We start from the raw sequence: 288,358 nt of genomic DNA on the forward strand, positions 1-288,358 counted from the left end.
CGTTTACCGAGCAATAGGAATCCCCCCTCCCCAGCAAGTCCCATAAGCTCTCCATGATCATTCTCCTTACTACTAAATGAGGATAATAGTCACAAATTAATAGGGTTGTTATGGGTATTAAATGAGTCTTAATCCATGTAGTGAATTTAGAACAGCACCCAGTACATAGTAAGTGTTCAATAAATGTTAGGCATGATATTAGGTCAGATGGTGAGTAGAACTTTCAAAGTGCTAGGTTTGAGAGTCTGGGACTCCGTTGCCAAGGGAGATTGGAGAACCCTTTCAAATATGGGAGCTCCAGCCCCGGAGACTGTCCAGAACCAGTGTTTTGGCGCCTGTCTTCCTCCCCCCACCCCCTCACTCCTCTGACAGGGGAAATCTAACCCCCGACAGGGGCGCCTCGATCCCCTGAGCCTCCAGCTCGTCCACGTCTCCCGCACGCCTTCCGGGGTCTCCCTCCCGCCGCTCCACACCTGTCAGTCGTCGTCGCAGCCTCCCCTTGGCCCAAGCTCCGGACCTCAGCTGCAACACCCTGGCGCCCGGGGTCCTCGCTCCCTGTGCCCTGCGTATCCATCCCTGCCCGCTGTTCTCGTAAACAAAACCCAAGCGTTGGAGCAGCCCCGCGGGCGGACGCGCGCGGGAACCCGCTCGGTGCACTGTTAGCGCGCCCTGGGAGCCCCGGGCGAGCCAAGGGGCGATGGTGGCGGCCGTGGCGGCAGCGGCAGGCGGTTCAGCTTTGTTTTGAATAGATGAAAGAGGCCACCTACATAGTAACCCAAATTATGAACCCTCCCTCCTCTCTATCTCACCGAATCAAGAGGGGAGGGGAGATGGGCGTGGAGGGAGGGCGGGCGGGCAGGAGGCGGAGGAGGAAGAGGGTGAGGAAGGGGGCCAGTTGCATCCCACTTTCACAATGGGAAAGTGAAACGCACAAGCGCACCCAACCTCTCCAGCCCTCCCGCCTGCCTCGCTCTCCCTCCTCCCACTCCGCGCCTCCCAGCGAGCGCCAGCGCTGCACAGAGGAACTCTCCGGAGAAGGAGGGCGAGGAGGAAGCGGCGCCGGAGCGCGCAGGGCTTGCCACCGCCGCCGCCGCCGCTGCCGTTGCACAGGCTGCCGGAGCGAGCCCGCCGCGCGCCAGCCCTCCCTGCTCTACTTCCCAGGCGAGCAGCGGGGATGGGGCGGCCGCGGGAGCCCGAGCGCGCGCAGGAGCCGCCGCCGCCCGCGTCTCCGTTGCCGCGCGCCTGAGCCGCCGTCGTCACCTCGCGCCCTGCTCGGGGGCACCCCCCCATCCCCATGGAGGTCTCCCAAAGGAAGGCACCGCCGCGCCCCCCGCGTCCCCCGCGCCCCTCACGCCCCGCCGCGCCGCTGCCCCTGCTCGCCTATCTGCTGGCTCTAGCGACGCCCGGCCAGGGCGCGGACGAGCCCGTGTGGCGGTCGGAGCAAGCCATCGGAGCCATTGCGGTGAGCCGGGAGGACGGAGTGTTCGTGGCGAGCGGCAGCTGCCTGGACCAGTTGGACTACAGCCTGGAGCATAGCCTCTCACGTCTGTACCGGGACCAAGCGGGCAACTGCACAGAGCCCATCTCGCTGGCGCCCCCCGCGCGGCCCCGGCCCGGGAGCAGCTTCAGCAAGCTGCTGCTGCCCTACCGCGAGGGGGCGACCGGCCCCGGGGGGCTGCTGCTCACCGGCTGGACCTTCGACCGAGGCGCCTGCGAGGTTCGGCCCCTGGGCAACCTGAGCCTCAGCTCCCTGCGCAACGGCACCGAGGTGGTGTCTTGTCACCCGCAGGGCTCGACGGCCGGCGTGGTTTACCGTGCGGGCAAAGAGAAACGTTGGTACCTAGCTGTGGCCGCCACCTACGTGCTACCAGAGACTGAGACGGCGAGCCGCTGCAACCCGGCAGCGTCCGACCGCGACACTGCCATCGCGATCAAGGACACGGAGGGGCGCCGCAGCCTGGCCACGGAGGAGCTGGGCCGCCTCAGGCTTCGCGGAGGGGGTGCGGGTAGCCTGCACTTCGTGGACGCCTTTCTCTGGAACGCCAGCGTCTACTTTCCCTACTATCCCTACAACTACACGAGCGGCGATGCCACGGGCTGGCCCAGCATGGCGCGCATCGCGCAGAGCGCCGAGGTGCAGTTCCAGGGCCAGGCAGCCCTCGACTGCGGCCACGGGCACCCCCACGGCCGCCGCCTGCTCCTCTCCTCCAGCCTGGTGGAGGCCCTGGACATCTGGGCGGGCGTGTTCAGCGCGGCCACCGGGGAGGGCCAGCAGAAGCGCTCGCCCGCCACCACGGCACTCTGCCTCTTCAGGATGAGTGAGATCCAGGTGCGCGCCAAGAGCTGCAAGTGGGACTTCGAGCCCAACGAACAGAACTGCGTAAGTCCTGCTCCCGGATGCTGCCGGGAGCGTTCCCACTGGGGTGCCGCCGCCGAGGCAGAGCGGAAGGGAGACCGGGTTGGCATCGCCAGGTCCCGGGATTCACAGCCCGGGGGCCGCCCGACGGCCGTTCTAACACGGTCTGCGAGGCCTCGGAGATTCTAAAGTAGGGCCCAAGGTCCCCAAAAGCAGTGCAAAAAGGAGGTGGAGAGGGTAGGAGTTAGGCTCAAAACTCTCGTGACTGCATCCCAATGCCATCATTCTCTGCCTAAACGTAGACGTTTGTTTGGGGCTGAGCCTCCCCAAGCAGCCCCACCCCTCCCTTCCCTAATCGCTAACCTAGGTGTGTGGTTTTAGCAAGCATGTGGCTTTGACCCCTTTCCTCAACATGGTAACCAAACATAGTGCCCTCAGCAGAGAAGCCACTGAACCTAAAGGACTTGCCGCCACACCCCGGGCTTTGTGTCCCCCACCACGGTCACACACGTGACATGGTCTGAAGAGTTGGTAGCCTGATGAACGCGGGGCAGAGACAGCCTGGAAGAGAGGCTCCCGTTTAGCCGAACAGAACCCTGGGCGCGACAGGGTGCAAGGGGGCGGGGCTGTGGTTCGGCTGAGGGTGTGCTGTGGTCTCCAGGTGGAGAGAGAGACTGGGAAGGCAGAGGAGGTTTTGTGGGTAAAAGCCTCTCCCTAGAAGGGAGAGCAAGAGAAAGCGTGGGGTGCTACAGGCAGTTTCTGGGCTCCAGGTTGCCTGACTAAATCGTGGGGTTCAGAGGCACCACCCTTCTGTTCTACCCAACCGGGCAAACAGCACAAGCTTCCCTTGGGTTCCCAGGGCAGCCACAGCGACACTCTTGAAACTGGCATTTCTTTGACTGGAAAATAAAGCAGCGGTTCAAGAGGGTCCAGTTGATGGGGATTATGGAGCCATTGTGCACTTCTCAGAGGCTGTTTTCCTTCCAAGGCTGCTGGCACATCAACTCCACATATGGCTCCTGAGAGGGGAGCCTGCTGAGAGCCTCCTTTATAACTGGACAGAAATCAAAGAGCAGAAATTAATGGCTACAGGTGTTGCCATTGTTTTGGTATAAAATGTGTCAGAGAGGTAGGGGAGAAGTCTCCACTTGGAAAATGTGTTGGTACAATTGGTGTAAGCATACAGGGGAGCATTGGCCCTCTGGTATATTAATATGTGTATAAAAGACACTCCCAGCCTCACCCACCCCTTTCTCTGCAAAACCCATCTTACCAAATATTAGCCCTATTATTCAGGGGGGAAAAAACCCGAGGTCCTTTGTAAGGGCCCTTAGAATGGTCATTTGCTTCTTCCTCCTTGCTTATCACTTGTGCGCTGACACACACACGTAATGCCTTCGTTTAGTTACTGGTATAATTGTTTTTAAAGCATAAACGGCACATAATGTATCATAAAGGACTTCATCTTGCTATACACATATAATTTAATATTTAATATGTCCTTATTAGATCTTTATAATGTAATAGTTCAAGTTGGGCAAAAATTATTGCCTTTTACTCCTCTGTTGAAAGACTTGAAAATACCACCAAATATTACTTTGTGTTTAGCTTTAGGCAGACTTGGTCTCTGGGGTTAACGACAAGACAGCTCGGAGGCCCCCAGCAGGTAATAACGGGAAGTCCAAGCTTTGCCATCTGACAGCTGTGTAGATGTGTGGAGCCAAAATATTTCTCTTGACTGCGTCTCTCTACCCATTGGGTCCTGGAGGACTTAGTTTCCTTCCAAACTCAGCAGGCCTCTTGAATGCGCTCAGAATCCACATTTTGGCTCGATGAGGTGTTCCTACTTGTGCTGGGATGAGGAGGGGAAGGGGCAGTGGGAGAGCTGTTTATCATCTTCAGAGAGCTTCTGGGAGAGAGCTGCCCCTTGGACATCAAGCAAGGGATAAACATATGCTGCCAAAAATCTGGAATTGGAAAAAATAATTAAAAGAGGTCCCCCCCACAGCATCTCTTGCTGCTGTTATTTATTGAGAACTCCCAGTGTGCTCAGAGCTATGTGTTCTGAAAGACACGGTCTCTACCCCCTGAGCTTGTCATCCAAGTTAAATAATATACTCTGGTTCAAACAATAGCATGTCATGGCTACACAGGTGGGAGCTTGGAGTTTTGCTTTTTGTTTTTTTCTTCCTTCATTTAAGTAAATGTCTTGCTGCTAGTATGCACTAAAAAGCCTTAATAGAATTGAATTTCAAGAGGGATTTGAGTGGAAAAAAAGTGTGATAGTTTTGATGAAAAAGCTGACAATTTCTAACCTAGTAAACAAGCAGATAAGATACTTCATTCAACAAACATTTGTCTGATGCCTGCTAGTGTAAGCCATGCTCTATGGTGGATGCCACTGATTTTGCCAATGAAAGGACAATGGCAAGTTGCAACCCCATTTAATGGGGTCATGGCATCTGCTTGTCATGAAGAACAATGATGCCATTTGAATGGCATTTGTTCTGCATTCTCAGGTTTGAATGTGTTTTGGAAAAGGCATGCTGAATTATAGGTGCCTGTAAGAGGAGACAGACTTGAAACACTCTAGAGGGAGCCTCAATAGATTCCAACAGCAGTTCCTTAAGAACCGTCATTTGAACAGCACGCCACAGGCACTGAGGCACAAGTGCCTCGATTTGCTTGCCTTCTCCCTCTCCTGCTAGATGGCTCGCTCTGATTTTCCATCTTTTATCAACCATGGGTAGCAAAGTGACAGGAGTGACTGGGTTGTGTTTTCTCATTTCTTGATTTTCTTCTTATCACATGTGGCTGGTTGTCTTCCCCTTTGGCCTCGCCTGCTAGAAATCGTTTGCGGAATGCTTGGGTAACGGTGGTGTACTCCTCAGCCTTTTACACACTGGGCCATTACTTTTTTCTGCCTTGCCACCAACTTTGAACCCCCTTTCACAACTCCATCAGGTTAGCTTCAGCCTGTGAACATGCCAAGGCAGCTGATTTCTGTAGACCTTAACAATAATAACAGTCCTATAACAATTATAATCATCTAATAATCCTAAGAAATGTATGCACAGCACTTTGCCATATATTATTTCTTTTGAGCTGCCCATCAAGTCTAAGGCCGAGTCTGTGAGGAGCAGTCCCATTTACCTGATGAGGAAGCTCAGAAGAAGAGAACAGCAGGTGTCGGGCCCCCCCCAGCTTAAACCCAGGTCCTGCAATGGCTACTTGTGCATTTTTTCCCACCACTGTGGCACTTCTCAAACCTCCCCTTGAAAGTCCCTTCATTTAAAAGACAGCAGCCAGCCTCCCCTAAAGTATGGTGTTGAGATTGTAGAGTGTTCCTTGAAGTGTGTATTAAAAGTTCATGTGATTTTTTTCATTCTATTTCATAACATATCTGTTTGTTTAGGTTAATATTTTTAAATGAATGATTTAAATTATGTACAAGTTAATTAATTTAACTCCCTCCCTCTCTGAACTCCAGCTACTCCTGGCACACCAATGCATTTGTAGAAAGTGTTTATACCTGAGTTTTGATGTCGGATTGTTCCAGATTTGTTTGGTTGCCTTAGTTGGGTCCTGAGGTTGCTTGTGGTTTAAACATCATGACTATCCTCTCTGTAGACACTGAGAGTGTTATGTTTTCTTATCCTACTGGCCAACAGGACTGGCTCTTCTAGTTCATTCTACCCCTTGTGGGGAGACGTAACCCCTTCTTCCACACTCACATAATTCCACATAAGCTGACATAATTTAACTCATGCAGACAACCACAGAACGCTCACATGTTCTCTGACAGATAGTAACCCAAGACACTTCTAGCCACTGTGTGCAGAAGTGATTTCCCGGGGTCACTTGGCAGTGCAGCCTTCTTGACCTCAAAATCCACAGTCTTCCCGTCATGTTTATTCCTCCTTTAGTTTCTGTTATGATCATGTCTAGCCACTTTGTAATCTATAGACTAGATGGTGACTTTTACCCTCATATATATATCTGATATGCAGGAGTGGATTTTAAAAGCCCAAAACCCATTTAGAGGGGAAAAAGCAATCATCGCTGCTCTCTACTGGATAGCTATCATAGCCAGGCTTTGTGTTAAGCACTTTGCAGACCTAATTTTTGTGTGATTCTCACAGTCATCCAATGAGGCAAGGACTGCAGTTATTATGATTTTGTACATGAGAAAAGTGAGGCCTGGAGAGGTTTAATAGGTTCCACAGCTGGTAAATGGCAGAGGTTTTAGAATCTGGGTGGTTCAGCCAGAGGACCTGAGCTCTTAAACACTGTCACGAACAGTCCAGCAGCACCGATATTGGGTTCTGGTGTCAATTCTCTCTGGTGTAGATACGATCAGCGGTTTGTGGACCTAGGATAGAACAGATAATCCTTGACTGGGACCTGAGTTTCTAGTTCTGCATATTTGACCACCTAAAGTTCACACTCTGGGAGTGTTGTAGTTCCTAAGCTGCCAACTTCCAGAGAGTGTTGGCATTCTTTCTGTTCAGGTTTATATTATGTTGGCCAAAAAGTCTGTTTCTTATTTTCCATAAAAGACATATTTTTTCATTTTCACCAACAACTGTATTGATTTGGATATTTTGAGTATGTCAGGTATTTCCTGCTATTGGCTTCTAGTGGGTAGAGGCCAGGGGTGCTGCTAAACATCTCCCAGTACATAGGACAGGCCCACAGCAAAGAATTATTTAGCCAAAACTTCAATAGTACCAAGAAACTTCACAAACCACTTTTGACACACTCGATCAATCATTGCACCTTCTCCATACACTGCACAAGTCCTTTTTTTGCGTTTCAATTGCATTTTTATCTTTCCTGAAATAATAAAGCATAACACATCAAAAATATTGCGTATCTTTTTCCATCTTCAATATTAAAATGGCTACACAAAAATTCACCAATTTTGATGTTTTTTTAAAAATGCATGCTGATAGGACAGCTGTCACAATACAATGTACAAAAATTGTTTCAAATGAAGTTGAAGACAATTAAGCACTTCTAGAGCCTATTGTCTGATGTGTCAGGCCTCTCTCTCCCAGTCCCAGGCTTTCTGGCACCCTCCATTCCTCTGGCTCTTCCCAGAAATCCCCAGTCATTGGAATAGCCAGGCTTCTGGGCTTGCCAATCTGGGGCTTAACTTTGGCTGTACAAACCCAGCACGGTTGGAACTTCTATGGTAAAATTTAATCCTCTGCATGATCAGGTCTTTCAGTGACAAGAGGAAAGAGCTTTATGCTGTAGGGCAGGGGTTCCCAGAGTGTGGTCTCTGGGCCAGCAGCATTAGCATCACCCGGGAGCTTGTTAGAAATGCAAATTCCTGGGCCTTACATCCGACTTACTAAATCAGAAACTCTGAGTGTGGGCTGTCAGTCTGTGTTTTAACAAGCCCTCCAGGCAGTTCTAACATACCCTTGGGTTTTAGAAACACTGTTGTAAGGTAACACAATTTTCCCTGTATTCCAGCTGAGGCACCTGGGATAAAAACTTGTCCTTTTTTTCTATTGCCGTTTTACATAGGGCCATAAAAATAACCAACTCATTTCACTCTATTAATTAATGGCTATTGGTGTCAATTCAACACCAACAGGAATTACCAATTTGGGGAGTGGTGAAGAAAGAAACTTTACTCAGAGCAAACAGCTCAATGGTGATGCAGCACAGCTGTGAAAACAGGAAGACCGTTAGGAGGGCTTGAGGGGAGACCCCTCTCCAACTAGACAGCTCTGCTCCAGGGAGATGTCGGTGGTTCAGCTCCAGCCATGGAAACAGTCTTCAGTATTCAGTGGAAAGGGAAAATGCACTCCCAGAGCCATGGGCGAGCCGACTTACAGCACTTTGCTGTGTATAATGCACACCCACGTTTTGTACACATTATACACGGGATTATTATACCCATGGTATGTTTTCATTTTACCCATGTATAATACGCATCCTTATTTTTCCCTCAAAAATTTGGGCAAAAAGTGCACATTATACACGGCAAAATATGGTGCATAGACAGAGGTTCCCACCTCTTGTTCCTGCTTGATCTGTCCTTATGCAAATGAGGACTCCAAATCCTTCCAGTTCAATTGGTCTAAAAGGCACTGTCCTGATTGGTCAGAATGGAGCCGGTGAAGAAGCTGATGGGGATATAGCTGTGCCACTCTGATTGGATGGGGAAAGCCTCAGTCCTATTGGTAGATAGAGGTCACCAGGACCTCCTTTATAAGGGCTAGATCAGATGGCAGAAACACAGTGCAGGCAGGCAGCTCAGTGCCAGCTTCTCCCTGAAGTGCAGTTTGTGTTAGAGGCCCCTGTGCAGAAATGTTAGGCTCTGTTTTTAAAATCTGAGACCAGTTAAGCCACTGAGAGCCTTTCTTAGTATGCGTCTTTTTTTTTTCAGAGTCCGCAACTACCTTATAGTCATTCTCTTCTAATTGCTCAAAGGGAATACCTAAAAAACCTTCGAAGCCTTTCCATTTTTGATCTTACAGTCTGAGTCTCAAGAACCTATAGGTCGTAGTTTAATTAGCCCCTTCATTCTTGCATACAACAGTCTATGTGCATTTCATTCCAGGATGTGGGGGACACTGCCAGAGTCCTTCACTCTGCTGTACACCAGCACCAGTCCCACATGTGAAAATTTTCTCTGAGGGTCTTTGCAGCAGCCATTCTAATATCAGTTTCTATGTTAGTCAGGCACAGTTGGTTGCATGAACAAAGATCTACTTAGCAAGCTCAAATAAAAGGGTGGGGGACTTAGTGGGCAGAAACCCATGGAATTACATGGAAATCTAGGAGTAGAAGCAGTACTGTGTAGTGGTTACATGCCCAGACTTTGGAGCCAGGTCAGCTAGGACCAGAGCTGCCACTTGCCAGTTGTGCGACTGTGAGAAAATTATTTAACCTTTCTGTGCTTTGGTTTCTTCACTATAAATAGGCATGCTATTTGTTTCCTAGGCTTATTGTCTGGATTAATGGGTTAATATGTCTAGAATGAACACTATTTGACTCATAGTAAATGCTGTGTATGTATTTACTATCATCACCATTTTGATTATTAATAGTAATAGGATGGGGCTCCTTGAGATGGAATTGGGAGGAGGTTCTAGACTCAAGGCAGCTTGAAGGAGCTTAGCAGCAGCAAGTGATGAATGCTCATTCTAAGGTTTCATTGTCAACATGATTAGCATGGCTGCTTCCCTCAGTCCTGCAACCAAATGGCCTCTGCTTCTTCAAGTGTTTGCCACTTAGCCCTTCCACCTGAACAAACATGCCTCAGCCTACCTTGATCCCCACTGTACTCCTCCATAGAATTTACCCTTCTACTTTGGCTACCCACTGGCAACGACTTTCTATATTAGTTAATTCAACTCACCAGGAAAGAGAATTGTGTCCAACTGACCTCTTGATACTGAAATAGTCAGAGGAGCAATGTGTTGTCCTTAGTGCAGATACTGACCCCTGGCCCAATCAGGAGAAGGGGAGTGAATCATGTGATGCCCTAGAAGACCCAGAGGGAAGACTCTCTTAGGATGGAATGATGGAAGAGCTGCGCTGTGAGCACCCTGTTGACCACAACATGGTACCATCTCTACCTCCCTTTGAGCTTCTTGATGACCTCTGCCTTCCCTGGATATATGGTAGCACATAGCTGATGAAGGCTGAGGCCTGCTGTGGGAAATCCTGAAGTCTGCTGGGGAATGGTTTGTAGGCATCGTGGGTCTCACTTGTCTGTGGGATCAGGGGCATGAGAGTGGTAAGATTCTTTTTGTAATAAAAAAATGTGCTACTAGTTTTTTTCGTTTAATTTTCTATCTTGATGAAAATACTCATTTTTATACTTTCTCAAAACCAGATAGTTTTTATGCTAATAGCTTTATATTATTAAAACTTTTATGCTGTCAGAAATTGTGACTTATGTTCTACAGTTTCTGCGGTTGACTTTTATATCAGTGCTGTCTACTCAGTAGTTACACATAGTGTTCTCCTTGGAGAAGTTATGACAGGGATTTAACCCCAGCAAACCTTGCCCCACTGCAGGGCCATTGCTTTTAGGCAGAGGTCAGGAACTTGTTCTGTGAAGCTCAGATCATCAGTATGTTAGCCTTGGCAGGCCACATCCAGTCTCTGTGACAAGGACTCTGCCACTGCAGTGTGGGAGCAACCATGGGCGATGTTCCAATAAAATGTTAGATACTGAAATCTGAATTTAATTTAATTTTCACTTGTGAAATATTCTTCCTTTGATTTTTTTTTAAATTTGAAAATATAAAATTCTTCCTTTGTGTTAGGCCATTAGGAAAAAAACAGGTGTTCCAGACTTGGCCCACACGTGGTACTCTGCCGCCCCTGCTGTTACGGCCCGAGAGCGAAACAAGTGCATCAGGTGTAAGAAAGAAAAATGCCTTGGAAGCCCCAACAGGGAGCATCAGGCTCAGCCTGGGAGGATCTGGGAGGCTTCAGAGGCTGGACGCTGAGCTGTGTCTTTGAGCCAAGTGGAGAAGGCAAGGAAGGGAGTTGTAGAGACAGGGAACAGCTTGTGCACAAGTGGATGTTGAATAAGCTTGTGAACCGCAGGTAGCTCACCCAACTGGGGAGTGTCCAGAAATGAGTGTGCAGGTCCAGATGGCGAAGGGCTTAATGAGACAGGCAAAGGTGGTTGGATTTTATCCTGATGATCAGTTGTTTTCAGACTTTCCAAACCTGGCCTTTCAAATAAATCTTAACCGGAAGCTCAATGTGAGAAAAAGATTAGTAACTCATCATTGACCTGCTGCTTTGGGTGAGGCCAGTGCCACCCAGCTGGGACATAGGATGAAGCAGGGCTTGGGAAGTTGCCAGAACCCTACCACTTTGCCCCACCCCACGCATGTCTGTCCCGGGGGCATCTCAAAGGAACTGCCAGAACTGTGCTGAGCAGGGTGTGAAAACATCACTGGGGCTGATGAAGGACACCGGCAGGGCTGTAAGCAGACACGGTCTGGCCGTGGTCTAGGAAGGTTACTCAGAAGATAGAATGCATGCATCAAGATTGCTGGCAAAGCAACTGTTGAAGGGCAGCCATTGTTTCAAACAAATAATTTCTCGAATTCCTATTATGTGCCAAGCACTGTGCAAAAATATTTCTCTTGGTGGTAAAGAGAGTAGGCAATAAACATGTAGCAATAAATAAAGAAGTTATTTTTATATGAAAGTGATAGCACTTCACGCTTACTATGTACCAAGTGTAGTACTTTACCAATATTAACTCATTTAATCCTTACCACAACCTTATGAGGTGGGTAATATTGTTGCTTCCATTTTACAGATGAGGAAACTGAGGCATAGGCTGAGACTGGGGCTGTGAAGGAACTAAACAGGTGTTGGGGAAAGTTTCCTTTATGGGGGTTGAGTTGACACAAAGAAGATGAAAACGGATAGTTATGGATGTCTTCAGAGCCGGGAAGTGAGCGCTCCTATCAGATGGGAGAGCAAGTTGAAGGGCTCAGAGGAGGGAATGACTTGGCCAGTTTGACGAACAAAAGGTTAGTATGGTTGAGTAAAGGGAGATAGGGAGGGAAGAGTGTTAGAGGAGGAGGTTGTCAAGGAAGCAGCAGCTCCATCCTATGTGCCTTGTGGGCTGCTGGAAGGGGATGATATTTTTTCCTCAAAGTATAGAAGAGTCTTTGAAGAGAAGTGAAATGATTGGATTGGAATTCCCAAATAATGGCTGCCCTGTGGGGAATGGATGAGAGACTGGCCCCAGGGGAAGCAGGGAAGCCTGCAGGATGCTCTTGAAGAAGTCCAGGCAAGAAGCAGTGTGGCCCTGCTCGGAGTGATGGAGACAACTGTGGAGGAAACAGACGGGTTCTGCGGATCGCAGGAATGCAGGGGAGCCGAGGAGCTGGACCGAGGTGGCGGCCGTGAGGGTGGAGAGGAGGGACTGATGAAATTGCTTTTTAAGAAGTAGAATTGAGAGGTATTGGTAACCAACTAAAAGACAAGTTTAATTTTTGTTGCTTTTTAGATGCCTTTGAGACACCCCGAAAGAGTCCCTAAGCAGGCAGTTGGCAATGAGTCAGGAATTGGGGATCTACTCTGCAACTTGGTGGAGTGCCCACCGTACTTAGTGGAGTGCCAGGCTCTGTGTTGGGCTCAGCACAGCACTGTTTGGGGTGGGTGTGCCTGAGGGGAGTGGCCAGATCTGTCTCATCTTTTTTTCCCCAGGTACCCGTAAGGCTCTGTAACACATAGTAGGGACCTCAGTAAGTGTTAGTCAAACAAGGAAGAAGCTGCTCTTTACCTGGTGGAGAAGGGAGTGATCATAGTTCAGTGAGACAAGAGCTTCCATGACACTGGAGCTGTGTTTATGGCCAGAACGAGGCCAGGTAGCCTAGCGGGAAGGGAATCTCCCTGTGACTCCCTCACTGTTGAGGCTGGATGCCGGGTCATTGCCCCATGCCCCCAACCTGGTCTAGGAAGAGTCTGCTGAGAAGCATATTCTCTAACATACCAGTTGTCCCCTAAATCATTGCTCGTTGACATTTTCCCGAGGCCTAGTTCTCCATCAGTGACTGATTTTTACGGTTAGGTTCTGCGTGCTGACCCTGGCTTCTCTGAGGCAGCGGGATGGGGTAGGTCGCCCGGGGAGCCAGTAGTTTTAGTGTCAGCCTCCTGTGTGTAGCAGGTCTCCATGGCCTCTAAACTAGGAGCTCCTTGCCACACAGAACCCTGGGAAGACTGTAGATCCCTTCTCAGAATGGCTTTAAGTGCATGAAATAAAAACAGATAATTGTAAAATGAACCAATTATATTGATATACGGATATGTCAAAATATTTTTTTCCATTTGAGATTTAGTAATATATTGTAATACATTATACAGCGAGATCTGGGAGCAGTAACTACTACCATAATTTCAAAGTAGGGACAGTGTAAACAATGTTTTGAGGTAGCTGAAACAACTATAAAATGATATGAAAATACCTCATTTCTTCTGGTGGTAGAGTCACAGATGCAGTTTATACTACTGTGGCCTGCATTCACAATGAAAGGAAGTGCTAAAATATTTTATCCTTGTCCAACTTCATGGATTCTCTGATTTCTGTTGCTGAGCCGTGGATGTCAGTAGAGGCTCCCTCAGCCATTCATTTCAGTGACTGCATGTTTGAATTGATGGCATGAAATGTAAAGTGTTGCATGTTGTTTCAAAACATATTTGATTGGGTTATTTTGACAATATGAGGTTTATTCCCACCTGTATTTTACAGATCAAGACTTGGCCAAGAGCAAGTGCTCCTTAGGTGATGGGTGGATGGGCAGATGCAGAAACTTCAGAAAAGTTAAATGACTGCCCTGACTAATCGCTCATAAGGGATAGAGCTTGAAACTGAACCCATGTCACTTTTTACTCCAAGTCTCTTGTTCGTTTTATTCTTCCATGCTACTATTATGCTCTTTTTATTTTATTTATATATACTTTATTGATTGTACTATTACAGTTGTCCCACTTTTTATCTCCCCTTTATTCCCCTCCACCCTGTGTCCCCTCTTCCACCAGCATTCTCCCCTCCCGCCCCTTAGTTCATATGTACAACCCATGGGTTGTACATATAAGTTCTTTGGCTTCTCCATTTCCTATACTACTCTTAACCTCCCCCTGTCTATTTTGTACCTACTATTTATGCTGCTTATTCCCTGTACCTTTTCCTCCATTCTCTTCCCCCACACCCCCCTGACAACCCCCCATGTGATCTCCAGTTCTGTGATTCTGTTCCTGTTCTAGTTGTTTGCTTAGTTTGTTTTTGTTTTTGTTTTTAGGTTCAGTTGTTGATAGTTGTGAGTTGTCATTTTACTGTTCATAGTTTTTGATCTTCTTTTTCTTAGATAAGTCCCTTTAACATTTCATATAATAAGAGTTTGGTGATGATGAACTCCTTTAACTTGACCTTCTCTGGGAAGCACTTTATCTGCCCTTCCATTCTAAATGATAACTTTGATGGATAGAGTAATCTTGGATCTAGGTCCTTGTCTCTCATGATCAAATGCTTCTTTCCAGTCTCTTCTTTCCTGAAAGGTTTCTTTTGAGAAATCAGCTGAGTGTCTTATGGGAACTCCTTTGAAGGTAATTGTCTCTTTTTCTCTTGCTGCTTTTAAGATTCTCTCCTTATCTTTAATTTTGGGTAACTTAATTATGATGTGCCTTGGTGTGTGCTTCCCTTGATCTAACTTCTTTGGGACTCTCTGAGCTTCCTGGACTTTCTGAAAGTCTATTTCCTTGGACCGACTGGGGAAGTTCTCCTTCATTATTTTTACAAATAAGTTGTCAGTTTCTTGCTCTTCTTCTTCTCCTTTTGGCACCCTGTGATTTGGATGTTGGAACGTTCAAAGTTGTCCCAGAGTTTCCTAAGCCTCTCCTAATTTTTTTGAATTCTTCTTTCTTCATTCGGTTCTGGTTGAATGTTTATCTTTTCCTTCTGCTCCAAATTGTTGATTTGAGTCCCGGTTTCCTTCCCTTTACTGTTTGTTCCCTGTATATTTTTCTTTATTTTACTTTGCATAGCCTTCGCTTTTTCCTCTATTTTGTGACCATACTCAACCATTTTTGTGAGAATCCTAATTACAAGTGTTCTGAACTGTGCATCTGATAGGTTGGCTATCCTTGATCGCTTAGTTCTATTTTTTTGGAGTTTTGATCGGTCCTTTCATTTGGGCCATATTTCTTTGTCTCAGTACACCTGTAATGTTGGAAGGGGTGGAGCCTTAGGTATTCACCGGTTGGGGGACAACTAATGTTGCTGCATTGTGGCACTGTATGTGGGGGAGGGGCCAGAGCAGGAACTGGGCCACTTGCTCAGTTCTAGCCAGCTTTCAGTCACTTCCCCCACTCCCCCCAAGCAAATTGGGCCCTTCTGGTGCTGATTCCCAGGTGGGTGGGTTTGTGTATGTCCTGGGACTCTGTGGGTCTCTCATAAGAACTCTCCTGTGAAGCTGGAAATCTCTCCCTCATCTGCAACCCCCACAGATTTTTACAGCCCGTGGTTTTGAGGTTTTCTTTTCTCGCACTAGACCCCTGGGTTGAGCAGTCTGTTGTTCCCCAGTTGTTTCTCTCAATTTATCTGTGTGTAAATGTGGCACTGCCTGGTCTGCCAGCTTCTGCCTTGCCACACGTCCTCTCCACCCTGGCTGCCTGTCTCCGCCCCTCCTACCAGTCTGGATGAATGTTTCTTTAACTCCTTGGTTGTTGGACTTCCATATAGTTCAATTTCTGGCAGTTCTGGTTACTTTTTGTTTTTAAATTTGTTGTCCTTCTTTTGGTTGTGTGAGGAGGCAAAGTATATCTATCTATGCCTCCATCTTGGCTGGAAGTCCTATGCTATTTTTATTTCAAAGAGTTAACTCAATGCGAAGCATGTTCATAGTTTATGCTACTCTGATCATGGGAGAGATCACCTTGGTCAGAGAACACCTAAAGTACTTTGTTTACTTCTCAGGACCACTTTTTAAGTACACTGAATTGTAGACCCTCAATGGCTGAGATGGCAAAAGCCCCAGAAGCTGCCTCTTACAAGCTGTCAATGAACTGTGGGTGTGAAATTCAGAGAGGACCAAGATGCATGGTAGTAGGAGGCGTGGGGTAGTTTAGTATTGCTCCCCAAGGTAGAATTATGCCACAGAATTCACAAGGGACAAATCTGGACTCTGTTGAAGAACTCTGTATGTTTAGACCTACTCAGCAATGTGCCAGCATTGCCTGATGTGATATTGACTGAAACCATTCAAGCATTGATTCTTGCATGCATTCATTCATTCATTAAATGTTTATTGACAAGCTACTACATGCCAGATGCTGAGGTGTGTACTGCATTTAAAATGTAGATTAAGATAAACTACTATGGAGCTTAGAGTTTATTGAGAAATAGATAATAAATAAGAATCTAGAAACAATAATTATAGTAAGTATGTTGAAGGAAACAGGTGGAGTGGTGTGATTCGGAATCACAGCTGAGGTGGGGACGGGAAGATCATATCACGCATCCCTGAAGATGTGACATTGAACTTGAAGCCTGAAAGATTGAAAAGGCCTCCAACAGAGTAAAGAGAGGGAGAGGAGACCTAAAGGAAGCAGCATGTGCAAAGGCTCCGAGGCAGGAAGATGGTAACATGTTGAAGAGTCTGAAAGAAAACCACTGTGGGACTTTAAGCAGAGAGAAGGAGAGCAACAAGGATTAAGTTTGAAGAAGAAGACAGGGACAGCTCAGGTAAGACAAGGGGGTGGAGAGGCATTTGGATTTAATTCTAAGTGTGATAGGAAGCCATTGAAGAATTTTAGGCAAAGTAGTAGCATGATAGGCTTTATATTTTAAAGGATTATTCTGGCTACTGGATAGACAATAGATTTTAGGTTGAAAGAGTCCAGGGGACTCTTGGAGTAGATTGGGAGTGAGATGATGGAGTCTGGGATTGGGTGGAGACCATGCTGATACACTGGAGACCATTGGGACCTTGAGCTGAGATGTTTCCTGTATTGGATGTGCGGAGTGAGGGACAGAGAGGAGCTGGCAGTGATTGATGGTGCTGTTTACCATGTTAGAAAGACCAGGGAGGAACAGAGTTGAGGAAAGAATTTTCTGGATCATCATTTCCAGCAACTCTGAAAGCTTGTGATAGACACCATTCATTCTCAAAGGAAATGATGCTGTTTATTTAGAGGGTCTTTTGAATATAGGAGACAGTGCTTTTTCAGTAGTCAACATGATGGGGGGCACTCCTAGTATTTTGTAGACAGGGATCAGGGATGCTGAAAGTCCTTCATCCCACAGGACAGCCCCCATAGCAAAGAAATATTCCATCTAGAACGCCGGTAGCCTCTTCCCAAAAAAACATTGGTGTCACTGAGTCTCTTTCAACTCTAAGAATCTAGGAAAATGCATTTTACACATTATCAGCCATTCATATCTTTTTGAAAAAGTTATTTGAGTCAGGTATGTTTTCATAAACAGTTGATTGAAATAAGGTATAGGGAGGGGATGGAGATTTAGATAGGAGATGGTACATGAAGCAGGAAAAAGGAAGGATAAATCTTGGGAGGAGGGGTTGGTGGTAGGTAAGTCCCGGCAGCTCGAGGACACTGGGAGCATTGGGGGCATTGGAAGGAGGAGAGAAGCTGGAAGAGCAAGTGAGAGGGTGTGAATTACAAGCTTTCCACTTTGCAGGTTCCCTGTGGCTGCACTTCCTGCTGCCAGACGCTGGCCTGGTACAGAGATGCCTGCTGTGTCCTGAGACTTACTTCTCCATTCTTTTTGCACACTTTAAACTTTTCCTTCTCATCATTTGAGTCCCCAAAGTAAACTCTTCTTTCAGATGATCAGAGAGATGCCACCAACTTAGAACGCAATCAATGTCGTACATGCTAGAAGAATAAGAAAAAAGTAATAGGACCCTAATGTCTAACTTGGGTGAATAATTGTTCTCTATCTCTCTGTCTAGCTTAATAAAGATTCTTTTGTAATTATTTTCACATGTGATTTCGTCTGGGCCTCCCAATAATGCTGATAGACAGGGCATGTGTATTATTGTGTTCATTTTACAGATTTCATCATCGAGTTGCAGGGACCTAACTTGCCGAAAGGAAGCAGCTTATAGGGGTACAGAGCAGGGGCCAGAACTTGGACATAGGGCTTCTAGCCAGGCTTCCTACCTGCAAGTGAGCTTCTCGGTTAGTAATTTAGGAAGTGATAAAGAAGCTGTTTCAAAATAAGTGTATGCGTGCCAAACAGTAGCAGAATACAAAATTAGCTGCCCAACAGGTATTTTATCCGTGTGTAAGAATTTCATAGGCACTCAGTATTTGCCCTGGCTCCATAAGGAAAAAGCAAAATAAGAGAGCCCTTTGAGCATCCTGCTGGGTTCCCAGTCCTGGAGTCTTCATTTTGGGGCACATTTCCTCCATCTGGTCCCACAACAGCTGCAGCATGGCTGTGAACACCCGGGATGAGCCTGGATGGGTCAGGCCAGCTTTTACATGGTAGGGGCTGGGTCATGGGGTTGCTCAACTCTAGAGGGCGCCATTCACACCCTAGAATACAGGACTGGAGCTGCCTGGAGTTGTGCAGTGCACACTGAAGGTGGCTATTGTCAGAGAGAGATGGCATGAAGGAGTTCAAGCTGTTTCCCTCATGATGGGTTCACCACCGTCTGTATACTCACACACCCTCACACACGCATGCGCCCATGCCCGCCACCCCCACACATACAGCACTCACCCCTTCTCAGCGGCCTCAATTCCACTTTGGTACATCAGGCCTAAGGCTCTATCTTTTTCAGCCCAAGCATCTTTAGGGACAAGGTAGCTTTCTCTGCACACTGAAAAAAGTTTCTCTTCCAGAGCAGGCTGAGGTGTAGGTGTGTCGCTCTGGTATGACATGGCAGGCAGGAGAAGCAGGGTGACAACTCTGAGGGAGCCAAGAAAGCCCAAAGGGGAGACAAGGTGTAGAGTTAAATCAAGATTGGATTTTGTCATGAAAGGCAGAACTAGCAAAAGCATCATTACAAGGCATTAACCTTGTTACACACAGACGAACAAGCAGAGGCTGGGATCCAGAAATAAATTACACGTAATAAACTAGACAGAATAGGCTGAGAGCAACATTAGCAGTTATGCTCTAAGGGGAGAGAAGGGCAAGATATAAAATAGGCAACAAGAACAAAAAAAAAATAGTAAGAATAATCTCTGGACACAGGGGACCAACTATACTATTTTTCCTTCTTTTTCCTGCTTGGCTCCCTAGGTATTTACTGCACTTTTGTTAGGAGGCTTCTCTGGGGCCTGTCTATCTTTTGTTTTCATTTGCTGAAATGAGCATAACAGAGCCATTCAGAGGCCTCCTTTTTCCATTCATGGGGACCTGTCCATTTCTGTGTGTTTCCAGCACAAAAGAATCCATTTCCATTCAGCCACAGCCGCCCTTAGGGTGTACTGTGAGGTCCAAGCCCGCTCTTTCCCATTTTCTTCCAGGCTCACTACTGTAATTGGCTACGCAATCCTGACTCTGGCTGGCGTCCTCAAGGGTGAGAGGAACAGGCACTTACCCGGCTCCTGGTCCCTCACAGCTGAGGAGGAGCTAGAGCGTAGTGCCAGGTCCAACAAACCGTGACTCATTTCTTACACTGTGACTTGTTTTGGTTGCAGGTAACAGAAAACCTCATCAAGAGCAACTTAAACTCTGACAGCGATTGTTAACTTAGTGAAAGGTTTAAAGGTTGGAAGTCTGTGCTCAGTCACGTCCTCAAGAACCTACGGCCTTTTATCATTTCCTTGCACCAATCTTAGCGTGTTGGTTTTTATCTTCCATCTTGACTGTCATGGAAACAAAGTGGCTGCCACCACTGCCCATGTGGCCACCACACAACTGTTTTCAAAGGGAGGAGGTGAGGGAAGAGGGCCAACGGGCTCACCTTAAGAACTTCCTTTTAATAAGGAGGAAACTTATTACCAGAAAGCCCCTCAGCGGACATCTTGTAACTCACTGGCCAGACCTGGGCCCCATTGCCACCCCTAGCACCAAGGAGTAGGAAAGCAAGTATCTGGCAATGGGGAGTGGGATTACCACTTGGCTTGGCCCAATCATGGTTTGCCCAGGCTTCGACTTATTGCGGCCTGAACAAAATTATGGTTCTTATGGCAAAGAAGAAGGTGGGAATACTGCCATGGCTGTGGCAGGCAGTCTTTGTGTTTTTAAATGAGGTAATGATAGCAAACATGGATTCTGTGTTACTGTGGGCCAGACGCTGTTCTGAGCTTTCCTGAGGCTTGTGTACGAACTCACCCAGTACGCATAGCAAGTAAATGGTATGAATGCTGTTACCGTCACTTCTACTGCATAGAGGAGGAAACTGAAGCACAGAGAAGTTAAGTAATGTGCCCCAAATTCCTTAGCTAGAAAGTGATAGAGCCAGGATTCAAACCCAGGAGGTCTGGCTCATTACCCTACGCTGCTCCTATTAGGTGAGATGGTAAAAGTCTCCAGGTAGCACACAGTAAGTATGTACGCAATGTTACTGTTAATAATAATACCAGCTAAAACTTACCAGCATGTCATTATTACTACTGTGATTATTGTCTCTTCTTCATTACCACCTTACTAATCAGGCTTGATTAGCCTTATTCTCAACTGAGAAAGCCTGACTCCAACAGGGTTAAATAAATTGCCCTTATCCCCCAGTGGGGGAGAATCAAGCTCCAGTGCAAACCTAATCTCTCTGACCCCTAGTCCCAGGCATTTTGTTCTGTGCCACCAGCTCTCCAGCCATTGATTTAATGGCTGTACTATGCTATTGACTTAGCACTTGATCTTGAAAACTGCAACTATTGAGGAACAGTCAGAAGTCAGGGAAGGACACTAGAAAGGCTGAGATGAAAATTTGGAAGGAATTTTTGTCTTGTCCCCTTTCAGCCTTGAGTGGCCTCTTTTTTTGGTGTCAATCTTTCACAGACAGAATGTCTCACCCCACTTCAGCAAAGGCCCCCCGTGATGACATGGTTCTTGGCTAATCAGAACAGCTATAGTTATTAAGCACCTCCTGTATACCAGACATGGGAGCACACTGTCCCATTTGGTAGATAATCCACAGTCCACAGCCATTCCTCATTCTGTGTCAAGAGATGAAGGAGAATGGAGTTTCCTACCCAAAGGAGTGGTATTAGAATGTACCAGGTGCCCAGGGGGAGGTGACGCCTAGTTCTCTCAGTTAGCCTCTCTCTGCTGCTCAAATATTTAAGAAAAGAAATAGATATAGGTGGCGGATGTTAAGTTTGAACAATTCTGGTTTTATTTTAAAGTAAGGTGTGTGTGTGTGTGTGTGTGTGTGTGTGTGTATCTAAAGTTCATCTGATTTTTCTTTTTCTGCTCATGGTCACAAGGCATCTAAATGGTGATCTCTTGTCCTCATTCATTTTTTTTTCTTAACTTCAATTGTAACTGAACAGGACCTCACCTTCTTCAACTGCGTGAAAAGTATCTTTTAACAGGAAAAGAAAAACCTCTAATGGGCTTACAGAACATCTCCTTAAACTGAGTTTACTATAGGATATTGTATGCAAATAAGTCACTTTCTCCCTAGGTTATGAGATCTTTTTCTTGAAAAGTGGTCGTGGCATTGGAAGAAATCCTTGCCAGCTTATCTCTTCCTTGCAGTGCAACTTCCACAAAGAAATATAGATGGCACTTTTAAAGACTTCAGAAACCAATTTAGTTCATAGATCCATTCAGTGTAGATGTTAAGGAAACTTGGTGGGTTTAAAAATAATGACTATTTAATATGACATGAGTTGAAAGACATAAACACTGTTGGCAATAATATAATGAAGTTAATAAGTCTTAGCCTCCCCCCTGCTCCCCACCTCCCTCCCAAAATGGGGCGATTTGGAGAGTTGCGGTGACACTAACTGAAGTTTGCCAGCGCTCTCATTGGCTAAAATTTAAACGTGCCTTTGAAAACCTCAGTACAGTTGGGAACTGAGCTCTGGCAGATAAAGTGTGCTATCACACTGTGTTCAGTGGCTACAGATGACAAGGCCTCTTTCTAGCTCCGTATCTTCCAGAGATTTGTGTAACAAACACAGTTCTCTGCGGGTGAAGGCAGGAAGCAGCATAAGATACTTCATGCCTTTAAACAAGAAAGAAAAAGACATTTTGGTCAACACTCTGTGTGCTCTGGGTTTAAAGAGGGGCTTTATTTAATGATCAGGAGCAAGCATGTGATTATATGTGTGCAAAGCCTCAGACTATTTAAATGCCTTTGGGGTGGGGGTTATGCTTTTCATTTCCTCTTCAAGAGCATCAGCACCAGGTCCAGCCCTTATGCTCTGTTCCTCTTTAGTTCTGTGGCTCTGTCTTTCCTGCTACCCATGACCATATCTTTCCCTCTTAACCCTCTGAATTAATTACCCTGGCTTTGGGCTTCACATTGGATCCTTCTTGTAAATCTGGAATCGCCCTTTCTGCCATCATACCCAATGGGATGGTTGTCTCACATCTTGGGAAATAGCTTGTTTAACCTCGCAGAAGCCAATCCCTAGCTAAAACAAATTGCAGCAGAATCCTGCAAACAGCCAAGTGTAAGACTGTCTCCCTCCCAATTCAGCAGTGGGCTCTCTTGGCAATAAAGTGGAACTCAGTTTCCTATATCGGCTGGGGGAGTGTTAAATGGATGGCTAGCTCACTGCTGGCAATCAATATATGTTAATATGTAGTAAACAAATGGCTTTCCATGGGCTGGGCTAGCATGGTGATTTTGCAGATAAAAAGGATAAAACGTTGTTCCTGGGGATCTTGTCTAAGAAAATATATTTGGGGCTCTAGTAGGAGCCTTCCCAGATGGGCACAAGTGACATTTAATCATCATGAGAATTACCGCTGTTAAAAATTATCTGTTTTTATTTGTGCATTTGTGTGCCTCTTCAGAAAGAAGACCAGCAACTTGAAAAAGTCCAACCAATCGCATCGTCTACCTTGATCCATTCTGACCTGACAGCTGTTTATGGCACCGTGGTACTGAACCGAGCTGTTCTGTTCCTGGGGACTGGAGATGGCCAGTTACTTAAGGTTGGTTTTTTGTGCCTCCTTTAATGTCTGTTTTAATAGTGATCCAATTTTGTGCTTTTTAATTATTTTTTATTGCTTCTGGGTTATGCACAACACCATACCGACTGCTTTATGAACTCCTCCGTGCCCCCCGTCCGCAGACATAGTTTGAAAGAAATTTCTAGAAATCTGTACTTAATAATCTCCCTAGCTATGCAAAAAGCACCAGCCTCATTCTTTCCTGGTTCGTGCAAAGATAGTTCCCTTTCCTTACTCATGCGGGCCTGGGCGAGGTAAAGGGGGTCTGGCCACTACCCCATCCCTGACTCACCTCCTTGAGACATTTAACCTTTCAATTCTGTCTTCTTTATAAGGAAAATGTGCAAAGCACCTGATTTTTGACAACTTCAAAGAAATGAGAGATTATAGGGCTTAAACAGATAAAAGCAAAACAAAACAAAACTGGTGCTTCTTGACTTCAGCCCACTTGCCACCCACAGAGGGGGTTTGTCTTTTGCCCTTTGTACTCACACACATCACAGAGAGATTAGAGACCTGAAATCCTTTGAGACTCCTCTTGACTTTTATCTCTGAGAAATATATTTTCCCACTGATCCGATGCACCACTGGTCAAGTTGAGATATTTTATTCACTTAAGGGAGTGGCCATGGGACGGAGGAGAAAATGAAATCAGAAATGCTTAATAACTTGCCTGAGATTATATAGCAATTACCTTCTTAATGCTGTCAGCAAGCATTTATTGAACACCTCATGTGGCCTCCCACAACATGCGTGGTTGGGAACTGCGCTATTTCTGTCACTCTAAGGTGATATTCCTGTGCCTGTCTGTAGCCAGTCAATTTACTATCAGCTCAGATTTTAAATTGAACATCAACAGATTTGTTTTCCCAGCTGATCTCCCACTGATAACTAGCTGTGTGATTTTAGGTAAATTGCCTAAATTCTCTGAGACCCCATTTCCTCAGCTGTACAATAAGATTGTGCTAGACAACCTGGAAAACCCCTTCCTCTTCTGAAGGTCTCCAACTCTGTCTTCTGTGCACTTATCCCAACTCTAGCCAAAGCTTTGCTTGGTCTACTCCAAGTGCGCACTGTGTAGTCCTGTTCCCACACCTTGGCTTGCACTGTATCCCCTTCCTGGATGCTTTCTCTTTCCTTCTCTGCTTTACCGAATGCCGTGTCTCTGTGCTTTGGCTTAACTTAAACTCCACCTCATCTCAGATGACTCCTCAGCCTGTAGTGACCATGTTTTCCCCTCATCTCTTGAAAAACTCATTATCTGTATCATTTCTTTCTTTTCTTTTTTCCCTTTGGCTCATTACAAATGACTTGTTTCGATGCCTAACCTTTTCTCTTGTGTTTTTCTGGCCTTCCCAACTTGATTTTAAGTATCTTGAGAAGGGGACCATGAATTCTCTCAGCCTAACACAGTGCCGAGTGCCTGGTAGGCATTTGATTTTATCTGTTTTCTTTGGAGGAAACCCAGTAACATATGGGAGGGAGTTTGTTTGTATACACATTCTTTTAAAATATACATTGATTGTCTTTCCTGTTGTGTTAGCTTGATTTCCCCCAGGAAAGGTAAACACCCATCAGTCATTCTGCACAAGTTGCTGGGTGCCATGCAGTGACATCTGTAGCTACACCAACTCGGTCAGGCTGATTGGACCCATTAACCTGGCAGAAGAAGTTCTCATCAATCCAAACTGGGCCTCCTCACCAATTATCTCTTCATATTTGGGGTATTTTTGATGACTGTTTTGACAAGAACCCTGTTTCCCTGTCGCTGAGCCAACCAAACCGTTGCATGGAAAATTGAAGGTGAAGAAACACTTAGCTATAAATAGCTCCCCAGGGGAAGGCCTGGTTCGCCCCTCCGGTCCTTTCACCCCACCAGTTCACGTGCGGCTGGCCAGTTTTCAGAGATGTTGTGGCACCAGAGGGGTCGAGCCAAGCTGCAGCTTCAAGCTGCTGAGGAAGAAGTGGCTGGCTGAAGTCTCACTTCCCTCAGTGGCGGGAAGGGGTACCCCTTCAAAAGCCACATCTGTGGCCTTGTTTGAGTAACAAGGCAGGTTGATTTTCTGTTTGCTTTGTGACTACTAACATTTATTACAGTGCTTCCTATGTGCCAGTCACTCTGCATGTTCTTGCTAACTCAACCCTCTCCAGAACTCTGTGAAGTAGATACACTATTCCCATTTTACAGATGAGGGAACTGAAGCCCAGAGAAGCTGGGTGATTTGCCCAAGGTCACACAGTGGAAGAGCAGGGATACAAACCTGGAGCAACTTCGGAGACTGCCCTACAATTCTTCATGACTTTTTTTTGCTCTGTCCGGCAAGGGCAACTGCTCCCTGAGGGCTCTCTGGGGTACTGGGAAGCATGTTGATATTCGGGTCAGTGGGGGCCCTGGGGTGGGTTCAGGGTCTTAGAGGCTCAAAGAAGAGTCAAAACCTGAAAAGACAGACCATTGGACTGGGGGAATATCTCACTGGCATGATAACCTCCTGGGAATTAAGCTCCCACTGCCCCCCGCCCCCACCCCCGCAGCTTCCCTTATGAGGAAGTTGCCAGGGATAATGTGAGCTGACTTGGGCCCTCCAAGGCTTCCTAGAACAGTCCAGTAATTCTCAAGACTCTCCCATGTAGCTTGTGTGCAGATTCTTGGATGCAGCCCCTGGGACCCCGCAGAGTCCTAGAGACTCAGGACTGTATAGAGATGATTTGGAAGACACAAATAATCCCCAAATCCCTTTATTCAAAAACTTCAAGCTTCTCCCTTGCCAGACTTGTCAGCAGAGCTGTTAGAAAAGCCAAGCATTGATAGACTCAAGCTTGGCTCCTCATGCCCCAGAGTGGAGGCACTAATGAGCAGCGAAAACCAAAACCCAGCCCAAGACAGATCAGCTGCATGCTTCCCAGTGATCAAGAGTTGGTGGCATTTGACAGATGCCAGGCGCTGTGGTATATGGCTGGTTGGATGAGAGGCAGGAAACAGCAGTTGGGGCCAGTTGCTGTTTTACACCACCACACAAAAAATTCTGGCTTCTTCAATCTCTGAAAACCTGGCGGAGTTTTCATATAAGTTGGGGCCTTTTAAATATCATCTTATGTACGAACTTTTTTTTTTCTTTCGGTAAAAGTGATATATGCTCACCCTGGCCAGTATGGCTCAGTTGGTTGGAGCATCCTCCCATATATCAAAAGGTTGTGGGTTCAATCCTCACTCAGGGTGCATACAGGAGGTAACCGATCAATGTTTCTCTCTCACATCGATGTCTCTCTCTCTCTCTGCCTTCCTCATTCTCTAAAATCAATACACATATTTTTTAGAAAAATTTTTAAGTGATATATGTTCCTAGAAAAAGCTGCAAAGTGAAGCAAGGGATGAGGGGAAAGGAAAAAGAAAAAAAAGAATACACCCAGTTCTGCTACATTCGAGAGAACTGCTGCTGTCAGCAGTTTTAAGGGTTTTTTTTTTATTGTTTTGTTTTTTGTTTTTATTACATATTTGAGGTCAGACTATCCAATTGTGCATCCTTTTTTTTTTTTTCCTTCAGTTAATGAGGGAAAACACTTATATTAAAATGTTATGGTAAACCTCTTGTAAACAATATTTTTAAATAGCTGTATCATATTCTTTTATATGGAAATATTATTTTGAGCCTAAGCCGAGGTAGTGAATCACTTTTAAAGTGTTTTTAAAGAGAAGCACTTTTTCCAAGTAATCCAGCACTACTTCCAAAGGTAAGATTTTACTCATGATAAGTGGAAAGACAAAAGACGTGACAATGTGCTGATACCTTTACTGCCCTCTTTCTCCTGCCTTTGTTCCTAAGTCCCTTCATAAGATTTTAGAAAAATGAGAGGACTTTAGAACTGAAAGATTCCTTTGAGAGGATCTAATCTCAACGTGCAGTTCTGATGGCTATAAGACAGGTTATGTTCAGTCACCTCCCACCCCCAACCTCCGTTATTTCCTCATTTTACTTCCTTTATGAACAGGATTGCATTCTGTAATTTTTCAGTTGTCAGCACCTCCACTGAGACCAGCTCAAAAAGTATGGTCACACTGAACTCAGCTTTTGGGGGTTTATATCACGTGTTGTGTAGCCAGGACACCGATAAGCATATGCAGTTTTATAAGCACATGCTGAATCTTTATCCAGCTTGTGGTACAGCCTATCATGTGGCTTGGATTTCTTTGAGCTAATGCATATAAAAAGTTCTCCTTATTTCAAGGGCAGAATTGGATATTTTGAGCTTGTCCAGGTGGTAAAATAATAACAGAATATGCATGAAATTTGAAATTTGAAACTTTACACATGCCCGTTAATCTTTCCTGTGAGCATAAAAGATAAGAAGGCAGAGGGCAAGGAATAACAATAGCTAACATTTCTGAGCTCTTACTATGTGCCAGGGATTAGAACCAGTGTCTGCATGGGTTAACTCATGTAACCTCAAGAGTCAATCCTATTACCATACCAACTTTATAAATGAGAACACCTCAGAATCAGAGAAGTTAGGTAACGTGCTCAAGGTGATTTGAACTGAAGCAGTCTGTGCCCCAACCATATTCCATATTTTGGAAAATCACCTTGCTTGTCTGTGTGTGTGTGTGTGTGTGTGTGTTTATGGGAACACAAAAGTGAGAAGACTGGCTTTTTGTCCTTCAGCTGGTTAGCCCTCCAGAGTGAGGCATAAGGAAAGAAATTTGGCATATTTGAGTTTTTTGAACACCCGTGACTTTTCCATCTCATGGTAATATTACATCAAACAAGAAAGAGTCTTTTGTTTAATTCCTCCCCCCTCATTTTCCTCACCATGCTATCCTTCCCAATGGTGGTGACAAACTTGTAATGCAGCTAGCTAACTGTATGGTGTGCAAGTCCCATACACTGTATATTTCAGGGCTGTAGGCTTTTTGGGTTTGTTGTTTTTTGTTTGTTTGTTTGTTTGTTTTTGTATGCAGCAAAAATCCCAAGACTAGTTAATAGCCTACTATGAGGCTTTAGGAAGATGTCAACAGAAACAATATGTTGACACAAACCGAAATTCTTCATCAGGGAAAATTCGTTTTCCAGACAGATTTCAGCTAGAAAAAGGTGAAGACCCTTATAAAATCTTGAATGCTAATAGAGATTTTTTTCCTTTAATAAATATTTATTTGGCACCTTTTTTGTGCCAGGCACTGTTCTGGGTGCTGGGGGTACAAAAGTGAACAAAACAGACAATGTCCCTGCTCTTGTGGTGGGAAGAGAAAGACAGAAAACGAGCAAATGGGTTAGCCAATGATAGAGCCATTTCAGGCGGTGGTAAGAGCTATGAAGAAAACAGAGGGATAGATGGAGAGTGAAAGTGGGGTATGGGAGGAGCTTCTCTTCTCAGAGGAGGTGACATTTGGGACTTGAAGGATGAAAGGGTGTGTCAGAATATACATGGCTCAGGATGACTTCAAATTAGATCTGTAGTAAGGTCATACCCCGGAAACAACAGATAAAATTCCACATCACGCCCAAGGAGTGTGTGTGAGATGGATGAGGTTTCTCTTATGCAGAACATTCAACCCATTTTGAGTTTCTGTGACTCACCATTACTTCCTGCTGCACTTGACTGATCATGTTCTTTCCAAGGCTGTACAACTGAACAGAGCTGAAGAAGGAACATTTCCCTTGCTCCGGTCTTACGAGCTTCCTTTTCTGTGTTGATGTTGACATGAATTTTGTGGTTGGAAGCATCCACTGGGGCCCCTGGGCTGGTCTGTGGGAATGGGGACGGGTGAGGTGGAGGTGCTTTTAATAGAAACCTGAAGGAGGAAGAGAGTCATCTCTTTCCTTTTCTGTAGTTATCTGAGAAAGATGAGGACCACAGAGGCAGAGACCTTAGTGCCTCTGTGTAGCACGTTTGGGTTCCTTGTGATGAAAATGAAAACTTGTTGTTCTGTCCTCAGAGTTCTGGAGACCGTTCTCTGTATAATCTAGCAAAAAAAAAATAATTCAGCCAACTCTTCTTCAAACACTTTTTTAAATTTAAATTGTGTGTATTTATTTTTTGAGCTAATACATTGATAATGCTCAAAATGTTAAAGAACCAAAAGAACAAACGTTGAAACTCATGTTTCTGTCCTCTGTGATATTGGTTTCTTGGGCATCTTTCCAAAGATATTTTATATATGTCTGCAAGCAAAAGAGGGAAGGCAGTTTTTCTCCCTTTTATTAAATATATAGAACATATGTATATGTAGTACATGCATATATACATAAAGTATATGTGTATGCAAATATAAATATTTATTATAACATGTTAAATATAACATAAAGAACTTTCTAATTATTTTTATGGCCAACTAGAATTCATTTGTTTGTACTATAGTTTACTTAACGTGTTCCCTATGGTTGGACAATTAGGTTGTTTCAATCCTTTGTGTATAACACATAATGAATATCCGTGTGCATATATGATTTCACCTATATACAAGGAACTGCTGGGCATAAGGGTATGTGCTTTATCATTTTGGTAGATAATGCCATGTTACCTTCCCGAGAAGTCTCACTCCCACCATCAGTGAAACATAACAGTTTAACCCCAGCATCTATGGTGACCAAGATAAACTTTAGTCAGGCCACTCAAATAGTTTGTTCAGGAACCTGGTTGATAAACCCTGGCATATGTACACGTTGGTAATTTTTTTTTAAATGCAAGAAAGACTTCCCTGCCATAATTTAGAGTTCTAGAGCGAACACTAGCGCCTCATCTCTAGTTTATCAAGCAAATAAATCAGAGTTGCCCCAAACTAGATCTTTCTAGCTTCTGCCCCTCTCTATCAGCCATGCTCCAAGACTTAAAGTAAGTCCCAGTAACAGCTACAGTGCCGCTCTTAACTCACTTAAAGTGGACAAGGAGAGGTGTTTTTTTAACTTTAGATTTTTGACACTATTATTGTACAAATGCGCCCATTTTCTCCCCTTTGCCCACCTCCACCCAGCCCCACGCCCTTCCCTCAGGCCATCACCACACTGCTGTCTGTGTCTGCCTGTCAGGCACGTAAGCTCTTTGGTTAATTCCCTCTCCTTCTTTCATCCAGGTCTCCCTCCCCCTGCCCACAACAGCTGTCAGTCTCTTCCCTGCAACCAGGCCTCCGTCTCTATTTTATTCATCAGTTTATTTTGCTCATTAGATTCCACATAGGAGATGGTGTTTTGTAAATTTTTTATTGAGGTATAATTGACATGCAACATTATATTAGCTTCATATGTACTATATAATGATTTGATATTTCTAAATATTGTGGCCTGATCACCACCGTAAGTTTTAGCTAATATCAGTCACCATACGTGGTCACACATTTTTCTCATGATGAGAACTTTTAAGATTCACTCATTAAGCAACTTGAAAATATACAATACATTATTACTAACTATAGTCAGCGTACCATAAATTATGTTTTAATTTACTTTTTATCTTAAAGCAAATTTCAGATACTATGTCATTTCACCCCCTCATTTCATTATCTCTTAAAAAAACTATGATCATTTTCTTAAATAACTAATGCTATTATTTTAACCAACAGAATTAGTAATTATTTAGCTTTATCTAATATTGAGTCCATATAACTAAATTTTCCTGATTAGCTCAAAAATATCTTTTAACAACTGTTCTTTTTCAAATTGCTATCCAAACAAGGTTCACAAATCACATTCAGCCACATTCTGGAGCAGCCTCCTCCTGTGCATGGCCCCGGCTTTCTGAAGAAGTCCTTCCTTTTATTCACCACCACTGACTGAATGAGGAAACAAAGTCTGATGCTTGTGAATGTCTCCATTGTGGCATTGCTCGTGTACTTTCTTGTGGTATCATTTACCTTGTTCCTCTATTCCTTCTAATGCAAAGTGAAAATTAGCACTATAGACTTAATTAGTATTCTGGGCAAGAATACCTCATAGGTGGTTCTGCCAAATGATGCTTTCAACGTGACAAAAGAAATCTGGGCAGCAAGCAGCCTTTCTTCTCTTAAACCTCACTTGAGAATATTTCTATCAATCTTTTTTAAATTGGCTCCTGTTTCTTCTCTATGTAAACACTTTCCAGGACTGGATCAACTCTTTGAATCTGAGCTTATAACGAATATGAATTTGTTGACGTAAGAAACACCCAAATCTGTAGAGAATTTTTATGAATTTATTTGAGCCAAACCAGCAAAATTTCCAGGAAGGGAAAATCTCAACAAATTGAGAAAATGCTCTGGAGAATGATAGTTTTGCAGCTTATTTTATACGTTAGAATTAAAGGCGGAGATACAGAGTGGTTACATGAAATCCACTGGTGGTAGATTGAGGGTGGGAGGAAGCAAAGTGGGGAAATCTCTGGGTTGGATAAAACGTAAAACAGAGAGACACACACTTTTTTTTACATTGGTGGGTACAAGACAGTCGACAATGAGCATTTACAGCACACAAAGATGGTATTTGGAGAACAAGGTAGCACCGAGGGGCTCTGTGGGCTCCTGCGCTGGTACGGCGGCTGTGCCCTGAGGGGTCTGGAAAAGGAAATGATTCTGTCATCAAAGGTATGTTAATCTTAGATCCAGAAAGACAGTGGACAGGCTCACTTAAGGTAAAGATTGACCTCTATCCAGGAAGCTACAGGCTTAGGACATGACTACCCACCATGAACCCCTTCTGGTTAGGAAGCATTAATTTCAGACCATCCTATGTGCTTACTCTAGGTCTCTGAGTTTGTAGGCCCCACCATGCTGGCCTCTCCTGAGCTTGTCAGTGTTAGAATATGGCTCCCTTTTTGTCCACACTCCCCTCTTTTGGCCATAAATCAGTCTAAAGGATGCATTAATAACACAACTCTTGGTTGGATAATGTGGTCCCATGGTGCTAGGAAGGCTCATTTCCAGAAGTCTTAGTATCATCATTTGTCTTGCTGGATGATGGGCCATTGGGGATGGGGCAAGACTCTAACCTTGCAAGTCAAGGCCAAATTTATCTCTAAAGGGAAAGGCAGGTAAATGGAAGGCGGTTGGGTCAATAGGCCCTCATTAAGACAAACACTCTGAATCATTTCTAACCTATAAGCTATCATGATTCAAGTTTTGTTGTCTGCCTCACTTTTCTGTATTTTACATCTAGTTTAACATTTCCTTATACTTGGTTGGCACACTGTACAACTCCTCAGTTTTCAAAGTCTATAAGACTTGTTCCCATTTACTATGGCCCATCTGCTTCCTATTGGAAGCACTCAAGTGCTCTTCATTATTAATCTGATTCCTCCTAGTTGTGCAATCGGGACGTGTAACCTTGAGGTTTAATGGGGGCAAATGCTGTAAGAAAACAATAGGGTAAGTTACAATTGCCATCTGAATTTTCAGATGCCAGGAGGACAGAAAGAGTTTCATAAGTATATTTTCTGTGCCTCACCGGCAGTTAGAGAGGGCCATTTCTTTTAATTAGCCACCTCAGCTTCCATCCGAATCAATATACTCAGTAGTCCTGGTTAAGATAGGGGGTAAGTACATTCCCATAATTGGGTTCTAGCACTTATACATAAAATTCCTTTCTCAATACTCCTTTTCCACTAAGTTTCTATAACTTCTCTCGTCCTTCTTAGTTTTCTCTTTTTACTCATTCAGAAATAACCAATGTACTAGGAAAGACTACTTCTTTTTAATTTGTCTCAAAAACATGCATCCTTTTCCTTCCTTCTGCAATAACATTCCTTGGGAATTCCTACAGAGAAACCATAAAAAAGTATTATCAATAATACAGAAGTTATCTTGTATACCTTTAACAATTATTAACAGTTTGGCTCTATACACAAGGTTTGAGAAAAGTCCAAAGAACAAGTATAACTATTATTATGACTAATATTATTAACAGACAAGTAAAGACAAACAAATGATTTTTTAAGTTCAGTATCAGTTTGAGGGTGTACTGGTCTTGTCAACATCTTGGGATCTATCTCTGATGTCAGCAGCTTCTCATCCCTAAGGAGTCCTTGATCTTCGCTCCAAGTGGAGGTGAGGGTCAGAAAAGGGCAGATGTCCTTTCGTGGTTAGGCACTTTTTTTTTTTCATGGGAAATGTGAATACTTGAGTTAACACCTTTAAAATTAGCTGCATATGGATTAGTTAGTAATACCTGATAAGGTCCCTTCCAACAAGATTGGAAAGAGTCTTTAATTGATGTCTTTTTCATGGGACAAAATCTCCTGGTTGCAAGTCATAGTCTTTGAATCTTCGTCTCCTAGGAGTACACTGTGAATCCGTTACTAATTTACCAATTTTTAAAAGCTGGTTAATATGTCCTTGATAAGAATGCATAATGCCTCCTTTGAGTAAGTTTGGTTCATATGTCCCTTCATTTAGATGTGCAGGGTGACCAGTAACTAATGAGGAGAAAGGCCGTGTTTACCAATAGCAGTACATCTCAGGTTGAGGAACACTATTGGGAGAGCTTTTGGCCAAGGGAGATTAAAAGCTTCTGAAAATTTAGCTGATTGGGTTTTATTGTACCGTTTGTATGTTCCACCATTCCGGAGGACTCGAGTTGATAAACACAATGAAAACGCTGTAGAATAGGCCGGATATTACAAATGGATTGCATTATTTGCCCAATGAAGTGAGTCCCTCAGTCACTGTATCTCAAGGGGAATTCCCTAATTGGGAATTACTTTTCCAATAATAATTTACCTACCACTAAGGCTGTTATTCTCCTGCAAGGGAATGTTTCAACTCCGTGAGAAAACATACAAATTATAACTAACACATATTTGTATCCTTGAGGTGGTGGCATTTGCACAAAATCCAACTGCCATACTTCAAGTGGACCTAAAGGGAGTGGGGAGCATCCCTGGGACCTGTGGAGTGATTTTTCCGGCATTATATTTTGGACAGATAGAACATCTGCTGCAAACTTTATGAGCTACAGTAGAAGAAGGCTTCCAGTAACTTTGTTTACTCCATGAAATCATCTTTGCAGGACCCTAACAGCTCATGTAATGAGTTGTTCTGTATATGTAATATGTAATTAAATATGTAAGTATATGTAATTAAATAACCCCCTGTTATTGGCAAGATTGAACTCTGATTGGGTCCAAACCAAATCTGTTTGTCTCAGTCAAAGGTTCTCCCCTTTTTGTTGCCATACCTTCTTTTCTTCCTCTGCAGCTGTCTGTTGGAAGTATAAAGGACAGTCTTTTATTGCTATAATAGGAAGAAGAAACATCCTTCGGTCTGGATAATTTGGTTCCTTATTGCCTCTTGTCTAGCTGCAGTGTCAGCTAAATTATTTCCTTTTGCTTCCATGGTGGCAGTGTTAGAATGATCTGGAGTTTTGATAATTGACAATTGTTTCAGTTGCTGTATGATATCTAATGATTCTGCAACCTGTTTTCCACTCTTCATGGGCTGCCCTGAGGAACTTAAGAAGCCCTGCTGCTTCCACAACATCTGGAAGTTGTGAGCTACACCAAAAGCATAGTTACTGTCAGTGTAAATATTGGCTATTTGATCTTTGGCCAATTGACAAGCTCAAGTCAGAGCAATTAATTCTGCTTGTTGGGCAGATCTAATTCAGGTAAATAAGAAACTTCAATTATGTCCACCATGGAAATTATTGCATATCCCCAATCATCTTTCAGATAAGATCCCCATTCATCTTTCAGATATAAATGAAATTAAGTTGGCATTATCAATAGGAGATTCCTGTAAACCCCTGCCAGGAACGAAAAGGTGGTCAGTAAGCAAAGCAACAATTGTGGGCGTATTCATCCTTCCAAAATGGAGCAGAGTTGCTAGGTTGAGACTATTACATCCAGTGAAAATAATATCAGGTGTAGAAAGGAAGAGTATTTCATGAGAAGCCAGTCAACTGACAGAAGTGTTGAGTGTGATGAGAGTTCAGTGGAGAGTCGACAGAATGAGGAAGATGAGTAAGTAAAGGAGAGGCCATAACTCCCTCTTCTGCTTGTTTGCACAACATGGCTGTAGCAGAGTTGGTCCTCCTACAGGGCATTTGAAGCCCCCTTGTAAAGTAATCCTGTATCATGGGTTTACTTCCATTAGGTATTAAAGGATATCGATGAATATTGTAGAGGCAAAATATTGTCAATGGTTATTTTAATAGGAGTGGCTGACTTAGTCTTGCTAATATCTGTACTGGAAAAGGCCCAAAGTTACATTGGAATGTCTTGTAACAAAGGTTCTATCAATTTTAAGATTAGCTTCCTCTCGTGAGTTTCCTTTAAAAATCATTATTTTCCCAATTGGTTTAAGTTCTGATTCATTTGGCTCTAAATACATCTCAGCTTTCTGGGAAAAGGATATGTGGGTGTCATTAGTTTCAAGAGAGTCTTACGCTCTCAGGTGAATTTGGGCACATTTGACTAGTAAAGATATACGTTGCCCCGAAACATTCCCTAGCTGGGGACTTAAAAACAAACTTAAAATTGGTTGGTTAGGTTTCCCTACCGTTTGTACAGAAGCAGTCCAACGGAGAGGGCAAGTTAATTGGGGCGTGTTAACAACAGATAAAGTAGCCCCTACGAGGGCCTTAGTAGTTTCCTCTTTCATGGTAATTTTATTTTCTTCTAAACTGTTAGTACGGAGAAGGGGAAATGCCCTCTTGTAGTCCTCAGAGCAGCCCTATGCTCCTTATGGTTTCTTTTCTTTTTCCTAAATCCCGTTTCAGTTTTCTACAATCCTTCTTAAGGTGACTTGGCTTTTTACAACAAAAGCAGACTCCTCTACAGCAGTTTCCCAACAAACCTTATTTGTAATTCTGTTTCTTTGCCTCCAGAAACCAGTAGATATATTAATTGGAATACAGCTATAGGTCAGAATAACCAGAATTATATGTTCTAACAGTTAAATTTCTTTGCAAACCCATCAGAGTCCTGGAGAAGGTTGGGGAAATCTTTAGCTAGATCCCTTAATTCTGTCCTAGTATGGGAAGAATAGATTATGCCTGGTTATCCTTGTCCTGAGACTGACTTTTCTCTAAAGGAAGCTGCCAGACTTTCTAGCTTGTCTTGTTTTTTTTCTAGTCTCTCCTGGTCTGGTTTACTGTTGTGAGTGTTGCCTAGGTCCAAGGGGAGCTGTGGTGGAGGCCGTGTAGAAGAGAGAGAAGGGGGAGGAGGAAAGGGAAGGAAGTCCGGACAACAAAGTAAACAGTAGAGCAGGGCACTTGGAGAAGAGGGAAGAGTCGGGTGTGTCACTGAGCAGCTTCAGAAACCTTCTCTAGTTCAGAAACAGTCTCTACAATTTTATTATTAACTTTCTGGAAAGAAGAAGGTCTCTCTGTGCCGTTTCAGAGGCTTCTACTTGCCAGTTGAGGTAAAAGCCTCTCATTCATTCAACTTGGTTTTAGAGCCAACTTTTTTTCTCTTGTGCATACAAACATTATTTTAGGTGTCAAAAGAGCTCCGTTTTGGCTATCTTAAGTTGATATCACTTCTGGTTAAACCGTCTCATTTCTTTAAGTGCTTGCAAGTGAAGACTCCCATCTGCTGGAGTACTAATGGGGGCTGGGGTGGGGGGCCATCGGTCTTGGAGGCACCATTTCCCGTGTTAATTTAGTTTTATTTTGAGATCTCAAGAGTCTGAACAAAATTTCGAGGGATACTGTGTGGGGGGTTGAAGTGTGCTGCTTATGGGTTGAGCTCCAAGGGGCTGTGACCTCCCAAGTTGCTCCGGGCCTCTGACGGTCCCAGTTTCTCGCCCTGCGGTCTAATATAACTGTGAGTGCAAGGCAAACGGCCTTTGTGTGTGGGTCTTGAGATGAGTCAGTTATTTAATTACAGTAGCGTTGGAAGTCCCTGTGGGGTCCTGCTCCTTTGGAGGGGTACTCTTTGACACCTCCACATTGATTCTTACTAAGAATACCCGAATTTCAAGCTGGAGGTAGTAAATGCCCCTTATCTTTGGAGCTGCACGAGTTCAAATTCACATTTATCCAGGGAAAACTTTTGTTTAGACTCACAGTAAGTAGTTCCAGTTGAAAAGCCCAAATTTCAAATCACCTGCCCATTTCATTTTTTCCCTTCTGTCCCTGAGTTATCTCAACCCTTAACCTTCAATACCACGTCAAGGATTTTTTTTTTTTTTTTTTTTTTTTAAGAACAGTTCAAATTAAGATGGGGCCTCCTATCTTAAAACAAGGAAGTCTGGAATTTTAAGAAAAACTTTCCAGACTCACCTGATGCAAAGCAACGAGCTGGCGGGGTACAATAAGCCCCTGCTGGCAGCTGGCCCGGGTTCTGGGTCTGCAGGGCGGTGCTTGGGTGGGCGCCTTTGGTATCAAGCTGACGGTGCCTAGTAAATGTTGACAGAAGAAACATCCAAACCTGTAGAGAATTTTTATGAGTCTATTTGTGTCAAAATGATGACAATTGACGGAAGGCAAAATCTCAGCAGATTTGAGAGAATGCTCCAGAGAATGGCAGTTTTTCAGTTTATGTTATACCTGAGAGTCAAAGGCAGAGATGTAAGGAAGGTTACATGAACTCCAGTCACGGTAGATTAACAGGGCGAGAAAAAGCAAAGCCGGGGCACAGGGGTGTGGGGGGGAACCTCTGGGACTGGATAAAAAGGCAAAATAGAGTAACACATATACTTTTTTTATGTTGGCGGGTACAGCACCTAGAGATGGTATTCGGGGCACAAAATAGCACCGAGGGGCTCTGTGGGCTCCTGCGCTGGTGCCGGCGGCTGTGCCCTGTGGGGTCTGGGGAAGGAGGTTTCTCTGACATTTCTCAAGTATGTTATCTCACATGCAAAGAAACGATAGACAGGCTCACTTACGGTAAAGAATGACTTTTGTCAAGGAAGCTACAGGCATGACTACCCACCATGACTTGCTTTCAATTAGGAATTTTTATGTTCCCATGTGGTTACTTTCAATCTCTGAGTTTGCAGGGCCCACCATGCGGGCCTCCCCTGAGCTCACCGGGTTTATTGTGCGGCCCCTTTCTCATCCACATATTAGAGACAGGAAGACAAGAACCTGGCAAGTCCACACTTGGTCAGTGCTTGCCCTATGTCTCCCTTCACTCAGTTTTCTGCAGCCCCCGTTGCCCGATAGAACTTTCCATGAGGATGGAAATGTTCTCTATTGGCCCTCTCGGCGTGCTAGCCACCAGTCATCTGTGGCCAGCAAGTACTTGAAAAGTGGCCAGTGAGGCTGAGGAGCTAAATCTTTAAATTAATTAAAACTTAAATAGCTGTATGAAGCTACCATGTAGGCTGGCGCAGCTACAGAGTCAGCTAAAAATGAACTGAGGTAAAGATCCGTCCCACTCCCCTTGGGACCTAAGTGCTTCTGTTCCATTTTTCCAGAGCTGCTACTGAATTTAGTGAGTAGTTCACAGCGTCCTAGTGAGCTACTTGCACTGGGTTTGACCCAGAGCAAATGATGGAAGGAAGTCACCATCGCCGGACAAAGCCATGCTCGGGCCCAGGTTTTGGGAGCAGGGACAGGTGCAGGAAGATGCTCCATGTGCCAGATTGATAAGGAGCTTTTGACTAAATAGCAGTATGTAATTGCCATCAGAATATGTGGATACAGGCACATTATTGTTCAGCAGATGCACAGATGTTGATTTTGTCTGAAAAGAACCCAGGTGCCGATTTTTTTTCCCCCAGATCATGTGTCTACTCGCCACAGTGCAGGGATACACTATATCTGGATATATTCAAACTGACAAAATATTAAGCGCGTTCAGTTTTGAAAGTATTGTACTGAGCAAAGAGATAGGTACAAAGATGATTAAGAGACGGTTCCTGCCAAAAGGAGCTTGCAGCCTAGGAGAAGATCATTATCTATTGAGTGTTACGTGCTAATAAACATCTTTCATAATTTTCACTTGATCCTTAACAACAGCCGTGTTTAAGGGAGGCATTGTTAGATCCGTTTTAGACATGAGGAGATTGAGACTCACAAAGGTTAAGTTACTAGTTCGGAGCAGCACAGCCACTTGAAGGACAGAGCCAGGGTGCAAACCGGAGCCCGAGCCACCTTCCTATTTCTCCGGGATTGTGGTGAAAGCCTCCTGATGAGCCTCCTCCCCGGTGCTTCAGACCTCGCCCTCTCACCGTGCCCCTCCTCTGCTCAAAGCCCTGCAAACGCTCCTTCTTTCTCACCGAGAGTAAGAGGCAAGATCTTTACACAGGCCTCCAAGAACCTGTATTATTCACCCTGTTACCTCACTGCTCACTCTCCTTTACCTCATTTGCTCTGCTCAGACGATACCACCTCCTCTCCTTCTAGGGCCTTTGTACCACTGGGTCCCTCTTCTAAGAGCACACTTTGCCCAGGCAGCTAAATGATGTTATCATCCCCTGCAAGTCTCTAAATAAGTGTCACCTTCTCAGTGAGACCTCCTCTGAAAATGCATTCTCCATCTTCCTCGCCCGCTTTATTTTGACTTTTGTGACCTTCCGATGTATTTTATGTCACTTTTTGTTTACTGTCTGTCATCATTTCCCTGCATGCATGCATGAGTTTAAGTTCTATGAGGGCAGGATTCCCTCCCCTCACCCTGACTGTGTTCACTGCATTTTCCAAGCACCTAGATGATGCCTGATACAGAGTGGACGTTCAGTAGATGTTTATTGACGGAAGATGAGTGAAGCTCAGGTTTATCCAATTTCAAAGCCAGACTCGCTTATATCTTTTATATTGATACAAACTCATTGTTTGGGCCTGATAAGTTGTCCTGATTACTTTAAAATGCATGACTATGGGAGAATCAGAATAACCCGGACAAACAGATGTTGAGCCGACTTCCTTTAGTCTTGAGATTAGCCTTGGCATAGTTCTAATGAAGCAGTCATTTATAAGCCTAGTAAAAGGTTATCTTTTTCTTAGAAGAGGGACCCTGTGGTACAAAGGCCCTAGAATGAGAGGAGGTGGTATGATTTGAGCAGAGCAAATGAGGTAGATAAGAGTGAGCGGTGAGGTAAAAGGGTGAATAATACAGGTTTTTGCAGGCCTGTGTCATTTATTGGCTTCTCATAAGACCAATCAGACGTGGTCAGGAATTGTTGACAAGATTCCACATATGAAGATATTGCTCAGCATTGAAGAGTGGCTTTTGTGTGTGTGTGCACGTGTAACTTTGTCATCTACAAAAGCAGGAATATTGTGCTCCTTATTTCCAGCTTTGTTGAAGAAAGACATACCTGGGTGATTAAGGAACCTGGTACCTTAGCCAATATGTTCAGTGAGTAATAAAGGATGTGGTTTTAGAATTAAGCTACAAGTTTTACCACCTGATATTCAAAATATTTAATAGAAATCATATTTTTCTTTTTGGAAAAAAATAGGTTATTCTTGATGAGAATATGACTTCAAATTGTCCGGAGGTCATCTATGAAATTAAAGAAGAAACACCTGTTTTTTACAAACTTGTTCCTCATCCTAAGAAGAATATCTACATCTATCTAACAGCTGGTAAAGAGGTAGGTAAAAATACTAGTTACTCCTTCTGACTCATGAATAAAAATTGTTTAATTGATGTCATTATCTAGTAGCAAAGCTTTTACTTTGAACTACCGAGTTTAAACATTGCTGCAGGCTTAGAGAAGACCGGCAATGGTTCACAAGCACAGAATTAAAAACATTACTGTCAGTAACTAAGCAAGAAATATTACCTATTTAGACAATTTTATTATTGGCTATATTTCCAATGCCAAGTTTTGCAGAGGAGGGTGTGCTTGCAAATAGGCGCATAATCAGCAAGGTAACTGAATTTACACATTTATTGTGTGGGCACTGAATGGTTAGATGCATTTCTGAATATACCCAGTGGGATTGGCTTTGGAATTTGGGGTTAATATCAGGCCACAGTCTCATACACATTCATTAACCAGGAAATATAGAGCACTTGCCCTCCCTCTCTTAATTTACTTGGCTGTTTTGGTTTTTCTTCTTGCTTCTGCTTACTGAATTACAAAGGACACCTTTTCACATTTTCTTCATTTTTACAAAGTGCTTCACTAAGGGAAGGGAGAAATAAACTAATTTTTATGGAGTCCCTGAGGTGCATAGAATTCTGTACACACATATATAATAAACAATGTTAATGGAAAGCGTTAATAATTTAATGATATAAAATTACCTTTGTTTTATATATGAAGAATCTAAGATTTGGAAACATTAAATAACTTGCTCAAGAATATACATAGGTTAGACCTTGTCAGAACTAGGACTTAAATTACACCCTGATCTTTTAAAGCCCATGATAAATGAGATCAAGTCCTAAATTTGTGAAAACGAAACAGGCCATTCTGGCATGGTGGTTTTGACCCATGATTATTGGAACATACAAAGTGCAAAGAAGATCATTGAGACTTAACGTAATTATATAAGGGATGCAACAGATGCTCTTGGTCCACCCCAGTTTTTCATTCTGTTCTTTTCCATCATTCTAAGGACAATAGCAATGACATTAATCTACATGTGCTGTTAGAGTCACAGAGTATGTATGCAAGCACTTTGTAGTTTCTGGAATTCCTAAAAGGGCCATATTGCTCTTCGCATGTTAAAAAGTCAGTTGTGTCAAAATGACCACATAAAGATGGCCACTGGACCTCATGTACCTTTGTAAACGAGTTCTTCACCATATAGCATCTTCATGACCAGCTTGCTTCCCCATTCAAAGATTTTTTATTATATTTCTTCCCCAAAGTTCCCATATTGAAATATTTTTGTCTACACAATAAACTGCATATATTAAGTAACAACTCCCATTCCCGGGCTTTATTCATCAAGGGTGTCTCCAAGCTAACAGCCAGAGAGCTGGCTGTGCTGCCACACAGAGCTGATCAAATTCCAGCCCAGCACCCTGACACCCGAAGCCTGGCTGAATCCGTGCACGTTTTTCCATTCAGCTTTTTAAAACATTGCAAATAGCTCATACATCTTCATTACTACCCCCCACCCCCACCCCCGGAACTCAGGACAGTAGATGGGAACCACTGTGAGAGCCTGCAATAGCTGACAGGTCCTCAACTTTCTGAAGGTAAATTATTCTCATCTCTGGTCATTCAAAACCTGAAGCCCTGAGGGGAGCTTTCAACTGCGCATCAAAGCTGGTTATTCATACATTCTTCACTTAGGTTTACTGCTAGAGATCTTATCAGTAAGACTCTGGTTGGGCCTGGATACCCTGAACAGAGATAAAACCTAAGGAAAGCCCTTTCTTAGATTCTTGGGCAGATAGCAATAGCCAAACTAACATGTCCTGGTTCATCCATAGAATGGTGTATTATTATAGCCATTAAAGATAACCATATGAAGATAGATACATTGCTGTGGAATAGTCACTGTAATGTGTCCAGTTGGAAAAGCAGGTCCAATGCAGTATTTATTGTGTCCTCTCTTTTACATGGAGTTACATGTTTGTGTGTTTAAGTATATTGTATGGTAATTCTTATAGAATATTCTAACTAGGTTAATAGTCCACTAAATGCTCTGATCAGAAGTTGTCCTAGGAGCAGATGTTACTGACCACACCCCTTGGAGTATCATTATGCTGGGCGTATTCAAAGGCTCTCGGAAGCCTTGTGCTATGGAAATCTATTTCACTTTTTCAGTATAAGGTTTCACATGTTTGTAGGACCATGGAAACTTTCCTCACATAATAGCAATAGCCAACACTTATTGAGCATTTAGTAGGTGCCAGACAATGTTTGTAATAACCCCATGAAGTCTGCAATGCAATCCCCATTTCACATTGAGAAAACAATGTTAGAGAGATTATGTGACATTTATGAAAATCCCCCAGAATTGAATAGCTGTTTTGTGAGCTACAAGGAAATAACCCACATTCTGGTTAATTCTGGCTCAGGCTGGTGGTCTGCGCAGCATGTCCATCAGCAGCACTGAGAACTGTGAAGTGGCGGGCACGGTCATCCTCCGTGAAGTCAACTTAGAGTCAAAAGACATTCCTCAGGGGAGCTTGTTCTCCTCATAACCCCCTTCTTGAGCTCTGTTTCTCTAGCCTTTTATGAAGTTACTTATACTTTCTAGTACCTATAGCTTCCTGGCTTAACGAGTTCCACAGTTTCTTCACTGCCTGCCATGGCTCTCTGCCTGCAGGAAACGGGCCGTGCGGTGCTCACGGCCTGCCTCCCACCACCCTGCTTCCTGCTCTGCCAGCAGCCTGCGTCTGCCCAGCACGGTGCCTGCTCTGTGGTCTGCTATTTCCTGACAACTGGAAGAGGCAACTCTAGAGTGTGGGAATGATTTGAAAACGGCCCCTGTTTTATTTTCAACTCCATTGGAGGGGGCGTGAGCCAATGGAGCAGGAGCTGAGGTGATGGAGCTACCTCGGAGAAGGGTGTGGGAGGGTTCTCCTTGCCTCGCTTCCACGGCCGCTGACAACCTCATGCTCCTCCTGGATCAGAGCCTTTTGCCATTTCCAGATGCTCATTTCCAAAGCACTGTTGCCTGCCTATGTCTATATGAAACCAGCTGACCTGATTCCGTGATCCCTTTCCAAATCATCCTTGGCAGATCAGAAACCTGGCTGTGTATCAGACTCATGTGAGAGAGTGCTTAAAAATACAGATTCCTCGGCCCTGTCCTAGGCCTACTTAGCTAGAGTCCCGGCAGCAGGTGATTCTGGGAAAGTGCTTCCTACTTTGGGACTTCAGACACCCTGCCCAGTGTCATTATGGAGACATTTAGAGTTTGAGCCAATAAATATCTCTCTGTGGCCCTTTATCAGAAAAGGTGTGGTGGTTTTTCTGGTGTTGCTTTTAATTCCATCTGAACTGCCGTCATGTTTATTTTTAGGTGAGGAGAATTCGAGTTGCAAACTGTAATAAACATAAATCCTGTTCGGAGTGCTTAACAGCAGCAGACCCTCACTGCGGTTGGTGCCATTCGCTACAAAGGTATCTCCTGAATTCTTTCTCACCAACTCACATTTTCAAAGAAGTGTCACGAGGCAGAACACTTGTTGCCCAATATTAGCAATTCAATCCAATGACCTGGGGGAATTGATCTCTTTGCTGACTAAAATATCATTGTGTAATGCGAATTAATTCCCAGATATGTCCCAGCCATGTAGGTGCTTTAAATCATTTGACCCAGACCACTCAGGGTTGCCCACTCTCGGGGTGGGAGGGGCAGGTACGTGACATAAAGGAGGGTAGCCTGGAGCTGTCAGTCTGCTTTTACTTTCTACGGAGTACGGAGTTCTCCCTGGTGCGAGGGAGAGGTGAAAGGTGCTCCCTCAGGGGAGGTAGAAGAATAAGGATGTTTGAGATTTTTTGAATGAATCCTTATAATGTCACATACTTAGTTGGTGCAGTGGAAGCCTTATTATTGATGATGTTGTCTCCGAATGCCATACAACTGTGGGCCTGATGTACAACCTCAGGCTCTGGGCAGAATCTGCCCAGCCTGGTCTTGAATTACGATGCTCATGACCCATCAAGGCTCAGGGGCAACTTGGAGCGGCTTCCTCACCATGGTAGCTCCTAGCAGCACTGGGATCGGCCTGGTTGGATTTGCTGTTGCCATGGTAACCCAGTACTCAGGCTCTCACTATAGAAGCAAGGAGGAGAGAGCCTGAGCTGCAGCTCAGGCAGAGGAAGAAAAAAAAAACCAACCCTAACAGTGTCTGTCAGTTTGGCGCTTTCAGTTTTTAAAGGTAAAAAAGGATAAGAAAGAGTAGAACAGGTGCAGAGAAGCTGAAGGCGGAACAAGGGGCAGTTTGGAGGAAGAACAGAGGACTAGGAAGAGAATTTGGGAGCCCCTGAAGGCGGAAGCCAAGAACAATGAAGGGAGAGGAGGAAAATACAGTGTAAGCAAGAGGTTCAGGAAACGAACTAAAAATATGGGGATGGAATTAAGAGTTCACGGAGGAAGTCAAAAGCTGAGATGCCGCAAGACACATAATGAATGGCCTGTGCCTTTCACTGCGCTTCCTTACTGGGCTGTTTCTGTCAGAAACACTGGCAGACAAAAGAAGCAGGACCAGGAAGAATCTCATGAATACTTGTAACTGGGTGGGAAGGTTTTCTTCTTGTCGTTTGCCCAAGAGTAGAGTTTAGGAATTAACTGATCATGAACAACCTTTTATCGTCACACACCCACTAAGCACTTTTGCTGTCATCTTCCTGGTCTGTCCCACTTGTGTAGGTACTCTGTCTTAGTAGAGCTACATGCAGGAGTTTATTCAGTGACAGTGGTGGTGATGGTGGTTAAATAGCCACATATAGCTAGTGGCTACTCAGTTGGCCAATACAGGACATGGGAGATGTCCAGGCTGGTGACATGAATTTGGGTGTTTGTAGTGTTTAGGTGGGACGTAAGGAAGCCTTCAGACCAGACGGGGCAGAGGGTGTAGATTGAGGGCAGGAATCATTGAAGAACTAAGCATTGAGGTGGGGCGATTCTTAGGGGTCAAGAAGATGAAGAGGAAACAGGAAAGGGAAGAGAAAAAACTGAAGAAGGTGGCCCCTGGGAAGCCAGAGGAAGAAAGGAGGAGGAGATGGTCCACTCTGTCAGATCACGCTGAGCGGTTAGGCAAGAGGAGAAGAGGATTGATCCACTGGATTTAGGAAGTGACAGTTGATGACTGTGGCAAGGACAGTTGGGGAGGTGGTGCTCAAGCTGCAAGTGCAGAAACAACTCTTTAGAGGAGCTTGCTGAGAAAGAAAGCAGGAAGCGCTGGAGGAGAAAGTAGAGTCCAGATAGTCTTGCTGTTTATAAGCAGCAAGAAATAGCAGTGTGTTAGGGGCTATTGGGAAAGGTCCTGTAGGGAGGGAGAAACTGATAATACAAGAGAAGAGAGAAAATTTTGGAGCGTAGTCTTTCAGCCGACGAGGGCCAATACGATCTAGTACACCAGTGGGGAGGCCAGCCTCAGAGAGGAGCGTGGGGCAGCTCCTTCTTGGCCATGGGAGGGAAGGTGAGAATATGCGCCCGGGAGCAGGTGGGTGGTGGAGGCTCATACAGTGTATTTTCATATTGCTAACATTATTTTCAGTGACTTAAGACAAGTGAGAGTGAGAAGAGAGGTAGGGGGTGGGTTTAAAGGGAGAAGAGAGAAGGTGTGAAATAGAGTGGGAGAAAGAATGGAGATGGGAAATAGAGAATGATTGCCAGGAAACATTAGGGCCCCCCTGAGGTCAGCGGTCATGCTTTTGAAGTGAAAGCAGTAAGCGTGGTTTTGCTTTTCACAAGCCACGCTCAGTTCTGTGGGCGAAGTCACAGAGAAGGAGGGAATTCGGTAGAGCCGCGGTCGGGGCTTTGTCAGGAAGTACCTAAAGAGGGGACGGAGGGGCCTGCGAGCTGAGGGTGCATGCAAGGGGTGTCCATGATGTCGATGTGGATATTGATACTTAAAAACAGTGAACTCTGGGTTTAAGCTCTATGTGTACTCTAAGGAGAGGAGTGACGGATGGGAGAAGTGGTAGGATCTGTGACTGAAGTTGCAGTTGGGGAAGACTTGCTGGAGCTAGGGAACTGGAAAAAGGGACGTAGACCGTGGGGAGCTTGAAATTAAGGTCGGCCCTGGAGTGGGCTGCAGGGAAGCTGTGGTTTTGATAAGAACAAGAAGGTGAAAGGAAGAATGGGAGAAGAGGTTGAAGGCATGGGGCTTCTATTGATGGTAGACTGTGAATTCCAGGCTTCTGAAAGTCTGCTCACTGATTCCCTTGCTTTGGCTCTTACTCCCTCACCTCTGCCTTTTAAACTCCAAACCAGATCCTGTCATTTCCCAGCTTAGCCGCCTCCACTAGGTTCCTTTTTAGAATTCAGTGTGACTCCCTTACTACTAGGGTCTGCCTATGAGGCTTTTCGTAGTCTGGCCCTTTGCTACTTTGCAGGCCTGTCTTGCCATTCTCCCTTTCGCTCTACGCCAGCCACATTGGCTTCCTTTCTGATTTAAAACTATCCTGGGCTTGGTCCTGCCTTGGGAACTTCGCATTTGCTGTTTTCTGAGTCTAGAATATTCTTCCCCAGATCTTTCCACAGCTGGCTCTTGCTTGATCGTGAAGTCCCAGCACATACACGTCTCCGTGGGATTATCCAGTCTGAAGAAGCCTCACCTCACTCACAATGACAACACTGTTTCATTGTCTTCATGGCCCCACCACTATTTGAACTGATCTTATTTCTCTCCTTCTTCCTTTATTAAAATGTGAGTTGCATAGGGACCTTGTTTTGGTCACTGCTGTATCCCCCCGAATCTGGAACAGTGCCTGGCAGATAGTAGGTATATGTTAAATGACTGGAGTGGACTGAGTGATTGGGAAACTCTACCAAGGGCAGGAGACTTGTGCGTTGAGATCATAAAAACGCTCATCAGCTGTGGACTGCTGGCCCTTCCCAGCCATGTCAGATTACTTGGTTTCAGACTGGCTTGGTTCTGGCCTAAGTTTAAACAAAACTAAGCTTCGGATCTGTGACTCACACTAAGCTCCCGGTACCGTTCAAAATTAGGAATTCTAAAGGGGGATGTTTTCTTATAACTGTAGAGCATCCCACTGTGTTTATTTTAAATGCCACAGATTTATTTAGAAAAATAACTTATTTTCTTTGTCGAGAAGGTTGAGCTTTTTGCATATGAGTCTAGAAAGTGGATTTGTTGGGGAGGGTGGGGCAAGAAGATGATCTTCATCTCCTTTTGATGGGGTGTTAAGAATAGACATCCAGTATAAGCAGATAAAAAGCAACTAGATAAACAATGAGCTCTAAAAAGTCTAGTATTTTATTGTTGGAACTTCAAATCCAACCTGTGATGAATTTGTCTGTGTGGGTGGAAAGTAAATTTTTGCAGACTGAATATCTTGGGTTTGGAAGCAGTTTCTCAGCTTCTCCCATATTGCAAAGCATAGCACATGTGTTCCGTTATGGATTTCCACAAAACTGGCAATCCCGAGCCAATGAACGGGTGAGGTTCCAAAAGTTCATTTGCAAGTTTGGCGCTCAGAACCCGTTTTCCCATAGAAACAATGTCATCAATTAAGGACCGGTTCCCACGTCAGCCCACAAAATTCAATTTATTTAATTTCAACAAGTATTTATTGAATGTCTACCAGGAACCCAATGTGGAAAGTCAGATAAGTAGGTGATACTGAGAGAGGTCAGTTGCTATTCTTGGGCTTAAGGAATTCACACATTAGCTAGGAGACAGACATGTCATTGGCCAATGTTTCTTCATTCAGTTGTACATCCAATCAACAGATACTGTTTGAGCACCTACAACGTGCTCAGCCCTGTGCTAGGTGCTTGGGGTACAATTCTTTCTTGCCTAAGTGGAACTTGCAACTTAGGGATGTAGATAGGTCTATTAGTCAGGTTTCTGCTGCAATAATACTAAGTAACAAACAAACTTGTAGCCATTTACAAGAACAAACATTTGTTTTCTGAGGTTTTTTTTTGCTCATGGTTCAACTTTAACGAGAGTGGAGGGTTGGGGGGCTCAAGCTACGGGTGGAGAGTTGGATTAGCTAGTGAACAATATAAACTGCGAAACAAAATAGAAACAGAGGCATGAATACATGGAATAGTCTGACAGCGGTCAAGGGAAAGGGGGGGTAGAGAGACGGGATGAAAGAAAATGAAGGGGTTAAGAAAAAAATGTATACATCGCACATAGACACAGGCAACACTGTGGTGATAGTCAGAGGGAAGGTGGGGCGGGGGGATAGGTGGAGGCGGGCAAAGGGGAGAAAATGGGGATGGAAGAAGACTCCGCCTGGGACAGTGGTGCATGATGTAGTGTGAGAATGATGTTTTATTGAGTTTGTACACTTCAAACCTGTGTGGTTTGGCGAACCAATGTCACCCCAATAAATTCAGTTAAAAAAAAAGAGTTTGATTCAGGTCTGCGTCACATACCTCCCGTTCTACACATGCCCTTCTCATGGCAGATAGCAGAAGCCCAAGGGTCTAAGCTAAGTTCTGTAGCTCACTCAAAGCCTCTGCTCCCGTCATGGTTGCAAGCCAGCCACGCCGCCAAGCCCATCATCGGTGGGGTAGGGAGAGATGCTCTGCCTACTCTAGTGGGAGACAATGCAAAGGGACATTGCAGAGGCTGTGGATGTGTAATTCTAGCACAGAAGAGAGTGAAGAAGTGGGAAAAATAATCCAGTCTATTTTAATAAGTTAAGGAACTACCAATCTACCAATGAGTAAATAGAGTATACAAAGGGTTGGCACAGAGGAAGTGGAGAGTTTCATGAGAGCACATGGACACTATGTAACCAAAACTTAAAAGATCAGGGAAGGCTTCCTGGATGGATATCTAAGCTGGTCCTGAAGTGTGAGCAGATATCAGCCAAGTAAAGAGGAGGGAGGGGAAGCTGGCTCAGGGAACAGGCTGTGCCAAGGCCAGGAGCTGTAGGACAGCGGGCCTGGCGCTCAGTAGGGATGGAGCACGCAGTCTGGCAGGGGGGTGTTGGGAAATGAGGGTGGCATGACAGGCAGAGGCAAATGAGGCTGGGTCTTTTAAGCTATGTTAAAGAATTTGGATTTTGTTGGAAGAACTTTGGGGAGCAATTGCTGGGCTTTAATTAGAAGAGAGACTAGATCAGATGTGTGTTTTAGAACATGCAGAATAGACCAGAAGGGACACTGCTGGAAGCTGCAGATCACTTAGAAGGTGGTGGTAAACCAGCAGAGACTAGGGACTGAATTAGATGATAGTGGCAATAGGAAGAAGTGGGTGGATTTAAGAGCTATTTGGAAGGTAGACTCAACAGGACTTAGTGATTAATTGGATTCCCCTTTGAGTGTGACACACTAAAAATAGGGCCAGAAAATGAAACATAAAATGTCGAGGTGTCCGCTGTTTTTCTGGAAGATGTATTGTCTCCCCTTAGATCTAAGCCCTCACAAAGAATATAAAGAAATGATACCCAAACATACACTGGACTCTCCCTGTGTTCTGGGCCCTGGACTAGGCACTAGGCTGGAGCCCAAACAACGGGCACCCAAGTCAGATGGGGAGGGCCTTCCATCAGCTGTCAGGGCTGAGTGTCAGATGGTGCCGTGGTAGCGTTCTTTTCCCAGCAGAGTAGGACTTTGGTGTTGAGATTATAGGAGGAGTGCGGGTGTCTGGCTTGGGTTCCCAGAAGGACACGGAGTCATTGGGGAGCAGGGTGCGGAAGCAGCAGCCCGTTTGGGATGCGCAGCCATGCAGGCGTGACCCTCACGCTGGCAGCGGGAGTGGTGCCGTAGAGGAGGAAGGATGCATGTCCTGGAGTCAGTTCACTTGGTATCGGGTCCACATTTCTGTGTGGCCTGCAAGTTTTTCATCTTCTCTGTGACTCTCCTTTGCTCTAAAGCAGGGTTGTAACGTTCCAGGGTTGCTGAGAGAATCAGTTCAGATAATGTGCATAAAGTCCTGGGCATGGTACTTGTTCATAGTAAGTACTCAAGTAATATCAGCCATTATGGTGGTAGAACCCCAAAGGAGAGAACCATTACTTGTAACAGAGGATGAGAAAGGTTTTGGAGAGGATATGGTATTAAATTAGGCCTTACAGCCTAAGAAGACTTTCCCCATGGGATGGAAAATGTGGGAAGCACTTCAGGCAGAAGAACCAGCCCAAGAAGAGGTCTTCTGAGGGCATGGCAGGTTGAGTTCTGTCACTGCAGTGCAGGCTCCGGAAGGCTGGGTGGGACCAGGCTGTGAAGGGCTCTGAGCCTGGGCTTCATTATTTGCTGCTGGGAACTTACTGTATTAAAGGGTTTTTAGCAGAGGGCTGATAGGATCATATTTTGTTTTAAAAAGATGATTCCGAAGGCAGTGGAGAAGATGAATGAACTGCGTTAACCTGAGCATTAGCGGTACTGCACTGCCCTTCCCTACCCTTTCCAGGATCACTTTCTTTTGGTACATTTTGTAAACGGTGGCTTTATCTTACGTATCTTCCAGAATCTTCTACCTGGCAGCTATTTCTCCAGAGTTCACGTACCTCCTCACCTCTCCCGACACCACGACAGAGCTCTGCTTGCCTCGGTCCCAGTCATGTAATGAAACCAGAGCTGGGTCCTCTTTAGAAAATGTCCACACTCTTCTTTGTTGTCCCACTCTGTAATCCCCGACCCTGCACAGGATGTGTACCGGGTGGGGACAAATCCCCCACACATGCTAATTATAAGGTGTCTGTAGGCTCTCCTCGATTATTTTTATACATTTAACATTTGTCCATATTCTTCACGTTTCTTTCATGGTGACAGTTGGTAGACCTTTAGGCAGCCCCTGGTAGCAGTTTTTAGGTCTTCAGCTGCTGGTAGTGTATTCTACACGTGAGACTGTGAACAAGATTATTTCTCAACTTGGCCCAACAATGGGACTCTGTGGCCAGTCTCCGTCAGACTTTCTGAAAGGCTTGGGGGGTAACAGAAGGGGATTTTGAAAACAGAAGAGAAAACTGAAATTTGAATGCTAAACATATTTGTGCCTCAGAATAACAATCAAAAAGAGTTAAGTGATTTGCTTACGGACACACCCATTTCCTTGCGGTGCTGTTATCTTGAGGCCTGCCTTTCTTCTCTTCTCCAAGAGACAGTCTTTCCTCAGGCCTCCCCAGGGCTAGTCATTAACCAGAAGGGCAATGGGCTGTTGTTGCCCTAAAACTTGACCAAGACAACCCATGAGGCTTGGTCACCCTTGGCCACATTCTCCTGAAGCCTGCGTTACTGCTGTCCAGTCTGCCATCATGAGAGGTGGACATTGTGCAGCGGAGACGGCCACTGAGGGTCTTTCAGTAGAGGGGTCCAGCAGCTGTGCCCACTTATTCTTCAGAATGCAGTTGAGTGCCCCTCCCTTAGGAAGCCTGCCTTGAGCCAGGCCAGGCCAGGAGACAGGGTCTGCATGCATGGAGGAAAATATGTTGTGTCCTGCACATTCCAGCCCATGGTCCATTTAGACCTCCTGGTACCCTATGAAGTAAGTACTTTTACAACTCTTACTTTAGAGGTGAGAAAAGAGTCTTAGGTTGTGCATTCGTTTCCTACTGCTGCTTCAACAAATTACCTCAGCCTTGGTGGCTTAATACATGTATTTATCTTATGGTTTTGGAGGTCAGAAGCTTGCAATGGTTTCACTGTGCTAAAATCAAGGTATTAGAAGGGCTAGGTTTCTTCTGGAGGCTGTAGGGACAATTGTTTTCATGTTTACTGTAGCTCTGGGGGCAGCCGCATGCATTCCTTGGCTCATGGTCCCTTCTCACATCCTCAAAACCAGCAGTGTAGCATCTTCAGGTCTACTTCTCTGACTCTGACCCTCCTGCCTCCTCTTTTAGGGACCCTTGTGAGTACTTTGGGTCCATACTAATAACCCAAGATAATCTCCCTGTTTTGAGACCCTTAACCACCTCTGCAAGGTCCTCTCTGCTGTGTATAGTAACATACTCACAGGGCTCAGAGATTAAGTAACATACTCACAGGTCACATGGGTATCTTTGGGGGGCCATTATTCTGCCTGCCAAGGGTTGAACAAGTAGTGGAACCAGTTTTCAAACCTAGGTTTAGCTCTAGCTGCCAAGCTAGTACCATTACCTACCTCTGTAGCACAAGGGAAGAGAAACCAGAAAGAGACATTATCCCTTATGGTTGTCGGAGGTAAGGGGAGAGCCTGGTCCAAGTGGACTCTTCATGAATGACTGATTATGCATAAGAAAGAGAATGGGATTCAGGGCCTACCTGAGTTGTAGATACCATTTTGCCTTGAAAGTTAAGCATCCATGCATTTATTAATTGAGCATCTAGTATGTGTCAGACTTTGTTCTCAGCACTAAGATTCTCTAGCAGTAAAAAATACAGTCCTCAATCCTTGCCCTCATGGAGTCCTTCCAGTGAGGTGCATTAGTTTCTCAGGACTGCCGTAAGAGATGACCACAAACTCAGTGGCTTAAAATAACACAGGTTTAGTCTTTCATGTTTCTGGAGGCTAGAAATCCAAATTTAAGGTATCAGCAGAGCCATGTTCCCTCAGGTTCTAGAGGAGAACTCTCCTCCTCTTCCAGCTCCTGGTGGCTCCTGGTGTTCTTGGCTTGTGGCAGCATAACTACACCTCTGCCTGTCTTTACATAGCCTTTTCTTTTTGTGTGTCCAAAGTTGACTCTCCTTTTTCATATCAAGGTACCAGTCATAGGCCGCCTTAAATCCAGTATGATCTCATCTTGAGATTCTTAACTTATTACATCTGCAAAGATCCTGTTTCCAAATAAGGTCACATTCTAGGGGTCTAGGTGGACATGAATTTGGGGGGAACATTATTCAACCTACTACATGAGGGAAGGTGGACAATGTAAAAATTCAGAAGGAAATAGAGAGCATGTCAGATGGCAATCAATGCCATGAAGAAAAATAAAGCAGAGGAAAGGGTAGGGAGTCCTGGCTGGAGACAGGGGAGGTGGCAGCTTGCAACTGGGGAGGCCCTGGAAGGTCTCATTGAGAAGCGGACATCTGAGCCAAGACCTGAAGGAGCACATTCAGCTTTGGGGATGTCTCCCTTCAACAGGGTGTGGCTACATTTACCTGAGTGGCCAGGAAGACAGTTAGAGACAGACGATCATTCTGATTCTGCATTCATTCCTCCTTTCCTTCTAATCCGTGTCTGAAATCTGTGCAGTGACACTCCTTTACAGTCCAGTGAGGCTCTAATGACAGCAATAATGTTAATAATGGGATTTGGGCGGGGGGGGGGGCCCTCCTTCTTGTGTGAGGGCCCCATTGTGCCGACTAATTGTATAGAAGCAAGTAGGACAACGGTCTGTGGGGGTGGAAGCAGTGGGGAACAAAAAGGAATAGTTATTTGGGAGTCCTCAAGGCATCAGTGAATTAGCCTGGCAGAGAACTAACGCGCATCCGGGTTCCCGAGAATGCCAGAAGGGATTTGGGGCCTTTGAACCCTGGAGAGCGGTCTTGGGTAAATCGGAGTCCCCTGGGTTCTTCACTATATCAGCTGTTAGAGGGGCTATGAATAAATCCTACTTACTTCAAAGCAAAAGGTGAAGAGGGAAAAAAACCATTAAGGGCCACAGATGCACCCTGTGTATCCTGACAGTTGACAATGGCCGGCACAGGCAGGAGGCTCACCTTCCACAGAAGCCAGTTTTGTTTGGGAAAGCAGGCACCTGTGGTCCTCAGGCCTCAGCGTCCAAACTGCTTATCTGTGCCATCTCTTTATTGATGCTCTCTGACTGGGAACAAGTACCATTAGGAACACCCCTTTTAGTAAATATATGTTTTAATGGAATAGATTTTTTTTTTAAATGACCTTATGTCAGGCAGCAGGCACTTTCATAAGTATGTATTGATTGGCTTTAAATTCCTCAAATGTTTTCACTTGTCTTTGTGACCTGGCATTTGTCCTGTTCCCAGAAACTCCACTGTGTTCTTTCTTTTGTAATGTTTTATTCTTTTTGAATGCTTGTGTTCTGCTGTAGTGAGAGTAGGCCATTTCAGATATGCCACACGTAGTATTTAATATTGCTTTCGGGAAATCAGATTGTTATTGCCACCTGTTTACTGACAGGGAACCAAGGCCCAAAGAGGCTAAGGGATGTGCCCCCTGTTATGTGAAGAATGCGTGTGAGAGCAGTTTGAACCCAAGTCTCCCTAACTCGAAGGGCGTCATTTTCCCATCTTTATTTCCATGCTACCTGTTTTGTTTAAATGCCTCACTTTAATTCTCCAGTTCAGGGTATGCATTTGGAAATAAAAATTCCAGCTTTTAGCACACTCATCACCCACAAAAGAGCCAGATGAGGTGAAGGCCACACATGCCCTTTGTGTGAGCGGTTCAGTCTGCAAGTGTGTTTTCTGTGTGCTAAATAACTCCCAATTTCACGGCAAAGGCTGGTTTTCCACCATGCCAGTTAACAGGCCAACCCAGTGAAGAAAAATCAATGGAACAGCTTATGCTGGTATCATGGAGACATAGCCAAGAATTTAGTCACTTTAAAATTTAATTTTTAATCCAATTCAGCTAACGTTTGTTGAATGCCAGTAGTGGGCCAGGCTCTGTACTAGGCCCTGGGGGAAACACAGATGAATGAGGCTCTGCACCGCAGAAGCTCGCAGGTTAGTGCGGGAAGCAGGCACTGAACAAATAATTTCATTACACCATAGGAAGTGCTCTCGTAGCTGGTGCTCAAGGTGTGGCGAGACCCCCAAAGAACCCTTTAGTGTTGGAATGAAAGACAGCTGTGATTAAGAGTCTTCCAAGAAGGCTTGAACTGCATCTGCCTTTTTACGTGGAAAAGGACTGCTGAATGTGGACCCAGCCCCCGTGAGCGATGCAGAGGGCTGTCTGTTTAACCTTAGTGCCCAAATCCCTGTCTCCTCACTACCATTTTGTGTTTATTTGGCTTATGTCACTCACATTTTTGCCTAAATTCTTTTTACTTGCCTGTGTAATAAATATGACAAGTACTACTAATTATTTACTGTAAACCTCAGTTAAATAGTTACATGTTTTTGTAACAACCCCATGGGACAGAAACTAATATTAACTGCCTTTCTGCAGATGAAAAGCCTGAGACACAGAGATGGCATGTGATTTGCCCCAGGTCATCAGCTGGAAATTGGCAGAACCACTCTCCACTTCCTTCCTAAGTTCTAAGTAATCTGTTCTTTAATCAGTTCCTTGCAGAGACCAAACTCTAAGTAAATTCAGGGTCTCGGCACATGCTGCTCCTTCTGCCTGGAATGCTATTCCCATTACTCTTGTTGTGACTAGGTTATTGTCATCCTTGAGCTCTGAGCTGAAATGCCATCTTTCTTGACTAGCCTGTCTAAAGGGGTTCCTCTTTGCTATATTTTCAGTTCTGCAGAAGACTTACCTCAATTTGAAATTATTATTATTATTATAATATTAAAATCCTCACTCCATGATATATTGATTTCTAGACAGAAAGGATGGGGGAGGGAGAGAGAGGGAAACATCAATGTGAGAGAGAAACATTGATCAGTTGCCTCCTACACACACCCCAGCTGGGGAACAAACCTGCAACCTAACTATGTGCCCTAACCAGGGATTGAACCCACAACTTTTTGGTGCGTGGGATGACACTCCAACCACTCAGCAACCCAGCCAAGGCTTACTTTGAAATTATTTTAAATCATTGTCTGCTTGTTTGGTTTCTGTGTTTGTGCCTCACTGGCATATAACTCATTGAGAGAGGGACTTTAAGTGGCTTATATGTTGATGTGTCCCTAGTGCCTACTACAGTGTTTGGTGTCCAGTGGGCACTCAGTAAATATTTATGGAATGAATGCCAGATATGATACCAGGTTTTGGGGGCGGCAAGATGAACAAGATGGGCTTTCCCTTGGGGGCACTTACAGTCCAGTCAGAGAGAGAGGCAATCACACTAGCAGCTAATGCAATGTGCTGTATATACCAGGAGCCTGTGTAAGTTGCCATGGGGACACAGAGCAGGGAGTGGCTGTTTTGCCTGGAGGCTGGGCAGACATGAAGGAGGTGACATTGAATTAGTTGGAATAAGGAACACAATCTCACCAAGTATTGCAGGCACCAGGGTGTACTGGGCAGTAGGAGCAGACGTGCGAGGAAGAGCTGGGGATGCTTGCACTGCATGTGTTTATCAAATAACTGCTCTCTGCTAGGTGCGAAGAACTACGTGCTGTATTAGGGATCTGTGTTTTTAGGTGCCTACAGGCTAAATAGAGAGACAGACTTATCAACCCACAATTACTTGGCGATGCATTTGGAGAGGAAGGCAGGGGCCAGAGCATAGTGTTGGGGTAAAGAGAGGGGCGTGGAAGCATGTGTTCTAGGCTCCAGATCATGAAAAGGAGGTGAATGGATAGAGGAGCTTGATTTAGACAAAAGGGTGCCATTGAAGACTTTTAAGTAGGAAGTGATAGAATCAGCCTTGAGCTTGAGCATAACCTAGATATCAGTGTGAAAGCTGATCGGAGCCACAGGAAGTGGAAGGAGGGAGACCAACTAAAAAGTTCCTGCAGGAGGCCAGGTGGGAGGAGGTAGGGGAGGGTAGAATGCAGGAGACACCATAGAGCAATGCTTAGCATTAATAGATCATCATCAGCTGAGTGTGACCATTGAGAAAAAGAGCCAAACAAGGCCAGAGTTTTCTAACTTGACCCACCACTTTGATTACTGCTCCTTAACCAAGATTGGGCAGTGCTTCCCAATGTGCTTGACTGGGACTGACCCTCAGTCAAAAAGTTGGAAGATGGTGCATCATTCATTCCCATCTCGGAAAGTTGCCGAGCACACTAGCATATTCAGGCTCTGAGAAGTCCTGCAGTGGGGAAACTTAACCAGTGTTTCCCAGACTTTTTAGCAAGACAGCCCTCACACTAATACCCAAAACAACTCATAAGACACACTTTGAGAAATGCTAAGAAATGAAATAAAACCTATATTTTCCCATGTGGCTCATGCTGCGGGTGGACGTATTCACCGTTAATCTTGACATTTATGGTATGGCTATCCTGGTAAAATTTTGGGGGGGTTGGCATAAGAGAGAGACAATGAGCACCCGTGCCAGATCACTAAGATTTACACACAACACGCTGTCTAACCTGTCTGCACCTCGGTTTCCTTATCTCTGAAATGTTCCTTTATGAGGAAAAGATGGTGAGGATCGATGAGTTAATTCCCGGAAAGCCCTAGAAAGTGTCTGGCTCATCAGAAGGGATCAGTGAGTGTTAGCTTCTATGAGAGGCAACTTAAGGTGGTTGGTGAGACCATGGACTTGGAAGCTGAACTGCCTGGTTTTGTATCTCAGCCCCTCTGCTCACTAACTCTGAGACCTTGGGAAAGCAACGTGGAGCCTTCCATGCCTCAGTTTCTCCCATCTGCAAAGCAGGGACAATTATTGTCCCTACCTGTACGTTTGTCATGAAGAAGAAATGAACCAAATCACATTAAAGAATGTTACCTGGCATGTTAGCCGTTTTTGCTTCTGTAAAAAAACTACATTGCCTCTTTTACTAGCATAGTTTTACTAGTATAGTTTCTCCAGCAATGAAAATGACATTTTTCAGCTCTCTCAACAGTGTTTTGGTCTTGTATTTTCATATTCCCCTTTCCTGAGTCTGAGGCCTTGACTTCAGAGTTAGTTTGTCACCATAACTTCGTATTCTCTTCTATTCAACTGAGTTTGGTTTCTTCATCTCGTGGACTGACAATGTTAATCAAAGTCCCCTGGTTCCAGGAGGTGCCTGACCCCTCCTCTGGGCTCTGTGCCTTTCCTAAAAACATAGACATCTGTTTCAATTCACTTGGCAGAAGACCCTGGGATGCTCTTGTAGCAAAACATTCCCCTTGATGTGGACACAGTTTCCTGTTCCCTCAGAGAGAGGCTGGATTCTGTCATTGTAAAAAGTTTTCTGATATTATATCAGTATAGAATCTTTGGAACAGGTCACACCAACCCCCACCTTTAAGCCAATTACCTGATATTTAGTTATCAGTTTCCTTCAGGGACTGTCTGCTCTTGGAGAACAACAATTCCATTAGAGGATGCTGATGAAATTCGAGGGGCCAGAAGTAGAAGTTACATTTCTGAGTTCAGAGTTTCTATTTCAAGGTTGAGGAAGTGGTAAATTTTTGCTTAGAGATTCTAGCCTAATAGAGTCAATTCTCAAGGTCCCCCAACCTGGCCCATGGGCATTTCACCTACCTGGAAACTTCAGCTCCTTTTCCGAGGTGGGTCTCCCTGCTCTTTATGTTGGCATGAAAACAATTAATAATTTAAGCCATACCCATTAAACAGTAGAAATACTGTATAAATACAATACTATAATAATAAATTTAAAAGTTGATCCAGCTGGGCACTCTTCCCAGACTACCAGCTGAGCTGAAACACAAATAAGTAAAGAAGAAAAACTGCTATATAATGCAAATGGCTGCAATCTTATTGTTTTCTGCTACTCTTTTATTGCAAATATATAGTAGTGAAGTAACATTATGGATAAATAGGTTTTGTAGACTAACCTGGAAACCTAATCACTGTTTATAACATTATTTCCATGGGGAGAAAAGTGTATTCCATATTACAAACAGATGGTTTGCAAGCAAATTTTTAAAAACACATTGGATTTGTAAGTTGGGGACCTCCTGGAATTTTTACCTGTAGTTGGATATTCTGTATTCAGGGCTAGTGATCCATGAAAATTTGAGACCTCTCAGAACCCCCCGCCCCCTCCAAACCCTTGTTACCCTTTTCATCCTTGAGACTCTGCCTCACCCTCTTTCTTCTCTGCTCCCGGGATCCTCATCTCTGTCGCCTGGTCCTGGCCAAGTCCAAGCCCTCCCCTCCAACCATTGCTGAGACCCCAGGAGGCCAAGAGGAACTCTGAATGTCTTTATCCTTCTGCACCTTATTGAATGGCAGCTAGGGCTCACAAGTGGCCATGCAGTGGAGTGGCCAAGCGTGTGCTTCTGAAGCCAGGTTTTGGTCGCTTGTGGCTGGGTGACCTTGGCATGTTATTGCAGTTCGCTGAGCTTCAGTTTCATCCCTGTTGAATGAGGTTATGTGTGGGCTAGTGGGGAAGTGCTAACTGTGAACACTCAGACCAGCACCTGACCTGGGGCCGTGTCCCCTCCATGCAGGTGCGTGGTGGGGTAGTTACTAGAGGGCGTTAGGGTTTAGACAGAGTTCCATAAACCCAGGAAGCAAACCCACAGTATAAGAATAGTTTCAGAATTCTACATAGCAAACTTAGAAACAAATGTCTGGAATCACCGTGTTCATGAGTTGGGGCAAGGGTATGTTTTAAACATACTTGATGGGTGGGGGAAGCGGTAGTCCACGCACTGATATAGTTGAGTGGTAATATCAAACTCTTTTATTTTGAATACATTAAGCTCTGCAGCAGATTTTATGGCAAATGATAAGAACAAGCCTTCTTAAATAGTTGCATTCACTACATTGTTTCTACATACAATGTTTTTCACATATGGAAAGTTTTGTGTTGTTTTTTTTTAAATTAACTTATTGGGGTTTTTTTTCCCCTTCAGGCAGCCATTTCTTTGCATTTGACATAGTTTTATTTCTAAGTTTGCAAATATGCTAGTGCTGCACATTGGCCTTATCATGTAAGCAAGAGATGTAGCTGGATAAAGGAGAATAAAAGTAAAATACTGACTGGGGATTTTGGTACTTTTGGATAGACTCTCAGTTGCAGATGAGGCAAAGTAAGCAGAGTTAGGTAAGGAAAGCAAATCTGTTTCCGCTATATTCTCCAGAATGCGCTCATCCCATTCTGAATCCAGTTTTGGTCCTATCTGTGGCCCAAAGAAAATGAAGCCAGTTAAGAAACCCACCTCTCTGGGAGTGCCTCATTGAGGATCCCTCACATCAAACCTTGTGCCTGACAATGTGATTTTAATTTTATTTGGGCAATGGCTTAAAAGTTTATGTACTTGACCATTGCTTTTTTTTTTCATTTTTAAAAGATTTTATTTATTTAGAGAGAGGGGAAGGTAGGGAGAAAGTGAGGGAGAAAAACATTGATGTATGAGAGAAATATCAATTGGTTGCCTCTCGTACACTGCCCAACTGGGTTGCAACCCAGGCATGTGCCTTGACCAGGAATAGAACCGGCAGCCTTTCACTCTGCATGGCAATCCCCAGCCACCTGAGCCAAGCTGCCCAGGGTGGCCACTGCTTTTGTTCAGACATAGGACTCAGAGGGTTAGCTTTCAAAAGGGATCATTTCAAAGTAACTGGTTTTGTTTACTAAAACTTGGGACCTCTGGGCTCTGTTCCACTCCTTAAGAAATTTGAATGTGTGGGTAATGTGCTGTCATGAAGATTTTGTAATTTGTAATATTGGAGAAATAATAAGACACTGTTGCTGGTTGACCATCTGGTTATACATTCTTGGTTTCATGGTTTGTTTTTTTTATTTTTTCAATTTTAATTTTTAACTGATGAGAAGCAAGGGATGGGAGTTTAGAAATTTCAAATTTCAAAGGTGCTTTGTAAATAAGAAATTCATGTTTAGTTGCTTAACGTGGTTAGATTTTATTTTTACCTTACACAAAGTAGGAAATGAAACCTTATTTTATATACTAGTATATGTGTATATATATTTGTGTGTGTGTGTGTATATATATATATATATATCTATAGATAGAAATATATATATATCCATAGATATATATATTTGCAGAAGATAAACTAAAAACTTCCACTCCTAATTTGTTCCTTCTCTGGCCCCAGATGTGAATTTCTAACGTACATTAAAAATAGCCTTAAAAAAATAGTCTCATTACTGTAAGTAGGAATCAGAAATAAATCATGAGGGAACTCTAGAAACAAAAATCGCCAATAGAAAGGACCTATAGAGATTTCATATTTCATTCATTCGCTCAAACATATTTATTGAAACCCTAGTATTTGCATATCATGCTGCCAGACACTGAAGGATTTGCTGAAGAAACATTAAAGACATTCTCTTTTCCTTTAAGGAGCTCAGGGCTTACTTGGGGAGAAATGACATAGACATATGAAACAGTTAAGTTGTAATTCAAGGCAGCATATGATTAAATACCAAAATGTGTGGATCCGACAAGAAATGCTATAGGAGTTCAGAAAAGGGAGTGATAACTCAGTGGTGCTACTGGTGTCTGCCTACAAATTGGCAAATGGTAGCACTATTTGTCTGAAATATTTTACACTTGTTTTTTTGACAGCCATAGGCCGTGACTCCCAGGCAGCATTAAGAGCCTACAAAAATATTTGTGCTCCAATCCCTGTAGAGCTGGTGTTCTTTTTCCTCCTAGGCAGAGGAAGTGCCTTATACAAACCAGAGTGCACATGACTGGCAGGTAGTTTTTGACAGTCATAATCTCTTTCAATGACAAAATAAGAAACCAGCCTCATTCTCTGTTTTCCAGTCCAGTGGTATTTGTCCCTCCTTTGCAAACTCCCCCTGACATTGAAAGGTGGTTTAATTTGAATTTAATGTCCATGACAGACAAGCTAGCCATCAAGGGTCAGATAAACTTATGGCTTTGGGAGAATTGCTGATGAAATCCCCATGGTCATGATGTTGGAGAAGGAATTAACACAGATGTAGGTGATTTCAGACACAGACATGCTCACTGTAAGCAGGGTTCCCCTAAATGTCATAGTACGATGTAAGAATATTGTACATATGAATAATATGTACATAGTACATAGTAAGAATATTGTGCTGGTGGATGATGTTTAATGAAAGTTACTGGCTTCCTGTTCTATTTTTGTCATATTCAAATTAGCACAGAGTCAAAGACAAGCCATGCAGCCTAAATTCTTAAGAATTTAAAAAGAGAGAGATAGAGAGAAAGGAGGAAGAAGAAAGAAACACTTGTAAAATGTCAATGCATGTCAAATGCACTATTTGGGCCCATATCTCATTTACTCAGATCCTCTCAGGGACTCCCCACAGCAGAATGGAGTTATGATTTAGTTGCTTTTCAATCTTATGATTCATGAATTTTCAGTTTCTTTTAAAACTCAATGTCAGTGGTTCTTTCCGACCCCTTCATTTTAACCATAGGCCTCAAGGAAGCATAAATAACAGACATGTTTTGCTTTTAACTTGACGTTATTCAATGAAATGTCTGTGGAGTCCAACATCATTTGAAAATAACACGGCACTTGATGTTCGTTCTTTTTATCGGGTTGGCAGCCCTTCCGGTGAAGCAAGAGTTGCCAAGTTAGCATGACTTAGAGTGACCGAGACACCAAGCAAACCAAGTGGTCTTGCCACTCCGCTTCTGATGATGTTTATCGAAGTAGTTGGCCCTGGCCACAGCCTGATTTATTTGGGGCATCCTCTGAGCTGGCCGACTTGCGAAAATGGCCCTGGAAGGTGTTTCCCCCATATCTTTTGATATACTTTGGTGTATCTGAATAAATGAGCACATAGTTACAGAATATCTTATCAAATTCTTGGGAAGACTCTGCCCTTAATACATTTTTATTTGATTATCATACTGCAAAGCACAAAATAGCTTTTTGTTTTTAACTACAGAAAAGTTACAATAGGTTAGTGTTCTGGGAGTGAATTGCAAACCTAAGATGTATACAATATATAAACCCTTTCTTGGGCTATTCTTTGCTAGGTTTTTCTAGAAGGGAGCACTTTAATTTCAGAATCCATGAGAGGATGTGCTTTTGGTGTATTTGGAGATGTCGTCTTGAGAGATGACTCTCTGCCCTGAGACATGATGGAAAAAACGCTCTGCTGTTTTCCTGTTACTTTTCGTGGTTTTAGCATCTCCTTCCTATTCTTGCTCAAAGTCAATAACCCCCTGTACAAAGTCTGGTATTTTGTACCGAAGCCAGTATGTGAAAGTTTAAACTAATGCATGTGCGGGGTTGCTGTTTTGTTGTCCTTTTTTTTTTTTTTTAATAGGTGTACTTTTAAAGATGATTGTGTACATTCAGAGAACTCAGAAAACTGGCTGGATATTTCATCAGGACCTAAAAAGTGCCCTCAAATTCACATATCTCAAAGAGGTAAAGATAAGGTAAGAGGAAAATTTTTAATTTGTCTTTGTTGTCTCATTTTGCACCATTGATGCTAACTTCCTTCTGTGCGTAAAATATCTGTTAGCAATCAAAGACGCTTAGTTAGGAGAGTCATTCAATTAGTTAACTTACGAAGAGTGCCATACACTCCATAAGGAGCTAGGGATACAGCAGAGACCAAGACACATTATGGACCTGCCCACATGGAGTTAGTTATCTTGTGGAGCGGCAGACGACCCTCAATAGTTGAATTTAAAGAAGAGATAGACTTTTTATGTAGTAGGAAAACATATTGATTAAAGAAATTCAGACTCATGGTCAATATGATGCCTTAAATGTGGCTTAGTGTAGAATTGTGTTTTATTTTATGGCTCCTTTTCCTTATGTGTTCCTAACATCTCTTTTATGAACATGGCTTCAATCAGTATTGACAGTGGGGAGAGAAACCAATGTGGGCAGTGAACATTGCAAGCCGGGTCCCTTGGAAAGAACCCAGTGGGCTCTTGCCTCGGCAGAACTGCCAATCAGCCCTGTCACTGGAGGGGAGAAAGGAAGAAATGAGTATATTCAAGCATTTTCTGATTCCCACATCAACCATGTCCTATTGCTACTTCAGCAGTGCTGTAAGGAGACATTTTCTCCCTAATTATGGCTCTTGTATTATGAATAATTGTACAGAATCCCCATCAACAGCCAGTTGACCTGCCTGTTGAGGTCCCTCTGTTTTATTTGAATGTCACATTAACAAGGAAATGGGCCACTTTCTTTTTTCTCTTACACTTTGCCATTTCAAATGTCAAGAACCATACCACTTAAGATGATTTAACTCTTAATAAAAGAGAGTCAGAGCATTTAATGAGTGATAAATAATAAAAGGATCAAGCTTTGAAGTCATAACTGATCAGAACTGAAGGATATAAGGTTTTTTGGTGGTTGCCTCTTTCTGTTGTCTTCCTGGGAGGTGTGTAAAAAAAGAACTTTCAAAGCCTTCATTCAAGCAGGACTGAGTGAACAAATTCTGTAACAAAGGTGCTTAGGCATCTAAGCATAGGTATGACCTAATATTTGTTTCTCTTATTGTTGCGGGGGGCGATGTGTTGCGGGGAGCACAGGGTGTGAGTGCTCCTGGATCTGAGGGTTACTGTCTGGAGCCAGCTGAGGAGGGAGCGGGGCTCTGAATCCCGCAAAGCCCGTCCTGGGGTTGTCATGGGTGGGGGGAATAAGCACGCATCATGTTTGCCAGGAGAGGGGACATGGCAACTTCCCTGTAGTGGAGGAGGTCCTGAACCCCCATGTCCAAAGGCCTTTATTGAGAACCATATGCACGGGGGGTGTCGGGTATGGATGCAAAGCTCTACAATCAATGTCAAAAGGCTGTCAAAATGTCAGAAGACATTGTCAAAAGAGGGAAGACATGGATAAGTTAAAATGTGAAAAGGTTGACAATGTCAAAATGTTGAGGAACACCAGAGATCTGCCTCAGGTCAAGATCTATGAATAATGTAAATCTCCTTCCCAGTATAAGCCGGTTATCATAGCTTATGAGGGAAGAACAAAGCAAGCTTCGAGGAACTTACTTCTAGGCCTGATTGTACCCAGGAACTGCCAGATCCAGTTTAGGGCTGTACCTGCCTTTAGTATTGTTTGAAGCCTGAGCCAGGCAGGTGGGGCAGAGCCACTAAGAGATAAAATTTCTTTCAGATAGAGTGAGGACTCTGGCCATATCTAAGCCGAGCCGAGGGGTGTGGACCTTCTTGCCCTTTCTCCTTGTCCCCCAAGTCCTTGTCCCACTGCCCATACTGGCTGATGTCTATCTTAGGTCTTCTCTCCTCGGAAGAGACCTTACTCGTCATCAACAACCGACCATCACAGGGCCAAGCAGGGTGATGTCAGGGAGGCAGGGGCTGTGCCCCTGCCAGGGGGACAGGTTTCGTCTCTTCAGTGGCCTGTTTTCCCAAGGCCTCCTTGATTATTTCCAGCCTTAGGGCTCTCTCAATTATCAGTGAGGCTACAGTCCCTGAAGCCAGGCTGGGCGTTTCCCAACATCTTATCAGTCTGAAAAATCTTTGTTGCTGATAGACAGTGATAGAAAATACCATGATCCTTGACTTTACCCAGGATCCTGATAAGTGGTTAAGATGCAGATTTTTTTCTTCTATCATCCTGAAAATTGTAAGGGTAAGAATTCAGCTGAATGAAGTGAGGGAGAGTAACTTGTTTATTAAATAAAAAGTACTGCTTACATAATTTGTTTACCTATCTTTGGGTTCACTAGTATAAATCAATCACCATTTATATTTGGTCTGGAACATACAAAAAATATTTACCACCCAAACAACCACCAGGACGTTCCTCCCTACCTCGAGTCCCACTGTGGTTTACCCTAATCCCTCTAGAGTCTTCCCACACAACCATTACCTCAATCTCTCCAGCTGATCATCACTCTCATGGTAAAGGAGATAAGAATTTAGTAATTTGAGTAAAGCCAGTCTCTGAAACCAACTCTGGGCTGATTATTTTAACAGGGTTGATAGGACATTTGACTGCATCTTTTGGTCATAATATTTCAAAAATATCTCTGTCCTGTGGTCATTTATGACTTATCTCAAAGTCTCAGATCTTTGTTTATTTAAATACTACCTTATCCTGACCTACAGAGATGGTGGTCCATGGTTTTCCTCAATTCTACATACTAGCTCCCTTCATGGAGTGTTCACAAACTGTCCATCACATGCCTCATAACATTCTAGTAACTTCCTAGGTACAGAAAAACCCCATATAATTCAGAGACTCTGTTCCCAAGAAGCTTCATCTCTTTACACAAAACAATTAGAAGATAGTTATTGTCATCCTTATTAAGAAATTGACATTAAAAATAAATATTAGAGCAATTCCAGTTATCTTGGAGGGATTTCCATGAGGTGGTGTTGAGTGAAAACAGCAAGATGCTGAAAAGTATGTGTAGCATGATCTTGTATTGATCAAAAAAAGTCCTTGTAGAAGTTAATGTGTATATGCCTCTATATGGTTATTTGAGAAAAATATGGAAGAATTCATTACTAGATTGTAAATATGGGCTTCCCTGATGATGACATGACTGAAGTGGTGGAGAGGGAAGACATGGATAAGTTAAAAGAAAGAAAGAAAAATGAAATCCTTGCAGACACAGACATAAAAAAGGATGTATGGCACATCTTGTTTTTGCATTATGTAAAATGATGTTTGTGCATACCCACAAGGAGATGTTAACATTCAGTAAAAATGGCTTATACTGATAAAAAACAAGTGAAAAGATGTAGAAATGAAGTGTTTCCCACAAACAGCATGGTTTCTAATAGAGAGCCACTAGAAACCTTCTTTTACAAATCGGAATGAAAACAAGAAATTTCGCCATCACTGATACAGTTGACACTATTTTTCAAGTTCTGTCCAATTCATTAATACAAGAAAAAAGTAATAGAAATAATTATTGTAATGGAATAGACAAAAATGTCATTATTTGCCACTCTTAAGTGGCTGTATATCTGCAAAATCTAAACACATTATCTTTGATAACTATTTAAATTAATAAAAGTAAAATGAAGTGCTAAGTGTTCAACAAGTATTTAAATATCAATAACCTTACATGTGAAATAAAACAAATTGTCAAATGTCCATTAATAAAAGATTCCATCCATTAAAACAACAGAAATATTCAGTTATAACCTTAAAGACCAAGGTATATACCCTATATTTAAAATTATTTTTACAAGGAGATGCATGTTGAAGACAACTACCAAAAATAGTAATTTTGGCTTTATAACAGCTTGTCTTAAGTGATTTTTAAAAATAGTATTTAGAATGTGGGGCAATGGTCTATTGAGGCTATTTATAATTCATGATAGGGAAACCTTATCAATTAAAAGCATAAGTATAAATAAAAATAAGAGCAAAAACATACAAGGTATTTTCTTGGAAGATATAGAAAACATCTTGATATATATCCAGACACATACTGTTTCTTGGCGGGAAGATAGCATAAAAATGTCACATCTTCCTCAATCTGTTTTCTAGATTTCATGTAATCCCAGTGAAATTTGAATAGACTTGTCTTAAAATTAATATAAATTCATCTGGAATAATATGAACTTCTCAAGAATATCCAAAATATATTTTGAAAAAAGAAAATTATTTAAGCAAGACCATTTCCATATGATTGTAAACATATATAGTGACAATAATTCAGCCCATGATTCTGGTATAAAAACAGGAAAATACTTTTTACTCTATTACATGAAATAGAGTAAAAAGCTGAGAAATAGATTTAAAAATTTTAAAGATCAAGTGCCATAAAAGAAAACAAAATAATTATTTTTTGAAAGGTGCTAAGCCAACTGGCTTACAATATGGAACTGTAATTCAATTAACATTTTATATTAAATACAAAAACAAAATTTAGGCTAATTAAGAAATTCATATGAAAAGCTGACACAGAAAAACTAACAGAAAATAGAATCGAGCATCAGATAATTCAGGAGTGTAATTTTCTTAGCTTTGAAGCAATAAAGTATGCAGTAACAAAAAAAATACACATACTTTTAAAAAATCTATACAACAACAACAAAAGAAATAACTAAAGCACACACTTTAGGAAACATTTTCAATAGGCAAAATATTAATCACAAGGTATTAAATAAAGCTAGGAGAAATTAAAAAGAAAAGCGTCAGGACACAGAAAAGTTGGACAAAGCATATATTTTCACCAGAAGAGGTTTAGAGAGTTTGCCATAGATATAGCAATATGTTCAGCTTCACCAGTTATCAAATAAATACAAATGGCAATGCCAATGAGCACAATCTTTTTGAAAAGCAGTTTGGCAATATGTTTTAAAAGTCATAAATATATTCATTCTTTGAAGCAACGTTCCAGGCTTAGAATTCTGAAGAATTAACTTGAAAGAGGAACATCCAGAAGCATACAGAGGCTATTGCAGTAGCATTCATAGAATTAGAAACCTGGAAATAACAGAACTATTTGGCAATCAGGGAAATGGTTAAGTAAAATAAGCCATGTTGGTTGGCCTGGTAGAATGTTTTTTGCCCCCATGGACATTATCAACTAATTGACACTCAAACTATCTTTGATCCTTTGTGCCTTCATTTTCTCTTTATCCAGCATAGTTCAAGAACGACCTATCAACCTGCCAAGGATTCCCATGTTGGATTTATTAAGCCAACGCTTCAGCTTTTTAATCATACTCACCTGGAACCCCAGATTATACAAAAATACCTTCAACTTCCTGGCTAACCTCTCCATCCACTGCACTTGAAAAAACCTTGCTATCTCCTTTTTTCAGATCACCACAAACTGGCTTTTGCCTTACTGTTCCCCAGAAACTGTTCTCGCTGAAGTCATCAGTGAGCTCCATGTAGCCATTCCAACAGATGCTGGGAGTCCTCATCTCACCCGGAGAACTGGCCAGATTCTTGAAACCCTCTCTTCCATTGCACACGCTCTCCATGCTCTCTTCTCCTTGGCCTGCCTCTCTGGCTCCTTCTCTCCCTACCTTGAAATACTAGAGTTGTTTGGTTCTTTCTCTCTTGTGTCTCTCTACTTTATCCACAGACAATCTTACCTTTTCATGTCTCCTTTATATCCACCCCAGGTTGTGCCTCCAAGCTCCAGGCCCATATCCTCTTGATTATCATACAAGGATCCTGAACTAAACACATCCAAAATTGAAATCTGGAGTTTTCTACCCAAAGTTGGCCTCCCTCTGTGTCCCATCTTAGTACATCGTACCTCTATCCATCCATTTGCTCACCCGAATTCTTCATTCCACACACACCATTTCCAGTCATGCCAGGTGCTACCTCTAAAGGGCATCTTGATCCGTTCATTTTTTTCTCATTTCCACTGTACCGTCACAGCCCAGGCTTCTGTCATTTCTTAATGATCTCTTAATACTCTGTGGCCCTAAAACTGGTCTAGTTTTAGTTTAGTGGACTTTTCCATGCTTCTATTAGACTATAAGTTATTTGAGGGCAAAAACTATAGCTGTTTGGTTCACTGAAGTGTTCAGTACTTTGTGCAGCTCTTGATACGTGTTAAAGAGCTTGATAAATGTAGAATAAATAAGTGCAATAATTACAGTTACGTTAAAATCACGTATGTGAGAACTAGAAGGAAATGTGGAAAATTTAAAACAGATGGTAAAAATAAGATTTAAATAAACTTTCTGATACTTTCATTATGTTTGAATAGCAAAATACATGTAAGTCATGTATGTACACAAGATGATATGTGATATGATCATGTGCTAAGATGTGTGGTACAGATATGAATGCTGGGTTGCAGAAGGCAGGTGGATGAGAGCTTAGCCACTTGTTGAAGATGAGCTGGTGGGATTGGTTTGGGGTATGTTAGTAGCCTCAACTCCCTAGACATGGTTGGACTTCGATTCCTCCTGGTTGGACTGTAAGAACTTGCCTTCTTCCAGCATGATTGAATGTCCCAGAAACAGAATTCTTTGAAAATGGAAAGATGGGATTGACTCCTGGGCTAGAATCAACTTAGCAAGCTCATTAGACGACAAAAGACAGAATCTTAGGTAGCCCGAGCAGGAAGTTGGCAGAGGTCAGAAGTATGATGGAAGATGGGCACCTCCCGGGTTGTCTGGGATGACAGCTCTTCATCCCCGTCACGGAGCTAACACTTTTTCTGCCCCCAGCTTCCTAATAATTAGCCTGCCTTCCCACCAGATCCCCTTCCTGCATACGATACAAAGGGGCCCACCATTGGTGTATTAATTCCTTTAATTTTCCTTTCCAACATGAGAACTGAGCCTTGTTCCTTTAATTAATACACTGGAGGGAAAGTTGCTGTATAGAAAATTTCAAGATTTTATTTTTGTGTCCCCTTGTTTACACACATACACACACCAATAGCCACCACCTCCAAATTTGATCATATATTGGACCACAAACAAAATCTTAAATAACTTTAAAAGCAGATTTCATAGACCACTTTCTTTAACCACAAACTACTATTAGCAATTAGCAATAAGAAATACAAAGCTGACACCTGGGAAATCAAGGTACACTCCCTTAAATGAACCCTGGACCAAAGAGAAACAAATGAAAAAAAAATCATATGTTTGCATGGGAATACGGAATATCATGAAGATATAAATTCTCCTAAAAATTAATGTATATGTTTATAGTACAATTCCAGTTAGACTCAGTCTCTTAACTCCCTTTGGACAAAATGATCTTCAACACTATAGGGAAGAATAGTATCTAGTAAATGCTAAGAGAAATGCTTATGAAGATAAGGATAGTAAATATACTTATCAGACAGTAAATATATTTAAAGTCACAGTAGTAAAAACTTGATGACATTGGAATAGAGTAGATCAATAGATAATTAGAACAGAGCAGAGTTCAGAAATAGATTCTAGATCTATGGTAACATCATATATGACGAAAATGGTTATTTCAGTTCAGTGGGCAAAAGAGTTTCTTTGTTTTGTTTTGTAAATTGCTGTGATACAGCTGATTAACCATCTGAATAAGAATAAAATTGGACCCTTATCTCACACAATATATAAAAGTAAATTCCAGATGGATTAAAGATATGTTTTAAAGGTGGTGAGACAGCTTTATATTTGCCTATAAGCAAGGGTTTGGGAAGAACTTTATAGTCAAGACAAGGAACCTTTGTTTGATTATATAAAAGCATGTTCTGTAAAGTAAAAGATATCACACGTGTAACAAGAAAAACAGTTTACATTAGGAGAAAATATTTGTCAGTAATATGACAGATAAGGATTAATTTCTATACTATATAGACAGCTCTTAAAAATTGATCAGAAAAATACACAAAAGAATAAAAGCAGCCCAAGAATTGAGTATGTGATTCACAAAAAGGCAAACCAAATAAACAATAAAACATCTTTCTTTACATCGGCAACCTGAGGAGTTCTTCTGTGGCAGGTCAAAGGGTGAGTTCACGTAAGGCTCTAGAATGGATGGAAATGAGGCAAAAACAATGATTTGGTTCCTAAATCATCTTCTTCCCCACACAGACTGCGGTGACTTTGGTGGGAAGCGTCCCTCCCAGACACTCAGGGTGTGTGGTGAGGAACGTGGACACTGGCAGGGAGCTCTGCAAGGGGGAAAGCCGGCCGAACGAGACCTGCACCTGCAACATCCTGACCAGAGCATCCTACAAAGGCAAGTGGACTCTTTGCTGCTTTTTGTCAGAAAGTGAAAAAAGCAAGAGAACCTCTCGAGTTCAGATTGCCCAGACAGCAAATTAAATGACAAAAATATCCGAATAGTCCCATGCTATAGACTGGGTCTCTCCCTACCTCCTGCTTCCTGCTTTCTCTCTCAGTCCTGCTCACCTCTGCCCTACCTCTCCCATGACTGCAATACCCCACCCTCAAATGTGACTGAGAATTAGAGGATGGTAAATTGGATTGGTGAGTGGAGTAAAGCCTGAGACCATGGGGGGCTGATCCTACCCGAATGGTTCAGAGAATTCAGACACCTGAAGAGTTGGAATGTCCTTGCGGAGAAGAGAAAATAAGAGTGACTACTGTTCTATCATCTTAAGTTCCTTGCATTCATTCATTCATACAAGAAGTGTATATTGAACAACCGCTACGTGCCAGGTACTGTGCTCGACGCTAGGGATACAGTAACCCCAAAAGGCTGACCCGGCCCTTGGTCATGGTGTTTATAGCCTATTTGAGGGGTAGAGACAAGTAAACAGCTCGCTGCAAGAAGTGTGTGCATACAGGGACTAGAGCGTACCATGGCAAGCATGTGAAAAGGATGCCTTACTGCACTTGGGGGTGGCAGGGGGGCAAGGAAAGCTTCCTGGAGAATGAATAGAGTGGAGCCAGCCAAAGAGGGGAAGAGTATTCCAAGAAGAAACTCACTAGTGTGATGGCCAGGGGAGAGAAAACATTGTTTGAGGAGCCAAAAGAAGTTCCGTATAGCTAAGGCAAATGGGGTAGGGACAGGGGGAAAGCGAAGTGATAAAAATGGATACCAAAGACGGCACGAAGTGTCTGGCACAAAACTAGCCATTTGCAATCAATAGTTTTTTGTTGCTTGAATGAATGGATGGCCACAGGTGGAGAATGAGCTAGAGGAAGAAAAGACTGAGTTCTGAAAGATCAGATGGAAGGAAGGCTGTTGTTGCCAAGGTCCGGGTGAGGCAGGCAGTGAGAGCTGAGATAGAGGCAGCCGGGATGGAGAGGAGTGGAAGGATTCCAGAAATGGCTAGCAGTTTCAACAGAGAATTCATGAGTCCCTTTGGGTGAGAGAGACTGGAAGTGGAGTCAAGTTCATGGTTCAGTCTTCCTAGAATGGGTGAAGATTATAATGAAGTTGAGTTTTGTGGCGAGAGTTGGTGTTATCTAATTAACTCTAAATCCCTCAAAAGGGAATTGAATGCACCAGGCCGGAGAGCCAAGCTTCAAAAATGCCTCTCAGCTATTGGGCTCATGGTGGCTGATTGCATCCAAATTGCTTGAAAAATTATTTCTGTTTTCCACTTTTCTATGTCCATACTATACTGCCTTTGTGATGTGTTTCTAGTTAATGTTGGTCATTAAAATGCAGATCTTGCTCACCTATAAAATATGCTTCTGAAGTTTTTGCGATTACCTTGTAAAGCTAGCTGGTTGCTTTTAGAGCCTCCATCAATTGCACTCAACCCTCTGCCTGCCCTTTTCTGAATGCCTCACATATTCTGAGCAGGCAAACTCACTTCCCACCTCTTGCTCTCAGTCAGCCAATGGCCGTTGCCAAACTGTTGGCCTAGAGAAACTTCACCCCTCTCACCAAATCCTATTGCGCTTCTGCTTTGAAATACTGGGGAAAAAGTCACCTCTTCATACAGCTCTTATGGATTCTGCTCTAACTGTTCTGATCATTCCAGCACCCCGTTGGCCTTCCGCAGGCACCCCAGGTGCTACATGGGCTGCAGACCACTCCTAGGGTGTTCCCTTGACCGCTCTCATTGTGGTGCTTTTTTTACCTACACTATTTTATCTCTTCCAGAATAACTGTAAATGCCTTGAGAGCAGAGATCATTTACTTCCCTGTGATATTTCCTAGTATTTTTCTGTGCACAGTTGATACTCAACAAAGTGTGACTTTTGCCAGTCTTCATCACTGGACACTTGTAGATTCCCTCGACATGTATTCTCACTGGGTGGGCCTCGGTGAGAAATGTCCATGCGTTCGCTCTACTAACGCTTAGCAAGTGTCTGTTCCAATGCTCTTGCTGAGAGGTCACGCCAGCCCTCCAAACCTCCTGTCTTAGAACAGAGGATTATCATTTTACACAGACCTATTGTATGTGAGCAGAATTTTATGGGGCATCCTGGCTTTCAGCATGAATTTTGTTGCTCTAGAGAAGCAACTTAAAGTCAGGATTCTCAGACTTTTGAAACCATGCACTACTAACTTTCCAGTAAGAAAATTAGAGGGGCCTACAAAGGCCAACTTCTTATTCTGTTATTTAAAAAATATCATCATCTACTAGCACCATTAATTTATTAAAGGAGGAAGATATTAATACCAAAATGGGTGACAGTGAACACATCCCAGAGTAGCACCGGTCCCTGGTCACAACCCGCGCAAAAGGCACCCAGACCTGGCTATAGACCATCATTCTGTGGGCAACATTTCACACCTCAGATTCCCGGCCTTATCCCAGGTCTGCCAAGTCAGACTACCTAGGAGCGTGGCTTTGGAATCTGCATTTTCATCAACTTCTCAAGTGATTTTGATAGACAGCTAGGTTTGGGATGCATCTTGGATAGGGCACCAAGTAAGTTTTAAAGAGGCACAGGAAACAGGACATTTTTCTAATGCTGACTTAGCACAGTGTTTATCTTTCTGACTTTATTCTTTGGAGGTTTTCTAACCAATAGGTAGGTTTTCAAACATTTGATAAGAAAACTTGCACCACAGAGTTGGCGACAGTTGACTCCAAGAAGATCATGGATCCCAGCTCCTGGGAGCCACACTTTAGAGTTTGTTAGGTAAATATTTGTAGTGCAGATTTTTCTGATGGTGCACGATTTCCCCCCTCACATTCTGATTCTCATGTTCTAGGCACTTCTTGCTCAGTGACTTGTTTTATTCTTATGCTGTGGCCAATTACAAGTTGAGATACTGATCCCGGGGAGAGTATGAGATGTAAATGGGCTGGAAAATGGCTTTTTCCTAGTGATTATCCATGGGAGGCCCGGAGCGTGAGGTGGGCCGGGGTCTGTCTCGAGCCCTGTGCGATGTGTTCTGGCTGCCTGATGTGCATGGCCCACAGGAAGGAACCCCATACTGACTGAATGTGAGTGAGCAGCTGGCCTCCCTCCACCCTTGCAGAGGAGACAAAATATTTACTTTTTGCATTTACAGCTTTGCTTGATGATAGCAGGACTCCACCGTAAATGACTTTTTTTCCCCCCTTTGCTCCAGATGTTTTAGTTGTCAACGTGACGTTCTCCTTCGGTTCTTGGCATTTATCAAAAAGATTCAACTTTACCAACTGCTCATCATTAAGAGAGTAAGATTTTATTTGAAGTCTAAATATTCTCTCATTGGCTTTAATTTATTTATTTGCTTTACTCCTCGACTTCCTAAAGAACTCTTTTGTGAAATAGAACTTTCCAAAGTGCCTTTTGGAGCGTGGCCTAACGGGAGATGGGAGGGCCCCTGAGCTCATAAGCCTGCTCGTTCAAGCCCTAATAAGTAAGGCGGAGCAGCTAAGCAGCACACAGCTGTGCAGAAGTGTTTCTACCAAGAGGGAAGTACATTTGCCCAAGACAGGAAGGTGGCCTTGAAGTAACAGTAAAAGGGGTGCTGCTAGCTTCTCCCCTGATCAGAATGACTTTGGGGATTTGGGTCCAGAAAGAGGGTGTGAGCAGGAGATAAGGGGAAATCATACTCACGGAGGACAAGATGAAGTCTGTTTCATCAAAGAACTTGTTAAACCCATAAAAGCAGACAACAATATGGTGGTTACCAGGGGGTATGGAGGTGGGGGGAGAATGAAGTGGGTAAAAGGGGTCAAATATATGATGATGGGGGAAACTAGACTTTGGGTGGTGAACACACAATGCAACATACAGATGATGTATCATAGAATTGTACACTTGAAACTTATACAATATCATCCCAATAAATTTAATTTAGAAAAGAACATGTTAATTGTGCCCCCCATCTCTTTTTTAAAACCACATTTGACCCTAATGAGCTATGTAATCCTGTGAGTCAGGACCACAGCCTCACTCCTTGCTTATAAAGCAAAGAGAAGACAGAGGAAATATGTTTCTCAGATTCCTGATTTGCTAGTTGGAAGGTGGGGTGGAGGTTCCCATGGAAACAATGGGAAGCTCTATTATTAGTGATTCTATAGTTCATTCAGTGGTTTGATTGACCAGCTCTGTGAGTACCAAATGTGAACTCTTTTTGGCTTGGCCTGGGAACCATTGTTTCTCTGGGGAAAATGAATTCAAACTGGAAACTGAATTGGGAGGCCACTCTATAGCTATTAGGACAGGGGCCCCTGGAACTTATCTTTACCCTTGCAGGATGCAGTTCAGTTATCTCTAATAAACAGAATGAATTTAGGGAGTGAAAAAAAACAAAACAAACTTGATACAAAAAGCCTGAGAAGTCCATGAAAACAGGAAAAAAGGGGTAGAGTTAAATAGAATTTTATGGCTCAGAGAGAATTGAAACATAATGGCAGCTCTCAACCCCCGCCTGTGGTGGAGGTCAGACAAAGGCAGTGCCTCGCCCCAGGTCCCATAGCTGGGTGATTAGCAGGCCACCTGACCTCAGACCCGCAGCTTCCCAGAGGGGGAGCACCCTTTCCCTGGGTACCTGTTTCCCTTAGAAAAGCGAAGTACAGCAGCCATACGGTGGGAGGGAGTGGTGAGAATAGGAATGCAAATCACAAACCTGCTTCCAGTGCACTTAGGTGGCGAGAGAAACACTGAGCCAGGGTTTTCTTCTTCCTTGCAAACTGTATTCGCTATAGGTCAGAATCTCATAATGCTTCGGCATTTCTTGAAGACTACATAAAACATGAATAGTGTCCCCTTTGCCTGCACTAGTCCTTTCACTGTCCCCAGGCGGAGCCTTCCTTCGGCCTCCCATGGCTGCTTCCAGACCAACCTCTATTTCTGTATTTGTGGGCCTTTAACTCCGATAATCCTGTAAGTGCTTTTCAAGCCTTCCGCCGTTATCCAAGCAGGATAGATCATTTGATTAGTAGACACAATTCTCCCTCAGTGTGGTTAAAAAGCAAACAATGGCATCCCATTCCCTCTGCTTGCCAGGTGACACTTCTGGCCTTACTTCTGTTGGGCAGTTGGTGGTGTTATTGCTGATATGGGGGAGGGGTGGGGAGGGAGAGACCACTCTCCAGAGGGAAACTTACCTGAGGGTAGACGAATAGCAGAAGTAGATTCAGAAACAGATTCAGCGGGTTCCTGTTGTGTACCTGCCAGGCCAGCAACCCCAGCTTCAGGTTTCCATGGCAACGCCCCTGCAGGTGTAATGACAGTCAATCAGCCTGAAGGCTGCCCGAAGCCCGCGGGGTACAAAGTCAGGGCTCTGTCCCCAGCCTCAAAGGACTGTCATCACAGTTTGTTTAGGGATTTTTTTTTCTTTAAATGCTCACATGTGGTCATCTCACAGAGGGAAATTCTAGGATATGGAGATTTTTCTAAAACTGTAGGAATTAAGTTGGTTTTCCATGTTGCCAGATGCCCCGTGTGTATTGGAACAGACTGTGCTTGGTGTAAAAGTGAGAGAAAGTGTATCCACCCATTCACAGCGTGCAGCCCTTCTGATTACTACGGAAACCAGGTAAAGTGACACTTTTGGTATCACAAGATGTAACCAAAAGCAATGTTTGCAACCTCCCAGCCTATCTTTGGTGTTTATTTCAAACTCTGAATTTCCCACCTGTGTGGATGTTGAAGGGATGTTCTTCATTTCAGGAACCTTGTCAAGTTGCGGTTGAGAGGCCGGCACCATCCAAAACAACCGGAGTCGGAGGGTTTGCGGGGAAGAGTAACAGAACCCACCAGGGCTCCCAGGTCAGACCCGGGTTTTGTGTTGATATCGGAAAAATTCCCCTTTAAGTAACAGTAACAACTACCACTTTGGGTTCCTTTTTGAAATTCCCTTTTTTTACTTTCGACCAAAATTCCCTTTTTCACCTTTGGTTTTTAAACCAAGAGTCGTTTAATTGGCTCAGTACCTCAAAGAGTGCACACTCACGTAAAAGAAATTAAAGCTCTGTAACTGTGAAAAGTATTGTTCCGGGAGGAGGAAGATTTTAAAGATGACTTTGTAGCTCACTTGGGGAGAGTTAGAAGGAAGAATGTGACACACAGCACTGAGGGGAGTTCAATTCGAACCCCCTTTTATGGCCGCGTTCCTGGGGACTCCTTGCGAGGGAGAGTGCGCTAAGTACACACACTAACAACGGTTCGGATTGCTTACCTTTACTTTGTGGAGACAATCTAACCAGTAGTGTATAACTCCAATAAAAGAGCTGTTTTTACACAATGTATGTACCTTGCTCTCTGCTTCTCAGAAACGGTTATTTTCCATGAAATTCCCTTGGAAATTCCTCTTATTTTCTTCATAGTAGATCAGCAAGCTCCACTAACAGACGTGTTTCGAAAGAGAGGAAGTGACGAGGTAAACATTTTCAGGCAGACACTGGGCGTGTGTGCAGCGAGCAGAGAGGTGCTGGCTTCGGAGAGATGACAGAAGTTAACTGAGCATCTGCTGGGTGGTGAAAAACAAAAAAAGGACAAATCCCTGTTCTTATTAACCTTGGGGTCTAGTAGGGATAAATGGAACAACGAAAGAACAACATCCTTTTTTTAAAGGCTCAGTTTTCCGTGTCATGACTGATCTGTGGCTTTGATTTATCCATTGGCTGCTATTTAAGGTCAAATGCCAATATAAATAAGTAGCACACTTTTAATGACTACTGAAAAGTTGATAGTAACTTTAGGTAAATTAAGTAACAGGCAAAGGGAATGTGAATCAAAATGGATTATGAAAGTAATTAAAGGCATTAGAAAAGCTTGGTGTGCCAATATTTCAGACTTTAGAAATCTTTGAGGTTTTATTAATCTTTGGGCTTATTAAGTGATGGACCTTTCTCGTCCCACTGATTTATAAAACTAAGGCACAGTGACAGAAACTTGGATTAAGGAGGCAGTGACTTTTAAAAAAAAATTAGACATATCTTATTGTTATTTCAGTTTTAAATTTTGGTGAAGTACACATAAATAAAAATTTAGCATCTTTACCATCTTTTGTGAGTGTGTAGCTAATAGTGTTAAGTACATTTACACTGTTATATAACTGTCACCACCATCCACTGCCAGACACATTTTTTTTATCTTGCAAAACTGAAGCTCTGTACTTACTAAACAATAACTCCCATCTTGCCTTCTCCCCAGACCCTGGCAACCACCATTATTCTACTCTGAGTTTTATTGCCCTAGGTACTTCATAAAGGTGGAGTCATGCAAGATTTGTCTTTTGGCTTATTTCACTTAACATCATGTCCTCAAGGTTCATGCATTTTGCAGAATGTTCAGAATTTCTTTCCTTTTTAAAGACCGAATAATATTCTATTGTATGGATATACTACATTTTGTTTATCCACTCATCTGTGGATGGGCATTTGAGTTGTTTCCACATGTTGGCATATTGTTGTTACTGTGTTTTGTTACTGTGGGAGTTTGTTGTACGGTCTGGATATCAACCCCCTATCAGATACATGATTTGCAAATATTTTTTTCCATTCTAAAGGTTGCCTTCTCATTCTCTTGACTATATCTTTTGCACAGAAGTTTTTAATTTAATGATGAAATCCAATTTACATATTTTTCTTTTGTTGCCTGTGCTTTGGATATCATATCCAAGAGATCGTTCCCAAATCCAGTTTTATTAAGCTTCCCTCCACATTTTCTTCTAAGAGCTTTACAGTTTTAACTCTTAGATTTAGGGCTCTGATCCATTTTGAGTTAATTTTTGTATATGATGTAAGGAAAGAGTCCAGCTTTATTCTTTTGCAGGTGGATATCCAGTTTTCCCAGCACCATTTTTTTGAGAGACTGTTTGTTTCCCATTGACTGGTCTTGTTTCCCTGTTGAAAATCATTTGACTATACATATGATAATTTATTTCTGGGCTGTCTATTCCATTGGTCTATATGTCTACCTTTATACCCATAACACACTGTTTTGGGTATAAAACTTTGTAATAAGTTTTGAAACCAGAAGGTGGGAGTCCTCCAACTTAGTCTTTTTCAAGATTGTTTTGGAAAAAATTAAACTTTTGTTTAGATCATTGTAGGTTCACATGTAGGTGTAAGAAGATAATAGAGAGAGATCTCATATATCTTTTACCCAGATTACTCCAATAGTAACTAACGTCTTGCAAAACTATAGCACAACATCACTGGCAGGATATTGAGAGTGACAACAGTCAAGATACAGAGCCGCTCTGCTACCCCATGCTGGCTGTTTATGGCCACACCCACTTCCTTCCACCTTTCCACTCCCCATTTCTAACCCCTGGCAAGCACTGATCTGTTCCATTTCCATGATGTTGTCATATAGTAAGTGGAATCACCCAGATGTATCCTTTGGGGATCGGCCTTTTTAACTCAGCATAATTCTCTGAAAATTCATCCAAGTTCCTTTATGAATCAATAGTTTGGTCCTTTTTATTGCTGAGCAATGGTCCAGGAAATGGCCTTTAAATTTCATTTATTTTAAAGGGAAAAAAATAAAGTCATCGAATCCTGGTTACCTGTACTGTCTTCCTGTATCTTTTGACCTTGATACTGTGTGGTAAGAAGACCTGGGGTCACCAAGAGAGCAGGAGGGGGAATAAACAAAACCCAGACCTACCTATCATCAGCGCTTCCCCATGGATGACCTTTCTTAGTTTGGAGAGAGACGTTTTGTTGATACTGAATTGTTGTCTTTAAATATATGACTGAGAACAGAACCTCAATTTTGGTTGACAGGGAGCAGAGTACTGTTTGTCACAGAAGGAATTTCTCATGTTCTCTGAAATGCTGCTGTCTTTCATTATCACGTAGAATGGGAAAACTCAGGGTCCCAGGGTGGGTCTCCATGTTGGCCTTGAATAAAACACTGAACCCTGTCTTCCTAGCAGAAAAGCCATGGAGAGCTTTCCTTCCAGACATCTTCCCACATCACATGTGTACTGAGTGCTCAGTAATGTGCCAGACCCTGGGGACGTGAGATGTGAATGATGCACATACAATTTTAAGCTTCATGATGCTGAGCTCTGGTTGATTCTTCCTCCAGCTGTTTGGGGGGCCCCTATTAGGTGCCATTTTACTGAGCTCCATGGATACGATGAGGAGGACATAGGTAATCATGCACCTATCTTGACATCGGTCTCAAGAATCATATACATGAGTACGTTAGTAAGAATACAAGATAAAAAATGTTAACATAGGGAAAGCACCAGGAAGTACACAAACCCGGAGAGCTTCTCTGTGCCTGGGGCTTTGTCTTAGTCATTCCTGTTTATTTAAACCCAATGCCTGGCAGTTAAAAACACTTAATCAGTGGAGTTGGTTAAGTCTTTGATTGATGCATGGATTGATGGACAGAGATGGCGTTTCAGCTGACCTTTAATGGACAGATGAGAAGCCTCCAGCCACATGGAGACTAAGGAGTGGGTATTTAAGTAGAGGAATTAACATAAGCAAAAGCATAATGGGGGTTCCAGAAAATTTTAGGGCACTCATTGTTGGAAACCCCAAGCGATTCAATTTGGCTGGAGCAGCAGGTTGCTGGAAATTAAGGGACACAGTTTGAAATGACCCTGGAGCCTGCATCCAGGGCCTCACAAGCCAGGCCTAGGAGCTGTCACTTGGTTCCTCAGTGGCAATAGAAGTCAGTCTTATGTGTCCATGGTTCTGATTTATGACATTTAATTTTTTTTAATGTATGAATTTGCTCATCCAAGGACATGGTACTTGTGAGATAGGGTTTCTGATTCAATCCCACTTGGGGCCCTATGCTTTCGCACAGATTCATGACCTACAACCCATCCCTGTACCCTGACCTAAGAACAAGCATTGTCATTTACCAGGGGACTGCATTAAGGGAAAGCATCACCAACATAGGAAAACAACCTCAAAACCCAGTGTTTGGCCTTTGGATGAGAAGCATTTTCAGCTCTGAAGGCCAGTCTTGCTCCGAGTCAGTTGGCCCCGTCACCTCCCCTAACCTTTTGTCTTTCCTTTTCTTAACAATCTTCATCAGGTGACTCCGCCTGCTGAACATCTTCTCTTGAGGAGTTTACATTCAAACTGTTCCTCTTTCTTTTTATTTCTCCCTCACTTTTGAATGTGCATTTTAATTTCTCACAAGCAACCCAAATTGACCCTTTCAAGGACCTTGCCTTTAAAAGTGATATTAAACTTAATATGTACCTCGTTAAGTAGCTTCTCTGGGCCTACCACTGTCCTGGATGCTGTGAGATTCACTTCCAATTTTTTATTCATTCATTCATTCATTCATTCAAAATATATTTATTGAACACCTACTGTGTGCTAGGCAGGCAGGCAAAGTGTGTGCGCTCAGGGAGCTTACAGTGTAAAACGTACAATTTTTGGAGGAAGTAAGATTCATTTTCAGGCAGCAGTTGAGTATGCATAACAGAAAAAAAAATATAAGAAGGAATGGCAGAATGTACTAAATTGAGTAGTGATAGCTACAATTTGTTGAGTCTATGCTGTATCCTAAGCTCAGAGTATCTCTTTATTTAAGCCTCAGTGTCACTTTTATAGACAAATTTTGCCCATTTTATAGACAAATTTAGAGAATAAGTACAAAGTAAATGACAGGCAAGAGAGTTGAACCCATTTGGCATGTGGCTGTCAAAGCCTGCCCCATCTGTGCCACAGATGGGTGGGATAAAGACCTCCAGCCTGGGCAGCTGTGAGCGGAGTGCATTGGTGTCAAAGCCTCCGGAAGAGATGGGTAGGTTAGGGTGTGTCATAGTGAAGGGTTCAGACACAGGCAAGGCTGGCATCCTCTCTAAGACTGAGATGGGAAACTGAGGCCCTTAGGAAGGTGGAGCCACACGAGTCTCAAGCTGAGAAACCCAGCAGAGGGGTGGATTTTGAGTGGCTGGGTTTAATCTGCAAGTAGGGGTCTCTGCTGGACAGGAAGAGCTGCCCTCCCTGGTCATGGAGCCCCGGTCGGCCAGTTCAGTTGGCCAGTCCAATTCAGAGGTGCCACACTGGGAAGGTTCAGTGACGAAGAGTAACAACTTTATGCAATGGCCTTGGCCGCCCCGCCGTGGCCCACGTCAGCCTCACCTTAGAGTTTCAGATCCGGGAAGTGAGCCTTGTTCCCTCGGCACAGGCCTTGGTCTGTCACCTTCTCCCAGAAGTCTCCAGATCTGTCTCAGTCGGCATTGCCTGGGACCAGCTGGAAGTTACATCTCAAGTTCCTGGGGTCTGTACTAGGAGCCCCAGCAGCAAATGGATAGCCTTTTTGATCCATTTACCACTCTGATTTTTCTTTGGCGGGATTGTATTTTGCTATTTTCTTTCCATATCTCCCCTCCTTTTACAGCTTACCATCTCCGCTGATAGTTGATGCTCTTCTCAATTTATACATTTCATTAATATATTACTTCTGTTCTGCTCAGTCATTAATAAAGATGTTAAATAATTCTGAGCCAAATCCTCACCCCTGTAGAGCCCTACAGGACACTTTCTTTTAATTAGCTATGCTACCTTTCATCTCTCTAATGTCCTTTGGTTTCAGATTTCCAGCTGGTTTTGAATCTATGTGACTTTTATCCAGTCCTGTTTGAACTAATTTCATGAGTGAAAACCTGAAAGACATTTTACTGAGTGTTGATTCAGGTCCAGGCCTATAGAGAGCTTTACTATATTCAGATTTTTAAAAACAATTTAACAGTACAATTTGGTCTTCATAAAATGAGCCTTCCTAATGTACCTCTTTCCAAAATTCTTTTCAATCAGAGCAGTACTTTCTCCATTAATGTCATGGTAATGTGAATTGTGTACTCTTACTGTCAAGAGTAATCCTCTTTTAGACCTTTTTAAAGATAACTATTTCTTAGTGGTTGTACTATTTCCTATAACTTATAATGACTTTGTTTAAAAAAATATGAATAGTTGGATATTCTGTGACCACCTGGTTAACCAGTTTCTGATGTGCTACCTTGTACAAAACAGGGAGTGATTTAAACTTGTGAGCAACCAGAGCTCATACTATTTTATTATTGTGCAACCATTTAAAAATAACTCTAAAGTCTTTAAGATGTAACTGACAGGAAGTAGACTATGCTGAGGTTAACTGCTGGACACCATAGGGCTGTGAGGGTTATAGTCTATGATATTTTGATTTGAAAAATGGAAATCCTTGGACATAGGAAGAGGGAGGAATCTCACTGTGGGGCCTAAGATACTGCCTTTTTGTGTCGAGCTAGACAATGTTTTTAAGTTAACCAAGCCCTCTGTATAATTTTGTGGGGTCCACTACTTCATGTCATATTGCGAATTATCTCTTGATCAAAATACAAAAATGAATCTAAAATATTAAGTATGTAGACCAGTTATGGGGAGAGCATTCCTCCTTGCCTTTTGTCTATACTGGATTTTAAAAATCTTTATCAGTAAAAATAGAAAATGTTATATTTCTAAGATTGTTGTAGTCATATAGCACAGCCATGTAGCTACCCAACCTGTGTGTGTGTGTGTGTGTGTGTGCGCGCGCGCGCATGCCTGCACTGTTTATTTAATGAGGTCCTCTTGGTAGCTCTTTGACTCACTTATTAAGATTAAGAGAGGCTCTTCAAGCAAACAAAGGACAACTAATCTGACCCTCTTTGAAAGCAGACTAAAAGCATGTGCTTTCATGAAATAGGTCAGGGCTGGATTCCACCCTAGACACCAGTGGAAACTTCTCTAAACAATAAGGTTTTAAAGTGAAATCCTTTTGAAGTAGCAGGGCCATCTCTATTCAGGGCAAAAAATAAAGTTGAGAAGGCAAAGTGGCAGGTCTTCTGATAGTGTTTGTAGAGCCATCTAAGGAACAAAATGTAACCCCCTTAAAAATCTTGTGTATGTTAGTTATAAGGCTCTCTTTATCCTCTGCAGAGAGTAGAGAAGTACCATTTACTTGGTATGTTTGAAAAATTTGCTTGAACAGACATCAGCAATATAAATATAAGAAGCAGAAAGGACTATCTAGAAAGAAACCTGGGAATTGTCTTTGACTTGGAAGTAAATATGAGTCTGCATTGATGTTCACATAAAACAAACGCACAGTTTCTCTTGTCCCCCTAGGAAGACCGTGGACCTCTCTGGTGTAGGAGTTGGAAAATTTTTTCCACAAAGAGCCAAGCAATGAATATTTTAGGCTTTGTGAGCTATGGGGTCTCTACTATAGCACTTTAACTCTGCTGCTGGAGTGTGAAAGTAGCCACGGAGGATACATAAATGAGTGGGTGTGGCTGTGTTCCAAAGACTCTTTATGGACGCTGAAATTTCAGTTCCATCTATTGTCACATGTCATATAATATTACTCTTTTTTTGACATCTTTCCTGGGCCATATTAAAAACAAGCTATAGACTGGATTTGGCTGCTACAGGCAAATTCAGTAGTTTGCCAACTTCTGACGAAGGGCACACATCATGCCCGCCCCCCTCCCCAGCACCTAGTGCCATCCTAGGAACTCTGCAGGTGTTTAGGAAGTACTTGTTCACTTAGCTGTCATGATGTCAGAGCCAAGATTAAGCCTTTTGCTATACTGCACACACTTGACATTTGCAAGGGATTTATCTTTAAGTTTTTGCTAATCCTCCCATTCCAAGGCCCACTCTTGCAGCTAATTTCCCCCATAAAATGCACTCAAGTATAACAGAATAATTAAAGTGACCCTTTCAGGCCCTTCATGATTCTATAAATATGGGGCTAAAGTCTTTACTAAGCAATTAAAATAAATTCTGCCACCGAAATCAATTCTCTGTCACATTACATCATTGCTGTGATGGCATTAACAGTGAATTTACCTCAATCTGAAAAACCAATGCATAGTGATAATGAATGCCGGTGACCGCTAGCATACAGCACCTGTGTTTGCCAAGGAGCAGGATAATACAGCATCCCTCAGCGGGACGGGCAGGAGCAGAAGCCCCCAAGGCTGGCCTGGTGAGTGTCACACATACAGAGGAGCAGAGGATAGGCTAGGCTGCTTCAAGAAGCACATGGTGGGCACGTGTTGGACGTGACTAAAACACTCCCAGTGCTGTAAGAGGCTTCCTCCTAAACTTTATCCTCCAAGCAGATATGCTTGGTGTTTAGGCCTCGGCCAGATTTCACATGATTATGCCTCGGGGGTTGTTTTCAAATAGGAGCATGAGTATGATTCACTCACTCTATAGATCTTTTGTAATTTGTATTGGCCAGAATCTTAGAATTTTCTGTCCTGTTTTAGTTACCATATTATGGAAGAATACAGGCTTTCTGGAAATGGTCTGCAGAAGAACCACAAAGTGATGAAAATGATAGATGGTAACATCAATAGGAGAAAAGTGAAAGAAATCAGGGTTGTTCTGTCTTTGAAAAGGAAAATGATTTTGCCATTAAAAAAAGGTCTTTTTTTTAAGGGAACTTGATTAGACATTGCAGATGGAGAAATAAGGTGCATAATATGGGGCCAGGTATCAGGTGATTCCAAGGGAAATTTACTTGGTAAAGAAAGGCCTGAGAAAGCTTATGATGGGTACCAAGGAGGAAACAGTGGTATCTGCAGACTGTGGAGAAGCAGCGTTTGGCCATGTGGTTTCAACATCCAACTACTTGGCATCAGATGACTGGACAGGTTGATTTCTCGAGCTTTTTCCCTACAGTATACTCCTTGGTTCAAACAGTCTAGCTGAAACAAATGACAGAAGCTGCCTTCTTGGGAATTAAATTTATCCAAAATGACATTTATTTTAACTTAATGATAAGTCTGTCCTTGGCCAACGATCAGTGGACTCCTTGTCTTCTCCTTCATTTTGTTGTGTTGTGAGCCTCCAGGGACCGTAAGGCAGCGAGCGTCTTTGAGATTCTAGTGCTGTTTCACTCTTCAGACAGAATGTCAGACTCTTCAACTGGATTTTCAACTGTCTTGTGAGACAAAGACTAATTGGTTTGACCTCATGCTGTCGCATGTTGAAAGAAATGAATCTTCAGCGCTCTTCTTCGAATTCATTGATTTCATTAAACACTGTCTGCTTGTGTTTGCAAAATGTTGTAATTTCCCAGTGATTTCTACGGACTGCAGCACATAAACAGATTTTTTGTAACAATGCCATTTCTTAGCTTTGATCTTGTGTTTTAATTTTTATTTCCAACAGGTCTTCTACGTTAAGTCCATTGAACCACAGAAAATATCAACCTTAGGGAAAAGAAACGTGATAGTTACGGGAGCAAACTTTACCCGGGCATCTAATAACATCATAATGATCCTGAAAGGAACCAGTACTTGTGATAAGGATGTGTGAGTTCAAATATTAGTGACTTATTCTTGGTAATATAGTGAAAAGCTAAAACTTCTGCCAAATATAATCTTCCTGTAGTCAAATTATTTCCCATGTGCCAAAGTGAACCAATTACTCTGCACATTTGACATAATATAATTTTTTAAAATAAAATCACTTATACACTACATTTGAAGTTAATTGTGAGAGAATCTGTCCCATGTTACCCCCCCACCCCCCAAAAATCTCAGTACACAATTACAGGATGTTTACTGTTTTGGGTCTTGATTTGTTTTCATTAACAAAAGCAAGTATTTTGAATAGCAAATATCACTTTGAAGATGATCTCCTTAAAAAAAACAGTTGACTACCTTAGATTTTGATGGGAGAATTTGCCAACTTTTCCAATGGATTGCCTAAAGTTAAAAAAAATCTTTTTTGATTCATTTTATTCTTTAGCACCTTCTCTTTATTGGATTGGTTTTAGGCCCACATAATAACCAGATGGAACATAAATGAGTGTTAAAAAATGAAAGAAAAAGCAAATACCCCAACACAAAAAAATCTGGTCAATGTACCACTTGAATATCTTATTCCTATGACTTCTTTTCCCCTAACTCATCTTTTCAATGACTCTTTTGAGAGAGGAAAAAATATCAATGTCTCACTGACATTCTTGTACAAATGTTACCCCCCCCCAAAAAAAAGAGATATAATAATAACAACACTGTAGATAATTTGAGTTTTCTGCTTGTTAGCTTTTGTAAGTTTTGGCTAATTTGAAATAAAAGATGTTGCAGTCTACATGAAGGATAATAGCGTGCTTATTCCCATTGTGGGAATGCATTGAAGACAATCTGCGGAAGCGTTGTGTTTTGGTTTTTAACTAAAACAGATTTGCACAGCATTTTAATCTGCTACACTTATTTATTGATTTTCTGTTTTAATTCATTTTCCACACATAACTGCCATCCCCTTCCCTTCCTAGCAGTGAATTTGGGATATCTGTCATCTTTTGGGGAAAGCTGCCCATCGGTGGCTTTCCTCTGTTCTGCTATTTACCAGAATTATCAAGCACACACTAGTGGCTGTATCTGTGTGACACGGGTATTTTTGTTCCATTTTCCTGGCTGAATACCTTATTGCAAAAATCTTTCATTTTGTATAACAAAATCTGAAGTTAGACACCTGTGTGTTCACTGAAAGGCAATCAGCTTCACTGGAAAGGAAGTAGTTTTTCAGGGCTTTACCCTGTTTCTGACGCTTTATGCTCTCATTTCAGTTCTGAATGTGTCTTGAGATACTGCCATTATTAAATTAAATGAGTAAGAGACCTTTCTGCATGTAACATTTCACTCACCACATTTGTGTGGTGAACCCAAGTTCACGAGAAGTAAACATAATACCCTGTTAATCTTATATCTGAGTCTGTGCTGTAACCCCAAACCCTTTTAATATAGTATTTTTTAGAAGCCTAATTATTCTAAAAGACAAAAATACCAGAATGGTAGTGGAATAACCCACGTTTCCACCTCTTTCCTTCTAAAATTTATAAACAAGTTTGAATTTTAATTATCAGCCATTTTATGATGAATTTCCAAGAGCGAGAATGTAAATCTGAAGTAGTGTGAGTACAAACTGACTCGTGTATTTCTTGAATGGGCCTTCCTGTGTGAATCTATCATTACAATTTAAAGGCTCTGTGCATTCAAGTTAATAACATGCATATATTCATTAGTAATACTAAATGCTCATGTAGCATAATTATACCGAGCATTATTCAGACACAGCCTGGTTCTAATGATGCGCGCTGCGGAGGGCCGTTGTAGCCACCACGCCCAGAGGACGCTGCAGGTCCCAGAGGCGACATCGTGGAAGCCTTTGCTTTGACTCCTGCAGGGTGATGAGGGAACACCCTGCAGATGTCAGGAGCCCCCAGGACAGTCCCAGCTGATTTCTAGTTTGGAGCAACTTGGTAGGCAGCTTGGCTCTAACGGCTGACTGATTCTGAGATGCCTGGGCTCTTGGCGTGGACTTTAGTCACTGGCTCTTCTGCTCTTTGTATAGCAGAATTCCCATCTCTGCCTTGGTTGGGTTTTATCCTCCCAGTGCTTGACTAGGACTTCTCTTTTCTTAAGTTTTTCATTATGGACACTTCCAAACATGCACAAGAGAGAAGAATAGATGAACCGTTCTGTACCCATCCTCCGGCCTCAAAACTTACCAACATTTGCCAATCTTGTTTCATCTGTCTTCTCCCTATTTTTTGAAGGGAAAGGAAGAATGGCAGCTGGAGTTTTTCAGAGCCTATCCCAGACATCATATCCTTTCACTCATAAATACTTCAGTATGCCTTGGCTGGTGTGGCTCAGTGGATTGAGCATCAGCCTGCCAACTGAAGCGTTGCCAGTTTGATTCCCAGTCAGGGCACATGCTGGGTTGTGGGCCAGGTCCCTAGTTGGGGGCGTGCAAGAGGCAACTGATTGATGTTTCTCACTCTCTCTCCTTCCCTTCCCCTCTCTCTAAAAAATAAATAAAATCTTTAAAATTAAGAAAAAAATTTCAATATGCATCTCTAACAGATACTCATGGAGCCATTATCACACTCAACAAAATTAACAGTAATTTCTTAATATAACTTAATACCCGGTCCACGTTCCGCTTTCTACTGGGGCTTCTTAAGAACAATGGTTACATTTCCTTCTTACCCTGCTTCTAAGGGAAATGCAAATAAAAACATACAAATGCACCAAACAAAGAGGAACTCTGCCCCAGATATGCCCTGATGGGATAAATGGTCCTAATGAATCAGCAATTGTCTGCACTGTCTGCTAGTTCATGAACTGTTGTTTGGTTGTCAGCTGAGCTATGTGTCTGTGTCATATAAGAGTTCCTTTTTCACTCCTTTCTAGGATACCGGTTAGCCAAGTGCTAAATGACACCCATATGAAATTCTCTCTGCCATCAAGCCGGAAAGAAATGAAGGACGTATGTATCCAGTTCGACGGCGGGAACTGTTCTTCTGTGGGGTCCTTGTCTTATATCGCTCTGCCACACTGTTCCCTCCTCTATCCAGCTACCACCTGGATCAGGTACTTTCTAGATTCATATTTTCCTCTCGGTGTGGTTAAAAAGGTCAGACACATAAAGATGATGAATTTTACTCAAATTAATCTAGGAATAAATCCTATCTAAGTTCCTCTCACAGAATGCCTCCTAGGGTTTATTCCTGGAAAACAAACCCACCCCGGACAAACAGGTCGCTCCTCAGTGTCGCAGTGAACACCACGAGCGCATCCCGGTTAACTCTTGGCCACAGCTGCCAGCAGACTCAGTGCCAAATGCTTGTTCACACTTTGGTTTCTCTTCCAATCGTATATATCTTTCACTTTGTAAAATACTTGTTCGGTTACAGTAACTATTCTTGACCTAGATTTCGGGTACAAACATTGAACCCTCGTTGTCTCCCTTCTGCCCAGGACACAAAGCTGCTTCTTTGTCATATCTGTCGTTTTAAAACCATTAGAGTAAGCTGTTTGAGTAATTTGAGGAAATATGGGGAGCCATCTAAATCAAGAGCAGTATCTAATTTCAAAGATACTCCCTAAGTGAGAGATGGAAATTTCAAAATAAACTTCCAGATAGACTCCAAGAAAGAAAAAAAAATTCTCCCGTGTTGAATTTAAATTCACATTCAGGTTTTGGAATATAACCCTAAGGATATTTTCTTCACCTAACACAGTATGGAGTGTATTATTTTCAAGGTACTGCCTGGATGAAACTACAGATTAAGCTTTGTTTAAAAAGAGCAAAAGAGAAGAGAAAAAAAAAACAAAAGAAAAAAATCACTTGTAATATTCTTATTTAAGACTAAGGGAGAAGTGAACGTATTAGGCTGCTGGGGTTGCCATATCAAAGTATCACAAACTGGGAGGCTTCAATAACAGATATTTATGTCATCAAAGTTCTGGAAGCTGGAAGTCCAAGATCAAGGTGCTATCATGATTGGTTTTTTCAGAGGCCTCTCTGCTTGGCTTGTAGATGGCCTTCTCCTCCCTGTGTCCTCACGTGGTCTTCTTCTTGTACCCATCTGTGTCCTAATCTCCTCTTCTTATAAGGACACCAGTCATACTGGATTCAAGCCTACCCCAGTGACCTCATTTAACCTTAGTTACTTGTTTAAAGACCCTGTCTCCAAAGGTAGTCACATTTGGAGGTGCCAGAGATTAGGATTTCAATACTTCTTCCCTTAGCAGTGGCATGAGGAAAACTGAAATTCCTAAGCCAAGGTTCTAGCATGGCACTCCCTGCTCTGGGTCTGATTCTTTCCTATAAATAAAAGCACACATTGATGCAGTGCTCTCCACATGCCTGGTGTATTATTTCTATTGACTCAGTTAATGCTCATAAGCGGAAGGGCTCTACTATGAGTGGCCCCTTTTGCAGATGGAGAAACTGAGGCACAGAGTGTTCAAATGCCTTGCCCGAGGTTCCCCGGGTGCTGTGCTCTTAAGACAGGGGTCCCCGACCTCCTTTTCATGGGCCGGTACCAGTCCAGGCCTGTTAGGAACCGGGCCGCACAGCAAGAGGTGAGCTTGATTGTTATGCGCTTGAATTGTCCACAAACCGTACCCCCCGCCCCCCCCCCCCCCCCCCCCCCGTCTCATCTGTGGAAAAATTGTCTTCCTTGAAACCAGTCCCTGGTGCCAAAAAGGTTGAGGACCACTGCTCTAAGACACCAGTGTTCTACTTTGCCATAAAATAAGAGGTTTCTTGCTGTCCATTCTGAGTCTGTGTCTCTCAGCGACTCCTGGGCAAGAACATGGCTCTGCAGTCTGGCCATGGGCCACGCTTGGCTTGATTTTCTAGTAATGGTGACAGGCTGGCATGAGGCCAGCTCGGCCTTTTCTCCTTGAGGCTGGAAGGTTCAGGACTCAATGTCTTTCTTCTGCCCTTCACAAATTGTCCTGCTCGTGCCCACATCCTGGTCTTGTCATTATGGGCCCAGCCGACATACTAGGCTCCTGTCCCCTGGAATGAATGTCTAGTGACCTACATGAATGAGGGTGTGAGGGCAGCCAGAGCTGCGAACAGCTGTTTATTTCACATCTAATGACCACTTTGCTTTTATGTGATTATGTGCTGAGAGTATGTGAAATCATTTGACTTGGCTTCAGAGAGAGAAAATGTAGCTCTTATTTAAATGGTTTACCAAATAGGAATATAGTATATACTTTTAATGTCATTAGTAATTTGACCTTGTCCAAAGTGTTTTCTGTCTCCCTAATATATAGAATATAATTGGTAGGTTGGGAGTTTGATTTTGAAAATTATTAGATTGAAAAATGTTCATGTAGATTAAGGAGCAATCAAACAAAATTCTGTTTAGTGAAATCTTTTCAAGGTACAGCTGATGATCTGATTATATGTGGCACTATGACACAACAAACTCAAAATTCCATAGAAGAGTTTGTGAATTTTCCTGTTTGTGAACTTCCAAATTGTAACAGGATCTGACATGAATTTTTATATGTATGTATTTTAAATACTATAACTTTGTAGCCAGTATCATTAAAAAGACTTCTAAAATTGTTCTGCATTTGAAATTAAGATTTGTTAATGCTTTCAAACATAACGAAGTTTAGTTTAAGTGTGAATAAATTGATAGCTTTGTTCCTAAATGCAAAGGCCTGTGTGTTTACTATGAAACTCTTATTATTGCTTTTTTTTCTTACAGTGGTGGTCAAAATATAACCATCATGGGCCGAAATTTTGATGTAATTGACAACCTAATCATTTCCGACGAGGTAAAAGGAAACATAAACGTAAGTCTTCACTGCTTTGTAATGAGTTACTTTCAAAGATGATTTTGTTTTTGTAACACTGAAATATGTTGGGGGATACAATTTGTTTCTGTCCTTTGTGATATAGGCTCTTACCTATTGCATGATCTATATACCATCTGTACAATTATGAAAATAATAAGACCTTATATCGTAGTTGAGTATTTTGAGTTGCAGCACAGAGGAAAGAGCGATGGACTTGGTATGAGAAGACTTGCCATTTCCTCCACATGTGACTTATGGCAAGTCACTTTAATGAGACAGTGTTTATGAATACGTATGAAAATGCCTTGTGAATGGCGAAGGCATGATGTAAAGAAGAACAGCACTTCTGTGAAAAGCAAGAGGTATTCCCATTGCTCAGAGAGAACTGTGGTTCAGACGCAGTCTTCCTCTCTTGCCATTATCTCTTCGACCTGACTTGGTTCCTTTCTTCTGACCTTGCCTCCTCTGGCCTTTCATCTCCCCACACAGCAATTTGGAGCCTCCCCCTTGCCCCTTCCACCAATAGGAGTCACACATGGGCCTGGTCACAGGACACCATGGATTTCAGATAACAGTCGGGGGCCTCTGAGTGCACTTGGAAACTCTTCTAGAACGCTCTCCCCGTTCTCTTCCCATTTCTCTCCTTCAATGAGGTGTGAAGGTCTCAGCCTCTCTGGTGCCCAGCCTGACTACTTCCTGCCAAAGCTGGCAGGTCTTTGAGCATTCTCAGACTTGTTCCCTGGTTGGGTCCAGTGTGGTTCAGGCCTAGACGCAGGAGGCCATCCTAAGTCATCCTGGCGGCCTTATCATAAACACATCCACCTAATGATGCATTTCAGAGCCAGTTCCAAGCCTCACATTGTATCTGATTCCAGACCACGTCTCCGTGATGTGAACACGATTGACTAGACCAGATTGACTCTGACCAGAGACATTGCCTGAAGTTGTGAGTGGACTCACTCTCCCTCCCCAGTGCTGTTGCTAGATCGAGTAGAACTTACTGTGCATCTACTGTGGGCAAAACATTTTGATGGGTGCAGGGAAAAAAAATAAATACGATAGTCATGTCACTTTCATGGAGGGAAATGGCAAATCTGCAGCAGCATGGAAAATTGAGAGCATGGGATGTCCTTCAATTTTAGGTCCTCTCTTTCCCAGCCAGCTCAGAAACCCCTTAAGTCCAAGAAGGCACTGTGTGTTCCCACATGAAAGGGAAATTAAATATGGATGGAATTCAGAATGTCTGTGGAGAGAAGCAGGATGGGTAGGATTTGGCTAGGTGGGAACAGGAAGGCCAGTTCAGGTGCGGGGGACAAGGACAAATCACTCCCAGGCCTGGGAAGGGAAAATGTCAACTGGAACCCAGAGGACAGGTCAGGAATGAGCCAGAGGTGTGGCTGGAAAACTTGGGCTGTCAGAACGTATCAGACTGCAACTTTGCCCTTAATTCTCGAGGCCATGGGCAGAATTGAAGATCCCTAAGCAGAGAGTGACGTGAGTGTAGGCTGTTTTGGCAACAGTGCACAGGATAGTTCGGAGCAGCAGTAACTGGGAAAAGACCAGGAGACTGAGGAGAATGCTCATGCAAGGTCCAGATGTGTTTGAGATGCTCAGCTGTCCTTTGGGCTGCTGTCAGTAGGGCAGGTCGAGACTGCTGGGGAGAGTGTGGAGCTGGACAGGCCTGAGCCGTCCTGTAAAGCTGCCATACGGGGGAGCGTGAGAACAGCATCATGGGAGTGAGAGCACAGAGGAAGAAGAGAAGAGCACCCAGGATGGCATCTTGCAGAGTAGCTTCATTTTAAGGAGTGAAAGCAAATAAGATGGCCAGTGAAGGTGCCCAGGTGGTTGCTTGGAAACTAACAAAAAAGAGCAGTTCCTATAGAGGCAGCTGGTAACTAGTATGGAAATTGAGAGAGTTGAGGATAATGAGGTTAGGGTGGCCCCATCACCAGTTCTTTGTAGAAGGCATCCCTAATGAGAAGCCGTCCTGCTGGGGTTACAGCTGCTGGGAAGGTTAGTGGTTTTCATCACAGCTCCAGAGTGCAGAGAGCGAGAGACTCGGGGCTGGAGTTTGGAAAGGTGTGAAGGAAGAGGGGGTTTAGCCTCTTCGCATCTCAGCCCTTTGCATCAGATTTTCCCATCTATTGCCTCTTCCTACCTCCTTTTTATAGGCCAGTATTTGAGAGTAAATAAAAAGGGGGCAACCTTCCACCTGAAAATTTTCTTTCCACAAGTTTGATTGCTCTTCTATAAAACGCTTGTCAACCCCCTCACTCCCAGCAGCTTTCTGTCTGTCTCTCTGCAGGCCTGAAACTGCCAATATTTATGTTTGTTAGCTTTTTTATAAATAAACCTGAAATTGTGCCACACTTCCAGCTTTGTTTACAGGCTTCGTGCTCGTCTTATGACAGGGAATGCATTGTCCCCTTAACTTTTGTTCCTCCTATTTTCTGTTAGGCCTACAAAACCTTTTTTTCCTGTGGTTAGCGATTTCTGCTGAAGCGCTGCAAGAGGTTCCCCAACATGACTCAGCCAGCTGCTTGCAGGCCAGCTGCTGGCCTTACTGCCTGTTCCTCTCCTCTCCTCCTCTGGGGGAGTTTCCCCGGCCTCAGCCTTCATGGCTAGGACGTCCAGGCCCATTGGCCTTTCTCTGGCCAGCTTATTTCTGCATGCCATCTTTTTCTCATTGCATAACCGGGCTGTTTTCATTGTTGTTAATAATATTAATAAAAATAATAGCTGGCATTTGTATGCCATTTTTGTGTGGATAATCTCATTTAATGTTTTAGTGATCCCTCATCTCATTTAATTTTATGTTGAGGTAATTCAGCCCTGCCAGTTAGGCAGTATTGTCCCATTTTACAGATGAGAAAACAGAGCGCAAAGAAATTCAGTTACCTCGGTCACTTAGCTCTTAAATCCCAGGGCTGGGTTTCATTAATGAGATTTGCTAAATGCTCTCTTCTTCTCCCTCAGGTCTCTGAAGATTGTGTGGCGACTTCCTGCAGTTTCTCAGCCCCCAGTTTAAAGGGTTCGAAAGTGCGTACGAATGTCACAGTGAAGCTGAAAGTTCAGGAGACCTACTTGGATTGTGGAAGTTTGCAGTATCTTAAGGACCCCAGATTTACAGGATATCGGGTTGACCCCGAGGTGGACACAGAATTGGAAGTAAAAATTCTGGTACGTTTCTATTGTTTCAGGAGGGTGTGTGTTGTGCCCTCCTCAAATGTAAAGGTGTGCTTATGTTTGTGAGTTTCCACATGCACCCTGGTTCTTCATCTTTGCTTTGTTCTTCACAGAAAGAAAATGATAACTTTAACATTTCTGAGAAAGACATTGAAATTACTCTATTCCATGGGGAAAACAAGCAATTAAATTGCAGCTTTGAAAATATTACTAGAAATCAAGATCTCACCACCATCCTCTGCAAAATTAAAGGCATCAGAACTGCAAACAGCATCGCCTCTTCTTCTAAGAAAGTTCACGTGAGTCACCTGACCATCCTCTGTGACAGTTTTACCTTACCTGAGGGCGGGGGCGGAGGTGAGGGTGTTCCTTGGCTAACCCAGAAGCCAGAATGGAATCTTTCTTGGATCTTTAGATCCTCACTTTAAACAGAAGATGAACAAAGTTGGTATTGCCAGTCCATGCATACTTCCACCGAAGGAGCTGTCAGAATCCACCCTTGTGCCTATTTGAATGTCAGAGCAGTGAACACATCATTGTCTGTATGGCTAATGAGTCTTGATGGCTTTTGTTTTAGCCATACGTTGAGACTGTAGCATCTGCAAACAGAATCTCTAGACCCATTGATGAAGGAGCTGTCATTCTTTTCCCAGATGCAGAGAGAACATGTCTTAGCAGAATCCCAAAATGGGGGCTCTTTAACACACTCAGAGGAGCATTCGCATCTAGAGGAGACCAGACCATCTATGGGCGGTGGGCTGTTTCCTCCACCGTGAAGTCAGTCACTGTGATTGATCTTTTCCCAGTCATGTTTGAGGGTCCTGTCACTGGTGTATTTATGTCCCTCCAATAAAGATGTGAGGCCATGGGGAAGGGAAACATATTAGAAGTCTCCCTTTATAGCGTTCTTCCCATATTAGGGTCTACACAGTCTCTAACAGAAAAAAAAAAAAAGATGCTTTATGGTCTATAGTCATAAATAATTGGATAAAGGACAAGGAAAAAGAACACTAGACTGGAAAGCAAAACAAAAATGTGTTCATGTTCCAGCTGCATCAGTTGATAGCTGTGTGGCCTTAGATGAGTCACTCAGCTGCGCCAAGCCTCCTTTTGTCATCTGTCGTATGGTAAAATGGTAATAATAATTGTCAAATCAATAACTACTAAATTCACTAGTGCTCCTCCCCTCCAGTTAGTTGAGAAGAGCAAGTGCTAGATTCTCCCTTATTCATGAAATACAGTTCCGGAGTGCCTACGCTGTGGTGGGGACAGCAGAGAAGAAAACAGACAAGAAACACTCTCCTTTATGGGATTACCTAAAGAGATACATAGCAAATAAAATACATCAAACCTGTGTGAGATGGTGGAAACTGTTATGGAGAAAAATGCAGCAGGGAGGGGCATAGGGACATGGGGCAGTGCCGTCAGTTTTATGATGGTGGGAAGAAAAGGTCTCCCTGTAAAGATGGCGTTTGAGTAAAGACCTCCAGGAGCAGAGGAGTGAGCCAGCCATGGGCTGTCTGGGGCAGAGTGTGCTAGGCGAAGGGGACCGGGGGTTGTGAAGGTCCCGAGTTGGAAGCCTGCCTGGGGCATTTGAGCAACAAGGAGGCCAGTGCGGCTGGAGTGGAGGGAGCAAGGGGGAATATTCTGAGGAAGCTGGAGAGCCAATGGTGGGAGCCGGGAGAGCTGACAGATCGTTGGGGCCTCGTGGGCTATTGTGAGGACGTGGCTTTGAGCTCTGGGAAGCTGCTGAAGAGTGAGCAGGAGTGCCATGAGCTGACCAACTTCAATGATAGGGCACCATTTAGTCTTCAGGACGATGCTACAGTTTAAAAATGAGGAGAGCGAGGACTGGATGGGTGAGTAACTCTCTCAAGCCCTACAGCTGCTGAGGAGAGCAGGTGGCAAAGCTGGGGCTGAGGACCCGGGCCCTCTTTCTGGGTCCCGATTCTGGGCTCTGGCCACTTTGCTCAAATGCTTCCATAGAGCAGTTGTGGCTCCGAGGATGGAAATGCACCTTTCTACTGGTGTGTATGTCAGTGAAAAAACAGGGCTTGATATAGACGTTTTCCCTTTATAAGTTTTATAGAATTTTTTATAAGGAAAAACTAAAATTGGTAAAGGCCCTCAAGGATCATCCAGGCGGAGGTGCCGAGAAAACGCAAGATGTAGAAGGGATAAAAGTTATTTGCCTCGTTGGTCAGGGGCTAAGGGGCTTCTCTCCCTCAAGTTCCACCTCTTTAAATCCCCAGGGCAAAAAGGACCAAGATTTAAAGTCTCTAGGTCTAGTCTAACCACAAATGACACATCTGGAAGCTGAGGCACAGTGAACCATCTTCATTGGCTCAAAGTCACATAGCTAATTCGTTCCAGAGATGGGTCTTGAACTCAGATAGCCTACCTAGCTTGCCATCTCTTTGTTTCTTGGGGAAAATCACTTGGGGGAGAAAACTGTATAAGAAGATATGGTACCTGTCTGATTGAGTCTAATGACATTCTTTGTCCCATTAGGTCAAACTGGGGAACTTGGAGCTCGATGTTGAGCAGCAATCAGTTGCTTCCCCTTTGTATTTTCTGATTGCGCTTCCCATCTTGCTCTTGATTGTCATTTCTGGTAAGTGCCCTGTTTAACTTTGTCAAAAAAAAATTATTCCCTGGGGCCTCTCTTCAGGCAGGCCGACTTCCAGCTTTCAGGGGCTGTTTGCTTCAGTTGAGTATTAATGGATGAAAACACAAACCAAAACTTTGGGACAGGAATGATAGGTACACGTTGAGGGCTTTCTAAACATTTTTTTAGAATGCTTTAGGAATAAGAGGTTGGATCACAAAGATGGTATTTTAGTGTTTGAAAATTATAATCCGCGTTGCTTCCGCGATCCTTTGATTAGCGATGACAAATGTCTCAATTACTCCCTCGGAATTCTTCTGGGACTTTGGACTCCCGTGACTTGGCTGTCTCACCCTGCCATCCCACCCCTCCCGCCCACTCCAGCCCTACACGTCCTGGCAGAACTGCGTCGTAGAAGTGCGATCTGTACCATCTATTAAAATGTTCCAAGGCTCGTCCAAGCGTGGCGACCCCATGGTGGTTGCTCACTGACTGAATCTGGCTAACTGATGTGTTTTCTTTGGCCCACACAGCATTTTTTAAAACTTTGACATAGTTCACAGTATTTTAAAACTAGGTGATTCCTATTTTTAAAAATCTCTTGCAAATTTGGAAGATCTGGATCATTGGATCCCAATTTCCCCTAGCACCAGTTTGCTGGAGCTGAGTAGCAGCCACCACTTTAAGAAAGAGCATATGTTCAGTGGCTTTTTGCCACAGTCTCTATTACTCTCTATTGTTCCACTCAGGTCACTTAACTCGTCTTTGTACCTGGTCCCTGTAGCCATTTAGTTTGTGACCTCTGGTTCCGAGCTGCTTTTCACGTTAAGTCTGTTTCCTCTTGTCTTCTTTGAAAAAAGAGCTCTTCTCCTCAGCTAACGTAGCATTTTGTATTTTTTGACTTAACCCAGGCATTGCCTTTCTAAGGTTTTCTGTTAATAGTTGCTAACATCTCCTTCCAGGTACACGCTTCCTCACACGTTTGCTCATGCATCTCTGTACCCATTATTTACCTTGTATTTATTGAGTATCTGTTATGTTGCTAATAACTGTGCCAGTCTCTGCAGCTAGAGAAGATGAGTTAAGGCCTGGTCCTTTGTCTTGGGTGGTCCTCAATCCAGTGAGGGCAAGATTTATGTGTGTGATTAACTGGCCTAATAGAGTGAACTCATTTTACAGAGACCCTGATTTGCCCTGTTGACAATCATTTCAGGTATTTTTTTTATGCTCTCCCCAAGTTTTCTTACCCCTGTGGCATATCTGGAATCCAGGATTGGGCTTGGTATTTTAATAAAGTCCTGTCTGGTGCCGACAGTAAGAAGATTACTTGGAAATTCCAAATTCTGGGCTCCATTTTGAGAATTGGCTGCTGTCTCATTCTAAATTCACGTCCACTTTGTGGCTTACGAGGCACCTGTGATCTTGCTCTTCCCCTACCTTTGCTTGGTTTGTAGAGATTGTTATGCTCTTTAAGATAAATTTAACGAGTTGCTTCTGGCATCATTGGTATCTGCAAAGCCCTTTAAAATTCTCATCCCCTTCTTCCCATGATTTCAGGGAGACCTGTGTCATTAGCAGCTGGAGTAAGTATACTCTTTAGTCCATCAATCACATTATGAGTGAAAACGCTCACCACACCTGGGCTAGGCCTGCCGCCTACAAACACCCCCACTGTGGCTGCCCCTGGAGGTTTCAGCCACGAAAAACTCACTGCTTAGTGGGTGTCACCAACTGCTCCCTTTCCATTCAGTGAGCCAGGGTAGCCCAAAGTGCAACCTGAGGCACATCAGTCCCAAGTAAAGGGGTTCTGTGATCAAGTAAATTTAGGAATGACTGCATGCCCCACCCTTTCTTGAAGAGGTACAATGCACATTATGGTTAAGACTGTTGACTTTACAAAGTGGTCCAGGGAAAAATCATATTTAATTTTGTGTCCTCCAGCATCATTCCCATCTACTGCTGGCAGGGTCCTTTTAACATGAAATTTCTATTAAAAGGAGAAAAACTTTCTAGAATAAAATAATGATAATTGACAGTTGTTGAGATCTTTTTTAATACATGGTCTCAGTGCTTTCTGTGAGTTACTTCCTTTAATCCTCACAATATCACAGTGAGGTAGGCCCTTTGCAGATAAGGCAGCCAGGCACAGAGATGCTAAGGAACTTACCTGAGGTCACACAGCTAGTACACAGCAGAGCAGGGAACGAACCCCAGCATTGAACCTGGCCGCTTTACTGCCTCTACAGCACAGATAGAAGCAAGATAAAGTGGAGAAAGAAGCAATAATCAGATGTGGTGTTTCACTGTGGCCCACTCCTCATGTCATCCCACTTGATCTCCGCAAGTTTGGCTTATGTAGCTAACTGGACTATGGTGTCTTTCTGCATTTGCAGCTCATCATTATTTTTCCAGCGATATTTAGAAACATTAAAAAAAAAAACCACCAAAAACAACCCGTGGAACAATATAAGTGGTCTGTGTCTGTAGGGAAACTTGGCTCATTCCATTACTGGTCAGCCAACTGGGACCTTTGGTTACAAGTGAAAGTTATTTGATTTAGTTTTCAATTTTAAGATGAGTGAGGTTTTTGTTTTTCTCTTGCATTGGAGCATCCATCTCTTCAGAGTGACCTGTCACGGGGGATTTTTCTTTTTATACTTTCCACCTCTTAAATGCTGTTTATCCTCTCTCTGAAAAAAACTGTAAAGGTTGATTTTCATTTTCCTTTTTGTTTTTTAAGTTAATATGTCAATCTGATGCTGGCTGTCTGTCTCCTCAGTGGCTGTGGTGGTGACCAGACACAAATCAAAGGAGCTAAGTCGCAAGCAGAGCCAACAGCTGGAGCTCCTGGAGAGCGAGCTCCGGAAAGAGATCCGTGATGGTAGGTTCCAAAATTTTATTTGTAGAAAAACCAGTCTTTTTTTATTGTCATTTTTTTTTGACCCTTAAACGGAGATGGCCTCAGTAATGAGAAGTGTTTGTCTAACGGAAGGCAACTGAACAGCAGGGCCTGGGCCTGACTTTGTCTCTTATTTCAGCTCTTCTCTGCAGCCAACCAAGTAATTATCTATTGTTTCTTCTCTAATAAAAACCAAGGTCACACTTCGTGTTAGACAAAACAGCAGAAGATTTTATCCATTTTTTGTTGAGTTAAAATATTGCTCTTGGGATTCTGTTTTGCAGGCTTTGCCGAGCTGCAGATGGATAAATTGGATGTGGTTGATAGTTTTGGAACTGTTCCCTTCCTTGACTACAAACATTTTGCTCTGAGAACTTTCTTCCCTGAGGTAAAAGAGCATTGATCATGTTCCTAAGGTTGAATCTTGAATAATAATGAAGGTGCTTGTTGCTGTTGTTAAGATGGGTGTTTGCTTCCAAGGCAGCTATAGAGGACGTGGTTGGTATAAAATAATGGCTTAAGTTTGAGCAGAGCAGGGAAAAGGATAATTATTAATTGGATTGATGAGGGTATAAAGCAGTGATGGGCCACTGGCAATTACTCTTTGTCCAGTAACAAAAACCTCAGAGGGACAGAAGTTCAGAGTGATGGTTTTTGCTTTATTTTACTACCAGTTTAGAACTGAATTTGTAGCTGAGAAGAGAGCTAGTTTATTTAAAAATCAATAAATTGTGGGCTGGCCAATTTGTTGTGTTTATCTGCATGACTTCCATTGCAGCTGCTAGATTATTCACTATTACTTCTCAATTGGAAATGAAAAGAACTACCGGCCAAGAGGTTGGAAAGTAGACGTGTATAGTAGAATTTGAGTTGATAACAGTCATTTTTAGCAGTGTAGAGTTTTTATGGTTCTCTTCAGTAGTTATTACTTAGCAAATCAGTTAGCATCATCCTCATTGAGTAGACCTAGCTGCACGAGATGATGGATTTGCTGTAGGACTCCAAGGAGTAATCTACTTAACCCTTTGGTTTCCAGTCTCACTTATGTTCTGAACACCTCCATTCTCTCACCCAGTCACTCAGCCTTCTTCATTTACCCTCCCAAGTCTTTGGCGAGGCACACTCATTCTCCTGTCATCGGCGACACCTCTCAATACCCCAGCTCCGGCAAACCGCCTTTTTTGTCTTGAACTGGTGACCACAAGAAAGGCCCAACCTCTGGAACACATCAACACCAATTATCACGATGAAATCGAGACTTCTGAGCAAAGCCAGAAGCCTCTCCAGGCCAAGAGCTTGTATCACCTTATCGGGAGCTTCTCAGCTACATTTGGCCAGAAACCTAGAGTTCAGAAACTCAGACACCCTCAGGAAGCGATTCCTACTTTCTCTATAATTCTGGAAGTGGACACCATGATATGTGATGTTGTGTCTGGAGGTTGGGCTACCGCCATAAAACACCCACCGTATTTTTTGCCAAGCCTTAATGTTGTAAATCAAGAGGACTGTAAATAAGACTCTAGCTTTTTGAACTTGTAGTTTTTTCTAAAAACTCATCCTCCAAGAGTATCAGGCACCAAGACTTGCCATTTGCCACCTCATCCATTTCTGCGGAAGAGCATCATGCAGGGAGGGGAGTTCAATTCCCTGAATCAGGATGACGGCGCAGAGCCTCAGCAAAGGGTGCATCGCAAGTACTATTTCCCAGCTCTCTGAGATTCTCATTAAGAATTTAACAGCAATGAAATAACAGAGATTTCCACCATCAACATGAGAACTGTGTGGGCTTTTACAGTTAGTGATTGCTCTTGAGTGCTGAAAAGAGTAATCTGTGACCTGAAAAAGAAATTTTGCTATCTTCTAAATTCAGTCATCAAGAGCAAGATAGGGTAACGAATGCAAAGGAGCACTTGTTGCATTCGTTACCAGGGACAATTCTGTATTACCTGAGGACAGTGATTTTCGACCATTGTGCCACAAGACTTTTTAAAACATGCAATGCCTGACTATTTAGTCAGGGACACTGACCTCTTTTCCCTTAGATTGTCAAATTTAAAAATGGCGACAGCCAACACAAAAACAGCTGTCAGGTGTGAGTGAATCAAAGTTATACCTATATTTTTTGGCAGATTGGCAAAAAATGTCATGTCTTTTTGGTGTGCCGCAGAATTTTAGTAATTAGTTTATGTGTGCCATGAGATGGAAAGGGTGGAAAACCGCCATCTTAGGGGAAGAGAGTGAGAGTTACCAGGAGCCCAGCTGATTTAACTCCAGGTTATACATAATCTGGAAAGGCACCTGGAAAGACATACAAACTGGAGACAGAAGGAGTAGTCATTAAAGGAGAAAACCCAGAAAAAAACAAGCATAAGTTTACCAGTACCCTATCGAGGAGACCTAAGTTAAAATCGAACTTACATAGGTCGGAAAAGACATGGTGAACAGGGAGACATATGAGTGTTCTACTAGGACCAGCCTGCTGAAGTGCATGCCAGACTGCAGACAAGTCCATCTGTTAATCAGGCCCTTAACTGAGAGATCAGGAGCCCACACCTCTAGTCTGAGGCGGGGGGTGGACGACAGAGGGAAATTTTAGGTAGTCTATCTAAATACCAAAACATCTACCTAAAAACATCTACCAGATAACAAAACCCAAAGTAACTGTAGGTTCACAGCGACCAAGGCGCTACCAGTTCCTGGTTCTCCACCTTGCTGGCAGGGTTTGGCTTTTAAGGCCTTGCTTTTCATTATATTGACTACTTTGTTTTGTTGAAAATAAGAAAAGAAATTAGGGTAAGCAGAGCACCTAACCTCCTAGAAAAGGAAGGCGGAAGCCAAGCTGGCATTTTCCTATCTAAAGTCAAGAATCAATTTGTTTGAACTGCCTACCTACTTAAAGTTGATTCAGCAGAAGAATAGTAGAAGTAGAAAATGCAAATGTAGGGTTTGATTTTTCTGCCTATTACTAAGGGAAAGTATGACCAAAAATAGTTGAGGTCTTCTTGCTTGGGCTAACAAATAAAGCAAAAATTCTCTGCAGAAGAAATTTACTTTAATAAGATAAGTAGCCTAAAGTTACAATTACTACAAAAAGAAAAAAAGAAAGAAAAATCTGAATATTTTTTAGTTTGTTTTTCATTCTGTTGACTCATTTAAAATAACTCAGCATGCTTTTAAAATTTAATCATTTAATTCCATTAAGATTTATGATATGTTAAAAAAAGAAAATTCAAATTTAAAAGCGTATATCCAGGAGCTACATAGCATAGCACATTAAAATATTTTTAGAAACCAGCAGGACAACAGCATTTTGGGCTAGTTTGTCAGAAGTTAGTGATCAAAACAATAATAGCTGACATCGAGAACTTACTATACGTTCATTTATTTAATTTTCACACCACACTCATGAGTTGGGAATCATTGTCCCCATTTTGCAGATGAGAAAAGAAAGGCGCAGAGGATTAAATGACCTGTCAACGGTGACGTGTAACCAGTATGTGATGAAACCAGGGCTGGAAGCCAATTAGTTTCACTCCAGATTGATGTGGCGTGTGGAGACAGTAGATACTGAGCTAAGACTTGTAAACACTTACCAACACAATTCTGTATAGATACTAAGAAGTTAAAGGGCTTGAGGAGTGGTCTGCATATTTGCATGGTCTTCTTTAACCACCACTTCTCCGAGTCAGTTCTTTCCAAGTGTGAGAAGCCTTCATCTACCAAAAATGGGACTGATGCCATAATTCTTCTTCTTAGAGGCTTTCGGAATGCATTGGTGTTTCTTGAGAGCTGAATAATTATTTATTACGCATTAGAGAATATGCCCATGGACTCTTCAGATTAGCAAATAGTGTCTCTACTTTATTAAAAACGGACTTTGGTATTATAACAAAAAACACTATTCATTTCCTTTGGATGTTATGAATAATAAAAGTGTCTCCTTCCTCTCAGTCAGGTGGCTTCACACACATCTTCACCGAAGATATGCATGTAAGTCTCTAAGTTTTCATTTTTAGCCCATGACTGCCTGACTTTCATAGTGTTATCATCATCATCATCATCATCTCCATTATTATTTTGAATTTTTATTGTGGGTTTTTGGATCATGAATTCAATATTAAATAATTCATTGTCTTGGAAAACCCATTGTGGATTGGATCTACTTTCTAACTTTTAAGTTATTGTGTTATATGATACTATATTACAGATTTTTTTTTTTTTTTCCCAGAACAGAGATGCCAGTGACAAGAATGAGAGTCTCACGGCTTTGGATGCCCTGATTTGTAACAAAAGCTTCCTTGTTACTGTCATCCACACCCTTGAGAAACAGAAGAACTTTTCAGTGAAGGACAGGTATTGGTCAACTTATTTATATTTTGAGAGTCATTAAGTAGAGAAAATAAAACCTAAGCTCCTTATTATCTTATTTCTAAATCACAACTCGAACTTGGCGTCTTGAGAACAGGCTGTTTGGTTGGATAGTCATGCAGCTGTGATATCTGCATTTCAGATTATACCACCCCAGCGCAAATTCCTATTTTAAAGATGCACACATACAACACCCCTCCCCCACCAAAAACCCTGAAAAACCCCAACACCAAGAAAAAAACATGAGTCCTAAATCAGAAAAGCGGAAGTACTATTTTTTATTTTTAAAAACACCCTGAAAATTCGGGAAAGACATTCACTTCTTGTTACTAGTCTAGTTTAAAGTTCAAGTGCTGAAAATAAATGAAATGTCCAAAAGTTAACATTGGTGTGTGGTTTTTATGGATGGAGAATGAAGGTGGTTGAAACTTAGACATTAAAAAAAAAAAGTGCCCATGGATAGTACCCTATTGCCCCTCAAGCTTCCATGTGTCAAGCCAAATCACAGCTGATGGTTAACCTCATCAACCAAGGCTGTTTTTTCTCTTCGTGTGTATGCTTTTTGTCATCTGTCTTTTTTTTCCACTTTTATTGAGATATAATTGACTTACAGTACTGTATAAGTTTAGTGTAGTGGGTACAGCATGATGATTTGACATAAATACGTTGGAAAATGATTACCGCCATAAATTTAGTTAATGCCCAAAATCTCATATAGCTACAAAAAAATGCTTTTTTCCCTTATGATGAGAAATAGGATTACTCTCTTAGCAATTTTCAGCTGCACCACACAGCAGTGTTAACTATAGTCATCATGTTGTATGTTACGTCCCTGGTACTTATTTATCTTATAACTGGAAGTTATAATACCTTTTGATTCCCTTCTTTCAATTTTCCCTCCCATCAACTTTACCCTGCCCCTAGTGACCACAAATACCCTGATCTCTTTTCCTATAAGTGAGATCATAGGAGATCATTCATATGTATTTCACTTAGCATAATGCCCTCAGGGTCTGTTCATGTGCTGGCAAATGGCAAGATTTCATTTTCATTTATGGCTCAATGGTATTTAATTTTGCATGTATATAAATACATGTGCCACATCTTTATCCATTCATCTACAGTGGACACTTAGGTTGTTTCCATGTCTTGGCTATTGTGACAAAGGCTCTTTTTTTAAACAGGTGTCTGTTCGCCTCCTTCTTAACCATTGCACTGCAAACCAAGCTGGTCTATCTAACCAGCATCCTGGAGGTACTGACCAGGGACTTGATGGAGCAGTCCAGTAACATGCAGCCTAAGCTCATGCTAAGACGTACTGAGTCCGTGGTTGAAAAACTCCTCACAAACTGGATGTCTGTCTGCCTTTCTGGTTTTCTGCGGGTAAGTGCTGCTCGCCTCCCGTGGCAGTGTCAGGGGTAAGACAATAGGCAGTTATTTTTAGCAGATGCTGATGTCTTGATAAGTCCTGAGCACTCCATGGTGTCATCATTCCCTTGCTTTTAGTCTTAGTCCTTACCTGGAGCACACAAGGGGGAAATAAAAATTGTGTTTGCTGTCATCGGCCTATGCAAGTTCAGTTCATTCAGAATCTCCTCAAAATTTTATTGTGGTAAGAACAATGAACATGAGACCTACCCTCTTAATGGATTTTTAAGTGTTGTTATCAGTAAGCATAATGTTGCACAATAGATGTCTAGAACTTATTTATCTTGCATAAGTGAAATTTTATACCCATTGACTCTTGAACCCACCTTACTTCATTCACTAACAACCAGAGCCCAGTTGGCCCATGTAAGAGAATGTCCCGAGTGGAGGGAGTATTTCAAATACTGAAAGGAACACACCTTTCTCCGGGCCTCTGAAGCATCCGGGAAACGGCCGTTTCCCTACCAGTGTGCTGTAAGCTAATTATACTCAATTCTTACCAGTCATTCCATATTAAAGCAAGTCCCCAAAGAGCCATCTGCCCCTTGAGTTCATTTTGTTGGAGCTACTATAAGACTCTGGCTGTAATCTAATTGAATCTTAAAATCTTTTCAAATGCGATCTTTCTACAGATTCCAGTAGTTTAGAGAGTGGGCCCTGGAGCCCACTGCTCAGTCTGAAATTAGAACTCTCCCACTTACTGAGGTCCTGTGCTGTCTGAGCCTTGGTTTTTGTAACCTGTAGAACTGGAAGAAGGATATTTTAGGCCTGTTCTGAGGCACAGATGAGAAAACGTGTGCAATTGCTTAGCACTGAGGAAGCCCTCCATAAATGTTGGCCATTATTATAATAAAATATTAACAGGAAAAGAAGAGTGAGAGTGTTCTGTTGAACCCAGTCTTCCTTCAGCTCTCTGAGGCCATGGGTGCAGAAAGTTCTTATCCTTCTTTAATTTCACCAGCCATCCAGATTCCAGCAAAGCTGCATAATTGTGTATTTGTAGCTAGTTTTGAAATCTAATTAAACTTTGAATAAGATATACTGCTATGCCACAGGTTTTAACAGTGCTACTTAAGTTCAGATCCAAAAGCAGCACTTTAAATAGACTGTGCTTAGTTTAATGTTTAATGCAATCTTACAAGTAGATGCACAACATTTTTTTTTTTTTGCCAACCCCTTCCTCTCTCAAGGCAATCTACTTAATCCATTTATTAAGATTAATGAAATCTGCCTTCTTTTCTGTTTACTTGGTATTAATCATCACACGCTTTGGGGAGGTGTTGAGTGGTTATTTCTGGGGCAAATATTTTTTGCTTTCCACCAACCTAGCTTCATCCGGGACCACTTCTAAACGGGGCCCTTCTAAGCAGGACCCTTACCCAGTTCCCAGGGCTTAGTCTTGAAAGTCAGGTGGCTGCCCCACCACAATGCTACTGAACCAGAAGCTCTGGGAGTGGGGCCCCATTGTTCATGTTTCCTAAGCTCCTCCAGGTTATCCCACCTGCCTTACATTTGAGAGCCCTAGGCTAATAGAATGAACACTAGATTAGGATTCTTGGGTTAGAAGGTACAGGTTCGGGCTCTAACTCATCTCCATACCAGCTAGCTGTGTGTCTCTGGGTATGGCAATTTCCATGTGGGCTTCTACCCACCAAATAAGAGGTATGGTCATTGGTTTTAAATCCCTTTCCAGATCTTTCTTCTGGCATCCTGTGATTCTTAGTTTGAGCCCTCAAGGGTTGGTTGGCGCCTTGCTCTTGCTGCTCTTGGGCATTAAATGGGTGAGGCATTCCAAAAATCTGATCTCTAAACCTAAAGGGCCCCCAATTTGAGCAGAGGATTGTGGGTGAAGACTGCGCAGAGCTGACTGAAGAGTATCTTGAGCACTTGGTGGTGAGGGGGCGGTGTGTTCACTGGGAGGAAGTGGCATTGAGCCAGTGGGCGATACTTTCGTTTTTAGTGGAATAATTCCCTCTGCTGTGGAGGACCTGAGGGGCCCAAGGCGGTGTGGGACTCATCCTGCTGTGCCCCAGGAACATTTGACTGGGCCCCGCTGGTGCTGTAACTTCCAGGTGACTACCCCTGGGTACCTCCCAAGACCTGGGGGTAAAGTAACCATAATATTAGTGACTGCCATTTATTGACTGTGCCAGACAACATGCTAAGACCTTTTCTCACCTTTTCTCACTTAAATTCCAAGAGGTAAGTACCTGAATGACCATTTGGCATATTGAGGAAATTGGGGCACACAGAATAGATGTGACTTTCCCCAGGTCACACAGCTAGTGCGTGACAGCCCCAGGGATGACGAGCTCTTAGCCACCCTACATACTGCCTTCCCAGTGAGGCAGGCGCCTTCTTACAGGTTTAAGAGAGGGTTCAAGGATGGAATGAGATCACAGCGATTGAAAGCCTCCGGCTCAGCCAGGGCCAGAGTCAGGTCTCACAGCAAAGGGACACTGAGGTCAGTGAAGGGGCCAAGCTCCGTTGCCATCACAGGAGGGCGGGGGTGGGGGTGGTTCAGTGACTAGGGCTCTGCCCCAGGCCAGCTTCCTAGGCTGCTGTGTGTATCCTGGTCTGAAGATGCCAAAGCCCTCAGGAGGTATGACTGACCTAGACATTTGTTCAGTGGTGACAAAGAAACCTCACGGCCACATGGCTTCCTGAGCTAGCCACACATCAGGGTCCCCTGGGAAGGTGTTAAAACTGTAGATGTTCAGGCCTCAGCTCTAGATATTCTGGATCTGCGGGTCTAAAGTAGGGCCCAGGCGCCTGACCTTTTTATGAGAACCCACAGATATTCTGGTAATGAGTATCCAGGGTTAGAACCACGTGTATACGCTGTGGCTTACTGATCTCGGTCTCGCCACCCTCTGAAGGATTCCTGACTCGAGCTGCCCCTCCGCACAGCGGAGAAGAGCCCACTGGCCCCCTGACTCCGTCCTCTGTGGGCGCATCCAGCCGCTCACCAAGGCGCTCGCCCCTCTCTGATGTGTGCTGGAGGAAAAGGAGAAGCAGAGCTTCTAGGTTTGTGGTCAGGACATTACCCAGAAGGGCAGAGGGCAAGAGAAGAGAGCTCCCGGGTTGTGAACCACTAAATAAAAGAAGTTAAATGCTGAGTACTGGTTCCAACCCTCTCTCCACCAGGGAAATTTTTGAGCATTCCGTCTCTGTCGTACACTAAAGAGGAGCCTCAAGGTTGTATCAGCAGGGGAGGGAGAAGTGATAGGGGGGCCCACGGGAGTGTAGGGAGGCAGAAGGGGGCAAGAGGAAGCTCCAGGCCAGGGGCGGGCTCATGTTCTAGGAGTAAGTATAGAGAGTGGGACAGGGGGTCAGGAGGCGGGGACGCACGAGACTTCAAAGAAGTCTCAGTTTACATGTTCAAGGGAAAGCAGGTGAAAGGTCCAAGGGATCTTCCTTTCAGAGCCAGATGCAGCGGCTGTAAAGCATCACTTTGTAAACTGGTGCCTCAAGCCTTAGTCATGTGGCTGGCTTTTCATCATCACCAATGCAGTTTGACTTCCTGGCTCTGGCCTGGCTCTTCCTTCCCCTGTGTAATCTGTCTAATGCCCGCTGCTCATGGCGGGTTTATTATTTAGCAAGGCTGCAGCAGAAGCAGAACACACCACCTTCCCTTTGGGCTGCCCAGACTCCATTTGAGCACAAAATGGCTGCAAATTTGAGGCATTTCAGTAATACAGGGGCGGCAACCCCTGGTCCGGGAACAAGAGCACACGGTACAAGTGTGGAGAAAGAAGCCTTCAGGATGGTCTTCAGATGTTTGGCAAAAAAAAAGCTTTAGAGTGATGGAATTGGCTCAGTCCAGGGAAAGGAGGAGACACACATTGTGGCCCTTCCCCAAGGAGGAACTGCACACACTGTGTCTGAGGACAGCACGGGACTGGCTGGCGGGGCAGGAGAGAAGGCTGCCAGTTGTGTCACTGAGGGCCACTTCCTTCATGAAAAGATGTAAACACCAAAAAACATCCTCTTTGGCAAGTCTCTAAAATGTTCTTATGTTTATTCACATTACCAAGGCTAATGGTGCACTTTTTAAAATGCTATTTAGTTTTGGGGTTTTCTTTTAAAAAGAAAGTAATTAAATAGGAACAAAGGTTAAACCTCTGCATCTACTCAGTATTTTTAGGTGTTAGCCAACTGCTGAGCATTAGCATACTACACAGAGACTTCAGCATACAAGAATGCTCCACTACTGCGGGCACTTCACGTGGCTGTTGACTGTGTGTGTGTGAGTTTGTGTATGTGTGCACACATGCCTCAGTTTTGCCCTCAGTCCTAAGTGGAGTGATAGTTATTTCCTTGGGAATTTCCTATTGTTGTTTGAAAAACACTGCCCCCTGTCCCCTGTCCTACTGCCATAAACTGCAACTTTAAATCTTTGGAAAGTATAGTGGATTCCACAGAAAGCTAACCGTCGCTTTTGTGTCCCTTCCAAGGAGACTGTTGGAGAGCCATTCTACTTGTTGGTGACGACCTTGAACCAGAAGATAAACAAGGGTCCCGTCGATGTAATCACGTGCAAAGCCCTGTACACCCTTAATGAAGACTGGCTGCTGTGGCAGGTTCCGGACTTCAGTACTGTGGTATGTTTGTGCTGAAGCTTTCCGTCCGACTCGGAAACACGTCTGGCTGTGAGTTAGAGGATGGGGTGGGGGCTGGGGCATCACTTAAAACGAACTGATACCATTCCTACTTGTGGGAGGCCTCACACAGTTCATCAGTTAAAAACAGTAGTTGATAAAATATTAACACGTGTTCGCATAATAGATTTTAATTACTTGGATTGGGGGAGAAAGTATTGTAATGATGCCTAGGGTACTCATCAATTTCCAAAGGTTTTAATATCAGGATTGCTTATAGCTTTCAGCGTCGTCAAAGGAAATGCAAAGTACTCCCTATTCAGTACTTGTAATTGCAATCAGAATTTCTCAAATGGCTCTGCTCTGGAAGACAATGTGTGAAGATATATTTCAACCAAATGGAGACCGACTTATTTTAGAACGATAACACAAGACAAATTCCACTGTGTTCCCCATGCAACATGACGCCCTTGCTCTATTTTCATGGGTTGGTTACAAATGTTTGGTGTCACACACTTAATGTTCTGTGATCTCATAGTTATTTTTAGAGGAAAGCTGTAAATCCCTGCAGGAAGATGCCTGCCTGGCCGCTGGAGGGGTTTACCCATTTGAGAACTTCTTTTTCACCCATTCTCACCCCACCCACCCTCTTCCCTTCCTACAGGGAGTGGGACCAATTTCTTCCACATACAGGAATTTTAGAGAACCAAGCATAGCAAGTTTCAAAATGACTAGGAATATTCTGTGCTCTTCTGTTAATAGAGACTTGGGAAAGAGATTGCTGTGTTTTGGTTTGATCTTTAGCTTTATGGAGATTCTGGGCTTCTGGGCTTCTTCACAGTCTCATTAGTGGAGAAGGAGGAAAAAATTACGATGAGGTTTTGGAATTGCCCAGTGAGGGAACTGTCTCCTGTGGCTTTGCTCTGCACGGCGAGTGCTGCAGTGTCATTCTGGAAGAATTCATCCCCTAATTGGACAAGGCACCACGTTGCTGTAGACTGTGTCATGGTTATGTTCTCTGGTGGGAGAAGAGTCCACAGACGAGCTGTATTGAGTTCTCTGTCGCTGGAAGATACAGCTCACCCTCCACTGCAGGTGGCACCATGCGCAACTGCCATCCAGGAGCGGGAAGCGGAGCAGAGAGTCAGCAGTTCATTTTCTGTCTGTACACCAGCTGCACGGGAGAGGCACTGGGCACAGTGGTTCTTAGACTTTAGCGTGCATCAGAATCACCTAGGGAGCTTAGAAAGCACCAGCTGCAAGGCAGCACCCCAGAGTTCCTAAGTAGGTAGATCTGGGGTGTGGCCTGAGAGTTTGCATTTCTGAAGAGCTCCCTGCAGGACCACCTAAGGAGAACCATTAGAGTAGCGGCTAAAGTCCTGGACTTCCAAGCCAGGCAGGTTTGAATCCTGCCTCTGCCACTGGCTAGCTGTGTGACACTGAGCACGTTTCAAAGCCTCTCTATGCCTCAGTCTCCTCATCTGTAAAATGGAGATGATGATTATGGTGCCTGCCTGTCTCATGGGTGGCTTTGAGGATTAAAAGAGTCTATATTCTATAAAGCAGTAAGAACATTGCCTTGCACGTGAGTGCAATTTAAAGCTTTGTAAATTTAATTCAGATCTCTTGGGGAGCTTGTTAGAAATGCAGATCCAGATAGATTAATGCCTGGGTCCTTCCTTGGGACTGATCAAATCAGAGTCTCTGGGGATGGAGAACCCCACTGGTATCTTGGAGATCAAAAGATGAGCTTTGCATCTGGGCCTGTTGTCTCTGCTTTCACTGATCCTGAGTTTGTCTTCAAACCCAGGGCCTTGGTCATAAAGCAGAAGATGTTTGTGCTTTTACTTTGAAACATTTTAGGAGCTCCACGGGTTCCCAAAGGGAAATACTTGCAAGTGAATCCAGCAGTAATTTACTTTCATGAAAAAATGAACCTCAACAGGAGGGAGAGGAAAGGAGAAAATGGGATTGGGAGTGGGGAGAAGTCAAATGCCTGGAACAGCTTTGGAGGTTTTGAGTCCCTTTTAGTGCTTTACATCTGAACACTTTATCCCTCTTTCATTTTGAAACATTGTTTTACAGTCAATTAAGACCATATGTTTCTGACGTGTTAACACTCAGCTCGTCTCCAGAGTGTTTCCTGATGTTGAAGAAATTCATGTGGACTCCTGGGTTCTTTTCTCCTTTATTGCCTCTGGGAGAAAGACTAATGGAAAATTAGGATTTTAGATATCCACATAAATCTTCCTTTTCGAATATGGATTAGCCATCAGCTGTCTAGAGTTGAAACTGGAAAAAGAGTGGCCCACTCCTTTCTAGGGTCGTGTCTTTGACAGTGACTTTTAATGCCTTTTATCGGATCTGTCCCAGCCTCTCTCTCACGGTGGGTGATTACACTAGAAACTCCAGAGAAGGTGCGTGATCCGGCCTCTGCTTTGTGACAAAACGTTAGCAGAAGGTCAATATAAAAAAATTAAAGTTTTTCATTTCCTTTCAGGCAAGTTCCCCCAGCCCGAACCATCACATCGCTCTTCTCCCTCCTCCCACTCTTTCTCACATGAATTCCCCCCGCTCTGGCATGTACACCCCGTGGTTTGAAGGTTTGACTTTTCTAAATTTGCCTCAGGTGGTTTAAGTCACTGAAACCAAGGCGTGGTGAACAAACGGGAGTAAGAGTGTGTGTATAAATTCTTTCAAAGAAGAAAAGTCAAAGAAAAATTAAGAGCAGCGCCGTGACAGCGTGCCATGACTGCATGGTGCCCTGGCAGAGACACAGTTAGAAAGAGGCTCCCACACTCCTGTGTGGCTAAGCACTCAGAAACACAGCGCCTCATATCACAACCTAAAAAGTAGGTTTCACACCTCTAAGATTAGGACGTGTTCTCCCTGACGTGTGGGGTGGTTTCTAAAACACAAAGACACCCTGCGAATTTCTTATACATGAAATTGTCACTAACAAACAGGTCCCAGGAAGTAATTCTTCATTCCCTGCATCCTGGGAGGACAACTCTTTTGTCTTTCCTCAAATTTAAGATAGGCCCCAGGGTCGCACTTACTCTGGTACCATCGGAGACCAACCTTCTGTAACAAGGCACCGCATGCTGGTGTTCAGCGAGGCAGGCCTTCCCGACATCCCCAGCCTCCCCAGCGCTGGCATCCGGAGGCTTGTACCCCCCAGGACTCGAGTCTTCCTCTACTATCCAGGGATTCTGATTTGACAGCTCGAAGAGGAATAAACCCAATTGCTCTATAGTTCTTCCTCCTCTGCAAAAATTTTAGGTATGTTTGCTTTTGTTGCCAGAGAAGCTTAGGCCTTGAGCGTGCTGTGTGTCGAGAGAATGATTTCAGAGCGGGTCATCCGCAACTTCGGAGGAGCGAGCGAAGACCTGAGGATTTCAGTTCCAGCAAAGTGCACCACAGGGGAGCAAGGACATTTACTTCACTTTCAGGAAGAGATGAGAAAACTCAATAACTCGTAGCAAGTGTGCTGAATTAGCAAGAGGAGGCTGACTTGTAATCAAAGTTAAACAAGAAATGGTTTTTTGAACTCTTAAACCCAGGAAATGAGCCTGCCAATCGCTGTATCTGAGAGATAGCATCTTGGCAGCCTGGGCAACAGTGTTCCAACAAACATATTATTGCCCTCATTCTTATATCTGTGAGAAAGTCTTTAAGATTATTAGAAATTCTTGAAAAAGCAGAAATACATGGGCCTGCAGAAGTCTTAATGCCTCTACTATGATTCAGTAAAGGTGGATGCCACCCCACACCAGTCTCTTTTTTCCCCTAGTAGTTACCATCTGAGGGGTAATCACGCTCAATAAAATGTTTCACGTATAGCAGAGCCCTAGCTACCTCTAGCAAGAGTTTCTCGGCTACATGCTCCCTTGCTCACGGCAGCTCTCCCAGCACTCGCCGGCCTCTGGTGTCCCATTGAGTTTGTCCTTTCAGAAGATCCATTATCCCCATAATTAAACAACCCACTGTCCCGATTAAGTCATTCTGTTACTTCAGTTACATCCCGTTGTTCATTAAGTCCTGATATTTGCACTTCAACAATCTTGTTTTTAATACTCCTATCATTTGTGGAGAGACAGTGAAGTTAATGAACAACTCTTGAGCTTTTCTTCCCCCTTCTTCGCCTCTACCATAGTACAAATCGTTTCCATTATGACTTGTGATAATACTGAAACCATTAGTAACTTCATAGTTACAGTTCTGAGCTTCCTGATCAAAGAAGTGAAACCATTTTTTATAATCATTTTAGGTAAGTCATTCCCTGGTTGATGGCAAGCAGTGGAAAATGAAAAATTAATGTTAAGTGAGTGCTTTAAGTGACTTTCCTCTTCATACCCTTCTCACACCCATAGTCATGGAATTAGAGAATAATTTGGTTACCTAAATACAAGAGTACCTAATTTTATTCTTTATGGCTCAAATGTGACACTATTATTTCATTGGTAAGGATCCTTATTTATACTTGCGCCCCTCAGAGAATGGTAACTTTTATAGCAAATCGTGATGGAAGATAAAAAGCATTTTTTAGGTTTGTTTTTTCTTGCATTGTCAAAGTCAGCATTCCATTTGAAGTTACTATTACCTAGAGCAGGGATCAGCCAACAACAGCCTATGGGCCAAACATGGCCCTGCTGTCTGTTATAAATAAAGTTTTATTGGAACACAGCCATGTCCATTGATTTACTGTTGTCTGTGGCTGTTCCTGCTACAACTGCAGAGTTGAGTGGTTATAACAGAGACCATACAAGCCACAAAATCATAAATATTTACTCTCTGGCCTTTCACAGAAAGTTTGCCAGCCCTAATCTAGAGTGTGACGTAATAGAGAAAAATAATTAGCATCCGCTCTCCCACCAACCCCCCAAAGCCTTGGGCTCTGTTCTCTCCTCCTGGGGACACAGCAATAGACAAGCCTTGCCACTCTCCGTGAATCTGAAACTCACAGGGTACTTTGCCAAAAACCAAACACTGTGAAAAACTCATATTAAATCTAAAATACTGAAATCAGTCATTTGGGGCTAAATCAAACAGATTCTCACTTGATTCTGGCATGAACAAATGTGAGCTAATACTAGCAGATAGAGAAAAGTTTGTGTGAGCAATCGAAATTTAAGGAAATTTCCCCATCAACTTAAATTTTTTTCTTCAAAATGGAAAAGGCCTTCTTCCTTCATTGTTCTGTTGGGCAGAGTACCTTGATCCAGGAAGCTTGGGGTCCCTGTCTTTGGTGGGGACAGGAAAAAGAGGGTTGGCAGGCAAGAGCAGTGTTGGAGGGGGTGTCTGGTTGGATGTCCCGGGGCTGCTGACCTCAGCCGGAGAGAAACCTCAAATCAGAAGCTTTTCTGGGACTAGCACTTCTAACTCTGAGCTTGTGCTGCTTCTACTGAACTTCTGGAAGTGGCTTTTGCACGCGCTCTCTCTCTCTCTCTCTCTCGTATTCATTCTTGTATAAAAACCAGACTTCCCTTGTGACCTTTATTTGCCTCTGAAATGAGATTAAAAATACATTTTATAGGTTTTTAATGAAAGTAAGTAATGGCCTAAGACCTTTTAGGATAATGTTGCTACAGAAAGAATGCAGCAACGTTCCTGCCCTTATTAGCCAAGAATATGGTTGAGGAGTAAATAAGGTAGCTTAATCAGCCTTTCCCCCAAAAGTGTGGGGAAAGTGTGAAAAAGAAAAGCCTCTTCCCCTGTTTGTGGTTCCTTCTCCCAGCCCCCTGGAGCCTTATTTTTCTACCTCAATATCTGAAGCCACCAAGCTGTGGGAAAGGCTGCTGGGAAAAGCCACTAGTGAGCCAGGAGTGTGGTTGTATGTCCAGGTGCTGTGTGGCTTAGTGCAGAAGAGGCGTGTTTTGGAGTCTGACCTTTTTGGGTGTGAATCTGTGCTCAGCCACTTTACTCTTCGGCTGTGTGACCTTAGGCAAGTCACTTAACTTCTCTGAATCTATTTCCTCATCTATAAACAGACAGTCATAAAACCTAACCTTGTACATTTGTTATGAGATCAGAAAATAATATGGGTAAGACATCAAGCTGTCCTACCTGGCACAGAGTAGGTGCTTATTATGTATCATAGTTTTGTTTTGTTTTGTTTTTGTCTGAGCCATGTTTCCTGTTTAACTCTAAGGTTTGCTAAGCAGAAAGTATCTCCTCACCATTCTTTCTGGCTGGTTATTTATTGATGATAGGGGATGCAGCGAGTTGGTTAGCTGAATCCATTGTAATTAAAAGTTTATGTTACTATTCAAAATGTTACCCATAACTCCTGTATCTGGGCATGTGCAACCTATGGCAGACAACGACCCACTGGACAGATGTGAACAGGAGACCACAATAATAAACCTGAACAACTCCCTACCTAAAGGGGCTGGTTTGTGTCATGCTACAAAAGGGCCCTTCCAGTCCGGCCTTTCTCTGGGCTCTGGGACAAGCATTTTCCAAATAGCCTTGCCCTTGTAATAGCCCTTCTTTCTAAGAGGCATGTTCCTGACTCCATTCGGATGTGATTCTGCTGCAGAAAACGCAGACCCAAAATACCTATGGCTTAAGCAATAGACAAGTTGATTTCCCGCCCCCGTGAGGCCCTGGCGTGGAGAGTCCAACTCTGGTGGGCACCTCTACTCAGGGGCATCCTCGCAGGCCCAGCCTCCTCCTCTCTTATAATCTTCAGGTCGCCTTGTGGTCTAAAGTGTGTTCTCTTCCCCAGCCTCCTTCTACATTCCAGCTAGCAGGTCATAAGCTGGGCTGTAGAAAAGGGGACAGATGGTCACAAGATGTCTTTTAAGAAAGTTTCCCGGAGGCTGCCACAGAGCACATGCACTCAATCTCATTGGCTAGAACTTCATCACGTGGCCATACCGAGCAGCAAGAAGCTGGGAAAGGTCATCTTTATTCTGGGGAAACATGAGCTCCATAAAAATGCCTGTGGGTGTTCCAGGCTGAGCGGATCCATGCCAGCCAAGGTAGGGAGGTGCAGTCTCCTCTGCCAGGCTGTCCGTGTCTACCCCGTCTGCTCTGATAGCACTTACTGCGACGTCAAGCGGATTGGGACTGCCCTTCTGAAGTGTATTGCCTTACTGACCTTTTGGTTTCATGGTTGAGAGTATGAACATATCCTAGTTGTGCCCATCACCAGCTCTGCAATCTTGGACACATTTCTTAACCTCTCTGTGCCCCATTTTCTTCGACCATTAGATGAGGCCAGTAATACTGCCCACTTCATAGGGCTGTTGCAAGGATTAAAGGAATTAGTAAAGCATTTAAAACAATCCCCAGTGCCTTGTAAGTGTTTAATAGCGCTGGCTATTATTAGAAACCTAAAACTTTATTCGAAGAGAATTGTTCTCTCCTTCACCTTTTGTCTCTATATATAGTACAAGTCTTCTCTTTCAGATGGCAGGTGATGGTTTTAGAAATGCAAGCAGGGTTCTTCAAGTCCTCCATTCTCCATTCTTGACCTAGTAGCCTGAGTAAGAGATTGAAGCTTGCTGTTTACCCGTCTAATTAGAACTGAAGCCAAGTATCTCCATGGTTCAGAGGCTTCCGCATGTACTTCTGCACATGCAGCTTCTTTCCAGACCCAGTTCAAACGTCCCTCCCTCCATGCAGCCTTCCCTGATTTCTCTCCCTTTGAACTCCCTCCACCAAGCTAGAGGTAATAATCTCTCTGAACTTCTAGAACACTTCATCTATACCTCCTCTTTCAACGTGGTCTTAGAATTCCTTGTGTGTATCCCACAGTTTTCAAATACTACCCAGGCAGGATCAGTGCCAGGTTCTCCTTCGCATCATCTACAATGCCCTGCACACAACAGATGCAGAGTAGATGAGTGACAGTAAATGGACATATCTGCCACAGCATCAAACAAGCTGAGCTCTGTTGGTTTGGGCGTATTCAGCTGTAAGCAAGAGAAAATCCGACTAACGTGCCTGAAATAGGCAGACCACGGAATTTCATCCGAGAGCAGAAAGTCTGGAGGTTATAGCCCCGAGGCTGGGCTATCCAGGCAGCAGGGTCAGTCCTCTGAGTCACCATCTCCATGCTCCTTTAGGCCTTGCCTCCTACTCACAAAATAGCTGCCACAGCTCTAAGCTCTGCTCGCCCCTTTTGTTATGTCTCATTGGCCAGACTGTGTCACATGACCAGCCAGTCGCTGGTGAAAGAGAAAAGTGTTGCCTCCAGTCTTGTTTCCTAACGTAGTCTGGGGCCAGTGCTGTTGACGCCTGGCTTCGGTGAGCAGAAGAGGAGGAGAGATGGCTGCTGATTGGACAACCAACCATATCTGTTGCCCCATGCTTTGCTGATACTTTCATGCCAAGGAAACAGGGAGAGTCAGAGAAGTTTCTCTTAACAGCGTGGTAGATTTCTAGTAATGAGACCAGTATACATTTTAGAGCACTTTAGCCTTTTGTGGGTATTGAAAATTATTGCCATCCCATAGATTTGGACCATGCTTTGTTTACAAAACACTTTCCTATTTTGAAAGGCAAGATCACCGAGTGTTTAAGAACACAGAGATAGAGTGCCTGCTTCAGCGTTTTCTTGCCGAGTGACCTTGTACAATTTACTTAACCTCTCTGTGCCTCAGTTTCTCATTTGTAAAATGAGAATAATGATAGACTATGTCATAACTTTGTTTCTGAGATTAATTTACATATACAAATACCCATCATGTACACCAGCGCTTGGCACACAAGAAGCACTCCTGAAGTTGCTATTATTACATGTTCTTATTTAGTAATCCTGTCACTCTTGAGATAGGAACGATGAGAATTTTAAGGTCAGAGAGGTTAGATGACTTGTCCCTTGCTCCCATAGCTGGAAAGGAACAGGTGAAGGGGGTGATGCCTACACTCAGGGTCCTCCGCCCTCCTGACCCCACTCCTTGGATTCTCTGTGGACACTGACCGCGGGTGACAGAATTGCAGCGGGTGGCTGAGCATTGTTTCACGAGTGGCGCTTTATGTCTCAAATAAAATATGAATTAGACAATTCTCTGAGAACAAAAACTGTCTTAAGGTCCCTCTTACACCCAGCCCCTAACGGGAAGGAGGGCACAGGGCAGACCCTGGTTACCCAGGTCTTGAAGGGGAGCCGAGCCTTGGCGATGGGGAACAGAGGCCCAGAGCGGCCCTCCTCAGGCGGGCAGGCGGGCCCGGGGGGCGGGCGAAGAGCGAGGGCCCGGTCTGAGCCTGATTACACTTACGCTTTAGGAAACTGCTGTTGAGTAGTAAGTGTTAACCGCATGAAAAATGAATACAGATCAACTTGTGTCTGAATTTACTCTCAGAATTCCCTGTGGACTCTATAAAATGTCATTTTACCTTTTTTTCCCACCCATCTAGCTGTGGAGGCAGTGGCAGATTTACATTATTTTACATCCAGTTAAGATTTTCTTTCCTTTTGGTTATGTTTTTAAGAAGAATATTTATTTCCTATAAAGATGTGCTTTTGTTAAAGACAATAGTACCCTTTGGGTAGTCACACAGTGTTATTTCACAAATACCTATAAAACTGTTAAACAAGCTGTGATTGCCGGAGCTCTGATTAAAAAAGGTGCTTTCTATTCATCTCTAACTTTGAAGCCCTGTGAAGTAGCTTAACCACATCTTCCCTGGTGAGGAAACCAGCTGGCAGAGAACTACTGGGAGACGGGGGCACGTCTGCTCAGACCTTAGCGGGCAGGACTCGCATTTACCTTCCCGCCGCCTCCGGAAGCCTCATCTGCACTGGCATCTAGCTTAGGACTTCACTTGCAGCCTCGTAAGACAGGGGTCCTGGACATCTGCAGGTGGGACCAGGAGGAGTGAGGGAGGACCAGACCGGTAGGAGGAGGAGGGACCTGTCGCTGACCACTTCCAGACACCAGCTCCTGGCTCTGCTACTTCTGGGCTGTGTCTCTGGCACAAGTTACTTGGCCCCTAAAATGGAAGTGATACTTATACAACCATCTTACCCTGGATATTGAGAAGATTTTAAAAAGTATGTCTTGAAATGTGTTTGGCCTGTTGTCTGGCCCCAGAGGCCTCAGTGGATGTTGCTAAGACTGGGAGGCGAGGGAGCGGACTTTAGCGTGGGGCTTCGCCGTGGTGGCTTCTTCCAGACAGTCCGCCCAGCCGCCAGCTGCCCTTCTTGCCCAGAGCCCCTGCCTTCTCTCCGGCCCAGCATTTCAGGCCGTGTGAGCGGAGAGGTATTGTGCGTACCTTCCCAGCGGGGCACTGGCTCGAACACAAATGCGCTCTGAGAGCAGGCGCAGGGGCAACTGTGTTCCAGGAGGAACGAAACTCACTCAGGCCAGACTGAGAGGGAACCGCTGAACCTCAGAGCTCAGGTTCCACTGATTCAGAGTTTTAAGCATTTGGTTAGAACCAGACCAAAGTGTACTCTTGCATAATTGGAAACAGGATTGTAGGGGCAAGATTTAAAGGCAGTAGAGAGAAGACACACCCTGAGGACCCCTCCTGAGTTCAGAAGCCCCCTTTCCGTGTCATGGGTCCCTAAGCTGTATCGTTCCAAGCACTCTTGAGCTGGACACTGTTCTAAGTGCTGCCTGGTTAATTCAGGTTATCGTCACAGGGACCCTGGGAGGCAGTTACTGTCGTTTTTCTCACCTTGCAGGTGAGAAAGCTGAGCTACAGAGAGGTTACCCAGCTGGTTAGCAGGGGGCTGGGGCTGAACCCAGGAGTCTGACCTCGGAGCGGTTGTTCAGCCCATTTCGGTCGCTAGTAGCATCCTCCTTCCTGGACGGATACTGGGCATGGGGCCAGAGTCCTCTCTGCTCCGCACCAGCGTGGGTCTCTGTTTCCTAATGTCAACTCTAACAATGATAATAATTACTATAAGCTGTATGAAATAATAACGTATTGCTGTTATTGTTATCATCTAGCCCTTCCCAGTACCGGCCCTGTGTCAGGCCTTTGACATGTTGGAAGGCAGGTGCCGTTGTTATACCTACTCTATAGTCTTCAACCCGAAGGGTCCCCACTCTTCATGTTATTTGTGTTTTCAAATTTTTTAACATTTTCAGTAATCATTTTACATTCCCTCATCACAGCCATGCTCAAAAACATTAAATAATTGTGCATTTCCCACCGTACTCAGGTGCTATGCTAATTATAAAATACTCTCAGCATGTCCCTGACTCAGTTCCCCCAAGGATCTGTAGTAAATAAGCTCTGTTGTGTTAGATGTGTTCGTTTGTTCTTAGACAAAGGAAACCTGCGATTGCTCTTAAATTCGCTTTGAAACATCCCCTCGTTCAGTGTTTTCACACGTTCACAAAGGCCGCACTTCCCCCACCCGCCTGATTCTGAGGCCTGGTTGCACTGGGAGATGTTAACTGACGAAACCTTAAGTAATGGCCCCGAAATGTAAAGTAATTAATGCCAGGATAATAGTACAGGGTGGGGATCTCAGTGTTTTAATGAGGGCTCAGGAAACAGTCTGAGGGAAGATGCTGAAAGCAGAGGGGGAAGTGAATGTTCCCACAATTAATGCTGCATATTAAAAAATGCCTATTAAAAAAAAATGGCCTCTTCTGCCTGATCAATACACCTTGTAACCTTTCCTGTCACGTGGGACTTCACTGTGGGACTCTGTGGTCCTATTAATCAAAAAGATAATCACTAGTCTGCCCTTATCTACTGTGGAACATTTCCAAGGTTTTTTTGTTCTTTTGAGGGGGGGCGGGGTTTGAGGATGAAATTAGTAATCACCCTTTTTAGAAAATTTATGAGTGTATATATTTTACTCTCAGATATATTTATTCAATGCTAGCTCTGTAATGAGAGTTTTTACTTTCTGTTTTTCTTTCCATTATCCCTGAAATGAATGGATTATGGCGAAAAGATTAAAGTAGCATAATGCAATGTGGTGCTTGCTAGTGCCTGTCGGAGGTATGAGTGGGCCTCTCCAAGGTTTGTGTCTTTTATGAACACCTTTCAGATTGTGATTATCTAATAGACTTGGATACCTGTTTATATTCTTGCAGGCATTAAACGTCATCTTTGAAAAGATCCCAGAAAACGACAGTGCCGATGTCTGTCGGAATATTTCAGTCAATGTTCTTGATTGTGACACTATAGGCCAAGCCAAAGAAAAGATTTTCCAAGCCTTCCTCAGCAAGAATGGCTCTCCTTACGGACTTCAGCTGAATGAAATTTGTCTCGGTAAGGGATGCCTGAGCTATTTTGTCCCCATCCCCCGCGGAGCACCCCTGCTACCCGCCTCCCTCCTCCCAGCACAGGAGCTTCCATCTGGCGAAGCTTCTCTGGCCTGCCGTTCCCAGAGGGCGCAGCTTGGGGCCAAGAGACTGCGTTGCTCTCTTGAGAGCATCGTGATACTTCCTCGGAGGCATAATTCTTCAAAGGTGCTGTTTTTAATATTATGTTTGTAAATCAGATTCATGAGATTGCTAACCCTGAGACCAAAAGGATTCACCTTGCATCAAGAAGTACAAAAAGGTGTAAACCCCGTGCCCTCTGTATGTGTTGTGTTTCACTTTGGCATTTGATTTGTTTGTTGTGATACTGAGTGTGTCATTAGTGGGTGGCTTAGACTCTCAGTGTTAGATTCAGCACGCTAGAAAGGTCATCCTCCTCTCTGCTAATCTCATCCTGCATTAAGTATATCCTCCATCCTTCCTGAACATGAAGCGGCATCTGCTCGGCATTCATTTTCGGGTTCTATTGGTATACTGCAAAGGAGAGCATATGTGTGAGCCAACTAACAGGGCTGCACTTCACTCAAATGTTCATCAGCACTTTAAAGTTGAGCTGCGCACAGTGCTCACAGGAGAGCGCCATGGGATTTCATAGCAGGTAACGGGACAGGAAAGAGAGTAAAATCACATCAGTGACAGTGTAACAAGGTTCATCTCCCCTCTGTGTACAGTTGTAGCCTCCACTAAGCAGGCAATTAAAATCATCCCACCCCACCCTCGTGGTCAAACCTGGTGCGTAAAAGGCCATTGAGAGAAGCCTGGGGGTAGGGTGTGGCAAATTTGAATGAAACCATGTAACTCTGTAGCAACTGTGTGAAGTGGTTTTAAAGAAAACCCAGTTGCTGGGCACCTCTGTCTCCTGCATCTCTTCTGTTTGCTTTCTTTCGTCGGACTCTTGGGCACTTGAAGACCGGTTTAGCTCACTGGTTAGTGCAAAGTCAAAGGGGCGGCCCCAGCCCTTAGCCAGCCTCTCACAATGAGTGGCTCTGACTACAGAGGAGATAGACCTACGGAGCCAAGGACCACAGGAAGAACAGCCCAGCGGCCTCACACAGTCCCGGCCGCTGCCGAGTCAGTGGTAGGGTCCTCCCACCATTCCTGGCTTTGGCCCATCAGGTGCTCCTGGCCTCCTGCTGTAAGAAGGCAGGAGCGAGACAAGCCAACTAGAAGCTTCCCGTTGCACTCTGATGATAAATGGGACATAGCATACCAGCCATGTCAGGCTTCTGCATGTCTGCTGATCTTCCAAACTACCTCCACTGCTGGCCTCAGAAAGCTAAGGCAAAGCCTTAGAAACCAGCCAGTAAAGGGTATTTAATAGCGAGACAGTACCAGAAGCAGCTCTGCTCAGACCCCCTTATGCAGAGGCTCACAAACTCAGATGCCCGAAGAGGCAGGAACTATCGTAAATAAGGGAGGTGGGCCTGCCCAGAAAAGCAGGAAATGATGGGGCCCGACTTAGCTGGGAAAAGACACGCCATCTAAGGGGGCAGTGTCACTTAGCTTTAGCCAGCAGTGGGCCTATATGGTCCATGTTGCCAGCTGGTAGAGTTTTTTAAAGGAGAAAGCAGAAGTCCACATTTTTACATGCAATGTTCCAAACATTAAATGTTGGTTCTGAATTGACATTAAAATAAAAAGTAAAATGTGGTGCAGGTTCACAAAAGAGAACGCACACATCTGTGGGCCACATTCTGACCCTAGGGCGCAAACTGGCAACCTGTGAGGAGGAATTCGAACCCTGCATATTGATGGGGAGTGTCCCCTCCCCAGGACCCTGCAGAGAACAGCTCACAGCGCACCTGCTTGTGAACACAAATACATGCTGTGAGCATACAAGTTTGCTCTGGGAATTTTCTGAAGAGCCAGTCCCTCTGAGGAGGCGTTATTCTATCTTCATTCAGCTTCACTTCCAGGCTGAGCCGCAGAGTAAAAGCTTCAGGGAAAAGTGCTTTTACAAGTCAAGCCCTAAACATAAAAGCCGATAGATCACTAAACGTTCCAACAAATATCTGCCACTTTATTTAAATTTAATCTATTTATAAATAATATTTGCAAAAGTGACAGGGTAGCATTTAAAATTTCTCATTACAATTTTAAAGCAACTGAAATGCCTTTTTTTTTTTCCCCTCCAGAGCTTCAAGGGGGCACGCGGCAGAAGGAACTCCTGGATATTGACAGCTCCTCTGTGATTCTCGAAGACGGAATAACCAAGCTTAACACCATCGGCCACTACGAGGTAGGAACCAGGCTTAGCCCCCACCGTCCCCTCCCTTGACCCCAGTCCTAACGGGGTGAGGTCATCTCTGGTACCTTGTAAATTCCTTTAAAAAATTCCAGGACTCCTAGCCATTTTCTAGAATAGTTTGCAGATTACTTTTCTCTGGTGCAGAAGTTTCCCTTAGTTGCTCGTTTGGAAGAGCCTGTGGATTACTGTCTCTCATGGTCTGTTGGTTCCTCTGGGTTCCCCTCTCCAAAAGCTTTGATTTTCGTGTGAGCCCATTGCTCTCCATCCTGCAGTTTAGGTAGGAAATTCCACCTTTGCAAGATTCTCTGGCCTCTCAAGGCATGTTTCTCAGCAAATCCCTAGAAGAGTTAGTATTTAGCTTGACGCCAAATAAAGCCTGTAAGAGTCCTAAGGCTCACCGCTCTCCAGGGTTCACGTTAGACCGCTAACCTTTTCTGCAGGGTCCTTTTTTTTCTGAAGGCGTTCTACATTTCCTGTTTGTGATACTCAGCCCCACCTCCTTTGGCCCCTGACCCACAGGGTGGGTGAGCCTCGATGTGGGCGAGGGGCGCAGGTGGCCTCTCAGAGATTGAGAAGCCTGAAGAGAACCAGAAAAAGGAGGCAAGCAAGGCTCCTGAACACACTGGCGTAATTGGAGTCATTTAGGAACATTATCCAAATCTTTGTCAAATACCTACTATGTGCTAAGAGCTGGGGATGCTTAAGAAAGGAGCAGAGCCCAGGCCCCTGCCCTCACAGACCCTACAACCCAGGAGAGCGGATGGAGAGGGGAAGAGGAGATAAGTAGTGAGGCAACACCTTATGGTGGTAGAGTGCTGTGGGTGGGACGACCCGGGAAGGCTTCCTGGAGGAAGCTCTGACTCAGCCGAGACCTGAACTTAGCCAGGCCAGGGTGGGGTGCTGGCACATGTAGCAGGGATGAGAGAACATGTGTGTTCTTCCACAAAAACACTTTGGCTAAAACTTGAGAGGAGCAGGGGTAGCACTGGGATAGTAAGAGTCAACTTTATGGAGCCCTGCCTCCGTGCCACATGCTGACCTTACCGTTTCTCCGTATTTCGGCTCATTCGCTCTTCTAGCAGTTCTGTGAGTTGGTACTATTATTCACCCACTTTATAGAAGGGTACAGTGGGGCTCAAGGAGGTTTACTAACAGGCAGTGACTGAGTGAAGATTTTCACCCAGACAGCTGGACCCCAGGGCCTGTGGCTTCACCAGTACGCACCACAGCTCCTCAAGGAGTCAGCCAGGGACGTGGGAGAAGAGGGGAGAAGAGGGGGTGCAGATGATGCAGGCCCCGTCAGCTTCTTTGAGGGTTCAGGGTTTTCCCCAAGAATAGTGGGAAGCATTGGGGAATCGTAAGCAGGGGCGATTTGGGTTTCAGAAATGACTGCGGCTGTGCGGGGAGCACAGAACTAAGGGGTGCAAGCCTGGGAATGGGGAGACCCTCTAGACGCTGTCGTTAGGAGAATTTCAGGTGAGGGACGATGCGGACCAGAAAGGGCACCGTGGCTCTGGAGACAGATACGGGTGGGTGGATTCAGAGACGGGCGGGAGGTGGACCCCACAAACTGTGTGGGTGGGGGAGAGACCGGCTGAGGGGCGGGTCAGGGTGGCGCTCAGGGATGGCAGGGCAGTGCATAGGCGCACAAGCTCTTCCAGGGATGGAGAAGACAGGAGGAGCAGCTTCCAGGCCGCCTGGAGGGTCAGTGGTGCCCCTTGTCTTTGTGGCTGTCAAGTCCCGGGGAGACGTGTCTGCACCTGAAAGGCCTTTGGCCCCTGCCAGGCACCCCCTCAGCCAGGGAGAAGCTGAGACTGTTCTTCAAGCACAGCTTTCTGGACAACAGCCGGGAGCAAAGACCACCTCATCCGTAGGCTTGGCTGAGTGGGTTTCTCGCCCAGTTTGGAAACAGCTGCTGTGGCTGGCAGCTGAGTGGGTGCTGCTCCTGCAGCCTTTGCTGGAGGCACCTCGCAGAGAAAGCTGTGCTCACCCTCCAGCAGCTCGGCCCTTCCAACCTTGGAATCATCTTGCCAGGAGCTGCTGTTCTTAGCTTTGGAGAGTATGAAAATCCCCAGGGAACTTTCTGAAAGTTCGATAGTATTCTAGTTGGTGGGCCACACTGGGGCAAGCAGTGCTCTAGGGAATCTAGTAGAGAGGACATTAGAGCCGGTGGAAGTGCTTAGAGAGGAACTTCTATGTCATCAGTTTGAAGTTCAGGTTGCAGACCCCCAGCCATCTCCTCCTCTGCTCGTGCCTGGCTAGCGAACCTCTCTCAGCAAGTTTGGAAGGAGCACAGCCCTCCTTTGGTGCTTTTGGCTCATGTGCTTGCCTTGGTCAGCTGTGCGAGGAGAGCTGGGCACCCTGGTCAGTTTTCTCAGTGTCCCTTGGCAACTCGGTGGCATGGTGTGGGCCCCAAAGGAAAGGGGCGTGGCCACGACCTCCATTAAGGAAAGACAGGACAAGCCACTCCAGCAGGGAAAACCAGGGCCCGCCACAGCTGTCTGCGAAGCAGGGGAAGGCTGTCAGGAGACAGAGAACATCAGTGTTTGCTGGAGACATCCGCTGTGCTAGACACCTATCTGCTTGGAGATGATAATGAAATTAATCCAGCCTGTAGTCACTTCCTGTCCAAATGATTTATTGGCCTCGTAACCTAGCGTTACCACATGGTGGTAATAAATGACAAGACTAGGACGCAAGGGTTTAAAGGATTCTCCTCATGTTTACAAAGCTAAGCCATAAGAAAAATAAAACAAAACAAAACAAAAAAAAACAAACCCCAGAAGCTTAGAGGAAATGGGGAGGTCATTGAGCCCTGTGAGTTCTATGCCTGCACCATCTCCAATGCCCTGATCTCCAAAGACTGCTCAAAAGAAAGCGGCCACTACTCTCAGCCACCAAAGTCTATACTCGGTTTAGTTGCACCCCTGCAAGTTCAAAATTTGGAGTAATTTGACAGGGCTGGGCTGAAGCTTGCTTGTGCCCTTTCGTTAAAGAACAATTTTCTCCTGAGCACTTGCACCTCCCTCTGAAGAGACAAGATGTGAAGTATCACTCATATTCATTTGCTAAAGTGCCCTAGTTTGAGTCACTGCAAGTACTTGAAAGCAAAAAAACTGTATTTTATTGAAAACTGGGGTCTAACTCAAGAGTTTTTAAGGGATTCAGCATCCTCTTCCTCCAATTAGCCCTGATTAGTTAGGTTTTAAAAGTTAATCTTTAGTGACAGCCCAGTTCCTTCTAAACACAGCCCCCGCTGCTGGGGTGTGAGCCTGTTTTTTGTTGCCTCATTCTGTCCTTGGGGCAAATGAAGTGGAGCTAGTCTCCTTTGAATGAGTTACTGTCTATATATTTGAAGAACAGGTTTCCACAAGGGCATCTGAGAGCACAGGAAAAATATAGCGTCTCATGGGCCAAATGCAGGCGGCCTCCAGAGCTCTGAGCTGCTGGCAGTGCCGTCACCTACAGGATGGCACCCTTCCCAACCCTGGGCATCGGCCTGGTCACTTTCCACAATGATAACACAGCAGCCGGTGCCCAGCGCTGGCCACATGCATGAGCCCAATTCATATTTATAACCAGTTTCCATCAGATGAACTCAAAGGACGGCGACTTTCTGCTCCGGTCTCACTCTGTCCTGTGCAGCCAGTGGTGTAAAGCTGACGTCTTTACAAACTCATTAAACCAGGGGCCGCCTCCTCCCTATAATGAAGTTCTCCCACGTGCTTCCGTAACTGGCTGTCGCCGTGTGCGTGTTGACGGTGAAGGGAACAGTGCTGTGTTCTGAGCTGTGTGGATGTGTCGGGGCTGGGGGGTGGTTTTTCAGGATCCAGGCCTTCCTTGCTCTCACCTCCCCCACCCCATGTGATCTTTCGCTGTCCCGAGTTGCTGCACCCACACCCTCCTGTGGAGTGGTGTCATGTACGTAGGGCGGGTGTTGGATCTGGCAGGAAATGTTCTCTGCAGATCACACTTCTCATTCTGAGCTGTGAAGTTTTGAAGGGCATTTAAACCATTGTGTCATTGAAGAGTGTTCCTTATAACAGGTGAAGTGGTCACCGCTAATGTCAAAGCTGTCACTCAAAGGACATTTAGAGCTCATAGGAATGGCCCAAAGGGCCTGCTGAGTAGAGTAAGTGGTCCTTCCAGTCAGGTGTGTCATGTTGACACTAGAATGAAGGCATTGCGCTGTCTCTGTTAAAGATTTCTTACAGGATGAATGACTTTAGATATTTATTTCACAAACGCGTGGAATGCTTGTATACTGTGCACTGTTCTAGGCTCTTTGACAGTGACTCCAGTCCTCATTATAGCCCACTGAGGTAGATGCTCTCCTTATTCCCATTCTGAGGCACAGGGAAGCTAAGAAACTTGGCTGTGGTCACACAGCTCTTCTCGCTGATGATCCAGGCCAGAAGCAGATGAAAAAGGCATTGCACCAGAGACTGTGGCTCTTCTCAGGGCCAGAGGGACACCCTTGTTCAGAACCAGGCTTGCAGCCCGTGCTCCCCGCCTCTGAGGCAGCCTGGCTGCAGAGCTGGGGCCGATTTAGGAGAAATCCTGGTAGTTACCTTTTCTGATGCCAAATTCAAGAGGGTAATTTCCCTTCAAATCTTAGGATGACTCTCATGTCTGTGAGTTTATCAAAATACTTCCTTATTTCTAATCCTACTTTAACATCATTCCTCGAACATGATGCTAGTTACGTTTATCAGAAGGGAGGCCTCTTTCAGGCATCCAAGAGCTGACAGTGCCGGCCCAACAAGAGCACAGGGTGCACTTAGCTTCCCGATTTCACACTTCCCACTGGAGGCCAGACTGCCTCCCAGGGGGACCAGCCCGCGGTTCTCCCTCACAGTCCTCAGGGAGTAGTTGGCTGAGTAGCCCAGGGCTAATTCCAAGTACACAAGGAGGAAGCAATTTTACTGTCTTCAAGAATCCTTTAGAGCTCAAGCCTGGCTGTCAGGGACTGTGCGTGTGATTTGATGTGTCTGTTGAGAATGTTCTGAAGAGCCCAAGCTGCCCCTCCCCCTCTCACTGAAGAACTGAGCAAGGTCATCCCTCTGGCCCTAAGAGAGGAAGATTCCTATTTCATCTGCCTCCAGCCTCGGGGTGTCAGCAAGAAGAGCCAAGAAGGAAGATGGGGTGAGTGGCATTGATGTGTGGCTGCCGGGACCATGCTAGTAGAATAGAGTTGTTTTTATGTAATAACCATTTTAGGAGATGAGAGGTACCAGCAAGGGCTTCCACATGGTGATTTATATTGATTATTGTGTTTTCACATTTTTAAGGAAAAAATATACTATTTCAGCCCATAGTCATAATTATGAGTAATTCTCATAAAATTTTTAGGCTGCAATTCCAGCTTTCCTTTCAGGCTAAACTAATGAAATCTTCAATATTTGACCATATTTACCTATAAAAATGGCAGTTTCATAAGATTAAATGCAAGTCCAACCTTATAGTGCTAGAAAATCCATGTTTATGGAATTATCTACAATATATGCTGTAAAGATAGCATTTTAGAACAAAGAAATTTCACCCTCACTTGCAAATGGCTTGGCGAATACATAGATTCTGTGCATTTTAAGAGTTACTTGAGGTTATTGATGTGTGTCCATTTCTCCCACTTCCGATGGTGGGAAAGTGTACGTTCATCTCCGCAGCATTCCAGCATGGGCCAGCCGTCCCTGAAGTCATGTGGCCTTGTTGTCACATCGAATTCTGGAGCTCTGCAAGACTGGAAGGAACTTAATTTGAAATTGCCATGTGGACCAGTTCTGCTATGGGCCGGAGGAGTATTCCTGCCTTGGATCCATCCAGTGACATTAATCTTTCGTTGATTTAATTTGGTTTTCATTCCTAAAGTAGGCGCCCAGAGGATGCACCCTGCCTCTCAGGAGCACAGGAGGATTAATGAGTCACTTTTAGGAATGCATTTGGAGCTCCTCAGATGGAACGAACAGCATTATATTTTTAACACTTTGAATTCTGCGACACTTTTCAAAAAGGCGTTTCTGTCCATAACTTGGTAGCAACTGACTTGTGTGAAATGCAAAAATGAAACCTCCCTCACCTCCAACATCTGGAAATACACTACTTTTCTGTCTTTACAGTGAGGTTGAAGTATCACATGGCAGGGGATACCCCAGCCCTAGAGCAGCTGCGGAAGTTGGAAACACACTCAGACACATCCATGCTCAGAAACACACAACTCATCTGCTAATAAAATGCTTTCACACTTGCTCTCGGGAGATAATTTCAGAGTGAAATCTCCCTGGTACAAGCTGCGCCTGCGCGTTCTCAGTGCCTGCGCACAGCGCCAGCCGTGGGTCGTTGCCAGCTCTGGAAGAGACATTTGAACTCTTGGCAGCGCTCCTTATCGGAGGGCCCATCCGTGGTGTTTGTGATTATAGAGTGAGGGTGCTCGCTTTTGGCAAAACAAAGCGTCTGACAGTAACAGAGTATTGGCTCAACACTCAACGGGATCCATTTGGGATTCATTCTTTGACAATTACCCAGAATGAATCACCAGCTTCCTTTATGAAAAGATATTTATTGGCTTAGAAGCAGATCATATCCAGCTCTTCATGGGGAAGAATTTTGTACTATGTTGAAACATTCTCATAAAACCCAGTGTTGGAGGATTGCTAAGGGGGAGCCTGCACACGGTGTTTAATTGCATCAAATATGGAGGAAAATTGAAAAACCAGCCAGAAAAACAATGAATGGCTCAAGGGGAAAGGAGAGGGGGTTTGGTAATAGCAGAGTCAAAAAGCTCAACGAAAGATCAGAACCTCACTCAAGACACTTTGCAGAGGCCTGACGGCCCCAGCCAGCCCCTGCCTAGCCCCGCTCCTCACAAGGTGTCACGATCACCAGCAAGCAGTTGGAGGCCTGTGGCCCAGATTCAGCAGCTGGCTGGACAGCTGTGCTCTGGAGCCTCTCCGGGGCTGTTTTCCGCTCTGTTCCTTCCTCCGTGGATGGAACCTGAAGGAGATTAGGCCCTAATCCTTTGTGCTTGCTTAACAGGTTTGTACATACTGATAACCAACATGTAGCAGGCCAGAAGAGAAATTCTGGGTTCCTACTTCTTTCCAAACTGGGGAAAGCCAGGTCCAACTTAGTATTAGAAATCAGAACAGCCTTAGAGCTATAGGGCGGAGGGGACAAGCACAATCCCAGAATGGAGGTGAGGATTTCTGTTCCCCAACCTACCCCTTAGAGCAGTTTGTTTCTCCCAAGGAGGGAGACCTGCCTCTGCCTCGTAGCATCCAGCTCTGCTGGGCAGGTCAGAGAGGGGTACCCTGGAAGGCCTTCTACCTCTGGGTTCTGCAGTCCCAAAGGCCTCAGGTGAGAACTGTTGTCTTTATTTCCAGAGGAAACTACACACAGGCATTATAATGGTGTGTCAAGATGGTAAAAGCATTTATTTGTCAAACGTGTACTTTTTAAATCTGTGGCAATTTTTTAACAGCTCTATTGAGATATAATTTATATACCATAAAAGATCAGCTTTGTAAAGCATACAGTTCAATGGTTTTTGGTGCATTTGCAGAGTTGTACACTCATTACCACAATCTAATTTTAGAACATTTTCATCACCCCAAGAACAAACCTTAACATCACTAGCAGTCGTTCCTCACTCCCCCGACCACTGCTCTAGGCAGTTGAGCAAAATCTACTTTCTGTCTGTAGAAAATTGCCTGTTCAGAGCATTTTATATAAATGGGATCGTGCCATATATGGCTTTTTGTTTCTGGCTTTTTTCGCCTAGCATGTGTCAGTACTCCTTCCCTTTTGCCGTATGTCTATTCTTTTAGGTATATTCATACAATGGAGTAATATGCAGAAATTAAAAAGGGACAAACTGCTTGTAGCAGCAACAACTTGAATACACATCACAGACCTTAATATTGACCCTAAGAAACTAGACACAAGAATATAAACTGCATGACTCCATATAGATGAATTTCAAGAACAGATACAACTAATTAATAGTGATGGAAGTCTGAAAAGGAAGGGGTCATTATAGACTGGAAAGGGATCATGGAAATACTTCTCAGGACCTTGAAATAAAATATTATATCTTGATGTGGGTGGTAGCTACACAAATATGTAGTTCAGTGAACATTCATTGAGATGTATACTTTATATTAGTGAATGTGAAGTATTTGTCTGTAAGTCATCATTAAATTTTTTAACTTAAAAATGTATGCAATTTTTATGATTTTACAAGCTGCCTTTTGAAAATACAGTACACCTGCGTAAATGAGAACAAATCGGAAGTGTGCTGCTGCTGAGTTAGAACTCCTATAACTGCCACTCGAGCCAGGAAAGAGGACACTAGGGCCAGTTAGAAGCCCCTGCCCCTCAGGATCACCAATGCCTCTCTCTTCTCCAAACCTCTAACACCATAGTTTTGACTGTTTTTTTTAGCTTTATGTGAATGGAATCACACAGTCTTCATTCCTCTGTGCTGGGCTTCTTTTCTTTTGTGAGTTTCAGATATGTGGCATGCAAGAGTAATTTGCTCATTTTCATTGTGTTTATAACATTCTGTTGTATGAACACGCCCAAGGTATTTACTCATTCTGTTGATGGTATCTGGGTCGTTTCCAGCACACGGCTGTCAGGAATAGTACATTAACAGGCTATGTGCTGATTTCTTCTGGGCATACATCTAGGTGGGAAACGGCTCTGTTGCAGGTAGATGCCAGCTTTTTGGAAACCTGTTTCAGCATTTATTAACACAGCAGGATCTTCCAAAATGAGGGTGACTCTAGTGTCTCTTGACCTCTGAGAGGCTGAGGTGTACCTTGCCACAGCTTTGTCTCCCGTCTTCTGGGAGCCCGCTTCCCACTGGTGCCGTGCGCCTTGGCCTCCCTGCACCTCATTGCCTTGTCTGACTCCTCTGCGGGACCCGGAGCACCTTGCGAACAGCGTCTCACTTATTATTACAGCTCCACCTTCCTGCGCAGTGCCCAGAACATAGGAACTCTTGAGAAATATCGATCTAATGAATGAGATTGTAAAACCCAGCCAGCCATCTAATTCCTGGGTGAAGTTGAGAAATACTTGAAATTTGGAACGCTCACATTTTTTTTATCTTTGCTTTCAGATATCAAATGGATCCACTATAAAAGTCTTTAAGAAGATAGCAAATTTTACTTCAGGTAACCAACATAATGTTAACCTTTTGTTCTCACCCAGCCTTAGAAAGTATCACCTGGTTTCTCTCAGGAAACGTGAGAACGCATTGTTGCCGTGTAGTTCTCTGGCACAGAAAAGCCATTTCGGTCTGTTTCAAATCCTGAGAATGCGAGCCCTGCAAGGAGGACAGGAAGCTGTTAACAGTGGTCAGCCTGGGCACCCTGCACCGAGGAAGCTGCTGCCTCTCACTCTCACCAGCCCTAACCGCGGGCAGACTCTGAGCCTTCGGAGCTCCTTACGATCTCCTCAGTAGGCTGGGGCCGACAGAGGAGAGAGCCCTGCACGGCGCGGGAAGCTGGCAGATAATCAGAGCCCTGCAAGTGCTGAACAAACAAGATAATCTGGTAGAAAGCCCAGCTCTCCTAGCGATAGCATTTGCAACATGGCCACAAAGTGGAGGAAAGACAAACTAAAGAGGGAGCTTTTCTAGGAAGGTCACTAGGCTACTCTCTCAACTCTCTTCTGCCTCCCTGACAGCCGAAAGCACTGGGACAGTGCCCTGAGAAAAATCCCTGGGTCCAGTTCCAGGTCTCTTTCCAGAGAAATCAGACCCCAGCCAGGAAAAGCAGTCCTCAGCCCTCAGAAAGGTTCTGGGCGTCACCAACAGGGCCCCCTCTCACTCAGCAGGAGGTGGGGCTTCCCGATTCCTGGACTCAGTACTAGAAGGGCCTGGTGGGTCCTACCACCTGGTCAGTACGAACAGGGAATGCAGGGCTCCCGATGAAATAGACGGGGCAGTTTGGTAGGTTATAGGACACTGCGTGGGGACCCCCGCACCATCTGTCGTTGTATCAGACTGGAGTGACAGAAGCCATCTTGCACGTTCTGGCATAGGGGGATTGGTGTGCTCATGTTATGAAGAGTAGAAGAGTTGTGTTTCAGGCTTCAAAGGCTGAGCCTTTCACAGAGCTTGTTATTTGGGGATCCTGTGTTCGGGTCAGTGCGTTGGACCTCCAGTCAATACCTCTGCCTCCCTTCTGCTCAGTCCAGCCGAGAACCCTGATTTTGATGACTCTCCTGCTGACCCTCAATCCCCTTCCTGCCCCTCCGTCCTTTCATCACCCCCTCTGTCAAAAACCCAGCCCTAGAACCCAGCAACTCGCCCTTCCTGAGCCTACCGCCAGGAGGAGAAAGGCACACGGCCGCTCAGCGGGAGGCACCTCTGAGCTCAGGGTGCCCAGCCCACCAGGGCCTTCAGCACAGCAGCCCGCTCCCACTGTTTCTCTAGGCATCTTGCCTGCCTTCTCCACAATTCCACCCTCTCTCCTCAGAGCCCGACCCACACAGCTCTCCTGACCATCAGTGGGTGACTTCCCCCTGTGCTTGACAGAGAAAACAGAAATCAGAACTCCTTCAACATCCAGCACCAAACTTGCCACGCTACGTGCGTCTCGCTTCCCCTGACACCCGGGGCTCCTCGTCCTCCCACCCAAGGCCCATCCCTCACCTGTGCTTTGTATCCCACCATCTGCCCCGACCTCCCGGGTATTTTCACACCACTAATAATCTCTCCTGTCACCAGCGCGTTCTTTCCCTCCCCCAGCTACTGTATTTTTTCCATCAGCATTTCAAGATGTTCTAGTCTCTCATCTTCAAAACACCAATCCCTCTCTTCCCCTCCAGTCATCACTCCCTTTTCAGCCACGTTTTTTGCAAGACTACCCTCTCGCCCTGCTACTGTCCCACCTGCTCAATGAGCTCGGCCCAATTGCCCTTCTTTCAGATCCTAGACCAGCGCAGGTTCCTTATCCCCTTATCACCTTTGCACCTGTTCCCCCTTCCTCCATTTGCCTGGCGAACTCTCCATTCGTTTGGGTTTAGCTCCAACATCCTCTCCTCAGAAACCTCCCAGACTAAGTCAGTCCCTTGTTAGATATCTTCTTAGCATATAATTCTTCACAATCTTTATCACAGTTGTAATTAAATAACTGTGTAATTAGTAGTATGAAAGTCTCTTATCGACTAGGATGTAAATCCCACTGGGCTGGGAATGAGGTCTTTCTGATTCACTGTTTGATGCCTTGTAGCCCATGGGACACAGTGGGTGCTCCGCGAGTATCTGAGGATGATCAGTAAGGGATCTTTCAGCCAGTTTTCACACTTCCAGGGACAGGGAAACTGCTTCCCACTCCAGTCCCTGGCCCAATCTTCACACTGTTCTTAAGATTTTAAGACACAGCAGGGGGAAAATGTAGCTATGAAGAGCTAAAGTAGAAGAGCTCAAGTCACCTCTTCTTAGCGCAAATGGGGCTTTTTAGAAGACCAGTTAGTCCGTGGTTCTGTTTTTAATGGGCTGTTTTCTCTCCCCCTGCCTGGTGCTCAGATGTGGAATACTCTGACGACCACTGCCATTTGGTGAGTTCAGCTTTCCTGTGCTCAGTGCTGAATTGGATGCATTCTGCAGCGTGAACGATCTCCTTGGGTAACGCTTCTGCTCTGGCTTCCTTTAGATTTTACCAGATTCGGAAGCATCACAAGATGTGCAAGGAAAGAGACATCGAGGGAAGCACAAGTTCAAAGTAAAAGAAATGTATCTGACAAAGCTGCTGTCGACCAAGGTACACTTACTGTCCTGGCAGTGATTTTACGGTTACCTTGGGGATGTATGATGTGTTTGACTTAATTTCCACTGAAGTGTGAAAATGTTACAAATCCCTTGTACCTTCTAGCAAAGCAAAATGGAAGTTTAAATTGTAAACATTTTCTACTCCCTTCTTCTTCTTCTTCTTCTTCTTTTTTTTTTATAAACTGCAAAGGTAACAGCACTTTACAACTTTCTACTGTCACACCTCTAATCAGGGATTTAATATTGTTCCCAGTCCCTTCAGCCACAATTTCACTATTTTTTAGGTTGACAGCATAATTACTCTTTTTTGTTTGTTATTATGGATGAGCAATAAGACTCCCTCTTTGAATTGCAAATAAAATGGGGGGGGGGTCAGTGACTATAAATCTCACTGATTTTTTTTTCATTTTAAAATTAAGAATTCTGTTCACATGTTAGTATTACTTGTGAAACTCAGTGGAATACCAAATTGGGAGTAGATTTTACTTTACCTGGCTGTTAGTGGGATTAACAGAAGTCTGCGGTGAACCCCCCACTCCCCACCCCCACCCCCCACACCCAGGGAAATGACTAGCAATATAAATGCTATTATGTGTACCTGGCCCTGGTCTCCTACTGATGGGCTTCTCCGGGGAGAGCAGAATGCCTGCATGGAGTGGCGTAGATTTGTTCAGTGGGTAGAGGACAGACAGAGCCTCTTGATTTTCTCATCTGTCCCACAGAGCTCTGCCTATATGGTTTTTATAAAACACTCAGACGCTTTGGAAAGTACACAGTAAAACCCTATGGTAGAAATATATGCAAGAGGAAAAATTCTGGGAACAGAGCAACATCACTTGAGTGTTTCAGGCTGCACATAATTAGTATAAGCCAAACATCCGTGGCTTCTTGGTTCATGTACACAGCCCTGCGCTGGCATTTCATCTGCTAGAATTTTCCAGGATATTGTTCATGTTGACTAAACAATGTTTATCAGCAAGAAGCTCTGAACCAAATCTAAACCTGAGCCTGTATTTTCAAGACCACTGTCCCGTACTGTGAGTGCTGGCCTCGTTTAACAATTGTATATATTTTCTCTTCAGCTTGTTTTTTCTCCATTTTGCACAACATTTTCTCTGAACTTGGCTTTCATTTTCCATCATGTTTTCAAAACCAGTCTCCTATTTGTTTTACTCTCCCAATTCTGATGGTCTGTATCTTTCAGGTGGCAATTCACTCTGTGCTTGAAAAACTTTTTAGAAGCATTTGGAGTTTACCCAACAGCAGAGCCCCGTTTGCTATAAAGTACTTTTTTGACTTTTTGGATGCCCAGGCTGAAAACAAAAAAATCACAGATCCTGATGTCGTACATATTTGGAAAACAAACAGGTGAGAACAAACATTAGGTGATTACTGACTATGTTTGAGAATCTGGGACAGAATCTTAACCAAAAGGAGGGCATGGGCAGTCGCGGGGTCCATTTGTCCCCTGGATCAGAGCCTTTTGGCTTGGTCAGCTATCATGTACGTCAAAGCAGTTTCTTGCTGTTACTATTTTATACAATAAAAACCATTCTTATGCAGCGCTTCCTATTCTTTAGGATAAAATTAACAAACTGTTATATATAATGCATGAAAAAGACTGTTTGGAATGTTCAAACGAGTTTAGCTTGACCAGCAAGATGAGAAATTAATATTTTGTGGTTTTATCAGTTTCCTATTAGAGAATAGTTTTCTATTAGATTTGTCCTTCAGAGAATTAATCATTTTGCAATTTCCAAGCTGTCCATATTCAGTCCAATTCTGTATAGAAATTTTTGCTTTTATTTGGTCAAATGCAGTACTCAGATACCATGAGAATTAGCCAAAGGATTGTGCTTTATTTAGATTTTTAACATTTTACCTTAAGCTAAGGCAAGGCAAGACATCCAAATTTATTCTAAATTTCTCCTCAGTAGGGAAACAGCTCATTACCTCTATTTGAAATGTTCCTTGCGCATGAGCTGAATAGGACTCAGAGTTACGATGTAATTACTAGAACTCCTCAGTGCAAGCTCAAGCTCTCCCGAGCATTAAGGTTAGCCAGACCATTTAAAATAAGGATTAAAAGTTGAAGTTCCAGGGTTCTAGGTCTGATCTTCCATTTAATCCAAGTCTATCCCAGCTCCACCATGGCTGTCTCCCTTCCTGTGTTCTCCCTTCCCGTGTTCCAGGCCCTACCGCCCCTGCACCAGGACTGTGGCATCTGAGCAGGCGCAGAAGGGCTGTTGAGAGGCCCAGTAGCCATATGACAGGCATAGTTAGCTAGGTCAGGGCTACGAAGGAGATAATGAAAGGACTTTGAATGTTCCACAAGTTCATATTCAAATATTTATTTGAATACCTACTATGTGCCAACTCCTGTTAGATGCTATAGAAATGAACAGACAAAAATTCAATTATCACAGAGCTTATGTTCTAATAGGTGGAGACAGACAATAAATCAAATAGGTAAGTTGCAGATTAGAAGGTGACTGGTGCAGTGAACAAAGTGGGAAAGGAGGACAGAGAGTGACAGGACCATCTGGTCAGAAGCCTCACAGAGATGACGGCATGTGAGCCAGGTGTTTAACGAAGGGAAGGCATAAACCATGGGACTATCTGGGCAAGATACTTTCAGCAAGATGGCCAACAAAAGCAAAAGTCCTGAGGTGCAAGCCTGCCCGGCGTGCATGGAGAACAGCAAGGGGGCCAGTGGGATCACAGAGAGGCAGGCGGAGAGCAGGAACGGGGGCCCAGGCCCTGATCCTGCAGGGGTTTTATCGGGCGGAGGGTGGAGATCCAGGTTTTGAGCCGAGGAGAGACATGGTCTGATTGTACATTTAGAGGATTTCTAGAAGTTGTGAGAGAATTAGTTGTCGGGAGCTGCGACAAGATGGTGGCTTAGGCCAGGGCCTAGCACTTAGCATGAGAAGAGGTCACGTTCTCGAGATTTGCTGATCTGTTCTCATTGGTAATCATCATCTAATATAACCTAGGACTGCCCGGAGAAAATTTCTGTCTTCAGACTTCTCCTCCTGTCCTCTCTCCCAGTGGCTCTGCCAGTTTAACCCTTCCTTGTCCTGCATGATGCCGCCATCTATAGCCCAGTATATTTGGCAAAGCAGACTTGCATACTTCAGTAATGCAGGCAGACACACTGTACAAACTGGTGAACAGAGCATATGCGTAGGGCATCCACGTCCTAGGAACGGCTATATCTGAAAAGACATTTCTATGTCTCGGAACAGCCTTCCTCTTCGCTTCTGGGTAAACATCCTGAAGAACCCTCAGTTTGTCTTTGACATTAAGAAGACACCACACATAGACGGCTGTTTATCAGTGATTGCCCAGGCATTCATGGACGCGTTTTCTCTCACAGAGCAGCAGCTCGGGAAGGTAAGGCTCAGCTCTAGTATTTCTTGTATGAGTCTGAAGTGCTCTTTCTTGTAGATAGTCAAATGATAAACACTTAGTCAAAATCACACAAGCTAAAAAGAAATAGTCAATTATGTCACTGAAAATTTGCTTTTCTTTAAAATCTGTCTTATTTATTTCTATTTTAATCTAGTTTTTTTTTTTAAGGGAAAGCCAAAAATTATTATACTAACCCAACTGCAGAACTCTTTTCCACATAATATAAAAATATTCTGCAGACATTAAGAAACTATAAATTCAAAGTAAAAACTACTAAAATTGGCCTAAATTAATTCCATTGGAATATACCAAAAAAGAACTTACTTGAATATAACAAATTGTTTTGGGGAAAGAAAATCTTACCCAAGATTTCAGCCACCACCAGTTGGCAAGTTTATAATTGAAATATCAGTATTGGTTTTATTATGGTTTTCTTAGCTGAGCAAAAGCCCTAAGAAAGCAAAGAAAGACGAAAATGCACAGCAAACTTCGAAAGAGATGTTTTGGCCCTATTCAAGCACTCCAAAATATATTAAACTGAGCAGTATCTGTAGCTAATGGATTTCAGAAAATGTCCAAGCCGAGCTGTGGCTCTCAGCTAGGACCACTCTGGGAGTGCCTGGAACGAAGTGGGACCGATGCCCCACAGGGGATTCAGACTCCCAGTCTTAATCTAAACTCACCATCACCCCAGTTCTGCAAGATAAGCCTGTTTTTACTTTTGTCTTTCTAAACTTGCCTAGTCTCTCAAGGTAGAATCTTTGACTCCTTTCTTCCTCCCTCAAGAAGGAAGAGGTTCTTTCTGCCAACCCCTATCCACATTTGGGGACTGCTCACTTTGGTCTCTAAAATATCTATCCCTTTCTTCCTCCCCTCTCCACCGGGCTCGCTGCCCGCTGACTGGCGGCCTTGCGCCTGCTGTCCGTCTCATCTCCCCAACTTCTCCTTTTCAGTGTCTCAGGTTCTCTCTCCAAAACACCAATCTACTCTTGTCAGTCTCCCGCTTAAAAAATTGTAAATACCTTCCATTATTTACCACAGCCCTCCCTGAGCGGGCTTCAAGTCTCTTTTCTGGTCTCATCATTTTCTTGCACATTCCACACACCTCCGTACTATAGCTTTTACTTTTCCCAAGTTTACCATGAACTTGTTTTCACATCCCTTTGCTCATCTCTTTCCTGCCTCATAACTCATCTGAGTAAAATCGTACTTATTCAGTCACTCACCAACATTTCATTCATTCAATGTGGTTTCTTAATGTGTACCAGAAACTGTAGGAGACTCGGATCAGCCTAAATATACTTAGCCTGTGAACTTTGCCCTATGTAGTTCCCACAGACTTGCTTCATTTGATCAATAAAGTTCTTTTTAGCACACACCACACTGAAAGACACTTAAATGTTTATTTATTCAAAGCCAAAATTGGCTTGGTTTACTGATTACATGTTCTTGGTATATTTGTTAATCCTCACAAGAACCACATAAGGTAATTAATATTATCCTCATTTTATAGATGAGGAAATTGAAATTCTAAGAGGTTACAAGTCTTGTCTAAGATCACACATTATTATAATCCCTGATTTACCCAGTTCTACAGTCCTTTCCTTTACTCTCCACTCTGCCACTCATCACTGGTCTCATAGTGAGCACTGTGTGTCCCCTCAGCTAGAGTGCAAGCTTCTGAAGAGCAGGTCCCAGTGTTCCTCACCTTTTTATACTCAGTGCCTGCTCCCAAAAATCTTTAATGAATGATTGTATGATTTGGGGGTTCTACTTAAACTTGACAAGTGAAAAAAACCCCTCAAATCTCAGTTTTGGCATGATTCACAATGATTCATCAGGCCATTGATAGGGCCATTCAAGCCATCGATACATTTTAAAACATATTGGGATGTTAGCCCTCTTAACAACTCATCTATCTGCCCTAAATAGAATTTTTCAAACTTTTGTGAAAAATGATTTAAATAATAATTTTAAAATAATGATTTTAAAAATAAAATCACGTATTTTTTTAATATTATCGCTGTTATGATTACATAAAAACATTCGAACTGCCAGAAAACTTTTACAAAATCAGCTATCCGATCCACCTATACTAATGACCATGTGCTTCCCTGAGGGAGGGCAATGGAAGATCTTTATAATCTATTAAAATAAACAGGACAAGCAGAAAAACCTGCCACTGCCAATTACTTACCACTTTCATCGTTATAAAAAGGGCTCAATCAGACCTACAATCAAATCTTTTATAAATTCCAAAATTCACTGGTGGGTGAGGATGAGAGCAAATGTTTTAATTCAGGCTTTTTACAGCTATTAGTAATGAAGTATGATTGAAATAAGTTCCATTGTTACAGTAACTCAAATCATGCAAAATAATAATTTTAGTTCTTTTATGAGAGGAAGGCAGAATATATTAGCATTTAATCTGCCTGAAAATAACAGTGACTCACCATAAGTATCTGGATAGCAGTCATTCACTCAGTCAACATTTATGGAGGCCTACTGCATGAGGAAGCCTTGCTACCAAGGGGGAATGATAGGGGTGGAGGCTTAGCTACAGAAGTACTGCTTTGAATTCCCATGGTTCTTTTACTTTTTGGTGGTGGTGGTCATTTTTTTCCTCCTCTCTGCCTCTTTTTCTTTTTTTAGGAAGCACCAACTAATAAACTTCTCTATGCCAAGGATATCCCAACCTACAAGGAGGAAGTAAAATCTTACTACAAAGCAATCAGGGATTTGCCTCCATTGTCATCTTCAGAAATGGAAGAATTCTTAACTCAGGAATCTAAGGTATGGTTGGAAAGTAGGAATAAGATATTTGGTTTCTCCTTTTTTTTAAAAAAAGGTCATTTCAGAATCTCTCAACAAGCCTTTGTTGTTGTTTTTTTAAAGAAACATGAAAATGAATTTAATGAAGAAGTGGCCTTGACAGAAATCTACAAATACATCGTAAAGTATTTTGATGAGGTAAGATTTTAAATGACATTTTAAGAAACTGGTATCAGTCACCAGGATTGGTTATAAAAGCATTCTGTAGGTCTCAGAACAACTCTGGCATCGAATGGCCAGAAAAGGGAGGCCAGGGTGCCTGTCCGTTGGGGGATCTGGCACCAAGCCAGACCCTGCAATTGGCCGCTGCCCCTCTTAGTTTTGTGTTGCCCGCTTTTGGACCAGCCCGGATTGACATTTGAGTTCATGGGGCCTCCAGCCACGCTGACGGAAATTAACTTTGATGAGTAGTTGTGGTCTTATTAAATGGGGCCAGCTTATGCTTGAGTGTAATCTGCTAAAATGAAAGCTAAGCTTGTAAAATCGCCTAGATTCTGTATTCAATAGTTATATGAAAGTATGACATTTTCCGAACTTAAGCAACTATTTCAATAAACCACTCTCCTTAATGATTAAATCTCCTTAATCTGGATTTTTTTTCTTTGGGAATTCACACAGACATAGTCGTCAGATGCGTTGTTTCCAAATATATGTTAATTCCCCCTTCCCTGATTCCCCCCCACTCAGTCATGCTGGGACAGGCTATCCATGTCAATGGTGAGAATAGCTCACCAATTCCATTTGCTACTTGAAGATCAAGTGAAGAGCTAAGGTAGGGTAGAGGCAATGAGCTCCTTAAACATGATAAGCATCCTTCTTTCCAGGGGTCAGGGGTTAGAAGGGAAGCACTGGGAATGGGACGGGAGGGGAGGGGACGGGAGGGGAGAGGAGGGACTAGACTGCCCAGGATGGGAGGGGAGGGAAGGGAAATAGTCATCTCTGATCAGGATGCCCCTGTGCCTGCTGCATTTAAGAAGAAATACTTGCCTGCATGTTGGCTGCCCAGAAATGCTTGCTGTGCTTGGAATGGCTGTGACATAATGCATAAAACAGGGCCTTGGAGGTATGGCCCCATATTTGTAAGCAAACAGTTGGTATTTCTTGCAAGCTTCTATTTTAAGCCAAAGTGTTGTTGATCCTGTGATAATGACTTAGCAAAACAACTTGCAAAGTGAGTATGTAAATGATCGAAGAAATTGATGGCATCTGCTTCATATAGAGTTTACCACTCACAGCATCAGGAATGCAAAAAAAAAAAATAATTGTAATGCTAAAACCACAGTATCTAAAATAACTGTTCTAATTGTCAACAGATTCTAAGTAAACTAGAAAGAGAACGGGGGCTGGAAGAAGCTCAGAAACAACTCTTGCATGTAAAAGTCTTATTTGATGAAAAGAAGAAATGCAAGTGGATGTGAGCATTCTGGGGCCTGGCTTAATCTGGCAAAGTTCTTCAGATGACTTGGGAGCAAAATGGCTGCCTGAGCTACTCTGCGTCGTTCATTTTTAAAGTTTGCACATAGGTTCCACTTTGAGCACTGTCTACAAGAGACCAAGGCACATGCACAGCTTTTAGAAAAGCATACCAACTCTTGTGCCTGTGTGTATACTGTGGGAACCCTTTTGTAAATAGAGTTGAAGTGGTTGTTGCAAACAGCCTCCTTGTTTACAGAGAATACAGGGCCAGTAAGCAAGTGTCAGTATTGTAACTACAGTCTCCACTTAAGCACAATGATATAAGTGGTTTTGTTTGAAAACTACAGTTATGTAGCACTTGTGACTACACTGCACCTCTGCAGAAAAGGGACACTGCCAGTGATAAAACAAAATGTGAAACGAGTCATTTGGAAACAAGGTGGAGGTGTTAGGGCAACCTTGAGGATGTGCAGCATCGAAACTTTCCCCAGTAGTTCTTGGAAAAGTCGACGGCAGAATTTGGTAGTGTGTACACTTAGCATTTGTGAGTGTGTGTATGTGTTTTTAAACCAAAAACTAACAGTGTTGCAACATTGTTGAAAGGGCTCGTGTTTTTCAGTGGTCACCAACTGCACTCCGTCACTCGCCTCCATGTCACTAACGGGCTCTAAAGCAAGGAGAGCGAGCCGGCTTTAAGTGCAACAGCATTTTATCCAGACACTTTGTCCTAGGGTATGTTCCTTTCTTTCATTTTATTTTTTCAAACTAAATGTATTTGATAGTGGACATGATGAGTATTTTAAAAAATTAGTTTATTTCTGTCTAAAAACTTTGATCAGATCTGTGGAAGAGGAACTCCCTCCGCTAATCCTACATTTCTATACTGGAGTCTCCTTGCTTTAGCGTTCTGGTGAATCCTGTGGTTATAAATACTTGTGTGTGATTTAAAAAAAAAAAAAAGATACATTTTACATTTCATGAAATTGCTGTTCACATTGGAGTATTATATATTAATATATATATATATATTTGAGGCCCAAGGCCTGAAAAATATTAGTATAAAACTTGGTATCTTAGTCTTACTATGTACTTTTTGAAAGTATTCCTCACAAGAGAAAGAGTGAAAATACTCATCTTATTCATGCCTTTCTTTTTAAAGAATTTCTTATCTAGTTACACTGTAGTCTTTCTATTGCTGTATTTTTTTTATTCCTGAAATTTTGCTGCTCATGACCAAGTTTAATACCACTGTGTTTTCCTTCTAGTAAATCAGAAGTAAAAAGTGTAATTGGCAACTCTCAAACATTCCTTGCGGCACCTTTTACCCTTGGTGCTCCCAATCCCAACTTGAGGAAAGGAATTTTTTCAAGTAGCAAATAAAACATTGATCACACATTCCTTAAAATAACTTACCAACACTGTATGGGATATCAGGATTTAAATGTGAATTTGTCTTAGATAAATGCAATTTATTTTGCTCCTCAATATCTGGTAAGAAGTGAGAGATGATAACTCAACAAGCCAATCAGAGAAAATAAGCAGTTATGCCCTGACAGGTACCTTCCCAATCCTGTTGCTTTTGACCAATGGACACACCTCAAAAATACTACCAAATAGGTGACTTGTAAGTATAAAGGTGAGAGGTCTGGTCCCCATCCAAGGCTGCTGCAGTCTTGATGTGAAGGCGTGCATAAGGGAACAACAGTAGGAGAGTTGAGAGCCAACGGTAGGAGAGTTGCCCAAAAGACTTCCCCTTCTTTAGGGTAAAGAAATGCTAAGAAAACTCGAAGGAAGAGCTACAGCTTTATCTGAGTATTTAGTAAAAGCTCCGTGAGGGTGTCCCCGTCCAGCTCTCTGGCACATGAGTCCTGTGTGGAGACTTACCCCCTCTTCCAGGGACTGTGCTGCTGGGAACTTTGGGCAAGTCACTTACCTCTTTGTGCCTCAATTTCTGTATATTTCTATCCTACCTCATTGAGGTGGTGTGAAGATTCACTAATATATGTAGCGTGTTTGTCAATCCTCCAGTGAAAAGCACTATCTAGATCACATTTTGGATCCCATTAGTCAAGCACAGTAAATGGCCAAATTAGATGTGTGCTGAAGACAATCAGTCACTGGGTCTATATTAAACAGCAACCAGAGAAACAAATGGCAAACAACTTATATTTTCAAGTTTCTTTGCATATTTTTTTGGTGCAAAACCATTTATAAACTTTTTTTTTTTTTTTTTTAACTAACACTAGTGTCTACAGCAGCATTTAAAAATTAATTCTGTTAACCTTTCCGTATTAGGGATTTAAAGTCTATTTCTTATTGTATACCTAATTGAAGCTGTTCTTGGAGATGAATGTTTTAAATGTCTATATCCAAAAAATAAACATTTTGATGTAAATATGGACTGTTCTTGCCTTTTTTGCCTTCAAGTTTTCTACTTAAAATAGTTTGTTGGGTTTTTTTTTTAACTTCAAAAGGCTTTAGGGAAATTTATTTTTCAGGATCAAGATGTCATTGCGCATATTCTATGTGAATAAGCAGCTACATTATGTAGTAAGTGAAGTCAGTTTCTTCTAAATGATGCTAAGGGCTGCTCAATCACATTGCTGGCCTCCACTGTCACCTTAGACTCTTGTTTGTGAAGACTTCTGGATAATGGACACTTTGCTTGGTTTGGCAGGCTTGCGTTTGCCTTGTGGATGTGAAGTTATTCCAGCAGAATTCCTTTAAAAGATGATGTTACATAAAAAAGCAAATAATGACATACTTAGGGATGCACAGAAACAAAACATTTACAGTAAGATGGTTAGATCCAAAGCAGTGGGAAGCAAAGTTAAATACCAACAATACTTCTAAAGGGACCCCACTGGGTTCAAGTTTTATAATGAATGACCCTTTGTTTTGTACAGCCACAAGATTTAATTATTTGTACTTCATTATTTTCTGTTAATTCTAACTCAAAAGTCAAAATCAGTGAGATCTTCTACGTTGCTAAATATATACTGTATGGTTGAAAAAAAATCAAACACCAGACCATATATCTGGATAAAAAATATTCATGAAGCTCTTTAATACATGATGTGCATACAGATTTTAGAAAAGATAGTGTTTTACGTTTAGATATCTTTAATAAAGTTGTATTTTTTATGCTGACCTTTAAATTGTCATCTTTTTCCAAGAGTTTATAACTCTTGTATAGTAAACCAGAAAATGTTTACTGACCCCATTATTGCCAAGCATCTCAAAGAAGAGGAAGACCGAATTCAACATGGGCATATTTCAGGCAAGGTGCCCCCAAAATTCAACCATGTAAAATTAATAAAATAATTTTAAAATTTGATTCCTCAATTAAATCCATTCCTCTTATTTATTTTTTAACATTCTCAAAGGGTTGTCAATAAATACTCTAAATATCTCTGAAGCTGTGCTAATGCTTCACTTGTCTGTAGTATAATTCTAAAATCCCGACATGCACGCAATACGGCATATAGCTGTTACCTTGAGGTAAATTCAAGGGTTTTGGTCAACAGTAATAAAGTACCTAAATGCCACATAGGTTAAAACTTCAAGCTTTATTGAGTCACTAATTTCATTCCTTTTGATCTGCTTTTTCTCCAAAAAACATCATTCCCCAGGTGACCCAAGTTCCTCTAGTTGTTTTCTTTGTGTTGTTTCTAGTTCTTCTAGTCTTTTACGAAGTAGAGAGAGTTCCCTTTGATGCTGTTCCTCCTTAAAAGCACAGAGAAAGAGAAAAAAAACACAGAAAAGGCTCAGAAAAAGAGACTTAGAAAAACTGGTGGAAAAATAACTTAGGCAGCAGCCTCAGTCCTCTTTCATTCAGGCCTGCACACCAGGCGAGGAAAGGACGCCCACTTGAGTCTGAGGACGCAGCAGCGTGTGCCACACTGCCAACCAGCCCTGCTTCTCTCCTGCCTCTGGCTCCAGCCTTAAGCAAAACCACAGATCTGCCCTCTTCTAGGTGTAAAATTCACCAGGAAGTGAATTAGAAAGGACTCACGCAGGGCCTAGGTGCTCTTACATGACAACTTCCTAACAAGACTGGAGTTTAATAGTTTATTATAAAGGAAGTACTTAGTCTGATTCAATTCGGTGACTAAAGTCTTACAGCATTATAAATCTAATTACTTATTAATATTTCATCTTCTGAAAATCATCCAACCAATGTGATTCCTTCAATAGCTCAAGTCCCTAATACAGTAGAGAATTAGCCCAGGTTTTAGAATCAGACAGATACAAGCTGAAACTCAACTCTGTCAATTATTAACTCTGACCTTAGGGAAGTCACTTCACCTCTCTGATTCGGTTTTATAATCTGTAAATTGGGAATAATAATACCTCTCCTCAAAGCATTTTTCATTGGGACTAAATAAAATATTATATGGAGAATGCAGTGCATTAGTAAATGCTTGATAATAGGATTACGTGAGTGAGCTACAAACTTTACTCAAAACACTCATCAATCAAGTTCTTTCTTTTTAATCACCTAATAGAAGATTTTACTCCTAGCACCATCACTAGAGAATAGAATAGATTCATATCCACTTTGCTTCTCAGCAAACTTCTCTGGTAAAGAAAGATTTGAGTGTTTTTCTGCACTTAAACAGGTGAAAACTTACAGGAATGTCTGACTAATTTTGGCCCTAAAATAAAAGCTCATACCTGCATATGTGGAGGAAAGGCGAGTTCCGTGCCTGGAATCAGGGTTGATGACTGAAAGCTGGCAGGATTGACAGAGGCTGTTGGAGGTATGTTAGGAACCAAAATTAAACTTCGAAATTCATTATGTCTTCTCTGTATATCCTTTAGTCTTTTTTGAAGCTTTGTATATTCTTCAAATGGAACATTTTGTCTTGAAAAGAAAAAAAAGTTTGTTTTTTAACAGTTATATCCTATTGAAGAACAGTATGATTCACAGAAGTTTAAATAGGAAGAGAAGGATTCCTAAATGATAAGGCTTATCTGTACACATTATATATAAAACTCTATCAATAAATAAGAACAGAAATATGAAATGATATCTTAATTATAGGTATTACTGTAACCACTGCATTGCAGGATATCAACTCATTTTGAAAGTTTATTTGCCAAGTAAAAATATTGATACTTTTATTTTCATTTCTACTCTACTCCCCAAACCCATGAAACCGGTAACTAAAAGGAGACAATTTAAATTCAAAGGGTGCCTTATTTTACAGAAGAAATCAAACAAATACAAAAAGACACGAGGTTGAAGCTTATGAAATTGCTGTTTTTTTCAGTAAAATATGGTCAAATATAGGGAATTTCATATTGTTCAACCTACTTTTTGAAAATGTAGCTTAAGGACAAAAGTGAAGTCCCAACATTAGAGAAAACATGACGTAGATAAAAAAGCGAACTTTTCAGGCCTTCACAGATCAACTTTTCAGACATGAATTTCCAGACCATCAACCAACACCAGTAATCAAATAGTTTCAAAACCTCTCAAAGTTGTAGAGGATCTGTGTCACAGCCGCCCAATCTTGAATTGATAATATTTCAAAATTAATGATTATGAAAGAGTTTGTATGTTGAATTTTGTTTTAGAATGAATCTGGTGGCATCTTTCTTTGGAACAGAGTATTATTATAAAATTGGCATTAATTCCAGAGTCTAGAAACTTCTTGGTTGTTATTAAAAAAAAAAACAACTGTTCACATTTTGGTAATTATACTCAAGAAGGCCAGAGTACATTTTAAAACACTACTGCTTGATATTATAGGCAATTTCCATTGTAGAAAAATATGACACTGTCTAAATTCTGAAGGGCTATCACTAATTAGCTGAATCTGCGAAGTTTTTATTGTTCACTTGAATCAAATGTGTCATCAATGCCACTACCACTTACTTAATATGGGAAATCTTCTCTGCTCAAAAATGTCGATTACTAGCTGTGCTTCGATGTAAATGAAAAACTGCAAGTTACAGCCCAGTAATGTGTCTCCACACCAAATCAAAAACTAATCTTTGATTCACAGTTGTAGCCACAATTTTAGTACTTCCTATGCAATTACTTCAATTGTCCTGTCACTGCGGCGAGAAACTCACCCCACCCCTGGCTACCAAAGCCAGTGACTGACCCTTCCTGTCAGTCCAACCATAACACAGACTCTGGCATGTGTTAGATGCCTTTGGGTTTGAAGGAAGAGTCTGTGTGGGGGGGGCGGATGGGCGGCAGGGGGATGGGGGAGGGGGATGGCGCCTGGAATGAATTAGGAATATAATGAATAGCCATAGAATTCTTTTAAATGTTTATTTTAAAAGAAAACAAAGTGCATAATGCCCAGAAACAAAGTTCTATAATATCAAAATAACCGCATAGGGGATATATACATACAAACACATTACCTATTTAACACCTGATTTTCTGTTTCCAATTCTTCTTTCTTTGCCTCCAAGACTTCTATTTTCTCCTGCAGTCTCTTCAATTTGTTTTCATAAAGAGATTTTCTCTAGAAAAAACAGTATGAAGAAGTATGTGAAGACAGTTTCCTTCCTATTTGAACAAAACTATACAATGATGAATATTTTACTCACCAAAACAATTTTATTTAAAGATAAATATTTTCAGTCACTACTAGGAACCAAGATTAGTAGATATGATTCTTACTGAAAATTGAAAAGATAATAAGCCACAGGCCTACCTCAGACTCTCCATGTGACAACCAGAACTATTATAAATGCCAAACAAGAAAACCGGTATCAATAACTAAATTGCTGCAAATAAAAAACCCTAAAAAGGGAAGGAGTCAAATTTTACTAATGAATTTGCCTGCTACCTGATAAGGAATCATGAGCTCTTCATTTTCAGAGAAGATATCATGTGTTTAAAAAAAAAAACTAAAACACTTAAAGTTAAAAGCATGTTTGCAATTGATAACTTGATACCAAAGCAGTAAATTAAAGAATCAGAAAGCTAAGAGAATTATGAGTGCGTTTCCATTTAAAAGTGCACCTTTCTGAATACTAAAAAAAAATTTAAAATAAGTTTACCACGAGAAAACTTTCTAATATAGAATAATTTTCATATGCAAAAGTAGTATATGAAAAAATAAGATTATTTTTCAGTTTTATAAGAAGGTTGTGTTTTTTACAGGAAAACACCTACAATAAATGCTGCATACCCTTTAGTAGCTACAGACGGACCTTTTAGGTATTTGTTTCCTTACCTATTTTTTTATTGCAGTATAAGAGACTTACAGAAAAATGCACGGAACAAAAATGCAAGGGAAAACGTAAAACCACAAAGCAAATGCTGGTGTTATAACCTCATAAATCAACAGCACTGCTAAACCAGAATTGCCCCTCCCTTTCTCCTTTCAGTCTCTATCACCTCCAGTCCTCTGAAAGGGTAGCCTACTAAATCCCTTACAAAGCTATACTTTAGTTTTGCCTATTTTTGAACTTCATATGAATGGAATCAGTTTACATTCTCATACAAATGGCTTTTATCTTTCACACAATATTGTGAGAATTATTCATCCTATTGCTTACAGGTATAGTTCATTCATTGATGCACACTGTACGCTACTAATGAATACTACATGGTTTATTATTTTACCCAGTCCACTATTAAGGGCCATCTTGGTTACTTCCAGTTGGGAACTAACACTGCTACGGGCATTCCTTCTCATACTTCCTATTGCTTCCCATCCCCCAGCACCCCACCTTGTGACTCCGCCCCTCTACTCTGGCAAAGGAACCACTCTTCTGTCCTTAACCACAACTACGTATTCATTCATTTATGGGCAATTTAGGACTCTCTCTCCATCCGTCCACCTACCCATGTCAAAGAAAGGAAATCATTCTCTTTTGTATCTGGATTTTTTGTTACTGTTCAACACTTGATCTATATGACTACACAATGTGTTACATGTTACCGCTCTTTTCCCTTGTTATGCTGTCATCCATTTTACAAATATCCTGCATTTTACATTCTCCTACTTATGGAAATTTGAATGTTTTCATTTTGAGACTATTATGAATAAAGTTTCTATGAACATTCCTGAACATGTTTTTGGTGGATATATGTACTCATTTCTCACTCATTATACCTAGAAGTGAGTCAGAGTATACATGTTTTAACTTCAGTAAATATTGCCAGTTTTCTTTAGTGGTTCTACTAATTACATGAGAGTTCCCATTGTTCTACATCCCTGTCAACACTTGGTGTGGTCAATCTTTAAATTTTAGCTATTTTGGTGGAGTAGAAGGGTATGTCAATGTACTTTGAACTTGTGTTTTCTTGATATCTAATCAGGGCGTTTACACAAACTGGACATGTGGATACTCCTTTTTTGTGAAGTGCCTTTCCTAGTCTTTTGCCTGTTAAAAAATGTTGAGTAATCTGTTTATTGATTTGTTGGAGTTTTTTAAATATATTCAGAATAAGAATCCATTATCAGATACATGGGGTGTGGCAAAAGTAGGTTTCCTGTTGTGAGTATACAAACAATTTATTATTGATTATGGTATTATTTTTCATACAAACAACTTTAAATCTACTTTTGTCCCATCCTGTAGGCACAGCAGATTGACATTATCTGTAATAATATTTTCTTTCAAGGACGTCATTTTATTTTTTTTTAAAGTCCTTAATTTTAATAAAATCCAGATTATCAACCATATCATTTATGGTTAGTGCTTTTTATGTCCCGTTTAAGAAATCTTTACTTATACCAAGATCTTAAGATTTTCTTCCCAAGTTTTCTTCTAGCAGCTTAATTATTTTAACTCTTCACATTTGGGTCTGTGGTTCATTTTTAATCTAATAAGGTTGGTTAAGGATAACCAACTGACAAAAAAAAAAGGAATGTCCTTTCCTATTGAAATTCTGTGGTAAATCAGGTGTTCATTTTCTCGTGGGTCTATTCCTGGTCTCTCTTCTGTTCTGATGTCAATTTGTCTATCCTTATGCCAGTACTACACTGTTTCCATTACTGTAGCTTATAATAGGTCTTAATATCTAATGGTATAATTCCTCTACCTTTGTTGATATTCTTCTAAATTGCCTTGGTTATTCTAGTCCTTGGTACTTTCATATGCATTTTAGAACCTACTTTCTAATTTCCACAAAGAACGTGCTACAATTTTGATTAGGGTTACACTTAATCTACAGATTAATTTGGGAAAAATTGACATTTTACTAATATCGACTCTTCCAAATCATGAACATGGTATAGTTTTTTGTTTTTTTAATCTAGGCCTTCTTTAATTTTTCTTAGCAAGATGTGTAGTTTCAGTGTAGAAGTCTTGCACATCTTACTTGTTTCTAAGTATTTTGGGCCTTTTTTAATGATAGTATAAATGGTGAATATCTTATTATTTTCTAATTGTTGTGTATGTGAAGTAAGATAACAGTCATCAGGGAAATGCAAATCAAAAACACATAAGATATCACCTCACGCCTGTTCAAATGGCTAGTATCAAAAAAAAAAAGAAGAAAAGAAATAATAAGTGTTGGCGAGGATATGGAGAAAATGGAACCCCGTGCATTACTGATGGGAATGCAAACTGGTACAGTCACTGAGGAAAACAGTATGGAGTTTTAAAAAATTAAATATTGAATTAACATATGCTCCAGCAATTCTACTTCTGGGTATTTATCTGAAGAAAACAAAACACGAACTCAAAAAAGATACATGCACCACTATATTCACTGCTGCATTTTTACAACAGCCAAGAAACAGAAGCAACCTTAATGTCTATCAGTAGACAAATACAGAAAATGTGAGATACACACACACACACACACACACACACACGAGTATTTTTCAGACACACACATACACACACACACGAGTATTTTTCAGACACACACACACACACACTTTTTTCAGACACACACACACATGCGCGCGCATGCGCACAGAGTATTTTTCAGCCATAAAAAAGAAAATCCTGACATTTGAGACAACACTGGTGGATCTTAAGAGCATAATTATGCTAAGTGAAATAAGCCAGACAAAGAAAGATAAAGTAACACATAATGTCACATGTTATGAAATCTAACACAAAAACAAAAGAAACTCCGAACTCATAGATATAGAAAACAGACTGGTGGTTGCCAGAGGCAGGGGTGGAGGGCATGTGAAATGGGTTCCTCCCATTTTTAACACACTCAGATTGTGAAGGGGGTTAAAGGTACAAACTTCTTGTTATAAAATAAGTCACGAAGAGGTAATGTACAGCATAGTAATTATAGTTAATACCACTGTATTGTACAGCTCCAAGTTGCTAAAACAGTGGATCTTAAAAGTTCACATCACAAGAAGAAAAAACTTTGTAACTGTGTGTGGCAATGAACACCAACTAGACTTCTGCAGAGATCATGTCACAGATGGTCCCCAACTTAGGATCGTTTGACTTACAATTTTTAAACTTTACAATAGTGCAAAAGCAATATGTGTAATAAATTACATGAGATATTCGACACTTCACTATAAAATAGCTTTGTGTTAGATGACTTTCCCAACTAAGGGCTAATGTAAGTGTTCTGGTCATGTTTAAGGTAAGCTAGGTCAAGCTATGTTGTTCTGTAGTTAGATGTATATAATGCATTTTTGACTTTTGATATTTTCACCTTACGATGGGTTTATCAGGATATAACCCCATCAAAAATCAAGTAGCTTCTGTATATGCAAATACTGAATCACTATGCTGTATACCTGAAATTAATGTTTATGTCAATTATAACTCAAAAAAATTCTATGCCCTGTAATAGCCTAAGATGACAAGTATAGTAAAATTATTCATGAGTACTTAAATTTAGCTATTTTTACAGAATTGTTAGAAATAATAAAAATAAATAGGATAACCAAAAAAGATAACTGATGTTTTTTCTTACCTGATCTTCCCCCAGCAATTTTTAAATTGCACATATTAACTTTAATAGTTTGATAAGTTTGTATTTTTTACTCATACATAATGATGTCATCTGTGTATAAGTTTGCTTTTTTTTAATCCATTCACCTAAAGAGATCTTGGTTGACTCTAAGTTTTGGCAGTAATGAATAAAGCTACTATAAACATTTATGTGCAGTTTTTTGGATGTCAACATAAGTTTTCAACTAATTTCAATCCCTAGGAGCATGATTGTTGGACTGGATAGTAAGACAATGCATAGCCTTGTAAGAATTGCCAAAGTGTCTTCCAGAATGGCTGTACCATATTGGAATCCCACCAGCAATGAATGAGAATTCCTGCTGTTCCAACTACTTGCCAATATTTGGAACTGTCAGTCAGTGTTTTGGATTTTGGTCTCTGTATTTTTTATTTAGAGCTGGGTATTACATATTAAAAATTGGTAAAATAACTTGAAGCCTACACCATTATTTTCCTTTAAAGTATATTTACATCTGTCTTTCAGGCAGCTAGGAACACTAACAATATGGATAAATAATCTAATTATAAGGACTGAGATGACCTGAAGCTGTGCTTTAATACTTGCAAAGGTGAGGTATAACCCTTCGGAGTCCAACCCAAAGCCCTAGTAGCCTTACCTAAGAAGGAATCTGAGTCCCTCTCTCTGGCAGATTCTGAACTTCAATTTTTATTCCCAAGCCTGGGAGGTTGTCAAAAGCTTTGCTTCACTTCTCAGCTGTCTCTTCTAAGAGAATCAGCAGTTTGCACTTAGGGAAAAGCAACCCCAAATGCCTTCTTCACCTCTTTAGGTTTCCTACTTTTCCAAGATGGCTAATTCTTCTCCACTCTTCATGTAGATATTTTAAAAAATATTTTGTCCAATTCTTCTCATTTTCATGTGGAGAACTGATTCAACATATTTTCTAAAGCCTGTATCTCATAATTCCATTTGCAAAAGCATACACTCCTTTTAGTTACTTTATGTCAATTAATAAAAGACATTTTGAAGATGGTAACGCTTAAGTACTTCATTATTATATGATTATATAAACCTGCGATCTTAAAATCTAGTTATATTTCTTCATTTGTATTGCTCATTTAAACTGTAATATAATACAAATTGTTTTACTTTCATTATCAATAAATCTTAACTGAACATACACACACACACATCTACAGAGAGAAAGAGAAAGTGAAGTAATATAAAATACAGGGATTTCTGAAAGGAATTCCAGTCTATAAGTACAAAAGAACAGGAACTGAACTGGTGACGTTTTTGCTTTGCAGGATGACACCCAACCAACTAGGCCACACTGGTCAGGGCTCAAGGACTCTTAAATAATCATGCTCAGTGACCACATATCCCTGATACCTTCCTTTCCCTGTGGCTTCTATTACAGCATACTATAGCTTCTATCTCTACGACCATTCTCCAGTAAATCAGTCTCCTCTTTCCAAGTCAACTTAGTTCTTATTCCTTTTGTTCTTCTATCACCTCCAAACTCTCCAGTGTCCATACATCTCTAATTTGAATTACTCATCTCCAAGCCTTACATCCCATAATTTCTTGTTATGCATACAATATCTTCACTTAAGCGTCTAGGACATGCCTTCATGGATACGTAGCCATCATTTCATATCTGACGTGTTTAGTCAAGTCAAATACGTCCACTCTTTGTACTCAACTGACACATGTTCTTAATTCCATTATATAACTCAAATTGCACCCTCTCAAGGATAAAATACCTCAGTTTTTTCTTTCTTCTTACTTAGCACAATTGTTTGTATTTTTTTTTTTCCTCCAGAATACTTCTGGAATTCACCCTTCACCTTCATTCCTATACCCCCATGCCTAAATTCCAGACTTCTTACCTTATTTTAAGTATACTATAATAGCTTCCTAACTGGCCTCCCTGTCTTCAGACTTTCTTCTCTCTGGCACACTAGTACTGAAACTTTTGTGTGCACCTGGGAGTGGTTAATAATATTCTTTAGGTATTGCATGTTATCGTATTTCTCCAATTAGATTATATGGTCATCGAGGGCAGAAATTAATCATGGCTTTTATTTTCCCCTCAGCATAAATATTAGACTGCACAACATAATCAACAGATATTTTACAACTTTGAGAATATGATTCATTAAAAAAAAAAATAACAGTATCTAACCAAGAATTATTTCAGAGAGATAGATCTTTGAATAAAAATAACAAGTTGTCACTTTAAGTGACTCGAAAGAAAAAGCACAACTCATTGTGCTCATAGTGGGAGACGCATCTTCATATTCACACTTCAGCAATGTGTAGAGGAACTATAAAGAAGTCATCACTCAGGGAAGAGCGACCCAACTCAAGATACCTCGTCAAACTTTTCCAAACAGATCAACACAGCAAATACCATTACCCAAAGACTCTGTCAAAAAACACTTACCAGAAATGACCTAAGCTTTGTACTTAAAAGATTGGAGTCATAAGTAAACAGTGAGGCACCTTATCTAGGGGGAAAAAAGCAAGCTGCTATTCCCCAGTGACAAGAACCTCTCACAGGAAAGTAGCTCTAAATAATTATGCTTTCTACCCTAGAATTAATATTTCGAGACTTGTTTTAGTTTTTCTGCATAAGAAAGTTATAATTTTTGTCCTTTAAAGAACCCAAAATGCCTGCTGCACTCTTATCAATTATATTTATTTAATCTTATAGCCACAATTTTCATAGAGAAGCATTATTGTTAACTTGAGTGAGGAAAGAGTTTGAATTAAAGAAATTATTTTCATAGTGATCAGTCTGCCACAAGACATAATACTCACATGTATTATACCTACAATGAAGAGAAAAACAGTAAAGTATTTCGAATCAAAGAAAGTGGGAAATTTAAAAAGTAATAGCTCAAAAGAAAAGCACAGGATTGAGAATAGAAGATGTATAGGTTTTAGTCACAGCAATGACTCTTACTAGTCAAGTTATCTTGACTACCTACCACTTTAGTGTCCTGACCTGAAACATTTTCTGAACGCTAAATTCCTCCTAGCCCTAAAATTCCGTATAGTTAAAGCCGTAAGCCCTTAGGGCAGTGCCCCACATAGTGGGACAGCTCTGGGTCACGATTATTCACTCAGTTGAGCTTAACAATTTCTATAGCTTCAAACCATAATCCACACATCACACTTTAAAAAGGGAAATGAATATTTACTATGTTCATACATAATTTGGCAGGTATTTCAGTAGAAAAATAATTCATCCCAGGTCACAATATTAATGAACAGTCCTTTTTCAGGCTTCTTAAAATAGCACCTCCCCCTCTCTGGTATACCTGTGATTAGTTGATAATCTCTCTCGCCACTGGATGTCACTTTTGCTCCAACAGAAATCAACCCAAACTAACCTCAATAATTAGAATCTGATCTTTAAGGTATTTATCTCTAAAACCTCAACACAAAAATTTCTCTCTGAAAGATCAAATCAGGTCTTATGATTTCTAGTGATCGCCAGCTCACACTTTGGTTTAGAGGCTTCTAGGCTTCAAACAGTAAAAGAAAGCATACGTAGAATTTCTAAGACCATCCCAAGCTATAAGAAAATTCACCGATAACCCAAGAATACCCATATGAAGCTCAGTACCTCCATGGCCTGAAAGAAAGGTGATATACACAGGGAAAAGCAACAATACAAGTATCTATATTTGAGTATGAAACACTAAAATTCCCATTTGTAAATGCTGTTTTCTAATCTCAATGATATACTACTTCAGCATTCTATAATGCTAAAATGTCATGTTTAACTATCAAATTAAACATACCAGTAAAATCTCAGTTTTAATTACACATGTTATTCTCCTAAAATAGTTATTATGTTTTACTCTTTAAAAATCACTCTAATAATCGACTTACTTTTTTCTGGGCGATTGCAGCTCGCTGAAGTTTCTCTTTAGCCTGATTATACTTTTCTTCTCTGTCTGTAACGCGTTCATGAAGTTTATGCTTTTCTTCCAACCACTGTATCTGTTTCTCTTCCAATGTCCTATCAGAAGAATGGAGGCAAAACATGGATGTTAACTCTTAGGATTAAACAAATATTATCACAAGTATAATCAAACTTGCTACCTATATGGCATTCAGAAAATAACATTGGTATTTGAAGTAAGATATTGTATTGCTTTACTCAATGAATAAAGAAGTTGTTCTTTGAGGGTTTTCAGAATACTGTGGTCAGGGAGAATTATAAAAAGCCATCTTCTCTAAATGTCTTATTCTTTTTCTATTTTTTAAAAGAATTCAAAAGTCCATAAAGCTCATTCTCTAGAAATAAAAAGTACATTACCTCAGACCCACTATACATTGTCAAAAGGTATTTGTAAATAGTTCCAAAAGCAGGTTCAACATGGAATCATTATTGAAATAACTAAATATAACATAGTAGAAAAAAAAGAAATAGTTGTACATTAAAAAAAAAAAAAAAGCAAACTCTACTTTTCAACTTCTAGCTGTGCTTTTTCAGCTTGGCTTCTTAAATTTCGGCACTCCTGTTTTAACCTCTCCACCATTTCCTTCAGTATTTGGTTTGAATTCAGCAATTCATTCTCTGACTGTGTAAGTGAGGTCACTTGGATCTGCAAACTACTGATTTGCTTAAAAGAGAAGAAAGAAGAGAAATGTTAAGGTCACTAAGCAAATTTAGTAGAGTGTAAGAGAGGCAGGGGATACTACACATCTTCCCTCACAAACAACCCACCCCATTGATGTGCCCGTGAAGACACTGAAATAATAAATAGAAGCATTAGATTTCATTAGCATAGGATCATTTCTTAATATAACCACCAGAAACAATCAACAATAATATAACTAAGTCTGTCACCGAATCCTCTTCTCTTCTTACAAAAATAAGTAGGCTACAAGAGGTACTGGGAGTGGGGAGAAGGTTTATTAGAGGATAACAGAGGTTAACCTTTATCTGGGAGTATGAAAACTTTTTTTTTTGCCCATGAAGAGTAGCTATATGCATAACTCATTTCACTGTGTTTTGCTCTATATGTGTGCTTCACAGATACTGCATTTATTTTACAAATTGAATGCAAGACTCCCACTCCCAGCAAAAATATTCTGACTCACTTTATTGCAGTATTTGCTTTATTGCAGTGGTCTGGAACAGACCCTCAATATCTCCCAGGTATGCTTGTAATTACCTAGTTACAAATTAACAGGCTAGGAAAATTCACATTGCTTTTAAGTTATATCCAAATAATCTTCACTTGGGACACAGTAACACTTCCTCACAAGGCCTCATTTTTCTTTCACTTCCTTTTAACTCTTAGACATCCTCTGAGAGAAGTTTAGAAGCAGAGAATCAAGAGCCTCAGAATTAAAGAACCAATTATGAGACTCCAGAGTCAAAAGAAAACAGATTCTTTATGCAATAAATTAAATAGGCGATCATTCCATTACTTCCTGATGGTAGCAAAGCCAAATAAGGCAAGATTATATATCCAAAGAGCAACTGACAGCAGAATAATGTAAAATGGCATGTCTCAGATTTCTATCTCAGAATGAATTTCTCCATGAAGAACTATTCAACTCTTTATTTTTAACTGGAGTTGAAATATTAAATCTGTATTACAGCTGACTGAACAAGCAACCTTCAAGGAACTTACTATTTCGCGTTAGATGACAGAAAGTCCAATGCCAATAACAACTAGGTAACTTTCCTTAGAGTATCCAACATTATGCCCTTCTGGTTGAGACTTAAAAACTGTAACTTCATATGCAAACCAATTTCAGCTACCGTGTAAATATAAACCCTAAAAATGAAATCCACACTACTTCACAATTTAAAAGGAAAAAAACCCCATTTTAAACAAAGGAGAATATAGAATTCAGTGAAGAACACTTTTCAATGTATTGTATATATAAATCTTTCCTGATTCCAAATAACTTTAGTTAAAATATAAATTTCCTTCCATAAGTACAACTCTTAGATTTCACAGGTATATAAGAAATAGTTCACGGAATGAGAAATGTAAAGTTACAAGTCAATCACACAAGTAACTTAAAAACCAGATGATTTTTCATATCAATTAAAAAAAAAAGATTTTATTTATTTATTTTCAGAGAGAAGGGAAGGGAGGGACAAAAGGCGGGAGAGAAACATCAGTCGGTTACTTCTTGCGCGCCCCCAACCAGGGGCCTGGTGCAGCCCAGGCCTGTGCTCTGACTGGGAACCACACCGGCGACCCTTTCGGTTCACAGGTTGGTACTCAGTCCACTAAGCCAGACCAGCCAGGGCTCAATTTTCAAAATTCAGAATATCAAAATACTATCCTTTAAACTATAATTAAAAAGTTCATCATGGGCCACAGTGTATAAATATCTTAAGAAAAACATCAGTTAACAAAAGAAGCTTACTAGAATTTAAAGAGATTTAAACATTTTTCTTTATCAAGTTCATCAATACATTATCAATTTTAATGATTAGATTTTCAGAATATCGATATATGAAATTCCAATAAAGATTCAAAATACAGATTTTAAGAAGGACTTAAGAAATAAAGCAAAGTTTTTTGCTAAAAAAATCGTACCTGTTTTAGGTCAGAATTTTCATTTTTCTCTTTTTCTGCATTTTCAATATTCACAATTTGTTGCTGAAGTTTTAACCTGAAAATCACAACCCAACAAAAGACATTTCTAAGAATCCACAGATCATATATTTCCCAGAATTAGATAATCATTCTACTGAGTGCCTATATTAATGCAAGGCACTGTGCTATGAATACTATAAACAAAATGATAAAGATTTTGACTTCAGACAGCCAAATTGTGTTCAAACATAACTAAAATTTAACATAAATTCCTGTTTTTGCTATAGAAAAAAATCTATAAACTATGAGCATAAAGAACATGAGAAATCAGATCTGTCTAGGAAGATGAGAGAAAACTACCTGGAGATTAAAATCTGATGCATAGGAGTTTGATAAACATGAGGAACAGCCTGAGCATATGGTCTTTGGTGGAAGAGCGCATAATGTGTTGCTAAGATATCAGAAAGTAATTTGGTTTAGAAGAAACTTTACAACCATACAGTATTTTACAAGCTACAAAATGCTTTTAGATGCACTGCTTCTTCACTTTTCACTGTAGTAGGTTAGGGAGCTCCAAATGTATCCTTAATGCCTACCATAATGTCAAAATATAACAGGCTTTTAATTAAGGTGGGACAATTTTCACTGTAGTAATTTCTCATAATATATCTATGAGCATAAGCAAAGTCTCCTTTATTATTCCAATTTTACAGATAAAACATTAAGACTTAACAAACTAAGGCCAAATCACATGGCTACCAAGCGGCTAAATCAAAAAAGGACCCAGGACTTCTGGCCAAGATGGCGTCGTAGACAAAAACAGTACTTGCCTCCTTACACAACCACATTAAAATTACAACTGACCTACAAAACAACTATCATTCAGAACCACCAGAAACTGAGCTGAATAGAAGTCCTACAAATGCGGAATTAAAGAAACCACACTGAGACTCTTAGACAGCGCAAAGATACAGAACACACCCCCATGTGGTGAATAAAAATCGGGAGTGATATCTCAGGAGTTAGAGGTCCCCGTCCCACACCAGGCCCCTCAGCCTAGGGTTCCAGTACCAGGAAGATAAATATCCCTAATTTATGGCTGTAGAAGCTAGTAGGAATTGAGGCTGTGGAAGACAGAAACTGCTGGACTCCCTGGCAGTCCAGACTTACACAGACTTAAAGGGCCCACACACAGACTTACTTGGATTCATTCCCTCTGAGCTCCAGAGTAGGGGCAGCAGACTGAAAGGCATCAGAAACACATAGGGAGAAACTAACTTATCTGCTATCAGGTCACCTGTCTCCCAGACAGAAGTGCTGGCAGAGTCCACTGTTTCTTTTCTGAGCCCTCCCCTCACAGAGCTGGCAGGCAGGGCCATATCTGAGACCCCATCAACATGGCTTATACTTCTTGCCCCAGCCTGGTGATTCCCTGAGCTCCTCCTGCCCCACCTAACTTTTGGGCCCACCCAAGCTGTTTTCAGTGGTTTTTCCATACAAATGGCCTGTCTTGGCCTATGCTTCAGATTTTCCTAAGTTCTCTCAAACAAACAGCATCTGGCTTCAGCAAGCCCCATAGCTCCCATTAAGTTGCCCCAAGACCAGCACTAGCAGCAGCTGGCCTTGGTTCATAGCCTGGACTTGAATGGACACCTCCAAGCCCAGCCCAAGTAGCAGCCATCTGCAGATCGCTTGATAGTTGCCAGGTGGGAACAGTGTCAGGGAATGAGCAAAAAAAGTGAAGGGATTAAGAAGTACAAACTGGTAGTTGCAGAATAGTCATGGGGATGTAAAGTACAGCACAGGGAACAGAGTAGCCAAAGAAAATATATGCCTGACCCATGGACGTGGACAACAGTGGTGGAGGGGGTGCTGTGTGGAGAGCAGCAAAGGGGAAAAATTGGGGAAATTGTAATAGCATAAACAATATAATGTTTTTAAAAGAGTTCCACAGGAGTTTGTTTCACAGTAATCAAAAATGTATGTAAAAGTTTCTTGTGAACAATAAAGCATACGGCAAATGTGAGGAAAAAAATAGGACCCAAGTCTTCCAACACCCAAGTTAGTGTCCCCCTCTCCTATTTCATTATGTTACAATTTTACTGATTTTAAATTCAGGATTTAAAAGAAAACTATCTAGCACAGGATAACATACTGTATTCTACAGAATATATTGTTAAGTTTTCGTCCCTGAGGTGAATAAACAAACATTTGTATCCTCCTCAAAGGAATATGTTCTCAGAGCTCTAAAACACAGAGTCTGTCAGGTGACCAAATGACTAACCTCATGAGAAAGACTTTATGATAATTAGGTTGAAGGACAAGCCCTCAATCTCTCCATTTCTAAAACTCTTCAAACACTTATCTCAAATAGAATTCATTTGGCACTTATTTTGAGTTTGGCATTATTAGCATTTATCAACCCAATTGGAACTGCTAATTGAGAAGACAACATTCTCAAAGTCCTAGGCCTGTAATTTAAACACTAATAAGAATTCAATAAATATTTGCTGATGGACTGAATGAACCAACCCAAATCCTGGATTAGATATTTAAATATGTATGATGATTGGACAATACGACATGGAAGAAACCATTACACCCATTGCTTTCAGAGATACATACATACAAATGACAAAAACAATGGATATAAAGGAAGAGGGTCAATCTTGTTCTTCCTCTGCTCCTCTGGCAGTACCAGCCATACTCTTTTATCTGGTAATTTTAGCTATATTATTAATCTCTCAAAGTTTCTGTACATGTCTCCCCTTAAAAGTTTATGAATGTTATTAACTCCATGCTTAGGTTATGAGCTAATAAAGATTTCTTTCTACAAAATCATGAAGATGACAATAAAGGAGAAAGAACTGTGGGTCCTAACTCATTCCAGAGTTAGGCCCCAAGTTATTTTAGCTCTGATTCAGATTCTGGATACACTTGGTAAATCAATGAAACAAGACCTTGTTAAACAAGCAATTGCAGCCTAACTGCTTTCTAAATAAGTTATGTAGTATAAAGAGAAACAATTATGCCCTACATACAAAGATTGAAGCCAAAGAAAACAATGGTAAAGAGCTTTTGAGTATCATTAAGATACAAAAAGAGTAAGAATACCACTATGGTAGAATAAAAGAAATGATACACAAAGTTTTCTTCAGTTCACCTTGCTGAAGCACTGCTGAGAGGCAAGCACACACTGATGTTTCTCTCCCTCTCTTTCTCCCTCTAAAATCTTTAATAAAAAAAGGAAAAAGAAAAAAGTTGAGCTGGAAGTCAAGGTCCTTAGTGACAGTTGGGGGATATCCTGTAAGTCAGTAGTTGGGGAGAAAGAAAGGAGTAAGATAGATGCAACGACTATCAAATGAAAAGCCATTTTAACCAATGCTAGTCAATGGTCTGGAAACGAGAGTGGGGTTCAGAAATACTGATTTCCTTTCCTGGTCCCTAGTTTCAGAACAGAGTAAAGAAGGAATAATTTCTACTTAAAAGGACTGCCAGGGAATATGCCCTCAGGACAAAGTCAGGTTTCAGTAAGGCGGTGTTTGGAAAAATGTGGAGACTGCAAAAAATTTATTGGCAATGGAACAGGGATTTCAGAGTTTATAGCACAACTTGTTAAGGGGAAAGCTTTAATGGGTTGGTGGTGGAGAAGAGTTGAAAGATAAAGAAAGATGAGTAATCTGGGGAATGAGGAAGTGCCTGATCAAGTACTTTACATTTTAAAAATAATTTTGGATATAATCGAAGGAGAAGTAGTGGGCAGACTGGAGAGCCAAGGTACAAAAGAGAATCAGCTATGGGAGAGTTCAAACGGAAACATTTGGAATAACAGTGAGATGGAGCTGTTTCAAGTTCTCTTCAAAGTACAGAATTGCCATTATGATGATTTTTGCCTCAGTTTTCTGTGGCAGGCAGCTGATATGTGTCATTTCAATGTCCAGCAAGTATTTACTGAGTGCCTACAAATGCTGGGCCCAGTCCTAAGTGTCGCAGATATGTCAGTGCAAAATTAAGACAGAATCCCTATTCTTAAGGAAGTGATACTCCAACAGTGCTTCCTGAGCTTTCTTTAAGCTGAAATGTGGCTAGTGTTACTGAGGAACTAAATTTTTAATTTTTTAAAATTTGAATTAATTTTAAATTATATTTAAATAGTTATATGTGACTAATAATTCCATATGAGACATGAAGGTTCTAGTGTAACCTCCTGGCTTCATTTGCTTTCAGTCTCCATTATCAAGGGAAAGCAATAGATAGATACGGCAAATAAGAGAAGCTGTACTGTGATTTCTCTATTGTTAAAGATCCCTAGAACAAATTTCGTAAGAATGGCAATTCTTAGATCAATGCACTGAAAGCAAGGTTCTTGCTTGTGAGCAATGGAAATTAATTTTGGCCATTATTAGCAAAAAGGGACTTTCCTGGAAGGATATATGAAACTCACTGAATCACCGGGGACCTTAGAATCAGTACCAAGCTAGAATAATTGACCAGAATCATGAGCAAGGACAAGACACAAGAACTGCCTAGACTTTCAAATGCTGCCATATATTCTTTCATCACTTACTTTGCAGTTCAAATTCTGAAAGAGAACTTGTCCAGCTGGCCAAGTAAAAGTCTCCCACTCCATACTAAGATGTTATACAACAGATATGTTATATCTAGGAGTACAAATAGAAAGGAGGATATATTAAATAACAGGTGTTTTTTTTTTAAAGTCTCTAAAAACCTTAAAAAAAATCAGAAAGCCACAAATGAAAATACAGCTCTGACTTTAAGCAATGCAGAAGATAAGGGGTATTCACTACATGGTATCTTAAATGATCAAGTTCCTTTTCCCTTAGCTATTACTGTTATTTCCCCAACACACCTCCCCTCACTTCAGATAACAAACTATGCATTATACCCCTCCCCCTGCAAATGTAATAAGCATAAAACTTGGGCTGAGTCAGAGCATCCCACTCCCCTGGCCACAGTGATGGGCCCAGGGGTGAGTATATAAACCAGAGCCAAACCCTTTTTCAGATGTTCCTAACTTGATTAATCAAGTAAGAACTCTGTCTCCTTTTGATCTTAAAATATAGACGTGGCTTCACAGAGAAAGCAGTGGGAGAAAAGCAGACACAGAAGTTAGAAGAGAGGAAGAAAGTAGGAGGAGAGAAGAATCCACACTCATCTGACCACATCTGAGTTCCTAGATCAAGGTGTCCATGAGACCAGCGCAATCCCTGTCCTTTCTATAACTTATGTCAGCCAATAAAGTCCCTTTTTATTGCTTGACTTAGTGGGCATTGGGTTACTGTCATAACCAAGCTGACTACTTTATCTTATTTAAAATCCTGTAATTTTTACATGTTTTTAATACAGACGACTTTACAGATTTTACAAACTCATTGTAGGGTGGGGCAGCCTTATGAAATACAGAATACTACTAGAATAATAATTTTATTATTTAGGTTAATGGTGAAGAAACCACTTTACTGAAAACAAGAGACTGGCATGTAATCAATAATTTAAAGCATCTGCAAAAGCAGTGATTAATCCTACTTATCAGAGATATTTACTGTTTGTAAATAAATGGACACTTTTGCTTTATACAATTTAGACCTTTCATTTCCTTAGCAAGATCTTTTTCTCTGTAGGCAGTCTCTTTCTGACCTATCACAGATTCTAAATCAGACAAGCTGCAATTATGATTATTTTAACAAATGATCAAAATAGACCTGGTTGATATAATTACTTATAAATCAGAAAATCACAGCTGTCATGAGAAAAAAAAAGCCTCAACTATAATCATTCAAATTTTGTTAATTTTTGTTCCTTCTGTTGCACTTTATGTTGGTGTCTATGTCCTTATTTTAAAGTAAGTTGGGGCCAATTACACACTACAAATGATCTGAAGAAGCAAAAGAAATGAAAGAAAAATTATCAAAGTGACTAATGAAATACAAAATGATTATATTAAAGAACATCTAAAGGAATGAAAACTGTTTTATGTGCAAATTAAAAAAAACCCTAATGGTCAACTTCATTATTGTTTTAAAGTAAAGACAAAATGCTGAAAATTTTATCACTGAAACAGAAGCCCAAACCAGAAGAAAAAGTCTTAAACTCTAACAGAAAATGGAATAAAACACCAAAGTGAGGTTCCTGGGGAGGGTCTCTCTCTTTCTCCCTTTGGGAGAATGTCAAGGGGAGATTTAAAAAACATCTGTTCTGAACAATCAGAAAAAGGTACCCACCTAAAAGAAAAGAATAAGACAAGATTGGCTCTCAAAATCTATTAGGTTTATAATTCTAGAATTGGAGAAGCTAACATTTAAATTGATAGTTCATAAAATCTGACCTTCATAAATGATACATGCATCTCTGCTTGAGGTAATACTTTCCTGAGTAATGAGAATCTAAAGCCTTGTCCCAAAACATAACTTACAACTTAATGAACATAATATTTAAAAACCTCTCAGCTTTGATTTATATAATTAGGAAGTCACTAAGTTTTTAGACTTTAAAAAACAGATACAGGGGCCTTCCAGATGGCTGAAGATTAACATGTTAATGTTCTGTAATAGTTCTATGTTATCCATATTTCCTTCAAAACAATGTAGAAAAGGGGAATAAATAAAGCCACAAAACAAACAAACAAAAAAAAAACACCCTTCACAATGATAGAGAGAAAATGCCTGAACTTTAAAACATCTGTAAGTAAAAAAAGGAAAGTAATTCTAAGTCCCAGCAAAACTATTCATGCTCCTGACTAGAAGTCTTTGTACTAAGCATGGGCTCAACTGCATGTGAATGGACTTAACTTACCCATTAAAATAACAAGTTCTCTAATTTGACCCAAAGCAAGATCCAACTATATGCAAAGTGGTTCAGAAAGACTAAAAATAAAAACACGAAGGTACACTAGGCAAATGGAAACACTAAGAAAACAGGAGTAATTATGGTGTCAGACAATGTGGAATTCAAGCAACAAATTAAATGACAAAAAAAAAATTTTTAATATTTAAAGCCATAATTTACAATTAAGATATAACTGTTATGATTACCTATACCAAACAATACAACAATTACCTTTGAAGCAAAAATCTACAAGATATGAAAGGAATAATATATACAAACACACAAATGATAAAAATAGACTTTAATATCACTTGTCGTACAAGAAAAATCAAGTGGACAAAAAGAAAAGTACATGGAAGACATAAACATCATAGTTAATGGGGTAGATCTTCTAGATGTACATATCCAACTTAATATTCTTATAATTGAGCACTTTCTTTTCTAGTCCTTATGCAGCATTCACAAAAATCAATCATGTATTATAGGACTGAGATGAAGGACTGAGATACAAGATGGGGGTGAAACAAAGAAGGTGCCCAGGGTGCAAAGTGTAAGAAGTCTCATTCTAAGACTCCCGTGAACGCTGCGTCAACATATAAGAGTGGGTGTCTCCTTAATTTTCACCTTGGGCACCTCGCTTGCTTTACCCCGGTCCTAGCCTATGTCACAAAGGAAACACTATTGTGTTCCATAAAATACAAGTAATAGAAACAATATTCTCTGGTCACAATGCAATAAAAGTATAAATTAACAATTTTTTTTAAAAACCCTCCTGGCTGAATATGCAAAAAACTTCTGTTATGTTCTGAATTGTGTCTCCCCAAGATTCATACATTGAAGTCCTAATCCACCAGTAATTCAGAATAGAATATTTGGAGATAGGGCTTTCAAGAGGTAACTAAGGTTAAATGAGATTATACAGGTAGGTCCTGATCCAATACGACTGATGTCATTAAAAGAAGAGGGAGAGGTACCGGGAATATACGTGCAGAGAGAAAAGGCTATGTGATAACACAGCAAGAAGACAACCATCTATCAGCCAAGAAGAGGCCTGAGGAGAAACCAAATCTGCCAACAATATCTTGAGTTTTCAAACTTGTAACTTCCAGTACTGTAAGAAAAAAATCTCTGTTGTATAAACCACCTTCCCTGTGGTACATTGTTATGACAGCCCTAGCAAACTGCTAGTTTTGCCGTCTATTAAACAACTATTAATACTTCTTCTATTTAAACTCTTGGATGACAAGGAAAATACAAACTGAAGTGAGGGAATTTCTAAAAAATAATAATAATTAAAAAAGTATCACCTTTCAGATGCACTTAAAGTAGTGATTAAAAAATAAGCACTAGACACTTTTACCAATAAAAGTAAAAAAACGAATATTAGTTGAATTAAATTTCCAACTCAAAAATTTAAAAAATGAGTGAAGTAAACTAAAGAAAGCACAAGATATATAAAGGCATGATCTTAGAAAACTCTAAGGAATCCACCAAGCAGCTAGTTGAAAATATGTGACTTTACTAAGGTTATAGGATTCAGAGTCAATATATAAAAGTCACCTAATTATATTTCTGTATGCTAGCAATGAACAATTAGGTAGCAAAATTTTAAAAATTACTATTTTTAATCACATTAAAATGCTTAGAAATAAAATGTTAACACAGGATGAACATGACATACACCACAAAAACTACAAAACTTTGAATAAAGAAATTAAAGATGACCTAATTAGAAATGCCATAATCATGAATTGGAGAGACTCCAATATTGTTGAGATGACAACTGTCCTCAAATTGAAGTAGGGATTCAACACAATCCCAATCAAAATCTTAAGAAGCCTTTTTGAAAAGGCCAGCTGATTTAACATTTCATGTGGAAAGGCAAAAGACATAGAAGAGCTAAAACAATCTTAACATGAAAGAATAAGATAGAGAACTTGGGCTACCTGCATCAAACTTACTATAAAGCTACAGTAGTCAAAACAGCATGATATTGGTGTCAAGACAGACATACACACCAATAATATAGAACAGAATTCAGAAACAGACATACACTTGTATAGTCAATTGATTTCTAACAAAGTTACTAAAATAATTCAACAGGAGAAAAGATAAACTCCCACAAATGGTGCTGGAACAACTTGATACCTGTACTGGAATATCAGTATCATACTATACAAAAACTGACATCAATTGGACCATAAACTTAAATGTAAAAACCAAAACATTAACTTTTTGGAAGAAAACATAAATCTCTGTGACACATGGTTAGGCAAAGATTTCTTAAACGAGATATAAACAGTACAAAATAGAAAATAAAAAGTTGATAAAAAAGATTCACTGAAGTAAAAAAGTACTTTCAATAGACAATTAAAAAACAAACAAGAAAGCAAGCCACAGATTGGGACAAAATATCTATCTAATAGCCCTGGCCAGGTGGCTCGGCTGGTTGGAGCTGTTGTTCCATAACACAAAAGGTTACAGGTTCAATTCCCAGTTAGGGCATATGCCTGGGGTGCAGGTTCAATCCCTGGTCAGGGTGCGTACGGGAGGTAACCAATCAATGTTTCTCTTGTATTGATGTCTGTCTGTCTCTCCCCACCCCAACTCGCCCCATCTTCCTCTCTCTAAGCATCCCGGGTGAGTATTAAAAAAAAAAAAAACTTAAAAAAACAAACATGTATCTGACAAAGAGCTCATATGCAGAACACATAAAGAGCTGTTATAACTCAATAAGAACCTAACATCCCAATTTTTCAAATGAACAAAATATTTTAACAGACACTTTACAAAAGTAATATGCACTAGAAGCACATTAAAATTTGTTAAACATCACTACCTATCAGAAAAAGTCAAATTATGACAATAGCAACACATTAGTATACATCCACTAGAATTATTTAGTTAAAAAGACTGACAATAACAAGTGTCTGTAAGAATGTATGAAACAAATGAAACTCTCATTCATTGGTGCTAGGAATGAAAAACAGTACAGCCACTTTGGAAAATAGTGTTACCATACATTGTAAAATTAAATATATGTTTACTTATGACTCAACAATCTCATTTCTAGATATTTAAACAAGAGAAAACTGTATAAAACCATGTATGCACAGAGTATACATAAATGTTCATAGCAGCATTATTCATAATAGTTCCAGCTAACAACCACCCAAATATTTGTCCATCAAGAAAAGAATGGATTAAAAAAAAAGTCACATCCTACAATGTCACACTAATGAGCAATAAAAAGGAATGAATTATTAATACATGAAACACTATGAATAAATCAGGGACTACTTAAGACTGGGGATCAGGGGAGAAGTCAACTACAAAGAGACATGGGAAAACTTCTAAGGTGGTAGAACTGTTCTACGCTTTTACTGTGGTGATGATGATACAACTACATGCAATTAGAAGAATTCATCAAGCTGTACATTATTTAAATGGATGAATTTTACTTTATGTGTATTAAACACCAATAAGTAAAAACTTTTTAATGGCAAAAAACACAGAAAGAAGTAAAGATAAAAGCAGAAATTAATGAGGCAGAAAATAGAAAAACAGTTGATTCAATAAATCAAAATCTTAGTTTAAAAAACCATTTAACTATAGGTTTAAAAATGATTAAAAGAATAAATTTTGTTATGTATAATTTACCACAATAATAAAGCACTAGCTGACCTGATTAAGAGAGAAAGAGACTTCTGGTCAAGATGGCAGAGTAAGTAGATGCTGCATTTGCTTCCTCCTGTGACCACATCAACATTACAACTAAATTATATAACCACCACCCTTGAGAACCACCTGAAGACTAGCTCAACAGAACTCATATAACTAAGGATATAAAAAAGAAGTCACCTGAGACTGGTAGAAGGGGTGGAGGCACAAAATGGTGTGATCCCACACCCACATGTGGTCCTTAAAAACTGGGAGTAATATCTAGGCTGTGGAGGTCCTCACTGAGGACTGAGGAATCCTAGAGCCACACTAGGCTCCTCAGCAAGCATACCAGTTCTGAGAAGAGGATTTCCCACAGCACCTAGCTGTGAAAATCAGCAGGAATTGTCAGGTGAGATGGAAGGCTGTTGGAGTCCCAGGCACTCCTATTAAAGGGACCATGCATAGACTTACTCAATGACAGACTCACTGACCCTGACCTCCAGCACTGAGGCATCAGCTCCAAAAGCACCAGGGACATATGGGAGGGACTGAATTGTCTGGTTTCAGAACAAAGGCTGGCAGGGCAGGTCTGTCAGGACTAAAGTGCTAGCAGACCCATTGTTCCTTTATTGAGCCTTTTCCCCACCCAGCCTGCAGACACAGGCAGGCACCAAATCTGAGTGTTGATCAAGCATGTTCCACCTTGGTGATCCCCTGAGAACCCTGCTCAACCTGTGGACTAGCCCAAATTTCTTTCTTGGAGTATTCCTCACAAGCTACCAACCTCAGCCCACATAGGGGACTTTTCTAAAATCTCTTAAAGGCCCACAACCCTCAAACAAGCATATCTTGCATGTCCTGTACCTCTTGCTAAGTGATCCTGGCTCTAGAGGCAGCTGGCCTCCTATCATAGCACAACCTCTCCCAGGTGCCTGAAAGTCTAACACATACAGCTGCCAACTGCCTACTAAGATGTCTGGATGGGCACAGGCAGCGGCTAACCTGGCCCTGCACCAGAACCCCCAGAACCAATGCACTCAGTGGCCAGCTTCCAACCACACCAAAGTACCACCCAATTAGCTCCATAAATGGCACACCTAAAAGGTGGACTCAGCAGGCGCCAGAGCTCTGCTACAGTGAATCCCACTCTGTGGGGCCAGCTCCTACACTACAGTTCATCTGCTATAATCAAAACTAGTCCAAACAACCTGTCAGCCTGAGGGCCAGTCCCACCCATTGATGTCCCAACAGCAATCAAGGCTCAACTAGTAGGAGAGCACACACAACACACACAAGGGACAGCCCTGGAGCACCTGATTCAGGTGACCAGGGAGACTGCCACTGGGCCCCACAGGATACCCTGCCAAGACTGTGAGATGGAGCAAATCTAACTAACACACAGAAACAAACACAGGGAGGAAACCAAAATGAGGAGACAAAGAAAAAGTCCCTAATGAGAGACAAGACAAAACTCCAGAAAAAGAACTAAACAAAATGGAGGTAAACTATCTACCGGATACAGAGTTCAAAACACTGGTTATAAGGATGCTGAATAGATTTAGGGAAGAATAGATGCTCTCAGTGAGAATCTCAACAAAGCAAATAGGACACTTAAAAAAGGAGGTAGAAACCATAAAAATAACTAGTCAGAAATAAAGAATAAATAAGATGGAATCAACATCGAATTGATGAAGCAGAAGACTAATCAGCAATTTGGAAGACGAAGTAGCAGAAAACACCCAATCAGAACATCCAAAAGAAAAAAGAATTTAAAGAAAAGAAGACAGTATAAGGGATCTGTGGGACAACATCAAGTGTATCAACAGTCACATTATAGAAGGAGAGAGAGCAAGGGATTGAAAACCTATGTGAAGAAATAATGACTGAAAACGTCCCCAACCTGGCAAAGAAAACATACATACAAGTCAAGGAAGCACAGAGTCCTAAATAAGATGAACCCAAAGAGGCCCTATATCAGACAAAATAAACTTTTAAACAAAGTCTATATAGAGACAAAGGAATTTCATATACAAAAGCCAAGATACAGAAGCAACCTAAGTGTTCATAGATGGATGGCTGGATAAAGAAGTGGGTTAAGTCAGACAGAGAAAGACAAATACTACATAATTTCACTTACAGGTAGAATCTGAAAACACAAAATAAATGAAAAAAATCAAAACAAATAGAGCACAAACTGCTGGTTGCTAGATGGGAGCAGAGTTAGGAGACTGGATAAAAAGGTGAAGAGTTTAAAATACAAATTGGCAGTTGCAAAACAGTCATGGGGATATAAAATATAGCATAGGGAATATACTAAATAATACTGTAATGACCAAGTATTGTGCCAGGTGGGTGCTAGACATACTGGGAGTGGGGGGATCACTTCATAAGTTATATAAATGTCTAACCACTATGCTCTTCACCTGAAACTAATATAATATTGAATGTCAACTGTAATTGAGGGAATAAAGCTCATACACAAACTAGGGAATGACTGATGGAAAATAAGCATTGAAACAGTGAAATTAAAAAATAAAACACTATTTTTCAGACCTCTATGTAAATAAACTTGAATAATTTTTATGAAAATACGGATTATCAAAACTGATCCCAATAGAAATAGAGAACTTAAACAGGCTGATTTCTATAGAAGAAACAGATAGTTAATATGGAATTGTCACAGAAAAATTCGTAAGTCTAGACGATTTCAAAGAGGAACTCTACCAAACTATTAAGCCAGGCAATTCCACTGTACTGTATTTGTCCCAGAGCACTGAAAACCAAGGAAATCCTCCTAACATTTTTTATGAGCAAGGATAACATTGATGCCTAAACCTGATAAAAACATTAAAAAAAATTACAGACCAAGTACTATAAAAAGCATCAACATATAGGACACATTACCACCTTAAACAAAGATCAGAAACTATGGTTGGTTGAAGATTAGGAAACCCATTAACATACTATATTAATAGTGTCAAAGGAGAAAAGGATTATCTCCCAGGATGCTAAAAACCTTTGACAATTTGCAATATCATGGTTGTTAAAAAAAAAATCAGGAAAATATAAATTGATACTTTCTTAAATCATAAAATACACATATACCTTAATCTTTAAAGCTAGCTTAATGAAAATACAGGAGAGACATTTCCACTATGATCAGGAACAAGACAAAACTACTCAATACTGCATTGGAGGTGCTTGCCAGTGTAATTAGATAAATCATTAGAGGCATAAGAATGGAGAAAAAATAAAATTATCTGTATTTGTAGATGATATGATAGTATACCTGAGAAATGCTAGGTAATTCTTAATAAAACTAAGTCAATAAAGGACTTCAGTAAGCCAGGATATACATTTAACATATAAAAGTTGATAGTCTTCATAAACAAACAACAAGCTAGAGAACAAAATGAGGAAAAACATTTAAAACAGCGAAGAGGAAGATTAAGTATTTCAGAATTAACAAGAAATGTGTCAAAACTACATAAAGTTATAGAACTCTCTTTTGTGAAAGACACAAAAGTATATTTTGATAAATGGAAAAAATCTTTTTTCATTTTTTTGTTGTTGTTGTTGAAGTACAGTTGCCTCCATTTTCCCCCAACTAGTCCCACCTACCCCACCCATCCCTGCCTCCCATCCTCAAACCTAACCCCCTTTGGATTTGTCCATGTGTCCTTTCTTCGTGTTCCTTGATGATCCTTCCCGTTTTCCCTGATTATCCCTCACCCTGTTCCTTCTGGCTACTGTCATTTTCTCCTTTTTTTCAATGTCTCTGGTTATAATTTGTTTCCTTGTTTTGTTGATTAGGATCCACTTATAGGTGAGATCATACGGTATTTGTCTTTCATCACCTGGCTTATTTCACTTAGCATAATGCACTACAGTTCTATCCATGTCGCAAAGTGTAGGAACTCCTTCTTTCTGTTGCATACTATTCCATTATGTAAATGTACCATAGATTTTTGATCCACTCATTTACTGATGGGCACTTAGGTTGATTCCAGCACTTGGCTATTCTAAATTGTGATGCTATGAATAGTGGAGTGCATAGGTTCTTCTGAATTGGTGTTTCAGGATTCTTAGGGTATAATCCCAGTAGTGGAATTGCCAAGTAGTGAAATTGTCAGGTCCATTTTTAGTTTTCGGAGGAAATTCCATACTGTTTTCCACAGTGGCTGCACCAGTCTGCATTCCCACCAATGGTGCACTATGATTCCCTTTTCTCCATTACCTCGCCAGCATTTGTTTGTTCATTTATGATGGCCATTCTGACTGGTGTGCAGTGGTATCTCATTGTGACTGTAATTTGCATCTCTCTGATGGCTAGTGATGCTGAGCATCCTTTCATATGTCTCTGGGTCCTCTGTATCTCTTCCTTGAAGTGTCTGTTCAGGTCCTTTGCCCAGTTTTTAATTGAGCTGTTTGTCTTCCTGGAATGGAGTCATGCGAATTCTTTATATATTTTGGAGATCAAACCCTTGTCCAAGGTATCATTGGTGAATATATTTTCCCATACGGTTGGCTCGCTTTTCATTTTACTGTTTTCTTTAGCCATATGTCAGCTTTTTACTTTGGTAAGGTCCCAGTTCTTTATTCTTTCCTTTATGTCCCTTGCTCTAGGGAATATCAGTGAAAATATTGCTACATGGAATATCTGATATTTTCCCACCTATGTTCTCCTCTAGGACTTTTATGATGTCATGACTTTTGTCTTTTATCCACCTCGAACTTATTTTTGTGTATGGTTTAAGTTCCTGGTTGAGTTTTTTTTTGTTGTTTGTTCTGGGGTTTTTTTTGCATGTAGCTATCCAGATCTCCCAACATTTGTTGAAGAGCCTATTTTTATTCCATTTTATGCTTCTGCACACTTCGTCAAGTATTAATTGACCATAGAGACATGGGTTTATTTCTGGGATCTCTATTCTGTTCAATTGGTCTGTGCGTCTCTTCTTATGCCAGTACCACATTGCTTTGATTACAGTGACCTTGTAATACAGTTTGATATCAGGTATTCTGATCACTTCTACTTTGTTCTTCTCAAAATTGCTGTGGCTGTTCGGGGTTGTTTATGGTTCCATATAAATACTGGAAATGTTTGTTCTATGTCTGTGAAATGTCATTATTTATTAAGGGTAGTGCTGAATCTATAAATTGCTTTGGGTAGTATGGACATTTTGATGATGTTAATTCCTCCAATCCATGAACACCACATATGTTTCCATTTATTTCTCTCTTCCTTAATTTCTTTCTTCAGTGTTGTGCAGTTTTCTGAGTGCAGGTCTCTTCCCTCCTTGGTTAGGTTTATTCCCAGATACTTTTTCTTGTTGCTATAGCAAATGGATTTTCCCCTAATTTCTGTTTCTGATATTTCACTGGTGTACAAAAATGCCTTCAATTTCTTAATATTGACTTTGTATCCTGCTGTTTTGCCAAATTCACTTATTAGGGCAACTAGGTTTTTTGGTAGAGTCTATAGGGTTTTCTGTGTACACTATCATGTCATCTGTACAGTGACAGTTTTAGCTCCTCCTTTCCAATTTGGATGCATTTTATTTATTTTTCTTGTCTGATCACTGTGGCTAGGACTTCCAATACTATGTTGAATATAAGTGGTGGAAGTGGACAACCTTGTCTTGTTCCCAATCTTAGTGGGAAAGCTTTTAGTTTTTGCCCATTAAGTATGATGTTAGCTGTAGGTTTCTCATATATGGTCTTTATTATGTTGAGGTATGCTCCCTCAACTTCCACTTTGCAGTGTTTTTATCATAAATGGGTGCTGTGCCTTATCAAATGCTTTTTCTGCATCTATTTATATGATCATGTGGTTTTGTCTTTCCCTTAGTTTGTGATGTATTGTGTTGATTAATTTGTGAATATTGTACCATCCTTGCATCCCTGAGATGAATCCCACTTGATCATGGTGGATGATCTTTTTAATGTATATTGCTGGATGAGGTTTGCCAATATTTTGTTGAGGATTTTAGTGTCTATGTTCATCAGCAATATTGGCCTGTAGCTTTCTTTCTTTGTTGTGTCTTTACCTGGTGTTGGGACTAGGATAATGCTGGCCTCCTAAAAAGTTTGGGAGTCTTTCCTCTTCTCGGATTTTTTGGAATAGTCTGAGGATAGGGGTTAGCTCTTCCTTAAATGTGTTGTGAAATTCTCCAGTGAAACCATCCCGTCCAGGGCTTTTGTGTGTGGGGTTTTTTATTACTCCTTCAATTTTACCAGCTGTTATCGGTCTGCTCAGGCTTTCTGCTTCTTGATTCAGTTTTGGAAGATTACATTTTTCTATAAATTTCTCCATTTCACCCAGGTTTTCAAGTTTCTTGTCATATAGTTGTTTGTAGTAATTTCTTACAATCCTTTGTATTTCTGTGGTGTCAGTTGTAATCTCTATTTCTGATTTGGGTCTTCTTTTTTTCTTGATGAGTCTGCTTGTAAATTTTGTTTATCTTTTCAAAGAACCAGCTCCTGGATTTATTGATCCTTTGAATTGTTCTTTTACTCTCCATAATGTTAATTCTGCTCTGATCTTGGTTATTTCCTTCCTTCTCTTCACTCTGGGCTTTGGTGTTCTTCTAGTTTTTGTAGATGCAGGGTTAGGTTGTTTATTTGAAATATTTCCCTTTCTTAGGTAGGCCTGTATCACTATGAACTTCCCTCTCAGGACTGCCCTTGCTGTGTCCCATAGGTTTTGGACTGTTGTGTGTTCATTTTCATTTGTTTCCAGTAAATTTTTGATTTCTTCCTTGATCCCATTATTGACCAATTCATTGTTTAATAGCATGCTATTCAATCTCCATGAATGAGTGTTTTTAATAGCATGCTATTCAATCTCCATGAAGTTGGTTTCTAGTTTCAGGCCCTTGTGGTCTGAGAAAATGCTTGATATCATTTCAATTTTCTTGAATTTGTTGAGGCTTGTTTTCTGTCCTATCATGTGATCTATCTTTGATAATATTCATATGCATTTGAAAAGAATATGTATCTTGCTTCTTTTGGATGAAAGGTTCTATATACATCAGTTAGGTCCATTTGATCTAGAGCATTGTTCAATGTTGATATTTTCTTTAGAAGATCTATCCATTTTTGATAATGAGGTGTTAAAATCCCCTAATGTAAGTGTGTTGCTGTCTATATCTTTCTTCAAGTCCTCCAATATCTTCCTTATATATTTGGGTACTCCTATGTTGGGTTGATATAGGTTTACAATATTTATATCTTCTTGATGGATTCTCCCATTGAGTATTATGAAATGTCCTTCTGTGTCTATTTTTATGGCTTTTGTTTTGAAGTCTATTTTTTCTGATATAAGTATTGCTACCCTTGTTTTTTTTCCCCTATCCATTTGCTTGGAATATTTTTTCCAAACCTTCACTTTCAGTCTATGTACATCTTTTTTTCTGAGGTGGGTCTCTTGTAGGCAGCATATGTGTAGGTCATGTTCTCTTATCCATTCAGCTACCCTATGCCTTTTGATTGGAGTATTTAATCACTTTACATTCAAGGTTATTAATAGGTACTTATTCATTTTTCCTCTTTGTACCTCTCTTCCTCTCTCTTTCTTCTTTTTACAGCAGCCCTGTTAGCATATGTGGCAGTGCTGGTTTCGTGGACGTATATTCTTTCAGCCTCCTTTTGTCTGGGAAACTCCTTATTTTGTCTTCCATTTTAATTGAGAGCCTTGCTGGATAGTCTTGGTTGCATACCTTTGCTTTTCATGACTTGGAATAATTTTTGCCATTCCTTTCTGGCTTGCAGTGTTTCTTTTGAGAGATCAGCTGCTAGCCTTATTGGAAGTCTATTATGTACTATTTCTTGTTTCTCTCTTGCTGCTTTTAAGATTCTTTGTCTTTACAACTTGGCACTTTAATTATGATGTGTCTTGGAGTATGCCTCTTTGGGTTCATCTTGACTGGGACCCTCTGTGTGTTCTGAACTTGCGTGGCCTTTCCCCTCTCCAGGTTCGGGAAGTTTTCTGTCATTTTTTCAAACAGGGTTTCTATCTCCTGCTCCTTTTCTTCTCCTTCTGGTATTCCTATTATTCAAATGTAGTTGCCTTTCATGTTATATTGCAGTTCCCTTAAGCTATCTTCATATTTTTTTTTTTTAGTCTTTTTTTGTGCAGCTGATCTACCTGGGTATTTCTAGTCTTCCAGCTCACTTATTCAGTACTCTTCTTTTATCCAGCCTGATTGTAATTCTTTCTAGTGTATTTTTTATTTCAGAAATTGTATTCTTCATTTCTTCCTGGTTCATTTATAGTTTTTATTTCTTTATTCATACTGTTGTTCTAACTCAGTTCCTTGTAGTTGTCTGTGAGTTCCTTGAGCATTCTTATAACCAATCTTTTGAATTCTATATTATAGTTTCCTTGCCTCCATTTCACTTAGCTCTTTTAGTGGGAGTCTTCCATTCCTTTCAATTACAGGTAGTCTCCTCACTTTAGGTGACTCTTTTTGTATCTGTGATTCCCGATGCTCTGTTTTGCCAGCTGTCTTCGTAGAACAAACTTCTGTGGTAGGAGTTCTGTGGGACTCAGTGGTGTGGTCTCTTGATCTCCTTGTCTGAATGCTGTACGGCTGCCCTTCCATTTGTGTGGGCTCTCTTGCTGTACTTGGGTTTTACCTGTTGGTGACTTCTTTGTTGGTGAGTTGTCCCTCCAGCAGGTTCACTGGTATCCACAATTCTGACCGTACCTTGTATGTGATCAGGGGCAGTGTGACGGTGAAATAGATTAAGATGGCAGGAGAGTGTTCTATGGGATTTAAAGTATCAACAAGTAGAGAACAGTTAGGATTTCCTTTGGAGAAGTACAGCATTAACTGTGATATTTCACCCATCTAGCCACTTTTTATAAAAGGTGGAAAAGAGATGATTCTTATTAGAGGGGAAAAAGAATGTGAGCTGACTCCAGAAAGCAGAGTACCTATGTGGGATCTGATGGTGAGATAAAGTAAGAGTAAGGGAAAGAAACTTGACATAGTGTGCAAGACAATAAAGTTAACAACAACAGGAATAAAGTTCAGGAAGATAGCAAAATGGACCCAGACCGGGGAAGGGTGCTGTGTGGGATTTGCAACAACAACAACATGACAAGAAATACATAATCTGAATAAAAAAATAATAAAAAATAAAAGACCAACAGTAGCGTGTTTTGGGAACACAAGTGACCTGAAAGAAGAAAACTTAAAATGCAATATGAAAGGGAGAACAAAGAAAACCAGTCAAACAATGAAATCAAACAAACAAAACAAAGCAAACTAAACAGAATGAAGAGAAATTAAAATAAAATAAATAAAGTAAAATAAAATAAAAGCAAGTACTGAAGGACAACAAAGTGAAATTTGTCTCAGTTGTTGGCATTAGCCTTCTGATCTCTGGATCAGTGTTTGGTCCTATCACAGCTCTTATTGTCATACACTTGTTAATAAAGAAAAGAGGTCTCCTGCTTACTTTAAACCTGCCAAGCAGGTTCTGATGGTCTTCCTAGATGCTGTAGGCAGAGCAGGGCTGGACTCCATTTTTTTTTCCTTCCCTGTGGTTCTGTGAGGATGGGGATTTGGTCTGGGCTACAGTACTCACAGGTTCCCAACCTTCAGCCCAAGCCCTAAGAGGACTGCATGGCCCACACTGTCCATATGTGTCAGGGCAGCGCCTTTAATCCACTTTGCTGTGTAACCTTTTGATTAGTCCATGAGGTGCACCAAGTGAGAGCAACTCGCACCCCTCCTCCTCTCTCTTTGGTGGCCTGGGTGCTGCATGTACACAGTCTCTTCAGGGCAGTTTAGTTCCCCTATTAAATTAAGTCTCTCTGGACACTGCTACCTTTCTGAGCCCCTACTGCCTCCCTTTTGTCAATCCTTGAGATGCCCTGATTTGGAGCAAATCATGCCCTTTCTTCTCCCTCTTTGCTGGCCCCACTGCTGTGTGTTGAGAGGTCCTTGCACAGCAGCTGAGAGCCTTTTTTGAGCAAATTCCCCTTGGTTGTGGCCAGCCATTCCTAACAAGCACCTGGCTTTTCACACAGCCCAACTCTCTGACCAGTCCCAGGACTATCTGGGTCACAGTCAGTTGTGGCCCAATTCTTCTCCCATCTCCCCAGGTGTCACCCAGCTCCCCAATATCTCTGGTACTGTCCCAGCCAGCAGCCACAGTTCCAGCTGGGGAATGCTGCCTGCTGTGTCCCACTGAGTCTTTATCCCCTCAGTGAATTCAAGTGTCGTCCAGGTCTCTCCTGGTGTGGGTGTGGCTTCCCTACTCTGGGAGGGGAGTTAGCTGCAAAGTTAACAATTGCTGACCCGGCTCTCCTCCAAAGATCCTCCAGCACCTGTGGTCCTTGATGCAGGGCCCAGGGGCCGCAGCAGCCATGGTCCCTGAAGCAAGGTCCCAGGGAACTTCCCTTTGGCCTACAAAATCTCCTTACTATCCATTTTTAAATGCGCTCTGCTCTTTGGCTTCCAAACTTCATACAAGCTGGAATTTCATTGGCTGTTCATTCTGTCCTTCAGAAGTTCAACTAGGTGTCCCCGTTGGGTGCATGAGCAAGGGGGTTCAGCTCCCACCTACCTCGCCGCCATCTTCCCCAACCAGGAAAAAAATCTGTTCTTGACTAGGACAACTCAACATCATAAAGATGTCAGTTTTCCCTAAATTAGTTTAAAATTTTAAAGAAATCCCAATAAAAATACCAACAAATTCTTAATGGAGCTAGTCATTGATATTCAAGTTCATATGAAAAAATCAAACATAAAAGATTAGTCAAGATAGAATAATTCAATCAGACTTTATAACGTACTATAAAGACTTCTACTAAAATATTGTGGTAGTGGCTCCTGAATAGACAAACAGATCAGAGACATAGAATAAATGTCCAGAAATATATCCAAGTATAATTAGAAATTGAAAATATGATAAAGTTGTCTTCAAAATCACTGAGGCACCCTGGCTGGTGTGGTTCAGTTGGTTGGAGCACTGTCCTATAAACTGAAAGGTCTCCAGTTAGATCCATGGTCAGGGCATATACCTAAGTCCCTGGCTAATCCCCAGTCAAAGTCCACTAGAGGCAACCAATTGATGTTTCTCTCTTATATTGATATTTGTTTGTTTGTTTCTTTCTTTCTCTCTCTCCCACTTTCTTTCTCTCTAGAGGCAATGAAAGAAATGTACTCGAGTGAGGATAAAAAAGAAAATCATTGGGGCAAAGAAACCTTTTTAGTAAGAGAGTGAAACAATTGGTTTATCATTTACAAAGAAGTAAAATGAAATCCATATCTTACAGCATACAAAAGAATTCACTCCAAAAAGATCAAGGATCTCAATAAATGCAAAATATGAAACCATTCAAGTGAAAAAAGGTCTCACTAACCTCAGTGCAGGATGAGACTATGACTTAAATCCAATGTCAATGAGATATTAATACATAACAAAGATATTATTACAAAATAAAAAGTTTGTTTGACCAAAAAAAAAAAAAAAAGCCAAAAGACTGACAAACTGGGAAAAATATTTGCAACACATGTCAAAGATAAATGGCTAATATTCCTAATAAGAACCCATAAAAAGCAAGGGTAAAAAAGCAAAGAATCCAATAGAAAATAAGACTTGAACAATTCACCAAAAAATTAAAAATGGCCCTTAAACTTATGAAAAATTGTTCAATCTCATTCCTAATGAGAAATACAAGTTAAGCTACACTGAGATGCAAAGTGGCACAATTCTTTTCAAGGGAAATTGGCAACATCTGAAAAACTACATGGGCATTTACCTTTTGACCCACCTATTATTCACGTCAGGAATTTGCCCTGAAGGTACACTTCCAACAACATGAATATACATACATAAACAAGATTATTGATTGCAGCGGTGTTTGTAATCACAATATTTAGGAAATTAAATGCTCAAACCTAGGAGAGCTGTTGAATAAATGTTGCTATATACACACAGTGAAGTGTAATGCAACTAAAAAAAAGAATGGGGAAAATATGTAACCTGAAGCAATTTCCAGGAAACACTGACAAGAAAGAGGGAAGAAAAACCTGCTTCTCTCATTTGTGGGGTAGAAAGGAACAGTAAAATAAACTGGAAACTAATGAAATTAAGTTGGAGGAGGGCAGGTAGGGTAAGGGATAGGAAATGGGTACCATGGATATGGGGAGTGGCACTTAAAGTATTGTTTTTGTATAGTTGCCTTTTAGAACCATGTTGATGTTATTTTAGAACCATATCAAGTTAATAAAAAAACTAATAAAGATGAGGTGGTGACCCAAAATGAAATAAAACAGGAATAAATGCACCAAAATAGAATTTTAAAGAAGTGTTTTATAAATAAAAAACATAAAGACAGTAAAGGGAGGTTTGGAGAGAAAAGACCTCAGAAACATTGGAAAGCAGGATCTGGCTATATACTCAAAGGGTAATTGGAAAAAAAAAAGATCTTGACACAAATATTACACACTAGTAAATAGGCTTGTTTTTTCCAGTTATAAATTAGCAATTGTCAAAACCATGTATATTCTAGGACTGAGAAAATAAATATATTATAAATAATGAGAGCCATGTTTCTCACTGTCTAAGAAAGGAGTTACAAATAAGAAAAGAGCAAAGGCTAGAATGAATACCACAGTGTTGAAATGGAATTGGAAATATCAATATGAATTCATTATTATTAACACATATACATACAGAAAAATAAACAGATAAAAATGTGTCATCTGTAGATACATAAATATATTTCCTAGTTCAGTTCACTGAGTGGGCCTAGAAGCCAAGACACTGCAGTATCAGTAAGTGCACCTAAAATTGAAATTTTGATTTCTAAATACCATTGTCCAATACACTACAAAGGAACCAGAGCATCTTAAAGAAATGGCTGATTTCAGGCCCGGGGCAGGGAAAGTGTAAGATGAATCTGGAAGATCTTGTGATGTCAGAAAATAAAGACGACCTCAAAAATGATGGGGTCATGTCAAAAGGACATAGAGATCAACTTGAAAGAGCTTCCTGCGGCCAAATCTCAGGCAATACGAACAAAAAAAGAAATTATAATGAAAGGGTATAACCCATAGAATAAGAATCCATGCAACCAAACTGATATGAAGATAATATTTAGAAGGAAGGGAAGGCTCTTCTTTTCAGGAGAATCCCAACAAATAAATGTAGAAGGAATGATGAAAATAGGAAAACATCCTTTGGCAAACACTGAAGTAATAATTGTTTCAGGCAAGAACTACCAACGGATACTGAAATTATTCAAAGAATGTATAATGAGAATATTTACACAGTCTCAAAGTATCTACTCATAATCATACATTACAAGGAGGAAAAAACAGTCATGTTAGAGTGAAAAGATCTGGCAGACACCACTTTACCCTAGTGGTTAAAGTTAACATCACCAGTAAGGGAACAAATCACATACCTCTTGATATGATTCACTGAGGACATGTGGCTTTGACTTTGGTGTTATTTTTACTAAGCATGTATAACTTGAGTTTAATGAAGTGTATTAATTAGTAGAATGTAAGACAAACTCAAACTGGGGGATAATCTATAAAATAACCGGTGAGCACTCTACAAGTTACTATGGTCAAGATTAAAGAAGAGTAAGTAACAGCAATGCGTAATTCTGGATTAGATTTTGGACCAGAAAAAGGACATCAGTGGGATAATTGGTAAAATTTGAATAAAGTCTATAGGTTTGATAATAGTAATATTTATCTGATTTCCTAATTATATTAATGTTAACGTGGTAACTTTGATTATTGTAATATGGTTATATAAGATATCAGTATTTGGAGAACTGGGGGAAGACTATATGGGAAATCTTTGTACTACTTTTACAATGTTTTGTTGGCTCTGAAATTATTTCAAAATGAAAAATTTAAAATAGATATATACACATATATAACCTAATACTTTGAAGTTCCCTTCTGGCCGACTCTTCTGCCATCTGTGAAGCCCGCAATTTCTCTTCACACTGATCCTTCTCGGACTGCCTCCAGACATCATATTCCACTCTCATTTTCTCTAAATCCGCTAATCTGTTCTCAAGTTCTAGCCTAAAACAACAGATGATAATTACGTTACCAGAACGACAATAAAGATAATGACAGCAAAATGTGTTCATTTGCAAGAAGATTTAACACAAAATAAGGTAATTATGTACTTACTTTTCATCCTGTAATACCACAAGTTTTTGATAACCTTCTTCCTTGGCAGCTTGTACTTTACGTATTAATTCACGATCCTTTTCTATTAAGAGCACTTTGTGGTGTTCAACAGCTGATTTGAGAATTTCGTTATCTGACTGTAATCCTAATATTTTTTAAGGAGAAAAATGTGCTATACTCAATCTTATTAAGATGAAAAATCACATGAGCAAACTTTCATAAGCTGGTAAGGCAATTAAAAGTGTGTAGAAAGTAAGACGCTCTGTATACATATTTTCAAATTTTGATACATCAATAAACTTTCGTAAGAATGAAAAAAACTGAAACTCAGAGTTAATTTTTCTGTTATTTCATTGAGCCTACACACAAAAAAACATTAACAAAAGATTATATATGCATTTACTCATTTGAATCTTTAGAGCTAGGGACATCAATCTGGATGATAGCCAAAGAGGTCTAAGTACTTACTTCACCTCTAAAAGGGTTCTGTAACCTAAGCCCCACAGAGAACATCCTCATGAAGCTGGCTGGAAGCAGAGTGAATAAAATCATTGAACCCTTTAAAACCTCTCATTCTAGCAGAATTGTTAGATTTCTAGGAGAAAAATGAATTGGAAGCTTTCAATTTTGTCCAATGAATTTACAAATCTTTCTTGTAATGACATGACAAGCATTTTGCAGATAGAACTAAAATTTGTATCTACCTCAAACTTTAAAAAGAATGCAGAACTGGATCCCAAGCTCTTTAAGTTCCTAAGAATATTGATTCCCTAACTATGTAAAATCATGAGTCAACGTCAAGTAGAAATTAATAATGAAAACAATCATTCATCGTAAGTTCTGTCTGAAACTACAGAGGACAGTTAAACTAAAGACCAACTCAAGGATAGTAACAAAGAGAGCTTATTTAAATACTCAAGAAAAGTCAGACATAATATAATTTCTGAGGAACATTGATGAGAAACACATTGTAATACTAAACTGGAGCTTAAAAATAAGACTAGGCTGAACTAGGCTCAGTAACTGGCCCAGGGTCTACATAGAAAAAATTTTTAATGTAAAAAGTGGGCCTGGAACTAATAATCACATGATCTAAATAGATTTAAAATTATAAACTCAGGAAGTGTGGAATTCCCACTGTAAAATTTCTCTTAATTCATGCATTAATCAAGCAATGATAACATAAACATAAGATTGATTTTAAAAAAAGGTTGCAGAATGAACATTCAACATATAAACAAAAACAATCTGTACGTGCTCTAATATTAAAAGTCAATTAAGCTGAAAATCTAAAAATAAAAATTCAGTGTGATCTACTTCAGTAATTTTAGTTTATATGTGAAAATAATAAAAAGCATGGGAAATTATATATTACCATCCAGTTCACTTTGAATCTTATTTTTTTCTCTTTCTAGCTCACTCTTAGCTCTTGCTGCTTCCAGTCTGATGTCTGTTATTTCTAGTTTGTTTGAATGTTTAAGTTCTTTTACCTGTTGATAATTAGAAATTGAAATTACTATTGGTTATTTTCTTGCCGTTCACTGCTTACCCTAACACATTAGTAGAAATGAGAACGCTGTGGTGGTAGAGTATAGTGTAAGCACCTTCCACCAGGGAAGGTGTTTCAGTGCGTGGAACAAAAGTTGGTATCAAGAAAACAGTTTTTTCCTAATGAAAGTCCTTTTTGAAAGAGTGTTGGGGACAAAAAGGCATTCCAGGTGTAAGGAACAGCACATAAAATGTTACATAAGGTCACAGTCTGCTTGAAAAATAAGCAAATGTGTTATAATACAGCAAAAATCTATGCAGTGGCAGGGAATAAACTTTATACACCATATAAAAGGGTTGTGTATCCTGTTAGCTATTAAAGGTGGCACAATTAACTTAGTTTCAGAAAATTAACTCTAATTGCAAATGTGTTGGATTAAGATACTAAAGAAACCAATTAAGAGGCAAAGGACTGACAAGGAGGGCAAGGGTCAATTGAATTTCATGACTATACAATGTACATGTATATATGCATGTGTGCACATATGTGGTGGTAGTGGGAGGAAGAAGTATAAAACTTATAAATCTAATTTAAACCTTTATTGTCAAAAACTGATCATTTTAAAGTCCCAAGTGAATGTAAAAGTAGTCAATGTTTTCCACATAATTAGCCCGTCACATACCAATTTTCAGTCTTCTTGGAGACATCCCTTTTGGAAGTTGAATAATTCTAGTTCAAAAACAGTATTCCTTCATTCTTTCAATAAACATTTATTGAGCACCTATTACATGCTGGGCACTGGTTTAGGAGCTGGGGATAGATAGAGCAGCAAGCAAGAAACCTTTCTCTCTCCAATCACCTGTACTACCCAAATATTTTCCATATTTCTTCCCTTTGGTAAAGTGTTTCCAAAATTAGTTACAATACTATCAAAAGGATTTAAACAATACAGACATAAAGGTTAGATAAACCTGCATTCTGACATATTATACTAATGTTTAAAACTATGAAATCACACTAGAAAACCATGAATATATACAAGTCAAATATGTAAAATGTGAAATGATGGGAATAGGAGTGTAAAGGACGATTTACTTGAGTGTAATAAAAATTTAAAACACTGGAGCTGACAGTTAGAGGGAAATCAAGAAGAAGGCCAAGAGCCCTGGCTGGTGTGGCTCAGTTGGTTGGAGTGCTGTCCCATAAACTGAAAGGCTGTGGGTACAACTCCTGGTCAGGACACATACCTAGGTTGCAGGTTTGGCTCTGTTGTGGGGGGCGGGGCATGTATGAGAGGCAACCAATCCATGTTTCCCACATAGATATTCCCTTCCCTCTCTCTCTCCATCCCTCTCCCCCTCTCTCAAATCAATAAGCATGTTCTGGGGTGAAGATTAAAAAGAGAGAGAGAGAGAGAGAGATCCTAGAGACAAAGAAAACAAGGACGAGAAAGAAAATCCATATATGAAAGGTTTTGAAACTATTGTAAGGAATGGTCTGATGCAAAACCCCCACTTAAATGATATAAACAGAAAAGCAAATACTAAACTGCCTCTGTACTGCTAACCACATTAAGATGCATCCCTTTCCAAATTAACTTGTAAATTGTTAAATGACACTACATAAAACAAATACCTTATGCTGACATCAGTTTTGCATTTTGAAATCTTTCTAAAGTTATTTTCTATGAAAGCAAGTCTCATAAAACAATGTTTAACTACATGAATGCAGCTAAGAAATTATATTTAAATACTTAAATTTTCTGTAGATTGGGTTTTACTACATTATAATTTCATGGGAAGAGAGATTTTAAACTATAAGTGCTTTAAATTTTTGACCACAATAAAAATCCAATCTCTATGACAAATGTTAATTATAACCTATTACATACTAAATGTAAAAGGTTAAGAATTACATAATAGCTCATTAATAAACCACACTGTGGCTGCTTTAAATATAAAGTGAAAAATTTAAGTCATGTTATGTTGTAGAATCTTGATTAATTTCAACAAGAACTATAAAATAAAAACCTATTTCTTATTTCATCATGATATTTACTGAAAAGAGAAAACTTTTTTCAATTAAATTATAATTACTGAAAAAGAAATAACAACGGACCAGAAGTCAAGCAAGTACAATCTGTCTACAGGTCTACTTTAATTATTAAACTAGTGGTACATGCTCAAGCAAGGTACTTGTCCTCTTGGCATTTATATTTACTTATCTATGTACCTAGGTGAGTTTTCCGTTGGTGCCAAATTTGTATAAAACAATGAATGCACTTATAATAATATTAGCTTCCTACAATTATGTTTAAAGGAATTATTTAATAAAAATAAAAATTTTATTAAGGTATTTATTGCTTAGATATGACAGTCACACTTTCCATGAATAATCCAAACCAAATCCCAAATAGTCATAACAACATTTCTTTCTGCTTCTACATCCTTGGTTCTTAACCTCCTTTGTTATCAGGTCTTGAAAATCCTAAGAACTTTAGGGATCTTTTCCTAAACAAAATGTACAATGTTAAAATGCTATATATACTTTCAAAAGATTCACAATCTTCTGAAGTTTTTTGGGCCAAGCTACCCTGTTTTCTGTTTTTCATGGTTTTTTCCTATTTATTTATTTATTTATTTATTTTATAAAAATGTATAAATCATGTTTATTCTATTACATTTGTCTCAATTTTTACCTTTTTACCCCCCTCCACCCATCCCACCCCCACCCCCCGCTCCCACAGTCAGTTCCCACTCTGTTGTCCATGTCCATGGATCATTCATACATGTTCTTCGTCTAGTCTCTTCCCCTTCTTTCCACCATTGTCCTCTTTCCCCATCCCCTCTGGTCACTTTCAGTCTGCTCCATGTTTCCATGCCTGTGGTTTATTTTGATTGTTAGTTAATTTTCTTGAATAGAGTCCACTTATAGGTGAGATCATATGGCATTTGTCTTTCATCAACGGGCTTATTTCACTTAGCTTAATATTCTCCAGTTCCATCCATGTTGTCACAAAAGGTAGGAGTTTCATCTCTTTTTTTCTTTCTTAAATGCAGATTGATGTTATTTATGTTTTTTAAATGTCAAAGTTAATTATAAAATATTAAAAAAATTTAAAATCATTATGAAGTCTCAGCAATTAAACCAACATGACACCAGCACAGAAATAATCAAGTAGATCAATGAAATATAATGAGCATTCTAGAGACAAACGTATATATCTAACAATATATGATTAAGTTGATATTTCAAATCAATGGGTAAAATAAGGTTTATTCAACAAATCAGGTGCATGGATGACTATTACTTGCAATAAAACAAATATTGAGCCCTATTTCACACATTATACAAGAAATATTCAGGTGAGTTAAAAATCAATATGTAGAATCTAAGGAGTTTTAGAAGAAAATAGAACTAACATTTTTCATGACCAGAAGTAAAATATTTAAACCCAGGAGCTACAAAGTAAATATTGACAATATGACTATATTAAACATTCAAGACTATATAGTAATATACATATAAAAAAGTGAAAGGACAAGTGACAGAATAGGAAAGTATTTTCAACACATCTAAAAAAGGGGTAATAGTGTATTTCTTTTTAGGGCAACAATTCTACAAACATTTAATCAAAAAATAGATAAAGAATACCAAAAAGTAGTTTAAAGCTTTTTAAAAATAATGGAAATAGGTGTGAAATATACAAAAACAGGTTTAGTTTCAATAAATAATAAAGTAACAAAATAGCACATCACTGTCACAATCAGATTAATAAGTATTAAAAATATTGGTAATATCAAGTATTAGCAACTCTGAAAGGAACTAGGTATTCATAGAAACTTTTCCTTCATCTTAAAGCAGTCCCTTTAGCATATTTTGCAACGCTGGTTTGGTGGGCGTGTATTCTTTTAGCCTTCTTTTGTTTGGGAAACTCCTTCTTTCACCTTCCATTTTGAGAGCCTTGCTGGGTAGAGCAGTCTTGGTTGCAGGCCTTTGCTTTTCATGACTTGGAATACTTCTTGCCATGCCTTTCTCACTTGCAGTGTTTCTGTTGAGAAGTCAGCTGCAGGCCGTATTGGGGCTCCCTTCTATGTTACTACCTCTTTCTCCCTTGCTTGCTTAAGGATTCTCTGTTTGTCTTTGATTTCTACCATTTTAATGATGATGTGTCCTGGAGTGGGCCTCATTGGGTTCCTCTTGAATGGGACCCCCTGTGCTTCCTGGATTTGTGTGACTTTTTCTCTCTTCCAATTAGGCAAGTTTTCCATCATTACTTTTTGAAACAGGTTCTCTGTGCCTTCCTCCTCCTCTTCGCCTTCTGGTATCCCTATTATACAGATATTATTACACTTCAGGTTGTCCTGCATATCCCTCAATGCCTCTTCATTGTGAGTCTTTTTTCATTTTCTTGCTCTCTCTGGGAGCTTTTTTCTACCTTGTCCTCCAGCTCGCTGATTCTATCCTCTGCTTCATCTACCCTGCTTTGGATTCCTTCTACTGTGTTCTTCAATTCAGAAATTGTATTCTTCATTTCCTCTTGTCTCATATTGATAGTTTCTATGTCCTTTTTCATGCTCATATAGTTTGCAGTAAGTTCCTCGTAGGTTCCCTGTAGTTTCTTGTAATTCTCTCTGAGCTCACTGAGCTCTTTGAGCTTCCTTAGAACTGTTGTTTGGAATTCAATATCTGATAGCTTACTTGCCTCTATTTCATTGAGTTCTCTTTCTGGGGATTCCTCCTTTCCCTTCAAGTGGGGGGTATTTCTTTGTCTTCCCATTATTTTTGAGACTCTTTTGCTTCTGATTTTTAAATTGATCTGTCTTGATTTCCTGACTTTGTGATGTGAACTTCTATGGTATAAGACCGCTGTTTTTACTTTCTGGATCTGTCTCTGATGATGTCAGATGTTGCCCCTGTCTGACCTGAGGCAGTCTGTTCGAGACTTCCAGGAATCTACTGTCTGTGGCTGTCTCCTTCAGCTGTTAATCTATTCACTCTGCACTCAGGAGGCCACCTTAGACAGCTCAGGGTGGGGCGGAGTCCCTCTTGGGGGCGGGGTTATTGAGTCCTTTCATGCTGCTGCCTTTTTGGGGAGGAGTCCACACTGGGATCCCACTGGCTACTCTCTCATTTCTCTCCCCAAAGCCTCCATCCTCAAGTGTCTCCAGACCTCTCTGTGCCCCCATTAGCCAGGGATCTACTGTCTGTCGCTGCCCTGTGCACTCAGCAAGCAGTTTAGACAGCACAGGGCGGGGTGGAATCCCACCTGGGGGTGGGGCTATTGGGTCCTTTGACGCTGGTGCTGCTCAGGGGGAGGGGTCACTGTCTGAGCCTGATGGCTGCTGCCGCATGAGGGATGAGCCAGCACTGGGATCCCACCAGCTACCCTCTCAGTTCTCTCCCCAAAGCCGCCTTCCCCAGTCTCTCCTCAGGCGTCTCTAGCCCACTCTGTCCCCGTCTTTGCTGGAAACCAGGGTAAGTGGCTACAAATAAAAATGTATGAGTTGGCCCTTTAAACATTTCTTTGAGTCTCCAGCTGCCTGTCTCTCGCAGAGAGGAACCCTGCCGCTTTTCGCAGCTGGCAGTTTTCTGTGTACTTTTTGGGCTCTGATGCTGTGGGATAGAGATCCCCGCTTTTGGTTTAAACCCTGCTCTTCTCAGGGGGATCCAACTGGCCCTTTCAATATCTTTCTGGTGCTGCCACTCGTGGGCACCCCACCCGCCTTCTCAGGTCTGTACAGCACTCCTTACCAGTTAGATTGTGCTAAAGCCGATTCTCATGTCTCCGAGGTTACAAGGCTCCTCTCTTGCCATTGTTCAGTTGTTTGTTCCAGGTGATTTCTCCACCATTTAGTTGTAATTCCAGGTTGGTCCTGGGAGGAGGTCAGTGTGACTTCCACTCACTCCTCTGCCATCTTGATTCTGCTTTTCTTTTTTTAATCTCCCCCACAATGTTTTCCATGTAGACTATGGCACAGTGTAAATTTGCCTTATGGTTTTGACACAGCAGAATACAAGTACCCAGAGATCATTACCTAGTACTATTATCAAAACTTTAAGAAATGATAAAAAAAAAATAGCAATAGTAGCCCTTTTCCAAGGTTTCAGAATCTATTAAATTACGCATACACACGTAGCAATGCAAGAAAACAATATATAAGCAAGAAATAGAAATATAGTTGAAAATGTGTTAAAAAGAAGCTCTTGATGCAAATCCCAAAGAAATACTACTTACATTCTTTTTTCCCCCAAAAGTCTGAGATGGTATGACCTCATTAATTTAGCTAATAAGGATAACTCTGTGTGAGAGTTCCTTAATGCTATTTTATTAGAGTTCTAAAGATCAACTATTTCATGAGATATGAAATATCTTTATGGTCATCACTCTCACACCATCTTCAGTAATATTTTTTAATCCAAGATTTAATCACACTGACATAACTCCATCAAGAAAGCTAACATTTACAAATTTGAATACACCCCCGGTGTTCCTTTGTATTGCAAACAACCATTTGCTAGAACTGCAAAATAATGTTGAAAATTGCAAGTTGCAAAGAAAACTGTGACAATCATATCTGAAATATTGTCTTAAAATTTATCCTCCTGCCCTGGCTAGTGTGGCTAAGTGGATTGAGGGCCGGTTGTGAACTGAAAAGTTGCCAATTAGATTCCCAGTCAGGGCTCATGCCTGGCTTGCGTGTGTGCCAGGTCCCCAGATGGGGGCGTGTGAGAGCCAACTAGTTGATGTTTCACACATTGATGTTTCTCTCCACCCCTTTCCCTTTCTCTAAAAATAAATAAATACAATCTTTAAAATTCATCCTTCCAATGAAATCTTTTCACATGCAATATTTCAAATGAAAACTTGGCTTGTCTAAAGTTAAAGAATGACTTTTAATATGCCATTTATATGCAAAATAATGCAAGTGTGCTTTTAAAAAGACAGGCAACTCTTAGTCATGTGTATTAACAAACAAGCAGAGAAATTATACTATTCTAAACTGTTCTTATTCTTTCAGGAGAATAGGAGAAATCATCCATGCACTAACTCTAAAAAGAAAGAGCAATAGAGAAGGTTATGTACAGAAAGAGGAGGAAAATCAGGGTCAGGACACAAGCCATGAAGCTCACATAGAACATGCTGCAAGAAAAGTATCTAGTAGTCCCCAAAAGAGTTAGAAGCCACAGCAAAAGCCAGCTTATCCAATGTCCTACTGCTCCATCTATTGTTCAGGTTATTCCAGCAGTTCAGTTCAGCTACTCAGGTCCACAACAGTGTTTTGAAAATATTGAGTACTCAGTACTTTTCTTTATAAAATTGGAAATAATTTATACAAGAATTGGAAGGAAAGCAGGAGAAAACTCCCTTTATCCTGAATTTACTTTGTTGTGTTCTGCATCTACTTCTTTGCATCCTATATTACTGTAGGCACTCAGTATATATCTACTGCATATAGAAATAATTTTCCTACAGTTAATCAGGAAGAAATCAAATTATTTATTTTCTAGTAGGAATTACACAACCTTAGTAGGCTGGAAGAATTCTTAGGTATGAGTTAGAATAATGCTTCATTTCATTTATGAGGAAACTGGATTACAATGGTACTAAAAAACTTGCTTAAAGTCATACAGTTATAGATATACTGAAGAATGGAATTAATCAATAGTCTCAAAGTTATGTGTATCATTTTCTCACTTAAGAATATCACAAGTATGTAACCATTGCCATTATCATTTTCTTTACCAGCGACTATTTATTATGTTAAATACCATCTTTAATCTAACAAAAATCATGTAAGACAGAGGAATTATCCCCATTTAAAAGTTTAGCAAGTCAGAAGTCAATAGGTGGTGAGTAAGAGGAATGACTCAGGATAGGATTCAAAGGTAAATTCATCTGATTCAAAGCCCATTAATTTTCCCATTGCACATCATTACCTGCTCCAAAATGGCAGTTTTGAATTTCTAAATATATCTGAATTTCAACCTATAAGATCAATTATAAGACTATGCTTGAAGTAAAACATTGTAACAATAAAAAACTCATTGCTTAATTTTCACTTATTCTTTCTGGTGTCAGCCATACCCAATAAATTGCGATACTGGCTGCAAAACCATTTTATAAACTGTAAAGTATAGATATTCAAACAAAAATCTGCAATGTCACCAGATGTGTAATCTACAAATATAAAAGAGTATGTGTTTGCTATGGAAAAACTGGGTAGACTATCTGCCAAGGGCTGGCATCTAATCCCTGATATTATGGTGTTGGCCTTTCGGGCACAGAAATCAAATTTTGTCACCACACTTAAAATACTTTCAAGATTAGATTCACATTAACAAAATTTACAAAGAGTGATCTATAAAATCAGAATGTCAGTTTATTAATTACGAGAAAAAACTATAATGGAAACTAGAATGCTCTCAATCTGAAAAACCAGTACATTTTCTCTCTGTAGACAAAATTACATGGGAAGTCAAAAACGGTCAGAAAGTTGCTTGGTGATCATTCAGTCTAAGCAAATGAGATAAATTGCTTCATGGCCATAAATTAAACCAGACTGGTGTATTCCTTTCCACAGTAAGAATGGTATGTTCAATGTGACCAGAGTAGTTAACATCTTCTGACTAAAACTCTCTGTCATAAACACCACTTCCGTCTTCTCAAGTGATTCCTTGGTCAAAAAGTTTATGATTAATACATTATTCCTTTAGATAAGTTCATATATGTCTACGAAACTACAGTAAAATCTTTCTGCTCTGGGAGCCATTTTGTTTTTTTAAGGTGATTTTACATATAACTTTGCTTTGATAGAAAAACCATACAGGGGTTGGCAAATGTAGATGTACAGTTTGAGTACATGAAAGAGTTTATTTTTTTTGAGTTAATAAAGCTCTTGTAATAATCATAACCTACATATCTTTTTCCATACAAAAAACTGAAAACCTACTTTTGCCCACACTTGTACTTGACTGATTTAGTAACCTGTCTTATTCCTAAGTTCTTAGAGATGCCCAAAGAAGTACTACTACTACTACTACTACTACTACTAGCTAATATTATTATAATAACAGCTAATATTTGGGCGATTATATACCCAAGCTTATGCTAAATACTTTATGCATCGTATTTCATTTAATCTTAGTCACACTTTATAAGGTAAGCATTAGTCTTGTTTTATAAAGGAAAACAATGTTTTCAGAGAGAACATAAATTACCGAAGGTCACACAGCTAGTAAGCAAAAGAAATAAAATTTGAATCCAGTCTGTCTGACTCCAGAGCTGATATTCACTGCAGTAGTCTATAAAATACTTCTATCATTGCTATCCTATTTCTGATTACTGGATTCCTTATAAATGTACCCTGCATTTGAGGGATACATACATAAGTTCCTGAGAAAATTCTGTATATAAAATGGTCAAACCATTATAATCTTTTTAAAATAAAAATGCAGATGATGCTGCTAACACTGATTTACTCACTTAACAGTTACTCAGTGTCTGCTGTGTGCCAGCATTTTTCCAGGAGCTGGAAATACAGCAGTAATAAAAGCAGTGACCCTGAGCTCTGGAGCTTGTATTTGGTTGGGGTAAAGGGATGAGGGAAAAAAAAGGAGAAACAAAATAAACAAGTATCAATATGTTAGATAGTGTTAAGAGCTATGGAGAAAAATGAAGCAAATGGGGAAGATTGAGAGGGCAGAGAGGAAGAGGGAAGATGGTATTTTACAAAGTAAGGACAAGGAAAGTCTCTGATAGGGCAACATCTCAAAGAGAAAAGGAAACAAGCTGAGAAGACATGTGAGGGAGGCCATGCCAGGCAGGAAAGTTCACAGGCCCTGAGGGAGAAGTAGGCTTGCTCAGAGAAGACTGAGAAAGCAAATGAGTAGTATTCACAGTGGAGGTAAAGAAAAATTGGTCATATTCTGCATGTATTTGGAAGGTATTGTAGAATGAGAGCATAAAAAAAAGACCTCAGTATAGACAACCAAATTATTTAAATGCCCAATTTCTTTGTCATTATACAGTATCAAGCATTCTAAAGAATGAAGTAGAAACATAAGATGACTTACTTTACTGGTCAATGTATTTATTTCCCGTTCAGCTTTATGCAATTTACTGATTAAAATAGTATTTTGGTCATTGCTTGATTGTAGCTCTTTTTCCAAGCGTTCAGTCTGTAGTTTAACTGACTGTTTTTCAGCCTTTTATTAAAAGAAAATTTAAAAATGTTTTCCTAATATTTTACAATTATATAAAAGTAAACACTATTTAAAATATCTGTAATCATACTACCCAAAATTATTCAAAATCTCAACAATATTAACACATACCAAAAAAAATATTTTTCTCAAAATATTTGGTAGGATTCAAATGAAAGATGTTTGCTCCAAGAAATATACAACAGAGATATCTGGAACAAACAGCATATCAAGAGCCACCAATGAAATAAACCTCTCATACTTCTCTCATGACTGCACTCACTTACAACCATTTACTCTTATTGCTGACACAATTCCAACAAACATTTTTGGGGATTCCGAATCCACAGCAGATATGAAAAAGCATGCTGGACGTAGAAGAGAAGGCTCATTTATAACAGTAAAAATTAAAAACTGAAAATCTAAAATCAATGGAGATTTTTTTTTAAATGCATTAAAAAATTAAAAATTGTCAACTAATTTTTATCCTTTGGAAGTATGGGCAAAGAGCTCAATAGCTCTTAAACTTCATCACTTAATAAAGATTCTTAATGAAGTCTGAAATTGTCAGAAAAATTTCTGTTTGGTAATACTCATAGTGCTCTCTAGTTAGGGAGGGAAAACTAAATGCTTTTTAAAAATATTTCTACTCAGAATACTTAAAAATGCTTGGCATTTAAAACATAAGCTTCAGTTTTGTCACATCTCATTTCCTATATATCTTAAATATAATACAGGAAGGTATTTAAATAACTCAAATGCCCCCCCCCCCACGCCATTTTCCTCAAATATAGAATGATCCTTTCTGGGCTCACTGATAGTCAAAAAAGTCAATGGTCAAAGAAGAAAGAAATGCTTGCTGTCATGTGCTTATTTTCATTTCATCTGATAAAATTAAATATAGGCCCTTTTGAAAATGTCACAAATCAATCTCCCCTCTTTTGTCATCATTTAACTTGTCCTGAAAACAGCCACTCTGAATGACCTCAATGGAAAGGTTTACACTGGCACCATATACCATATTCAGTTGCAATCATCCACTTATTCTATCTCTGTGTAAATACATCAAGGATGAAAGGATGGCAACATAAGCGGTCTCATTCTGAATTGCCTCATGTCTAAAGACGAAATACACCAACAACTACAGTTCAGGACCAGTATATTTTATCAAAAGCTTCATCAAAAAAAAAAAAAAAGATATGACATCTTCCAATATACTCCTTGTACCCATTTGTTGGCTGGGGGAAAAAATCACCCTTTTGGATTTGGATACTGGATTTTAATTACAAGCTAAGTGCCCACTAATTTTCTTCCAAATCAAATCATTTCACAACTATCTAAATAAAAAAAAAAAAAACACTTTGGACTGCTCAAAATAAATCAACACAAACTAGTATATTTGCTACATGTGAGACACTATGAACTTGGAGGAGCAAGCATATGTGAAAGGACGGTGAAAGAGTCCAGAATATCTTGCCACAGTGGCATAAAAAATTATATTGAGCCAAAAACATCTGGGAATTAGCATACATTAAAAAAAGGTTTTTTTATTCAACTGCTTTTATCTGCTTAAAAGCAGAGCCTTGGAAAAAAAAATTAAATTCCCTCCCCCGGGGTTTCATAAGCAGGGAAGACTAATTCCTATCATGAGAGACAGGAAGTCAGTATCAGGATAAGAAATCACCTAAAAAGACATTTTCACAAAACTGTCATGTTTCCAGTCTACTTTCCTAAAGGCCCATTTATCTTTCCTAAGTGCCCTTTCTTCCCTTCTCCTTTCCCTACTTAAGATGGTGTATAAGCACCAAATGCTAACTGCCTCTTTGTGACACATTTTTCTGTGAACATCCATGTACATATAGGAATAAAAACCTATCTTTCCTCTTACTAATGCCTGTTGTCATTACTAATTCACAACCCCCAATCACTGAACCTAAGTGGATGAGGGAAAAGGTTTTCCTTTCCTACAACGGAAATCAAAAATTTTCACTAGAGAGTACCTCTAGGAGTATCGGCCTAGGTCTGCCAGCTCTTATCTCTCTCTAATGAACTCAGGAAAATAATTCAGTAAAGCCTCATGCATTAGTATCCAAGGTGAATTTTATTACTCTGGCAAAAAGCTGTCACAGATACATAAGTATGATAGTTCTGTTTAAACAGGACTTACGATTTTAAGATCTTAAATCCCAGTATAAGGAAATAAGTATCCAGGAAGAAATTGTTTTTTCTGGTTTGAGATGACTTTAGTTTCCAGAAACTCAATTAAATTATTTTGGATTTTGCATATTCTATTCTGTGGCATTATAAGTTATATCATTTAAGATAGGTGACTTGACTCCCAAAGAAATAATCCCTTTATATATGTGGCAGCATATCCATTGCTTATGAATCAATAGTTTTCTTGTGTACAGGAAGAATATATATGCTCTTGGGTTTCCACATATGTGTCAGCATTAGATTGGTGCACAAATATTTACACTCTAAAAATCAGAGGCTTTTAAACTGCACTTTAAAAAAAAAGAATGCCATACTTCTACTGAGAAGCGATATTAAAAAACAAACAAACAAACAAACAAACACCTTACCTCCAGGGATCGGACTGTAGCCTGCATCTCAGCCAACTGCCGTATCTGAATTCTTTGGACATTTTCTACCTGAGTGTCAGAATTCTCTTTTTCAGCCCTTAATTCGGCTACCTCAGCCTCTAAATTTTTTAATTTCTGATACAAATGGACTTTTTCTCGTACAAGGTGCTCTACTCGTTTGCTGTCTCTTGTGGGATCAACACTAAGCAGCTGATTATGTAGATCTTCTTTATCTTTCTCCAGTCTTGCAATCTAATAATAATTTAAAAGAAAGCATACAACTTTAAATTACTGAATTTTCCATCAAGAACGTGCATTGTAAGTCAGTAAATTAAACTTTAAAATTGCATAACGTAAGAAAGAAAGCTTAGGTAGTAAAACGAAGTACCAAAAAAATTCTAAAATGTCACATTCTTCATTCTGACTCAGCATGACGCAAATGTGAGGGCAAGTATTTTGTCCTATTTTCCCTCTGTCTCCCCATGGTGTCTAGCAAGAGGCTTCATCAGTTGCCAAATAAAACTCAAAATTATAAATACTATAAAATAATTATTAAAATATCAAGTATTTTAAAAATTCATCAGAACATTACAGGGGCTTAAGCAAGATCAATATGCTGATTACTGTTCAGCTTTTCCTTATGTGACAGTAATTCTTGAGCTATTGCTACGCTAATAAAATTATCTGTTCTAAGGCAATTTAATTCACCAAAAAAAAAAAAAAGCTGCTTGTCCATATAAATAACTACAAATGTGACTGATAAGAATTTTTAAATGATAGCTGAGAGTTTATTAAGGCCCTAACTGTAATGATGGCATAATTCCTAATTCTCAGATTCAAGAAAGAACTGAAAATCATTAATCCAAGGCATTGAGAAAAGCCACTGGGAAACTTGCAGAGCACAAACACTAATGGTCTTCTCATTCATGTCAACCACCACTTCCAGATCCCACGGCCCACGGGCCTCCCAGTGAGTGGGTTTCCAACTGGCTCCTAACCGCTGAGGCACTCTGGAGGCCCCTCACCTCTGGGAACCAGAGGGCTAAGTAAGCAGTAAAACTCATTCTTTCCTTTTCCTGATCTCCCAAACTGTGCATCCCTTGCCACCGCCACCACCAAATCTTTGTTGTTAACCAGAGCTACTCTTTTTAGTCTCTTTTTATATGAGATTTCTTCAGGTCACTCATCTTAAAGAAAGGATTCTGCTGTTCAATAAAAAAATATTAGAAACCACGGCTTTAAATACCACCAGGGTTTGTTCTGTCACCAGAATGAGCTTAGAAGGCTCCCTCTAAGCCAAAAGGACTTAAAGTAATGTTCTGCAACCTTGGCGAAAGTGGCCCAAGAGGCAACTGATTGCTTGCACTGCTGTGCATATCAGTCTAAGAGGTGCTGAGACGCCCACCCCAGCACAGAATCTGTTCCCATCTGTAAAATGAAAGGTTAGACTGGAGGCTCTTTAAGATCCTTTCAGTTTTAACATGCAGCGATTCCAACTTGTTTTTGGACATGCTGAATTAAAGATGTCAATGGGAAATATAGATAGACCTACCCATCCAGCAAACATTTTTTCCAGAAAAATAAAATTTTCTCAGAAGGCAACTGCACAATTCAGTCAAGCCCTTAAAAGCCCAAATAGTGTCCCTCCCTTATTTTTCCCCCTACCCTTTACACATAAACATTATCCCTAGGGTTTGGTCCCTGACTATCTTTTTTCCCTCCATTTCTTTTCCTTTCAGCTACTTTTGTGACTGTGCAAGTCACTTTTTCACTCTGGCCTCTGTTAAAATGAAGGGCTTGGGCTGGATGATGTTTAAGGTACCATGTAGCTTTTGCATAAGGTAACTCATCTAGGTCAGGAGTCACTGTATAAGTCTGGTTTGTTTTTTTGCTTAGACATTTTATTTGTTTCAAATAAGCCTTGAGCATATGCTGGACATGCAAATAACAATAACTGTGCTTATAATTATAATAAATAAAATTTATTGGCCACCATTTTTATACATTATCTCATTTGACTCTTAAAACAGTATAGTAAATAAATATCCTCATTGTTCAGGCATAGAATGCTAGCTGCCTACTTTAATATCTGTTCTGCCCTTTATTTTAGAAATAGAAACTTGATTCCCAATGGGATATGTTTTGCCCAGTCAGTTAAATGTATTTCCCCGATACTCTTACCTACAAGTGTAGCTACATAACTAAATTTGGCCAATGAAATATAAGCAGAATGGTCATTTCAAGAATCTAGGAAGTTTCCTTAAAGAGAGGGAACATGCCTCCTCTTTGCCTCCTTCCTCTATCTTGATTCTGGGAACAGGTATGTGATGGCTGGAGCTTTAGCTTCCATTTGAACCATGAGGAGAATGGCTACATCTTAAGCATGGTTAAGTAAAAAGTTGTAAAGATTCAGAGTCCCTGACCATCCTGTGAAGTTACGGTACCACTGCTGAACCACCTACTCTGAACGTCTTTTTATGTGTGGTGTGGGGAGGGGAGGGAGACTTGTCTAAACAGCATAACTTAAATCAAAACCTAATCCTAACTGATATCATTTTGCCAATGAAGAAAAGGAGGCTTAAAGAGGTTAAGGAACTCCTACTTCTGTGACAGATACGATGCTAGATGTGAACATAAACCTATTGTATTTTTCTCCTAGGAATACAGGAAGAATACATTTCCCAGGTTCCCTTGTTGTTAGAGTGGGGCCCTATAGCTGAGTTCTGGCCAGTGGAATAGGAGTGAAAGCTGTATACACCACTTCCAGGTCCCGCAGTACTACTCCCTGCCATTATCCCCCATGCTTGCTCTTCCATTTGCTAGTTAGCATCCATGCTGAAGACGGGGGTATCACAAAAGGACCCTGAGTTCCTGAATGCCTGTGGGGAGCAGAGACTCCCGCCATCCCCACACACCCACATTTGACTTACATAACAGAGAAATAAACCTTAGCGCATTAAGGCACTGAGACGGTGGGCTGTTACTGTAGCTGGTGTTGATGAACTTACTAATTCAACCAGTGAGTAGAGGAGCCGGAATTTCATCTCTGGGGCTGTTTGACTCTCAAGACTGTGGTCTGGTCCCTGCCTTGGAGAAATTCACAGTGTGTCATGGGAAGACGGATGGCTACATCGTTAGGCTCAATGGAGTGCTAGAGCCCCACAGCAGAAGTCGGCATAACACACAGTGTGGCCTGGAGGAGTTAATGGTCAATTCTGAAGGTTTGAGAAAGTCTGAACCAGGACCGGGACAAGTGACAGTTTATCACATATTTTTAGGATACAAAGAGGTTTAAGGCAAAGCCTCTGCCCGGCATTACCTTATAATCAGGCTACGGAGGCAGGATAACTGCAAATGAAACAGAAGCAAAAGCAATAGTGGGAGGCAGTGCAATGATTAAGAAATAGACACACAGATTCTGAGAGCTTCTCAAGAGCTAAGAAAAGAGCTGAGTGATGAAATATGGAGACTAATTCTACATTAGACCTGGATGGAATCTGAGTTGAAAGAGGGAAGAGACAAGAAACGTTTCATGGAAACGTTTCATGGACAGGAAAGTAAAGAGACCATGGTGTCTTTACTGAGTACTTTAATGAGTGCTGAGCTAAATGAGCCACACATAAAATTGCATTTAGTAACAGTAATTTCTCTTGTAGTCTTCACATTATATACAGAGTCAGGGAGCTAATGTTCTTGACCAGCATGTTTCCTATATAGCTACTTTCTCTGGTAGTCTGGAGGGACTATAGTGGTAGCTGAAACTATGGACTGAGCTGGCTAATGACAGAGTCAGGATTATTAGATCACACATTTACAACTCCTAAACCAGAGCTCACTATCAAATCATTCCAACAAAAACTGGTAATCACTACCTCCTAATTTCTCTACTGATTTACTGTTGTACAACATTTATTGTGTATTTACTATGTATCCAGGACTATTCCTGGCAGTGAGACATATTAGAGAGCCAAGCAGACAAGCATATAAACACAAAACCTATGGTATCAAGAAGCCTGTATTCGATCACTGCTGACACAAAACTTGTCCCAGTCATCTGGGCACAGATCTCGGACACCACCTCAGCTCCTCCCTTCTCCTCCACTCTCAATCAGATTCACATGTCATCTTCTTTAAGAGGACTGCCGTGCTCTGAGTCCTTCCTCTGTACTTAAAAAAAGCTTTGTTTGAATTTTTCTTTTATGACATTTATCCAAGTCTGCTTATATTAGTTACCTCCATGCTTTACTCTATTCAAGAATATAAAAGCTTACCTGGCAGGATAGATCTTGTATTAACCAATTTTACTTTTACAAAATTGTTAAGTAAAGAAAACTGAACACAGGCAGATCAGGAACCAGTAATAATTGTTGATCTTCTTTTTAATAGATGGTAGCACCATTCTAATTCCCCAGGGCACCCAAAAGAAAAAGGCTTCATCTAATTGCTCAGTCTTGGTTTTTATTATCTTTATAATGCAGCATAGAAAAATGGTTAAGAGTCCAGGCATTGCTATCAAATGGCCTATTTTTTTTTTCTTTTAGAATTTTAAAGATACTGTCTTTGGGAATCTATTATTTCTAAAAAGAAGTCTGTCGTCATTCTTATCTTTGTTTTCTGTAAAAACTATCTTTTTTTCTCTCTACTTTTTAAAAATTAACTTTTAGACAGTGGTAGGTTCACATGCAGGTGTAAGGAATAATAGAGATCCTGCGTACCCTTTACCCACTTCCCCTCACTGGTTATAACCTCCCCCTCCATTTTCTAGAAAACATTGTTTGGAGTTGGTTTTCATTTTTTTCTTAAATCACTTGGTAGAATTCTCCAGTGAAATCATTCTTTTGGGGGAATTATTAAGTTACAAATATAGTTTCCTTGATAGTTATACGATTATTCAAATTATCTATTTCATATGAGCAGAGTTATAGTAGTATGTGCCTATTTCATAAGTCAAATTTATATCAGTAGAGTTGTTCACCTCTATATAAGCTAATAAGATTACCTTATTAACCTTTTGATATCTGCAGGGCCTCTAGTGACATTGTTTCATTTCTGATATAGGTAATTTGTGTCTTCTTAGTCTAGCTAAAGGTTTGTCAATTTATTAATTTTCTCAAAGAAACAGCTCTTTACTTCACTGATTTTCTTTACAGTTGTTTTCAATTTCATTGGTTTCTGCTCTTTTTTATTTCCTTCCCTCTGCTTGCTTTGGGTTTATTTTGATCCTCTCCTTCTAGGTTAAGGTGGGAACTTTTATTATTGATTTGACACTTTTCTAATGAATGCATTCAGTGCTATAAATTTTCCTCTCAGCACTGCTTCTGCTGTATCCCAAGTATTTTAATACATTGTATTTTTGTAACAGGGCACAGCCAGGGCCCCCCCAAAGGGTATTTGTAATGGGGTCCAGAAATTGGGGTGTCCAAGAAAAATATATTCTCCCCTCCCCAGGGCGGGCCGCCATGGGAGATGGGAGCCTTGAGCAGGGCCATTGAGAGTCATTTTGTATGTCACTAACAGGATAGCTTCATTCCTCGTTTGCAAAGAGGATTATTTTGCATATCACCAAAGCTAATCAGAAAGGTTTCAAAGACTTTATACAGAATGTAACTGGGAGAGAGGGAGGAGAGACAGGGGCGTGCAGGAGAGACAAAGGGACACAGACTCTGGGGAACAGTGTGAAGACCACGCGGGAAGAAAGGGGAGAAAGGACTCTTGCTAGTGGGCCGGGAGAAGGTGCCACATGGTTATAGATTAAGAGCTGGAGATCCCGGCGACACAGTGGATGGTGCTGAGACCCGCGAGAGGCCTGCCTAGCCAAGCCCCAGACTTCTGTTCTTTTTTTCTCCTGAAGGACAGTGCCCTGACTGGCCCGACTGGTCTATCTGGGTAAAAGGGGGAAGGCAGGGCAGTGTGTGTGCTGGTGGTTGATATGAAGGGATTTTGAGGTTTAAGCGTAACATTTAGCCATTAATCAAACCTGTATAACTTCTGAATAAATAGTTCATTTTCTTTTTCACCAAACTCTGCCATTTAGAGCCATAATTCCAAGGGCGGCAGGCAAAGGACCCACAACCGAGGGATCCTGGGGAAGGAGGGTGGTTGTTGTTTTGGTAATAGCATCTGGCCACCCCCCCACCACGGGTCTTTTTGTTCGGTAACATTTTCATTTTCATTCAGGTCAATTTATTTTTTTTGAAATTGTTTTTTCATTGAAATTTCCTTTTGACTCATAAATTATATAAAGGGTGTCATTTCATTTGAAGATTTCCCTGCTACCTTTCTGTTACTGATATCTAGCTGAATTTTATAGTAGCTGACGAACTACTCTCTGTAATTTCAATTTTTAGAAATTTGTTTTGTTGAGGTTTATTTTATGGCCCAGGATTATGATCTGTTTTGGTATACATTCAGCGACCACTTGAAAACAATGTACACGGGTACTCTTATTGGATGGAGTGCTCAATAAATGCTGACTAGATTCTGTTGGCTGATGGTGTTGTTCAGTTCTGTATCTTTCCTGACTTTGTTTTGTCAATTGTTAAGAGAGGAGTGTGACGTCTCGAAGAGTAATTGTGAATTTGTCTATTTCTCCTTTTAATTCTATCAGTTTTTACTTCACATACTTTGTAGCTCTGGTTCATTCACATTTAGTATTCATTGTCTTATTGGGGGAGTGGTATTTGTCATTATATAATGTCTATCTTTAGTATTTTTCTTTGCTCTGAAGTCTACTTTATCTGATATTAATACGGCCACTCCTGCTTCTTTCAATTTTTGCATGATGTATCTTTTTCTATCCATTTACTAACTACCTATATTGTTGTATTTGAAGTTTCTTGGAGATGGCATATATAGTTGGGTCTTTTATTTTTAAAATCAACTCTGTAAATCTCTTAACTGGTATATTTAGACAATTTACATATATTATGGTTATTAATACATTATGGCTTAAGATTTTTTCTTTTTTAAGTTCATTTTCTTCATCCTGCCTTCCTTCCTCTGGGTTACTTGAACATTTTTTTAGGATTCCATTTTGATTTACCTACAATGTTCTGGATATCTTTTTGTATAGCTTTCTTAGTTGTTGCTGTAGGTATTACATTATATATACATAAGCTCATAGTCTACTAGGTTCAAGTGAAATATAGTGAAACTTTACCTCCTTTTACATCACTTTGCCCTTGTTCCTAATATAATTATCTTAATTCTTTCCTCTATACACACATTTCAAAACATACTGGACAGCGTTATAACTTTTGTTTCTAAAATGAAAGAGAATTAGGAAATTCACTCAGGAAAAGAAACTCACATATATATGCATGTATCGTTTCAGTTACTGTGTTCTTTTATCCTTACTGATGTTTTGAGGTTGCCTTTACTTATTGTTGTCTTTTTGTTTAGAGAATTTCCCTTAAACATTCTTTTGGATAGGTCTACTGGCAACAGATTCTCTTAGTTTTCCTTATTGTAAGAATATTTTAATTTACCCGTCATTCCTGAAGGATACTTTTTCTGGATATAGAATGAGTTGACACTTTTCTTTCAGAACTGGATAATGTTGTCATGTGTCCTTCTAGCCTCTATGGCTTCTGATGAGAAATATCAGTACCTCGGAACTATTTTCCCCTTATTAGGAAGGTATCATTTCTCCCTTGCAGCTTTCAGCATTTTGTTCCCATAGAGTTTAAGCCTGATGTCTCTTACTGTGTATTTTATTGATTTAACCCTGTTTGATGTTCACTCACATTCTTGAATTTGGTGTGTCTACCAAAGTGTGTGCATGTTGCAGGGGAGGGGGTCAGTATTCAGCCTTTTATTTCTTCAAGTATATTTTTAACACTGCCCTTTTTCTCTTTTCTAGGACAAAAATCTTTGATCATTTGTTATATTCCCATAGGTATCTGAGGCTATCCCTGCTTACTTCTTTCTTTAATCTATTTTGTACAGTTTGTTTAGATTGGGTAATTTCTAATATACTCTCTTCAAGCTCAACGATCCTTTCTATCCTCTCCATTCTGTTGTTTAGCCCAGCAATAAAGGCACTTTTTATTGTTTTTTTGGAGGGTCTTTTTAGGTCATTGGATTTTTCAGTTCTAAAAGTTTCATTTAGTTCTTCTTTACAATTTTCTATTTCTTTGCTGAGACTCTATTTTTTCATTTGTTCCAAGCATGTTTTTAATTGTACACTGAAGTATTTTTACCATGGCCGCGTTAAAATATTTGCCAGATAATTCTGTTATCTCAGTGTTAGCATCTACTGATTGCCTTATTTCATTTATTTAGTTTGAGGTCTTCCAGGTTCTCAGTATGACAAGTGGTTTCTGATTAAAATTTGGACTCAGGATATTGTATTATAGGAGACTCTGATTCTCATTTAAAGTTTCTGTTTTAGCAGCTTTTTATGACATCACTCTGGCTGGGGAAGGGCAGTATTGCTACCTCATTACTGCCTGATGGAATAGGAGTCCAGATTCCCTGCTTTACCTCTATCACACTTACAGTGGAAGGGGATCCTCATGACACCCATGCTGGGTGAAAGTGGGAGTTCCAGCTCATTAGGCTGGCCCACTGATACCTCCTTAGATGGCAGGGATAAGAATGACGTTATTGTTCCCCCATGCAGCCTCCATTGATACCATGTCAGGTATAGTCACCACTGACATGACAGGCACATGGTGACAGTCCTGATTCTACACTAGGCCTTCTCTGACATAGTCCAAGCAGCGAGGGGCCAGGCACCTGACCAGTTGAGGGTAGAAACCTAGGCTCACAATGTCATTGCCAATGCCACGATGGTGGGTGGATGGGAACCTTTGGTACTTACTACCAAGTGGGGATGAAGTCCTGACTCCCTACCCGGCCTTCTCTGCTATCATCTTGGCTGGGGGTTAGTGTTGCTCATTACACCCTGGGGAAGGCAGAAGTCCAGGTGCTCCACTGGCATTAACTAGTATGGGTGGGCATAGGTCCAGTTTTACTGCAATATTTGGCTGGAGCAGAACTGCTATTATCTAAATTAAGCAGGATACTAGGTTGTTATTTTCCTAGTACCCTGCCCAGAGAGAACAGACCTGTGTGGGGGATTTTCATCATGTGGGCCAAATTGCTACTTTCTTCAGCATCGAGTGAGCAATATGTGAAATAAAATAAAATAAAAAACCCATGGAATATAGTACAGTTAGTCCTTAGGTCCCAAGGCCCTTAGCTGGTATGCCTTTTATCCATCTTTCAGCATCCTCTCATGTTTGTTTTATAAATAATGTCCCGTGATTATACTTACCAGGAGGAACAGGGGAAAAAGCACATCTACTCCATCTTCCTGGAAGTAGAAGTCTTCTGGCTGGCTTTTAAGATTTCCTCTTTATTAGTTTTAAGTAATTTGAGTATCTGTGCCTCAGTATAATTTTCTTCATGTTTTCTGTGCATGTGGCTCACTGAGATTCTTTGATCCGTGGTTTATAGTTCTCATGCGATCTGAACAATCTGACCATTATTTCAACTATTTTTTTTCTGTTCTTCCCTCTCCTTTTAGAATTTCAATTATCTGACGTTGTCCCACTATGTGCTATAATCATTTCTTTCCCATACTTTTTCTCTCTGTATTTCATCTCGGATAGTTTCTATTGCAGTTAACTTCAATTTAGCTATTATCTTTTCTTCCACAACACCTAATCCACTTTTAGTGTATTTTTCATTTAGACTGTACTTTTCATCACTAGGAACTTTTCTTTAAAATCTTTTCCATGGCCCTGACCAGTGTGGCTCAGTTGATTGGGCATCATTCTGCAAAGCGAAAAGGTTGCCAATTTGGTCTGGGCACATGCCTACATTGCTGGTTTGGTCCCCAGACAGGGCACATACAAGAGGCAACCAATCAATGTTTCCCTATCACATCAATGCTTCTCTCTCTCTCTTTGTCCCTACCTTCCCGTCTCACTAAATAATAATAGTAATAATAATAACAACAAAATAAAATCTTTTTAATTTCTCTCATCATGTTCAAGGTTTCCCTTAACTTTTTGGATATATGGAGTATATTTATATGGTTTAATGATGTTGTCTACTAATTCAGTAATTTGTAGGTCTGTTCCAGATTGATTTTTTTTTTATTATGAAATATATTTTTTTGCTTTTTTGCATGCCCAGTTATTTTTTTAAAAAATGGTCTTTATATTATAGTGTTAGGTTCCCAGGAAAATTGAGCAGAAAGTGCAGAGAGTTCAATATATCTCTGCCCCCATACACTTGGCCTCCCCCACTATCAACATCTCACACCAGAGTGGTACATTTGTTACAGCTGATGAACTGACACTGTCATATCATGATCACCCATAGTCCACAGTTTACATTAGGGTCCATATATGAATTTTGATAATGCATATTGGCATGTATCCACCATTATAGTTATCACACTGAATAATGTGTGCTCCACCTATTCATCACTCCCTCTCCCTGGGACAAACACTTATCTTTTTAAAGTTTCTATAGTTTTGCCTTTTGTAGAATGTCGTATAGTTGGACTCCTGCAATACACAGACTTTTCAGATTGCTTCTTTTACTTAGTAACTTGCACTTAAGGTTCCTCACATCTTTTCATGGTTGGATAGCTCACATCTTTTTGGTACTAAATAATCTTCCACTGTTTGGATGTACCACAGTGTATTTAACTATTTATTTACAGAAGGTCATCTTGGTTGTTTCCAAGTTTTTGCAGTTAGGAATAAAGCTGCTAGAAACATCTGTGTGTAGGTTGTTGCACAAACAAAAGTGTTCAGCTCTTTTGGGTATATACCAAGGCGTACAACTGCTGGATTATATATGGTAAGGCTATGTTTAGTTTTATAAGAAACTGCCAAACAGTGTTCTAAAGTTGCTGTACCATTTTTCATTCCCAAAGTCTGTTGTTCCACATCCTGACCAGCATTTGGTATTGTCAATGTTTTGGATTTGGGCCATTCTAACAGGTATGTATCTCGTTGTTTTAAATAGCATTATCCTATTTACACATGATGTTGAGCATCTATGCTTATTTGCCATCTGTATATCTTCTGTGGTGAAGTGTCTTTTAAAGTCTTTGGCTCATTTTTAAATCAGGTTGTTTGTTTTCTTATTGTTGAGTGCATAGTTCTTTGTATATTTTGGATTATAGTCCTTTATCAGATGTATCTTTTTCAAATATTTTCTCTCTGTCTATGGATTCTCCCCTCATTCTCTTCAGTGTCTTTCATAGAGCACAAGTTCTTAATTCTAATGAAGTCTAACATCAATTATTTCTTTCATGTATCACATGTTTGGCATTGCATCTAAAACATCATCAAAAACCCAAGGTTATCTAGGTTTTCCCCTATATTATCATATAGGAGTTTGATAGTTTTACATTTTACATTTAGGTCTAAGATCTATTTTGAGCTAATTTTTGTGAAGGGTCTATGTCCAGGTCCATTTTTTGTGTGTACAGTTGTTTTTAGCACCATTTGTTGAGAAGACTATTTTTCTTTACTCTGCCTTTTCTCCTTTGTTAAAGATCAGTTCATTATAGCCCTAATCAGTGTGGTTCAGTTGGCTGGGCGTTGTCCTGAAAAGCTAAAGGTCATTGGTTCAATCTCCAGTCAGGGCACATGCCTGGGTTGCAGGTTTGGTTCCAAGTTGGGGTGTGAATAAGAAGCAACCAACTGATGTTTCTCTCTCTCTCTTCCCCCCCATCCCTTTCTCTCCAAAACATAAATAAATACTTCTTTTTTAAAAAAGATCAGTTCACTATATTTGTGTAGGTCTATTTCTAGACTCTTTGCTATGTTCTAATGATCTATTTGTCTATTCTTTCACCAACAGCACACTGTCTTGATTATTATCATAGTGTTTTAGTTTAGTCCTGGAGTCATGTAGTGTCAGTCGTCTGACTTTGTTTCTCTCTAATATTGTGTTGGTTGCTCTGGGTCTTTTGCTTCTCTCTATAAACTTTAGAATCAGTTTGTCAATATCCACAAAATCCCTGCTGAGTTTTTAATTGGGATTGTACTGAATCTATATATTGAGAACAGACGTCTTGACATTTTTGAGTCTTCCTATACATGAACATGAAATATCACTCCATTTATTTAGTTTTTCTTTGATTTCATTCATCAGAGTTTTTTAGTTCATTTCATATATTGTACATTTAAAAAATATCTTTTATATTTACTATGATAATTAGCATTGTGATTAATGCTGTCTGGTACTAATAGTAATGCCATTTTTCTGAGCATTTACTATGCATCAGGCATCACAGTAAACATTTTGCACATGGAGTTTCAAGTTTCCAGACCTTAGTTTTTAAAACCACATTGGTTTACCTTTTTATATTGCTGTTATTCCTAAGTCTCCCTCTTCTCCCTATATGTACTACAATTGAATTTTCTAAATTAAGATAGAATACAAAAACATTTTATTTATTTACACTAGAAGGTAACAATTTATTCAGATTTAAAATTCACATTTTAATCTATTTTTGGAAGTTACCATCTCTTTTTCTTCATTCACTATCTTAAAAAGAATTCTACTCAGACCAAACAATAGAACGGAAGTAACGACATATGTTGTTTTCAGACCCCGAGAGTTACCTTGGTCCTGGGGTTAGTAAAAGAAAGACAGCTGTGACAAATAAAAGCCGGAGCAGCCAGCACCTGAAGGCGGAGCAGCCAGAATGCCGGGAGTGCAGTGAGGGCGGGGCATGCAGCGCTGTGCTGAGAGAGGCCCTCAAGCTAGTTAGAGTATCTAAGTGCGCATCTGACACTGAAAACTCTAGCATGATAAAATAAAGAACAGGATCATATACTCAAAAAATTTGTGGACATATTTTAAACGATAATAAAACCTAGCATTTCTGGAATGCTTCTTAGGTGCTTGGTACTTGTCTGAGCACTTTACATACATTAAATCCATCAGATAGGTAGAATGCTGTCAGCAACATTTTACAGGTGGGGACATTGATGCGCGCAGAAGTTAAGTCAGCTCCCAATGTCATACTAAATGAACATCTAAAACATTTTAAAATTTTACATGTTAAAAAGTTTAGTTTTTGAGATATTCTAAACTGCATTCAGTTTAATTTTAATTAATAAAATGTCACAAAACCCATCTAAAAGGTTGCCAAAATCAATCATGGAGGTAATTTAATTTTAATTTGGGAGACTTTTGCCAATTGTGATGTGGTTCAAAGTAATCTGAGAAGGGTGCAAGTCAGAGAATTGTGACTATTTTAGATAAAGGAACCATCCAGGTCCAAAGCACCATTCCAGATAGAACTTCAGAACCTTCTAGAACAAACAGGAAGTATTGTGAGAGGTTCCATAACATCTACTATGTATGAGGATAAGGAGCAAATTAGAAGCGCAGTATCTGTTTTGTGCTACCAGTGCAATGAGGAAAAAAAAAAAAGCGTGTGGTAAGAGGGAAACAGAGAAGTTCCCCTTTTTGCTACAGGAACTCTGGCTTCTCACCTGCCCCATAACAGATAAGGTAAAGCTCAGTCACTTTGGAGAGGAGGATGGAATAATCTCAGGGACTTGTCATTATGTATCATATCATTCCTGCAGTGCTCAGTGCCCCCTCTCGAGATCTTAATACTTGCCCACTGAATTACTCTTGTTTCTTTCACTCATTTAGTCTACCAGTATAATGACCTGTACCTGCTGTGGACTGCTCTTCATGACTATTATTTGTAAATAATATAAAATTAGACTTCTAATAACATAATAAAAACAGAATAGCACCACTTTTAAATAACGACTATATAGGCAGTGAAAAATCATGACATTATCTTTTTCGTAAGATAAAGATATCTTCTTTCATATGTTCTTTTTAATTCAGAATATCATGAGTAAGATGTGAATTTCTGAAGTGCTTCTCAGGAAAACACTAACAAAATCTTCCCAAAGATTCCCCCTAAGAACCAGTACACTAAAGAATATTCAGTTGCTTCTTTTATCTGTAGAAGTGAAAATGCACGAGTATTGCATGAATCCTTAATTAATGAAAGAACAACCAATTATTTCAGTATATCAAATTAACGAATTTTACACTAGTTAAATTGTTTAGATTCAAGAATGGCCAGAGTAGGCTTTTCTTTGAAAGTTATACTGCTGTTCCATGATCCACAATCATCTTGCTGGGTTTTACTCTTACTGTGTATAGACACTGGAGTATAAAAATAAATGATGGAATGAAAGAAAATAACCAGTTATCTACTAATTAATATTGAGCCTGCATAATTAATTGGGAAGTAGATACCACAGAACTTTGGTCTTATCAGAAAGTCTCACTTTTCTATCCTCTACTAATTATGGCTTGCTTCTTAGCTAGCTGTTTATCTTCAGATCCCTAAGAATGTCATAATGTATCCCAGTTATGAGATTAACTGATCCCTTAAAATTTTTAATAAGTACCATTTGGTCTTTCATGGGTAAAAATAGATTAGCCATCAGATTTCAGATACAAGTTTCATTCTTTACAAAAACAATAAAACTAACAAACTGAAAAGATGCAAATAATCATTACTAGATAAATATCATCATTAGATTTTAAAAGGCAACGTATAAAATAAAGCACCACTATCCTTAATCTCAGTATTTACTCTTCAATATACTAAATATACATTTTAGACTGGAAATCTTTATTATTTCAATTTTCCACAATAAAACTTTTATATGCAGTTCCTTTCAATCTTTTATAATTCCAGATTCCAACTCTCATCATCACCTGTAATTTGGATTTATTTATCTCTTGACACAATTAAAGCTGCTGGATGACTCCTAATTAGTGTGGCAACTTCAAATCATTGGTTATTTCAAACTACAATTCAGAGCTGGAATTCGGGGTACCTGATTTCTATTGTTAACTTGGCTCCTGACTTTCTTTGAGACTTTGAGCCTTTGAACCAGTCACTTACCTTGTGCTTCAGTGTCCTCATTTAAAATGGAGACATTGTTACAACAGAATGAGATCATATGTGAATAAAGCATTTAAAACTGTAAAGAATTTTTAAATGCAAAAGACTATCATAAATATTTATAGTCTTTTGGTACTGTATTATTAATGAACTAGATCCAAAGTTCATACAGTTTCTTACATATCAAATAATCATGGAACAATTTGTTCACATAAGTCAGCTTGATCCAGTTAGGTATTGGTAAAGGAAAGAGAATATATTTTAACTCTTAGTTCCAAATAACAACAATGCAATAAATGTATAATGCAGATGTGCTTGTACATAAAATGTTTCACATAACTACAGACAACAAACTTTTTTACAAGTTCAACTAGCATTAGACTTCTTATTTGGTGATACCAGGATAACACTGGTATTTCTCTCCATCCTGAAAATTCATCTAAAAACAACATAAAGAAGGAGAAACACAAACCCTATTTCTAGAAATATTAGGAGACAAACCACAAAATGAGTAGAAAGGCTGCTAAGAGGAATAGAGACACAGTAGGAGTACACGCTGGAAGCATCAGAGAGAGGTTGTTGTTGTTGCAGATGTCAAAAAACAAAGCACACTTCTTGAAGGTGATGAGCACACCTTAAGGTACAAACCCTTTCATTATATGAGAGGAAACAAGGTGCGTGGGCTGACAACCAGAGCTCTCCTAGATGTGGAAAGGTTACAAGAAGGAAATGGGCACACTGCTAAATAAGGACTCACATAGACAAACTATATTTGCAAAGAAAGAAGTCTTTCTCTGTGGCTATGGGGGAAAAGTGACTATCACCATTGACTTGGGCAAAATGAAGGAGGCAAAGAATAGAAAAATCTAACAGCCAAAAAAGAACATTCACAAGAAAAATATCACAAGAAAAATCATCACAAATACTTCATCAATTAATAAAACTAATTATGTAATCAACACTAACTCGGAAGTTATAAAAAATAAATAATCATAAAGTTTTATTCACTGGAAAGATAACAACTAACTACTATAATTAATCACTCACCTCTGATTCATATTTTATTTTTTCTTCTTCTAAAATACGTGCAAATTCTTCTTTCTGGTGTTCAAATTCTGATTTGAGAAATGTATGTTCATAGCGAAGCTTATTATATTCAGCTCTGTACTTTTCAACTTCCTAAATTAAAAGAAGACTGCAATTTATCACAAATTATAAATGAAATTTATATTTACTCCAAATATTACTTTTGCAAAAATAATTTTAAATTACATTATACTCAGAGCAATTCCGAATGTGAAAAATAAGCTTAACAAAAGTATAAATAAACTTTGGGAAAGTTCTGACAACAAATATGCTATACATAGAATTAATACATTCCTGAGGAGGCATCAATAGAGCCAATTACCATTCGATTAACCTTATTTTCTCACTGGTTCTCATAATAAAAAATGTATAGCATGTCAAAAGTTTTGACCTCTGGACTTAATTAAATAATATTTAATACTGTAACATACCTTTCAAAATATAATGGTTAGATTAAAAACTAATTTGATGATAAAACATAAAATATCCCTAAAAGTCAGACAGAATGCATTCAAAGTACATAAAAGATTATTTTGATATTGAGTACAATAACTTAAGGTTCAATCAAATATCACAATGAGAGTTAAACCCAATACGTAGGTCTGAAGAATATATGAAGTACCAACTTGCCCAACTAACCAGGGACACATGCATTCCCTGGTATGCTCCAACTCCATTTCCTAATCCTACAGAAGTTGCTGGCATTCTGAATCTCAGTAAGAACTTAGGTAACAGAACAGAAAGGAGGAGGAGACACTATTTCAACATACACCAGGATATTAAGTAACATAAGGAAACCTCCTAAAATACTCAGCTCCCTGGAAATCTTCAGTCAAAAGACTTCTCTTCTAAGTCTTCTAATGGTGATCCAAAAGAAGGCCTAAAGACCGATGGAAAAGGCAAGCTAGCAATATTAAATGGGGGCAGGGTTTGGTCAAAGTAGGTCTCACTGAGAAGGTGATACAGAGAGGTTGGCCATGAGTTATCTGGAAGGAGAGTGTTCAAGGTAAAAGCAACAGCTAGAGCAAAGACTCTTGAATCGCACCATTTCTGGACTGCCAAAGCAGCGTCAAGGAGGCCAATGCGAATGGAGAAAAGCAAAGCATGAGGTAATGGGGTCTGATCCTGTGCAGCCTTGAAGGCCACTGTAAGGACTATGAAAGTGCAGGGCTTTTAGGTAGGGAAATGATGCTTTTCATCAAGCAAATTTTCAGTCACATAAAGATAAATGCTTAGTTCTTTCTGTATAAATTACTTACTTCATCCAGACTCCTAAAACGCTCTCTCATTGGAGTTTCTAATTCTTGCTGTATTTGAGCTCTTAACAATTCCAAGTTTTGTGGAGTTAATACCTAATGTGCAGAGAAAATACAAATGATCCTATATATGAAATCACAAATATTAAAATTTGTCATATTTCAGTCTATCTCCTATGACAATAAAATGCAATTCATAGAAATTTTACAATATACCTAATTTTAGGGTTAATCACTACATAAATAAAACCGTTATTTGAAACAATAATTTAAGTCAATTTCAGGCCCTCAGAGATGTCAAAAATTCTATTAACATGAGGTTAACTAGACAGTCATTATTATCATTGTGATTGTTAAAAATAACTATATTGGCAACTAAGGTTATCATGTTGGATACAATGGCTGATACTCTATTTTTTTAATATTTATTGATTATGGTATTATAGTTGTCTTATTTTTATTTCTCCCCTTTATTCCTCTCTACACTACACTGCCCCAACCCCCCAGTATTCCCCACCCCTTAGTTCATGTCCATGGGTCATACATATAAGTTCTTTGGCTTCTCCATTTCCTATACTACTCTTAACCTCCCCCTGTCTATTTTTTACCTACTATTTGTGCTGCTTATTCCCTGTAACTTTTCTCCCATTCTTCCCCCTCTCCCTCCCCTCTGATCTCCATTTCTATGATTTTGTTCCTGTTCCAGTTGTTTGCTTAGTTTGTTTGTTTTTTTTAGGTTCAGTTGTTGATAGTTGTGAGTTTGTTGTCATTTTACTGTTCAAAGTTATTGATCTTCTTTTTCTTAGGTAAGTCCCTTTAACATTTCATATAATAAGGGCTTTGGCAATGATGAACTCCTTTAACTTTACCTTATCTGGGAAGCACTTTGTCTGCCCTTCCATTCTAAATGATAGCTATGCTGGATAGAGTAATCTTGGATTTAGGTCCTTGCCTTTCATGACTGAATACCTCTTTCCGGCCCCTTCTTGTCTGCTAGGTTTCTTTTGAGAAATCAGCTGAGTGTCTTATGGGAACTCCTTTGCAGGAAACTGTCTTCTTTCCTCTTGCTGCTTTAAGATTCTCTCCTTACCTTTAATCTTTGGTAATATAATTATACTGCCTTGGTGTGTCCTTCCTTGGGTCCAACTTCTTTGGGACTCTCTGAGCTTCCTGGATCTCCTGGAAGTCTATTTCTTTCGCCAGATTGGGGAAGTTCTCCATTATTTTTTCAAATAAGTTTTCAATTTCTTGCTCTTCCTCTTCTCCTTCTGGCATCCCTGTGGTTCAGATGTTGGAGCATTTAAAGTTGTCCCAGAGGTTCCTAAGCCTCTTATTTTTTTTTTTTTTTTTTTTTTGGATTCTTGTTTCTTCACTCTGTTCTGGTTGAATGTTTCTCTCTTCCTTCTGTTCTCGATCATTGATTTGACCCCCAGCTTCTTTCCCTTTACTGTTGATTCCCTGTATATTTTTCTTTATTTCACTCTGTGTAGCTTTTACTTTTTCCTCCACTTTGCAACCATACGCAACCAGTTCAGTGAGCATCCAGATTACCAGTGTTTTGAACTATGCTTCTGATAGGTTGGCTACCTGTTCATCACTTAATTCCATTTTTAGAGCTTTGATCAGTTCTTTCACTTGGGCCATATTTCTTTGTCTCAGTGTGCCAGTAATATTCAGAGGGGCGGAACCGTAGGTATTCGCCAGGGCAGGGCAACCCCAGGTCGCTGTGCTGTGATGCTGTGTGTGGGGGAGGGGTCCAAGAGGGATCAATGCAGCTTGCTGGGCTCTTGGCCGGCTTACAGTCACTTCCCGCTACCCACAAGCAGATTGGGCCCTTCTGGTACTGATTCCCGGGTGGGTGGGTTTGTGTCCATTCTAGGACTCTGTGGGTCTCTTCAAAGGACTCTCCTGTGAGGCCAGGAGTTTCTCCTGCTGCCTCAACTGGAATCCTGGATTGCGTGGTCTGTCTCGCTCCCCAGTTGTTCCTCACGGTTTATCCGCATGCAAATGTGGGACCGCCTGGTCTGCTACCCACTGCCTTGCCATGTGTCCTCTCCACCCCTGCTGCCCATCTCAGCCCCTCCTACCGGTCTGGATCAATGTTTCTTCTTTAGCTCCTTGTTTGTCAAACTTTCATATAGTTCTATTTTCTGGAAGTTCTGATTTTGTTTTTTAATTTGTGTTGTCCCTCCGTTGACTGTGCATGGAGGCAAAGTGTCTCTACCTACGCCTCCATCTTGGCTGGAACAACAATTTCTATGAATTGTCTTATTTCATCTTTAAAATCATCCTATGAGCTGGGAACTATTACTATTCTCATTCATTACAACTACATGTAAGCCAGATAGTCTTTAAATGAATGTGTTTTATATCATTTTTCTATAAAGGCCAAAAGGATATTAAATCAACTCAGAAAAGTTAGTTTGCATGTAGACAATATATGTATATTTTAAAATAATCATCTTTCATAAGGCTTCACTGAAATATTTCTTGCTGACCTTATCCAACTTTACTGAACTTAATTCACAATTTGTACCCATTGCAAATATCCATTAAAGCAAATGGCTAAATTGCTTATATATAAAAAATATACATATATTATATATATTATATATACTATATAAGTGTGTATATTATATAATTGTGTATATATTATATAGTATATAATATAATTATATGTATATTAAATATAATTATGTATATATCATATAATATACACATATAGTTTTATGTTATATATGTATATAATGTATGTATGCAATATATATTTTGCGTGTGTGTGTGTGTATATAAAATACATGTTTCTTTAGCTTATTTTTGCCAGACAAATATCACATAGAAACCAGGTATGTTTACCTTGAAAAATAGAAACTTCGCCACAAAAATTATATTTTTCAGCCAACATTTGGGAAGTTCTTATGTGAAGAAATGACCAAAGTTATTTTGTGTAGATCCAAGGAACATTACAAGGACCAACACGGAGACTACAGGGAGGATGACTTCATTGTAATATGAAGGAGAAAATGCTTAACATACTCCAATTCATAAATGGAACTGGATTACTTTAAAAGTTCACTAGGTTCTCCAGCACTGAAAGCACTGAAACAAAATAAAGGACTCTGTGTCACATATTTTCCAAAAAGGAACTTACTTTGGATAGTACATTAGTTTCCTAGGGCTGTGATGACAAAATAGCAGAAACAAGCTGATTTAAAACAACGGAAATATATTGTTTCACCATTCTGGAGGCTACCAAAGTGTCAGCAAGGCCATGCTCTCTCTGAAAATTGTAGGGTAAATCCTTCCTTGCCTCATCCAAGCTTCTGGTGGTATGCTGGCGATCCTTGGCAATTCTTGGCAGCTACAGCACTTTAATCTCTGCTTCTGTCATGATAGGATATTCTTCCCATCCCCTCCTCTCTCCCCAGCCCTTGTGTCTCTGTCTCTGTGTCTGTTCTCCCTGTTAAGGACACTAGTCATATTGGATGAAGGGCCCATCATACTGCCATAGAACCTCATCTTAACTATGTCTGAAAAGACCCTATTTCCAAAATAAGGTCACATTCTGAGGTACTAGGAGTTAGAACTTCAACATGTTTTTGGAGGAGACAATTCAACTCAGAACTAGATGATTACCAACTCTAAGATGCTAAGGCTCTAGAAAAGTATTATCATCAAGTGCAATGTTATATAGGAATATAATAATTCTGACTCATTAATTTATTCTGTTTATTCATGTCATCTTTCAACAAATAATTTTCTATGTACTGCCTGGAGCACTAGAAACACACTAAATAAAAATCCCTGGTCTCACAGAGCCTATATTCAACTAGAATAAAAATGGCCATCATTTTTGAGTATCTACTGTGTCCCAGACACTGTACTAAAAATGTAAGTTATCTCAGTCCTCACAATAACCTCTATTAGCTAACAGCTTTTACATCCTTTAACACATAAGAAAACTAAGGTCATCATCTTCCTGGGAAATTGACCCCTTTTTGTTGTAAAAATGTTCCTTTTTATGTTTAATGATACTCTTTGTCTTGAAATCTATTTTATCTGATATTAATATAGCCACTCCAATCTTCTTAAGCTTACTCTTTGCATGTGCTTGATAAAAATAAGCATTTACAGATGTTACTCTCGAGAAATAGAGTAATTTACATTTGCAATGTCTAAAGAATGCTTTCAGTATCTTAAATTCAGGGCTCACAGATTCCTCACATAGGCTTCTCAACTTTTGCAAAATGAATTAATCTACCAGTTCTAAAGGCTTAAATTACATTTCCCTCTGAAGTTTTTATCTTTTTGTTTAAATGTCCTAAATATTCCTAGGAAGGAAACTGTAAGCACAAAGGAGGCTCCAACCCAAGCTTAGTGGCAGTGTTCCCAGCAGCAGAAGATTACAGAAAGATACTGAATGACAAGCTTCCAAGACTGCTGGCAAAAGAATCCATGAATTGGGTCACACGCCATACTAGATGACTTAAAAGATGGCTTTTTACTTTATCACCTTACAACTCCAAGATTAATAATACCTTATTATTTGTACAAAGCATATGATAAGCAGAAATACATAGCTGGTCCTATTCAGAGATTAAATGAATGTAGGAAAATATCACTATTAACACCTACTGAGTTAAAATATACAGTAAGTTTAACTACTACCAAAGTTAAGCTTTGCTTTACTTTCTAGGTAAATGAAAACTAAATAGTGTGAAAAATAACTAAAGAAACTGCAGTCAGTATTTTAGTACCAACCATCTTTTGCTTTAGACTCCATTTACCTTACATTGTGCACAAAAATTATATGCATTGTTTTCACAGTGTCTTTTAAAAAGCTCCTTAAAAAAAAAACTATCAGTCTTTCAGCTTAGCTTCAGTTATAGTACTTAAAAAATTTGTAAATCTTTCTTTAAAAAATATTTAATTGTAAATCTTTTGTGAATTAAAATTGGCCTTTCCCTCAGTTATTCTTAATAGTGAAATATTATTTAAATCAGAATAGGTAAGAGAATACAAATCTACATAAACATAAGTTTTGTGGCTAAACCCTACATGGTAGAGAAAGTCGATTATAAGAAAGAAAATTATACCACCAAACTACTTACTTCCATTAAACATCTGACAATTTTTACATTAACTAAAATATATTTTCTTACCTGTAGCTTTATTTCTTCTAAGTCTTTAGTTTTCTCTAATAATTCCCCTTTTAGCTCTTCAAACAGCAGCTGCATTTTTTCCTGATTAGCTTGCTTTTCATTTAACAGGTGCTTGAGTTCATCTTGTGACTTTGTATATTCATCTTGCAACCTGTTTTTTTTTTAAAAGAATTCAATTTTAAGTGTATCCTTTGCTTTCTAACTGCATTACTTTTTATATAAAGTCAACCAACACTACAGAAGATCAATATCATATAATCTATTAAAATTGCAAATATCTTTTCTTTATAGTTCAATTATTAACACTGTAGCTCCTGAATGTAATTTTACATTGAAGAGAAAAAACAAATTTAGCCACACAGATACATTCAGTTTAATATATCTTGGCTACTTTAAAAACAAGATTTTGGGGGAACTTTAGGGCAATGAAATTATTCTGTATAATACTGTAAAGGTGGGTACATGTCATTATACTCATGTCAAAGCCCACAGAATGTATAACACAAACAGTGAACACTAATGTAAACTGTGGAATTCAGTTAATAATAATATATCAGTATCAGCTCCCTGAAGCAAATATGCAAGATATTAATAGTATTTTAATTATTAAGAGGAAATTGTGTGTTGGGGGTATATGCAAACTCTGCGCTTTGCTCTCTTTTTGTGTACATCTAAAAAAAAAAAAACTAAAAAAAAAAGCTTACTAAATTTTTGAGAAGTAGAAAAAAAAATAAACACTTTTATAAACTGATAAGCCACTTGACACCATGCTTAGTTTTGAATAATTTTGAAGCAAATATTTTACTGTATTGTTTTAAATATATATACTGTAAAAAAATTTTACTGTGTGTTCCAGAGCAAACATTAAAAATTTTTTTAATCAAGCCCCTCACCTCCAAATTTATGTAATTTACCTTGTGTGTTCATCTTTCAGAGTCTGATAATTAATTTTATGATGTTCGCATCGTAACCTTTCATCAATTAACATTTTTTGTAACTCAGAGTGAGAACTTGATAGCCCACTGTCTCCACCAGGAGGACAAACGGTGGGAAGGGTGTCCATATTGATAGGTAAGTTGACAACCATGTAAAAATTAAGTTCTAGCTTTCTTGTTTTAGTTTTCTTTCCAAGATTACTTTCCACTTCCTTCTTGCTAAGACAGGATCTTGGGAGGCCAAATTATACCTGCACAAAAAAATAAACTTAATTAACAATCAATTAACTCTTCAGTGTAATATTTTTTATCATTTATCATTCTCATTATCAATTCTATAATAAATATGACTTTGAGATTTTCAACTGTTAATAAAAGAAAATTCAAAAATAAAGTTGAATAACACCTTAACAAATTTTCTTTTACTTCCACACACAGTTTCTGAGACCATTAAGGTCACAGCTTCAAGTATTAACCTAACTAGAAGTACTGACTTTTCCCATTCAGTATATTCCCGGATTCACAAACCCCAGGTGTTTCCTGAGGCTACTTGGGTTAATCTTCAAGGGTGGAAACTGGTACAAAATCCATATCATGAAATCAGGGGGAAAATCACATGTAACTTGATAAGTGGCTAGGGAAAATCTTAGTCTTCACAAAGATGACCTTCAGTATACAACTATGTGTGTGATTAATGCTCCAAGTGTTTTATTTGACACAGGGTGAGCTGCAGTCAGCCTGCAGATTCAGATGAGAAATCAGTCAACACATTAACATTGATCACCTACACGGACTCTAAATCGCCTCAGCTATCCCCAAAAGCACCGACCCATGATAATGAAATAACTAAATGTTTGTTTCATCGAAAAGTACAATATGATGACAGTATGTTCTTATTGTAAATAATTAAAAACAAATATTTTAATCAAAATAATTATGTCCCTTTTAAATTCATTAATCTTTCTCAAAATTAATATATATTTTTCCTAATACCTGTGGGGGTTATCATGAATTACCTTTTCTTACTACAAAGAAAGATCCTTAGCCTAAAAAAAAACCAAACATTAAATTACTCCATCTTGCTTGAAATACACCATTTCTGATAAATTAATGTGGTATCTACGTATTACATTAGAAGACTTTTAAACTAAATTTGGGGTTGCTTTGGTTTCCTGTCAAATAGTATTTACTAGAGGGGGAAAGGCCTTTCAAGGATACTTTACATCTTACCCTTATGTTAACTGTGCACCAATATTCAATCTGTATAAATGCAGAGTATACTATCTATAGCAGCTGCCACAAAATCATTGTGTCATGAGTATACATTTGTCATAGAATTAATGAATTGTGTCATAAAACTGCCATGTAATTTTGATTCTGCTCTTTGATCCAAATTAATTTTAAGAGATAAAAACACACAATAAACCTACTCATAGTTTCTAATAATACCACCACAAGGCATTATAGGGTTTCATTTTAATTAGCTAAAAGCTTAAGTCTCCTTGGAAAAACCCTGACCTACCCTTTAGTTGCACTACTAGGTAAAAAAAGATTTACAAGCTAAAATGAACATTTTTTTTCTTTTTTATTCCAGGTAAGTTGACAGTAAATATTCTCACTGACTCCTACTTTAAAATGGGAGTTAAGTCCCAATAGAAATAAAATTCACTAAGATCTAAACATTTTTGTAAAATAAAGTTAAAATGGTTTAGCTTCTTGCCTTTTGGTACTGGATTATACTAGAAGTAGTTTTCCGAACCTCACTAATTTAGGCTATCCCTTTCTCAAACACCACCATCATTTACCTCAAGTCCAATTCTAGCTCCTATGCAAATAAACATGTATTGCCCTCTGGAATTTCCAAAAACCAGGATTTCTCTGCTGTTCCAAGATGACGGCCACAATTTCATTACCTTTTTGTATGTTAAAATTAATAACTAAGAAAGCTATAATACACTATCACACACCAACAGTAGGAAAGACACCCAAGCACATATGTACTTCTTCCAACACACACACACAGATCAGTACTAACCTTGTTGGAAAGTTACCTGTAGCAAAATGATAAATCTACTTATCCCCTGGTCCAATTCTAGAAATTTATTCTATGAAAATAGCTGGATGAGTACCCAAAAATAGTTACATAAAAATTTTCTTTGCAGATAGACAAGATGGCTGCAAAATAAATGGAAGCTGTGTCCACTTGTTCCTACCCCCAAATTGAATTTATAGTTGAACTGCCAAGCAATCAAGCAGAACAATCAACTGAAACCTAGCTGATATGAAATATTACAACCAAGAAGTACAGAAGATGCTACACAGGCTGGTAAGAAGGATGAGAGGCAGAGGGGGGAAAGCCCCGCACACAGGTGCAGCGGGCAGCTGAGAAACTAATAGATACAGTGACTGTGGAACTCCCTTACCCTAGAAGCAAGGGGTCTTAACCCAACGCACGGTTCCCCAACCCACAGCAACAGAGAGGGGAAGGGAAGTCTGTGTAACAAGTAGAGGTGGGAGTCAGTGGGGATTCCCCCGGCCTCTGAGCCTCAGAGCACACCCTCCCATCATAGAGAGCACTTGTATTGTTACAGCACCAGCCTGGAGAGTTCAGGTAGGGACTCCTACTGCTGGAGAGGCCACACTGCTACACTCAGGTCCTGTGTCCGTGGGGGGTGGGGGGTCTCCTGGCTACACCCAGCAGTGACTTTAAGGAGTCTTCTATTTCCTGGAGAGGCATTAGGCAGAGACCCTGACAGTGACTTAACTGAGTGGCTTGGAAAGAGGACCAGTCAGACCCCGAACTCAAGAGCACAATTGGTATCCCTACTCCCACCCGTTGAGCCATTCCTGCTGCTGAGTTCAGAGGTGCAGAAGAGCTGTGTAGGGCTGGGATTTTCGGCCCTGCCCTGCTGAGACTAGCTGTGCAAAGAGATGGGAATGTGGCACAGGGCTAGGATCTTTGTTCTGTCCTGCTTAGTTTGGCAGTGAGCCAGAAAGCCACAGAGGGCTGAGATTTTTGGACTGTGTCTCCTGGGGAGGTTTCTGTCTGGAAGCAGAGGGGTGACTGCTGAGCTGCTTAGCTACATTGCAGTGAGGCAAACCCAAGTTCCCCAGTGAGTTCAGCCCATACTACACCAGAAAGGGAGAGAAGTGCCTGTTCCCCTCCTACAGATTTGTGGGCAAAGGAACACTGTTTAGGTCAGCCCTGCCAAGTAGGAAGCACAGAATGAGGATTTTCAGAGTGTAAGTCCCTCAGAGGCTATTGTCTGAGTCAAGAGCTGCTGAGCTCATTCCTGCAAAGGGGACAGCTGGCTGTATCTAACCTGAATCTGCAGTGAGCCCCCTAGGGGAACTAGAGTCAGAGACTCCAGCAGAGACTGAGGGGTTTGTTTGGCTTTCAAGCAGGAGTTACTTTCCCCTCACTAAGTACCTATGTGTGACCCTCAAGTAGGGGATCCACAGCCCTACCTCAACTAGCCTGAGCTCATCCTACAGTCTCTCTTTAGAAGGCCCCAGAGGAAGACAAGGCAACCTCTGGAGGAGGCAGAGTAGCTGAAATATAGAGGCGGACCTCATGGAATCTTGGTCTTTTTACAGAGCTACCCCAGCTCTAAGCTGGTAGAAGCTAACTCTTTTACATAGACTTGTCCCTCACACAGGCACACAAGTCCAGCAGACACACTGAACAGTGTGGTAGCTACAGACAGGTAGCCCAAGGCTGGTTACACAAAACATCTGAGAGTGACTTATATCTGAGCTCCACTCCAGTGGATCCACAACGAACAAAACCTGTGGTGGGCTTCAGAGGACACCACAGCTTGGCCCAACTAGTCACACAACCAGCAACCAAAAGCGGGAATCCTGTAGGCACCAGACCATGCAGGGAACAAGGTGGACTCAAGCGGCAGCTCTTGCACAGTCTCACACACGGTGGTCAATGTTTTACCCTTACAGGCTCCCCAACTGAAGCATTAACTCTACCCACAAAAGGGCCAACAGAATCCATGATTCAACTACAATACGGGGTACACATAAGCCACAAGAAATACTCCTGGAGTATGGAACACAGGTGATCTGGATGATAGTGCCACTGAGCCCAACAAGACAACTTCATCATAAAACCATCAAAACAAGTTTGTGAGACATAGCACATCTACCTAACACACAGATACCAAATGGGGAGACAAAGAAAAATGTCCCAAATGAAAAGCAAGAAATATCCTCAGAAAAAGACTTAAAAGAAATAGATGAAATGGAAGCAACCCAAACACCAGATGCAGAATTTAAAATAATGGTTACAAGGATACTCAAGGACCTTAAGGGAAAAATGGATGATCTCAGTGAAAACTTAAACAGATGCTAAGCATTAACAAGAACATAAAAACCATAGAAAAGAACTGATAAGGAGTGAAGAATACAATATCTGAAATGAAGATTTCATTATAAGGAATGAACAGCAGGTTAGATGAAGCAGAGGATCAAATCAGTGAATCAAAGGACAAGAAAACAGTATCTGCCTTAAGAGAAAATGAAAAAGAAAAGAGACTTAACAAAAACAAGGAAAGCCTAAGGAACCTCTGGAACAACATCAAGCATAACAACATCTGCATCATAGAGGTTCCAGAAGGAGAAGAGAGTAGCAAAGAGATAGAGAAACTGTTTGAAGAAATAATGGCAGAAAATATCCCTAACCTGTAGAAGGAAAAGCACACACAAGTTTAATAAGCAAAGAGAGTCCTAAGCAAGATGAACCAAAAGATACATCATACCAAGAAACATCATAATTAAAATGGCAAAGGGTAAAGACAAAGATAGAATCTTAAAGGCAAAAAGAGATTAGTTACTTATAAAGGAATTCCTATAAGTCTGTCTGCTGATTTCTCAACAGAAACACTTCAGGCCAGAAGGGATTAGCATGAAGTTTTCAAAGTAATGAAAAATAAAAGCATGCAACCAAGAATACTCTACCCAACAAGGCAATCATTTAAAATTGAAAGCTAAATAAAAAGCTTCTCAGACTTTAAAAAAATAAAAGGGGGGGTGGTGTGGGGGTAAAGGAGTTCATTACCACCAAACCAGCAATGCAAGAAATGTTAAAGGACCTGCTGTAAGAAAAAGAAAGAACAGACAGATAAACATAAGTACAAATTCTAAAAGGGCAATAAGTGAGTACCTATTTATAAACCTTAAATATAAATGAATTAAATGCTCCAAGTGAAAAGGCACAGGGCAGCTAAATGGGTAAGAAAACATGACCCTAATATATATGCCGTACACAAGAGACCCACCTCAGATCCAAGGATTTACAAAGGATGAAAGTGAAAAAATGAAGGAAAATATTCCATTCAAATGGACACCAAAAAAGAAGAAGAAGAAGAAAGGGTAGCAATATTTATATCTGGCAAAAAAGACTTCAAAACAAAGTCCTTAACAAGAGACAAAGAACGTTACTACACAACACTAAAGGGATCTGTCCAACAAGATATAACCCTTGTTCTGACCAGAAAGTATCCAGCCATGTAATATGGAAAATAGACACATTCATTGAAGAAGATACAAGATACAAGAAACACTGTGCATAGGACACCTCAGCCCTCTTCAAAGTAGGCACGTTGGGACCTCACACAGTTCTCCCAATCGCCATCAGCTGCCCCATCGTATTTTCCTGAATCTCATCGATGACCTGAAATCTCTTCCATTTCAAAGGTAATTTTAGTTTTGGGAAAAGCCAGAAGTCTCAGGGCACCAAATCTGGGCTGTAGGGGGGCCGAGTCACTTGGGTGATTTGATGTTTCACCAAAAAACTCTGCACGAGATATGAAGTATGAGCAGACATGTTGTGGTGATGAAACTGCCAGTCACCAGTTGCCCATAGCTGTGGCCTTTTGAATCATCCCAGTAGTTTCCGTGGAATAATGTTCAAGCTTAAGGCAAAATATGATGCAGATTTGTTGCTCTACTCACTCAGTTATTTTGACTGTGATGGCCACACAGTGCACTTGCTCATCCAACAGAGTCTACCGCCCCCACTGACTAGTGCAGTGAAATCATCATTGTTCACACATGCGCATTCCAGTCCACTCTCCTTGGCTACCAGGTTACACTGAAGTTATGCAAACCATTCTTGTTATATTAACAATGAATTAACTTTTTCTGGACAGACCTCGGTACATGCATACAATATAAGAGCACCTAAATATATAAAATCCTGGTGGTCTTCAAGGAGAGATCAACAATATAGTCTTAGTAGAAGATTTTACACCCCACAGGGGTATTAATACAATCATCAATGTATAGATTTTCCAGACAAAACATCAACAAGGAAACCTTGTTGACCTTAAACAACATGCTAGATAAATGGATTTAACTGATATTTACAGAACATTTCTAAATGTTCTGTACCTAAAGCAGTAGAACATACTTTCCTATAGTTTTCCAAGTATAGGTCTTTACCTCCTTGGTTAAATTTATTCCTGGGTATTTTATTACTATTTTTGTTGCCATAGTAAATGGAATTTTATTATTAGATTTTATTTATTTATTTTTAGAGAGAGGAGAAAGGAGGGAGAAAGAGAGAAACATCAGTGTGTGGTTGCCTCTCACATGCCCCCTACTGGGGACCTGGCCTGCAACCCAGGCAACAAGGAAACCTTGTTGACCTTAAACAACATGCTAGATAAATGGATTTAACTGATATTTACAGAACATTTCTAAATGTTCTGTACCTAAAGCAGTAGAACATACATTCTCAAAAGCATATAGAACATTCTCAAAGACAGATCACATGTTAAGACACAAAATAAGTCTTATCAAATGCAAGAATGACATCATATCAAGCATTTTCTAGGATCACAATGGCATAAAACTTGAAATCTTCAAAAAATAATTCAGAAACATGCAAATACATGGAGGCTAAGTAGCATGTTATTAAATAATAAATGGGTTATTAATGAGATCAAGGAAGAAATCAAAAATTACCTACAAACAAATCAAAATGAAACACAGCAACCTAAAATCTGTGGGATACAGTGAAAGCAGTCCTGAGAGAAGTTCATAGCATAAAAGGCATACCTCAAGAAGCAAGAAAATTCTCAAAGAAACAATCTAACCCTACACCTAATAGAACCAGAACACCAAACAAAACCAAAGGAAGCAGAAGAAAGGAAATAAGATCAGAGCAAAAATTAATGAGGTAGAGACTAAAAATCATTTCAAAAAATTAAGGAAACCAGGAGCTGGTTCTCTGAAAAGATAAACAAGATTGATTAACCTTCAACCAGATTCATCAAGAAAACACAGAGAGGACCGGAATACATAAAATCAGAAATGAAAGAGAAATAAAAACTGGTATCACAGAAATACAAAAGATTTTAAGAAAATAGTATAAACAGCCATATGCCAAGAAACTGGACAACCTGGGTTAAATGGATAGATTTTTAGAAACATATGACCTTCCAAAACCAAATCAGGAAGAATCAGAAAACCTGAATAGATCGATAACAACCAATGAAATTGAAGCAGTAACCAAAACACTCTCGGCAAACAAAAGTCCTGGATCGTATGGCTTCACAGGCGCATTTTACCAATCATTCAAAGAAGAACTAACACCTATCCTTCTCCAACTACCCCAAAAAGCTCAAAGGGAGGGAACAGTTCCAAGCTCTTTTTATGAAGCCAGTATTATCCTAATTCCAAAATCAGATAAAGACACAACAAAAAAAGGAAATTATAGGATAATATCCCTGATGAACATAGATACTAAAATTCTCAACAAGATATTAGCAAAACAAATCCAGCAATGCATTAAAATGATCATACATCATGATCAAGTGGGATTTATCTTGGAGATGCAAGGTTGTATAATATTCACAAATCAATCAATATGATACATCACATAGGCAAGAAATAAAAATCACCTGATCATACCAATAAATGCAGAAAAAGCATTGGATAAAATACAGCATTGATTTATGATAAAAACTCTCAGCAAAGTAGTAATACAGGGATTATACTTTAATAATAAAGGCCACATATGAAAAACCTAGAGCCAAGATCATACTCAATGGGCAACATTAAAAACTCTTCCCTTAAAAATCAGAAATAAGACAGGTATATCCTCTTTCACCACTCTTATTTAACATAGCACTAGAAGTCCTAGCAAAAGTGGTCAGACAAGGATCAAAAAATAACTGGCATCCAAATTGGAAAGGAGGAAGCACAACTGTCACTATTCGCAGACAACATGATACTACATACAGAAAACTCTGAAGAGTCTACAAATAACTACTAGACATAAATTCAGCAAAGTAGCAGGATACAAAATCAATACTCAGAAATCAATGGCATTTTTATACACCGATAAGAAAAAAATCAGAAAAAAAAAACTAAGAAAACAATCCACCCTGGCTGGCATGGCTCAGTGGATTGAGTGCTGGCCTGAAAACCAAAGGGTTGCTGGTTTGATTCCCAGTCAGGGCACATGCCTGGGTTGCAGGCCAGGTCCCCAGTAGGGGGCATGTGAGAGGCAACCACACACTGATGTTTCTCTTTCTCTCCTTTCTCCTCTCTCTAAAAATAAATAAATAAAATCTAATAAAAAAATTCCATTTACTATGGCAACAAAAATAGTAATAAAATACCCAGGAATAAATTTAACCAAGGAGGTAAAGACCTATACTTGGAAAACTATAGGACAGCAAAGAAAGAAACTGAGAAAGATAGAAATAAGTGGAAGCATATACTGTTTTTGTGGACTGGAAGAATTAACATCATTAAAATGTCCATACTACCAAAAGCAATCTATAGATTCTATACAATTCCTATTAAAATACCAATGGTATATTTTCACAGATTTATAACAAATATTCCAAAATTTATATGGAACCAAAAAATACCCCAAATAATCTCAGCAATCTTGAGAAAGAAGAACAGAGTTGGAGGGACCACAATACCTCATATCAAACCATACTATAAGGTAATCAAAACAGCCTGGTCCTGGCATAACAACAGGCATATAAATCAATGGAACTCTATAGAGAGCCCAGAAATAAATCAACACCTTCATGATCAATGAATATTTGAAAAAGAAGGCAAGAGCATACAATGGAGAAAAGACAACCCCTCTCATCAAAATTGCTGGGAAAATTGGACTGGTACATGCAAAAAAATAAAACTAGACCACCAACTTACACCATACACCAGAATAAACTAAAAAATACATAGAAGACTTAAATGTAAGTTATGAAACCATAAAAATCCTAGAAGAAAACATCAGCAGTAAAATTTCAGCTATCTCTCAAGCAATTATTTCTGCTGATATTATCTCCTAGAGAAAGGGAAATAAGGAAAAAATAAACAAATGGGACTACATCAAATTAAAAAGCTACTGCATAACTAAAAAAACCATCCGCAAAATGAAAAGGGACCAACTGTATGGAAGATTATACTTGCAAATGATACATCTAGTAATGGTTATATTTCCATAATATACAAAAAACTTACACATCTGAACACCAGGAAGACAAACAATCCAATAAAAAAATGGGCAAAGGGTCTAAACAGACACTTGTCCAAAGAAAACATAGAGAAGGCCCATAGACATATGAAAAAAGTTTAATATCACTAATTATCAGAGACATACAAACTAAAACCACAATGAGATATCACCCCTCACCTATTAAATGGCAACCATCAGTGAATCAACAAACAAAAAGTACTGGCAAGGATGTGGAGAAATGGGAATCTCAGTGCACTGTTGGTGGGAATGCAGACTGTTGTAGCCACTGTGGAAACCAGCATGGAGCTTCCAAAAAAAAATTACAAATGAAACTGCTGCCAGGGACAGTGTAACCCAGTCGGTCTGAGGCACTGCCCCTGTGGCCCAAAAGGCTGTGGGCCTGACTCCCGGTCAGGGTAAACACCCAGGCTGTGGGCTGGGCCCCTAGTGTGGGTGCGTACAAAAAGGCAACTGATCAGGTGAGGATTAAAAACAAAAAAGGAACTGCTTTTCAAACCAACAATTCCACTTCTATGAATGTATCTTAAGGATACCAAAACACCAATTCAAAATACTCGTATATGGACTTCTATGTTCCCAGCAACACTATTTACAATAGCCAAAATACGGAAACATCCTAAGAGCCCCTCAGTAGATAAATCTATAAAAAAAGGTGTGGTTCTTTTACACAATGGAATACTACACAGCAGTAAAAAAGAAGGAATTCTTATCTTTTGCAACAGCATGGATGGACCTGGAGACTATTATGCTAAGTGAAATAAGTCAGTCAGTGAAAGACAAACACCACATGATCTCACTTCTAATGAACTAGTGGGATCTAATGAACAAAAGAAACTAACGGACAAAATAGAAACAGAGGCACAGATCCATGGAACAGACTGATAGCTGTCAGAGGAGAGGGGGATCTGGATGAAAGAAGGTGAAGGTATTAGCCAAAGAACATATATGGATGACCCACGGACACGGACACAGGATGGGAATTGTCTGAGGGGTGGTAGAAGTGGGAAAACGGGGAAGAAGGGGGGCTATAATAGCATTAACAATACATAATTTTAAAGTATGGAATTCAAACCAAAAACAAATTTTTCTTTGCAACATTGTGTTCATTTTAAAAAGAGAATACTAAGCGGCAGAAAGAATGAAGTCCTACTTTTTGTGAAAGCACAGATGGAAGGAAGTGGAGGCTATTGCGCTAAATGAAATAAGCCACTTGGCAAAAGACAAATATCAGATGATTTCACTTATAACTAGAATATAATGAAAAACTAAAATAATGAAAAAAAAAATAGAACCAGAGACATGGAAACAGGGAACAGGCAGATAGCTATAGGAGGGGATGTGGGCGGGGAGAATAGTGGAAGGAAGGGGAAGGTACTAGTCAAAAGAACACGTATGCATGACACACAGACACGAACAACACAGAGTGGGACTGACTGTGGGCTAGAGGGGTGGGCTGGGTTGAGGTGGGCAAAAGGGAAAAAAAAGAAATTGGAACAACTGTTATAAACAATAAAAATGAAATAAGTTTTTTAAAATAAAATACAATGCATTTAAAAAAATTTAAAAATTTAAAAAATCAGAAATAATCTAAACTTCCATAAACAAAGGTACCTCTATCCTATTCATTAAAAAGGACGTTACATCTCTGTCCCCACTACCACTCCCAGCAGGATAAAGATTAAGAATGACAGATAAACACACATTCATACCTATATATAGTCAAATAATTTACACCAAATTGACAACAGTGGTCACTTCTGGAGAAAAAATAGTAATGGGATTCCCCAATAGGACAACTTGCTCCCTGTACTTTCATCATTTTACTGTTAGTTTTTTAAAATAATTATTCGGATGATGAACAATTCTATTCTCACCTATATTCAGGTTATCTTAAACCAAATTTATCATCCTTGCTTTCAATCTTCCTTTAACCTGACTTTCCAGTTTCTGGTATTGATACTAGTACAATGCTATCATTTATCCACACTCAACACTCCAAAACTTTTTCTGCTTTCTCTCTCAGCATCCTATGTATAAACAGTAAATACTCTTCGTTAAAAATGCATTCCATTCTCTCCATTCTTACCTAACCACCAAGTCAGGCTCTTAATCATCCCATAACTGGGCCGTTATTAGAGCTTTATGTCATCTCTGCTCCCAATATTTTCTCTCTGTCATCCACTCCACAAAGCACTGCCCAACCTAATATTTAAAACTTTGATTTGACTTCTCAGTCTCACTCAAAAGTTCCCATACATGAGACAAAGTCAAAACACTCCAGAATTTCAAGGCCCTAAACAATCAGCTCCAATCTACCTTGATTAGTCTAATTTCCTACCATCTGCCAAAAATTTCCTACTCCAGCTCTCACCTGAACAATTATGTATATTATGCCTTTGTTCATGCAGCTTTCGTCTCTGTTTGTGAATCCTACCCTAATGAAAATAGACTACAGTATGGACTATAGTCACTAACTGTCCTCGATTTCTGTGATTACTGGGTATGAACAGGGTTAAACACAATAGTTAGATTAGATATTGAAAAGAACTTCTTGTCTCAAACTTAGAGTTATGAGCTGCTGGGTTGCATTTGCCAATAGGCTATTCCAGAATTCTCTGCTCTAGAAATATTTAAGAAATCTATTTGCCAATTTGTATGAGTCTTATCAAGGTCAGAATAATTTTATTTGTTTTTAAAGTATTTTGCACATATAACACATTCAGTTCTCCAGTTTAGTAGTAATCAACTTATCAATAATAATCTTGGAAAATACAGTTATTCTAGCCCTCCAAATAAATATCTAGTGTCATACTCAGGCCTCATAAAACACAATTCCTTCTCTGACCTTGAAAAGTGGTTCCATGACTCTATATTCAAGCTTACAAAGAAAGAACTTCTATTTTTTATACTAATTACATAGGAAGATTTTTAAGTAAAGAGAAAATCCCAACTCAATTACTGTTTAAAATGTATCTATACATCTATATCTTATATGAAAAAAATCTGAAGGAAGTCTTCTATTTCAGCTAATAGAGGACTAGGTAATTTGGATTGAGCCCCCTAAAGACCAAAAATAAAAAATAAAAAAAAACCCTACATACATTATATGCTGTATTAAGAATAAGAGTAAATCAGGAGAAAGATAATAGAGTAGGCCTCAAACTGCTCTAAAAAACAATTTTACAAATAAAAAGTGACATAATAATAAAAAGTCCACAGGAAGATAAAGCAATATGAATTAAGGCCACAAGAAACAACAGACAGTAGACAAAAAGGGTCTCTGTATTAAAAGTTGTCAGACAATGATTTTGAAAGAAATGTTTGTTATCTTTGCATACAAAGCAATAGAAAACAAGTCTGAAAATTTTTGAGAAAATTAGAAACTATAAAAAATACCAATTTACTCCTTTACAACAACAGGTTGAAGCAGAAAAATCACATGATCATATCAGTAGATGCAGAAAAAGCATTTGATAAAATCCAACACCCATTCAGGATAGAAATTCTCAACTAATTAGGCAGAGAGGGGAATCTTCCTCAATTTGATAAAGAAGATGTACAAAAAATCTACAGTTAACATCATACCTACTAGTTAGAAAACAAAAGCTTTCCTACTGAGATCAAGAACAAGCAAGGAGGTCCCTTCTCACCACTCCTTTTTAACACCACACTGGATGGAAGGTTTAATTAATGCAGTAACACAATAAAAGAAAATAAAAGGTATATAAATAGGGAAGGAAGAAATAAAACTGTCATTGTCTGCAGATGACATGATTATCTATGTAGAAGATCCAAAATAATAATAATAATAATAATAATAATAATAATAATAATAATAAGCTCCTGAAACTAATGTGTGATCATAGCAAGACTGCAGGATACAAAGTTAATATACAAAAAAATAACTTTGCTATTGTCAGCAATGAACAAATGGAACTTGAAATTTAAAACACAAACAAACCACTTACTTTAGCACTGTCCCCAAATGATATAGGTATAAATCTAACAAAATATGTACAAGATTTATATGAGGAAAACTACAAAACTTGGATAAAAGAAATCAAATAAGGACTAAATAAATGAGAATATTCTATGTTCATGGATAGGAAGACTCAATATTGCCAAGATGTCAGTTCTTTTCAACATGATCTATAAATTCAACACAATCTCAACAAATTGTTTTGTGAATACTGGCAAACTGATTCTAAAGTTTATATTCAGAGGCAAATGACTAAGAATAGCCAACACAATACTGAAGAACAAAGTCAGAGGACTGACCATCCCTGACTTCAAAAGTTACTATAAAGCAATGGTAAATAAAATGATGTGGTATTAGCAAAAGAACAGATAAACAGCTCAATAGAACAGAAAAGAGAGTCTAGAAATAGACTAACACAAATACAGTCAAGTGACCTATGACAAAGGAGCATATGCAAAAATAATGCTCACACACACACACACAAAAAAAGTATATCTAGGCACAGACTTTGTACCCTTCACAAAATGGATCATATACCTCAATGTAAAATGCAAAACTACCAAACTCCTGGAAGATAACATAGAAGAAAATCTAGACAAACTTCAGTATGGTGACAGCTTTTTACATACGATATAAGAGGCAAGATCTATGAAAGAAATCACTGGTAAATTAGACTTCATTAAAACTAAAATCTTCTGATCTGTGTAAGATATTGTTAAGGTATTGAGAAGGGAAGCTAAAGGCTGGGAGAAAAACATTTGGAAAAGACATACCTGATAAAGGACCGTTATCCAAAATACACAAAGAACTCAAACTCAACAATAATAAAACTAACAACCAGATTAAAAATGTGCCAAAGAAGACATACAAATGGCAAATAAGCATATGAAAAGATGTTCAACATCATATTTCATTAGGGAATTGCAAATCAAAACAATGAGATCTCACACCATACCTATGAGAATGGAGCAAATCCCAAATACTGACAACAACAAATGCTGGTGAGGATCCACAACTCACTGGTATTTAACCAAACGAGTTGACAACTTACATCCACACAAAAACCTGCAGTAGGAATGTTTCTAGCAACTTTATTCATAATTGCCAAAACTCGGAAGTTACCAAGATGATCTTTAGTAGATAAATGGATAAATAAACTGTGATACATTCAGACAATGGAGTATTACTTAACCCTAGGAAGAAATGAGCTATCAAGCCATGAAAAGATACAGAGGAACTGTAAATGGATGTCACTAGGTAAAAGAAACTAATCTAAAAAGGATAGGTTGTAGGATACTAGCTATATAACATTCTGAAAACAGGAAAGCTATGGAGACATTAAAAAGATCAGTGGTTGTCAGCGGTTAAGGGAAAGGAAAGAAGTACAAGGGTCACAGAGGACTGCTGGAGCAGGGAAATTATTTTGTAAGACACTATAATTATAAAATGCATGGTAATATACATTCATCAAACCCCACAGAATGTAAAAACGCAAGAGTGAACTCATTTAAACTCTGAACTATGGGTGATAATATGTTGACATAGGTTCATAAATTGTAACAAATGTACCACTCTGTGATGGGATGTTAGTAATGGGGGAGATGGTGCATGTGGTTGGGTGAGGCAAGTGTTACATGGCAAACCTCTGTACTTTCTGCTCTATTTTGATATATATCTAAAAGACCTCTCAACACACACACACACACACACACACACACACACACACACGAAGAAGGAAGGAAGGGAAGAAGAGAGGAAGAAGGGGATTGGGAGCCAGGGTGGAAAGACTAAAAGACAGAAACCACACATTACTCACTCTTCGTAATAAAACCTTGCCAAACCTTTCTCTGGGGTGACAATTAAAGAATGCTAACAGGGTGGAAAAATTAAAATTGCTCAAACACTCTAAAATAGAGTTTCTCAACCTTTGCATTTCTGATATTTTAGACCAGACAGTTCTTTGTTGTGGGGTGCTATCCTATACTTTGTAGGACATTAAGCAACATTCCTACCCATTCTCTACCCATTAGATGCCAGCACTTCCCCTGCTCCACTTTGTGAAAAACAAAAGGTCTCCACTTTACCAAAAGTATCCTGGGGGCAAAAATCACCACTACCACCCTGCTCTCTGTAGAGAACCACCCTTTTCCTGAGAACTCAGACGAAAAGAAGGCAAGCTGGGACATAATAGGGAACATAAAACAAGGTGAAAATGGAAATTAACACAGCAGATAGAGACAAATATATCAGTAAGTATATTAAAGTATATAGATTAATGCTTTAAACAAAAGGGAAATTTGAAAGAAAAAATATAACCCAACTACATGCCTCTGTAGCAAAATATTTTTAAAACATAAGAGTAAAAAAGTTTGGGGGAAAAAAGAAAATAGCTAACGCAAACATTAATCAAAGGAGATATTAGTATCTATAACTACATAACTATTGTATAATATATACAATTTAACTGCATGTACAATATACAAACCATATTAATATCAGAAAAAGTCAATTTTAAGGCAATAAAAGCCCACTAGAGATTAAGAAGCAAATTCATAATGATAAAAAATTAGATACACAATAAAGATGTGACAATTCTAATTTATATACATTAAATGGTCAGAACTATAAGGAAAAATACACAAATTCACAATCATAGGGTAATTTAACCACCATAATAATCAGTAAGAATATCAACAATTTAAACAACATAAGTAACCAACCTGTTTCAACTGACATATATAGAAAACTGTACCAAATAAACTCCCTCTCTGACTAGACTAGACATTCCTTATAAGGAGATATGTAACATTTACAAATATCAACTACATGCAGGATCTCCAAAAATTAAAAAAATTTAAAAAAAACAGCAAACATATACAGGATACGTTTTCTGACCACAGTAAAACTAAAACTCAATACAGAAATATAAACGAGAAAAACTACATATGCTTTGAAAGTAAGAATAGATTTCTAAATAACTTATGAATCAAAGAAAAGGACAAAGAAATTAGACAATTCCTAGAACTAGATGAAAACTGATGTTATATCTTCTAAATTGTGGGATAAAGACTTTAACTTCTGGGATGATGAAAAAGATCTATACATCCCAGTAATACAATTGATATATATAGATAAATTGATATATATAGACATCTATATATATCTATATATGTATGAATGACATACGTAACAGAACTTTTAAAAAATGGGGATTAGATGGCAGGCTGGCTAAGAACCTCAGGATAGAAGAACCAACACAGTGGTGAGGAGTTGCCTGTGTTTTCTTTTTTCTTCATATATGTCCAACTTGGAGCTAAAGAAGCTGGCAATGAGTTCAGACCAGGGGGAAAAAAAAGCTTTAACAAAAGCCTGTTCCCTAGCCAAAGTACTGTAACATGATAATGGAAGCCTAGCAAGATAAAAAAGACTTCAGACAATAACCATCTACTCCAGCCAAATACTACAGAAAAAAACTGTGCCTCCACTCCATTAACACAAAGGCCAAATGGGAAAGCCAGGTTGTAACAAGGTATCCCAATACCCTGCCTGCGTAGTTTATTAAAAGGATGAGTAGAAAGCTGGGATGTCATGCCTGCTGAGCAGTAATATCTCATGCTCCAGAAATGTCAGTGGAAACCACATGGGAAACCTGAACTTTCTTCCCCTACCCCTTGACAAGCAGTAGGAGGTGCACCTCCCTCTCACTCTGCTGACCTGCTGTCAGAGAAGGCGTAGTGGAATATTTAAGATGGATACCACCACTCAGCGGTGATAACGCCACTCTTTTCCACATGTCAGTGGAGACCACATGGCGAGACAGAACTCCATGCTACCCAAAAATGATGATCTCCTCCAACTTGGATGTAAACAGAGGCCAACTGATGAACCTCACTTCTATCCCCATAATAATGAGATAATATTTCCTCCTTTCCCCTGCCAAGGCAGAATCAAAAACAGCCAGATAAAACACACAGTTTAAATAGGATCTCATCTCATAACATAATACCCCAAATATCCAAGTTTAAACAGAGAACCACTAGTCATACCACAAACAAAGAATATCTGAAAATGAAGGTAAAAAGATAGTAACAAAATAATAAAGGCCACATATGAAAAACCTACACCCAACATCATACTCAACGGACAAAAATTAAAAGCTTTTCCACTAAGATCAGGAACAAGACAAGGATGTCCTCTTTCACCACTTCTATTCAACATAGTACTGGAAGTCCTAGCCACAACAATCAAACAAGAAAAAGAAATAAAAGGCATCCAAATAAGAAAGGAGGAGCTAAAACTGTCATTGTTTGCAGATGACATGTTAGTGTACACAGAAAACCCTATAGACTCCACCAAAAAACTATTTCACCTAAATAAATGAATTTGGCAAAACAGTAGGATACAAAGTCAATATTCAGAAATCAAAGGCGTTTTTGTATGCCAACAACAAAATATCAGAAACAGAAACCAGGGGTAAAAAATCCCATTTGCTGCAGCAACAAGAAAAATAAAGTGCCTAGGAATAAACCTAACTAAGAAGGCAAAAGACCTGTACTCAGAAAACTACACAATATTGAGGAGAGAAATTAAGGAAAACACAAATAAATGGAAGCATATACCATGTTCATGGATTGGAAACATTAATATCATCAAAATGTCCATACTACCCAAAGCAATTTATAGATTCAATGCAATCCCTATTAAAATGCCAATGGCATATTTCACAAATAGAGAACAAACATTTCAAAAATTATATGGAACCATGAATGACCCCAAATAGCAGCAGCAATTTTGTGAAATAAGAATAAAGTAGGAGGGATCAGATTACCTGATACCAAACTAGTTACAGGGCCACTGCAATCAAAGCACTCTGGTACTTGCATAAGAACAGACAGGTAGATCAATGGAACAGATTAGAGAGCACAGAAGTAAATCCATATCTCTATGGTAAAATAATATTTGACGAAGGGGGCAAAAGCATAAAATGGAGTAAAAATAGCCTCTTCAACAAATGGTGTTGGGAGATCTGGACAGCTACAGGCAAAAAAATGAAGCTCGACCACTAACTTAACCATACACAAAAATAAACTAAAGACAGATAAAAGACTTAAATATAATTCGAAACACCATAGAAGTCCTAGAGGAGAAAAACCTCAGATATTCTATGCAACAAAGTTTTCACCAATATGCCCCTAGAACAAGGGACATAAAGGAAAGAATAAACAAATGGGACTTTATCAAAATAAAAAGCTGCTGCACAGCTAAAGAAAACATCAGCAAAATGAAAAGGGAATCAACGGTATAGGAAAATATATTTGCCAATGATACCTTGGACAGGGGTTTGATCTCCAAAATACATAAAGAATCACACGACTCCATTCCCGGAAGACAAACAATCCAATTAAAAAATGGGCAAAGAACATGAACAGACACTTCTCCAAGGAGGACATACACAGGGCCCAGAGACATAGGAAAGGATGCTTAGCATCATTAAGCCATCAGAGAAATGCAAGTTAAAACCACAATGAGATACCATTTCACACCGGTCAGAATTGCCATCATAAACAAATCAACAAATAAGTGCTGGCGAGGCTGTGGAGAAAAGGGAACCCTAGGACACTGTTGGTGGGAATGCAGACTGGTGCAGCCACTGTGGAAAACAGTTTGGAATTTCCTCAAAAAACTAAAAGCGGAACTGTCTTTTGACCCGGCAAATCTACTGCTGGGATTATGCCCTAAGAATCCCAAATACCAATTCAAAAGAACCTGTGCACCCCAATGTTCACAGCAGCACAATTTACAAGAGCTAAGTGCTGGAAGCAACCTAAGTGCCCAAAAGTAAATGAGTGGATCAAAAAACTGTAGTACATTTACACAATGGAATACTACACAGCAGAAACAAAAAGCTACTACCCTTCATGGCAGCATGGAGGGAACTGGAGAGCATTCTGCTAAGTGAAATAAGCCAGGCGGTGAAAGACAAATACCATATGATCTCACCTATAAGTGGAACCTAATCAACAAAACAAACAAGCAAGCAAAATATAACTAAAAACACTGAAATGAAGAACAGTTTGACAGTAACCAGAGGGCAGCGGTGAGGGGAATAACAGGGAAAGAAGGGGAAGGATCATGAAGGAATATTTATAAAGGACCCATGGATAAGGCCAATGGAGGGGTAGAGTTAAAGGTGGAAGGTGGTTGGGTGGGGCAGGGGAAGGTGGTGGGGGAAAAATGGAGACAACTGTACTTGAACAACAACAACAAAAAAGATAATGATAGATGTCAACACAGATGTTACAGTTATCTGAGGAGATCTTAAAGAAATCATGATAAAAATGTGTCATTGAGCAATTACAGACAATCTTGAAATAAGTGAAAAAAAGAACAAGTTACAGAAAAGAGATACATGTGTCAGCAAAGTACAGAAGACAAAGGAAAACAAAGTAGAAATTTTAGAACTGAAAATACAATGACTAAAATAAAATCTAAGTAGATGAGTAAAATAGCAGAAATAGGAGGAAAGAGAAAAAATTAATGAACTGGAAGGTATAACAATAGAAATTATTCAACATGAACAACAGACAGAAAACAGACAAAAAATAAATAACAGTTGGTCAGCAACTTGTGGGACTAAAACAAAACATCTACCATGTGTATCAAAGTATGATTCAATTTATATAAAATATCCAAAGAAGGTAAATCCGTAGAAACAGAAAGCACAGCAGGGAAAAGGGGGAAATAGGGAGTGACTACTTAACAGCGCAGAGGTGTCTTTAGGGGTCATTAAATGTTTGCGAACCACATAGAGATGATTGTTTATTGATACACTGTGAACGTACTAAATGTCACTCAATTGCACATTTTAAGATTATTTATTTATTTATTTATTTATTTATTTATTTATTTTGAGAGAGAAAGGGAAGGGAGTGGGAAAGAGAGGGAGAGAACCATCATGTGAGAGAGAAATATCCATCGGTTGCCTCTCACATGCCCCTAACTGGGGACCTGGCCCATAACCTAGGCCCATGCTCTGACCAGGAATCAAACTGGCAACCTTTTGGTTTACAGGCCAGCACTCAGTCCACTGAGCCACACTAGCCAAGGCTGAATTGCACACTTTAAAACAGTTATTTTATGCTATATGAATTCCATCTCAATAAAAACACCAAAAAATTAGGGAACTATTAACCTGAAAGACACATCAAGTTGATAAAATATGTATACAAGAAGAACATAGTAAACACCGTGCTTGATCTTGAAATCTTCAATGCCTTCCTTTGAGAATGTAATCAGGACAAATATATCATTATCATCAATTTTTTTTCAACATTGTACTGAATGAAGATCTGGAACAAGATAAAATAAAAGGTTAAAAAAAAGAAAGAAAGAAAGAAAGATGGAAAAGGAAAGCCAAAACTTTCTTTACATAAAGGTGTTCTCATTAGGTATACAGAAAAATCCAAAAGATTGTATGGAAAATTCATTAGAAGAAGCAAGTTAGTAATATTGTTAGATAAATATACAAAAAAAATCCTGCATTCTGTATACTAGCAAGAAAATGTTTTAAAGACATTCTTTTTTTTTAACATTTTTATTTATTTATTTTTAAAGATTTTATTTATTTTTAGAGAAAGGGGAAAGGAGAAAGAGAAGGAAAGAAACATCCAGTGTGGTTGTCTCTCGCACACCCTCTACTGGGGACCTGGTCCACAATCCAGGCATGTGCCCTGCCTGACAGTCGCACCAGCAACACCTTGGTTCACAGGCCAGCACTTAATCCACTGAGCCACACCAGCCAGGACTAAAGACATTCTTAATAGCATTAAAAAAAATTAAATGTCTAGGCAAAAATGTACAGACCAATATATGGAAAATATATGGCCACCTATTAGAGAAACTAAAAAACACCTAAGTAGATAAGAGATATATACCTATTGTATAGGTTGGAGGCCAGCAATCAAAGATATAAATTCTTCCCAAACTGACCTACAGATGATGTTTTATCAATCACTACGCAAGCAGGTAGGGGGTGTGTATGTGTTGAATTTAACAAGTTGATTCAAAAATGTACATGGAGAGAGAACCAAGATGGTGGAGGAGTGAGTAGAAGACACACTGACTTCCTCCCAGGACCAACATGGAATTACAACTAAATTGAGGGGAAACCACCTGGAACAAACAACTGAACAATAGCAAAAGAGGAGCCTTATAACCTCAGACAGATGAAGAATCAGCTTTAGCACAACCTACCAGGTAAGGAGTGCGGTACAGACTCGAGAAGGTGGGCTGGGTGCCCAAAGGCGGCAGCACCTGAAGGATATTGAAACAACCAGTTGGATCCCCGCTGAGAAGAGCGGGGTCTAAACCATAATCGGGGATCTCCAGCCTACAGCACCAGAGCCCAAAAAGTACACAGGTAACAGCCAGCTATGAAAAGCAGCTGTGAACAACCTGCTGGGTTGTTCTCTGTCAGAGACAGGCAGCTGGAGACACAAAGAGCCGTTTAAAGGGCCAAAGCATAAATTTTTATTTGTAGCCACTTATCCTGGTCGCCGGCAAAGGTGGGGGCAGAGTGGCCTGGAGACGCCTGAGGAGAGACCAGGGAAGGAGCCTTTGGGGAGAGAACTGAGAGGTAGCCGGGAGGATCCCAGTGCTGACTCATCCTCCATACAGCAGCAGCCACCTTGCTCAGGCAGACCACTCCCCTGAGTGTCAACACCCTGAGAGGAATCAAAAACCCCAACCCCAGGAAGGCCTTGGCCCCATCCTGTGGTATATCTAAGCTGCCTGCTGAGAGCAGAGAGGCAGCCACAAATAGTAGATCCCTGGCTAACGGGAGCGCAGATTGGTCTAGAGACACTTGAGGAGAGAATGGAGATGGAGGCTTTGGGGACAAAACAGAGAGTAGCTGGCAGGATCCCAGTGCTGATTCCTCCCGCATATGTCAGCAGCCATCTTGCTCAGGGAGACCACTCCCCTGAGTGGTAGCAGTGTCAGAGGACCCAATAATCCTACCCCCCAGGAGGGACTCTGCCCTGCCCTGTGGTGTCTGCCTCTAAACCAGCCTGCTGAGTGCAAAGTGAATAGATTAATAGTTGAAGGAGACAGCCACAGACAGTAGATTCCTGGAGGTCTCAAACAGACTGCCTAAGGTCAGACAGGATCAACATCTAACATCATCAGAGGCAGGTCCAGAAAGTAAAAACAGCAGTCATCTACCATAGAAGTTCACACCACAAAGTCAGGAAATCAAGACAGATCAATTTAAGAATCAGAAGCAAAAGAGCAGAGCACAACAAATAATCGAAAGAGAAAAAAAACACTCCCCACGCCCGTTGAAGAGAAAGGAGGAATCCCCAGAAATAGAACTCAATGAAATAAAGGCAAGTAAATTATCAGATACTGAGTAAAACAACAGTTTTAAGGAAGCTCAGTGAGTTCAGTGAGCTCAGAGAGAATTATAAAAAACTACAGGGAAGCTACAAGAAACTTACTGTAAACTATATCAGCATGAAAAAGGACACAGAAACTATCAATGAGACAAGAGGAAATGAAGAATACAATTTCTGAATTGAATAACACAGTAGAAGGAATCAAAAACAGACTAGATGAAGCCGAAGAGCGAATCAGTGAGCTAGATGACAAGACAGAATAAAGCTCCCGGAAACAGCAAGAAACTGAAAAAAGGCTCAAAAAGAATGAAGAGGCATTTAAGGAAATGCAGGACAACCTGAAGTGTAATAATATCTGTAAAATAGGGATACCAGAAGGCGAAGAGGTGGAGGAAGGCACAGAGAACCTGTTTCAAAAAGTAATGATGGAAAACTTCCCTAATTGGAAGAGAGAAAAAGTCACACAAATCCAGGAAGCACAGGGGGTCCCATTCAAGAGGAACCCAATGAGGCCCACTCCAGGACACATCATCATTAAAATGGTAGAAATCAAAGACAAACAGAGAATCCTAAAGCAAGCAAGGGAGAAAGAGGTAGTAACATAGAAGGGAGCCCCAATACGGCCTGCAGCTGACTTCTCAACAGAAACACTGCAAGTGAGAAAGGCATGGCAAGAAATATTCCAAGTCATAAAAAGCAAAGGCCTGCAACCAAGACTGCTCTACCCAGCAAGGCTCTCAATTAAAATGGAAGGTGAAATAAGGACAAAAAAAGGCTAAATACATCTCCACCAAACCAGCACTGCAAAATATGCTAAAGGGTCTGCTTTAAGAACATGAAGAAAAAGAGTCTATGTATACTCAGTTCCTTTCACAGTGACCAATACTTGATATTACCAATATTTTTAATACTTATTAATCAGATTGTAAGAATGGTGTGTTATTTTAATTGTTCCTTTACTATTTGTTGAAACTAAACCTGTTTTTTGTATATTTCTTGCCTAGTTCTTTTCTTAAAAAAAAAGCTTTAAATGACTTTTTGGCATTCTTTGTCCATTTTTCGATTAAAGGTTTGTAGAATATTTGCCCTAAGAAAAAAAATACAATTAACCCTTTTTTAGATGTGCTGCAAATACTTTCCTATTCTATTATTTGTTCTTTAGCTTTTTTAATATGTATATCACTGTATGGCCTTAAATGTTTAATGTAGTCATATTGTCAATATTTTACCTTATAGCTTCTGGGTTTGAATATTTTACTTCAGGTCAAGAAAATCTTCTTGTGTGTATTTTCTCCTAAAGCTCCTTAGATTTTACATATTAATTTTTAACTCACCGGAATATTTCTTGTATAATATGTAAAATAGGGCTCTACATTTGTTTTATTTCAAGTAACAGTGGTTGGTGCACCCTATTTGTTGAATAAGACTTATTTTTCCCATTGATTTGAAATATCAATTTAGTCATATAATACATTGTTAGATATATATACATTTGTTTCTAGAATGCTCATTTTATTTCATTGATCTAACTTGATTATTTCTGTGCTGGTATCACGTTTTAATCACGAAGACTTTATAATGGATTAAAATTTTTAAATATTTTATAATGGATCTTAAAAAGTAAATAAATAGAATCAACGTGCATTGAAAAAAAGAAAGAAAGAAAGAAAGAAAGAAAGAAAGAAAGAAAGAAAGAAAGAAAGAAAGAAACAAAGAAACAAAGAAAGAAGGAAAGAAGGAAAGAAAGAAAGAAGGATCTCCTTCTACCTTTTGCAACATCACAGATAGAACTGGAGAATACTATGCTATGTAAAATAAGCCAGTCAGTGAAAGACAAATACCATACGATCTCACCTGTAAATGGAATCTATTCAACAAAATAAACTAACAAAAAATAATAAGCCACATGCAAGGAAACATGGAGCAGACTGAGAGTGACCAGAGGGGATGGGGAAGGAGGACAATGGTGGAAAGAAGGAGAAGGAACTTGACAAAGGACATGTATGAGTGACCCATGGACATGGACAACAAGTGGGAGTTGACTGTAGGTGAGGGGGCAGGGTGGGATGGGTGGAGGAGGGCAAAGGGGGAAAAACTGAGGAGAACTCTGATTTAAAAATAACAGAATTTAAAAATAAGAAAATAACAAAAAAAAAAATGTACATGGAAATACAAAAGGCCAGCAACAGCAGAAACAATTTTAAAGAACCACATAGGAGCACTCCACCATAAATCTACAGTAATTAAGACGGTATGGCATTGACTTAAGTACAGACACAGAGATCAACAGAACTGAATACAGTCCAGAAACACACCCACCCATATAAGACAGTTAGTTTAGAACAAAGGTGATTTTGCTGAATTATGAGAATAAAGTCTTCAATAGAAAGTGCTGGCACAACCTTGTGGAAAAAAAGAAATCTGGCCCAACTTTGCATTACATACTAAAATTAATTCTAGTCAGGCTTAGGCTGTAACTGTGAGAAGCAAAAGAACAAAGTTGCTAGAAGATAGAATATCTTCAGTAACTCAGGGCAAACAATGATTACATGTCCAAAAGGCAATTCCCTGATAAATACTGAAACTGAGCACCTTTCTTTGTTTCAGACCATTTGGATATCCTCTTTTGCGAAATGTCTATTTGAATCTTTTGCTCATATTTTTCTAGTGAATTTGTTTGCCTTTTTGTGTATTCATATGTAGGAATTCTCTATAAAATTAAGACTGCAATGAGAGAACCAAAAAGAATGACAATAGGTTTTGAGAGGATGGGAAACAACAGGTTGCAGTGTAAACTGGCATATCCATTGGCATATCTAGTTAGGAAAAAACAAGCACTATCTACTTAAGTTAAAGAAATACATAAACTATGACTTCAGCAATTCCTCTACTTGATATTATACCTAACTGAAATATAAGTACAAATGCACCAAGAGATCTGTTGGAATAATACTGTTCATAGCAGTATTATTCCCAATGGAAATCTAGAAACAAACCAAATGTCTTTAAAGTTGAAGAAACAAAATGTGGTTGTTGGAACTAGTACTATATGCCAATGAAAATAAGGTACAGATACACTCTACACAGGTGAGTATCAAAAATATATTGTACTAAAGAAAGAAACCAGATACAAAAGCATACTAAATTATTCCAAACACATAAAGTTCAGAAAACATTTGAAACAGGCAAAACTATTGTATTTAAAGAAACTATCCTTAGGTTAGTTTAGGTTGTAAAACTATAAACAAAAGGTGATTAACAGAAAAGCCAGGATAGGTGTTACCTGAGGAAGGCTGACAGTGATCTACTTCCTGATTTCTGTTGTGGTTACATGGAGTTTTGCTTTGTAAGTCACTCAGGTGAACAGTTTTTGTGTACTTCTCTGTATGTACAATATTTTTTAAAGGATTCAGAATTTTGAATTTTTATATTCAAACTTGTAGATTTTCATTCAAAAATCAGGCTCAATATTATCAAGAACTCTGGTCTTTTCCATTCTTCTGCCAACATCACGTTGGCTTAATTCTCTTCACGGTTGTGAGGTTACTACAGTTTCAGATATGGCATAGGTACACAATAACATTCAGAAAAAGGACCATTTCTGCCCTGACTGGTGTGTTGACAATTTGCTGTGTCCCACACAGCAAAATGTCACTGGTTCGATCGTCAGTCAAGATACATGCCTGGGTTGTGGGTCCATTACCCCATCGGGGTGCATACAAAAGGCAACTGATTGATGTTTCTTTCTCACATTGATGTTTCTCTCCCTTTCTTTCTCCCTCCTTTTCCCTCTCTAAAAATAAATTAATAAAATCCTTAAAAAAGAAAAAGGACCATTTCTCCCAATAGTGCCCTTGTTTGTTTAGTCTCTTTGTTTTTAATGTAAAACTGACACAAAATGAAATGCATGAATTTTATGTACACAATTCCATGAGTTCACAAAAGAAAAACCCAAGAGTATTCCATTGTTTAAATATATCACATTCTGTTCATGTATTCTCTTACTGATAGGCATTTGGATTTTTTCTGGTTAATAATAGTAGATACTATAAAGAAAGCTGCTAAAACCTTCTTTTTTTAGAAAATACATTTTCCTTATACTTAGGAAAATATAAGATGTTCTGTGGACTTTTTTTTCATTTGGGAAGGAGTAATATATGAGTGCAATTGCTGGATTATAGAATATACAAGGTCTGTCCAGAAAAAGTCCAGCCACTGTTAATACAAGAACAGTTAGTGTGACATCGCTGTAGCCTGGCAGCCAGAGAGAGTTGGCTGGAATGAGCATGTATGAACAATGATGACTTCACTGCACTAGTCAGTAGGGGCGGTAGACACCATAGAGTGAACAAACATGTGTACTGTGTGGCCATCACATTCAAAATGACTGAGCAAGTAGAGCAATGAATCTGCATCAAATTTTACCTTAAGCTTGAACATTTCTCTGCGGAAACTATTGAGATGATTCAGAAGGTCACTTCTATGGGCAACTGCTGATTGGCAGCTTCATCATGACAACACGCCTGCTCATGCATCACGCCTCATGCACAGTTTTTTGGCGAAACAGCAAATCAACCAGGTGACTCAGCCCCACTACAGCCCAGATTTAGTGTCATGCGATAAGACTCAGGAAAATATGACGGAGGAGCTGATGGTAATTGGGAAGCTGTGTGAGGTCCCAAAGTGCTTACTTTGAAGGGGACTGAAGCTCACTGTCTTATGTACAATATTTCTTGTATCTTGTATCTTCTTCAATGAATGTCTCTATTTTTCGTATTACATGGCTGGATACCTTCTGGACAGACCTTGTATGTTTAACTTTATAAAACACCAACAAATCCTTTTTCCAAAGTGGGCGTACTACTTTTCATTTCAAACAACATTTTTGCCAACATTTGGTGGAGTCAGTTGTTAAAAGACAAACCTGAGGCACATTAAAATTTTCAAGAGTCTTGAGCATATATCAATTCCAATCAAGAAGCACCAAATTGGAAATGGTTATGAGTGCTCCACCAACAACAGTAGCTAGTGGAGAAGATACGGAAGCAAAGCAAGGAAATCATTTGATTAGCTATAGCTTAAGGAGGTGCCTTATTTGGGAAAGTCAAGTTGGCTATAATTGGTTGTCCTTAGATTTCATTTTCTTGGATTTCGGTGCACTGATTCTCGCTTAGGCTTTGATTTGCTTGGTAGGCTACCAAGGCATGAGAGCCACCTCAGTTTAGTGGCTTCCTTGTTTAATGACTTTAACAAGGTCTAAAAAATTTTAGTCATTCTCGGAATTATACGGTGATACCTCATCGTGGTTTTAATTTTAATTTCTCTGAAGTGATTTCTCATGTATTTAATGGGCATGCATAGATCTTCCTAATCTAAAAGATCTTTGCTTTAAGAATGATCACAATGAAGAAAGTTCACTTTGCAATGGGTAAAATGTGAGAAAGCTATTTGTATATTAGAAATGAAGACAAATTTAAAGTTTATCTCTGTACACTTACTACTGGTAGCTTCCTGAGCACACACCGCTATTTTCCATTTCCTTGTCTTTGCAAATAATAATTTCCTGGCCCAGAGGGCCTCTCCATCTCTCTGCACTCTCATCTACTCAGCCTTCAAATCCCTGCCCGGGAATGCATCACCTTCTTTATGAAGTACTTCCTGACTCTCCCAAACATACACGTACAGGTAAATATTCTATCTTCTGCCTTATATTTTAGTGTACATAATACATGCAACGTAACTTCTTCCAGGACAAGAAACATGTTTTTCTCATCTTTATAACCTCTGTACCTAAAAAAACACAGACACATAATAGCTCAAAAATATCAAATGAATATGTTCACCATTCTAATGCTACTTTAGATGTGATTCACTTTCGTCATCTATAACCAGGAATTGAGGCTTCCAGACTGTATTGGGCTGAATGCGGGCTCCCGAAAAGATATGGCCAAAAAAAAGTGATTAAGACTCCTAAAAGGAGGAGTTTATTCTGGGTGGACCCTAAATACAAGCACATGTATCCTTTTAGAGAAAGGTTTAGGGAGTGTTGAGACTGAAGAGGAGGTAATGTGACCAAGAAGGCAGAGATCAAGGTGGTTGTGGCCACAAACCAAGGAATGCCTGGAGCCACAAGAAGCCTGAAGAAGCAAGGAAAGGATTGTCCCTAGAGCCTTTGGTGGAGTACAGCTCTTGATTTCAGACTTCTGGTCTTCAAACTGTGAGTGAATAAGTTTTTGTTATTTTAAGCCACCCAATATGTGGTAATCTGTTATAGTAGCCATAGGTAACTAATATACTCACTTTTTCTTCAGTTTATTTTTTTGTAATGAATTTTACCCAAAACCAAAATACCTATCGCAATTTTAAATTTCTTCCTTGTTCTGATTTCAACCAGTTAATATACAGGTATCAATTACTTACAGAACATCTAAATATGTATTTGGCACACAGAGTGTGTAATAAAAGAAAAAATTCCTTTTGTGCAGAGTTTATCACACAAAAACTCATAAAGTAAATTTTAAAAAGTACACAGTTCAAACAGTATGTTTTTACAAAGGTGAGACATTATTTCAGCCATCTGTTAATCAGTGAGCATTTATTAGATGACTAGTCTCTGTGAAAGGCTGTTTTTAAAAGACTAAGCACAACCATTCTCCAAATACTTCATCTTCCTCTCTTTGCAACTATTATATCACAAAACCACACCCACATGTCCTTTCTACTACTTTTGACCGGTCCCAGCTCTACAGACCTACATATGACATTTTCTTTCGCACAGGAACTGTATTTCTTAAGCAGTGTTACCATGTCTGCCCCCAAAAACAGTAATTCAAAACATTCTAAAAGCACAGCTGCTGATACTCATGGAAAGCTTCCAAAACATATTCCATTAAAAATCACATGCTATGCCTTTGAACATTTCAAAACAATGCTTTAAATACTACAAGACCCCAATGTGAATGTCGTTTTTAAAAACAACATTAAAAGTCTAAGGAGCACCTACATCAGGCATTTTTACTTATAAACAAAAAATTAGAAATTCTTTCAAATGAAGAGAATCCTATACTAGTCACCCAAACAGCCTTTGGATGGCCATCCAGGGTGTCTTGTATACAAAAAAATATGTCACAACTTGACACTGCCAAACCTGAAGTGCAGCTGGGAGCGGATCCTTCAAAGCCCTGGTAAGGTGCCAGGCTCCGTAATTGTGATTCAGAAAAAAAACAAGAGGGCAAGGAAAGAGGAAGAGAAGAAGATATGTATTAATGTAGTTAACAATTAAGCACTCTGAATTAAAATGTTATTCTATTCTTATAATTGCACTGTCTGCCTCTGCACAGCTTAATTCACACAAAAGAATTCTGGAAAGTAGGATAGAGTAGTAACCAGTCAACCTCAAATGCTTAGAAATAAATTACAGAAGTCTCTGAAAAGTTGTGATATGAACAACAAAGACAACTCTTGCTCAAACCATACTTCCAATTCACTGTAACATTTCTTAGTGTAGGCTCTATTACATATAACATGGGAACTCTGCAAAAGATTTATGAGCACTTAATACCATTGTGCAAATTGTGGAGTCTTTTTTGCTCACAGTCCCATATTTCTCCTGAAATAGAAAAGGCTACCACAAGACTCTAACACAAAATGAATGTTTATTACTAATCTAACAATATTATTCTGGAAACTTTGTGTTTTAAATAAATCCTGATTTAATTTTAGTGCCATGAGATTTATGTCCTAGTCTGAAAAGTTATATTTAAAACATTTAGTTCACCTTATATTTTTACTGGAGTTAACATAAGCATTCTTTTTTCATCTTTGAGAATCTGCCAAAAAGAAAGTTTAAAATTTTCAGAACCAGAAGAGGGAAATAAACAAAAGTCATCCTCAAGACATACAGTAGATTTTAAAACTATGTATCTTTCCTTTAAAGCAATTAAACAGTAAGTATTTATTGAGGGGCTACTATACCATATTTACTGAGTGGTCTACTTACACTAAAAGGGCTCTGAAGGAGATACAGAAATACGTAAACCACCACGTCAAGCAGACTTCTGGGCAATGAAGAGCCTTCCTGTAGTCAGAGTATTATGGGCATGTTCTCTTTTGGGTACAGGAATACAGAAATAAACAAAAGAAAACCCCTGCCCTCAAGGAGTTTACAGTGGTCAGTGAAATATACATGCTAACCAATAATTGCTGACTGAACAAGAATAAAAACTTACTATTAAATTATTTTCTTCAAAAAATTTTGACCAAGTAGACATACTACCTCTTCAAAATTATAAGTGAATTCATAAAGTTTTAAAACTACAAAGCATTGTAATACATTTATAAGTAATATGGGTTTAGAGAGGACAGGACTAATTCTGCTAGAGAAACTGTCAAGGAAGGCTTCACAAAGAAGGAAATCCAAAGAAAAGGATGCAGGGAAGGCAATCCAAAGAAAGAAGGAAATCTAAAGAAAGGGATGCAAGTACAAGAGCATGGAAATAAAAGAATACGGGGGTTGGGAGTGGGGTGGGGGTAGCAGATCAGCCTGGAGACTAGGCCAGGGCCTTGAAGGCAATGTTCAGAACACTGCCATTTACCCTGGGGTCTAGGAGAACCAATTAAAGGCTCTAAGCTTATAGGTGGATATGTACTTCCAAAAATAACTACATCACCCAAGGTGTGGAGAAGAGACTGGGCAAGTGAGAGGGGAGTGGGTAAGAGAGGGAGAAAGAAAAGAAGATCTAAAGTAGAGAAAAGGAGATTAAGAGTGTAGGAAAGCAATGGCGAGGGCCTAAATTAAGAGTGGCAGTAGGTAGTCAACAAGGAATAGCCCTGAAATAAATTTGGAAGCACAAGTAATAGGAGTTATTAATTCACACTCATATCCCTCAAAAAAAAAAGAAAGAAAGAAAGAAAAAGAAAAAGAAAACTATTTTAATGCCATCACAAATTAAAAGACCAACCGGGAAATCAGGACAGCTTTTAAAATGTAAAATAGAATCTAGTTAAAGTTTGTTTGTTTGTTTGTTTTTAAAAAAAAGGCTGTTTCAAAAATTACAATTACTTCGAGCACTAAGTCTCCATATGAACTAAGACTCACTTTGCAAAAGCATCTTGGTATATGCAAACACTATTACAGTAAAACACTCTAAATATCTACCTTTCTTCTACAGGAATTTTATCAGCAAAGGGGTAAACACTAAAGTTGATTCTGTCAGGAACACAGACATGAAATAAGTATTTTATTCCTTAGAAGTCCATCTGCTGTTACTCCTCCTCATTCTTTCCCTCAAACAATCATCTCTATAGCAACACACTTAAGAAATTTGTGAGTGCAAAGTATGTTTTTGCAAAAATATGAGAACTCAAGAAAATGAGCTACTTTATTTTTTTCCTTTAACACAAGAGATACACAATAAATCTTCAGACAACTGCAAAATATGACAAATGAATAAAAAATGGACTTAAAAACAAGGAAATGTAAAAATTAGTGTTGCACATGTTTACATGGAAATATTTTTTATAGGTTATAATGACACCTTGTGGTAAGACTTTTTAAATTATATTTAAGTTATCTTGGAAAATATTTTTACAGCAGAGATACAATAAAACTGGTTTGGCAAATAGGAAAAGAACAAAACCACAGTGTTGAGATGGTATATAAACATGTACAAAATCCATTTGCAAAATTAAGGACAAAAAATCACTTTAAAAATGTCACAATATAAAGACAGGCAAAAGCACGTAACACCTGTACTTATTAATATAAAGTACAATACCCTTTCCCTTGAGCTAAAATTATAAATTTTTTTAATGATGCAAAAAGAAACTACTTTTGTTATGTGAGACAAAATTTATAATATTGGCAATCTCTTTACACGAGAATAATGACACATAGTTTATAAACTATGGCGGTAATTTGTTGTCATTACTCCTTTCTTACCAATTAAACAATAGATAATGCAGGTATCCCCTGCTTTTCAAAAGCTTGCTTTATGCCACTTTGCTTTTTATGAAAGACCTATGTTAGTACGTGTTTTCTCTAACAAAAGAAATCTGAAGAGGATTTTTACTTTAATGAAAAAAGACAAGAAGTGAAAATAGCTTTCAGTATTTGTTTTGCAGTGAGGCAAACAACAGTTATAGACGCAGCACACACCCCAAGCAGCCGTGAGTGTCTGCGCCAAGTTCACCATCTCAGCATCAAGTTGCCATAGCCTTTGTACTGTCTGTGAGGGCCTGTGCTTTGTCTGGATTTATTTTGTTCCTCCATTAGCGAGATGTGTCGTAAGGTGACTGCTCCTTCACTTTTCGCCATTTCGACTTAAAAAGTTTTCATAGGAATGCTCTACTTTAAGATAGGGGGAAACCTATACCACTTTAAAGTATTTCCAGCTTGATTAATCCAATAATTAAGAAGATAATAGTCAGCTTTTGCTGGTAATTTACTATGTTTACTAAACTATACTAAATGTCAGTAAACATAAAGAAAAGTTAATGATGGAGTTTGCACACAATTACCTTATGAATCTCTTTGAATTAACCTGATCACCTCCTATCTCACTAACGTTTCTCACTGTCCCTTAACTGTCCCCTTCCTCCCTCACCATGAGAAATCTCTGGACTGCTGCTCCATCTCTGCAAGGAAAGTCAAGCTGCCTATCTCACAGCTTCATTTATTACATCTAAATGACACTCAAATTTACACCCACATCCCTAAACAACTGCTCTCCCAACTCATAACTCCCATTCTCCTCCCCAGTCTAATCTACAACGGAAGCTCAATACAAGAATTAATTAGCTTCAAATTTGCTACCTTACAAAAACCCATTATCACTCTCCTCTCCTTACTTCTTAGTACATACCTCATTCTCTGACTCCTTCTTAGTAAAAAATTATTTTACTAATATTCTACTGATTCTTCTTCATCTATCTGCTTATTTTAACCATTCTCCATTTCTAGGCTATCAGTCTCCAGAACAAAACCTCAAATAATTTACCTTGGTTTATTTGAACAGAACTTTCTAAGTAGTGTCCCAGGTGTTGGTCTTTCTTTATCATTACATAGCCTACCAATATGTACCAAGGCAATCTTTTCTGTTCAGTTTCCATCACTGTAACTCTGATTATAATCCTTCCTATTGTTCACTGGATCAAATCTAAACTTCCTCATCCAAACTTAATGCCCTGAATTAGCCAACTCCCTATACAAATGCAAACATTTCATTTTGATGCCCCACAGGGTCCTTTTGCTAGAGCCCACTAAGTTTGATTTAAAGTTCCTCATACGTATGTTGCTTATTCTTGCCTTCACAACTTTGTTCATGTTTTTATGCTAAATTGAAATATGTTCTTAAATCTTTTCAATTAATCCACAGATCAAGATCAGAGTCAAACTTAAACCCCTACAGTCTGAACAATCATAAAACTATTTTCAGAGTTTATAGTTACTCTGAAAAGAACAGTTTCTGCCTTCCCAGTTCTTGCCTCAGAGTATTTATTCTATGTTCTATCACATCTGTATCTGCCCCTTCTAGTACTTTATAACTGTGGAACAATGTTTCCAAACTATAACTTCCTCAAAGGAAAAACTACAACCTTATACATTTTTGGTCATCTCCATAGCTCCAATTCCAGTAAACCTAATGACAGAAAATTGATTCAAGAAATTTCTCTGATATGAATCATACTTTCCCATAGGCTTACAAGGTAATTTCAGAGAAAGCTTAGGAAAGGATGCCCCCAAGAACATTGTTTGCTAATCAATTATGTATGCCTTATGGAAAAATTTCCTAAAAGAAAACTCTAGGGAGGCCCAGAGGTTTTCACAGAATTTTTCTTTAAAAAGAAGTTATGGAAAAAAATTTATAACTTTAGGAAATGTTTGTTAAAGAAGTGAGAAAAGCAGATTACAAAATATTCTAGGTTATATAATCCTTATTTTGTAAAAAGCATATTTACATGACGATGTACATAAGGAAAAAACACAAAGAATAGACACTAAAATATTAATAAGTAACATCTCTGATGATAGGTATGATTTTGTTTGTGTATTTCCTGCACTTTTCTAATTTTCCAACAAGCACAGATTATGTTTACAATCAGAGGGAAAATGCCATTGGAAAAAAACACAGGGAAACCTAAAACCAAAGGAGAAGGAAAAAGCCTCCCCTTTCACATCGGCTAACATATAGATATAAAAGAATGAGACTTGATGTTTAAGCTTCTGCCTCAACAAATAACCCAGAAGTCCTCAATTCCATTCACTACCATTCCAGATTATAAAATAAATACTCAAAAATATACTCAAATATTTGGCTGCTGATTACCAACTCTATTACATCACTAAAAATTCTCTTCGTCAGTATAACTCTTTTACCCACAACTGCAGTTTTCAAACAATTTTAGTCATTGAGCTTCTTTTTCAAATCTTACAGAATTCCAATATTTACAACAGACTGTGTCATTTTATTCATATGTATGTTAATAAAATTTCAAATTCATATATTTTATTTCAAAGATACATATCTTTAATGCCATATCAGTTAATAACTTTGTTGTTGCTCTCCAATGTTTTAAAATACGGCTTATAATGCAGAGAATATCCAGCCATGTAATATGAAAACGGACACTTATTGAAGACACAAGATACAAGAAACATTGTACACAGGACAATGACGCCTCAGTCCCCTTCAATGTAGGCAGCTTGGGACCTCACCAAGTTCTCCCAGCATCTCTTCCACTGTTCAAAACACTCTGCAAAATCCTTTGTTGGAATTGCCATTGGCTATACCCGTCCTATTTTCCTTAATCTCACTGACAATGTGAAATGTTTTCCCTTCCAAAGGTGATTTTAGTTTTGGGGAAAACCAGAAATCGCAGGGCACCAAATTTGGCTGTAGGGGGTGCTGAGTCACCTGGGTGATTTGCTGTTTTGCCAAAAAACTCTGCATGAGATGTGATGCATGACCAGGCACATTATCATGATGAAGTTGCCAATGCCCAGTTGACCATAGAGTTTCTGAGTTTCTGGCCTTCTGAATCATCTCAATAGTTTCCGCGGAGGAATATGTCCAAGCTTAAAGTAAAATTTGACACAGATTCGTTGCTCTACTCACTCAGTTATTTTGAATGCAATGGACACACAGTACACACGCTCACTCAACAGCATGTACCACCCCCACTGATTAATACAGTGAAATCGTCATTGTTCATGCCCGTGCATTTTAGTCCACTCTCCTCGGCTGCCAAGTTATATCAATGTGCGAAACATTCTTGTTATATTAGCAATGACTGGACTTTTTCCAGACATACCTCATATATGTTATTTTTTATTGCAGCTTTTGGAATAAAAATGTAATTAAACAAAAGTCAAGCCAAACCGTTACAGAATCCTGAAGTACTTCCCACTCACAGTTTTATAGACATGACCAATAAAGGTTAATTGAAGTTTAATATATTATAGTATATAAAACACTTCACAGTCTGGAACCTCTCTACCCTTCCAGTCTCATCTCACACAACTTCCTGGTATGTATTTATGCCCCAACAACACTAAGCTACTTGCAGTACTTTACTGAACACACAATACTTCCTACCTAATGCAATTTCCTAATTTTACCCTTCATTCATTTTTATATTCAACTCAGTTATTACTTCCTTCTGAGTGTCTTTCCTTGATGCATCCACTTTTCTTTTCCTCTCAATCCATTCTGAGTTCACTGTCCTTGTGAGCTCTTCCATAATGCCACTTATTTACCCATATCAATGTATTTATTTCACCATATTATAATCAGCTATTTGTATGCCAATCTCTTTCAGTAGGTTAAGATCTCCTTGAGATCAGAGATTTAGTCTTAGGTTATCTTTATATCCCCAAAACCCTACATATTAGCTGGAACGTGTCAGACAGTTAAGAAACATTTGTTGAATGACTGACTGGTAAGGAGTTCTTCCACTTAACAAAAGGATAGGGAAAGCAAGAAATTGAATAGAGCTTGGAATTCCCCAAACTCAAATGTCTTATAATTTGATGCTTGAGACAAACCAGGAACTCTAACTAAACAAATACATTTGAAGTGGCTAATAAATTTCTAATTTTGTGAAAAGGACTATGAGTAATACAAAATAACTATCGGACAAGTTTTAGTGTCCTGAGAGAAAAGTTCTACACATAAACCAAAAGCCAGACTTCCCACTTCCAGCATAGGGGAATGAGCAGGTCAACAAAACCTCTCTACAAAACAACCAAAAGCAATCAAAGTCATCTTTATTCATTAAAACTGAACTCTGAGTAAGAAGAACATGAGTCTACAAGCATTCTTACCTTTGACTTCTCCCATCCCCCCAATTCCAGTGTAGGAGTTTACAGCGGTAGGGCAGACTGTGAATAGAGCAACTTCACTGTCTAACTCCCTGAGAATAGATTTGAGGCATTGTTAGTTAAAATGGAGACCTCTGATTTAGCCTGACAGTTACAGAACTCAAGAGAAAGGACTTCCGGCCAAGATGGAGGCGTAGGTAGATACACTTTGCCCCTCACACAACCAACAGAAAGACAAGAACAAATTTAAAAACAAAAAATAACCAAAACTGCCAGAAAAATCAAACTGCATGGAAGTTCAACAATCAAGGTGCTAAAGAGAAATATTCACCCAGACCAGGAGGAGGGGCAGAGAGAGGCAGCCAGAGCAGGGAGGCCGTAGGGCAAGGCAGTGGCTAGAGGACCAGGCAGGTGAGGCAGAAGCTGGCAGACATTTTGCGTGTTACAGATAAACTGGAGGAATAGCTGCTAAGCAAGACAGACTGCACAATCCATGGTTCCAGTGTGGGAAAAGAAAGCCTCAAAACCTGTGGCTGTAAAAAGCTGTGGGTGTTGCAGCAGGAGGAGAAACTCCCAGCCCCACAGAAGTCCACTGGAGAAACCTACAGGGTCCTAGAACATACACAAACCTGCCCACCAGGGAATCAGCACCAGAAGTGCCCAATTTACTTGTGGGTAGCGGGAGAAGTGACTGAAAGCCAGCTGAGAGCCATGCAAGAGTCACTGTTCCCTCTCAGACCTCTCCCTCACACTCAGAATCACAACACAGCAGCCTGGGTTGCCCCACCCTAGCAAATAACCAAGGCTCTGCCTGCCCAACTAACAGGCACACTGAGACAAGAAATATGGCCCAAATGAAAGAACAGATCAAAGCTCCAAAAATAGAATTAAGTCATGAGCAGAGAGCCAAACTATGAGGTGCACAGTTCAAAACACTGGTAATCTGGATGCTCACTGAATTGGTTGAGTATAGATGCAAAGTGGAGGAAAAAGTGAGGGCTACACAAAGTGAAATAAAGAAAAATATACAGGGAACCAACAGTAAAAGGAAGGAAGCTGGGGCTCAAATCAACGACTGGGACCAGAAGGAAGAGAGAAGCATTCACCAGAACACAATGAAGAAAAAAAGAATTCAAAAAAATGAGGAGAGGTTTAGGAACCTCTGGGACAACTTTAAATGGTCCAACATCTGAATCTCAGTGGTGCCAAGGAGAAGAGAAAGAGCAAGAAATTGAAAACTTATTTGAAAAAATAATGAAGGAGAACTTCCCCAATCTGGCCAAAGAAATAGACTTCCAGTAGATCCAGGAAGCTGAGAGAGTCCCAAAAAAGTTGGACCCAAGGAAGCACACACCAAGGCATAATATAATTACATTACTGAAGATAAAAGATAAGGGGAGAATCTTAAAAGCAGCAAGTGAAAAGGAGTTACCTACAACAGAGTTCCCATAAGACTATCAGCTGATTTCTATATAAAATGACTAAAAATATAATTGTTCTCATTTCTTTTTTTCACTTCTAAAGAAGCAAGATTGTATAAAACAATAATTAAAGTACTGTGTTGTTGGGTTTAAAATAAGCATAGCTATAATATATAATATAATAATAGCATGAAAAAAGGAAGGGCAAAGAGTTTACCAGAATTTAGTATTATTCTGGGGACTGTAATAAGTTAAAATGAATATTATAATCCCTAGAGCAATCGCTAGGAAAATAGCATGGTACTGTAAAAGGGATCAACAGAAGAATTGAAAGGTACAGAAAAAATATTTAACACAGAAAGTCAGTAACGGAGGAAAAGAAAAATATCATGAGACAAGTAGAAAACAAATTACAAAATGGCAAATGTAAATCTAACAATATCAACAATTACATTAAATGTGAATGGACTAAATATCCCCATTCTAAAGGCAGAGAATTTAAGACTGAATTTAAAAAACAGGGCCCAACTGTATGCTGTCTACAATACATACTTAGATTTGGGGCATAAAAATGCTAAAACAGAAGGATTAAAAAAAATACACCACCAACAAACGAGAGTAGAGTAGCTATAGTACCAAGAAGACAACACAATCTTCAAGACGAGAAAATTACTAAAGACAGAGAAGGATATTTCAAAATGACAAAAGGGTCACTATATCAGGAAGACAAAACAATTTTAAGTGTATATGAATCTAACAACAGATTCTCAAAATACATTAAGCAACAAATGGAGATTATAAATAAGGGAAACAGACAATTAACAAAAATAGTTGTACAGTTCAATGATCAATAGAACAAGGCCGAAAATCTGCAAGGAAATAGGACTTGACCAAAACTATCAATGCTATCAATGAACTTGACATAATTAACAGAACACTATACAGAAAACTGATACACATTCTCTTCAAACACACATGGAACATTCTCTATGATACACCATATGCTGGACACAAAACAAATGTCAAACACTGAAATCATTAAAAGTATGTTATCTGATCACAATACAGTTAGAGGTCCACAACAAAAGAAATACAGGAACACCCAAATATTGGTAAGTTTAACAACACACTTCAAAATAACCCATGGATCAAAGAAGTCATATGGAACATTTTTTAAATATATTTTGGATTGAACAAAAACAAAAACAGCATATCAAAATTTATAAAATACAGTTAAAGCTGTGCTTAAAGGGAAACTTACAGCTTTAAACGCTTCTATCAGAAAAGAAGAAAGGTCTCAATTCAATAATCTTAGCTTCCACCATAGGAAAATAGGGGGGAAAAGAGTGTGCAGAAAAAAGAAAGAGCATACTAAGCCCAAAGCATGCAGAAAAAAAGAAAATAATAATATTAGGGTGGAAATCAATAAAACAGAGAATAGAAAAATTGGGGAAGAAAATCACTGAAATAGAAGATATTTCTTTGAAAAGATCAACAAAGTTTGACAAACCCTTAGCTAGGTCTACCAAGAAAATAAGACAAAATAGACAAATTTCCAGAATAAAGAACAAAAGAGGGACCATTATTACCTTTTCTATGTTTAGATACACCTACTTAACAATGTGTAACAACTGCCTACAGTAACATAATGTACAGGTTTGTAGCCCAGAGGCAATAGGCTATACCATAGGTAGTAGGCTGTACCATCTAGGTTTATGTAAGTATACTCTATGATGTTCACACAAGGACTAAATCACCTAATGATGCATTTCTCAGAACGTATTACCTTTATTAAGCAGCACATGACTGTAATTCTCCCATGAACACAGACCCAAATTCCTTAACAAAATTTGGAAAAATCAAATTTAATAACATATAAAAAAAGATAACACAGCATGATTCAGTGAAATTTATCCCAGGAATACAAGGTTGGCTTAACCTCTGAAAATCAGTTAATGTAATACACCATATTAACAGAATAAAGGACAAAAATCATATGATCATCTCAGAGGATGCAGGAAAAAAACCTGACAAAATCCAACACCCATATTTGATTAAAAACACTCAACAAACTAGGAACAGATGGACTTCCTCAAACTTAATAAAGGGCATCTACAGAAAACCTACAGCCAACATCATACTTAGGGAAATCTGCATACTTTCCCCCCTAAGACCAGGAGTGATGCAATGCACTCTCAACACATCTATTCCACATCATAGTAGAGGACCTAGCCCATACAATAAGATAAAAATGAATGACAAAGTGTATTAACATTCAGATTGGAAAGAAAGAAAATAGAATTGTTTTATACACAAACATGGTCATTAATTCAGAAACAATATAGAAAAATTGACTGTATTTCTACATGCTAGCAATGAACAATCTTAAGTTCAAATGATAAAAACTCCATTCCCCATAGCATCAAAGATTATCAAATTCTTAGGAATATATTTAATAAAAGAAGTGTAAGATTTATATATTGAAAACTAAAACACATTGTTCAGAGAAATGAAACATCTAAGTAATGGACAGACATTACATGTTCATGGGTTGAATACTCAGTTAAGTTAGCAATTTTTCCCACACTGATCTATGGATTGGATGCAAATCATATCAAATCCCTGTAAATGCTCTTCTTTTTTTTTCTTGTTTGTAGAAATTGACAAGCTGACCTTAAATTTCATATGTAAATGGAAAGGATACAGAATCACTTTTGGAAAGCTGGGAGGATTTACACTACCCATTTTGAAACTTTCCATAATACACAGTAATCAAAACAGTGTAGCACTGGAGTAAAGGTAAGATTTAATATCTAGATAGAACAAAATTGAGATTCTAGAAATAAATGCTTACATTATAGGCAACAGACTTTTTACAAACATACCAATACAATTCAAGGAAAAACAACCTTTTTAACAAATGGTGCTAGGACAACTTATCATCTACTTGACATAAAAAAACAAAAAGAACTTAGATCTATCTTAGGCCAATCACAAAAGTTCATTCAACAAAATCCTAGGTCTAAATGAAGGAGCTAAAAGAAAACACAGAAGAAAATCTTTGTGACTTGGAATCATGCAAAAAGTTCTCAAACAAAATATCAAAGCCTAAGTCATAAAAGAAAAAAAATGATAAGACTTCATTAACATATTTTGCACTTCTAAGACACCAGTAAAAGTAAGAAAACAAACCACACTGTGGACGAAATCTTTGTAAATACCTCTCTAATAAAACACTTTTATCCAGAATATATATTATTTTTACAATTCAATAGTAAGATAAAAACCCAGTTAAAAAATGGGCAAAAGACTTGAGTAGACATTCCACCAAAAAAGGCTTACAAATGGCTAATAGGCACACGAAAAGCTCAACATCATTTGTGTTTACAGAAATGCAAATTAAAATCACAGTGAAATACTACTAAAATGGCTACAAGCAAAAAAACAGATGATACCAAGTATTGGTGAGGATATGGAGAAACTGGAATCCTTGTATTTATCTGGTAGAAATAGAAATGATACAGTCACTTTCAAAAACATTTTGACAGTTTCTTAAAAGATTCAAAACAATTCTGATATGTTTTTAGTCACAACACTTCTAACACCAAATGCGTGGGGTTTTTTTCCTAATACCAATCAATTCACCAACACTGCATACACCAACTGAGTGTCCCAAAATTTAATTGACACTAACTACCCACAATTAGTGCTGACCCTAAAGGTGACGGGCTTAGTTGCCCTCATTCCAGAAAGCAGTCACAAGTCAGTACCTGGCACAGTGCAAAACACACAAGTGGCACTCAAATAATGACTAAACCAATGACCAAGAAAAATAAAATTTGTTTTAAATTTTCAGCATACAATTCTGAAAGAAACTTTCAGGAATTTATATGTTCAAATGAGAAAATAGGACAAGAAAGATTAAGTGACAGTCAAGTCTTGGTCTCCCGAATCACAATTCTCTTCCCACAAAATCATGCCTATCAATTCGTGCTCGCTGATATAAGCTTATTTTTCAAACATTTTGTAATTTTTATTTATTATTGTTCTATTTCACTGTCCCAATTTTCCCCCATTGCTCTCCCTTGCCCCATCCCCTCTGCGCGTTCCCACAGTCAATGCCCGCCTTGTTGTCCAAGTCCAAGGGTCATTGATACTTGTTCTTTCTGTGAACCTCCAGAAGTAATATAAAATTGTTCTTTAAAGGACCATTTCAACTTTATCTAACCTAGCTCTGTCTGGCTATATCAGTTTTGGAAACTCTAATGTTAATTATTATTTAAGAGCTTTTCTGTCCAGAACAGACTAATCTTTAATTGAACCAGTCATTTGGCATGTCCTTCACCCATTATAATTTCAACATATATTTATCACGTACCTGTATGCAATAAACAATGTGCCTGTTACAATGTCACACTCCAAAAAAAATATATATATATATCATATGCCCTTTAACATACCCCAAATATCTGCCTTAAACCAAAACGTGGTTCAGCTGAGAAAGACAGCCTGAATGTAAACGCGAGAGACAAACACTGCAACTTCATCAGGGAAATTCCTATAGTCCAGTGCTAATGTTTTCAACGGTTGCTATGTTGTACTGCAATTGAGTCACTGGGCAACAAACAACTCAGAAGCTAGGTCAGCAAATTCACTAAGAATCTAGAGAATCAAAGATTTATAAAAGTACTCTGAGACTCAACTTTACTTTTTTATACCTTTAACGGAAGCAACTCTTTGTTATAAGCATCAGATACAGGATTTACAGAAAGACTATAAAAAATATGTAGAATTTATTTAAAGACATAATTTGAGGGTGATAGGCACTTCCCAAAAAGGAATGGCTAGGTGTGGGTTCCTCCTAACTCTATGAATTTTAATCCAAAAGCAATTTGAAGTTACAGTATACAGAAAGCAAATAACTGGGCACTTCCTTAATTTTATTTTCTTCCTGGATTATATCTCAGTTAAACTAAAAATAGTGCTAGACCACACAGTCTGTGATTTCTCTCACCATGATCCAGAGAAGCGTCCTGATAGAAAAATATAAAACTTACAAGAATTGCCAGTTTATGAGAATGAAAGTCTTGACATAATTTCATAAATTATGTATTGACCAGGTGAAAAGTAAAATGTAAAGAGGTAAGATGGGTGAAAGGGACAGAAGAAGGGAAGGAGGAAGACAGAGAGAGGAGAGGGATGTGAGGTGGGGAGGAAGTATTTTTAAAAGGAAGACTCCACTGAGGAACCAGGAAATTGACCACTGGGAGGTTTTCCTGAGGGAATCCTTACTAGTGATATTGTCATGGGAAATTCTCAAATATTCATACTTTCTAGGAACACAACCTTTTCCCTCTGATTCCAATGAATCTCCTCTCTTTAATCCCGTCTTAAGTTTACAGTTGCTCTTTCTCCCCCAGTTACTCTCAAATATTTTATTTTACTTTCACTACACTGGCACAGCAAGGGGTGCAGGGAGGGGCAGCGAGAATATAAATGCACATTTCTCATCTCTAAGAAACATTTATTCAGCAACTTCTGTTGGGAAGAAACTAAGAATACAGTGCATTGAGAGCTGATGTCCTGCCTTTAAGGAGCTTACAATCTAGTTAGGAACATATGAAATATGTAGAAATGATTTTTTTAAATACAATATAAACTATAAATATTAAGTAAGTATGACTGACCTATGCATATTATAGGATTTTGAAGGTGAAGGAGTTCAGAATATGTCACCCGAAAATATGCTACTCTGGTATGATGATTATTTTGAGTTAAAAGCACAGGAGAAACAGCAGGTTCAAGAAGGGCACTATGACCCTCCTTTTTCTTGCTGAAAGCAGGAGATAAATTTCCCCTGTGAAAGCTGTCCTCCCTTAAGAAGGAAGATATTCTTATCACCAGAGATGAGGAATCAAAGCCCAGAAATCTATACAAACCTTGTGAAACTGATCCTTATCTTCCTAGTCACCTCTCCACAATTTACTACTCCTAGTCCAAACCTCTGTCTTGTCAGTTTTTCACAAATTTATTATTTGTCTAAAAGGCATGAAAGCTTTCTGGTCTGGTGACTTCTTCAGGTCTTCATTCTCTTGTAAAAGCCGCCATGTATAGGTAAAAAAAAAAAAAAAAAAAAAAAAAATTTAGCTTGGATGCTCTTCTCCTATTAATCTGTCTTATGTCAATTTAATTCTTAGGCCCAGCCAGAGATCCCAAGAGGGTAAAGAATTTTTCTTCCCCTATAGAGTTCATGGCGGAATTGAACTTTAAAGAGTAGGTACAGTTTAGATTTTAGGAAAGAAGTCAGGTTGTTACAGACTCAAGGGGTTCCATATTTGGGGTGCTTTAGTCCAAAAGGCAACGTAGTTTTACTTATTTGAAGCAAGTACAGGAGACAGATAATTCATATCCAAAATTCTGCCTTCCTAAAGGGAGGCTTAGCCATTGCTTATATATACTCTTTGGTCAATTACACATTGATTTCAGTTGGCTACACTTAAGGTTCTTCTTTATCTAATCATTCTTTACAGCTAGTCTGCAAAATACTGTGCTACATTTTAACATTTAGCAAGAAGAGTATTTAGTAAGAATGGCCCAGACCTTGGCGCCCTTGTCCTATCTAACAAGGCTAGGTAGGTAGAATGACATGAAGACTGGTAAGGAAGGGAAAAAGCACATAGTAGGTTTAGAGGATAATGAAGATAACCACTGTGGTCAGAGCATAGTTTTTCTATAAAAAGCAAACTAGAAAAGGCAGAGTAGAAGATTTTGAAGAGTTCAGATTAAGAAATGTGAACTTCAGTCAGTAAGAAAGAGTACTTCTGGAAATTTTTTTACACAAAAACAAACACATTTCCTAAAATTACACACAGATTGGACAACTTGAGAAAATTACTTAATACATTATGTATGACAAAGTTAAAACAAACTCATTTACTTTAGGCAGAGACAGTACCTAGAAAACACAATGAATTCTGACAATTTACTAATCTTTCTGTGACAATTTCATTCTTCTAAGCTTCTTGAATTAGAACTTCCCATGACAAAATGCTGACATTTGACTACTAAAGATTTTAATTACATGAGTTATTCTTGAATTTTCTTCTGCTTGTCTTGACTATCTCCAATATTTCATTACTTTAGCATCAGCATATGAGAAAGAAACGGGTATGGGGATTAAAATGAAGTCTACAGATTTGTGAAATACAATAAGGGCAAGATGTAAAAAACATTAAATTTCAAGTTCCAACTCCCCTTACTGACAGCTTGATTTCAAATAAGTTATTTATTCTCATAGTTTCTCAAATGTCCTCACATACTTTCTTATATGACTTAAAAGCTTACTGCATTCAAAATGCTCTGAAAGCCATTTGCCATGCGAATTATATCATTAAGGGTTCAATGAGTGAAGAAAAAGTAAGGTTATTGGCTAACCCAAGGCTTAAAAACCACCCGTAATTTTAATCAGTGTTTCAATTTCCCAATGTTGCATGTAACCCCAAATTGGTATTATTCCATTATTTTAGAAAACTTCTAAATATAGGCTGCACACTTTATCTGGTTATAAAAGAAAATACTGAAAGGAAGGGGAACACCCTAAATAACCAGAGGGTAACTCAAATCCCTTTCCAAGTCTCTGGAGAACACTGTATGACACTGAAATTTAAAACATTCTAATAATCCTAAACGAAATACATTTGAAATGAAACCTCAATACAAAAGGTGACTATTAACTCTAACCACTTATAGGCTAACCCCACAAATTTAGAGAATTCTGAATCCAAATAATTTTAGGATACATTTCATTATATTCTTATTGAATATTAGACTTGTTGACAGAGATGATGCTTGGTAACAGAAGCAATGCTTTAACAAACTACTCAGTTTTAGATCTACTCAAGTATTTTGGGCTCATAGTCTGAACACAGTACAAACTATATCCTACTGAAGAGATTATGAATAAATTTCTTGTTATCCTAGGCTTCTTTGAGATTTTACTGAAATAGCTTCATCATTACAACTGTGAACAGAGACTTTTAAAATACTTAGCAGTGGGCATTTTTCAGAGCTAAGTGCCCATTTATTACGGTCAAAAGCTGGACACGAAGGATGTATCAATACCACTTAAGTCCAGCATTCACTTACATATTCTAGACATTATCTCTCTAATGGCAGCCAAGGTCACTGTTAAAATTGTCTTCAGGGTCAAGGAAAATGGTAGCATTGCATTTTCACCACAAACTGAACTAGAAGTACCACATGTTAGCCAGTAAATGGCCACACAAGCACCAAGCTGGAGCCGGTGTGCTCAGTTTGGTTGGGCGCAGACCCGCAAACCAAAAGGTGGCCGGTTCCATTCCCGATCAGGGCACCTGCCTGGGTTGAGGGTTCAGCCCCCAGCCCGGGTGCCTGCAAGAGGCAACGTCTATGATGGATGCTTCTCTCTCACACTGATGGTCCGCACCCTCTCTTTCTCCCTCCCTCCCTTCCCGTCTCTCTAGAATAAATAAAAGGGGGGGGAAAATTTTAGGTGTCACGTTCATTGCTTTGGCTACAAGCCACATCTCAAGGCCTAATTTTCTAACACCTCCTCCAATTACATTACAAGAAAAATATAATTTAAGTGCAGGTTTTGAACAAGTAAAATGAATGAATACTCCAAAATATGGACAAAATAGCGTCCCAATAAAAGTCGGTACGTACCAGATTCACACAAGGCCTTGCAGCGTGCGTATATAAACTTAACAGTGACCGGTGTTCTAGCCACGATCGCCACCGGCGGACACCTCCAGAGCTCCAACCACCCGCACTCTTCTCGCCGGGGCATTGGGGCGAAGGGATCCGGACCCACACGCGGGGTGTTTGCCCAGCCCGGCACGCCTGGCGAGGTCCTGGGGGCCGCTGGCGGCGCAGGCTTAAGAGGCAGAGCCGAAGGACTGCCGAGCACGCCCCTCCGACTCCCAACCCCGGGAAAATCGAAGGGATCCCGGGAGAGCTCCCAGGCGGAGAGGGCGGCGGCAGCAGAGAAAAGCCCCACTCTTCCCTAGTGGACAGGCCTTCTCAGGGGTGCGGGGCCAGCCCTGCACGACATCCGGCCGAGGTGCCGCCCTCAGCCCTCAGCCCGCCTCCCCCTCAAGCCCCAAGGGGTCGTATGGGTCGCAAAATCTAAGGGCGCGCGAAGCAGGAAGTCCCGCCCCCGATGACGTTATCGACGCCGCGGCGGGAGGCCGTTAGAGGGAGGTGCTGGAGAGTCGGGGAGGTAGCGGCTACCCACAACCGTGGCAACTGGGGCCAAGACAACGCTCCGAGAGGGCAGCTGGGGGACGCAGAGGTACCCTAAGCCCAAAGGAACGGAAAATCCGCGACGGGTCACTTGCTTCACGGAGCTCGAATGAGGCGCGTGTTTGAGCGGGAAGCCGATTTCCCTCGCCTCTACCCCTTGACTTCTCTTCCCTTTTCGCGTTTCTTCCCTCTGCCAGCTCTTAAAACACTTCTTAGAGGGCTCCGAGTAGTTCTGCGGCCACTCCCGCCTGCCTTCGTGCCCGACGGTGCAGATTTCTGGGATCCCGACGTCAGCCCGGCAGTCAAGAGTCGCTCAGCTTGCCTTCAGGGATCCAAGAAGCAACCAGGCCGGGATCAGGCTCCGCCCCCGCGCCCCAGCTCGCTTCTGCTCCGGAGTTAACCTCCAGCTCGGTGCCTCACAGTGAACTGTCTTCAGGTTGTAACTAGGCTTGGAAGAAAAGGGACTAGCTTTTGGGAACGTCAGTTATAGGCCAGGGGTTGAAATATGGTAGAGGTTTCAGCCTTTAGAAATAGGTGGTAGAGGAAATAGGCACCGTCCCCCGGCCCCGTGTTTGTTAAGTGCCTGGGTTTGGGTTTTCATTCTCACTACATTGGGAAGCACATTTTTTTACCCCCAAGGTTAACATTTTGGGGGGCTGTCGTTAAATTACAAAGGCAACTGAGATAAATTTGTATACAAGTTTTAAAAAAAGTCAGCTGAGATATGGCTGTTTTGTTGAAATGAGCAAAGGAGAGCAATTAGATGTGGCAGGGAATTTAGTAATGGGTTGTTAATAGATGAATCACATAGATATGGGACTTACAGCAGTGAAGAGAATCAGAAATAAACTGCTGTGTATGTATGAGTGTTTAATAGTAATAGCTCACATTTACTGAGCTTTTGCTTGTCAAGTTCTGTAACACTTTTTCGGGTTATCTTATTTAACCCTCTAATTATCTCAATTTTACAGCGTTACCCAGAATCCTTACTGGTAAATGTGGAAACCAGGCAGTCTGACTGAAAAATCAGTAAACTACACATTACAAATCATTGGTCAGTGGAAAAAAGATGACCTGAAAATGACTAACGATTGGTGACAGGCTTTACATATAATTTCTCAAATAAGTACCAGATGGATCAAGAATTTAAAGAATGAAAACATAAAAATACTTTTAAAAATTGAGATGAATATCTTCATAATCTTGAATGGAGACAGACCTTTTCTAAGTGAAACAAAACAGAAACCATATATTTAAAAAACAGGTAAAAATTAACCAAACATACAAATAATGAACCAGTGGAAAATAAATGCCTATCATATGGAAACAGAAGGAAAAATATTCCTAATATATAACAAGCTCATAAAATACCAATTTTAAAACATCAAAATAAATAATTGGCAAAGGGTAGCAATAGGACATTTCTAAAGAAGAACATCTAGTTAACAAGTGAGATGTTCATCTTCCAAACACTATTGTTTGTCTGTCTGTAGATAGGAGTATGGCAATACAATTACTATTTACTGCGCTATTGGTAGGAAGTTGAATTTGGTCCTTATTTGCCAAAATTTAACATAAGCATTAACTTTTGCCCCAATAATCTCATTTCATAGTCTGAGGAAAAGCAAAAACTAAACAGGTTCACAAGGATATTCCATACTCCCTTTTTTATGTCAGGTGCTTCTAGAAACAACTGACATCACTAAGACATTAAATTATGGTGCGTGCATACAATAGAATACCCTTGAGCCATTAGAAACAATGATGTAATTCCCTTTTTACATGAAAATGTGACCATAGCATATATGTTGGGTATTTTTCCCAGAAAAAAGAAAGGTCAGTATGAATAGTGTCAATACCAACATGATTATGTGTATATGTAGACGTAAGAATACAAAATGATCTGGAAGTCTGTTGGCCAAAATGCAAGTGACTTTTTACCTTTTGAACTTGTCTGCGTTGTTTGAATTTTAAATAATGAATGTATCATTTTTACAAAACCAGAGTTGTGGTTTTTTTGTTTTGTTTTTTTTATTCCTTACCAGTGAATATCTTCATTGATTTTAGAGAGGGGAAGACGGGGCAAGAGAAAGAAACATCAATGTGAGAGAGAAACACTGATTAGTTGCCTTCCATGTGTACCCAGACCAGGGATCAAACCTGCAACCTTTTGGTTATGAGACAATGCTCCAGTCAACCTAGCCACCTGTCCAGGACCTTGTGTTTTATTTTTTAATTAAAGATATGCCAGTGAAAGAGGATATATCCAGCCCTTACAGGTAGATAACCAATGTGAAGTAATTATATCTGAGACCTAAGTCTAAGCTTTTTAGGTGTACATAAGTTTGATTATATTAATTTACCTAGATTTGAATGATCTAACTCATCACTTGAACATCATGATTCTGATTCCCCAAATCGGGCTGTGCGTCCTTCTTATTGTTACACTGAACTGTAATTCCCTTTTTCTGTCATTAGACTGTTTGTTCCTACCATATATATGTATATACACACACACGTTTTTTTCTGCCTTTTGGTATGTATTTCTTTTCTCCTGATTCATCATTTATCTTAGACTTCATTTTTGGGGGGCAAAAATTTTAATATAATGAAGCCAAAATGTTAATAAAATTGTACAAATATTAAAGGGATAGTTTCAACAACTTTATGTCAATAAATTCAACAGCTTAAGTGAAATGGACAAATTCCTGAAAAATATTTTACAAACAACACAAAAAGAAAAAAAATCTAAATGGCCCAATACCAAAGAAATTGAATTTGTAATCAAAAACCTCCCCACAAATAAAACTTTCAGGCCCAGGTGGCTTTACCAGTACATTTCATCAGACATTTAAAGAAGATAAAATACCAATGCTACATTATTTTAGAGAAAAAAGAGCAGGAGGGAACACTTCCAAACATGGGAGGCCAAAATAATCTAACCCTCATGAATATATCAAGATATTTTAAAATTCTTAACAATTGAAGCTTGCAAAAGAGAGGATACCATAGCAAAGCAAAGTACAGTTTAACATTGAAAAGTTAGTGTAATTTACCACATTAACATGATAAAAGGGAAAAAACAAAATGATAGTCTCAATAGATGCAGAAAAATAGTTTGTCAAAATTTAACACCCATTCATGTTAAAAACTCCCAACAAGCTAGAAACAGAAGGGAACTTTCTCAATATAACAAACATCTTTCTAAAAAGTAATGGTGGCAGTAGCCAGCGTGGCTCTGTTGGAGTGTCCTGTGCACCAAGAAGTTGCAAGTTCAATTCCCAGTCAGGGCATGGGAGGCAATCTGTTTCTCTCCCCTCCCCTTTCTTTTCTCAAATCAATAAACATACCGTTGGGTGAGGATTAGAAAAAAAATGAAAGAAAGTGAAAAGATACCTACAGAATAGGAGAAAATATTTGCAATTTACCCAATAAGGGACTTGTAAAGATATATAAAACCTCTTCTAATTCAACAATAAAATAACCTAATTTAAAAAGGGACAAAGGATAAATTGAGATTTCTCCAAAGAAGATATACAAATGGCCAATAAGTACATGAGAAGATGATCAACATTCATCATTAGGGAAATTCAAATCTATAATCAAAGAGATGGACAATAACAAGTGTCAGCATGTGGAAAATTGGAACCCTTATGCCCCAGTGGCAGCAATGAAAAATTGTGCTTTGGGAATAGTTTGGCAGTTCCTCAAGAAGTTAAACAGTTACCAAATGACTCAGCAGTTCCACTCCTAGATACATGTATACCCAAGGGAATTGGAAAATATGTGTTCACGCAAAAAGCTCTACACAATTATTCATAGCAACATTATTCATAATTACCAAAGGTAGAAAACACAAATGCCTATCAATTAATAAATGAATAAACAAAATGCACTATATCTATGCAATGGAATATTCAGCCATAAAGAGAAATGTAATGATTCATGCTACTGCCTGGATGAATGTTGAACACATTATATGCTAAGTAAAAGCCACATATTTTATGACTCAATTTATATGAAATCAGAATAGGTAAATCCTAGGGAAAGAAAGTAGATTAGTAGTTGTCAGGAGATGAGGGTGAGGACAATGGGGAATGACTGCTAGTGAGTATAGGGTTTATTTTTGGAGTTGTGAAAATATTCTGAAATGGAACTCATACATTGCTAGTGTGAGTGTAAAATATACTCACTTTGGAAAACAATTTGTTTATAGTTCAAGATTCATCTACCATATTCATGACCCAAAAATTTCACTTTTAGATAGTTACCAAAGACAAATGAAAACATAAGTTCACAAAAAGAGTAATGCAAAGGATGTTTAGTGCAAACTTATTCATAAAAGTAAAAACTGGAATCAGCCCAAATGTACATCAATAGGAGCATAGATAAGCAAATTACATAGTTATGCAATAGAGTAAAACTCAGCAATAAAAAGGAAGTGTCAGCATGCCTAACAACGTGGATAAGTCGTAGATATTTGATAAGCCAGGAACAACGGAGTGCGTGCTATATGGGTCTATTTACATGAAATTAAAAAAAGACAATGATAATTTTATCCAAAAGTTGCAGAGGACAATGACAAGAGACACAGAGAACTTTCTGGAGTGCATTAGGTTCTATATATTTTTTGCGAGTGGTGGTTATTATACTTATTATACAGGCATATACAGTTGTCATAGTCAAATGTCTGACAAGACAAAGTTGGAGGAATGATGCTACCGCATACTTTGAGATTTACTATAAAGGAATTGTAATTCAGACAGTGTAGTATGGACAAAATGACAGACAAATAGGTCAATGAACAGAATAGAGCCCAGAAACAGACAGCCATGAATATAGTCACCTGCTCTTTGACAAAGGAGCAATGGAGCAAGAATAGTCACTTCAACAAATACTGTTTGATCCATATACAAACATGAATCTAGACATAGACCTTGCACCCTTCATAAAAAATAAAATGGATCATAGACCTAAATACAAAATGCAAAACTATCTCCAAGTAAATAACAGGAGTAAACCTAGATGACCTTGGGTATGATAATGCCTTTTTAGATACAACACCAAAGACATCCATGAAAGATAATTTTTAAGTTTGGACTTCATTAAAATTAAAAAACGTGCTCCACAAAAGACAATGTCAAGAGAATTAGAAGACAAGCCACAGACTGGAAGAAAATATTTCCAAAAGATACACCTGTTACCCAAGATATACAATGAACTCAATAATAAGAAAATAGCACAATTTAAAAAATGGGTTGACGATCTTAACAGATACCTCACGAAAGATAATATATAGATAGCAATAGAGATTATGAAAAGATGCTCCACATCGTAAGTTATCAGGGAAGCACAAACGAAAATATCAGTGAGATATCATTCTACACCTATTAGAATGGCCAAAATTTAGAACACTGCCAATACCAAATGCTGGGAAGGATGTGGGTCAGGAGGAACTCTCATACATTGGTGGTGGGAATGCAAAATGGTACAGCTTCTTGGGAAGACAGTTTGGCATTTGCTTACAAAACTGTATATACTCTTACCATATGACTCAGCAATCACAGATGTTTCTAGCTGCTTAATAATTGCCAAAACATGGAAGCAAACAAGATACCCTTCAGCAGGTGAATTGATAAATAAACTGTGGTACATTCAGATAGTGAAATATTATTCAGCACTAAAAGGAAATAAACTATCAAGCCATGAAAAAGACATAGAGGACTCTTAAATGCATGTTTACTAAGTAAAAGAAGCCAATCTGAAAAGGCAAAACTATGGAGAGAATAAAAAGATGAATGGTTGCCAGGTCAGGGGAATGGGGCTGAGGTGAATAGAGCACAGGATTTTTAGGGCTGGAATTACATTCTGTATGATTTAATAATTATGGATGTATGTCATTATACATTTATCCAAACCCATAGAATTTATAACACCAAAGGTAAACGATAGACTTTGAATGACTATGATGTGTCAATGTCAGTTCATCCTTGGTTAAAAAAAAAAAATACTGGTTCGGTGAATAATGTTGATAATGGGGGAGGACATGCATGTGTAGAGCAGGAAGTATATGGGAAATTCCTGTACCTTCATCTCAATTTTGTTGTAAACCCAAAACTGCTCTAAAAAATAAAGTTTAAAAAGTATATATCTAAGATGTGGGCATTTTATTCTGTTTATTATCCCACATATATATAATGGGATTAAAAGTGCTGATAAAGATGATAACCTTTCTATTAACTGAAATACCAATGTCTGTTACCAAGGTCACTTTCCTTCTGATATCAGGATACTGGAGAAATAAAACATCATAATCAGAAAGTAGCCAGGGACACCCATACTCAGGGCAAAGGAAAGTATATTGTCCTAAGATAAATTCAAGTGGCAGAAAAGCTTGATAAGCTATCAAACAACCACAAATGGGTTTGTCTACTATGTCAAATAAACAAAACTGAAAGTTCTGATATTGTGGAGCTAAAAATGTTCACATTACAAATTAGTGAAATAATGGGGTCCTTGGGGAACTAATAGGAAATTGTTTTACAAGTTTAAATTTCAAATGAGAAAAAGTGAGGATATTTGGAGTATTTGAGCAAGAAAAGAATGTTGTAGAATAGTGATTTTCACTGGTATGCCACAAAAATTGTTTAAAACATGCAACTGATTATTTAGTCAGGGGTACTGACCTTTTTTGTCTTAGATCAGTGATGTTCAAACTTTTTCATCTTATGGCACACATAAAGTAATTACTAAGATTCTGTGGCACACCAAAAATACTTCTTGCTGGTGCCAATCTGACAAAAAAAATAGATATAATTTTGATTCATTCACACAGGACAGCTATTGTTATGTTGGCTGCTGTCATATTTTAATGACAATCTTAGGGAATAGAGGTCAGTGCCCCTGACTAAATAGTCAGGTATTACATGATTTAAAAATCCTTGAGGTGCTGTGGCCAATCGGCTCAGTTGGTTAGAATGTCTTCCCATACACCAAAAAGGTGCAGGTTCTCTCTCTCTCTCTTTCTCTCTCTCTCTCTGCCTTCTTCCCTCCCTCTATCTTCCTCTCTCTGAAATAAGTAAAAAGAAAATATCCTTAGATAAGGATTTAATAAACAAATAAGTAAATAAATAAAAATTCTTGCGACTCACCAGTGTGTCTCTTGCATCACAGCAGTGTTTTAGAATGTCAAATACAAAAAATAAATAAATAAATAAATAATTACAACAGCTAACACAACAATAGCCATCTGGTATGAATGTCCTGTCTTGAATCATAAATATATGTCATATAACAGAGTTTCATCTTATTGATCATGTTGCATAATAAAGTTGTGTCTGATTAGTTAATTCTTGGTACCAGAAATCCTTATATACAAGTATAGGGTTTTTTAAAAAGTTACTTTGGAGCAAAAAGGTAGGTAATTATATTTTTTTTGTAAATCAAAATAATACCTATTTTTTTGTCAGACTGGCAAAATATGTATTTTTTGGTGTGCCATAGAATTTTAGTAATTAGTTTAGGTGTGCCATGAAATGAAAAAGGTTGAAAATCACTGCTGTAGGATATGGGAATTATTTTAATAAGCAGGCATTCCAATATTGCTTTTCACATTTAATACTATTTTTTTTACTATTTGTCTCCTGTTTATTTCACTTACTGATATATCATAAACTATTCCCTATATTAATTGTCCTTCTATGATGTAATCTCAAGGATTGTCTAGAATTTACTGTTGGATAGTTGTTTCTATTAGAAATAACAGTAGTAATAAAAGATATTGTACATAAATCTCTTTGTGCATCTCTACTTATTAGTTCCTTAAGATAAATTTCTTAAGGCAAAGTCTGAGGATAAATGTTTTTAAGCTTTCAGGTTATCTTAACGCATTGAAATTGGGCACATTTATAGAATATGCCCTATTCTTTGCAGGTTTGCCAATACTGGGCTTGTCTGTTACTTTGCCAATTTAACAGCTAAAATTTGGAGTTCCCTCTTTTAATTGGAATTTCTTTGTTTATTTGGTGAGATTAAAATTTTATCATGTTTTTGGACATTTACTTAAATATTTTTAACTTTAACCATTTTTAAAATTCTAGTATTTATCTTTTATTAATTTGCAAGAGCTTTTTTTATGCATTAAAATATCCATATTTGGTCTATCATATTTGTTGCCAATATTTCCCACAGGCTATCATTTGCTTTTTAATATAATTTAGCTATTTTTGCATTAGTTACAGTTCTTTTTTTATTTGTTTAATTTAATCTTTATTGTAATTTTTTCATTACCATTGAGTCTGCTTATACTCCCCTCCCCTACAATCACCACACTGTTGTCCCTGTCCATGAGTCCTTTCTCCCCCCCAACCTCTTCCACCCCCAACCTACTAGATGTCACCCCCTAACCTCTCCCTCCCCACCTACTAGATGTCACCTGCTCTCCATCAATGAATCTGTCTCTGTTTTTCTCATTAGTTCAATTTGTTCATTAAAATTAGATTCCACATATGAGTGAAATCATATGGTATTTGTCTTTCTCTGACTGGCTTATTTCACTTAGCATAATGTTCTCCAGGTCCATCCATACTGTTGCAAAGGGTAAGAGTTTCTTCTTTTCTACAGCTAAGTAGTATTCCATTGTGTAAATGTCCCACAGTTGTTTTGTCCATTCATCTACTGATGGATACTTGGGCTGCTTCCATATAGTGACAATTGTAAATAACACTGCAATGAACATAGGAGTGCTTATGTGCTTTCAAATTAGTGTTTTGGGTTCCTTTGGGTATATTCCCAGAAGTGTGATCACTGAATCAAAAGGCAGATCCATTTTTAATTATTTGAGGTATCTCCACACTGCTTTCCACAGTGGCTGCGCCAGTCTGCATTCCCACCAACAGCGCAAAATGGTTCCTTTCCTCCTCTCTCCACATCCTTGGCCAGCACTTGTTGTTTATTGATTTATTAACAATGGTATCTCACTGTGGTTTTAATTTGCATTTCTCTGATGATTAGTGATGTTGAGCACCTTTTCAAATGTCTATTGGCCATCATCCTCTTTGGAGAACTGTCTATCCAGGTCCTTTGCCCATTTTTTAATTGGGTTGTTTGATTTTTTGGTGTTGAGTTCTGTAAGTACTTTATGAATTTTGGATATTAACCCCTTATCAGGTATATCAGCGAATATGTTCTCCTATTCTATGGGTTGCCTTTTTATTTTGTTACCAGAGCCAGTAATAATGTAAGAGAAATAAACTTGTATTTCAGAATGTCAAGGAAAAAAGTTATGTCATATCGCTCAATGGTAAAAAAAAAAGTCTTAAAATTTTTGTCATCTCTTCTCTCCTCCTTTCCTATTTCTCTTTCATCATTCTACATTTCTTTTCCTTCCTGGTCACTTTCTTTTATCCTCTTCATTGTTTTATTATTTTTCCTCTTCTAGATCAGCTTTCTCAACCTTATTATTTTTGTGATTGACCTGGTAAGAAGTCATTTTAGGTGCTTTTTTTCCTAATTGCTCCCCCTGACTCCTAGGAGATCTTAAGGACAGGTATCCTGTACGTTTATGTACTGTGGCTCTTTGTAGTGGCACAAATCATTGTAATATCTAAGATTTTTGCCCATTGAGAATGCATGCTCCAGATAATAAGCTCTTTGAAGGGAGGATCATGTTCATTTTATCATTGTATGCTCTATATTTCATATAATGCTTGGGACATTCTAGGCAGTCTATAAATATATTTATTTATGCTTATCTGCTTATTAAAATAAATATGAGTATTTATTGAATTAAAATTGAAAAATGATCTCTGCTACAAACTTACTGGACAAAAATGCACCCCCTTTGGGGGCCAGGACTCCTAAAGCTGCAAAGCCCAGAGTTGTAGGAACAGGAAGCACATAATTCTCCCAATGACTCATTGAGATAGTAAGTGAGGTCATTTCTGCTCCCTCCTCATACATTCTTCCTATTATAGTCAGTGCCATTCTAAGGTCTCTGATTTAGTGTGTGTATATATATATATATACACATTTATATATATACATCTTTTATATATATATCATCTTTTAGTGAAAGATGGCACTCCATCCTTATAGAATATTGCCTCTAAACTGACACTTCAGCTGTGCCTTCAGTAGACTGCTCAGTTTTTATAAGGCTGGCAACTTCTGAATAGTCCTGTAGGTGATACAGCCAGTAGTTGCCTTGGTCATGAGCTCATACACATATCACAGTTACTGTGAAGTGGTTCCCCTATTTGGATGCTATGTTGATTTGGATCCCCTGCCAATGGATCAAGCCCTTTGTATGCTCTTAGAAAGTCATACAGACTGAGGCTCTGCAGGCTAAAAAGGCAAACCCATACATAGAATAAGTATTCATCCCTGTGAGGATGAACCACTGGTCCCTCTAGAATGGAAAGGGCTTAGTGTTACTTACCACCAAGTGGCTGGTTTAATCTCCTCAAGTAATAGTGCCATATCAGGGATTTGTTGTTGGTCTCTGTTGCTAGCAAGTTAGACCTTCAGAGACAGAATTAGCCAGCTAGATTGGCCTTGGTGAGTGGAAATTCATGCCATTGGACTAATGTGTTGCCTATCTCTACAAACATGTCCATTCTATTCATGTGCCCATTGCACCAGTTCTGGGCTCATGACAAAGCTTGTCTAACATTGTTTACTTGGGTGTTCTGTTTCCTTTGCAAGGTGGATGCTTTCTGGTTGGAATGAACATGTGATACAAAAGTCTTCACCATTTGTACCCACTCTTGCCTATATGTCAATTCACATGCCTCTACTCCAGACCTGCCTGTCTCTAGTCTTCAGTTTTTTCCTTCCAGATACCGACCAACTGAGCAGGCCATTGCCACAGCCCAGGTGTCTGTATAAATTCTCACCAAAAGTCACTTGTTCCCTTCTTCCACACAATGTGGATGACCAGCTACACTGCTTAAAGCTATTTCCATAAGAAGCTTTTCCCTATCCAGTGTCTTGTAGGGATGCCACTGAGTGTGACTGCAACCTGCTACCCTTCACTGAAGCTTCCACCTACATACCAAGCCAACCCATTTATAATTGAGCTGGAGCTTTTTTACCTTCCTCAGCTGGCCATGTATGAGCCCCGTGTGGCCATACAGCCCCAGGGAGGGGCACTGGGACAGCATAGTGGGTGATACAGGGGTCTAGGCTCCTAGCTCATGCAGTTTATGCATACCTTTTGGTCCTACTGGTGTTCGATTTTGAATGCACCATTTCCATACCATGATGAACTGCTGCTGGGCCCATCAATGTTATGACTGGGTATGTCTGGCAGAACTCAGCACTTCCAAACACATGGTAACTTTTTGCTCCATAGTCAAGCTTTCTGTCTGTATTAGGTCCCAGTGCCATGTCAGGAGTTAAATCTTTCTCTTGAAAGGAGTAAAATCCTCTGCTACAGGGGCCTATATTATGATCTCCAACTGGGACTTGCTGTAAATTCCACACTGACTGCTGCAGAGACCATTGCTGTCCCAGGCTGCACTCAGAACTGGCAAATGTCCACGTTACCCAGGATTTGAGCCAGAGCAGTATTCCTAGGTGTGAGATTTGTGCTTCTAGAACTAAAAGTGACTCACCAACCATCATGTTTCATTGTAGTAGGAGATGCAAGAAACAGAAATATGTCTTTTACTCTAGCTGGGGATGTTTCTACGTGCCATTGACTACTGGACCTCTAAAAACTTTACAGAAGTGGAAGATCTCTGAATCTTTTAAGGGTTTATTTCCCACCCTGTGGATGCATGTAACTTCCCAAGGCCTATAGCATACAAGCCACCTCTTGCTTATCCTACCCAGCAGTATATTATGGGTATAACATATCTGTGTGATGTTCTGCAGGATGTCCAGACAGTCTAGGCCTCTTTAGACTGTATTGTAATAGAAGATAGAATAATTAATTTAGTCCTTGGACAAAACTGGAAATGAATATTATCTTTTTCACATGAATGCGAACTGCTTATCGTTATTTCTGATGGAATATAAAACAATGCATTCACCAAATCAATGGCCACATACCATGTGCCTGAACCTCATTAATCTGCCCTGGCAAGGATGCCATGTCCAACACAGCTTGAATTGGGACTACTTGGTTAAGCTCGCTGTGGTAGTCTGCATTCATTCTGTAGGATCCAGAGTGGTGCTAAATCACCACCATCTCCCCTGGGACACAATATCATTTTTTTATTATCTTAGTTGGGGTGGGGAACAATTTCAAAGTTTCTAGTTGGTCTTCCTCACTATGATAGTTCTTAGGTAACAGTCTGAGGATCCATAACTTCAACTGCCAGGTGTGCCTACTACAATTATATCCTCAGGGACCAGGGAAACAATCAGCAGGTGGGTTTGCCAACCTAGTGAGTTCTTTATAAACCAGACTTTAGCTAGATCTCTCTTAGCTGCTTCTGTAAGCGCCTGATCTAACAGGAGTTGGGGGCAGGGGACATGATGACACTTTGGGTCTCCAAAAAGTCTATCAAAGGTATCAAAGTGTGCCTGGGTTCACAGCTTCTTGAAATGCCTGGGCATCCCCTTTCGCCATGGTGAATGCCCTACCCAAATAACCATCCTGGGTCCCTTTGGGGGAATGGCTGGAACAATCATTGCAATATATACTTTTCACAATATCACAGAGTCCTTCTCTACAAAAGAGGGAACCCAGCCACTTCTTTAGTCAGTGGACTCCAGATCTGAAAATTGGCTCAAATTTAGGAACTGAGCAATGTACTGTGACTTTTGGAGATGATTATCTCTAGCTTTCTTTTCCTCCATTCTGGCTGCCTTCTGATTGTAGATGTTAAACAGCACCCTTATTAGCTACCTATCTATTTTGCCCCTGAGGTAAAATGATCACTTGCCTTAGTTTTTTTTCCCTAAGTTCCAAGAGACACCTTCCTGTTCTCATATTTAGGCTTTAACTGTTCATCAACAGCCCTTAGTTTCTCATTCTCTTTCTGCAGGACATCAAAACAGCTTAGTAACAGTCAGCCAACTCCACTGTCCTTCTGAATGTTGTTCTCCCAAAGTCTTTCAAATATCTGAATCATTCATCATACAGTCAAGGATGTTCCCCACACTAGGATAAAATTGTAATTTTGTTTCAACTTTACCAGTTTTTGCCATTTTGAAAAATTACATCACCAGCAGCAACACTGACCTAATATTTGAATCACCAATACAATATGCTTGTATCTGAATTTGTGCTGATCTCATGTACATATATGAATATACCTCCATAACCCTCATTTTAAAATGTAAATATAAAAAATCACCAACAATATATTCTTTGAATATTATTTTCTCTAAAATCCTAATCTTAAGCATATGAAATTCTCACACATTGTTCATGGGACTATAAAATGGCATAACTTCTATAGGGAGAATGACAATATTTAGCAAAATTAAAGGTCCACTTACCTTTGACTCAGAATCCTACTTCTAGGAATCTATCCCAAAGGAAACATGACAAAAACAAGTTATGAATATGCAGAATATCTTTATGACAATATTTGTAACATAATAAGACTTCTTTTAATCCAAATTTTAATCACTGAGGGAATACATTGTACTATACCCATGCAGTTCAGTACTATGCAGCTGTAAATAGGTAATAACTATATATTGTTATGAAATGACCCTAGGACACGTTATTAAAAGAAAGGCATAAAACAAGGGTACATAGCATGTTCCTTTTAGATAAGAAAGGAAAGACAAAAAAAGAACCACAAGGAAATGTTAAACTTTATTCAGTAATAATTTTTTATTAATAATACTAATATTGTTATTTGGAAATAGTTTTATGTATATAGAGATAAAGCAAATGATTATGTTAGCATCATTAGGAACAAGAATTTTGGTGTTAGGTGAAAAATACAGAAACGTAAAATCAAAGAGGCAAAAATCCTGTGATCTAACATTTAAATTAGAAGCATTAGTATGTTCTCAAGACGTCATTTACTATCTAGGTTACCTTCTAGAAACTATTCCACATGAAAAGGAGATGAAGAGTATCAGAATACGCCACCCCACAAGGTTGGATTATTCACCCCAAAAGCGTGAGGATTACTTTTAGGTGAAGACAATTAAGGAGATACAAGAAAAGCTCTCTGTACTTCCCCTACCTGCCTAAAGCAGAACATAAAATTATAGAGGTGTCCCCTATCCCTTCTCTACCAGGAGGGACATAAGTTAATTACCAGAGACAACCCTAAACCCTCATCAGCCCAGAGTAAGCACAAGAGGAATTTATTTAACAGTCCGTGTTAAAAGGACTTGGTAGCCCTTATCTACCATTAGTTTCCCTATATATTTGCCTGTTTGCAATTTTCTGCCCTTGAAGCTTAAAGTCCTTTTCCTTTGTGTTATCACTTCTCTACAAATTATTGTTCTTTGCTAAGATGTTATATAAGCTCAAATTCCAAATATCCCCTTTGAGTTACTCATTACTGAGTACTTTCCTATAGATGTGTGATGCACATGTTAATAAACTTCTGTTTCTCTTTCTCTTGTTAATCTGTGTTTTGTCCGTCTAAATTTGCCAGGCCCCAGTCAATAAACCTAAGATGAGAAGAAGAAAATCCTCCCTTACAGAATTAAGCCTATTTTGAGAAATAGTTGACTTCAGGGTTGGAGCAGGAAATATATAATAAGCATGAACTGTCTTTTCATTCCTGAAAACAAGGAAGGCAGTTAAGACTTCTGTCAGAAGAAC

General features: G+C 40.1%; 2 protein-coding genes across 4 annotated transcripts; one reads left to right on the forward strand and one right to left on the reverse strand.

The window, feature by feature from the left end:
* Positions 1 to 1,199: 1,199 nt before the first annotated feature.
* On the forward strand, positions 1,200 to 146,853 carry PLXNC1 (plexin C1). The gene is made up of 31 exons (XM_054580215.1): positions 1,200 to 2,380; positions 22,806 to 22,946; positions 40,276 to 40,410; positions 43,751 to 43,851; positions 63,332 to 63,446; positions 71,514 to 71,661; positions 74,929 to 75,016; positions 77,226 to 77,328; positions 77,463 to 77,561; positions 86,927 to 87,069; positions 89,962 to 90,141; positions 92,787 to 92,874; positions 95,854 to 96,057; positions 96,177 to 96,362; positions 98,575 to 98,677; positions 101,451 to 101,552; positions 101,855 to 101,958; positions 105,522 to 105,560; positions 105,799 to 105,923; positions 107,123 to 107,321; positions 111,824 to 111,970; positions 123,982 to 124,159; positions 126,348 to 126,451; positions 135,582 to 135,636; positions 137,997 to 138,028; positions 138,124 to 138,231; positions 139,444 to 139,607; positions 141,488 to 141,635; positions 144,306 to 144,446; positions 144,549 to 144,623; positions 145,799 to 146,853. Exons 1-31 carry the CDS (start codon positions 1,295 to 1,297, stop codon positions 145,901 to 145,903), a joined length of 4,746 nt encoding a protein of 1,581 aa, XP_054436190.1. The 5' UTR covers positions 1,200 to 1,294; the 3' UTR covers positions 145,904 to 146,853.
* Positions 146,854 to 149,369: 2,516 nt separating this feature from the next.
* CEP83 (centrosomal protein 83) lies at positions 149,370 to 273,442 on the reverse strand. Of its 3 annotated transcripts, XM_054580217.1 has the most exons (18): positions 273,034 to 273,442; positions 270,270 to 270,421; positions 226,715 to 226,744; positions 225,678 to 225,949; positions 224,764 to 224,914; positions 219,605 to 219,697; positions 218,307 to 218,438; positions 202,334 to 202,585; positions 199,620 to 199,751; positions 189,429 to 189,543; positions 188,054 to 188,198; positions 187,793 to 187,942; positions 163,368 to 163,443; positions 161,266 to 161,423; positions 160,687 to 160,816; positions 152,286 to 152,389; positions 150,579 to 150,768; positions 149,370 to 149,627 (listed from the first exon to the last, which is right to left on the reverse strand). In XM_054580217.1, the coding sequence occupies exons 4-18, from the start codon at positions 225,848 to 225,850 to the stop codon at positions 149,523 to 149,525; spliced, it is 2,106 nt and encodes a 701-aa protein (XP_054436192.1). In that variant the 5' UTR covers positions 225,851 to 225,949; positions 226,715 to 226,744; positions 270,270 to 270,421; positions 273,034 to 273,442; the 3' UTR covers positions 149,370 to 149,522. The 3 variants fall into 3 exon arrangements, with proteins under 3 accessions (XP_054436192.1, XP_054436191.1, XP_054436193.1); XM_054580216.1 differs by lacking the exons at positions 226,715 to 226,744; positions 270,270 to 270,421; XM_054580218.1 differs by lacking the exons at positions 226,715 to 226,744; positions 270,270 to 270,421; positions 273,034 to 273,442 and adding an exon at positions 226,692 to 226,711.
* Positions 273,443 to 288,358: the final 14,916 nt, after the last annotated feature.

The sequence above is a fragment of the Pteronotus mesoamericanus genome, unplaced genomic scaffold (assembly GCF_021234165.1).
Source record: "Pteronotus mesoamericanus isolate MK-2021 breed Mesoamerican mustached bat unplaced genomic scaffold, CSHL_Meso_final contig_56, whole genome shotgun sequence".
Lineage (NCBI taxonomy): Eukaryota > Metazoa > Chordata > Mammalia > Chiroptera > Mormoopidae > Pteronotus > Pteronotus mesoamericanus.

Coding starts and splice junctions, on each gene's coding strand:
- PLXNC1 (XM_054580215.1), top strand. CDS start 1,295: ATGGAGGTCTCCCAAAGGAAGGCACCGCCGCGCCCCCCGCGTCCCCCG. Junction 105,561..105,798: donor TCTTCACCGAAGATATGCAT/GTAAGTCTCTAA, acceptor TTTTTTTCCCAG/AACAGAGATGCCAGTGACAA. Junction 111,971..123,981: donor TTCCGGACTTCAGTACTGTG/GTATGTTTGTGC, acceptor ATATTCTTGCAG/GCATTAAACGTCATCTTTGA.
- CEP83 (XM_054580216.1), bottom strand. CDS start 225,850: ATGGTTGTCAACTTACCTATCAATATGGACACCCTTCCCACCGTTTGT. Junction 219,698..224,763: donor TAGAAGAAATAAAGCTACAG/GTAAGAAAATAT, acceptor TCTGCACATTAG/GTATTAACTCCACAAAACTT. Junction 187,943..188,053: donor GTGGTATTACAGGATGAAAA/GTAAGTACATAA, acceptor CTGTTGTTTTAG/GCTAGAACTTGAGAACAGAT.